This window comes from Apostichopus japonicus, chromosome 10 (genome assembly GCF_037975245.1).
Source record: "Apostichopus japonicus isolate 1M-3 chromosome 10, ASM3797524v1, whole genome shotgun sequence".
Lineage (NCBI taxonomy): Eukaryota > Metazoa > Echinodermata > Holothuroidea > Aspidochirotida > Stichopodidae > Apostichopus > Apostichopus japonicus.
In genome coordinates this window covers 13,231,629-13,519,986 of record NC_092570.1, presented here as the reverse complement: position 1 = coordinate 13,519,986, position 288,358 = coordinate 13,231,629, and the positions used below count along the sequence as shown (strand labels likewise).

Below are 288,358 nucleotides of genomic sequence, written 5' to 3'. Positions count from 1 at the left end.
ATCAGTTCAGTAGGTCTATTTAGGACTATTTTACGAGAACGGTTAACTTTTCAGTAGTTTAACACTAATATTATTGTAGTATATGCTATACCTGTATACATAAGAGTAATAGGTAGTCATCTTCTTTCTTTTCGTTTCTATTTCAGTATATGAGGGCGTTCTATAATGAATCCCACAACGACAGGAGAGGCTCGTACATGAATCCAGACGCCCACACGTGGCTATGGGCATCCACTGTATCTGTGTATTGTATTGGCGCCCTCTTTGGTGCGCTGACTGCAGGGTTCTTCAGCAATAAACTTGGAAGGTGAGTCCTCAAATACTGTCCCTTTCTATACACATGATAACATGAATTTTGAAATAAAAGAGAAAACAGTAGCCAGTTTACACACACACAAACTTTAAAGTGAGGTCTCAATTCAGACGTTTAAAAGCCCAGAGCCTTGGCAATGGGCTCAGTGGTATACCCCCCCCCCCGCCCCATCACATATAACATACTTATTCAATTCAAAGTTCCACGATGACTCTGATATAGAGTGACGCCTGCCAAAAGTCCTCATTCCACCCTCTATTTCGAATATAACCGCCAAACGTGTTACTCCCAAATCCTTTTCCTATATATACATACAATGGGTTGTTTACTTGTTTAAAGAAGAGCTCAACGGACATTATGGTTCCTTGCTCAGTGGGATATTAAACTTCTGTATGTATATATATATATATATATATATATATATACATATATATATATATATATATATATATATATATATATATATATATATATATATATATATATATATATATATATAAGCTCTTGTTTAAACAAGTAAACAACCCATTCGTTCTTACAAAACACTCGAAAGATTCTAGGTAATAATACTTTGTTGAACATTTTATATATACACACATTTTGCTTATAGCTATAGGGATGTTCTCCTTCGGCTTCGGCTTGAGCTTCGGCTTCGATCATTGCATAGCGTTGGACTGTTTTATGACGACACAGTCAAATGCATTTACAACACAGCTTTACAATTTCAATACCAAATGCAAATTAAATGTAGCAAAAATTAACGCTGTTCTATTAATTTATTTACTTCATGCAGAGAATATTTCCTGTCCTTTTGTTGCAAACTTAGTGTACTAACGTGGTAAATATTTGATTTGTGGGATAAAAATAGTTACAACATGTCTTTATTTAACTATACCCCATGCCGGTAGACATGTTTATGAAGCCCGCAAGCTTCGAAAGAGTATCGAAACCTGTACAGAATTTAGCAGAAAATATTGATTGAATAGGCTTTATCCAATACACAGGAGGAATGAAAGACAGAAGGCAAAAGTAGATATAAAATTTGAAAAATAAGTTTATTTTTGATTCCTTGCCGAAGGCTCAAGGAATCTATACGATGGTGATTGCGTGCGCGCGCGTGTGTGTGTGTATGTGACGCCATTAGCTTGTAAACACGACAACTCAACAATGGCATGTTGGATTGAAGTCATATATATATATATAGATGCGCCATACTGAGTAGAAGAACCCTAATGAGGTCACGGGGTCAAACGTAAACATCTTCAAATGCTTATAACTCCGCAACCGTAAGTCAGAATATATTCATACTTCGTATTACTGTGTTGGTAGACAGTGGGTACATGGTAACACATGTTCAAGTTGATATTATGCATATTTATTGGGGGCGGGTTTATAAGTTGGATTGGAGTCATACTTGATACACAATGCGCCATAGTGAGTATATGAACCCTATTGTTTTCGGTGCTCACCTTATGAATAATAACGAGGACACTGGGTCAAAAGTGAACATTTTCAGAATTGAATCATACTTTGTGTAAAGGTGTTGGTAGATAGCCGGTAAATGATAATGTATTTTCAATATGATATTATGCACATTTATTAGAGGGCAGTGCTTGAGTTGATTTTTTTCTAAAAATAGCTTGTAAACATGGTAAGTTAACATATTTAGTAGGTAGGTCCACAGTCAGTGAGAGAACCTTGCTGATCAATTTAATCAACAATGACGAAAGCTTGGGATAATAATCTCAATTGGCAAGGAATCACAACAAGCCCACTGGCTTTCGGGTTTTATTTATTATCTATCGTCGTTTATTCAAATTTGATTGTTTACTTATACTGATAAACTTACAGTTAAGCAGTTTATCTCGCAACGGTATAGGCTCCTTACAGTTGTCCAAGGTTGTCACGTTCGAGTTCCAAGGTTCCAAAGTTCCAAGGTTCGCGTCACTCCAAGATTAATTTATGTCGTTCAGTTACAGAGTTGTTGACAATTGACAATTCATAATCATGACGTTAAATATGAATCTAAGAGACTGACTTTGGTCAGCTTGCGGCTTTGATAAGCCAATGAGGCTTCTTCGCGAGTCCTGCTTGCATGAGGATCTAAAATACATACATACATACGTCTATGGTAGGCCATACCGGAAATAATTGCTGATTTAATGTCCATACGAATTAAAATTATTACATATATATCAATTCTATTTAACACGGCATTAATTCTCAGCCAATCATCATGCAGCTTCATATGCCGGTACTAAATATAATTAATACCGGCATTAAATACAATTAACACCGGTATTATATAGAATTAATACCGGTATTAAATAGAATTAATACCGACATTCGATAGTATTAATACCGGCATTAGATAGAATTAAAACCGGCATTCAATATACTTATTACCAGCATTAACTATCTTTGTTAAGTTGGTACTGCAACTTTAGTTGAGCTATGGTATAATATGCAATGCTATTGAACAAGCTTCTTTACGTATTTCCAGCTCTTGCCGTTAGTTCATCCAACCCTATGGAGGAATCTTCCAAGCTTTGCACAGCGTAATGCTCTTCGAAGATTAACAAAACGGTTCAAAGCATTGCGATATGGTAAAACATCGGATTGGGATTGGGAGTCAACATCTGTCAATAACCTACAAGTATCTTTCGTTTCTCGACGAAAATCATGCAGAAATTGTTCTTTGTCTGTAATGCGTGCCATTGCGCGCGTTGTACTTTGTTTTGTACAGCAGAAATAAGTGCAGCCGAGGGATAAACACTAGCTCAGAGCGTAACAGCTTCAAAATTCGCTAATGTGATTGGTCGGTTCAATGCCGGTATTAATTCTATTTAATACCGGCGTATGAAGCTGCATGGTGATTGGTTGTGAATTAATGACGGTATTAAATAGAATTAATACCGGAAATAGTTTTATTATAAAATAATTATAAAATTATTGTCCGTACAAATAAATTTGTACGGACAATAAATCAGCAATTATTTCCCGTATGGCTTGCCGTATGACCTAACATACACGTCCGCCTTCAGTCATAAGAGATGAATAACGAGCTACTTTTGCTGTTGCTTTTTGTATGGAGAATTTGAGGTGCCGTCGAATGTTATTTGAAAGTTCGCAGTAAAATGATTAATCGATCACTTATAAATCTCATCGATGCAGTATTTTCCAACAAACTCATGAATTAACGTCCAAACCAGATGGTGTTATCACATTGCAGCGAAAATGAAAATATAAACTTGGTGAAATAACAAAATTCACATTTTATGGCCCCTGAACGTCCCCATACTATTGAGACATTGTATTTCTCAACTTACTGACTGCAACGTTGAAGGTTTTTGTATTGCAGACTACAACAGCTTATGTAAATAATTACAACAGATATCTCTGTTCCTTGTGAGTCTGCTAACAGACATCTTGTTACTTAATGACATCAGCAAACGTATACTAGAAGAATATGGCCATGTTGCATTCAGGCCTGGTTGCATTGCAATGTGTCGATGTCAGGTTATGGACCATGTTATACAGGCTACTTTTTAGCATTTAAAAGGGCACCAAGGATCTCCCTAACTTTTCCCCACAATCTCCCAGAATCTTTATTATATTAGTAACCAGTCAGAAAGCGATGATTGACCATTTTCCTCTCTCATTCTGATTTATTTGTGTTTTATTTTGTTTTTAGGAGAGGATCCTTATTATTTAGCAATGTCTTCTCCATCGTGGCGTGTGTATTCATCGGCATCAGTAAGTTTGTCAACATCTATGAGCTGGTTCTTGTGGGAAGAGTTATTTCGGGATATCATAGTGGTAAGTAAAAAATAAGAGCATGTATAAGCTTCAATGTATATTGATTGATCGTTTTCGGTAACAAGACAGAAATATTAAATATTTCACACCATAGGTGGTAGAGGGGTGGCTGTGGCAGAGACGTGGCCCCCCCCCCCAACTCCCACCTACCGTCTCATTCGTCAACTCAAGGTAAACAACATTCAGTCGCGTAATTTTTTACATTTAGTCATAGTAGCACAACGTTGCTTTAAGACCTAATTATAAACCAAATTTAAAGTCTAAATACGCCTCAGATCGCACCAGTTGACGTTGAGATGCAAGGAAGACCCCACCCCTACCCACATGGGCGTCGGCTTGAACGACCCATGGGTCACACACCCCTGATAGATAAAATGTGTCATTCACCTCTGATCATTCCATAAAAGTTCTTACACCTACCTTAATGTTTCGGGCATTTTAAATCACCCCCCCCCCCCCCGCACCCCGAAGCTTTGAAATCCTGTGCACGTCACTCCATAGTGGACAAATACACGCAGCAAATAGTAGAAATGTTATGGTTGCCGAAAATTGGTCAATGTATTTAGATGTTTATGTATATGTATACAACGGATAGAATTGTGAGGGTGTGAGGGTGTGAGGGTGTGAGGGTGTGAGATGAAGATGTGAGGGGAGAGGGGAGGGGGGGGGGCATTTGATACGAGGATAAAGGCACGTCACAAACGAATCAAGTTTTAATTTCTTCATTGCATGCTATAGTAACTATACATGAAATTATCATTGCAGTAGAATTGCGAATTTTCGTCGACCAGTGCATGCGCGTGGAGTATAACGTTTACGTTCAGCTTCACAATATACAAATAATGATTGGCGCAAATGGTGCGTGTTATGGTCGGCGATGATTATGATCGTTGATATATCATGAACAAAAATAATCTCTCTATAGATTATACAAGAAAATAATATACGTCTTGTTATAAATTTTGCGTATGTAGGCTCAATGTATTACTGAACTACATTTTACAAAACTAAGCATTGGATTTTTTTAAGTTGATTTACTATTATAACAAACTTTTAACAATGATTTTAGTAAACGTATTTATCCATCCTATCTTTCTTTGTTGTTCTCTTCAGGGTTAATTAATTCACTGGTTCCTCTTTACATGGCTGAAATAGCTCCAACTGCCCTAAGAGGCTTCATCGGCCTCCTTCACCCCCTTCTGATGTGTTTGGGTATTCTTGGAGCACAGGTCTGTCTGTAATGAAAATTCAAATATTTTGTTTACTTTTCGATTCTGAATTATAGCTAAAATTTAGAAATTTGGAAATCATAGGAGATCAATTGGGAAGTTAGATTTGTCGTGATCCCGCTTCAGTACAGGATGAGACAAAATAATAAAACACATTCAATACGCGTAGGTGAGATTATACTTCTCTTCTATTCGATGGTTCGTGTATAACTGATATGACAAAGGTGACCTCGGGGTAGATATATCTTATGGAGTATATATACAAGTGACCTTTTAGAGTATAGAATATATGCCAGTCGTTTAGTTAATCTATTACACTCCTCCCCTCTTAATTAGAACATTAAGTTTCTCGTTTTGAAATTATCTGTGGCAAGGTTATAGATGAGTATATACATTTCATTTACAATAATTAAGGCCGGTAATAATCAGGCCTTTTGCGATTACGCTTTGGGTATGACTTAGGTGTATTATCTAAATCAGGTACGTCTGAAGCATGTGACTCAACGTCATAGGCTTCGGCAACATCACCAACTGCTTGAGGTGGTTCTGTGTCAGAATCAGAATCATCTGCTACAGGCAAATCATGGGCATCAATCTCTATGATCGAAGGCGGCTGAATGTTGGTGTCCTTAGGTGGTAATGGATTAACTGAGTTACTCAAATGGCATTTCCTAATCTGATCTTGATGTCGTCTTAACACGTTACCATTTTCTAACTTAACCTTAAATGAAATCGGTCCAGTCTTTTCAACGATGTGACCAATAAGCCACTTTTGACCTCTGATCGCAAAGTTCTTAGCAAAAACTTTGTCACCTAACTCAAATGATCGATTGACACTCGACTTGTCATGTTGCCTCTTTTGCTGTTCCTGTTTTGCTTGAACTCTCTGATATAAATTTGGGTGGATCAGGTCCATACGAGAACGTAAGGAGCGACCCATTAACAATTGTGACGGAGAGTCTCCTGTCGTGGTTTGAGGGGTTATTCTGTATTTGAAGAGAAATCGTGAGACTTTGTCCTGTAAGTTTCCATCTCTCATTCTCTTTACCCCTTGTTTGACAGTTTGGACTGCTCGTTCAGCCAGTCCATTTGATGCCGGGTGATATGGGGCAGTAGTTACATGTCGAATGCCATTCATTTCACAAAACGTTTTAAACTCTGAGCTTGTGAAACATGATCCATTATCACTAACTATCATTTCAGGTACTCCCAATTGTGAAAAAGTTTTACGCAAATTTTGTATGGTGGATTTGGTAGTTGAGTTATTCATTACATGAACTTCGATCCATTTTGAGTAAGCATCAACTATAACCAACAACATGTGTCCCATGAACGGTCCAGCAAAATCTATATGAATTCGGGACCATGGTCGATTGGGTTGTGGCCATGAATGTAATGGTGCTTTAGGGGGATTAGGTCTGCTTTCTTGACAGACCGGGCATTCTTTCACTAACTTTTCAATTTCACTATCCAAGTTAGGCCACCAAACAAATCCACGGGCAAAACTTTTCATGCGTGACCCTCCCACATGACAATCATGTAGTTCTTCCAATATTGGTTTACGGAGCAGAGGAGGGATTATCACTCTGTTGCCCCAGAGCAAGCATCCATCCTCTACGGACAATTCATTACGTCTTTGGTAATACGGTTTCAAGGCCTCATTACGTTGCTCTGGCCAAACACATTTTACATAACCCAATATTTTAGATAATGTTGGATCACGTCTAGTACTTTTGCGTACTTGACTTGATGTTACTGGGCATTGATCAAGAATATTCAGTGCAAGTACTATCTCTGGGGGTACTGGATTACTCTTAATCGTTTCTGGCAATGGAAGTCGACTCATTGCGTCGGCATTAGCATGTGCATCTGTTGGTTTGAATTTGAGATTGTATTCATACATAGCAAGAGTGAGAGCCCAACGCTGAATGCGCGCGGATGCCTGCGGCGGTATTGCGCGGCCCTCATTGAACAAACCAAGCAGCGGCTTGTGATCTGTGAACAGCGTAAAATGTCGCCCATAAAGATACGAATGAAATTTCTTTACGCCAAACACACATGCTAAACCCTCTTTTTCAATTTGCGCATAATTCTTTTCTGCGCTTGACAATGTGCGCGAAGCAAACCCAATCGGTTGCTCTGAGCCGTCTTCCATTTTGTGTGCTAACACAGCGCCAATTCCGTAGGGGGATGCATCACATGACAATATTAATTCTTTTGTAGGATCATAATGACACAATACTTGTGAAGACATGAGTAAGTCTTTAGAGTTCTCAAAGGCAGAATTTTCCGTTTGAGTCCATCTCCATTGAGTGTCCTTCCTCAACAAATCGTATAGTGGAGCCAAAGTTGTCGATAGTGCCGGTAGGAACTTCCCGTAGTAAGTAAGAAGACCCAAATACGACTTTAGCTCCGTCACGTTGCGTGGTGCCGGTGCTTCCTTGATTGCTTTTACCTTTTCTGGCATGGGGTGAAGACCTTTCTCGTCAATCACGTGACCTAGGTATTGTACAGATGGCGTCATGAATGAACATTTCTCTTTTCTGAGCCGGAGACCAGCATCTTCTAGCTTACTGAGGACTTCGTCAAGGATCATCAAGTGTTCCTCCTCAGTTGCACCCGTTATGAGGATGTCATCCAGGTATACCACTACATTGGGTATTCCCTGTAAGATACCTTCGATGGCGCGTTGGAATATCCCGGGGGCCGATGATATGCCAAATGGAAGGCGATTATACTGGAAGAGTCCCTTGTGGGTGTTGATGACCACATATTGCTTGGAATCTTCATCCAGTTTCAACTGCTGGTAGGCCTGGCTCATGTCTAGTTTCGAAAAAGTCTTTCCGCCAGCCAATGTCGCGAAGAGATCTTCGATCTTAGGAATTGGATATTGATCCAATTTAGACGCTTTGTTAACAGTAACCTTATAGTCACCACAAATCCGAATAGATGACTTATCCGCTTTAAGGATGGGTACTATTGGCGCGGCCCAATCTGCGAACTGAATTGGCGTTATTATGCCCTCATTTTGCAACCTGTCCAGTTCAGCTTCCACTTTGTTCCTCATTGCGTATGGAACTGATCTCGGTTTGTGAAACTTTGGATTGACCTGTGAGTCAACATAGATTTTGGCTGTGGTTCCCTTTAACAAACCTAGTCCCTCTTTAAATAATTCACTATGGGCGTTCAGCAAATCTGACAGTCGTTCCCTGGTCACGTTATTGACGTAGAAACTATTCCAGTCAAGCCGAATTTTCTGAAGCCAGTCGCGACCAAGAACACTTGCTCCCTCACCACGAATAACGATTAACCGCAACTTGCATTTTTGTCGCTGATATTCGACGGTCACTTCAGTTTCACCTAAAACTTCTACCGTTGCTCCGGTATACGTACGAAGAACAATATCTGTTTTGTGCCACTCTTTGTTTGGCCAATTAGCATTGAAAGTTTCCTCTGAAACGATCGACATAGAAGCTCCTGTATCCACTTCCATCTTTACACTCTGTCCATCAATCTTTATGTCCACCGCTAATGGTGCTCTACCGTCATTTACGTTGAACAGATCAAATAATTTATCGTTAGCTTGTCCAGTGTCTTCATTGACCTGCTTCACCTTAGATATCTTACTCCTACAAACTTTGGCAATATGTCCTCTCTTTCCACAATTATGACAGTCCTTATCTTTGAACCAGCAATCCTTCTGCTCGTGATTATTGTTTCCACAGCGATAACACTTTTGTTTTGACGACCACTCCTTTCGATTGCGATATTTCTCGGACTGAGAGGTAACTTTCTGACCTTTGTGACCTTTAGGGATGTGCATGACCGACTCTTGGGTCAGAGGTGTCGCCAGGGGCTGTTGAAAGGCCTCTTTCAGGTGTTGCGCGTTCCGGGCTGCCGTTTCTTGGCTAGTGGCTATTTCTAGAGCTTTAGCAAATGTGAGTTTAGGTTGAGCCAACAAATTACGTTGGATTCTATCATCGTTAATCCCACAAACTAATCGGTCTCTTAGCATATCATTAAGAGTGTTACCATAATTACAGAATTCTGATAACGACTTCAGTTCAGAAACGAAGGTAGCGATTGACTCACCGGATTTTCGAAATCGGCTGTTGAACTTACAACGTTGAACTGTCTTCGATGGGGCGGGGCTTTGGTGTTTGGTCATAATTTCAACCAACTCTGTGAATGTTTTTTCACCTGGTTTTTCCGGGGAAACTAAATTCCTTAACAATTTATAGGAATCGGGTCCCACAATACTGAGAAAGATGGAACGTTTCTTTGCTTCATCCGCAATACTGTTAGCTGCGAAGAAATGTTCAAGGCGCTCAACATACTGGATCCATTCTTCCCTTCCTTCGCGAAACTCCTCTAGCTTCCCAAATAAAGCCATAAGTAATAATGAAAGATGTAGAAGTTGAAGAAAAATATTTCCTGTAGAAAATTAATCCTCGTCGCCACTTTTTGTCGTGATCCCGCTTCCGTACAGGGTATAGACAAAGTAATAAAACACATTCAATACGCGTGAGTGAGATTATACTTCTCTTCTATTCGATGGTTCGTGTATAACTGATATGACAAAGGTGACCTCGGGGTAGATATATCTTATGGAGTATATATACAAGTGACCTTTTAGAGTATAGAATATATGCCAGTCGTTTAGTTAATCTATTACAAGATTACACTGTATACATTATTTTGCTTAGCCTGTGTCAATACCTACCATGTTTATTGAACGCCACCTAGTCCCAAAGCCTCCTCTCCACCCCCCATCCCCCCAAAAAGAACCCAGACACAAATGTAGAAATGATATTGCAAGTATGTTTTCGAGATTTTAGTCTTCTTCGAAAGTATGTAGCAAGTTTGTGTGTGTAGTCCATTAATGGCTGGCACGAAGATGTGTTAATTTAGTGTTTCAATGAGCCCTCATATATATATATATATATATATATATATATATATATATATATATATATATATATATATATATATATATATATATATATATATATAAATATATATATATATATATATATATATATATATATATATATATATATATATATATATCAATGTACGTGATAATTAAGATGGAAATATTAAGTAAACAACTGTGTCGGAAAAAGCCTCGTATTTTAAATTAAAATAAAGAAGCCTCTTAGTATGCTATTATTTTCCACAAAAGTTGGTTTATATCTCATATGATGTCAATGTTTATACCGGAAAATAAAGCTATCCATCAAATAAAAAAAAACTCAGAAGAAGTAAACGATTGCAATCAAATGTTCCTTTCGACAAACAACATTTTTTTCTTATTCTTTCAGGTGATCGGTTTTTACATGTTTAATGGTGAACATGAGTGGCCTGTACTCCTCTGTTTGCCCCCATTCTTGGCATCTGTCTTCCAGTTGGTGACCCTTCCATTCTGTCCGGAGAGCCCTCGTTGGTTATATATGAATAGAAAAGATTCCGATGGTGCAAAGAGAGGTAAGGGAGAGGTCATTCGCATAAGTTCAATGTAGCGAAGGTACGTATACAATCGGGTAGAAGCGATATATATATATATATATATATATATATATATATATATATATATCTGTATATATATATATATATATATATATATATATATATATATATATCTGTCATACCACTTGCTACACATTTATTCTTATTTACGGCTTGGGTTGCCTATAAAGAGTGGTTATTCTATGTGTACATTGTCAGATTCAAAGCACCAGGGGTGCACTCTGTACATTCATAACACTTGGGTAATACGCCCTCAATAACAGTTATACAAAGTCAATTTATACTCATTCACACACCAGTAGAGATCACTGTGGTCGAGTGGTATAGACTTCGGTCTGTGACACAAAATCCGGGGATTCGATTCCTACCTATATATATGTATATATATATATATATATATAAACACATTTAGATAGATATGTATATATAATTATAATAAATTGTATTATATTTGCGTTTTATTTCTACAGCTCTCGTGAGGTTTAGAAATACCAAAAATGTCGACACAGAGATGAAACAGATGGAAGAGGAATACGAGAAGGAGAGTTGTGAAGAGAAGATGGGAGTCGGGAGGTTGCTTTATATGGTAGTCTTTGAGAAACCTCACTGGAGAAAACCTCTCCTCATCAGCTGTACCCTCTGTCTTGGATTACAAATGTCAGGGATAAATGTGGTGAGTCAAAGCATGCTACGATACTGCCTTTAAAGACCGTACTAGTCTGTTATACGTCCAATAGAACAAACGAAATGATGGTTTAAACATTTATAAATGAATCCTAAGTAACAAACGACCTTTTTCAAACCTTGTTACGTAGTTACTCCATGGAGCCCCCTGCAGGGTTACTCTAACTCAAATTGGGGTCAAATTGTGAAAACCATGTTTGAGACAATATTTCAACAAAGGCCAGATGTCATACTTAGTGTGTTGATGGATCACATTTAGTACAAAAAGCCTTTTGTTGAGGTCAATGGTCAATTCAGGATAGCCTATGTCATTGTGAGTTTAATGTTTGTCACATCAAACTGCTTTTCACTGTATTTCTAAGATCAAGTATGTTGTACACCCTCAATATACAGTACATTACGTCATATTCATGAAGAAAACTACTCATGTTACATCGCATTCTGGTTTTCATAGTATTGTGCTCAATTAAAAGTTTTAAAAGAAAAGACAATTTCACAATTAAATTGTACGTTCATTCAAGAAAGTCTAAAATCCTTAGTTTACTATAAAGAAAATGAATAAGTGATTATAAATCCAGTATCCAACACCCCTCCTCGGCAACACCACAACCCACCCTTCTGGTTAAATTGTTCGGAATTCACCACTTTGACTTCATGACGCAATATGCCCTTTAACATAGAGAAAGAATGCGACTTAATGGCCTGAACTGTTATATTCTCATATCTGAATAAGTAAAAATTTATGCAAGATAAGATGTTTTTATTTTTTTATTTCGAAATTCTAGCCTATCGCATGTGTCCTATTGTTGTTTGAATGTACACTATTTTAACCAGATATAACTTCCCTTTATGACATCAATAACGCTGCTGCTATTGCCAGATGTATTCATAAAATGTCACCAGACTTAAATATTTCCTTCTCCTCAGTGGTGATACATTAGGGATGCACCGGATCCAAATTTTTGGATCCGGCCCGAACCGGATTTTGCCGGATAGTACATGAAATCCGGCCGGAACCGGATTTTTTCATTACACAAAAGAAAATCATTAATAAGAAGTAGAAGTATGAAACAAGGAGCAAATCTTAGGTCAGACCATTGAGAAAATTAAATTAAACATGTTAAACCTAATTTTTCCTTACTTTGAATATTTTTATTAATTTTTGGAAATAGTTTACATTGATTTAAGTTAATACCAACACCTTTTTAAGAAACAATTCAGGCCAGATTTTGAAAAAGATCCGGCCAAGTTTTGAAAAAGATCCGGCCGGGATTTTGAAAAATATCCGGCTGGAACCGGATAATTGCTCACTATCCGGCCGGATAGTCCGGCCGGACCGGATATCCGGTGCATCCCTATCAGATACATGTTATATGAGGTTTTAGGGTTTGTCCGAAAGATGCTGAAAAACAATTCCAGAAATCTCGTAAAACAATGAACTTCCGCCCTCAGAATATAGCATTGATGGTATTAGTGTCAACCCATTAGAACCTCTAAATATTTTCCACTTATTTATCGTTTCTTCTTCAGGTTTGGTTCTACATCACAGATATTTTTAAGCAAGCCAACCTCTCTGATTCCCAGATTGCGGTTGGTACCATTATCCTCGGCTCCCTTAACGTCTTGGGCACGCTCATCTCTGTAAGTCTATATATAGGCTACGGGTTGTATATAGTTGATTTTGTCCACTTGTAATTATACCAATTTATTAATCTCTCTTTAAAACTACGAACATTAAAATATACTGGGCATTATTGAAAGCCCTGATAGATTGCAGTATTACTGTCAATGTTATTGGAGTCATAGCTCCCTCCCTCCCTCGCCCCCCCACTTCTCCTTTGCGTACACCACTGGGTTTCGGTGGATTTGGTCTATATTAAGTAAAGACACAACTCTATCACTAGAAATAATTGATTGAAAAACAACTTCCCCTTCCCCTTCCCCTTCCCCTTCCCCTTCCCCTTCCCCTTCCCCTTCCCCTTCCCCTTCCCCTTCCCCTTCCCCTTCCCCTTCCCTTCCCCTTCCCCTTCCCCTTCCCCTTCCCCTTCCCCTTCCCCTCCCCCGTCCCCTTCCCCTTCCCCTTCCCCTTCCCCTTCCCCTTCCCCTTCCCCTTCCCCTTCCCCTTCCCCTTCCCCTTCCCCTTCCCCTTCCCCTTCCCCTTCCCCTTCAGTTATTTTGTCCTCTGTGTGGTCCCCAAGGTGTTGTAACATGCATTCAGTCCATGTATCTACGTAACGATACGTATTCTCTTCCTCTCTTAACAGTCTGTGCTTATCGACCGGCTTGGAAGACGCCCTCTCACCATAGTTCCATCTTTCATACTAGCGGTGTCATGTGTTGGTATAACTCTTTGCACAAGATATCAGGTACGTAAATGAACATGTTAATGTATTTGATGTATGTAAATGATCATTGACATGTTAATGTATTTCATGTATGTCATATGAATTAAATTATATAAGTTTGGATGTTTCATGTTTTGTATTGACTCACACGGTACAGCTTCTTCTAAGAATTTGAGCTATTCTAATTCTAATTATTTCATTAATAACTAGAGGAACTTCTAGCGTTTTCTCTCCTGCCCTTCCGATAATCTAGACGTGGAGGGGCCGATGGTTTACCAGGTGGATTGCCCCACCCAGTGGCGGAGCGTCCATACATTCGGGGGGGGGGGGCGGATGCCCCCCCGACGGACTCAAATGGACTGCTGGCGCCCTTTTCAGCTCTTTACCACTTTTTACTTATTCGCGATTATTGACTTTTTTATTGCGCTCTCATCTACTATTGACATTTGTCACATTTTGTTGGTGTAATTTGGCGATGACACCTATTTATTCTTCGTTTATCTGCAAATTAGCCAGGCCCGGAAAGGGTCATTTCTGGTGATCTATAGGGAGTATCTTTACTCAAAAAATTTCTGTACGCTACGCGCCAACCAGTGGTGGCGCTCCGCTTAGATAGTGTCGAAAGCGTCCGTACAGACCATTCTCGCCCCTCCTGACCAATACCCCTAGCTCCGCCACTGGCCCCACCCCCCCCCACAGAAGGCTGAATGGGAAAACACAAGAGTATATTAAATCACGCGGACACTGGTAGCAGAGAGTTGTTATACCCTCCTGTTACGATATCGATTCTTTAGCCAATGATTCCTCCGCTCTTTGATAACAAAAAAGCAATCCTTCGGTCTGTTCTGTTTCTCATCCTAGAATTCCATTTCCTTTAATTTCAGAGCCAATCTGAGTGGTTACAATGGATGTGCATTGGATTCATAGCAGTATTAGTCTTGGCATTATCCGGAGGGCCTGGTAAGTTTATTAACTATATAAGTCGCCGATTGTTTTTTTCATCGGATTGAGTATCATGTACTGTATCTATAGAGAGAAACAATTAAGAAGAAAATATGTCTGGAAAAGCAAATCAAACACCACCGTGTCAACCGAACCAGTCCAGCATGAGAACTGATTGTGCTAATGTGATTACATACATACGCAATATGACTTCATAATTCGAAAGAAAAGTTGAATTTGAATGAATATTATTACCGATATAAGAACATTTAAACAACAGTTAAAATCTGTACGTCGAAGGCGGTCAAATAGATGGCGCTCTTCTTATACTGAGGTTAGAGTTCCATCGTCAAATAAAGGTCGTTAAAAACCACGAATGACATTGTAATATGGGTTGACTCGTTTAGTTGTGAATCCTATACGATAGATATATAATATATACATTATTGAACAGATTATATGCAAATGCCATTTATATTATTTATTTTCTTCTTTGTCTTCCTAGGCCCAATGGTCTACGTGATTGTCTCGGAGATTTGGCCCCAAGCACCCCGTCCGGCTGCTATGAGCATCTCCTACATTGTTAATTGGTCTACTAATTTCTCCATAGGGATGTTCTTCCCTTTCCTTTCGGTAAGTTGGAATTGATGGCGCTAAGGGAATGCCAAAAAAAAGTTTAAAAAGAAATATTTATTTGTAAGTCTTGAATCTATATTCCTGTTGTGGTGACCAATGGCGACAATAGCCCTGGTTATCATGCTCAAGAATCCCTGCACCCCCTTCTATACCCCCTACTGCACCCCCTCCCCCCTCACAGTATCCCTTATGTTCACCCCATACAATGTCGTTGCATCTTTCGTATTTTAGTATTGCTTTGCTATTGTAATTCCATCATTGTAGTCGAAGTTTGAAAGCGTGAATTGCCTCCTATCCGTTCAACATGATATTAGATTGTAAATATTGAGTATCTATCCTTCAGCAAATGGGTTACTCCTTTATTTTCGTTCTTTCCACTCGCACCTGCAATTTTAGTAGGTCTATAGTTAACATGTTAGAAACGTTAAATCCTGAGCACATTTAATGAGCACATTTTTATCTCGAGGCCTCGAAACAGTCTTAACTGTATAACCGCAACACTTATTCTCTGGAAAATTTTCTCAAGCAGGTGTTTCTCGGTGAACATAATCCGAAATTATAATGCCATACGCCGGACAACATACTCCCCTCCCTCTCTACCCTACTCAAACCCTCTCACCTCATGTTATCCTTCTGCAACACCAATCCAACTTATCTTGTATCTCTTTATCAACAACTGGTCAAATAAACTATAACAGAAACTCGATGAAGAAAGTACTTTATTCACAATATGTATTATAGGATTTTTTTTTCACCATTACTCTTTCGTCGTATAAACCAAATTAATTTATCCTCGACATTTGTTTTTTTTTCGTTTCAGAATCTCTTCGGCGAGTTTGTCTTTCTTCTATTTGCTGCTACGATGTTTATCCTTGGAATGTTCTACTTCTTTAAATTACCGGAGACGAAAAATAAAACATTCGATGAAATCGCAGACTTTTTCCGAAAAGAGAAACAAACATTCTACGAGCGAGAAGGACAAAATCATATTAATAATCATGGTTTAAAATACTCAAATTGCAATGTGTCGGAAGTATGATTATAAAGCAGAGAAACTGTAAGATATTTTTTTCAATAAAATGTACCATAAAAATTACTCAAATTCCAAAAAAAAAAGAAAAAGGGGGAGGTTTTTAGCGGGATAGCGACATCTGTTCTTCTTATCTTCATTTGACTCTCAAAATATCGTATTTTTGGGACATTTACAATTTAAGTCAATAAATGCAGTCTCCGTGACGTGTTCATGACGTCATGGCGTTGAAAAGAGAGACAATATGACAAAAAAAATGTAAAGAAATGTGGATATCGTGATCGAATATCTTTTCCTTGTCCTCTTTCTGTCTCTGAGTAATGGAAATGGTGTTTTAATCTGGATGTTAGAGATACTGGAGTCTGTACGAGATATTCTGGCATCTGAGTGGTGACCAACGGTAGCCTCAACGAGAGAGATGAGTTACTAGGTGCAGGTCCCTGAATATGATTTCTGAGCTTGAAGGAGGGGGGGGGGGGGTGAGGGTTGTATGGACAATTTAAGGCGGGGAGCAATACTCGTGTCCTGTTACTTGTGAAGTTTTTGTACATACAGTATGGCAAAGATTAGGGGGGGGGAGGAGGGGCAGTAATTTCTGAGGGGGGGGGAGGCAGGGCCTCTGTTCCCTTGCCTGGCTACGGGTCGTAAACGGGAATCATCCCCAACGAGATAACTCTGTAGTGCAGGCCATTTGGGTCTTATTCTGTCCAACGGGGAATACCGTCATGGATTATGAGGCGTTTTAGCGTATTATTATTGCTCATTAAGTTTGCACATGCGCATGCGCTTTCACGGAGGCTTACCCCTTATTACATATAGTGCGCGCAGGAATACATCGTACCAAGAAATACTACCGCTCGATTGATACCGAGAATATTTTCATGATCGTTTAGGGCAGCATAGGTGGGACATCGGATTGACAACCTACGCACATGGTTAAAAAAGTTTAAACATTCTGCGTATTGCGGAATACAGTTACCGTGGTAAAACGGTGAAGTCTAATAAAGAGCACTATTTTGCACTCCTCATTCCACACTGACAGAATGTGGAAAGTCTGAACATAGCATTTGTTTATAATGTTACCGTGAAAAACGTTAGCAATGAACAGCGTGTTACCGTTATACATGTATGTTATTCAAGTCGTCATTTTAAGTACCCTCTGCGCTTCCGTACGTAGTTGTTTGTTGAAACGTCACGAACAGTATTGTTGTAAGGACAAACAAAAAATTGGTAAATCTATAGTGTGCTGGTTTATTCCTTTCGGGTTTTATTTGTATTCTATAAAATAACACCGAAAGTTTCATTTAATACCGTATTTTCAGTAAATATTTCATATTTTAGATATAGTATACGTTTATGTGTACACTACAGACAAAACTGCTAACATTAATAACATTTATGAAGGATGAACAAACGTATTGCAACAAAAATATGTTTTAAGAATTTGCCAAAGCTCTTTGATGCCTCGCCTTCTGTGCAGAATATTCATATGAAAAAACATTCTGACGAGGGCGCTATATCGTTTCTACAGAGCGCGCTGGTGATCGACTCGTTAACAAGGTAACACTTGTGCGGTTTGGTCGAATTAACTAGGTGCCTCAGAAAACACATGTTAATGCGCTGCAAAAGGATACGGTTGATTTGAAACTTAGAAAATATGTTTCAAAATAGCTCTAATAGTTAATAATCAAATGGTATGTACTGCTAATGATGTTCTCACAGTACCGTTATGATCAGCAGTCAGAGACTGCAGCTTGTCATTATTCGCGAACTAGACAAGAGCGATATAATAGAGCTGTCTGTTAACTTAAGGCCATAAAAATGGAGACCAAGAAAGACGAAACTCCAGCTGGACCTATAATTCTGTCGAAATTATATATATGTATATATATATATACATATATATATAAACATATTTAAACATATTAAGATAGATATGTATATATAATGATAATATATTGTATTCTATTTGCGTTATATTTGCGTTTCATGTAGTAAATAAATAAAGAATAACACACCAGAAAAATTCCACTTCACGACCGGTTTCGTCCTTTTGGGACTCATCAGGCGAAGGTAGGAATCGAACCCCGGATCTTCGTGTCACGAACCGAAGTCCGTACCACTCGACCACAGTGATTCTACTGGTGTGTTAAAGCGTATAAATTGGCTTTGAATAACTGTCATTAAGGGCGTATTACCCAAGTGTTATGATTGTACAGAATGCACCCCTGGCGCTTTAAATCTGACAATTTTACACAGAATAACCACTCTTTATGCAAGCCAAGCGAGCGTAAATAAGAATTGAATGTGTAGCAAGTGGTATGACAGATATATAGTAATTCAATAAAGAATAACACACCAGAAAAATTCCACTTCACGACCGGTTTCGTCCTTTTGGGACTCATCAGGCGAAGGTAGGAATCGAACCCCGGATCTTCGTGTCACGAACCGAAGTCCGTACCACTCGACCACAGTGATTCTACTGGTGTGTTAAAGCGTATACATTGGCTTTGTGTAACTGTTTATTGATGGCGTATTCTGTGTGAATTGTCACTCTGTTGCACTCTGTACAATCAATACACTTGGGTATAATACGCCCTCAATAACAGTTATACAAAGCCGTACATAGTCCTAATGTACGTAAAGACCGTCGCGTCACCCCGTAACCTATACTGAGCTCGCAAAACGTAAATTCGTAATTCTCAAATCGAATTTTACAAGCCAACATTTTGGTTTAGCTGCAGTCCAATTTGATTAACTGTGACAGCTAAGCCCTTTGGCTAAAATGGCGACAAGAGCCCCACCTGTCTCTTAAAGAGATACTTGCTTGAGTCTTAGAAGAAAGAGTTTTGTTTGTAGTATTAGTAATGAAAAAGAATAAGAAACTTGTGTGATACATGGCAGGCATTTACTTTTTTTCATTGTTGAATGCCACAGTCTTGTTTCAATTTGGCGAAAGTAAAATGTTCCAGCTAAATTGATATATATAGCTGGTCCTTCGCATGTAGCGAATAGGGAGCACATGCATGTGTACCAATATATTGCTAAATGCATATCTGCACATTGCACAGGCCTGGAAGTTGAATATCGATCCATCACCTAGCTTTTTCGTTCAGAATGTGCAATTTACATACAATCTTCAACCAGCCATTGATTTCATCTGGAACAATCGCTCATTTTGGATTCGTTTAGTCAAACGTGTCGCGGACTTAAACATTTTCCGTTGTGTTGTCTCTTCCCCTCCCCCTTTTTTTTTGGTTATGTAAATTTAAATTTCTGAGAACGCACAGGTTTGTACACATTTGCCTGCATCTGAAGTATATATATGTAACATGAGTATATTACTTTTGTTATTGCGTTAGGCATGTCGATTTTATTTTATAAATGCATGAATTATCTATGTTCTAGCAGGTTTTGCTTATCTTTTTATATATATTATATTGTTCTGTAATATCAACGTGTCTCTTATAATCCGATAATCCCATTGGATATACACACATATACTCATATACGTATATACACATATACGCATTTACTCATATACTCACATATACTCACATATACTCACAAAAGGCCTTGTTTCTCTTAGCATCAGCTGACCGATGGTACAGCCGAAGAATACACTGGACCCCCCCCCCCCATACTTTCCACCACCCATCCACTCCCCTACAAGAGAATTGGTTCAGTCTTCTGACAAATTTTGGAGACATGGTTGTAGTAAAATCCTTCAAACATTTTTTTTTACCATTGTGTCACAGTAGATCATTAAGTTTGTTAATTACAGTACAGTTCTGTAACAAACTATTTTATTTATTTATATTTTCGAAATCAATGGTTTGTTTTTGCTAAAAAGAATTTCGTGTAAACATTGTGGATTATATAACCAATTGCTATCATTTTATGTTTATCGAGGACACCAAATATCAAATTTCGTAATTCGTATAAGTGTAAGGCCTTAATTCTCCGAACAATACTTATTTCGACACGTAACGAAGCATCCACGCGGATAATGGGATATAGAGTGTATCAATTTATTTAGTTTTCTTGCATCGGCTCTTTCTTCGGTTTCTTCTCTCCCTGTGTCTAAAAAAAGTAACAAGTTTTATACGCGAATGATGTACATTAAGAACGCAGCCATGCATGTGCTCATAATAGTGTTGTGTCAGTGAAGTATGTCACAAGTCTCATTGAAATGGAATATAGATACTAAAACATTTAAATATTAAATATAATATAAAAAACTTTCGAATAATGCGATGCGAGGCTTGTCAATAATCCAATTAGGAGTACTCTTCTCCTACACCTGGAGAACCTTTCTCTAAGGCTCGCGAAAAATTAGTTATAGTCGGACAAATTAGTGCAAAAGCCGTGTATTTCAGAAATTCTGATGGGCGAGTAAAAGGTAATGCTACCCTTTGACCTTCTGAAATCAACGCACCTGGATGTATTTGCTACGTTCGTCTAACTCTACTCTTGTCAGGCGACTACCCTTGGACTTCTATATACTTGTATATACATGTTTAATTTATATATATATATATATATATATATATATATATATATATATATATATATATATATATATATATATATATATATATATATATATAAATATAATATAAATTAAACATGTATATAGACAGACAGACAGAAAGATAGATAGACAGATAGATAGATGGATGGATGGATGGATGGATGGATGGATGGATGGATGGATGGATGGATGGATGGATGGATGGATGGATGGATGGATGGATGGATGGATGGATGGATGGATGGATGGATGGATGGATGGATGGATGGATGGATGGATGGATGGATGGATGGATGGATGGATGGATGGATGGATGGATGGATGGATGGATGGATGGATGGATGGATGGATGGATGGATGGATGGATGGATGGATGGATGGATGGATGGATGGATGGATGGATGGATGGATGGATGGATGGATGGATGGATGGATGGATGGATGGATGGATGGATGGATGGATGGATGGATGGATGGATGGATGGATGGATGGATGGATGGATGGATGGATGGATGGATGGATGGATGGATGGATGGATGGATGGATGGATGGATGGATGGATGGATGGATGGATGGATGGATGGATGGATGGATGGATGGATGGATGGATGGATGGATGGATGGATGGATGGATGGATGGATGGATGGATGGATGGATGGATGGATGGATGGATGGATGGATGGATGGATGGATGGATGGATGGATGGATGGATGGATGGATGGATGGATCGATGGATCGATGGATCGATGGATCGATGGATCGATGGATCGATGGATCGATGGATCGATGGATCGATGGATCGATGGATCGATGGATAGATATCTTGAAAACAAGAATAGCAATCTAAAGATTACTATAATCTCAATATATTTCTTTCTTTCCGGTTTTACTTTGACTGTTATAAGACTGGCATACTGTCTAAAGTCATCCTTTAGTTTCAAACACTAGTAGAACACTAACTTGATCTGAACTAAGAAAAAAAATGTTTTCCGTCTGTGTTTCTAATTAAGGAAGATAGAGAGAGGCAGAGAGAGATAGGTGGAGGGAGAGAGATGGATGGAGAGAGAAGTAATGAAACGATTAAACATGAAAAGTATATAAAACATGTGTTAGGAAGCCGTTCTGGTTGACTTGCTCGAAAGTCTCAAAATATTTATCTTTGTCGTGAGTGATAACTGGACTATTTAAATAATACTAAAATAAACGTGTTTGCTTCGATAAGGGCCTTTGAGTAACGAGAAAGCGTAAATAAGTGAATAAACAGTCGCGATATGGTTTGATCGTCTTTCTTGTTTCTAATTGTTTTTATAGAATGTGTACTCGTATAAATGCTTTATTTGTTATGCTTTACTTGTGCAAGTGCCATGGTATCACAAATCTGTTCAAGTAACCAGTGTGTTGTCTTACATTATGTAACGAATTGGCTCAGAGTTACGAAAAGTGGAAGTCAGGTCGTATCTACATCATCACGCCCCCCCCCCCTTAAAAATCGTGCATCCCGCCCAGCACTATTTTCATCTTAAATCCCGACATTCCTAACAATATATTCAACATAAATTGGGCCTAGCCTATGCCAAAATTATACAGACTAATAATGCATCAGTTACGCATGCGAGAAAAATTCCTAACGGCTCTCAATCGGTCCCTTAAAATATCTTGAAACCAACTAATAACTTTTACCAGGTACGTAATATATTTCACTAAAATAAAATGTCAATCGTTAGCAAAACTAGTGTATGTGTATGTGCTTAAAAAGCTACACAAGTGCCAGCATTTGGCATCTGAGCACCTTCAAAAATCGAAAAATTTCTCAAAGGAGGGTGGACACCCCCTCCCCCTTAGACCCCTCCCCCAGGACGGCAATCAGTATACTCGGCACTCAGGAAATCCTGGGCACATCCCTATATATATATATATTAGCTCCGTGAACTAACAGTGTCGAACACAATTACCTTCACTGCAAACACAACAGCTTGCACACTTAATATCCCCTTCAAAATAGAACTCTCTTCCTTACAGGATTTTACTAATGGCTGAACGATATAATTGCTTACAAAAAAAGTACTGGAAATTTATGCACTTTTATAGGTCAAATGGTGCATAATATGATATAGAATGAATGATGTCATCAAGGCAAGTGAGCTGCCAATTATGTTATTATTTATCCAAGTGGGAAAGCAACATTTTCTAATAAAAAATTCTAAATGTTCTAAAGTTCTACATATGCATTGAGTAAAGTGAACACTATCCCCCAAATATTCCAGATGTATCACGTTTTAATGATAAATCAACAAGAAAGTAGTAATACAGGAAATTAAAGCTACCGGAGAACAGCTTCAATATGATGACATCACAGATGCCCTCCCTGGAAAATAAACTCCAGGGTATTACCATGTTAAACTATAGATGGCAACTAGATGACTAGATGGTCAAACTAGATGACAACTAGATGACTAGATGGTCAAACTAGATGACAACCAAAGAACCATCTCTTGAGTTGGAGTGACAAAGATATTGAGATAAAGAGTTCCAACAATATATATGTAACTGAGGAATATCGCTTTAAAGCACATATAGGCGTTCGATTTAACTTTTATGAGATAATTACAAACAAAGTAACGACATCTGTTGAGTCACACTTCTTTAATATGCTTGTCGATTCCACTGTGTCAAATTAGTCACGTATGTCACCTCACAAGTGGATGAAACTTATCTTTCCTCTTATGAAGGTATAATTAACAAGTGTGGGCCCAAAAAGGATATTCAACTTTTAACAGTTTGCTCATCAGACTCATCTACGATCAACAATTGTGAGATGCAACATCAATAAAAAAGTTTTTGATGATATTGTGAAATGTTTCTCCCGTAAATAAAAGGTTCCTTTCAAACCTTTGTATATAGGAAACAAATATTTGTTTGTAAGTACGGTTAGTGTTATCTACTGCAGATATAGCGTTCAACTCAAAATTAAACTAGTTTCTGCTGCTGTCGGCATATAATGTGTGTGAGAAATCGCTCACACGAAAACTGGTGTACGGACCCGTTAATCTATCAAACAGACAGCCAATAGATGCTGGGGTTACGATAATATATATATATATATATATATATATATATATATATATATATATATATATATATATATATATATATATATATATATATATATATATAGGAATAACGGAAAAACTGTTAAACAACTATGCTGCATTTAGAGAAAGGCTGGATCTCGAGTGAGATACAATAATTGAATTAGGTAAGTGATTGGAAGTAAAACAGCCAATGTTTGGTTTTTGCAGAGCTTTCGAGCAAAACTAGCTCTTCTTCAGTGCATGATCACCGAAAGTGACAAGGAGTAGCAGGAATTGAAACTCTTTTATAGAGGAGATGTCGGCATGCTTGTAAGGGCAAAGCGACTTACTGATTTCTGCTGAATTGAGCAGAAGTTTTAGAAATTCGGATTATTTTAATCCGCGTCGGATTATTTTAATCCGATTCCGTCGTAATTGTAAAGGAATTGTTTTGGTTTATCTGGGACGGCAAATCGTTTCTGATGTTTAAACCGAATGGTGCCGTGGTCTTTAGGTTTAGTTCCCAGAAATTTTCTTTCGCTTTCCTAGATTTATCTGTCCAAGAATCGTTCTGGTCAATGGCAATAACACGCAAATTCTCAATTGAATGATTTTGGAGATTGAAGTGATTTGCAACAGGTTGGTAGATCTTTTTTGTTTTGATCGCCGATCTATGTTGTGTCATTCTCATTCTAAGAGTGTTTTTTGACTCTCCAATGTATTGTAAGTTACAAATATTGCAGTAGATGAGGTAAATGACATTTTTGGATAGGCAGTTAATTTTGTGCCGAATTTGGAACCAAACATTGGCTGTTTTACTTCCAATCACTTACCTATATATATATATATATATATATATATATATATATATATATATATATATATATATATATATATATATATATATATATATATATATATATATATATATATATATATATATATATATATATATATATATATATATATATATATATATATATATATATATATATATATATATATATATATATATATATATAATATAACGAAAATCCACGTTTACTCCAAAAGAAAATATTATTAGAGAAAACCAGAGAAATAAGATATGACTCATAATTGACAAATAAGGAGTAAGTTTTAGAAAATATATTGGAATTTTCGGTCCCCCTGGGAACTTCGTCAGCAATACTTGGCAGTCGAATGAGAAGTACAAAATGTGACACAATGAAAGTATGACGCTAGATAAGTGTAAGTTGCAATGATGGAATTAAAACCAAATAAACCATGACTATACAGGAAGCGGATTAAGGAGCAAAGAACGGATTACATATGCTTGTAGAACTGGTATAGTTGTTAAGGGGTCCCAAGTCTTTGTTGAGGCCGGTGATGTGAGACTTAATACGAAAGATCCAATCGATTTCTTTACGTTTACGTTCAGTAGTTGATTTGAAGTTCGAGGCAATTAAAATACATTTTAGGTTTTTTAGAGAATGACCATGAAGATTGAAATGTTCGGACACTGGGAATCCTGCAAAATTATCACGAATAGATTTTTTGTGATTATTAAAACGTAAGCGGAATCGGGAGCCTGTTTCACCTACATAATTGCCCTCTTTGCAAAGTACACAATAGAAAATGTAAATAACATTAATAGAATCACAAGAGAGGGAAGGGGGTCTAAGACTAAAGTCAACATTGGGAATCTTGACCACGGTGCCTGGGGTAATATGGGGGCATATTTGGCCCCCATATTACCCCGATTCCGCTTACGTTTTAATAATCACAAAAAATCTATTCGTGATAATTTTGCAGGATTCCCAGTGTCCGAACATTTCAATCTTCATGGTCATTCTCTAAAAAACCTAAAATGTATTTTAATTGCCTCGAACTTCAAATCAACTACTGAACGTAAACGTAAAGAAATCGATTGGATCTTTCGTATTAAGTCTCACATCACCGGCCTCAACAAAGACTTGGGACCCCTTAACAACTACCAGTTCTACAAGCATATGTAATCCGTTCTTTGCTCCTTAATCCGCTTCCTGTATAGTCATGGTTTATTTGGTTTTAATTCCATCATTGCAACTTACACTTATCTAGCGTCATACTTTCATTGTGTCACATTTTGTACTTCTCATTCGACTGCCAAGTATTGCTGACGAAGTTCCCAGGGGGACCGAAAATTCCAATATATTTTCTAAAACTTACTCCTTATTTGTCAATTATGAGTCATATGTTATTTCTCTGGTTTTCTCTAATTATATATATATATATATATATATATATATATATATATATATATATATATATATATATATATATATATATATATATATATATATATATATATATATATATATATATATATATATATATATATATATATATATATATATATATATATATATATATATATATATATATATATATATATATATATATATATATATATATATATATATATATATATTGGGTCATCCAGCTACTCCAAGTTGGGCACAGGAAGACAACAGTAACATCAGTCCTATAACCAATTTGATCAAAAAAGGCAAACTAATTATTCTTGTTAATGGTCATCAATTATTCTTGTTAATGGTGATCAACTAGCTTTGGTCGTTGAAGCGTATACACGTACTTTTTCGGTGCTCTTGCATTTCGTTCATTTTTGGGATTTTTGGGATCGTTTTTTTTTTATCAAACACCTTGTGATTCGTTTTGTTGTTTATTTGGAGTTATTTTTGTCTGTTCCTGTCATTCTGCATATTTTTTTGTTCAATCTGTGCTGTTTTTTGTCTTGTGTCGGTGCTGTCCGTGGTTTAAGGTCTGTAGCGTCAGTGTACCCTATCGTACAGTGTATAGTCTATGTTGAGCCTAAGCTGCTAATCGTGAGTATCGTTTTTCCGCGTTCGCGGGTTTTTCTGTGCCTTAGTGTATTCGTTATTTATTGTCTGTAACTTTCATTCTGCATGTTTTTGTGTTCAATGTGAGCTGTTTTTGTCTTGTTTCAGTGCTGTCCGTTGTTTTAGGTCTGTAACGTCAGTGTATCCTATCGTTCAGTATATTGTCTCTGTTAAGCCTAAGCTGCTAATCGTGAGTATCGATTTTCTGTGTTCGTGGGTTTTCTGTGCCTTAGTGTATTCGTTATTTATTGTCTGTATCTTTCATTCTGCATGTTATTGTGTTCAATGTGAGCTGTTTTTGTCTTGTTTCAGTTCTGTCCGTGGTTTTAGGTCTGTAGCGTCATTGTATCCTATCGTTCAGTGTACAGTCTCTGTTAGCCTAAGCTGCCCGTCGTGTGTTCGATTTTCTGTGTACGCTGTTTTTTTTTTCTTTGACTTAGTATTTTCGTTATGGCTGTGCCTGATCGTTTAGTCTGCTGTGATGCGTGTAATATGTGGATTGAGTTTGAGATTTCTGGCTTGGAATGTGATTTTAAATCAGCATCTAGTGAAGCTATTGTGTTTGTTTGCGATAAGTGTGTGAAACTTAAGGAATTAGAGGAGCTATTGAAAAGCTGTAGTTGTGTCTGGACGGAAGTCGGGAATAGTAGGGCTGTGAGTAGTGCAGTTGCTGAAAGGGATTGTTGCGAGGTTGTTCCAACTTGTAATGGTTTTGACGTGTTACCTGTGGAGGAGTTGCGTGATGTTGATGATGGGAATGAAGTCTCCCAGGAGGGAAATAGTGAGTGGCTAGTAGTGGACGAAGTGCGTGGTGATTGTGATGTGATAGGAGATGGTAGTGTGGTTGTAAACAGCGGTAAGTGGGGACAGGAGAAGTCGAAAGGAAGAATGGTATTGTGTGGGGATTCATTAGTACGGTATGTAGACCGAGAGTTCTGCAGGGCGGATAAAGCAAAAAGGGTCAGGGTATGTTTGCCAGGTGCTAAAATCCAGGATGTCAGTAACAGGGTAAACAAAATCGTGTCAGATGAGGAGGTGGTTGTAGTCCAGGTAGGCACTAACAATGTGCAGAAGGAGTCGCAAAACATTATTCAGTCTAGGTACCACGAATTGATGTGTCGACTAGCATCAACTCGGGCTAAAGTTGTCATATGCAGTTTGTTGCCAAGATTTGACAGCAAGGTTCTGTCAGAAAAGATTGTAACTTTGAATGGTTTATTGTATAGTTTGTGTGCCGACTTCGGCTTCACATTTGTTGACATGTGGTCATCTTTCCAGGGTAGAAGGGATCTGTTCGCCAGGGATGGTTTGCACTTAGCTAATACTGGGGCCTCGTTGTTTGGTAGGATGGTGAATTACTCTGTTGAACAGCTATGTTTAAACTAAATTGGGGGGCGATGAAGTCAGGAATTAGTTTGGATAAGGATTATGTTCCTAGTGGAGGCGATTATAGGCGTTTTGAGAGCAAAATAAGTGATAGTCATAGTTCTAACTTTAGGAGGCATGCTAATGTACGTAGTTTCAGGGATAGGCTGAAGATTGTCTTTACCAATGCTAGAAGTATTCGTAAAAATTTTGCTGAATTTACTGTGCTTCTCGAGGATCTGAAACCGGATGTGTTTGGTATCACCGAGTCTTGGTTAAGGGAGGACATTGATAGTGCCGAGGTTTCTCACCCGGGGTATGTTGTGTATCGTCAGGACAGAAGGGATACTCATAATGGGGTTGGTGGGGGAGTGTTACTGTATGTTAGGGATGACATTGTAAGTGTTGAGAAATCTCAGTTGCAAGGGTCTTTTGTTAATTCTGTCTGGTGCGAGTTGTCCACAAACAACTCCAAAAGGTCCAGGGACGTTATCACTGTAGGTGTTGTTTACCGCTCTCCTAACAGCAGCGATGATAATGATGTCGTGCTGTTTGATTCAATTAGAAAGGCTGCTAAAGGTGATGTTGTTATAATGGGCGACTTTAATTTTCCTGACATTAATTGGATAGATGGTTCTAGTAGTAGGAAAGGTAGTAATTTTCTAGATGTTGTGCAAGATTGCTTTTTACATCAACATGTTACTTTCCCTACTAGGGGGGATAACATCCTGGATCTTGTTTTGAGTTCTAATCCAAGCAATGTTGTTGATTTGACCGGTCTAGGAAAACTAGGAACTAGTGATCATGATATACTAGCTTTTGATGTTGTTTGTAAGGTCGTAAGTTCTATTAGCAAGGAAAAAGTCCCTGATTTTTCGAGATCAGATACAGAGGCAATTGAAACTTTACTAAAGGGTACAGATTAGATTAATTTGTTTAGTGATATGAGTGCTTCTCAGTCTTGGATTTGTTTTGCTGATAAATTAAAGGTCATTATGGAAAATCATGTTCCGTGGAAGAATCGTCGTCGTAAAAGCAGTATGCCTCACTGGATGAATAAGAAAGTTAGATGTGCAATTAGGCAAAAACGTAGAATGTGGAAGTTGTTTAGGAGGACTAAATCTGAATCTCTTTTGGCCAAGTTTAAAATTCATCAGCTGAAAGTAGAATGCTTAGTCTCTGATGCAAAATTGAATTTCGAAAAAAGCATCGCCCTAAAAATTATGGATAACCCAAAGGCCTTCTTTTCTTATGTCAGGTCTAAGCAGAAAGTTAAAGATGCAATTGTTTCCCTTAGGGCACCACAGGCTGATAAGATAGTTACTGATAGTCAGGATCTTGCAGATCTTTTGAACGACTATTTTGTGTCGGTTTTCACAAGGGAAGATACGAGTAGTATTCCAGATTTTCAGGGGGGCAGTGATAGGCCTAAACTGGATACGGTCTTATTTTCGGATGACGTTGTCTTAAAGGAGCTGCTTCGTCTAAATGTTTCTAAAGCTTCTGGACCGGATGCAATCCATCCGTATTTGTTGAAGACTTTTGCACACTATTTCTGCGTTCCACTCTCGTTGATTTTTAGTAAATTTATGGATGAAGGTTATGTTCCTAGGGACTGGAGATGTGCTAATATTACCCCAATTTTCAAGAAGGGTGATAAGACTAAGCCCTGTAATTATAGGCCCGTTAGTCTCACTAGTGTAGTTTGTAAGGTCATGGAGTCTATTGTTAAAAAGTCTTTGGTCTGTCACTTCAGCAGTCAGTCTTTGATCAGAGAGTCTCAGCATGGCTTTTGTCAAAAAAGGTCTTGTCTCACTAATATCCTTGAGTTTATGGAAGATGTAACAAGCTCACTAAATAGGCAGATGTCTGTAGATGTTGTGTTCCTGGATTTCCAGAAGGCCTTTGATAAAGTTCCCCACCAGCGTCTTTTACTTAGGCTGAAGAGCATGGGTGTCATAGGGAATTTACTGTCTTGGATCGGGAATTGGCTTGGTAATAGGGAACAGAGGGTGGTAATTAATGGCTGTGCTTCTTCTTGGCAGAACGTTACTAGTGGGGTTCCACAAGGGTCTGTATTAGGTCCCCTGTTGTTTGTTGCCTATATAAATGACATCGACGGAGATATTTTGTGTACAGCTAAGAAGTTTGCTGATGACACCAAATTGTATTCTGAGGTCTCTTCCAAAAGCGATTCTGAGAAATTTCAAGCGGATTTAGATAAGATTTTTTCCTGGTCTCAGGGGTGGCAAATGCTTTTTAATATTGATAAATGTAAGGTAATGCACATTGGTAGTAGTAACCAAAAGTTTACATACAATCTAAATGGTGTGGAGTTACAGGAGGTCTCTGTTGAAAGAGACCTAGGTATCTACATTGACTCGTCTCTGCAACCTTCCAAACATTGTCTTGAAGCTGCTAAAAGAGGTAATAGGGTTTTAGGTATGATCAAGAGGAACTTCAGTTTTCTGAAAGAGGACATCGTAGTTAGGCTTTATAAGCAGTTGGTTAGGCCTCATCTGGAGTATGCTGTGCAGGCTTGGAACCCTTATTTTGCTAAGGATAAGGAAGTACTTGAAAAGGTCCAGAGGAGGGCTACTAGGATGATTAGTTCCTTAAAGAGGGTTCCTTATTATAGGCGGTTACAACTGTTGAATCTCACCACACTGGAGCTTAGGAGGTTACGTGGGGACTTGATCCAGGTTTTCAAGATTGTGTATGGTTTCGACAATTTATCCTTTACCGACTTTTTCATGTTTGCAAACAGTAGTTGTACTAGAGGTCATTGTCTTAAACTTCAAAAGTCGCATAGTAGGATTAATATTCGGCATAACTTTTTTTCTAATAGGGTTGTGAATGAGTGGAATAGTTTGCCTGAGAAAGTTGTACTTGCAAGTAGTGTCAATGGGTTTAAGAATGCTTTGGACAAGCACTTTAAGCATTGCAATCGGGTCTGAGTGTTTGTGTCTTCAGTTTTTTTTCCCTCTCTTTATAGGGTCCTTGATGGGGACTTAAGTGTCCCTCCTGATCCTTTTTTCTACTAAACTAAACTAATATAGATAGACCCACACTTTTAGCATAAGCGTACAAAACAGTTAAGAAAACATTCAAAAGTATGTTTTCCTGCTTGTATCTATACCCCTTTAACTCATTATTCCTGTATTAATTAAGATTGTTGAATTAGAAAATAGAGTGTCTCGGTGAAAGTAACTGCATTAAGAATGAAACCCAAAAGCTAGTTGAACTAGTGATCATTATTTAACTCTCCGGCATATATGGATAGAAGGATATTGATAGCCTCAAGACATCTTTCAATTCCACATTATGCTGCTCAACCTCTGCAGATTTACTTTCACAACACAATCATAGATGAACCTCACATTTCCCCAACCCCTTTTCACCAGCCCTAACCATCCCTTTAACCTACCCCTGCAAGGTGAGAACATTTTTTTCGGGCAGTTGGGGGAGTTAATCCTGTCATGTATTCTCTCGGTAATAACGGCGCTTAATTAACTCACTAGTTAATCCTAATTGTAGGCTCTGGCTATCCTTCTTACTGCCGCCGCGCTAGACTTTTCTAACACTGGTCAACCTTCGCAACTCCTATCCACCACATGTAGTTACGCAACAGATAACTCAAGACCAGACCTAGATACGGAGCCTAAAAGATTGTCTCTCTCTTTATTGGTTTCTACCGTGTGTACACAGTCAGCATTCGACACCTTAATAACTGTAATCACGAACGCCATGTAATATATTAACACTGTTATATACATATATACACGTCTCGATATCTATCGTCCACCAAGGATAGCAGTGTATCTTTATGGATCGAATACTGCACACACCTACAGAAGAACTTCAATTGTTCACTGATTTTGCGGTGCGTTTCTTATGTGTATATAAACTTTGAAAAAAAATATGGATCTCGTGTTCTTTTAAAGGATGGTATTAAGGACAACATATCTCATATTTATCACGATTTTTTCGTTTTCAGAGAGAGGGAAAGAGAGGGAGTGAGAGAAAGGTTTAATTTTGGCGTTAGGTAAGTTTCATGGTGTGTGTTAATATCGTTTGATGATGGTATTGTCATTACGTATACGGTTACATAAACACCGACGTAAACTAAAGTAAGAAGGCTTCGTAATGTTACAATGATCTCTTTCTTGATAACGGTGATACCTCCCCGTTATGAACTACACTACGAGGTACATTTATCGTACTTGTATAATAACTTGCATAGTAACTGTTTTGCAGAGCATTCGAGCAAAACTAGCTCTTCTTCAGTGCATGATCACCGAAAGTGACAAGGAGTAGCAGGAAATTGGTTGTGAAGTCTTACTGATTTCTGCTGGATTTAGCAGATGTTTTTGAAAATCAGATTATTTTAATCCGTGTCGGATTATTTTAATCGGATTACGTCGTAATTGCCAAGAAATTGTTTTGGTTTATCTGGGACAGCAAATCGTTTGAATGATTTTGGAGATTGAAGTGATATGCAACAGTATATATACATATATATATATATGTATATATATATATATATATGTATGTATGTATATATATATTTATATATAAATATATATATATATATATATATATATATATATATGTATGTATATATATATATATATATATATATATATATATATATATATATATATATATATATATATATAATAATGATCGGCTTACAAATCTGCCAAAAAAAAAATGCTGGAGTCACTAATATTGGCTAATTACCATATTAAATCAATTCAATTGTCTTTTTTGGCAGCCAAGTTGAACCATCATGATATACGATGCAAATAACGAAACCGATAAACAGCATAGCATATACTATAGGCCTAATGGTAAAATTATGTTTGTTTGAATGCAATTCGCCAGCAGTGCATGTAGGCCTATGTAAATGTATACAACTCTTTTCCATTTTTAAGAGCTTAAGAGACATATATATATTCATGAGGAATTTGGACTTACTCTAACTTGCATGCAAACAGTATGGCCATCAAATTAATCATAGAGAAAAACATAGTACACAATAGAATATATAGTGCACATACAAATATTAATTCCAAGAGAATTTTCCCAGGTGTTTTTACCATTCTTTGGTAGATGGTGCATATAAAAGGAAAGAAAGAACTCAATTTATCGATAAGGATCATAAAATTAGCTACTCTAATTTTTATATCAAGGGTTGAAGAAGTTTATAAAAAATGGAATATTATAAAGACATTAAAACACAGAATCAAAAATAAAATACCCCCAAAATAACAGTACTCTATTCCCGTTCCTTTCCTTCAATTAATTCCCTTCCTCCCCTCCCCCTCCCCTCCCCTCCCTACCCTCCCCTTCCCTCCCCCAACTCACCTCAACCCACACCGTAATTATTTTACCAATCATCTAGAAGAGAATATTTCTATAGTTAAGTACTTACCAAGAAAGTAATAATATCCTCCATGAAAATGACAAACTTTGATATGTCTGAAAACAGATTTCTTGAAGTTGTCTTCTTCCCATATGTGAGTAATACATTTCAAGCATATCAAAATGCAAAAAGGAAAGAGAGTTAGAAAGATTTAACATCTGAGGGAAAAAAAACGCACAAACATTAAACATTCAGAAGAGCAGTTGTAATTTATTCACTTTGACATTATCGACGACAAATTCCCTTAGTTTGTTGTTTTTTTTTAGTTAAGTTTGTTTTGAATTGATCTTTTTCTTTTAATCCTGTCATCAATTATGCATTCGCTGTTAACACTTCAATATGACAGGTTTAATAAGTTATTATTGGAAAGCGTGAGAAAGCAAAAGACTACAAAGACAATAAACTTATACCGTTAATTCAAACCCAAGTGTGTGTGTGTGTGGGAGGAGGGGGGTTGGGGAGGGGTTTTGGGTGGGGGGGGGGGTTCAGGAGCTTATAAAGGTAGGTGTGTGGCTCCGGGGTCATTGCAGTAGAGTACACCTGCACAGTGGTGTGCACTGCATGCACTCTCGTACCCCAACGTAGAAAAGTTTATAGTGCTAGTAACTACTTTGAGATTGAAATGTGCACCTTCCTTCTGGATCCATACATGAAAAACGGACGCTCCTGAATTGCTTAAAGAAAGTCGTAAGAAATAAATAATATTTATCGTAAAGCTCAAACTGTCTTCATATTGAGGTAATTCATAGTTCTTATTTACCTAATAAGTGGCAGAAGAGTTAAGACCCCGTTAATAATCTGTTTCATTATTTTCCACTTCTTTCGCTGAAATATATTTTTTGAACCGCAGAATGTCAGAATATGCTCCTTAAAAAATACTGCCTTGTAATCTCTCCCTCCCCCCCCCCCTCGGCAAAAGAGAAAATAAATAAATAAAAGCATTAATCAAAGCTTAACAGAACACCCACTCACAAAATGTTGAAGGATAACCCGACATGTTTACGACTTCTTGTTTTTAAAATAAGATCGTTCCCGTATTATATCAACGTCAAGACTCAAAGATACAGCAAGCTTCCTTTGGCTTGTATAATTTGTTCACATTGAGTCACATTGCCTGTTGAGAGTTTTTGTCCTATGTGTGATTGGGAAAGTACAAAGTGGGTTGTGGACATAGGCGTAGGAGCCCAATTTGATTTGGGGTGGGGGGGGGGGTCTGTAACGATTTGCCCGAAAAATACAACCAACATTTTTCGCGCGCGTTCAACATCTTAATGTGCATATCATATAGGCATGCATTGGTTGTTACACCACATGCTAATAACATACAATCGTTTGCCGTCTTATTACCCTTCCATATTGGTTAGAATTATTGAGGAAGTTGTTACAATAATAATGATAATAATTTTCAGTTTAATCATTGAAAAACACATTGCAAATTATTTTGCTTTCAGTAGGTGCCCGAAAAATTCTCAGCATATTGCCCGAATTTTCACAAAAATCTTTGCTCGGGGGGGGGGGGGGGTGAGGGGGGGGGGGTGGGGGGGGGCTGCAGCCCCCGCCTCCTACGCCTATGGTTGTGGATGGGGAATAAAGAAGGTGCGGGTTGGACGTAGGTTGTCTGCACCTCATTCCCAAAATAAACAATTACTGCATTTTTATATTTCCCCTGGATTTATTTGGGGATGGGGATGGGGTGGGGTGGGGGTTGGGTGGGTTGGTTGGGTAGAACCTTAACATTTGAAGTAATCAGTTACAGAAGGTCGAATTTCCGTACTTGGGATGGAAGGGTGGGGTGGGGTAGTGGTGGGGGTACAGCATACATTCGTTCGTTATATTCTTGTACACAATCGCATATCTGTTTAACCATGGACAATTCAGTTAAACGATATTGTTTTTTTCTTATAGAATCACACGATAAGTTAAAAAAAAAACACAATAATTTTGAAAAACATTACAAATATGTCTGTATAGCAGCATTTTATGTATAACCCACCTATTAAAAAAAAAGGAGCACAGTGATGTATAGGCCTATACAACCTTGTCATGGTCAGGCGCGTAGCCAGGAATTTGCCAAGGGAGGGGCGAAACTGTAGATTCGGCATTGCAAACTATCTAAGCGTAGCGCCACCATAATTGGCGCGAAGCGTACAAGAACATTTTGACTGAAAATGCCTCCCAGATCGCTGGAAATGGCACTTCCCAGGCCTTTTTTAGTTGCATCTTAGCATTTTTTCTTTTGAAAATACTAGCGATATCATAAAAACATTAATTTTTTAAAACATATGCTCGGGGCGGGGGGGGGGGGGGGCGGCTGCCCCCTTCGCCCCCCCCCCCCCTTGGCTACGCGCCTGGTCATGGTTTTAATGATGAGATAGGAAATTCTGGAAATGTTGAAGCTCGTTCGAGCAAAATTAATGAGTGAGTATTTACCTGCTTCATCGCACACTTTTCCCATTTTAAATGAGCTGTTGCGATTATCATGTAATTCATTGCGAAGTATGGCGCATTGAAAGATATGTAAATTCATTATGTTAACGCTTGAACATAACCTTATAATTGAAAATGTTTGTCTAAGAATAACCTACTACCTTATTAATTTTTGATAATAAAATAACTGTCGATATGATGAAGAAAGGAAACACTGTTGATAGTCCAAGTTGCTTGTCTTTACCACTTTAAATTATTGAGAAAAGATCCTTTCCAACTTATAAGGGTCACTTAAATTGACTGGAGAGCGAAGTCTAACACACACAGACCCATTACGTCATGTTCCTCAGATGAAACACAAAACTCAATGGGGAAGTAGACGATAATAGTGACTTCAAGTGACATGCATTTATATTACAATGGATTTACAACCTATTCATTGACAAATGGTTTCAAATATTTTCTGATGGTGTTCAATTGTTCAAATGAAATTAAGAGTCATAACAATATACCCCCCCCCCCAAAAAAAAAAAAAAAAGGAAAAAGACCTGCACATTCCGTAAATCAGTAATACAAATGTAAGATATGGTATATTATGCCGAATTTGTTGGATGACCAAAATTTCAAACACATTTCTTCCTATTTTCTTTTTGGCCATCTGGAATTTCTGGATATTCAGAAGAGAGAATATTGAGAAGAAAGTTGATCGATCATTCTCAGTGCATAATTAACAGTAAAATGAATAAAAAGCAACGTTTAAAGTGTAATTTATTTTACCAGTGATACCGAGCAACCTCTTCACGGTGAAATGACTCAGTGAAGCTTCTTCAATCTTTTATTTACATTTCAAATTCGATTACCGCTAAATTTGCGGGAAAAGAAAATTGTGGAATATCGAGAAAGATTTACTTGGCCGTTAAAGTGAGTAAATTGATGTCCTTAAGCAAATATCAAAACCTGGTCATTTTTCATATTCACCTTATATAGTTGGTGGACAGTGCTATTGGATAGTGTAATGGTAGTTACAGTATACATATATATACATATTACAGTATATATATATATATATATATATATATATATATATGTATATATATATATATATATATATATATATATATATAAATATTAAATTAAAAAAATATATATAGTCGTATTCAACTTATACTAATGCAATTTAGTCAAATATTAAATTAAAAATTGTCAGGGATACTTCAAAGACCATCTGTTTTTGGTTTCACAACTTTGGTTATTAATCACTTTCTATATTTATCTTTCACTTTCATATAAACAGCTTCATCACGAAATAAATATCATAAAACATGAAAAAGTAATAATAGTTGATGGTAATTGATGGTTCTGGTTGATCAGAAAATCTCCGAAATTGAGACTCTTCATATGACATTTTAAATTAATGAATAATTCTATAATTTCTATTATAAAGTAAAATTTCGTATGTCAAGTCACATGGAAATATCATTACAAGGGACATCATTGTTTCATTATCATGTACGATTGCAGTCTACATATGTGGTTTTAATAGTAAAATGTACGATGTCTGTGATTGTGGGTCTACATATGTGGTTTTAATAGTATAATGTACGATGTCTGTGATTGTGGGTCTACATATGTGTTTTTTATAGTATAGTGTACGATGTCTGTGATTGTGGGTCTACATATGTGGTTTTTATAGTATAATGTAGGAAGTCCATGATTGTGTGTCTACATATGTTGTTTGTATATTGTAATGTAAAATGTCCGTGATTGTGGGTCTACATATGTTGTTTTTATAGTATTATGTACCGCACGATGTCCGTGATTGTGGGTCTACATATGTTGTATATATAGTGTAATGTATAATGTCCCTGTTGTGGGTCTACATGTGTGGTTTATATAGAATAATGTACCTGATTGTAGGTATTCATATTTGGTTTATATAGAATAATGCATGATGCCCGAGGATGGGGCAAATTCAAAATTTCAAACTGAGATAGATCGGGACATGGTCATGGAGGTCCTCACCCAGAAATAATATACCAATTTATACGTCCAAGTGGTACATTGTATGGTGTATTTAGACTATAAATTCGGTCTATAATTATGTATAAAACCTTAGGTAGTGATAAATACATAAGCGTCAATTGTAAACACATACACCCCCCCCCACACAAGGAATATCTCTACTCCGACTGAAGATGCAGTATAGTGGGCCATGCCTCCACCCACCCCCACCACCAGTGGGAACGTCACTGGTCATTCTTACACTACAGCTGATATAATAACGTTTAGTTTCGTCGTTCATTTCATCAATATTTACTCTTGCTTAAGTTACTTCTGAACGTTTGACTAGTTTATTTGCGTCACGGGAATTTAGGAGTCGAACCATAAAGGTGAAGTGATTATTGGGAGATCATTCAACCGGAACGTACACAAAACCATCAATTATATCTAAAACAATAACTACTTATTCTTCCATCATATTGAACTAAACATACAATGGATAATTTCTGCACCGTCGCGGAAAGTATAAAAATAATATCATCGATGCATAACATAATAAACTAAACAGCATGTATACAGCAGATGGCCCTTATCACTTACCGTATGCACAATAACAGAATAGTGTACATACGTTCCCGCGTTTTTTCTTTCTTTTGTTACATTTGTTAATCGTCTGCGGAGTCATGATTCAATCAGACGCGTATAATAATAGTCTCGTATTATATATATATATATATATATATATATATATATATATATATATATATATATATATATATATATATATATATATACTATTTTTGTTATTTATCCAGCCCTTATTTTTCTCTTCTATTGTTTAATAATTTGGCAGTCAGTCTTCTGTTGGTCATTCAATTGTATATATTACAGTTTTAATTTTGTTAAATTCATTTTCTATAGAATTATGACCGAATCACATTTTATTTTCCTTATCTTCCTTACTAAAAATCTGGAAATAATAAATAATTCACTATAGATGAGAAACGTAGATTCTCCACACCCCCCTCTCACCCCCCCCCAAAAAAAACATTCCCAACTTCTACAAATGCATAATGCATCCGTGTGATTTTTGAGATGTTTTCCCTTCATTATATTACATGGTATTCAATATCATCAGGTGTATGTTTATCAGAAATTAGTATGAAATATAAAGTATTTTAAATAACATTAATCTAATCGCTCAAAATGAACTTTAGATTTAATGATGATCTTATAAACGCAGAATTTAGTCTTTGATGCGTCATAGTCCACGAAAAGATTAAAGAAATAAAACAGAAAAATGATTTCTAGTGTAAGCTAATGTTTCTATATAGCTATTCAGGTTTCCAAGATTTTCACCTTTAAAGCATGGTAAATATCTTGGAACGCTCCTTTAAGTATGTATTGATGATGACGTAAGCATCTCAGTGCTGCAGGCTTAAATATTATAATGTCAATCCATAGTTTGATACTGTCTTAACATTTTATGAGTCTCAAATGTTTAAAATGTCATTTCTTGAAAGAAACAATTAATGGAAGTATAGAAGACCAATCCGGGCTGCTTATTGTATTTTCTTAGCCTATATAAATTGGCAATAGCCTATATAAAGCTTGATTAAACCACATTTACTTTCACCAAAAACGATTTCATAGCCCGTTCAACGAAGTAAATTTTTTATCCTATTTTCACAATAGAATGAATATGAAAAGGTAGGTCTTTAATACCAGCTTGACTATATTATACATATTTTGATATTACTGAGCTTGTACAATAACATACATTATAATAATGTGTATACACATGCATATCCTATATCACGGTAAATCCCTCCATCATAATATTTGTCCTGTTTATACGGGTTTATTGACATATAGCAGGTTTTGGATGGAACACTCTGGCAAAATGTAATGTCACTTCTAAAGGCTATCATATTAAATCATAATGACAACATGAACATAGGATATAAATATAAGTTGGAAATTTAACTACCCTATGGCTGAGCATTCCTCCTCTTTTTTTCCCGTTTTTTATAAATTAAGTGACGGCTGTATCATAAATTTGATTATAACCGTTGTGGAAAATGTGAATATAGAAAAAAAAAACTTGATCGTCTAAGGCTATATTTCTGTTGATGATAACTGCAAGTATATGCATGTTCTCCACATCATTGTTCCGTTTATATTATAGTTACTGTGTTAAGAGTTGTTATGGCAGTAATTATCATTTAAGCCTATAACGGCCGTAATGCCACGGCACATTGGGGACCAAAAATTGGGTCGAATTTCGACTAACTTCTTATTTACTTAAACTGCGTGGTTGGATAACTATACATGGTAAAAAGCAGTTGCAAAGCGTACGTGACTTCTCCCTCAACACCAAAAGGCTTCTTTATATATGAATTTCTGTATTGTAAATGCTACTTGCTGTTATAAGCCTATATATCAGCTTCACATCCTACAGTGGAAAAAATGGGTCGAATTTGACCAACTTCTGAATTCTTTATATAGCGTGCTAGTACTTGCATTGTTAAAAACACTTAAAAACGCGTATGTAACATCACTCACATATCAAAAGGTCAGAATGTTATAAATTTGTTCATAAAACAGTTTGAGACAGGTCGGCGGAACCAGGGGTACATGGAAAGCATCCGCCCTCACCCCCTTAAAGCTCAAAGGGGCCCCTTAAAATCAGAAGAATCCCTTGTTCCATTTTTTTTTAAAACTTAAGTACCCTTTCGGTTTTTAAAAAGCGTCCTTTTGTCTCGTGGTTTGTACCCCTAGAACAAATCCCCTCCCCCTTCACCCCTACCCATATGTAGGGAATTTATACGTTTATTTGCTTCACATCACACACAAAACAAGTCTATATATCCGTATATACGCTACTGATATGCAATCACTTCCACCCTCGACTACGTTTATGAAAATAACCTCCCTGAGTTTATGGAATAATCTTATTCACAAAACAACGCGAATAACCGGTAATTGCTTTGAACTTGGCAGCGTACGTCAACATTGAACTAATTCAGAACGCAAATCGATGAACTTATAAGGATGGTAGACCGCCTTTAAAGTAGCTGTTTTTTTAAAGTATGGTAAATGTTTTTTGTTGTTTTGTTTTGCTTTTTTTATACTTTTTGTTATTAGTTATAATATCATGACCTCGTAATGTTCTATTTCATTTAACTGAATAAAGGAAGTAAAAAAAAATTGTTTTTCTTATTAATACTAATCATAACAAAGTGTCAAACCGACAAAGTTGGTAGAATAGTATGGAATTGATAAATTCTTTAAATTAATTAAAATAAATAAAACATATACAAAATAATGAAGTAAAATAGGTCTAGGTGTAGTCTTACTTTGACAAATTGTAATCTTATGTTGAATAATATAAAGCAGGTTTGGTCTATTTTACTTTCTTTTTGATATTGATAACCTAGCTCAAAACAGCTTCTTTTAAACCAGACCTATGCCACATAAGCTTCTAGGCTGTCTGTTTATACAATTACCATCCCCACCCCCCGGCCCCAAAATATCGCAGACAACAATCGTTTTCAATTATTACTATACATGGCTATATGTTCAGGGATCACCTCATATACAAAATGTTAGATTATATAGTCTCTGCGCATGCGTAAAGATGATCCATTTAATCCCCTCTATCCTTTACCTCTATACTCCAAACACGATTTTTTTCTCGAAGCATTATTCTTTTCACATTCCTTGGTCGATTAAGTAATTGTTTGTGCTCAGATCATCATCATCATTTTTTCTTGGATTTAATGTTCCTTTACACACACGCAAGGATGCTGAGACTAGAGACCCTATAGTAGGAGAGTCTCTACCGAAGACTTGATCAAGTCTAAATATGACGTCATCGAGCCACAAGTCCTTCAATTCATTATGTTTTTCTTTACTGATTACAATGTACTAGTATTGTTCTTGTTTTGTTGTTGTTGTTGTTGCGGTAGTGGAGATGGGTTCTGCAAATACTGAATCTAAACTGAAGCTTCTGACATGACCTAAACGATGGCATTGATTTTAGTGGCAACACTGTTAACATTCTGCTATGATAATATGAAAAATATAACAAACAGAAAGGAAAAGGTGTAAGATCCTGTTGGCACTATGACATCACAGATAAACATCACGACAGGCCGCATGCAGACACGAATTTTATACTATAGGTTATTTCTCTAACGGAATAAGATTGTTTCTATATATATATATATTTTTTTTTACAGTTTTCGTCTCAAAGATGTCTGCCATGTAAGCTAAAGATATTGATTGGGTTTATGTGTTCTTTAAGTTTCTGCTCTTTTGGCCATACATAATATTTATATTCAGTACGTTTGTGGTATCTCATATTTTACATTTCACATTCACCAACAACATATCTATTAATAACGATCAGTTACATTGTATTTTTATATCTTTATCAACCAAAAAAAAATTATGATGGAATATCAGATGTCATTATCCAACGGTGCTATATGTCATTGTGTGTAACGTTTTATGATATCAAATGATAAAATATGGACAAGACATAGACGACAAATGATGTTGATGTTGATATAAGCAAAAACATTTTTGAACTCTCGCTGACTATCTACATTCAAAATAATATGATATTATGATACCGTTTCAAGATGCAATTATTTTCAAGCTTGCATACAATATCTTTGTTGTAAACGTATTTGTTAAAATTTCCAGTAGATTCTTTGGGACGTTTTAAATCAGTGGCGACGTATTGCGTTCAAATTTCACAACCGAACAAAGGGCCATTTAAAAAATAACGGAAAATAAAAATATAATATGTTACCATATGTCTACAGACCATAAGGGTTTGGATTTATCTTCGTAAATTCAATAAATTTTGAACTTAACATATTTTGACCTATTACCATGTAGGTTCTTCTATCCTAAATATATACATTACATCCAGAAATACACTTGCAATGTTTTTATTTCAAATCCATGAGTTTTACAAAAATGACAACAAAAGCAAAAATCGACAAATAATGCTATACTTTGCTATTTTGACTGAATTTCGATATAGTTAAACAATGAGACGTGACCTTCTCATTTTAAATGTCTGTGTTTGTGTCATCGGTGTAACCATAGTAACGCTTATGCCGATACCATCCGTTTGACCCATTTATCTCAATCAAGATTGCGTTGCTTGACAGAAGAACAATTTCAAAATAGATCGCTGTGTCGCTTAAACATCAAATTGATGTCAAACTAACTATAAATTGATTGCGGTGATTTTTATACTAAAACAATGTATACATAGCGAGAGTACAACGCACCAATCGATTCATTTCCCCCTCAAAGTAAGTTATTCATTGCGGATGTAACCAAATTAAGCTCTCGGTGTTTTGCTAAGTTATGAATCTAAAATGCTGCTAGATCTAATGCCTAATTTGGAAAATCAGAATAGATTGGAACAACTACAAAAATGGTTTAAAAGATTTTTATTTGAAGTTTTACAGCGTTACTCATTCTCGATTCGAGTTAGCTTGATTGCAATGAAATTCATTTACACTTTAAACCTTTCCGTAACCATGGTACCCACAGGTGTAATATATATACACCCCGCCCCAGAAAATTGGATATATACATTTGCAATATATATATATATATATATATATATATATATATATATATATATATATACATATACATATATATATATATATATATATATATATACATATACATATATATATATATATATATATATATATATATATATATAAATATAAATAAATGTATATATATGTATAAATAACCATGGCGAAATAGAAATTAATCCGCATGTTCCCCATTTCATTTTGTCGATAAACACGACCTTGTAAAATTACGTCCTTCATGTAAAAATTATCCAAAACACTTCAACCTTCAAAGTGCGAACTTTCTATCCTTTTTGTTATGTTACAACAGCAAAAAAAATGCTTGTATAACCGGCTAGCATTAGCAAAATCTTTTCGTACCACGTGATTTACTTGTGAATGTTTACACATGGACGAACGTTTGCAGAAACATGTCAGCTGTTAACGTGATGTATGTGGATAGTGTATACATTTAGTCGAGCTTAATGAAAGGATGTATCCCGGAATTGGATGTTTCTGACTCTGACGTGAAGACAAAATGATAAATAGCAGAACGAGACGAAAGTGTCTCGCCACTGTGTCTCGCAAAATCATTCATGTCAAGGAGTTTGGAACTACTGTGACTTCCGAACTTCACCTACTTCACAGTTTATTTTATGCTATATATGTTGTCTTCTTACCCTGTTTCTGTTTTCGTTGTCTTGGGGGTGGGGAGGGGGGGATGGGGTTGTTTATTTGTGTAATGCTTTTCAAATTTTGGAAATTACTTCTTGCTCATTACAGTATCAACGAATTTGGAACATGCCTTCCTATAAACGCCACAAACATACCTATATAAAAACGCAAATATTTGGTAACCAACCATCCATGGTTTAAAAGAGCTATGATAAAGTATCTATGTATTAACGTCACTTCTCTCCACGCGAGGTAAACATGTAATCTACATTACATTTGTTCCATTAATGCCGTAACAGTTGTTTCAAAGCATTTAAATCATTTTTTTCGTATGTTTAGTCGTTAATTGTTGTTGTTATTGTTGTTGAGAGCATTACTCAATCATTGTTTAGACAGCTTCACGTTGCTTCACAAATCAACTTGTATAACGTGGTATATGATGCATGCATCATAATCATGAGTTTTTCTGTCCCTTTTGAAATAACTATGCGCTATAAGGAAAAGAGTAACTGACAATTTGTTTTCACTTATGTCTTATACACAGCCCACATGTACTTTTCTTAAAACCGAAATAATTTTTTCTTTCTCAGGTTTGAAGTCCAACTGATCATATAATAGCTATGTCGTGCAACCAGGTCACGTGATACCAAAACAAAAATACACGTGACGTATCGTTTCTGTATAAGGCTATTATTTAATACATTGGCTATAGTTTCTCCCTTCTCTTTCAGGTTTGTGCATTACATCCCACTTCATATATTTAACCGACTTGTAGTAAGTCAAGGACCCGTATAGCCGTTTTCTAGCGTATGTGCTTGCTGTACTTGTACACACGCTAATACATTTTAATCCCAAATTGTAATATTTTTTATTTTAAAAGATATACAAAAATAACAAGATCCTTGTAAGTCTCATTTACTCGATGTTATTTTGTGGACTCTGTATTATGAACCATAAAACAGCGTTACTGAGCAACGCATCAGGTATATAAAAACACATAGTTGAATATATTTCACACTTAATCTGCATCAGTGCGTGATTATGTTAAGTGCCAAAAGTGCATACAGCTCTACAGGAGAATTGAACTGCAACGTATAACTGTAAAGATAATTGTATCACGGTAACGCCACATCGGAAAGGAATACGCCTATAGTTACTTAGCATAAGGAACTGTAATGAAAACCAAGCATTTTATTTTATAAAATGATAATGGATACTAAGATGTCGGGTCTTGAAAAGATGAATATATTCTTCTTTAGATAAAATCTATTTGCACACTCTTGTAACTGAATAAAGATAGAAAAAATATGGACTGGAGATAAAGGCTTTTATGAACTGGAACAAAAGACTTTTATGAATTTGAACAAAAGACTTTTATGAACTGGAACAAAAGACTTTCATGAACTGGAACAAAAGAATATTTATGAATTTGAACAAAAGACTTTTATGAAATGGAACCAAAGAAGATTTATGAATTTGAATAAAAGACTTTTATGAACTGGAACAAAAGAAGATTGATGAATCCGAATAAAAGACTTTTATGAACTGGAACAAAAGACTTTTATGAACTGGAACGAAAAATTTTTATGAACGGGAACAAAAGACTTTTATAAATTGAAATAGAAAATTTGTCAAGGACAAACAGTATTGAAGGAGCAGTCCAGAGATTCAGCACATTTTAAAGCTGAATATCTTAAAAACCGGAAGGGCTAAATATCAATGTTAACAATCATGCTTTTCTTGAACATAAAAACAGACGCCAAAATTCTGCCTATAGTCACCCTTTTACGAAAACAGATCCTCTCTGTTTTTCAAGCCAGTAACTAATGCATCGTTCACGAACATTGCAAAGTATTGTACCCCTATACAGTAATGGTAGAAACCATCTGCATTTCTAATGATTTAATGACAATTATAACTGTCGCTCTTAGCGTCTTCTGTGTGTATATAATATATATACACATTTGTTGTTGTGAAGGTATTGTAAGTAGTTCGCTATGTGTTCTTAAATATATATATATATAAATATATATATATATATATACATATATAAACATATATACATACACATATATAAACATATATATATATACCTATGGTATCGGCAAACGCAATTACCAGCTGAAAACCCAGAGATATTTTATCTTTATCGCGATTCAATGCACATCTATATTATTCACTTGTTGGTTGCAAGGAACTTCCTTAGCTTTACGTGCAGATCTCATATGAATGCAAACAAATTATCTTGTCCGCTGATCTAATTTACCGCCAACCGTGATCGGCCTAATAGTTGCTTTGAGCACAAATATATACCGAAACGATAAACAAGGAAAACTCACACACTGGATGTACGTTAACACTCACACACTGGATGTACGTTAAAACTCACACACTGGATGTACGTTAAAACTCACACCCTGGATGTACGTTAAAACTCACACACTGGATGTACGTTAAAACTCACACACTGGATGTACGTTAACACTCACACACTGGATGTACGTTAAAACTCACCCACTGGATGTACGTTAAAACTCACACACTGGATGTACGTTAAAACTCACACACTGGATGTACGTTAAAACTCACACACTGGATGTACGTTAACACTCACACACTGGATGTACGTTAACACTCACACACTGGATGTACGTTAATCGAGAAGAAGCAAGAAAGTAAGAAGTAATTAGACCTCACGTGATCCACTATAAGGTTGTTTTTTTGTTTGCTTGTGTTTTTTGTAGAATGAACGTTTATGTTATCGCATGTAGACGATATATAGGCGTATCCAATGAAGCTTACTGCAACAATCGGTGAAAACAACAAATTGCGACTTCTTTCTTTTCTTACTTTTTTCTTCTTTTCAAGAATCGCTGGGACAAAGATTGTAAATTAGAAATAAGAATGAGATGATGAAGATGAAAGTAAAATAAAACGGAATGAAATATATAACAGAAACGAGATGCAGGAATCTTATGATATAAACAAAGTACCATACTGAAAAATGATCACAACAATTTTGATTTCTATATTGCTGCGCAATTGTATATAGATGTATGTGAGTCGTATTTCACAATTCTAGTCCAATGATAATGACTTAGTCTTGAGTCGCAGTTCTCATCATGTGTTTATATAGCCTATATATATAGCCTATATATATATATAGCCTATATATATAGATTATATATATAGCCTATATATATAGATTATATATATAGCCTATATATATAGCCTATATATATAGCCTATATATATAGCCTATATATATAGCCTATATATATATATATATAAATACCATTCAAGAATGGTAGCTCCAACATGATAACGTACCGATATACTTTGACATCACATTCCAGTACAATTTTTTTTTTTACCAAGCTATTTTAATTGATAGCTCTTTTTTTTTTGTTTAAACCATCTGTCGCAACTTGAGAGATTGTCACGCAAGTATAGAATTTCAAGAAGCTCGTATTGATTAAAAACACGAAATCATTGTAAAGAACTTAGACTAGACAGAAAGTTTCAAACAAAACCATCCATCCTCATATATATCTGGACAGGGTAGGACAATAAAAAAAGAGAAGTGTTTATCACCTCTCAGATTGCTTGGACTTTGTTCTCAAATAAGTATGCAGATTTATTATTAGAAGTGTCGCATTGAGTGTTAATGGTGCTGGCTATACGCAGTCATGCCAATACGCGGTATATTTCCATACGAAGTAATTACATTAGGCCTATACGCCAACGTTTACTTGGACGAATAGATGCATACAAGATTTTTTATTCCCAGCAACAAGTCATAATAATTCACCTTGATTATATTGATTTAATTCAGAGATGTAAATTGTTGCGGCGGGCAAACCAGCTCAAAATTCGACAAAAAGAAAGGCCAAATTTATATCTACAAGGGAGGAAAGATCATAAAGGCTACCGTATATACCTGATAAAACAATACATTCTGAAGATGACCTTTTCTTTTACTTTGTTTTGTTTTGTTATTTTCTGTTCTATTTCGTGTCCTTTATGTTCATGTTTCCGTAAGTAAAAGCATCATATCTCTATTTTTCTGATTTTTTTTTGCCCAGCATGTTCCAATGCAAGGTGAGTCATACCTATACCTGAAATAGTCTGAAAGAATAATGCACAATATGGCAATGTGTATTTGTGGGCGGGAATTTGGAATTTGGGGCGGACGTATTTTTTTAGCAGGAAAAATACTTTTTTTCACATGAGTTTAGACATTGCTATCTTCACTGGCCCACCGCAACAGGTTCTTTTTAACTTGATGACATTTAACACACTCCTGTCCTATGACAAATTTGAAGATGTATTGTAAAACCTGTTATTTGAGAACATAAAAGTATTGTGTTTCCATATTTAGTTTTGTGCTGCATCTGTGCTGAAACAACCTGATGGTATGTGTGCAACTAAGTAGTCCCGAGATTTGATGAGACTCATTTGTTTAAAATGTGATTTCTCACAAAAGAAAAGAGTGGTATAGAATTACGACACGAACTGGGACCAGTGTTCTGTCTACCATCATGCATGTCGAAAATAAATGTGGACCTCGAGTAATCCATTAATATACACGCGTACCGTGCCCATTAAAATAGTTTATATACGTCTTTAACTCAAAGTAACCTAATCTATCAGCATACGAATGAGGAGGTTTACCGTACTGAGTCAATCTGGGGATCACTGGCCCAACTTGGTAGTGACACACAAACTCCTGTTCGGAGAGTACTCAAACTGTTGGTTCCACACATAAAAGAAATGTCTGGTAGGCTTTAGAAGTAACCTTAAAAAACGCTAAATAATTTTCCAAACATGTTTTCAAAATATGAGAACGCTAATGTTGCGTTTGACAGAGAAATGATTTTTTAATTGTTGATGATGAATATTTCAAATATACTTTGAACAGTAACGAACTTGACGTCATCTTCGCAAATGCATACTGCGACATAACCCACGCTCCATACAGTTCCTTAAGTAATCACAACAAAAAACCGCGTTTGAATACAGATTAATTTCTTCCTTAATTTTCGGTTAAATTTCTTATAAATTATATATGTTTTAAAAATATCGTTAAGCCGTCATATATTTAGTGCATCGGTGAATTGGTGAGTTTTGTGTAACAGACGATAACTTGTTGTTTATACATTACGCTGTCCACCTCCAATCTGAAGAATGATCACAACCTATAGGCTACTCTAACGTTTACAATCGGCCAGTTATGCGAAGCCTCAGCTTCTCGGTAACTACATTCTGCTCTGATATCGATCTTTCAATGTTCCAAATACTTTTCAAGCTTCCTTTTACTGTAAAGTTAATATGTGAATTTTATTTCAGCGATTTCGAAGAACGGTTTAAGAATTATGGTTTGAGTGTGAGAGTGTATTATGTGCAACGCTATGTACGTACCACGTGGGCATGGTAGGCTGTATACCTACGTTCGCGATGCGTGCGTAATATATTATAATATACAATCACCGGTGCGTGAACACGCGAAGAGTGTATTTGCTGCGGAAATGGGAATGCTAACTTCAAGTCGCTCGTTTTGTCTATTTGCAGGCACTACGTCATCCACTAAATTGATGCGTTCGAACAAACAGTGTTTTTGGTGAGAAACTGGTGAATTTGAAAACCAAATTTAAACGTCGAATGGGGACTATTTCAATATGGTTAGAAAGAGAAAAATAAGAAATATGAGAACAATGTATCCAAATCTGCCAACAGACAATTCCTTTAAATTTAGTTCATCAACTCAAGAATCGTTCTAACTTCGCAACAAACCCTTTATTTCCACAAATGCACTTCAGAGCAAAACATGGCTCAGCAAAATTTAATGTCAGTGTGATATTAAGGAAATTAACATAGTCTATAGATATAACCTAGAAAATAAGGCTAACACGCATGCTGTACAGAAGTTCGCGCATCAGTTAGCTACAAAACTGAGAACTCGTCGGAATGATTATACGTTATTACTATTATACTATGCCAGCTATATCGGGGCAACACACTTCATATTATAGAACTACTTGAAATGAATTTTTCTTGTATAGGAAAACATACGGGTAGTTAGTCTGAGTATATCAGACAGTTTAAATAATATTAATGCATTTCCCGTATGCATATATATAGGAGCATACTCTTGGGTTCTTGTTCTTGTTTTAGTTCTTGTTTCTTGTTTTTGTTCTTGTCCTTGTCCTTGTGCTTGTTTCTTGTTCTTGTCCTTGTTTCTTGTTCTTGTTCTTTTTTCTTGTTCTTGTCCCTGTTCCTGTTCTTCTTCTTGTCCTTGTTTCTTGTTCTTGTTGTTGTTTTGGTTCTTGTTCTTGTTTCCTGTTGTTGATGTTTTGGTTCTTGTTGTTGTTGTTGTTTCTTGTTCTCGTTCTTGTTCCTTTTCCTGTTCTTGTCCTTGTTTCTTGTTCTTGTTCTTGTTCTCGTTCTTGTTTTTTGTTCTTGTTCTTGTTCCTGTCCCTGTTCTTCTCCTTGTTTCTGTTCTTGTCCTTGTTTCATGTTCTTGTTCCGCTCTCCCTGTTCTTCTCAGGACTTGTTTCTTGTTCTTGTTCCGGTCCCTGTTCTTCTCCTTGTTTCTTGTGCTTGTCCTTGTTTCATGTTCTTGTTCTTGTTCCTGTTCTTCTCCTTATTTCCTGTTCTTGTTCCTGTCCCTGTTCTTCTCCTTGTTTCTTTGTTCCTGTTCTTGTTCCTGTTATCCTCTATGTTTCTTGTTCTTCTCCTTGTTTCTTGTTTCTGTTCCTGTCCCTGTTCTTCTCCTTGTCACCCTGTTCCTGTTTCTGTTCCTGTCCTTGTTTCTTGTTCTTGTTCTTGTCCTTAACCTTATCCTTGTTTCTCGTTCTTGTTAATCTGTTCGTATGATAGGATTGTTTCACTATTAGCCATGATGTGTCATGTTTGACATCATGAAGGCCATTTAAGTGGGTAACAGTGCGCACCCTAATAACAACAAGGAACCGTTTCCTCTCTTATATAGCGCAGAAAGCAGTCTAAATGTGTATATTTTTGTGTGTGCAAAAGTTCGTGCTATTTGATTATTTTCATTATAAGCCATGATGTGTCATTTTACATCAAGGTCAGTTACGTGATTAACTGGCAATATCAATAGTCACGTGACCCTTATCTCGTTGTAGAAGTGCTGTAACATCTCGTGACAGAGGATTTATTAAACCACGATATCAATATAATAGTTGTTTTATACATTAAGTAATTAGTTTCATCCGGGATATATTAAAACATAAATTGGAATAGGTTTTGTCTATTAATGCAGTTGCCATCGTTGCATGGCATCATCACCTATAAATAGTATGTGGTTGAATAACTGTTTGTAATTTAACACAGCATCATTCACTGTTTGGCAAGTACACGCTTGGTTTGCTATAAGTTTGTTGTTTTGTTCTATAATCTATTACTATAATCTATTATTATCTTTTCTCTTGTGATATGGTTGTTTGTTTTTTTCCCTGTTAAATGAATTGGTCTTTCGGAAGACACATATATATGGTATAAACCTTTAACCAGTTCAACACATTTTTCGATCACTGGTTTCAAACCTGGGGTTCAGGCTCTCCATGCTAGTTTCAATTATCAATACCACATTCTCTGTCCGACCCTTAAAGTTACATATATTTAATTTCGTCAACCTATGTAATCCCATTTTGCTGCATGGGAGTATCAATTTTCCGGTTAGGCCCTAGACACAAGTAAGCCTATAAGTCATATAAGGCGGAAACAGCCTGAACGAGGTTGTATTGTATCGTTACACTCGGTTTATTTGACTGTGTTGTCTTGATTAAAGGGTGTGAAGACTCACGTAAAAATAAACGTCTAATGCCGGTAATCTGACCTAGTTTCGAATGAGGTGTAATAGAAGTGTTAGACACCACCATCGATCCCAGGCGAGTCTTCAATGCCTGCCAAAAGTATAGTTTATATACATCATTCGAGTCTGTTTTAAGACTCACCAACAAGCCGGGAAGCTGCTGATGATATTTAGGGTATATATCGCAACAAAATCGACGTTTTTTATCTTATAGTTTCTGAATGTTTATCTACAAAACTATTACATTTGGACCAATAATTGATCAAACCATCATGGATGATAGGATCAGCCAAGAAAAAAAGTACAAAGGTTAACGTTTAAGAAGCTTTTTTAATTATTATTATTATTATTATTTTTTTTTAAATTATTTGTACTTGAATATTTTGTATCTAATACATCTAGTGTTGTAAAGGACGATTCTAATTTCCATTATAAAACTTCCGAAATTTATTCTTATCCAATATTCTCTTTTTGGGGTATGTTTTTGGTGGTCTAAAATAACGAGCATGCGTTCATGGTTTACCATATCTTTTCTATTACTATATTATATGACGAGATTAAAGTCAATCCAACATGTAGTTTTAAAGCAAAATATCATGTTTCAGTCTCGAGTTCCAGAGATATATGTTTAGAGTTATTACTTTACTATTGGGCGAGTTAAATCTTAATCTTGATATGTCATAGTCCAAGAAACAAGAGAGAAGTGAACAATGTTATCTTTTCTATTGTTATTCCCGGTTTTAAAGATACCTCGTGATAATATATCCTTAAATTATTGATGCTTCTTTAATGCTACATTTATTGTGACGTCACTTCCTCAATACAGACATACATGGTTGATGGTAATCCATTGTTTTATCTATTTTAATAAATCAATCGAAACATGTTCGTCTAACTACATATGAACAACAAAACACCACCCTATGATGACATGCAGCACCAATTAGATAAATGTGTAACGCATAATAACACATTTCCTTTCAGCCTGTAAAAGTCAAATGTTTACTTATTGAGAGGGGATTGTAAAGGATCTGAGTTAATTGTCTTTATGGTAGACTAAGTAGTCCAGTCACTTCAATTGAAGAACCGCGGATGCTTAAAGGCCATTTTCTCGCAATTTGCGCCTAAAGTCACTAGTGAAGTAAGTACTTTAATATATTAAATCCTGCCCCCAAATGACAGTTCGTTGATGTACTTTTTTCTTGTCATCCACGGTCATTTTAATGATTGAGAATTAACCTATTTAAACGCTATAAATCCAAGAACATTCACATTTAACATTAACATCTAATACTTATTAGAGAGATCACGCAGTGCAGACGTGCCGCGAAGAAGACGAAGGCTTTTAATGAAAATTAAAGCACTGCGCTTATGTATCGCATCTTATTGCCTTGTAATATTTAAAGCACTACGTTTATGTATAGCATCTAATGGCCTTGTATATTTAAAGCACTGCGTTTATGTATAGCAGCTAATTGCCTTGTAATGTAAGAGTTCTCGAAGTACCTAGTGTAAGCAACCAAAGAATTATGGTGTCCTAAGTAGACTAGGGTTTGTTGCCGCGACAATGTCAATGTTTATTTGGTTGTGTTGTCACTAGTATTGTAGAGCCAATACATAATCTCGGCGAATTTGAAGGAAAGCAACAAATAACGCTCATATTCTTACCCAGTAGCATGCAAACATTGGTTGGAATTTGGGGGAGGGAGGGGGGAGAAGTGTATAGCCTCCCTGAATCGTCAGTCGGGGTTAAAACATTCAGTCGTGGGTTTCTTTACATTCAGTCCCCCATCCTCTACCTTTCTTTGTATTCTCTCCGGCAAAGTAACAACCGTAAAACGATATCTGACCTAGATATATCACACGAGTAGTTTTAAAAACGTCTTATAGGTCTGAAAAGCGTTTGAAGTTATAATGAATTTGCCGTAGGGTTGGATTTTTTCTTATTTTTTTGGTCGGCTTCGTTTGGACTTTTATATCTATGTCAAAGGGTAACAGTTCGGTAAGCACGAACCGGTATATAGATATAGCTTAAAAGATAAAAAACAAAAAACATTTCACCGTCTTTAATTTCCGGTCGATTGTTTCAACCAGTTGGGTGCTACTTTCTAAATGCTTTGGTGGCTACCATCTGGTACCAGACAATGTTAAGGGTTATATTAATTAACTAATATCGATATTTTTGTTTTACTCAGGAGTTTCATAAAACCTAATGTGTGTCGCCGTCAAGACTGTTGCAATTTGATGGATGTTACATCATTATTGTACATATATATATATATATATATATATATATATATATATATATATATATATATATATATATATATGTATATATATATATTAACATATATATATATATATATATATATATATATATATATATATATAGCGGGAGGCCCGTGGTTCGAATCCCGGTGGAGGCTGAAAGTTTTTTCACTGTTCTTGATTTTCCAGCTCATTACGATTTTCATTTATATATATATATATATATATATATATATATATATATATATATATATATATATATATATATATATATATATATATATATATATATATTTATATACAACGAATGCATGTAAAGCACTGGTCACTTTATGCAGATATTTATTGTTGATATAGGAAACATTTGATCTAAATTAACTGTGAGAAAAATGGTCGGAAATAAAGGAGCGAAAGGAATAAGGATTAAAATGAACCTTGTTAATAGACATCTGTCAACCATAATAGCAAGAAAAAAAATCAAATAATGTATACCATATAGTATACATTATAAACTAAATAAGTTACCGGATATCTTTAAGAGTAATAAATGGTCAACTATATTACTGACAAGAGGGGGTGGGTGGGTGGGGTGGGGAATCAGAAGTGCTACAGTTCGGAGCTCTAGGTTAACCAGATAGCCCTCGAAAATATGGGGGGGGGGCCATGCAATCTATGGGATTATGAATTAATAGTGTATTCTTATTTCATAATATAACGGTACTTTAGAGGAAAAATGAGAAGAGTTTAAAGAGGGAACGGGTGATTTGATTGTCCCGGGCCGACCTGACTCTTGAAGATTAAGAAAAGAAAATTATGGTTAGAGAGTTAAATTTCATTGAACGTGTCTGCTTTTGTTAAAGATAAAATAGTTTTTATGTAAGCCTTGTGACTTTGTACAGTATACGTATCAATCTATATACAGCCGAAATAACATCGTTATTCGCTAGCATCTGTCATTCTAGCAATCTACGGTCGGTCCCAGTTTGTATACGTTGGCCATCACAGGCGCAAATAAACTCACGTCTAATTGATCAACCAATATCGATCCCACATCACGCTATATTTCCGTCGTGCCTATAGACACTGGCGTTGATACCTGCCAGAAATCACCGCTGCTCTATAAACCTTTTGTCTTAACAATGTGTTCTAATTGACTCTCGGAGCGTTATCTTTGGTCTCAAATCGATTGAGGTCGAAATAAGTCATCTGGCTAAAAACAGAGTATTGACAGATGTACAAAAACGACGACACAAACAACAAAGGAAGGGATAACAATTTAAAGGGGTAATGTAAATTTCAAAATTCACTTTATAAAAAAAAATCTTTTTGTGGAAATAAAATTTCATTTGTTTCTCTCTTTCTTATCTGGAATAGAAAATTCATCTCTGGAATACATGTGATGTTTAATATTTGAAAGTAATGGCTTATTACTGTATCATCTCTAAATATGGAAATGAGAGAGGCCAATGTCTTGATTCGACCTCTACTTTTACCTCCACCCCATTGTAACCTTTCGTTTTGGGATCCATTTTTTTCATCTTGTCATTTTCTTCCATTTTTTTTCGTTAATTTCGTTGTAAATCAGCTATATGCGCCGGAAGCTGTACTGCAAAAGGGACATGTAATTCGAACACCCTAATGGTCAGTTAAGGTCAAGAGATGACATTGAACAAAGGTTTCATAGATAATCTGACAGCATTTAAATATTCCGCTTCTAACGCATTTAAATATAAAATATTTGGTTGTACATGTTTACGTGTATATATATATATATATATATATATATATAGGCCTATATATATATATATATATATATGTATGTATATATATATATTTATATATATATAGGCCTCTCTCTCTCTCTCTATATATATATATAAATATATATATATATATATATATATATATATATATATATATATATATATATATATATATATATATATATTAATGTTATTGACAAATAAGGAGTAATGATTTAGAAAATATATTGGAATTTTCGGTCCCCTTCGTCAGCAAAACATATATAAACATATGTATATAATCATATATATATATCTATATATATACATATATAAATATATATATGTGTGTGTGTTGTGTGTATATGTGTGTATGAATAAGCTATAGATAATTTCGTCTGAAAGCATGGGAGGACTGTAACGTTACAGTGACTTTCAGTAATTTATGGCGTGCCGTATTACGTAGACGACATGTACCCAATCCATTAGTTTCATTTAGACCGCCATACTGGTCATGTGCAAACCGCGACCCGAGAAATCCTTTTATCAAAATTAAAATCTTCTTCTAAATGTCAAACACATAGTGTAACAAAACTACAATCACAAAGCCATTACCGCATTGTAGATGAGAAATATGGTATTTTTTGCGTTCTGATTCTATGCTTTAATAATAATAATTTTACTCAGTAGCAGTAGAAGTTATATTATTAGGATGGAAAAAGAGCGTAATGAGGGCAATTACATACTTTGGTTACTGGTCCAATATTTGTTATCTATTACAAGTGTTATACCTGCATCAGTTGCATGAAAATTGCACGCTCTACTTGCGTTCATGTCGAATGTTTAACTATAGTCAGATAGTGAAACCCTACTTGCATTATGCTTGAACTAATATTGACGATGATAACGATGACAATGATGATTACAGAAAATGATTACAGACGATGACGACAACAATGGCCGGGAGGGGGAGTGGGTAGGGGGGGGGCTTTGACAAATGATAAAAGGATGACAAAGACACTGACGATGAAGACGAAGATGACGATAACGGTCACGAAAATGATGATATCAGACAATGCTTATAGAGACGTCCGCAATGACGGGAGCTCTGAATAGGACGACGGCGATCACAGCGACGATAAAGAAAAAGATGACGATGACAATGACGGTCACAAAGGCTCTGAAAAAGACGGTGACGGTGACGACGATGACGATGACGATGTCAATGACGATGAAGATGATGAAACGATGACGATGAAGATGAAGCTGACGATGACAATGTCAGTGACGGCCACAGTGGCAAAGGAGATGACGACGAAACCTTGTTTTTAAGTTTTTAAATTTAATTTACTTTAGTACACGTTTTCAGTTGCATGATACTACTTTACCTTTCGCATTGTTTTTGTCAGTCTTTATCCCCTATTTGTTAAGCATTTCGTCGAAAAAAAATCTTTCCATATATCAGCTGTTCACCAATAATGTAATTTTTTTTATCTTCAAACAGAGGTCGTTAACTCACCGTCAAGGAAATTGTTGAACCAATCAAGTTTTTACCTGAAGAAACCAAAATTGGAACGAAAACGCTGGACATAGCGATGGTTTTGCACAGAGAATAGTCGCGACAAGATCGGAACTACATGAACATGCTGACCAGCATGACTCCCCCTGTATGGTAGAGATGTGACAATGCTATGTGCTGTTCGGTTAGTTCTCTGCATGATGACTCTGTGTTATTTGCAAGCACTACATCCTTGGCTGCAGTCGCTGGCATTTGAACTACCGAATCCCAGATTAGACTTTAAATTATGTGGTGGCGACCTAACCGAACCAAAATGGATATGTGATCCTGATCACGTGTTACACGAACCAGAAGGTAAGACGTATGTATTATCATCGAATCATTGTAACCACTCTGACGCATGTATACAGCTGGAACCTTAAAACAGGTTTATTTTTGAGAGAGGTCACGTGATATAAGAGTCTGCAAACCGCGTACATTATTTTGACGTAAATTCCATAATTATCGTACAGGTGTCTGTATTGCATCATATGTAATTTCATATTTTAATGCGACATGTGAAAATATTACTTTTAATTCGGCGAACGAAACAAGAATACAGTGTACAAAAGAATAAAAAGAAAACCGCCACAACTATAATTAGTAGTGGCGTTTTGAGGTCAATATTAGACTTGTTCAAGTCTCCTGCCTCGCAAACGAAACATCATTAATAAGGAGCCACAAACGAAAAATCATTTTCGACATGTGTCATATGTTTGCTTGCTTATTATAGTACTGTTTGATAACTATACTTCCTCTTAACAAGTCATATGAATTATTCGGAAGGTGTGTAGTATGTATACTGAACAAATAGCAAATTTATCAACCACATGATACTTTTCAATATTTTCTTTTTCTTTTTGATTCTAATTTTTGCATTTTGTATAGTCAACAAGATAAACAGAATTTTAGAGAGTATTCGATATAACACCACATGTGCCTGTGATGACCAATCAGAATGTCCGATAGATGGTACGGGATTCACAGTCTCGGTAGCGATAAAATCTTCGTTACCTACAAGGAGGTAAGTTCTAGTTTGTTCTATATAACACCACATGTGCCTGCATGTGATGACCAATCAGAATGTCCGATTGAAGGAACGAAATTATTTAATTATAGTTGTTTTTCGATTGTTTGTTTGTTGGTTCTGTCATCTGTTTACATTTTGCAAGACATTTCTTTGTTGTTTAAGAAGACAAATTTATCAACAAATTTGTGTTTTTTACTTCTATACATTTCCCGCTCTTTCTCTCTCTATTTTCAGTCGATCGATATCGGCGACAAACTATGCAAAATACCTCCGTCAAAATGAATGGAAATTCAGTGCCTGTGATGACGATGTCGTTATTGTGATAGCCAACAAGAAGCGAGAAGTAAGTCATGTCTCGGAAGCACTAGACAAATGGGATGTCATTAATACTGCAAAATATACGTATATGTCAGATCTGTACATGTACAGATACGGGATCAAGCAAAGTCATTTGTTCTTAGCAAACTTTAGGCTGATTAATCATTTAATTGCGGTACATGAGAACACTTAATGAAAACCATCTCTCAAAGTGAAACTAATTATTTTGCGTTTGGGCGTATAAAAACTCCAAAAATAGCACGACTTACTTAATGTATTAATAATACAGGAGTTAAAATAAATGATCGAATCGTTAGTGCAGATAATAAAAGAAGTATGGGCACACAAGATAGCAGATGAGATTCAGTAGAAGTATGGGCACACAAGATATATCGGATTAGATTCAGTAGAAGTATGGGCACACAAGATAGCAGATGAGATTCAGTAGAAGTATGGGCACACAAGATAGCAGATGAGATTCAGTAGAAGTATGGGCACACAAGATAGCAGATGAGATTCAGTAGTAGTATGGGCACACAAGATAGCAGATGAGATTCAATAGAAGTATGGGCACACAAGATAGCAGATGAGATTCAGTAGAAGTATGGGCACACAAGATATATCAGATTAGATTCAGTATAGAAGTATGGGCACACAAGATAGCAGATGAGATTCAGTAGAAGTATGGGCACACAAGATAGCAGATGAGATTCAGTAGAAGTATGGGCACACAAGATATATCAGATTAGATTCAGTATAGAAGTATGGGCACACAAGATAGCAGATGAGATTCAGTAGAAGTATGGGCACACAAGATAGCAGATGAGATTCAGTAGAAGTATGGGCACACAAGATATGCAGATGAGACTCAGTAGACGTGGAAAGAGAAAGTGTAAATTCTTTCTCTCTTTTTTATTAAACCTGAAATGGAGGACTCTAAACAACAAACGATAATTGCAGGTATTGACATTTAGAGACTTTAATAATTAAACCTTAGCGCATCTCGAAGTAAGCTGCAGGTTTGGCAGGCTTCCGCTTTTGGGTCCCTCCTGTCACGACATGGGCTAGGCCATGAAAGGCGATAGGTCGGGCATATGTATACGTGTGTTAGGTTTGTTCCAGGCAAACGATATAGCGTTGTAGGAATCTATTGTTACAGGTTGTATATACAGCCGCCCATGGTATGTAACACTTAAGCATACAACCAATCTGTTTGCTTTTGTATTTTATGCATGCCGTCAATGTCTCTTTTGTATATTAGCTAATTTATCGTTTCAATGGTAATAAAACGAGGCAGAGCCCAGGGAAAGGCCGTTGTTGGAAGTGGACGCACAATACCGAATGTAATATACGCACAGTAAACCTCAGTTTGATTCAACTCTTTGTTCGTCTATATTTCTCGTATACCTCCCTCCCCGCCCCCCACCCTCCTCCCCGTATGCGTGACAGCATGTTCAATGATGAAAAGGTTAAACAAAGAATTCCCCATCTGTAAGTAGATCATAGAGAATGATGCGACCTAAATAATAATATTTCTTTTCCCCTCCATTTATTTATAACTTCAGTCAAAATTAACAAACTTCATATTTTCATACTAGATGCTTCAAATTAAATAAACGTCATAACACAATAACAGTTGTTCTAATAAACAGTACAATTGATCGAACGAGATTAATGGAAAAGAGAATCACATGTCCTAAAGGCTTGTTTAAGCTGCATAAAGTTAACTTTACTTTTACTACGATATCGATGTTGTGTATACTTTTTCACACTTATTGTAAACTTAAATTTATAGAAGAAATCCTCTACAACAGGAATACATTTATTCAATTTACATTGAAATATGAAATGCTTCATATATAAAATAAGAAAATTGTATGGGTGAGCTACATCGACACCGAAACCAAGAAGGATATCCTTCTTGGAGAAGAAGAATTGCTTATTTAATAACATAGTCCCAACCCCTAAAATAAAAGTGGATGTCACACTACACTCCCAGAACAGATGTTCTATACTTTCAATATGCGTATCGCAAAAGGTACAGTTTGGAGAGTCGGATTTCCCGATGATATGAAGAAGTTTATTGGTCCCAATTATTCTATGTCAAACTCTAAACTGAAAATATTGGATTTTTGATTCGGAAACTGTTGCCCACGGTATACTGCAAAATCTATTCCAATCTTCAGTCGTCAAGTTGTTGAACACATTAGCCCATTTACGGCTAGCGGTAGGAATCTGAGCGACTTTATCTAAATATCGGGAATAAACACACTGGGAAGTAGAGTTGGAATGTAAGACCTTTTTCAGCCAAATCTCATTACAATTGGAGAAATTAAAATTCTGAACATAAACTCGACGCCACTTCAAAGTAATCGCATTAATTAAACCGGTATAGATAGTGAAAGGAAACATTGGAAGATTAAAATTAGTACGAAAATTGTGGAAGGTTAAGGTCTCCCGTTTTCGCCCAAAAGATCTCTCACAAACTTGACATTAGCTTTATATAAAAACTTATAGAACACAATTTTGTTATTGATATGAATGTAAGAATTATTCCACAAAAATTGATTACCGTAGTTATCAGTTGGATTATTAAAAGATATTTCACACCAAGCCTTAATAATCTGACTTACGAAATTATTTGGAATGCTTATATCTCTATAATAATAAAAATAATAAAAATAATAAAAATAATAATAATAATAATAATAATAATAATAATAATAATAATAATAATAATAAAAATAATAATAATAATAATAATAATAATAATAATAATAATAATAAAAATAAAAATAATAATAAAAATGATAATAAAAATAATAATAATAAAAATAATAATAATAATAATAATAATAATAATAATAATAATAATAATAATAATAAAAATAATAATAATAATAATAATAATAATCATAATAATAATAATAATAATAATAATAATAATAATAATAATAATAATAATAATAATAATAATAATAATAATAATAATAATAATAATAATAATAATAATAATAATAATAATAATAATAATAATAATAATAATAATAATAGTAGTAGTAATAATAATAATAATAATAATAATAAAAATAATAATAACAATAAGTAATATTTATATAGAGCATAATCAGCAAAGCTGCTCAAAGCGCTTTACAAATGTAAAACCTAAAAACATAGAGTAACCAAAACCAAAATATTAACTTTATAGAAACAATAAGGCATAAAATGAAAAAGCCAAAAGCAACAATATATAAAACACATTCGTACTAAACGATACTAAAATCTAAAACGCATATAGTCCAAACCATCTTCAGAAGTATGTAAATATAGTAATATAGATTAAGTCATAATCAATGTTTAAATAAAAATAAGTATGAGAAACTATAGTACAGTAAGACAATAATTGTAAAAGCCTAAAACAGATAGTAATAAACACCCAATACTAAACGATCAAAAATAGAACCCTAAACGTAGTAAATAAATACAAAATAAATTTTAAAAAATGTTAAGAATTAAGTAAGTAGTTCCAAACGTAGTATCTATGCGTAATAAAAGTTAAAACACTTCCATACCTAAAGGTATGGAAGTGACATCATTTTTGAAGTAAAAATCCAGATTCAGGAGCAGGAGATACAGAGAGAGAGCGACACGGAAGGATAACGAAAAGTCAGACAAACATTAACCAACATAATGCGCATCATATGCAGTATATGTTACCTTTCGATGGGAATTAAGATACCCCGGTTGACGTAACACCATCATGATCACACGCTTATTGTTTCTATGCCAGGAGGCTGGGGGTTGAGAATGGATCAAATTTGTTTGGATAAGTTCGGGTCCATGCTCAATCTTTGGGTGACTTCACTGAAAGATTAAGAAATCATTTTTGGTTTATTATTTAACAATGCTCAGCACGTTGTTGTTTTCCTGTGTTGGTTCATAACAAATCTATCCCTTGTGTCCACAGATCGGTATATCGTACGGTTTTACGACCGAACAGATGTTAGCTGTCATTGTCATCGACGATATATTACGTAACTCCAGAAATATCTTCGAAAGACGAAATATCAGCGAGACAACCATGTACTTAGTATCTAGTCTGAAAGATGCTTTCCTTGGGAATTACAGACGAACGCCCCCATTCCCGGTTTGGACGGTTGTTCATATGATTCTGGGCTCCAGTTTTGTACTGTGTTGTTTCTGTAGTATGTATATATGTCGAGTACTGTATTCGCAATGATCAGCTTATACGTATGGACCAAAAAAGGCTTATAAAAGGTTACTATTCATATTTCTCCTGCTGCACATGTGACGTAACAGTTGTTTTGATTGGTTTTATGCTAAATAGGTGGACAAAGGGGCCATGCCTCCCCCACCCCTACCCTACAGACTTCTATGCTCCCACTATTTCACACACACACCATAAATTGCATACATCTTTGTAAACATTTCTGCAAGTTACAGCACAAGAGTAGAGTATATACTCCTTCTGGAATTGTTGGTGCCACTCCTTAAAGTTTTGGTTTCCTCCAACTCAGAATTCCTTGCTATACGGGTTTGAGCTTAACGACTTTCATGATGCCAGATAGATGGACCCTGGGCTTTCGTAACGCCACATGAGGGGATCCCGGGAATTTCGTTATGCCGAGAAGATGAGCACATAGCATCGTAACGGCGCTGCATGGGTTCTTGTATGCATAATATATAAATAATAAATTCAAAAAAAACAAAACATAAAACGACAATAGAGGCTGTGGTATGTTTTTTCAAATTTCTACTAAACAACTTTCCCACTCCCTCTTTTCCTAGAGGAATCTGATCAAGACGGTAGGTCTGTAGTCAGACTGCATGAGATGGGAAGGTGACGGATGCGGTCTGGTTGATAATAATAATAAATGCAAATTTATATAGCGCCAATATCCAAAGGAAAACCAATGCTCAGTGGCGCTAGTGCTCAGGGAAGGCAGTCAAAAACAGATGTGTTTTGAGTCGTTTTTGAAAATGTTAACGTTGGGTGCCGACTTGATGTGCAGTGGAAGTGAGTTCCAAAGAGTAGGAGCGGCATTAGAGAACGATCTTTGACCAAATGACTTGAGTTTCCACTTAGGTACATGGAGCAGTAGCTGATTTGAGGATCGGAGAGAGCGGGTGGTGGTCTTCCGACTGATCATGCTACTCATGTATTCTGGTGCTAATCCATGCAGGGCTTTATATGTTAGCAGGATGATCTTGAAGTTTATCCTGTAGGAAACAGGTAACCAGTGCAGTTGCCGAAGAATAGGAGTGATGTGGTCGAACTTCTTTGAGCGTGTGATGATTCTGGCTGCTGTATTTTGCGTTCGCTGGAGCAATCGAAGCTGATTATCTGGTAAACCATATAGAAGAGGGTTGGCATAATCCAGTTTGGCAGACATAATAGCATGAATAAAGTGATAGTGTATTAATGGAGTTATAAAAATTCATGCCTATAAGAAACTGACATATAACAAAACAAAATTGAATTAGCATATTTTTGCGTTACAAATGACACATTGGATACCCTTCTACTTCACAAATCAAGTCGCTTTATTGATTTTCAAAGGAAAAAAAGAGAAAACAATGCATATGATTGTAAAAGATGGTTTGAAAAAATGGTCAGACCTTGTAAAACAAAGTGTATCGGTATATACTTACAAATTCATAGTTGCTCTGTTATTGCAATAATTCAATTTCTGTTTTTGTTCATTCTTCACCTATGATATTACTAGAACCACCTCGCCCCCCCCCCCCCACACACACGCGCACAAACATATTGTTTTAGTCCTTTGCTGATATTTTTACCAACGCAACTTAACATCCTTTTACACAGATACTGTGTTTTAACTGAGTTTGTGCATTCACTTTCAAAGGAACTTGACAGAAACATTTCTATGTATATAAAGTCTCCATGTATTGCATTACATTTTTTTCCGTTCAAAAATACATAATATTCAAAATTGAAAATTATTCACAAACGAAACCAGAGGCGGAAGCGAGATATGGACGGCTTCTGTGTTTCTCAATACGTTAAGCACTTAATATGTTGCACGTAACTGTTATAAAGTTTATATACTTGCTACTTATCTTTTTTTTTATACCTATAATATAGTATCATTGAAAACCGTTTTAAATCAGTGCTTACCAGATTTTGTAAGACACCACGACTTCTTGGACAAGTGAACCAATGCCTGACATTACAATATATTCATGAATCGTCAAAAGTTTACGTTTGAGCACGTCTGACGTGAGGGGGGGGGGAGCGTGTCAGGGGGCACGGCACCGGAGCCCGGGATCAATTAGGAGGCCCATGCAGGGATATATGAGACAAGAATAAAGTACTCTCACTTGCAAAATGTACGTACGGCAAAATGAAGAAAAAGATGATATGAAAATGAGGCACACTGACATAATTGGTCCTAGGGTCCCGAATTGAAGATTTTAAGCCCCCCCCCCCCTCCCACCCATCTGGTGATGAGGACTCGCTTTCAAGTACATGACTAAGTATTAAAATACATGCAACTGATGATATTTTGGAATGAATTGAAGATATTAGTCAGAAGACGTCGTCTTTAAGACGTCCTCATACCGTTGTTTGGATTACGGTATCAGAATGCCTCTTAATCGATTGGTAGCTGCTAAAAACATTCCTGCACCAATTCTTTATCATAATCGGGATCACGTGTTGGCGTTACCGGTTTTAGAATCTTTAGAGAACGAATCAGTTATATAAGGTGACAAAACGGTTTTTGATTTAAGAGACTTGGTATCATACATTGGGATCAGTACGACACATTGCCGTGCTGGTCCTTTTGGTATATAAGAGAATTGGAACTGACTATGGCACCAATGTGACAAGGAGATCCTTTGATAAGAGAATTGGAACTGACTGTGGAATCAATGTGACAGGGAGATCCTTTGATAAGAGAATTGGAACTGACTGTGGCACCAATGTGACAAGGAGATCCTTTGATGAGAGAATTGGAACTGACTGTGGCATCAATGTGACAGGGAGATCCTTTGGTAAGAGAATTGGAACTGACTGTGGCATCAATGTGACAAGGAGATCCTTTGATGAGAGAATTGGAACTGACTGTGGCATCAATGTGACAAGGAGATCCTTTGATGAGAGAATTGGAACTGACTGGCATCAATGTGACAGGGAGATCCTTTGATGAGAGAATTGGAACTGACTGTGGCATCAATGTGACAAGGAGATCCTTTGATGAGAGAATTGGAACTGACTGTGGCATCAATGTGACAAGGAGATCCTTTGATGAGAGAATTGGAACTGACTGTGGCATCAATGTGACAAGGAGATCCTTTGATGAGAGAATTGGAACTGACTGTGGCATCAATGTGACAAGGAGATCCTTTGATGAGAGAATTGGAACTGAGTGGCATCAATGTGACAGGGAGATCCTTTGATGAGAGAATTGGAACTGACTGTGGCATCAATGTGACAGGGAGATCCTTTGGTAAGAGAATTGGAACTGACTGTGGCATCAATGGGACAAGGAGATCCTTTGGTAAGAGAATTGGAACCGACTGTGGCATCAATGTGGCACTGGGATCCTTTGATAAGAGAATTGGAACTGACTGTGGCATCAATGTGACAAGGAGATCCTTTGATAAGAGAATTGGAACTGACTGTGGCATCAATGTGACAAGGAGATCCTTTGATGAGAGAATTGGAACTGACTGTGGCATCAATGTGACAAGGAGATCCTTTGACAAGAGAACTGGAACTGACTGTGGCATCAATGTGGCAAGGAGATCTTTTGACAAGAGAATTGGAACTGACTGTGGCATCAATGTGACAAGGAGATCCTTTGATGAGAGAATTGGAACTGACTGTGGCATCAATGGGACAGGGAGATCCTTTGATGAGAGAATTGGAACTGACTGTGGCATCAATGTGGCAAGGAGATCCTTTGATGAGAGAATTGGAACTGACTGTGGCATCAATGTCACAATGAGATCCTTTGACAAGAGAATTGGAACTGACTGTGGCATTAATGTCACAAGGAGATCCTTTGATAAGAGAATTTAGAAAATGGTAAGGACGAAGAATGATCACTCGGATATGGTGCCTTGAATGTCATGTTGTAAAAGAATGTAAACTTACGAAATATGATCAGTTTCACTAGCTAACGTGAAGGCTCTAGCTTACGAGAAGTGGCTGGCCTGACGGACAGCGTGTGTAGAGGGAGGGGGGGGGGCTGGAGCGGAAAGGGGGTCAAGAAAAATGGACTCCCATTTCAATAACTTGGAAGACATTACTCTCCCATAGGATTCGAGCTGGCTCTCGACACCTCTTAGGTCTGGAGCTAAATTACGGTTGTACCAGTTTTGACACGGTGCTGCGATGTATCTGAACATATCAATATTAAAGCTGCGTATATATCAGTTTAGTGTTTTATATATTTTCACAATGAGGGATGTAACTAGTGGTGTCAGCTATCTGTGGTAGAGAATGTTATATATATATATATAAATATATATATATATATATATATATATATATATATACATATATATATATTTATATATATATATATATTTAGGTGGGTGTGTGTATGTATGTTTGCCATACAATGAATTGCCGAGTGACTGCACAATTCCGGCGAACAGATTTTTAACTTCGAGATTTTCTAGTTAAATTTGTACAACTAATCGTCAATTTCCATTTTCATTCAAGATTAATAAATATTTCCTCTTACTGTTATTAACAATTTTTGGGTAATTACTTGTTATTGATATCGGAAATCGGAGATTCTCTGTACATATCTGATAAAACATATATTCGATCGAACTTATAATGAATAAATATATTTCATTTGTCTCTTCTCTTTGTTTCTTGTTACTCATGTCAACAAAAATGGATCAAATCCATAGATCACGTGATGTAGTTGTATATAGTATTTCGATGCCTTTTTTTCATGCTTTCTTACACAAATATACCTGCATTGTGTGACATTTATAAACTGATATGGAAAAATTAAGCAAAGGTAGGGCGTAAGATGTATCCTCTCCCTCCTATACCTTCAAAATGGTAAGTCCATCGCGCTAAGCTAACGCCCAATAATGTACAATAACCCACCAAGTTTCAGTTCTGTGACTCAAGGGGTGTGAGGTGGAACGCAATTTGACAATATCATTTTGCAGAAACGGAAGTATAATATATCGTTATCGATGAATTACGATATCTCATCCCCCACCGAATGCCCCTCCCCCCACCTCCCTCCTCCTCCCTCCCCTCCCAGTACACTAAACGAAGGGATGGGGATTTAAATCATTTGAAAGAAGCAATGTACAAAAACGGTATGCTGAAGCCAAATCAATGGTAAGAATTCTCTTATAATATTGGAATGACTATACTCATATGGAACTAACTGTATCGCGAATGCAACGAACTGTTTAGCAAACATGTGAAGAATTTTACCGTTGTCAAAACAGTAACAAAGGAGAGGATAAGGTGATATTTTGTATTGAATCGAACTGACAATAGTCCACTGGCCCCACCTCCTAGAACAATAAAATTTTCACTGATTACAATCAAATCAGCAATATGAATATTCACGTAAAAGTAGGTACAATTTAGTTTGTGTCATTGTGGTACGTCTTTAGTACCGTTATCGATGAATATGTCTGCGTTTTATAAACCCTCACTATATTATTATTATTACTGTTATTATTATTATTATTGTTGTTGTAATTATTTATTACGTTTGGCACATACATCAAGACCTCTTTGCTATGTGCAGGAGCACAAAACATCTCGTTTGATGTACATCTGACGCCTATCATAGTAAGACAAATGATCATGCGCGTCAAGCGATGGAATATTTTTGCAACCTATTCTATCCTTCGGCTGTCAATGCAACCCTAGTATTGTGATTGTACAGAGTGCACCCCTGGCGCTTTGAATCTGAAAATTTTTAACACAATTTTACACAGAATAACCACTCTTTCACAATACTTGGGTAATACGCCCGTAATGACAGTTAGTCAAAGCCAATTTATACGCTTTAACACATCAGTAGAATCACTGTGGTCGAGTGGTACGGGCTTAGGTTCGTGACACGAAGATCCGGGGTTCGATTCCTACCTTCGCCTGATGAGTCCCAAAAGGACGAAACCGGTCGTGAAGTGGAATTTTTCTGGTGTGTTATTCTTTATTGATTTACTATATATATATATATATATATATATATATATATATATAAATACGCTACCCATCATTATCCTTTTTTAGCATAAAAAGCCTCTTTTTCATCGATAAATTGAAATTCACTAAGTAATGTAATATTGCCTCAATTGAACTTAGTTTCGCACTCGTACTCCGATTCTATAATCTTTAACTTACCAGCTACAAAAAAGGCCAAGTCACGATAACATATCGAGAGAATAAAAAGGTGTTCTTTGGTCCTTGTTGTTCTTTGGCAGATTTACTAAGGCAACCAACAGACGGAGTATTATCGACTATAACAATTGGGGTATATGCATATTGAAAACGCGTATACAAGTATCCATTTTGGTTCCCGAAAGGGAGAACTATGGAGTCACTATTACACACCTTGTAAAATTGTGAGGAGGACCGCTGATTGCAGAGTCGACAATGACTATAACGGGGATCGCAAAGTCGGTAATTACTATTACGGTTAGATTCGTTCAACGCGGCAGCATACAGAAACGTTGTACTCGAAGCCAAAATGAATTAATTAGGTCAAGCATCCGGAGTCTATGCCTGTTAAGTTCTTCAATACCGCCCTCATTCCCTTTCGGAAACTTTTCAGTATGTAGTTTCAAATTTTCTTCTTTGTTGCGAAATAAAACCATTAAATAAAAGAGGACATTGAAAAAAACTGAACTGGTGAGCGACTCAGGAAAGTTTTGTGATTCATAACAAAGACGTTAAGGCTGGAATGATTTGGTTGTCCTTTTCATGTAGGCTAACAATATTGTATACATTTTGTCAACCATTTTCCCTTTAGCGCAAAGGACACGTATCTACCAATATCACGTTAATTGTTAGTAGTAACGTATACGTGTTATATTTATAACGTATTCGTAAAACATATTCGGATTTTTTTCTGGTGTGTTTCTTTGCTTGTTTTTCACGCAATGCAAACATGTTCACGCGCCTTTTACTAGAAATTGGGTTATATACATAAACATATTAAATTAAACTAATTCCAGTGTGAGTGACCTCTGGTGACCAGTGAACAAAATTTATTACTTTCAATAAATATCACACATTTCAATCAGTTCTCTTTCTAAAGCTGATTAATATTTTCTATATATATATAAATATATATATATATATATATATATATATATATATATATACATACATATATATATATATATATATATATATATTTATAATTGAAAACGTAATGAGTTCCAGCCTCCACCGGGATTCGAACCGATTTTGAACCTCTGTACATACAATCAGCGTCCATAGCCTATAGTGGTTAGGGTGTCCGCAAATAAAGCGGGAGGCCCGGATTCGAATCCCGGTGGAGGCTGTAAGTATTTTTTCACTGTTCTGGATTTTCCAACTCACTACAATTTCAATGATATATATTGCATACAATTACATATACTGTGTCTGCTTGCGCTTGTTGTGTCTGGATTGAAGGTGGTTGAAGCATTTTTAGTGTTGTTTAGTTAAATATGGATATGACTCAGAGGAAATAGTCGTATAAGGGTTGCGATTCAGTTTGCTACATCAAAGCTCAAAAGTCTGAACGGGGTCTTAAAGGCATTGAAGACTCCCACCAAACCGCGTGCGGCCGTCTGAAAAAGTTAGCTTTCTGTTGCTTGCAAGTGACGTTTTGTTCGTGTCGCTACAAAATGCAGACAGTAATGAAACGTGATACCTTAATTGTTATCTTAAGCTGGATCAGAGATTTCCATCGCTGTATCGTTTGTATACTGTGCTGTGGGTATTGACCGCAGCTGTATGTACTGACTGTACACTAGTGTCTAATTACCGACGGTAGAAAGCTGTGTGTGTATTTTCTGCGATCGATGGTGGTGTTTAACACTTCTGTTACACCTCATTCGAAACTAGGTCAAAGTACCGGCATTAGACCTTTCTTTTTGCGCGAGTCTTCACACCCTTTAAGATCGAAATTTGCAGGTGAAATTGATAGCACAGGCCATTGGCTATCATGTGGCAGGTAAGACAGTTGAAACCTTCAATTTCTATATGTTCTTTACGGGGCTTGGAAAGTGACGAAATTTATTGTGTTGTAGGCTATGTTGTCTATACATACAAAGAAAGAAATGTACTAGCGCCGCTTTTAAATTTGGAATGTCCAGACGTCGCCATGGAAACGAGGGAATGGATTTTGGAGTAAATGTTGTGGTTGTCACTTGCTTGCAATTACTTTTGGAGGTAATGTGCAAGCGATGCCTTCATCTGTCTTTCATGGACAGGACTTCTAATCGTTCAGGAAAGTTCTTTTTTTTTGGTAGTTTAGTTGCTGTAGGGTGAGGGAAGGATAAATAAAGGGTGATGGGGGTGGGGACTGATGGCGAAAGCTAGAGTAGCAAATTTTAGAAGGATATTTAAACGTACTTTTCCATGGAACTTCATGAAATAAAGGAGAAATATAATGGACGAATCGTTAGTATTAATGTTTATTTGTAATCACCAATTTAGCCGTTATTTACCCATTTACCAATATACCCATTTTTAATTGAATAATTAATTAACAAGAACTTATGTTTAATGTTTATATAAATCCTCCAAATCCCCCCTCTGATACGCACAGGCATTGCAGAAAGAAAATATAGAAAGATAAAGATGAGACAATCTTTTCACAATATATATAGATATATATATATATATATATATATATATATATAAATATATATATATATATAAATATATATATTTATATATATAAATATATATATTTATATATATATATATATATATAAATATATATATTATATATATATATATATATATATATATATATATATATATATATATATATATATATAAAATTGAAATCGTAGTCAGTTGAAAAATATATATATTGAGTGTTGCCGCCCCCATCAATGATGTCATCGTATTATTTGCGTTGTTAATTTGTTTTATCTCAAAATGTGATTCACATAATATTCATTTGGTGGGAATATGGACCAATGGGCACCCGTTTTGGTAATGACGTAATTCATCTACTTGAAATAATTGTTTTCTTTCTTTATTCATTTTGGCATTGAAATCATTTGAAAGGGTTTCAGGCTGTTATATAGTCTATTACGTAAACACCTGCAGACCAAACATAATTAAGTAACTATATAATACAATTCTTCATCCAGCACTATATATGGGCTTCAATTTACCACTATTATATGTTTTCTATGTCGGTGCCCCAACTAAAAACTATTGTCATTGTCGAAGGTTAGTAAATCGTTTAGTTCATTAAATTTTAATTGCCTATTTTCTTGGTTACATTCTTATATCAAAACGTACTAAGGCAGTAGAGCATAGCCGGGCATAATGCCAAAAGTCAATGCTTTAGAAAATGTAGTGAAACAATAAAGTCAGATTCCGATTTATGTTTGTATTCGTCTCATGAAAGGAGAAGTCTGGAAGACTAATTCGGTTCAACACAGTTTTCATCAAGTTTCCAATTGGATCCAAACTTCTTGGTTTTCGAACCCTGAAATAACAAAAGATTCACAATATGTTCTCATGATTTTCTACTTCTTCTTCTTCTCTTTCTTTAATGTTTTTGTTCTCAAACTTACATCAGGGAACGTTTTTCACAATTATACCTTTGTTTAATTACGTTCCTTCATGTTATCATACTAACATTAAAAATCTACATCACAACACGAATAAAAGATCGGATATTACCACTTAATTAATTCATATATATAAACATATATATATATATATATATATATATATATATATATTTGTGTCTGTGTGTATTTAAAAATATATTTATTTTTAATTTTTAGTACGAAAGATATAATACATTCTTGTAACTGATATTTTTCAGTTTAGATCGAGTATGATATCATCACATGGGTAAGTAATTCGTTTAGCCCAAAAAATTATCTTCTTATTGACAAAACAAATTATAGGCAGGATTCAGATTATAAGGGCTTGCATGATGCTGATGAATTTGTGATGTAGTTCAGACAAAAATTACGGTACAATCGAACAAGCTTTAAAGCGGGAAGGGTCTCTTCTTCTTCAGTATGACGACAAGTAAATTATGGGGAGCATGAAATGATAAAATGTTTCTAATAAATTCGTTGGATGAACGGAATAGATCATATTCTGATGGGAAGAGGGAAAGGAGTGTAAACTGGTGCAGTATGCAGGACCGTCGAGTCTGTCGTTGTCTTTGCAACTTAGATTTTCCTTGATCGATACAAGTGGACCGAAACCTTATTTTTGTGTTTTGTGCCAAGGTGAATAAACCCTGCAATGTCATTTAGCTTTAGCACTGATTCGTCTGTTATAAATATACACGGTAAGTCTACGTTTACACGTTAATACTCACCATATTGGCCATCCTTTTGTCTCTCCGACCGGTTTCCCTTTCCTGAGAAGAGAAAATCATTGACTCCGAGTTACTGTTATTTCTACACCATTAGTCACATCACATATGATAGCAAGGTATGTCTCAAAGTAGGGACGTGAAACCATGCTTATTCTATGTCTCAAAGTAGGGGGCGTGGAATTCATGTTAATTCTATGTCTGAAAGTAGGGGGCGTGGAACTCATGTTAATTCCATGTCTGAAAGTAGGGGAGCGTGACACTCATGTTAATTCTATGTCCGAGGGGGCGTGGAACTCATGTTTATTCTATGTCTCAAAGTTGAGGGCATGTTTGTTCTGTTTCTCAAAGCAGGGGCGTGGAATACATGTTTATTCTTTGTCTCAAAGTAGGGGGCTTGCCCTGGGAATTTTAAATCAGTCTACCTTGTAGACTGGGTCGGGGATCATCGTCAAGGTAAAATCAAAGTTAAGCCGTCAAATGGTGCATTTTGAGGAAAAGTTAGACTATCAAGTAGGTCTTAACGCAAGGTTGTGCTTCTAAATACTTGAACTGTAGAAACATCCCGACTGGCCTTAACCCCCCCCCCCCACCCCCACCATTTGGGCACGCTAATGGGGGAGGAGTGGGGGAGGTCAGGGCTGATGCAGGTTTGATCAAGGCTTAAAATAGTCGGCTACCTGACTTATCTTTTCCTTTTTTTGTTTTATTTTGAGGAGAAGAACCCCAGTTCAAATTATTGTTTTGTGAAACGGTATGTTTCCATGGTGATACCTACCGAAACGTGTCTTCTCTTCCTGTTGCTTTTCTTCGAGCTCGAGGATTTAGTTCGCTTATTACTTTGCTGACGAAAGAAAACAAAAACCAAGAAAAAACTATTTCCTTCTTTCAAAACTCATTTACTGACCTCATTATTACAAACTCGTTTAGATCTGTGATGTTTACACATTCATGACGGTTTAAAGTTTTAGATAGCGTATGTGATGAATCTATCTGTTCCAATCTTATACTGGCGTGGTGAACTTTCCATTTACAGACCGAAGACAATCGAGACAATCGCACAGTCGCTTCTTGGCCTTTTGGCTAAGATCATGTGTAGTATCTGTTCCCTATCGAGGGGAATGGTGATGCACACCTGAGGATGATCACACAGTCACAGTCCCGATGCAAGGGGACTGGGGTTAGAAGCGGATCAGTCGTTCAGTAGTTTGGTTTTCGTGCCCAGGTTCTTTCCTGGGCGACTTTTTCTTAAAAAGTATCGAGAGTAACAGAAAACTTTTATTGCAGTCCGTGAGGTGCTCTACTACCCAAATAACAGTATCGTGGTGAGTTCACGATGACGTTCTCGGTACTTTGACTCAGCTTTATCATATAAAAATCATTTTTAGCGTTGTTATTGTTTTTTTTAACATCATTGGTACGGACACCATTAGCCACGATAATGACAAGTACTTCCTTTAGTTGGATTGTAATCAACGTCGGTATTTTTTTATGTGTTGTTTTGTATTACTTTCTTGAGCAAACTACTACGCACGTGGGGAGTGTATATCTAATTTCAGATCATGTCACGTGGTCATGTGGTAAACCCAAGTGTAGTATTACAATTAACCAGGCGATATGTAAGGGACCTGCAGTGGTATAATTCTACAATTAAAAGACAATGTGCAACATTTACCTTTGCTACATTGACGGTAAACAAATGCGACAAACAGTTATAGCTAATTCCCATGGAAACATTTGTTACCAATCATTTCTTCCACGATCCTGTTCTAGTCCCACTTAGTGTAAAAATTGGCGACCCATAGCCTGGGAAGCGTGGCGCTATTGCAAACACTTACAGTGTCATGGTCATTGCTGTCTTAGTTACCACACATGCCACAAATCTTTCCGGAAAAGTGGTCGGCAAAGAAGTAGATTGATAGTCGATGAAATTTGTGGTCATAAGCTACTCTCAGCTGGTCCTCTTCATTTACTTGAACACGAAGTATCTTTTGGGATAAACAAAAAAATGGAATACAATCCTTCCTCAAGAGTTTTTTTTTTCTCAACCCTTTTGCAGAACGAAAAGATTTTTCATTCTGTTTTTTTTTCCAACCTGTTACATTTAATTGACAAACAATGTTTACCTTGTAGTTGGTAGCTTGCTAGCTAGCTAGATACATAGATAGATAAATAGATAAATAGATAGATAGATAGATAGATAGATAGATAGATAGATAAGCGCCTCCACACACAGACACATACACACACACACGCACACACACACACACATATATATATATATATATATATATATATCACTGTTCTGGATTTTCCAACTCACTACAATTTCGATTATATATATATATATATATATATATATATATATATATATATATATAAATATATATATATATATATATACATATATAAACATATATATATATATATATATATATATATATATATGTGTGTGTGTGTGCGTGCGTATGTGTGTGTGTGCGTCTGTGTCTTAGTACCTACTGACTTACGATTTGATGGCCAACCCTGACAATCCAGATTAGTATACCATCCCCTAAATCTTTGGAGCCAGTACTGTTCGTTCCAGGATCGTTGTTCACATAAGCACCAGTCTTGTTTAACACGATGGCGTTTCCATCGAGCGTGACATTGGCCGACGCCACAAGGGTTTGCGATGCGTTTACTGGTCTTGGATTGAAATCAGCCGTGATTCTAAAGTCTCCATCATTTTTCTTACAGTATTGTGCTAAGATATATTCACAGGTTCCTGTAAAGCGATATTTAAGTTGGTCCACGGTGATAAAATGGGGGTCGCCATAAACCGTGCAACATCCCCAGGTAGCTCGATCTGTGTAGTTCAATACAAAATGAATCTTTCAAACTACAAATGCAACAAAATGTAATGAAATTGGATAGGTATTTTACTTTGTCTTTGTTTCTTAAAGGAAAAAAAAAAAGAATTCTACAATGTTAGTTGCCGCAAACCCATATATCCCTCTATCAGGTTCCTAACTCGGGATCATCTCATTGATTGGATGTGATCTATTTAGACCGACTGAGTCTTCCATTACTTGAGGAAAGGGATCACAAAAGTGGGCCTTACTTGTCATCTTCAAAAGCTGTATTTAGTCTATTATGATCTTATTTTTGATCTTTTTTCTCTTTGAAAATTGATACATTTGTATTGTTTTGCTTAGCTGTAAATGTTCTCTATAGTTACAATTTCATGAGAAGGTAACGCGTTTGTATAAGATTTTACTTCCCCCTGTGGATTGGTTCCTGAAATATTCTAAAACAAAAAAGACATTTGCAGCTCGGTGGCTGTCATGATGACATCATTCATTCTGTTGTTATCAGATACACTTACAAAATAATCTCTATATTTTGTAGTTACAATTTCAAGAGAAGGCAACTTTTTTGTATTAGAATTTTTTTTTTTATTGTGGGATAAGTCCTTGAATTATTTAAAAATACATTTATTTAAAAAATAAAAACACATTTGATATGTTCATGTCTATCATTATGACACCATTCACTTTGCTGTTGCCAGATACAAAATATCACCAAATTACAAAGTGTTATGAGGATGTGTTTTTGACCTGATAATGCTTGCAATTTCCAAAACTTTTTTTTTGTAGGTAACCTAAGTTGAGCCAACGAAAGATCTCTTAAACGTTTGATACATCTAAGATATTCCTTAAAGTCGTAACGTTGATCGTGCTCGTTATCGTGGTGTTTATGAATATAAATAACAAAGTGGCTATTCTTACGACTGTTTGTAAGAATAATTTCCGACTACGCATGCGCAGTTGCTATTTTTATGACAGGAGAACTATTTTTTACGACCAGGAGTAACAATAATTTCCGGTTAGGGTTAGTGTTAGGGTTAGGATTGGGGTTTAGGGTTAAAGTTAGGGTAAGGGTTACCCCTACTACATGCGCAGTTGCTTTATTTACTTTACTGCGCTTGAATTCGCCTTTGTCGTAAGAATAGTTTATAAATAATTGATACAACTAGTTGTAAGAATAGCCACGGCCTATAAATAAACACGTTGCCATCAATAGATCGTCGAATAAAGATGAACTTAAAATATCAATAAAATTTGCATTGCATGACCGATGAATATTCAATGAGTCAGTGACGTAACTTCCGGCAGAATATAGAGGAGGGCTGACATCGCATCGGACATTTCTCCCCGCAGTCCAATCACCCCCCCCCCCCCTCCACCAACGAAAACATTGTTAAACAAATCAAAGTGGCCACTTGAAAACGCAATGAGGAAAAGTGAAAAGAATCTAGCAAAGATCTAGGCAGTGAGGGCCTACTATATATTTTCAACGTCCGTCTATTGAGTTTTCGTTATGGCACATAATGAGCATGTTTTATGCCAGTAAAGAACTTTAACCACATGAGATGACCAAAATTTTAAATTAGACGTTTTCTGGATAGGAAATATTTCATTATTGAAATATCACACACACCTCCCCCCCCCCCCCCATTGGCCCGATTTTTGTTAATTCATTGCCTTTGCTATACATAAAATGTAAGTTGATGTCTTTCATGATCTCTGTATTCCTTCTTGTTACAAATCCCTCATCTGTGATTGGGGGCAGAGGATGGGATCCCTCATCTGTGATTGGGGGCAGAGGATGGGATCCCTCATCTGTGATTGGGGGCAGAGGATGGGATCCCTCATCTGTGATTGGGTGCAGAGGATGGGATCCCTCATCTGTGATTGGGGGCAGAGGATGGGATCCCTCATCTGTGATTGGGTGCAGAGGATGGGATCCCTCATCTGTGATTGGGGGCAGAGGATGGGATCCCTCATCTGTGATTGGGGGCAGAGGATGGGATCCCTCATCTGTGATTGAGGGCAGAGGATGGGATCCCTCATCTGTGATTGAGGGCAGAGGATGGGATCCCTCATCTGTGATTGGGTGCAGAGGATGGGGAAGGGTTATTACCGCATAAAGATAGTTGCTGCACTAACAGATCATCTCTTTACAATTTCCTACCTCCTATATCACAGGACAATGCGGGATATGTTTCTGTTTCAGGACATGATGCTGATGATCCTGTCAAAATAATCAATTGAAAAAGAAGAACAAAATTAAAAGATATAACGAATTAAATTATTGCGGATTAAACTTTTGGTCAATCCGAATTTAGCATAATTACATAACTGTTGGAGATTTTAAGCTTCAATTTAGATAAGATATTAAATAATAAGCCTAAACTATTCTTTTTTTTCCTGGAAGACAAAAGTCTACAAACGAAAACCGAAATGGAAGTGTGAAGATATATAATCTGTTCAGTTATTACACTTAATAAATCACACCGACACAGAATTTTAATGTCATTGCCCAACAAAAATAAAATTTGAATTATAATAATAATGTTTTTAATTATCAATATTCTGGTTTTCAAACGATTGACCTTTATAATAATAATAATGATAATAATAATAATAATAATAATAATAATAATAATAATAATAATAATAATAATAATAATAATAATAATAATAATAATAATAATAATAATAATAATAATAATAATAATAATAATAATAATATACTTGAAGAAAAAAGCATCTGTTAAAGATCTACACCATGTGGCGTGTATAGTCTTCTGCAGCTTCTGTTTTCTCAACTAATTTCTAAGATTGCCAGACTCAGAGACACATCGGTTAGGCAATGAGCCAAAGAGGAACTAAAGTGCCACACGATATCTCCATTGAGCAACATACAGGGTATAGGCCGTATAGGGTGATTCAGAGGTCTACGGGTATGGCAAGCCATGTGGGACAAACACTGCATAATATATCCGCGTATTAATTGGAATTTATACGCGTATTAATTGGAATATATACGTGTATATATTATTAGCCAATCATATGGCTTAAATATATCCGCGTATTAATTCGAATATATACACGTATTAATTCGAATATATACACGTATTAAATAAAATACATATGGGGATTAAATCCAATATATGCACGGATTAATTAGAATATACACGAAAAAAACATTTCCGCTCTTGCTGTGTACATATACCAACGATAAATGTTTTGGCGGGCTCGCGAGATCGCTTCAAAAAGCGAAACTTTACACATGTAGGCTACAACACATGTATATTCGAATTAATACGCGTATATATTCGAATTAATACGCGTATATATTCGAATTTATACGCGGATATATTATGCAGTGTTTGTCCCACATGGCTTGCCATATACGGGCCCCCCGCATACACGAATTGTGGAATATTGTTGCGTGTGCCTATGCTTATTTTTGGTCCCAACGTTAGTATTTGGATCGCCGGATTTGGCTCAAGGGTCGCCTATTGAGAGTCCCTGCTACAAACTTCTGTTTAAGCTATATAAAGCATTTGGACCAAAAATATAGTACGTGATATAACAAATCCATATACATTTCCGTCACAAGTTTACCTTTCTATAAAATCAAAATAACCAGCTTTTGTTTGCGTAATACACCCCAGAGAATTTAAAAACAAAATCACCGCGTTATAACTATTGATATTCTGGTTTTCTGAAATATCTTTTTTTCGGCAAGGTGCTAGTATATATATACGCCACAATGATTTGATGTAGTCTATTGTCCAATCAAGTACATGTTTAACCTGAACCAACCGAGCATGCGTTCAATGATTCCAGCCAATTTCATCAATTCACCGATGGTCTGTATTGCTGTGTAAAATATCTTTGCTTGCAATCGTTAATTATGCGCGACATTGTTAAGGGTCTTAACCTATACGCTGTGGTGAAAATATGAGTTTTAGCAACTTTAACTAACATTTTTTGTTGAGAGACCGCAAAAGATATGGAAACGAGATCCTCTGAAAATACACCTTAACTTATGGGCAATCAATGGAAGTAAATCGAAATAGCGCGTGGTAGTACCATAATCCCGCGTCCAAATTATTTCTCCATGAATATATAAAAATTGTCTTATAAAAATTGAAATGTCCATTCAATTTTGCATGTCAAAAATGTCTAAAGAAAATGCCTCAAAAGCATTGGTCGTTTTCAAAACATGATGGTTCATTTTTAGTGTATCTATTTCACTTGGTTTGACTGTATTTATTTCTCTTTAAGAAAGAGAATACACCCCGAAAATGTAGAAGGAAAAGGAACAATAAAGGCGAGATTTTTCTGTCGATTTTAGAAAATATTTGAAAGAACTATAATGAATCTGCGATGACTTTTTGATTGTATGTGTCAATGTGACAAAGACTAAAATAATGCAAAATATATCATGGGCAACGAGTTTAAGAAAATATTGATTTAAATGGGGGAGATTACTCTGAGAGGGCAGTGGTATTGTATTCTATAAACACGTTCCTAGTTCCACGTTTCTGGCTCAATTTACATGATAGTCTAAGCCATGCATCTGCAGGTGGGTATAGGATATGGCAGTTGAATTCTAACTTATTATCTATGCTTAATTATTCTAAAGGCCTTACAAAGCATCAAAGTAAGTGTAACTCAATGGAGCGATTATAATGCATAGGGCGATGAGATATTGTACTTCACCCCACATCAAAAATGTTAGGATTATTGTATTTGTGTGTGTGGATGCGTGCACTGGCGGATCCAAGGGGGGGGGGGGCCAAGGGGGGCCATGGCCCCCCAAAGGTGAGCCAAAAAGTGTTTCCGAACATCCGCTAAATCACATGATTGGAAATTAAAAAAATCGAGAGGAATAGCAGTGGTAGACTAGTCTTAACCTTTTCGTTTTCTGGTTTAAAATTAAATGCAGAGCTCCCAACTGACCCGCAATTCGCGGGAATTAGACCCGCATTCTAACACCCAAACCCGCTGACCCGCACAAGCGTCCGAAAAAACCGCATTGTAATTGTCAAGTATACATAAACAAAATTGGCATCAAATTTTGACTTAGCAACCATCATTTCTTTAGCATTTAGCATAATAGAGTATAAAACCTCCTTTACAGCATCATTTGAACCTCAAATTAGCCTATAATTCTTTTCATTGGGGCGAGCAGCGAACATTTTCATGCCACGAGAAAGAATGAACTATCACCTACTATTCAATTTATTGATGTTACACACAAAAAAATGCATATTTCTCAGAAAATGTTGGGTGACAAAAGCCTTTCTAAGTGCCACCATTTTACATGTAGGCATCACCAGGATTCCAAAAAAGTTCAAAAGGGGAGGGGGACACCCCCTCCCCTTATACCCCTCCCCCAGCAGTGGCGGCGGAACCGGGGGGCTTGGGGGGCTCAGCCCCCAATGAAAAAGTTGAGGGGGAAATGCATGATAAGCCCCCCATATATTTACCAAGGCTCCGAAACGTGCATCTGCCCATTTTTCAATGCATACTTGTCGATCTGTTGTCACCCCAACCGCGTCTTCACGCCCGGTGAAAAGTGGAAGCAGTGAGTGTGAGTACCGGTAAGCGTAACACAACTTCGTCTTAGGCCAATGACTTGCCTCATTTCAGCCAGTTCTCCAACATCCCCTTACTTAGCGGCGGAGCGTATATATACACAGTCAGGGGGCGGATGCCCCCCCCCCCCCCCCCGGACGGACTCAAATGGACTGCTGGCGCCCTTTTCAGCTTTTCACTACTTTTTACTTATTCGCGATTATTGACTATTTTATTGCGCTCTCATATACCTATTGACATTTGTCATATTCTGTTGGTGTAATTTTCCGACAAAATGGCGACGACACCTATTTATTCTCCGTTTATCTGCAAATTAGCAAGGCCCGGAAAGGGTCATTTCCTGCAATCTAGGGAGTATCTTTATCCAAAATTTTTCTGTACGCTCCGCGCCAACCTGTGGTGGCGCTCCGCTTAGATAGTGTTGAAAGCGCCCCTACAGACCATTCTTGCCCCCCCCCCTGACCAATACCCCAAGCTCCGCCACTGCCCTTACTACACTCAAAAACGTCTTTGCGAGTACACTACGAGTAATAGCTACTCTCTTAAAGCACCATCGAATATACAAAATTACAATATTTTTACAGACTTTTACGTGCAATCTGCAGACTTGAGACCCATATTTTAGGGCTAGGTATTCGCAGCATAAAACACTCGGGAAGTGCCGTTTCCGGCCATCTGGGGGTTTGAAAAAACCCAAAATTTTCTTGTACGCTCCATACATTAGCCCCCCCCCCAATAATTTTTCCGTTCCGCCGCGCCTGTCCCCCAGGACGGCGATTCGTGGCATGGACCAGCATTTGCCTTCTCAAGAGTTGGGAGCTATGTAAATGTATGAGCATGAGGATTTACAGTTTAACACAATTTTGCAGTTACAGGCTGGTTGTAAAAAATTTATAACCTATGAGAAATAAAATTTCTTGAGAAAGATGATCCCAACTTTGTTTTATAAATATTTTAGAAAATTACACCTGGGAAAAATTTTTTTAGAAGTAAATTAACATCACCATTGTACACTTTTGTCGCACCAAATTGCATCTGAGGGCATTCAGCAATAGAAAATTTTCCGAAGGCGAGGGGGGCCCCCTCCCCTTACACCCCTCCCCCATATCACTCTAATGCCACTTTGGCCCCTCCCAAACAAAGGCCCTGGATCCGCCAGTGGATGCGTGTGCGCGTGGGTGCATGTGTGTGAGTGAGCGAAAAAAAAAAGTGTGTCGTGAACTTCTCCAAGACAATAAAATCCAATCAAGTTCAAACTTGGTGTGTAGGTGCCTGGCCATGTAAAGTCTAACCTGTGTGATTGATGATGTCATATTTCAAAGGTCAGAGGTGAAAAAGGTAAATTTTAGATTTGCAATTTTTGGGCTCTTTGTCTATTTTCACATGATTAACTCCTGTGTGGGCAATTGGGCCTTTGAGGTTGCTGCAGGGGCTCCGTTACAGTTAAAAAATGAAGTCGTTGGTATTTTTGGATACCGCAATGTCCAATAGGGCCAACACATCTAAAAGAATAATCCTGCTTTTTGTTAACATAATCAAATCATGTGTTGACCATGGGCCCTTTATGGCCGTTGCCTGGGGCCCGGTACAGATAAAAGTCGTAGATAGTAAATCTTAGTTTTTCCAATGTATAAAGGGTCCAATGAAACTACAGGAATTATCCTTTTGTCTTTGCACATGATTAAATCACGGCATCAACGTTATCCCTGTGGCTTGTATATTTTATTTCCTTCTCTCAACATGCTGACACAAGTTTTGAACATTCTCATATAAATCTCGACATATATATATACAGTTTTGGGCATTAACGAAACGATTGCGCGCGCCCATGTGCCAAACTTATAGCATGACGTCAATATTGTATCTAGCAAGCAATGTTGACATTACCAATGTAGTAGTGGCATGCTGTTAAAAGTTTTCGACATGCAGATGTTGAATTTGACATGTTGATAGACGTAATGACATATTGGTATTTTATTTCGACATGTTCATATGGAATTGTAACATGTTGATATCGAATTGGACATATATATATATATTAACTTGGACATTTCACTTTCTTTTTCGACATTTATGGAACGTTTGGCTCTCCGTAAACATGCAGGGGAAAAAAGCATTAAAACTACACGATATGTAGAAATGATGAGGCGAATTTTAAACAGGATAATTCTAGATGTTTAGGGTCGGGACAAAGGTCAATTAAAGTCCACGGTCAAATATGGCCTAAATTGTTCGAAAAAGCGTGTCGCGAACAGAAATCCTGCTACACTGTAAGTTTGATCAAGTTCAAAGTTGGTGGGTAGGTTCCTGACCATGTATAATCGCGTGTGCGTGACTTCATAGATTAAGGACAGAGGTCAAATACCTCCAAAAATCAGTAAGTCATAAACGGTCACTAAAACCACAAGATATGTATAGAATAATGGGGAAAATGTTAAAATAGTACTTTATGTGCTTGGTAAGGGTCACTACCGTCCGTCATGGAGGAGATGAGATCTGCAACTCCATTGATTCTTCTTTTTGGAGATTTTGATCGGCTGTTATCGTTACTTGTAAAGGAAATTGGTAATCCACGTAAAGGGATTTCTTTTTGACCCGCACGGCCAACCATAGGTGTGCGACGCTTCGGCTTGTATACACGGTAACCAAAGAACTCCATGATGGGTTAACTTCATGTTAGTTATGTGGATGCAACTTATTGTACGGAAACGTAGAAGGGACATATATATTGACGTTTTGATGAGGTAGATGCAACAACTCGCCAACATGACAAAACCGGTCAACGTTTTGTCAAGATGCAAATCGCCCAAAACGTCAACATTAAGATATTTGTCATTTGGCAGAGTAATTTCATCTCGCCAAACGTCAATTATCCGATTTTTGTTTGTGGCGCTTGTTGTTTTATAGGTTGTATTTGTTGTTTCTACTGATGTTCCATTTGTTGTTGCTTTTGCTTTTCGATTCTTGTTCTTTTTTTTTTTTTTTTTTTTTTCATTTTGGCTGTAGAACTTTTCAACTGATGCGTCCTACGTAACGTTTGAATCCCTATCCAATTCAAGGTCAAAGGTATAATGTGAAAAGGCAAAACACTCCGCTGCCAGGGTGTTTGGTCCACAATCAGTTAATGAAGTCTAAATTACCGTTGCATTTACGAGAGTAAAATCTTTCTGGTGAAATACCATTCACAGACCCCACCGGTTTTCTGCCCCCCTCACATTTTGATAGCTTCCTGCGACAATGCACTTACAAACACCAATTCACACACATTCCCACTCATCCACCCACCCACATAATAGAAATCTGTTTTAATCACAATATTTCCCAATTAAATATTTACATAAGGTTCACGATGCATGTGAGCAACGACAATGAAACCTTGATCTTAAAGCAGTATTCTAGTCGATTTGGGATAATTTCTCCATGTTGTGCTCGTTACTGCTACCCGTTACAAAAAAAAAAGGTTCAATAGTTTGACCACGGCCTAATTCTATATCGAGGAACGAAGCAATAGAAGGAAAAGAATTAATGTCCAAATTTCTCTACTTTTTTTTCTAGTTTTGATATGTTATATATAGACCTCAATAGGGCAGTTGTACTCTATTATTCGACTTTTAATTCGTGAGAAAGATCCTTTAAAAGTATCTGAGGGGGACATTCATTTAAAGTGACTGGACTACTTAGTCTAACACAGAAAACATCAGGTCACTTCCTCAGATGCTATATACAAAACTCAGTACAAGAAAGATGGGTTCCTCGCCCAGGCACGGTAAGCGATTGACATAGCTATTTTGTGTTTGATATCTTTTCGCAATGGGGATTTCGCAATACCACTGTAAGGTCATATTCTAAAACAAATATTTTCCATTTTGCATGTACGTCTGCTATTAGGAGACTGCGTCATCGGCTATTGAAAATGGTCTTAAAGGAGCATTCCACCATATTTAAAAAGATGAATACCATGAGAACCAGAATAGCTATAAATCACATTACTAGTACTCATTTTTTCTTCTTCATCGACTTTGACACATCAATAGAATTTTCCTCCTGAAATTAAATCCTCCTTTGAAATTAAAAAAAAAATGCTCAAACGCATAGAAATGAGACACGTTGATTAATTTTGTCCCGACCCAATCTATTTTAACTCTTCCAGAATGAAGTATAGCTGCATAACAGGAAACATAACAAAAATAGTGCGTTACATTAAAGAAGCTTGCATAATGCATTAATCTTTTTTTTTTCACTTATCGAAGTAAAGGTCATAATTATTGGCTCCTAATATGCTAGCAATTTCGAAAATGGTCATCAATTTCTTAAATTAACAAACAAATAAGAAACATTTTCCTGCTATTTGGAATGTTATTATATCATACTAAGATGTTTAATTGTCTTTTAACACTCCTGTATGTGATGGACAAGTAGAAGAATCAGAATATCCATCAGGAAAGTACATATGAAAAACTTCTGGCAAAAACTTGCTAAGATTTGGAACTAATTACTGATTACCTTTCACTGTCTTTCTTCAGAATAGTTTGAATCAATATTAATGGAGGAGAACAAACAAACAAACAAACCAATCTACAAGATGCTTTTAAGAATACTGAGGACAAATTGCGATTTTTGTGTGTGTGTGTGTGTTAACTATACGGTAGATCTAAAAACAATTACAATTTCGGAAAGGAAATAAAATAGTCATTAGTTTTCACAAAGCGAGTTGTAAGGATTGCTATGTGCCACATCAACCAAGGGACATTTGATAGTAAAAGAACACTTGTTTGTTCTGCAGGAATAATAAAAGATGAACTCATGAATTCTCCAAATCTGGACGAATCTGGACGAATACATAAAGGTTACTTTCATGTAACGTGTTTGATATAATTTTAACCTATTTTGCATAAACAAAAATTGGGCTGATGGTCTTATTTCCATCTCATGTTTACCCTTTACTAGTAGGCGTATACAATCTAAGGTACCCTTAGACCACAAAGACCTCATTGTTATCGACATGAAAAAAACCAATTATTACTGCTTAGATAATCTATATCAAAATGAACATCGATGTAACTTTAAAAAGAGTTATGTGAAATAAAATTATGAAAGACGAAAATGTTTACTTCAAAATAAAAAGAGAATGTTTATTTTTGACGCGATGCCTTGATATTATTAACATGTTATGAGATGAAAATCCAGAAAATATACGTATAAAGATATGACTCAAAACAGAAACAAGCTTTATCTTGTGTACTTGTGAACCAAAATAAAACGTGGAAACGTTCCAACTCCAATTAAGGATTCTGTGGGATATCTGGTTCCACGCAATCTTCATTAAGTTTCCATGCTATACCAAACTCCTGGTGTGATGTGTTATGCTAAGGAGAGGGAAGAAACGTGGAACTGTTAATATCATATTACGATTTCTCTAAATATACATTTGCTTACGAAAAGATGCTTAGGGATGGTTTTGAAAGTTTCTTTGCAATTTTGTTCGATACTTGCTTTCTACATCCCATAATGTTTTTTTTTTTTACAGTTTACTTGGTTAATTTCCAATAAATAATAGTGAAAAATAAAAAGGCAAAAAAAATCTTGATTTTTTGTCTTCTTGTTTTCTCAATCATGCTTTTAATTGTGTTTTATTCTGTTTAGACTGTTATTAGAAAATGCCGATTTGTTGATTAAATATTTGTGTAATAAAAGAAAGCGCAATAAATTAGGGCATTGCTTATCAATATGATGAATTTCAATCACAGCCAGCGTAATTTAAGGAATAATCCACATAAATTAACAAAAGAAAAACAATAAATTAAACATTATATATTAAACATAAACAAACTGGTTATATTTTTGTCATCAAGTTTCTCTAAGGATTATTATAAGCAACGACGAATCACAGTTTTGTCAGGTAATTACGTAATGTCATAATTAGAATGTAGGACAATTTGAAAGGTAATTTGAAGTATGACAATGTAAAACTTTTTTTTTTGTATTTTAGGATTATTTTGTTTTATGTTATTATTTGTTTGCACTGTATTTATTCCCCTTTTTATCATTTTATTTGTGAAGCGCTTTGATACTTTTGGTGATTTAGCGCTATGTAAATGACGTATTTATTTATTTATTATTTAAATGATGATGTATTAAATAGATAAATATATCGATTAAGAAGATAACAATTACCGGCAATCCCCTCCTCTTTCGGCTTCCAGTAGATTTAGTTTTACTAGAGCGAGGTTTGTTAGATTTCTGTGAGGACAAATCAATAACAAAAATCAATCAATTAATCAAAATGTATGATGAATATTTTACGAAGAATGCCTAATATATCTTACGTTCAATATTTTTCGTGCTATTTCGTTTGTATACCAGTGTCTGATATTGGTGACATATATATATACATATACACACGCGGGTTCGCGTTTACGCGCGCCATAACGGATAAGAGCGCGCATTGCGATTTTTATTGCTTGCTTTTTTAAGCATCAACGAAAACAGAGGAGCCAATTTAGTTTAGTTTAATATATATATATATATATATATATATATATATATATAAATTCGATAAAGAATAACACACCAGAAAAATTCCACTTCACGACCAGTTTCGTCCTTTTGGGACTCATCAGGCGAAGGTAGGATTCGAACCCCGGATCTTCGTGTCACGAACCAAAGTCCGTACCACTCGACCACAGTGATTCTACTGGTGTGTTAAAGTGTGAGTCCTGATGAGTCCCAAAAGGACGAAACCGTTCGTGAAGTGGAATTTGTCTGGTGTGTAATTCTTTATTGAATTACTATATATCTGTCATACCACTTGCTACACATTCAATTCTTATATAAATATATATATATATATATATATATATATATATATATATATATATATATATATATATATATATATATATATATATATATATATATATTGGTTTCGAACCTCTGGACATAAAATCAGCGTCCATAGCCTAGTGGTTAGGGTGTCCGCGTACAGAGCGGAAGGCCCGTGGTTCGAATCCCGGTGGAGGCTTAAAGTTTTTCACTGTTCTTGATTTTCCAACTCATTACGATTTTCATTTATATTTATATATATATATATATATACATATATATATATATATATATATTGGGGGTGGGTGGGGGCAGTCGACAGAAGTCAGTTGTGGGAAACCCAGCATTAGAAAAAATCTTATGTTTTTGAAAATAAAACAATTTGTGTTTTTAACTTAAAATATAAAAATACCTCATAACCTAATTTTGGTCGTAGAAATAAATCGGGCAAGTCGTTACAGCCACCCCCCCCCCTAAATCAAATTGTGCTTCTACGCCTATGATATTTCCACCTTTTCGAAATCTACTGCCTTGGAACTGTATACTGAAATCTCCGAAATTTCCGTGACATGTAGTCATTACAGAACACAGATCAGAAAAAAAAAAAGAGAAAACGGTTGAAATTGACTGAAAAGAAAAACAATCTATAAATTTGCTTATAAAAACAACTAGATTTTGTCTAGATTCTTATTAGTAACTGGAAATTATTCATGCCTGACGACATACATCAATTTTGTCATGTTTTTGCTAAAAAGTGCTTATTTTGTTTACTCTCATTCTCCCATTTCATTGCCCCTGAACCCGGCGCTCTGGCACGTGCCCTCCCTTGACCCCCCTAGCTACGCCACTGTCCGGTACATGAAATGTAACGGCGCTGCAATGCTGGGGTACATCTCGTGAGCAGGGATGTCCCCACGCTGGGCGGCACTGGGCGGCCCCGCCCAGCATTGTCTTAAACATCGTGAATCCCGCCCAGCACTATTCATCTAAAATCCCGACATTCCTAACAATATATTCAACATAAATTGGGCCTAGACTATGCCAAAATCATACGGACTAATAATGCATAAGTTACGCATGCGAGAAACATTACTTACGGCTCTCAATCGGTCCCTTGTAAAATCTCTTTGAGACAAACTAATACATTTTACCAGGTACGTAATATATTTCACTCAAAAAAAAATTACAAAATGTAAATTGTTACACAAAAAAAAGCTACACAAGTGCCAGCATTTGGCATCTGAGCACCTTTATATATCGAACGGCGATCAGTATACCCGGCACTCAGGAATTTATGGGCACATCCTTGCGTAAGTATATGTATGGTGGGGGGGGGGTGGCTTTGGTGAGGTAATGGCTAGGGGTAGGTCGGAATATAATTATCGTTAGCCGGAATAATATAGTTATTATATTGCGATGTAAACAAACATACCGTTTTCAGGTCATTACTCTCTTTGCCATCCCAAACACCGCACAATCCACAAACTTGATCGTAATGAGTGCCATAATCAAAGTGGATCTCGATCAAGTGAAATTTTTCCCGATAGCTTATCCTGACAATGTCCTCGTCATTGAGTGTAACGCGGATATACTAAAGAATAAAAAAGAAAATGCCAATGTAATTCATAGTTTCATTAACTACAAGTATTTAATACATAGATTATTTTCCTTTGTGAATAAATTATTAAAATATTATCAAGAAAAAACCCCAAACCAAAACGTTTACAGTCCAATAGCAATGGTGAGTACCCACGTAAGACAATCTTCTCTATATATACCGTACTGTCAGGTCCCGCTTTCCGGAGCACTCGTAATGTCAGTATGAGCAGTATGAATATCATGTTTCTATCATATAAAGGTTAGGAACTGTTTGTACTGTCAATATAAGTGCTTTGTAGCATGACATGAAGGGACAGTTTAAAAGTATTAGCTTTAGGAAACTGTTCCAACTGACTGGCATTAGTTAAGGCAAGTTCATGGACCCCTACGGGCAAGCGGTTTCAGTACAAAACTACCTACAAGAGGTGAGCATATAAGGTTCAATATGGTACAGACTAAATAGGTTTGGCACCGGTTGCTAGTGTTGGTCACAAATGTAAGCATGCGTAAACATCCAGTTCTCAAAAGTATACTTTTCTGGCGGTTTGGACTCAATTATTCACAGACATTAGGGTCATGTTCAGTTGGAAAATGTTTATTTTTGTTTAATGAGGAAGACTTTTCGAGGATGCTATTATGTCTACTGGTGAAGCTAAATGATGAATGACAATGACCTGATCATCTAATTTACATTTGTGGGCAGTACTGATGTCTTTTAAGGTAAAATGAAAGTAAACAAGTATAGAAGTCTTGTCAAATTGCTGCTATTAAAAGTAAAGTGCTTCTTAAAAGTGACTTAAATTTTCCGCGTAGAGGATATCTGCTTGGAGTCGAATATTGTTTAGATTTAACATATTAGTTTTTTTTCCCGATCTTCAAGTTCTGGCTTCACAAAAAAAAGGATCATGAATATTAACAAAGAATGACAGAAATTATTACTGATATAATTTGTTTTGGTCACCAAATAGTCTGATTGGTATTAATTCTGTAATGGTATCACCATAGCAACAGCTTACACAATAAAATGCATCTCTAATGTAAGCCTGATAAAAAAGTAATAGTGTTTCTAATCCAATTCCGAAACCGACATTCTTCTATTAACGGGATTTATAGAAAAAAATACACCTGTACTAACTTTTAAAATAAACTCACCAGTTTAGTATTTGCAGCGTTAGCAAATACATAAACTATATAGCCATTCTCCACCGTGGTGTAGGTACCTATAGCGGGATTAGCCCCACCCACACCAATGGTAAAGGTATCGCCACCTATTTTTAAAGTAACCGACGCTGCATACGTCTGGCTCGGATTCTTGGCACGTGGGTCAAAATCAGCGGTGATTTGAAAGTCGTTGTCGTTGTCTTCGCAGAATTCAGATAGGATATATTCGCAATGTCCAAAATAACGCCATTCTTTTCCATCGAGGGTGTTGATGTGTGGATCTCCCCGCACAGTACATACACCCCACTCACTGCGGTCTGCCAAACGGAACAAACTATATGCTGTTATTATCATCTTAAAACTAATAGCAACAATATCTTGAGTATGGTGAAAGGAAAAAGAATAGTGAAAAGGTAGAATCTTTCCTCTCCGATAGAAATTCTTGTTTCCCCTCTTAAAATATATTCCATCTCCCATTAACCGCTTCTGCCTCTCCCCTTCCCTCGTGACTCATGGAAACTTGGTAAATTATGTCAAAGAAATGGCAAACCCATTCATGATATCGTCAACCCCCTTCAATTGATCTCTTCAATACCGCCTCCGAATCCCCCATCCTGCCAACCCCCTTCCGCCTCTCTCCTTTCCGCCATCAGATTGTAAGCTTCTAATGTTTGTGATCATTGATCAAGAACCTTGAATAGAATAATAAACTCTTACCGTTTAAATTATCGCACGATAAGCCGACTGTTTCATCAGGACAATTGGACATTCCTATAAAAAAGGGAACAAATATTTTCTTCTTTACCACATAAATGTATTTACCAATTTTTTTTTAACATTGAAAACATCGACGTGGTAATACTGCATTGATGTTCAGACATTAGGAAAGCTTTCGTACGATCATGTAGGCGACAACCACGCAGCTTCTTTTCTGCAAAACTATAGAATATTTAATTGATGACGTAACTTATTATTTTTTATTTTTTATTTCAGTACAGACTCCATCAGGACACGGGAGCACTGAGAGGTGAGACACCGTAAATGTGAGACATGAGGCAGGACACGTGAGAAATAGAATAACACGTTGAGACACCGTAAATACATGAGGCAGGACACGTGAGAAGTAGAATAACACGTTGAAGACACCGTAAATGTGAGACATTAGGCAGGACACGTGAGAAATAGAATAACACGTTGAGACACCGTAAATACATGAGGCAGGACACGTGAGAAATAGAATAACACGTTGAGACACCGTAAATGTGAGACATGAGGCAGGACACGTGAGAAAAAGAATAACACGTTGAAGACACCGTAAATGTGAGACATGAGGCAGGACACGTGAGAATTAGAATAACACGTGAAACAAATATCAGGTAACGTGACGTAATCATACACGAGAAGTCAAAACCTGTCCCAACAACTTCCCATAAGAAAGATTTATCCATTTTACGTAACTAGACCAAGAAAGTCCTATCCTCCCTACTCTTTCCATCCCACCTCCATCTCCATCTCCACCTCCACCTCCACCTCCACATCTTCCGAGGAATCCTGGATCAGCTGTACAGAATGTCACGGATTTCTTCTTGACTCTTATAGCTCTTTCGATATAAAACAATTATGAAAGGATTTCCAATGAATTGTAAACTTTACATATGCTCACCTGATACGATCGTTGTGGCTATTATCAAAGCCAGCCATACTGTTGAAAACTGCTGCCAGGCCGCCATCTTTACACTCTTGGTTTACCAGTGCTGCAAATAAGTCGGGACCGTGGGTACTGTTATATCTTATAGTGCAAACACATATTATAATGTATTTTATAAATTGCAAGTCAGAACTATATCTTGTATCTTGAGTATATCTTGAGTATGGTGTCCTCCCCAAAAAATTATTTAGACGTCGAATGGTGCATTTTGAGAAGACTTAACATAGATCGGCGATCAAAAAAAAAAAAAAAAAAAAAAAAAAATCAACCAACCGGTTGCATATCACTTCAACTCACAAATCTTTCGATTGAGAATTTACGTGTTATTGCTTTTGACCAAAACGATTATTGGACAGACTAATCTAGAAAAGGAAAATAAAATTTCAAGGAACTAAAATCTAAAACCATGCACCATTCGGCTTAAACATCAGAAACGACCAGTCCTCCCAGATAAGTCAATCTGAATCGGATTAAAATAATCCTACACGAATTAAACATAATTCGATTTTCCAAAACTTCTGCTAATCCAGCAAAACTCAGTAAGTCGCTTTGACTTCACTGTCATGCCGTCACTCTTCCCTATATAAAAAGTTTCAATTCCTGCTACTCCTTGTCATGTTTGGTGAACATGCCCTGAAGAAGAGCTAGTGTCACGGAGGAAACGTCTGAAAACACCTGTTTATTCCTTGCAATGGAAGGAAATGTAACAATTTCGCAAGCTACATCGGTAAGACCGAAAAAAAGATATATACTATTTCAAGAGAATGGACCTGACACAGGCTAGCACACAGGCCTAACGGTCGTAAACAAAACAGAGAGATTTGATTGGTGCATGGTCTGTATGGTGGGGTTTCATACTTTGAATGAAGTTTGTAGAATCTACGGACTCGTTAAAAAATCTGGCGAATTTTATTCAGCTCAAAATCGGCGATGAAAACAAAAAACATCAACCAACCGGTTGAAAATCACTTCAACTCACAAATCTTTCGATTGAAAATTTACGTGTTATTGCTTTTGACCAAAACGATTATTGGACAGACTAATCTAGAAAAGGAAAATAAAATTTCAAGGAACTAAAATCTAAAACCACGCACCATTCGGCTTAAACATCAGAAACGACCAGTCCTCCCAGATAAGTCAATCTGAATCGGATTAAAATAATCCTACACGGATTAAACATAATTCGATTTTCCAAAACTTCTGCTAATCCAGCAAAACTCAGTAAGTCGCTTTGACTTCACTGTCATGCCGTCACTCTTCCCTATATTAAAAGTTTCAATTCTTGCTACTCCTTGTCATGTTTGGTGACCATGCCCTGAAGAAGAGCTAGTGTCACGGAGGAAACGTCTGAAAACACCTGTTTATTCCTTGCAATGGAAGGAAATGTAACAATTTCGCAAGCTACATCGGTAAGACCGAAAGAAAGATATACACTATTTCAAGAGAATTGACCTAACACAGGCTAGCACACAGGCCTAACGGTCGTAAACAAAACAGGGAGATTTGATTGGTGCATGGTCTGTATGGTGGGGTTACATACTTTGACTGAAGTTTGAAGAATCTACGGACTCGTTAAAAAAATCTGGCGAATTTTATTCAGCTCAAAATGTTTAACGTCAGATCACTCAATAAAAGTAATGATTATTAATATGAAAATTGCATATAGAACGGTGTTATTTTCACTGAGCTTTTAGGGGCAGAAAGCTGGAAAAGTCGAAATAAAAATTTGGCAAACACACATTGAGAATTAAAGAATTTAAGAAGAACATATTATATACTTACAATACAAGTCTGCGATTTGGTAATTTGGGTTCAAGTTCCTTGCGTGATTATTTTGGTGTAGAGACTAACGGTGCTGCACGGTTCTTTAGTCTTCAGTTGGCTGAACGAATGCAGACCCAGTAAACAGAGACATTGGTTTATATACAATTTCTGAAGCAAATAACATGTAACAAATACATGTAAGAACCAGTCAAGCATTGATTAACGCGTGGGTGCGTTGGTTTGTATGGTTTGCCGTTCGGGTCATAAGGTCGAAACTAAAACACGGGAAAACATCTGTTTATCTATGTGTAGACTATATTTATTCATTTTTCTATTTATCTTGTTGTAATAGCACTGCTAAAACTTAAAGCATACGACGAATTGAACGCGTAAAGAAAAAAAAACCTTACGCGTAACAAAATATTCATATACGTGTAAGGAAAGGTTGTTTTTATCTCATCTCCCTATACCTGTAATGTATAGGGAGATGAGATATTGTACTTCACCCCACATCAAAAATGTTAGGATTATTGTATTTGTGTGTGTGGATGTGTGTGCGTGTGCGTGTGTGTGTGTGAGTGAGCGAAAAAAAGTTTGTCGTGAACTTTTCCAAGACCATAAAATCCAATCAAGTTCAAACTTGGTTGGTAGGTGCCTGGCCATGTAAAGTCTTGCCTGTGTGATTGATGATGTCATATTTCAAAGGTCAGAGGTCAAAAACCTAAATCTTAGATTTTAGCCATTTCCTGCTTGTCAACATGTACGGAGAGCCAAACGTTCCATAAATGTCGAAAAAGAAAGTGAAGTGTCCAAGTTAATATATATATGTCCAATTCGATATCAACAAGTTACAATTCCATATGAACATTCGAAACAAAATACCAATATGTCATTACGTCTATCAACATGTCAAATTCAACATCAGCATGTCGAAAACTTGTAACAGCATGCCACTACTACATTGGTCATGTCAACATTGCGTGCTAGATACATTATTGACGTCATGCTATAATTTTGGCACATGGGCGCGCGCCATCGTTTCGTTAATGCCCAAAACTGTATATAGATGTATGTCGAGATTTATATCAGAATGTCCAAAACTTGTGTCAGCATGTTGAGAGAAGGAAATAAAATATTCAAGCCACAGGGATCACGTTGATGCCTTAGTGCAAGTTTTGGGCCCTTTGTCTATTTTCACAGGATTAATTCCTGTGTGGGCAATTGGGCCTTTGAGGTTGCTGCATGGGCCCCGTTCCAGTTAAAAAAGAAGTCGTTGGTATTTTTGGATACCGCAATGTCCAATAGGGCCAACACCTCTAAAAGAATAATCCTGGTTTTTGTTAACATAATCAAATCATGTGTTGGCCATGGGCCCTTTATGGCTGTTGCCTGGAGCCCGGTACAGATAAAAGTCGTAGATGGTATTTTTTGGTTTCTCCAATGTATAAAGGGTCCAATGCAACTACAGGAATTATCCTTGTGTCTTTGCACATGATTAAATCACGGGTGGGCCATGGGCCCTTGAAGTTTTCTGGGCCATGGTAGAGGTCAAATACCTCCAAAACTCATTAAGTCATAAACGGTCACTAAAACCACAAGATATGTATAGAATAATGGGGAAAATGTTAAAATAGTACTTTATGTGCTTGGTAAGGGTCACTACCGTCCGTCATGGAGGAGATGAGATCTACAACTCCATTGATTCTTCTTTTTGGAGATTTTGATTGGCTGTTATCGTTACTTGTAAAGGAAATTGGTAATACACGTAAAGGGATTTCTTTTTGACCCGCACGGCCAACCATAGGTGTGCGACGCTTCGGCTTGTATACACGGTAACCAAAGAACTCCATGATGGGTTAACTTCATGTTAGGTATGTGGATGCAACTTATTGTACGGAAACGTAGAAGGGACATATATATTGACGTTTTGATGAGGTAGATGCAACAACTCGCCAACATGACAAAACCGGTCAACGTTTTGTCAAGATGCAAATCGCCCAAAACGTCAACATTAAGATATTTGTCATTTGGCAGAGTAATTTCATCTCGCCAAACGTCAAATATCCGATTTTTGTTTGTGGCGCTTGTTGTTTTATAGGTTGTATTTGTTGTTTCTACTGATGTTCCATTTGTTGTTGCTTTAGCTTTTCGATTCTTGTTCTTTTTTTGTTTTGTTTTTTCTTTTTGGCTGTAGAAGTTTTAAACTGATGCGTCCTACGTAACGTTTGAAACCCTATCCAATCCAAGGTCAAAAGTATAATGTGAAAAGGCAAAACACTCCGCTGCCAGGGTGTTTGGTCCACAATCAGTTAATGAAGTCTAAATTACCGTTGCATTTACGAGAGTAAAATCTTTCTGGTGAAATACCATGCACAGACCTCACTGATTTTCTGCCCCCCCATCACCTTTTGATAGCTTCCTGCGACACTGCACTTACAAACACCAATTCACACACATTCCCACTCATCCACCCACCCACATAATTGAAATCTGTTTTAATCACAATATTTCCCAATTAAATATTTACATAAGATTCACGATGCATGTGAGCAACGACAATGAAACCTTGATCTTAAAGCAGTATTCTAGTCGATTTGGGATAATTTCTCCATGTTGTGCTCGTTACTGCTACCCGTTACAAAAAAAAAGGGTTCAATAGTTTGACCACGGCCTAATTCTATATCGAGGAACGAAGCAATAGAAGGAAAAGAATTAATGTCCAAATTTCTCTACCTTTTTTCTAGTTTTGATATGTTATATATAGACCTCAATAGGGCAGTTGTACTCTATTATTCGACTTTTAATTCGTGAGAAAGATCCTTTAAAAGTATCTGAGGGGGACATTCATTTAAAGTGACTGGACTACTTAGTCTAACACAGAAAACATCAGGTCACTTCCTCAGATGCTATATACAAAACTCGGTACAAGAAAGATGGGTTCCTCGCCCAGGCACGGTAAGCGATTGACATAGCTATTTTGTGTTTGATATCTTTTCGCAATGGGGATTTCGCAATACCACTGTAAGGTCATATTCTAAAACAAATATTTTCCATTTTGCATGTACGTCTGCTATTAGGAGACTGCGTCATCGGCTATTGAAAATGGTCTTAAAGGAGCATTCCACCATATTTAAAAAGATGAATACCATGAGAACCAGAATAGCTATAAATCACATTACTAGTACTCATTTTTTCTTCTTCATCGACTTTGACACATCAATAGAATTTTCCTCCTGAAATTAAATCCTCCCTTGAAATTAAAAAAAAAATGCTCAAACGCATAGAAATGAGACACGTTGATTAATTTTGTCCCGACCCAATCTATTTTAACTCTTCCAGAATGAAGTATAGCTGCATAACAGGAAACATAACAAAAATAGTGCGTTACATTAAAGAAGCTTGCATAATGCATTAATCTTTTTTTTTCACTTATCGAAGTAAAGGTCATAAGTATTGGCTCCTAATATGCTAGCAATTTCAAAAATGGTCATCAATTTCTTAAATTAACAAACAAATAAGAAACATTTTCCTGCTATTTGGAATGTTATTTTATCATACTAAGATGTTTAATTGTCTTTTAACACTCCTGTATGTGGTGGACAAGTAGAAGAATCAGAATGTCCATCAGGAAAGTACATATGAAAAACTTCTGGCAAAAACTTGCTAAAATTTGGAACTAATTACTGATTACCTTTCATTGTCTTTCTTCAGAATAGTTTGAATCAATATTAATGGAGGAGAACAAACAAACAAACAAATCTACAAGATGCTTTTAAGAATACTGAGGACAAATTGCGATTTTTGTGTGTGTGTTAACTATACGGTAGATCTAAAAACAATTACAATTTCGGAAAGGAAATAAAATAGTCATTAGTTTTCACAAAGCGGGTTGTAAGGATTGTTATGTGCCACATCAACCAAGGGACATTTGATAGTAAATAACACTTGTTTGTTCTGCAGGAATAATAAAAGATGAACTTATGAATTCTCCAAATCTGGACGAATCTGGACGAATACATAAAGGTTACTTTCATGTAACGTGTTTGATATAATTTTAACCTATTTTACATAAACAAAAATTGGGCTGATGGTCTTATTTCCATCTCATGTTTACCCTTTACTAGTAGGCGTATACAATCTAAGGTACCCTTAGACCACAAAGACCTCATTGTTATCGAAAAGAAAAAAAAAATATTACTGCTTAGATAATCTATATCAAAATGAAGATCGATGTAACTTTAAAAAAGAGTTATGTGAAATAAAATTATGAAAGACGAAAATTTTCACTTCAAAATGAAAAAAGAATGTTTGTTTTTGACACGATGCGTTGATATTATTAACATGTTATGAGATGAAAATCCAGAAAATATACGTAGAAAGATATGATCCAAAGCAGAAATAAGGTTTATCTTGTGTACTTGTAAACCAAAATAAAACGTGGAAACGTTCCAACTCCAATTAAGGATTCTGTGGGATATCTGGTTCCACGCAATCTTCATTAAGTTTCCATGCTATACCAAACTTCTGTTGTGTTTTGTCATGCTAAGGAGAGGGAAGAAAACGTGGAACTGTTAATATCATATTACGATTTCTCTACATATACATTTGCTTACGAAAAGATGCTTAGGGATGGTTTTGAAAGTTTCTTTGCAATGTTGTTCGATATTTGCTTTCTACATCCCATAATGTGTTTTTTTTACAGTTTACTTGGTTAATTTCCAATAAATAATAGTGAAAAATACAAAGGTAAAAAAAATCTTGATTTTTTTGTCTTCTTGTTTTCTCAATCATGCGTTCAATTGTGTTTTATTCTGTTTAGACTGTTATTAGAAAAGGCCGATTTGCTGATTAAATATTTGTGTAGTTAAAGAAAGCGCAGTAAATTAGGGCATTGTTTAACAATATGATGAATTTCAATCACAGCCAGCGTAATTTATCAATAATCCACATAAATTTACAAAAGAAAAACAATAAATTAAACATTATATATTAAACATAAACAAACTGGTTATATTTTTGTCATCAAGTTTCTCTAAGGATTATTGTAAGCAACGACGAATCACAGTTTTGTCAGGTAATTACGTAATGTCATAATTAGAAAGTAGGACAATTTGAAAGGTGATTTGAAGTATGACAATGTAAAACTTTTTTTTTTTGTATTTTAGGATTATTTTGTTTTATGTTATTATTTGTTTGCACTGTATTTATTCCCTTTTTATCATTTTATTTGTGAAGCGCTTTGATACTTTTGGTGATTTAGCGCTATGTAAATGACATATTTATTTATTATTTAAATGATGATGTATTAAATAGATAAATATATCGATTAAGAAGATAACAATTACCGGCAATCCCCTCCTCTTTCGTCTTCCATCGGCGTTACCGTTTTTAGTGCGTGGTTTGTTAGATTTCTGTGAGGACAAATCAATAACAAAAATCAATCAATTAATCAAAATGTATGATGAATATTTTACGAAGAATGCCTAATATATCTTACGTTCAATATTTTTCGTGCTATTTCGTTTGTATACCAGTGTCTGATATCAGTGAAGAGGGGAGGGGTGAGGCCATGGCATAACACATATACACACGCGGGTTCGCGTTTACGCGCGCCATACCGGATAAGAGGGCGCATTGCGATTTTTGCCCTTGCTTTTTTTATGCATCAACGAAAACAGAGGAGCCAATTTAGTTTAGTTTAATATATATATATATATATATATATATATATATATATATATATATATATATATATATATATATATATATATATATATATATATATATATATATATATATATATATATTTGGGGGGGGGGCAGTCGACAGAAGTCAGTTGTGGGAAACCCAGCATTAGAAAAAAATCTTATGTTTTTGAAAATAAAACAATTTGTGTTTTTTAACTTAAAATACAAAAATACCTCATAACCTAATTTTGTTCGTAAAAATAAATCAGGCAAGTCGTTACAGCCAACCCATCCCCCTAAATCAAATTGTGCTTCTACGCCTATGATATTTCCACCTTTCGAAATCTACTGCCTTGAAACTGTATACTGAAATCTCCGAAATTTCCGTGACATGTAGTCATTACAGAACACAGAACAGAATAAAAAAAAAAGAGAAAACGGTTGAAATGGACTGAAAAGAAATCACAATCTATAAATTTGCTTATAAAAACAACTACATTTTGTTTAGATTCTTATTAGTAACTGGAAATTATTCATGCCTGACGACATACATCAATTTCGTCATGTTTTTCTAAAAAGTGCTTATTTTTTTTACTCTCATTGCACGTGCCCTCCCTTGAGCCCCCTAGCTACGCCACTGACCGGTACATGAAATGTAACGGCGGTGCAATGCTGGGGTACATCTCGTGAGCAGGGATGTGCCCACGCTGGGCGGCACTGGGCGGCCCCGCCCAGCTTTTAAAACTACGCCCAGCACTGTCTTAAACATCGTGAATCCCGCCCAGCACTATTCATCTAAAATCCCGACATTCCTAACAATATATTCAACATAAATTGGGCCTAGACTATGCCAAAATCATACAGACTAATAATGCATAAGTTACGCATGCGAGAAACATTACTTACTGCCCTCAATGGGTCCCTTGTAAAATCTCTTTGAAACAAACTAATACATTTTACCAGGTACGTAATATATTTCACTAAAAAAAAAAAAAAAAAATGTAAATTGTTAGCAAAACTAGTACTTGTGTATTTGCTTAAAAAGCTACACAAGTGCCAGCATTTGGCATCTGAGCACCTTCATAAATCGAACGGCGATCAGTATACCCGGCACTCAGGAATTTATGGGCACATCCCTGCGTAAGTATGTATGGTGGGGGAGGGGGGTGGCTTTGGTGAGGTAATGGCTAGGGGTAGGTCGGAATATAATTATCGTTAATATAGTTATTATATTGCGATGTAATCAAACATACCGTTTTCAGGTCATTACTCTCTTTGCCATCCCAAAAACCGCACAATCCGCAAACTTGATCGTAATGAGTGCCATAATCAAAGTGGATCTCGATTAAGTGAAATTTTGCCCGATAGCATATCCTGACAATGTCCTCGCCATTGAGTGTAACGCGGATATACTAAAGAACAAAAAGAAAATGCCAATGTAATTCATAGTTTCATTAACTACAAGTATTTAATACATAGATTATTTTCCTTTGTGAATAAATTATTAAAATATTATCAAGAAAAAACTAAAACCAAAACGCTTACAGTTCAAAAACAATGGTGAAGGAGCACCCACGTAAGACAATCTTCTCTATACATACCGTACTGTCATGTCCCGCTTTCCGGAGCACTCGTAATGTCAGTATGAGCAGTATGAATATCATGTTTCTATCATATAAAGGTTAGGAACTGTTTGTACTGTCAATATAAGTGCTTTGTAGCATGACATGAGAGGACAGTTTAGAGGTATTAGCATTAGGAAACTGTTCCAATTGACTGGCAGTAGCTAAGGCAAGTGCATGGGCCCTACGGGCAAGGGGTTTCAGTAAAAAACTAACTACAAGAGGTGAGCATATAAGGTTCAATATGGTACAGACTAAATAGGTTTGGCACCGGTTGCTAGTGTTGGCCACAAATGTAAGCATGCGTAAACATCCAGTTCTCAAAAGTATACTTTTCTTGCGGTTTGGACTCAATTATTCACAGACATTAGGGTCATGTTCAGTTGGAAAATGTTTATTTTTGTTTAATGAGGAAGACTTTTCGAGGATGCTATTATGTCTACTGGTGAAGCTAAATGATGAATGACAATGATCTGATCATCTAATTTACATTTGTGGGCAATACTGATGTCTTTTAAGTTAAAATAAAAGTAAACATATATATAGAAGTCTTGTCAAATTGCTGCTATTAAAAGTAAAGTGGTTCTTAAAAGTGACTTAAATTTTCCGCGTAGAGGATATCTGCTTGGAGTCGAATATTGTTTAGATTTAACATATTAGTTTTTTTTCCCGATCTTCAAGTTAATGTTAACAAAAAATGACAGAAATTATTACTGATATAATTTGTTTTGGTCACGAAATAGTCTGATTGGTATTAATTATGTAATGGTATCACCATAGCAACAGCTTACACAATAAAATGCATCTCTAATGTAAGCCTGATAAGAAAAAAAAGTAATAGTGTTTCTAATCCAATTCCGAAACCGACATTCTTCTATTAACGGGATTTTTAGAAAAAATACACCTGTACTAACTTTTAAAATAAACTCACCAATTTAGTATTTGCAGCGTTAGCAAATACATAAACTGTATAGCCATTCTCCGCCGTGGTGTAGGTACCTGTAGCGGGACTAGCCCCACTCACACCAATGGTAAAGGACTCGCCATCTATTTTTAAAGTAACCGACGCTGCATACGTCTGGCTCGGATCCTTGACACGTGGGTCAAAATCAGCGGTGATTTGAAAGTCGTTGCCGTTGTCTTCGCAAAATTCAGATAGGATATATTCGCACTGTCCAAAATAACGCCATTCTTTTCCATCGAGGGTGTGGATGTGTGGATCTCCCCGCACAGTACATACACCCCACTCACTGCGGTCTGCCAAACGGAACAAACTATTTGCTGTTATTATCATCTTAAAACTAATAGCAACAATATCTTGAGTGTGGTGAAAGATAAAAAGAATAGTGAAAAGGTAGAATCTTTCCTCTCCGATAGAAATTCTTGTTTCCCCTCTTAAAATGAATTCCATCTCCCATTCACCGCTTCCGCCTCTCCCCTTCCCTCGTGACTCATGGAAACTTGGTAAATTATGTCAAAGAAATGGCAAACCCATTCATGATATCGTCAAACCCCCTTCAATTTATCTCTTCAATCCCGCCTCCGAATCCCCCATCCTGCCAACCCCCTTCCGCCTCTCTCCTTTCCGCCATCAGATTGTAAGCTTCTAATGTTTGTGATCATTGATCAAGAACCTTGAATAGAATAATAAACTCTTACCGTTTAAATTTGTGCACGATAAGCCGACTGTTTCATCAGGACAATTGGACATTCCTATAAAAAAGGGAACAAATATTTTCTTCTTTACCACATAAATGTATTTACCATTTTTTTTTAACATTGAAAACATTAACGTGGTAATACTGCATTGATGTTCAGACATTAGGAAAGCTTTCGTACGATCATGTAGGCGACAACCACGCAGCTTCTTTTCTGCAAAACTATAGAACATTTAATTGATGACGAAACTTATTATTTGTTTTTTTAAATTTATTTCAGTACAGACGGCATCAGGACACGGGAGCACTGAGATGTGAGACACCGCAAATGTGAGATATGAGGCAGGACACGTGAGAAATAGAATAACACGTTGAGACACTGTAAACGTGAGACATGAGGCAGGACACGTGAGAAATAGAATAACACGTTGAGACACCGTAAATACATGAGGCAGGGCACGTGAGAAATAGAATAACACGTTGAGACACTGTAAACGTGAGACATGATGCAGGACACGTGAGAAATAGAATAACACGTTGAGACACCGTAAATGTGAGACATGATGCAGGAAACGTGAGAAATAGAATAACACGTTGAGACACCGTAAATGTGAGACATGATGCAGGACACGTGAGAAATAGAATAACACGTTGAGACACCGTAAATGTGAGACATGAGGCAGGACACGTGAGAAATAGAATAACATGTGAAACAAATATGAGGTAACGTGACGTAATCATACACGAGAAGTCAAAACCTGTCGCAACAACTTCCCATAAGAAAGATTTATCCATTTTACGTAACTAGACCAAGAAAGTCCTATCCTCCCTACTCCTTCCATCCCACCTCCATCTCCACCTCCACCTCCACCTCCACCTCCACCTTCATCTCCACCTCCACATCTTCCGAGGAATCCTGGATCAGCTGTACAGAATGTCACGGATTTCTTCTTGACTCTTATAGCTCTTTCGATATGAAACAATTATGAAAGGATTTCCAATGAATTGTAAACTTTACATATGCTCACCTGATACGATCGTTGTGGCTACTATCAAAGCCAGCCATACTGTTGAAAACTGCTGCCAGGCCGCCATCTTTACACTCTTGGTTTACCAGTGCTGCAAATAAGTCGGGACCGTGGGTACTGTTATTTCTAATAGTGCAAAGACATATTATAATGCATTTTATAAATTGCAAGTCAGAACTATATCTTATTTACAAGTAACCATAGCGTTGGTAAGCTATTGTTAATTCAGTGATGTATAAAGTTGGTATGTGTGTATTGAGGGGGAGGGGGGGGGGTACTAACTAGCCAACCAATAAAATTATTGATCAAAGTTATAAGTACAACTAGCAAATGCAAAATTTACATGAACACACTCATGGGAGCTTAACTTTCAAACTTTCAGAAAACAAAGAGCCGAGCTTTTTAGTAATTAGAGACTAGTCACATAGTGCAACCTTGCAATGGGATACATTTCATACGATCATAAAGTTTAATAAACAAATATATACAATTTACGTAAAGATCAGTGGGATAAACTATTGACTTATAAACATAAATAAAACATAGATTAAACTAGCAGACCTTTCTCCTTCTTTGTTAAGAAAACACAGAGGATAAAAAAAACTTATATCTTGCAATCTCATAAATAAGGACTTTCACAAGCCGTATTATTTATCATTCACATTTGAAATTCATATCACTCTAATCCCGAAAAAACTCAACTATATATGATATAAATATGAGGTAGTATAGTAACTTTCTTCGACTCTTGCCATACTTTAACGTATTGTGGTATTTTTCTCTTAAGTTAAGCAACATATAATGCTAGGAGTTTGACGACGAGAAGGGTAAAGTAAACATGGCAAATGGCTAAGAAAAATCAAACATGCATATGCATTTATATTTCATGATAAGTCATAAACACAAAAATCAGAAAGGTAAATCGATGAACAACGAAATGAAATATATATATATATATATATATATATATAAATCGACTTACTTTGGTTTCTCGATTGAATTTCTTGGGTAGAGTGGTCAGTAACGTCGCGTCGATATGCCTTTATATGAGGTTGAATCACTGTGTGAATTTCGATTGTTAGTTAAGCAACCTGAACGTGTGGGTTATAGCTTTCATCTCATTGGATATTATCAACAATGAAACAACGTGAAGGTCATATTGAAATCATATTTTAGAGGTTGTAAAGAATCAGTCGTTTTTTCTATTTTTACCACTCACACTTATCTAGCGCCATAAATTCATTGTGTTGTATTTTGTACTTGTGCCAAAGTATTGCCAATATATTTTCTAGAACAATACTCCCTTTTTATTTTGAGTCATACCTTATTTCTCTGCATATATAACCATGACCATACACTGTAAGTTAGCATCAAAGGAAATGTAAATGTAACCATAGAATGGTCGAAATCGTAACACTGTGTTGGCTCATTATAAGTGCAGACCAGGGGCGTCAATCCGAATTGAAAATTGGGATGGGGAGGGGGGGGGGGCGTACCTGACTAAACATGGATTAAACTGTAGGAGTCCGTGAGCGCGTATAGGCGTCAAGGTTTTATCAGGTTGGTCCATGGGCCCGCCTTAGGACCCCTGATTGGGTCCAGGGCAAAGCCCCGGTGGGGCCCGAGGGGGGGGGGAGACTCATATCTAGAAAGTTCTGCTTCTGTTTGGTCCCTGTATTGATATGTAAGCCATAAATATATTTTAACAAAAGTCACATCTGACAAGTGATTAGACTTGAATTAAGAAAGACCTATTTAATATCTTAGTGTAACTTAGGGCATTTATCATGATTAATACTTAAACCACATTTGCTTTAATAAGAACATATAAAAACATTATTGGGTATCTGGGCACATTCACTTTATCGGAAACATAAAATCCTATAAAATAAAGATACTTCTGTGCCGTAGCCTTGGTGGATTCCCTAAATGGGGGAGGGGGCAGTTGAGGAACATCGAGAAGTATTACATATCGTCCAAATATTGCATAGTGGGGCTTTGATGTGCGTATATACCAAGGCCTTATTTAAGAAATTTTTCGTGGTGTGCCATCTCCGAAAAGGGACCATCATGACAATAGCTAAGCGGTGCACCACTATCAGTGGGCGCGTAGTGTATCATGAAAACGTTTGCCCAAAATGCCTCCCAGATTACCAGAAATGGCATTTCCCATGCCTTGTAAGTTGCATCTAAACATTCTTAATTTTGAGATCTCTTGTTTTAGAAATTTTACACTTAGACATTAGAAAAAGGTATTCGGTAAAATTATTTTGTAGGGGAAACTAGGACTTTACGTTACTTTATAAGTTCTGCTTTTCTCATTGTTTAACAAAGGTAATTGCAGATATAAAAGCACGGGTAGGGCATTCTGATGTTGGCCGTAGCCTAAACACGCTGAGGGGAATCCATATTGAGAATTTAAGTGTAAATTAACTTGCTAGCTTTGGGTTTATCATTATTCGTTTTACATGCATGTCAAAAGGGACTAACTGGGGAGGGGGAAGGGGGTGGGCAAATGAGCTGAGTGGGTAGGCCGTGTAGGGGTCTGTGCCTCATAATTCTTAGTTCACATATTGGGGCACTGCTAACAATGAAACTGATACGCCTATAAAATCATATAGCCGTAATAAATATATTTATGAACCGTAGTTTCACATTAGAGTGCTATACACTGTTCACGCAGGTTACATCTTAGGAGCTCCCTCTACATTGATTGTTATTCTAACAAAACTCGTGAAAACAAACGCACTGTCATCGCATCTGCGATCGTGAATGTACGCGATGAGCGGTTACGATAAGCCTGTTCTTTCTGAACGCCATTCCTACAATACTTGCCTAGAATCTTGAGGTTGCACACTACTGACTAATGAAATCAGAAGAAATGATATGATCATTTTCCTAAAACTAACTGAAACAACGCATACTGTCCAGGCGTTCACATAATCGTAGGCCTAGATTTCATTTAGAAAGTACAAATCTCACGGGGACACTGTGACAGTTGCCCCCCCCCCCCGCATGCTATGGTCCTGTACTTGGCATCAGTTAACTTAATCATATTGTGTTATTTCGCTTGTACGTGATAATACAACATACTATAAAATATGAAAACTAATATATACTGAAAAGGAGAATTGCTGCGGGCTTTAATTATCTGCTGGCTTAGCGTATAGCCTCAGTGGTGTATGGGCGCGGTTCCTCGTTTAATTTACGCTATTAATGAAATCAGTAATTCTTATTTCAAACCAATTGAAAAGTTCTACTTTAATCTGGGACGGGGATGGTGGAGTTGAGCAGATGAGATACACTAGTCATTGAGTCTGAGAGGCCTAGCGCTTACAGCAGTCAATCACTAAACCTGGGGGAGGGGGTGGGTGGTGGACATTTGATATGTGTTCCTCGCCCTCCAGAAAGTGCAACTGTTGATGTTAATATATTATTAACATCAACATTACGTAAAACGTAAAGCCGTTCAGCCGTTCAGTCGTTCAGCCGATCATCCGATCAGCCGTTCAGCCGATCATCCGATCATCCGTTCATCCATTCATCTATTCATTCATTTTGGTTAGTTTTAGTGAGAGTATATTGTGGCCAAAGAACGGGCGTTTGATGTCTGCAATGTTTCAACGACGTTTAGAATTGACGAATCATTGACGTATCCTTCATGAAGCTGAATATTAAGTGCTTTTCATGCTCAATAGCTTGACTGTTCAATTTTCATTTCAAATGATTATGGAAGGTGGTGTGACATACGAGTTTTCCTTTTTAGATCACCATTTCGATATTAACGTCGGATTGATCACAATCGCTTACATATAATTATTCCACATTTGATCTTGAAATTAGAACAGTTTCAAATGGGGTGGGGGAGGGGGGCTGGTTTACTCACTTACAATCTTAAATTCAAAGTTGCAAATTGGACAGTTGTGCCCATGTTTGGACTTTTTGGGCCCAGGTTATGAATTTGTTGACTTACCAGAGGATGCTGTGTATGATGTTGGACCATATACTCGGTATTGGTCTTGCTAGTCTTACATCACCATCGTTTGTTTTACTATCCATTGAACCTCCCATTGACTTCATGCATACGACTGTTTAATACAACTCCTGGTTGTTTACGGTTTTTGTGAGGTGCTAATAAGACTATATACAACTTTGGAACGAAGATGCAACACAGTGTTACACTAGCAATGACAGAGAGACATAATAGGCACTGCTGGATCTGGCGAAGAAAAACAAAATAGAAATTTGAAATAGAATAAAGAAAGGTATCCACTATATGGCTGGATTGTTGTAATCAAAAGACAACAAGAAATAATGACATAAACTATATGTCCCAACCATATATAGATATATCATGTTAATTACTATATGAACCCAAGTCATCATCATCAAACCTTATTAAATGTGAATAACAGTATATGATTGCAATCCAGCAATAAACTATTATATGACAAACTATGCATGTGAGCAACCTACCATCACCGCTCATCATCATCTTGTTTGCAATTCACGTTTGCACAAATACGTATTGCCAATTAATTGGTCACTTCTGTCGATAATTTGCCTAAGACTAGAATAAATAGATTCCATGAATAATTTAAACGGAGATTTCTTTGCCATACGTCACGAGTTAATGGTACAGTAATGAGAACGACGCTACAGGGCAAGTGTATTGTCACAGACCTCACGGTGACCCTAACAACTTAATAGGACGAAAAATAAACACTTAATTAATTTAAAATTTACAGGTTACTGCTTCAGAACAAAATTAAAATACATCTTATTTGATTTAGCCTGCATACGGAGAGCCAAACGTTCCATAAATGTCGAAAAAGAAAGTGAAGTGTCCAAGTTAATATATATATATATATGTCCAATTCGATATCAATATGTGACAATTCCATATGAACATGTCGAAACAAAATTCCAATATGTCATTACGTCTATCAACATGTCAAATTCAACATCAGCATGTCGAAAACTTGTAACAGCATGCCACTACTACATTGGTCATGTCAACATTGCTTGCTAGATACAATATCGTGTTTCTTTTATTGTCTTCTTTCATATAAGATTGAAATGTATGACACCTGAACTATTCCTTTAAGTAGCGATTTTTTTCGACCTTGTCTATGGAAAGGAATCGAAGAATTGAAATTACATTGACAACACATTGCAACACTTAGCACATAACAACCGTGAAAATATATCGTTTTGACGAAATACACTATCCCAGGGCAAAACGTCAGAAATATGAAGATAAACGATTTCCACCCTTCGTAATATGTTGGCAAAACGTAACAAAATGTTAAAAGCAACATTATGTTCTAATAGTGCAAAACATCAAACTAATAACATTTTATCAGCGATTTAGTGACTCGACAAAACGTTATAGTATTAAGGTTTGGATATATTTCAAGCAAGCGCACAAAACGGACATTTTCAGATACTACTCGCAATGCCTGGCGTCAAAATAACAAGCAAGAAATTCTGAACAAAACGTCGAAATTTCAGGAAAAGTTAATATTAGATGTAAAATAGTTGCACTTTGGGGATCAGGTGTAAAGGCTGTTTAAGAAAAAAGTCGAAATGGGCTTAAACATTCGCAGCATCAAGAATTTCCGGATGGAATATGCCATTTTGGGACACACTATAGTCGAATTTCAGACAAACCAGTAGCTATAAAAAGAAACCTGCGAGAAGGCAAACCATCATAGTTGCAACTTAAAGGCGAAATATTCCAAATTTGGAGCCAAAATTTAAAATATTTGTGTTCAACTTTAAAGAAAATAGTTGAAATTTGGATTTATAGAAACATGATATAGAGTCGAAAATTCGCGGAACAAGTAGAATTTAACAAGTTAAAACACATTTGGTATTAAATGTCAAATATTAGAGATGTTCTTAGGAAATTGTCGAAATTTTGAGAATAAATATTCTAATTGTCCCAATGTCTCATCTTGGCCACCGTAGCATCTACAATAATAAGTTACCCCGGGCAGATCCGGATCCCTCCCCCCCCCTCCATCCCCACCTCGCTCAAGCGGTTTACTGTCTACTCACTTTTTAATAGATTCCAGCGTCACTGTCGTTTGCTGTCGTTGAGTAGCTTTGATAATATCGTGGTCAGCCCTCAATGTGTCTTATATGAATCTACACGTCACTATACTTACATCTTGACATGTTTATAATTGACTATACAAAGCAGTTTATCACTTCAACAAAGAAAGTTTCTTACCAAATCAAGATCGTTATTAATAGTTTAAATTTTGGATTTTTTTTCATAGCAAACGACATTACATACTGTCTGTAGAATGTGTTCACTGCAAAATACCCGGATTTATCTGGATATTGAATATAGAATCGACTCGATCGGAAATAGTCTCAGAAAGAACATGCCATCATGGTTACTTTAAATATAAGAACAAGTCTGTACCTACTTACCTTATTATATGTTGAATTATTATTGCACATAACGATGCGCACTGTGAATTCAGTGGCGGAGCTAGGGGTATTGGTCGGGGGGGGGCGAGAATGGTCTGTAGGGGCGCTTTCGACAATATCTAAGCGGAGCGCCACCACAGGTTGGCGCGGAGCGTACATAAATGTTTTGAGTAAAGATACTCCCTAGATCGCAGGAAATGACCCTTTACGGGCCTTGCTAATTTGCAGATAAACGAAGAATAAATAGGTGTCATCGCCATTTTGTCAGGAAATTACACCAACAAAATGTGACAAATGTCAATAGGTATTTGAGAGCGCAATAAAAAAGTCAATAATCGCGAATAAGTAAAAAGTGGTAAAAAGCTGAAAAGGGCGCCAGAAGTCCATTTGAGTCCGACTGTATGGACGCTCCGCCACTGTGTGAATTACTTTGTAATCTGTGGATGATGTTCCCACTACGATGGGAATGAAGGCAGTCCACACAATACAGGTTGTGTACATTGTGAAAGCTATAAATTTAGCCTCATTGAGGTTCTCGGGCATTTTACGAGTTTTGAATGCGTACACTGTGCATAGAAAAACCAAAAACATTGCATATACTAGGGAAGTAACTTCAGCCAGATCAGAGGCGGAACAGTCAATAATAACCCTGTTCCATTCAGCTTTCTCTCTGGTTACTGGAGGTGGATGTATCAACAGCCATGCAACTGTTACAAATAATTGTACGGATACTAATAATAAGCATATGACGATCTGAGATCTTGGGCTGGTGTACTGGGGTCGCTTCATTGACCTTTTACCACCTGTTAAATATTCTATAAACACGGTTAGTTTTTGTAAAAAGAGCAGAATAGGAAATTACTAACGGTATTCCAAGCAAAATTCTCCTCAAACCACAAATAATGTCACTCGGCGGCGTAGTAAAATCACTACGGGTGATACGAAAGTTAATAAAATTCCCGACAGAAGTACGTAGCACAACTCTCAGCCAGAGGCCCGTATTACTGGTGTGTTCTGGTACTTGATGAAACCAATGATGGTAAACATGGTAAAGAAAATTCCGACGACTGGTAAAGCTGCAGGAATGATGGAGAATGCCTCCTCATTCCATCGCAGGTATTCGTCATCGATATCAACGCAAGTGCTCTTGTCCTTGGACAGCATTTTATACTTAAACCAATTCGCACACGTAAACTCATCTTGAAGAATCTGGTAGGGCTGACAGCGATTACATATCCAACAGCATCTGTCTGTATGTAGCATTTGTGTAATCAAACCGGCTTCGCATGGTGCCACACAAATGGATCCTGGTAATTTGTCATTAAACTGTCCCCAGTGAAGTAAACTTTTGTTTATCACTAATTGATCATCCCAAGTACCAACCGGTACGTAAACACGCATATACTAACAATTCAGATTCTTGACCTCTCACAATGTAATACACACACATACTAACAATTCAGATTCTTGCCATCTCACAGTGCAATACACACATATACTAACAATTCAGATTCTTGACCTCTCACAATGTAATACACACATATACTAACTTCAGATTCTTGACCTCTCACAATGTAATACACACATATACTAACTTCAGATTCTTGACCTCTCACAATGTAATACACACATATACTAACTTCAGATTCTTGACCTCTTACAATGTAATACACACATATACTAACAATTCAGATTCTTGACCTCTCACAATGTAATACACACATATACTAACAATTCAGATTCTTGACCTCTCACAATGTAATACACACATATACTAACTTCAGATTCTTGACCTCTCACAATGTAATACACACATATACTAACTTCAGATTCTTGACCTCTTACAATGTAATACACACATATACTAACAATTCAGATTCTTGACCTCTCACAATGTAATACACACATATACTAACTTCAGATTCTTGACCTCTCACAATGCAATACACACATATACTAACAATTCAGATTCTTGACCTCTCACAATGTAATACACACATATACTAACTTCAGATTCTTGACCTCTCACAATGTAATACACACATATACTAACTTCAGATTCTTGACATCTCACAATGTAATACACACACATACTAACAATTCAGATTCTTGACCTCTCACAATGTAATACACGCATATACTAACTTCAGATTCTTGACATCTTACAATGTAATACACACATATACTAACAATTCAGATTCTTGACCTCTCACAATGTAATACACACATATACTAACTTCAGATTCTTGACATCTCACAATGTAATACACACATATACTAACTTCAGATTCTTGACCTCTTACAATGTAATACACACATATACTAACAATTCAGATTCTTGACCTCTCACAATGTAATACACACATATACTAACAATTCAGATTCTTGACCTCTCACAATGTAATACACACATATACTAACTTCAGATTCTTGACCTCTCACAATGTAATACACACATATACTAACTTCAGATTCTTGACCTCTTACAATGTAATACACACATATACTAACAATTCAGATTCTTGACCTCTCACAATGTAATACACACATATACTAACTTCAGATTCTTGACCTCTCACAATGCAATACACACATATACTAACAATTCAGATTCTTGACCTCTCACAATGTAATACACACATATACTAACTTCAGATTCTTGACCTCTCACAATGTAATACACACATATACTAACTTCAGATTCTTGACATCTCACAATGTAATACACGCATATACTAACAATTCAGATTCTTGACCTCTCACAATGTAATACACACATATACTAACTTCAGATTCTTGACATCTCACAATGTAATACACGCATATACTTACAATTCAGATTCTTGACATCTCACAATGTAATACACGCACATACTAACAATTCAGATTCTTGACCTCTCACAATGTAATACACACATATACTATCAATTCAGATTCTTGACCTCTCACAATGTAATACACACATATACTAACAATTCAGATTCTTGACATCTCACAATGTAATACACGCACATACTAACAATTCAGATTCTTGACCTCTCACAATGTAATACACACATATACTAACAATTCAGATTCTTGAACTCTCACAATGTAATACACGCATATACTAACAATTCAGATTCTTGACCCCTCACAATGTAATACACGCATATACTAACAATTCAGATTCTTGACCCCTCACAATGAAATACACACAAATACTAACTTCAGATTCTTGACATCTTACAATGCAATACACGTGTATACTAACAATTCAGATTCTTGACCTCTCACAATGTAATACTCGCATATACTAACTTCAGATTCTTGACCCCTCACAATGTAATACACACATAAACTAACAAATCAGATTCTTGACCCCTCACAATGTAATACACACATAAACTAACAATTCAGATTCTTGACCCCTCACAATGTAATACACGCATATACTTACAATTCAGATTCTTGACATCTCACAATGTAATACACACATATACTATCAATTCAGATTCTTGACCCCTCACAATGTAATACACGCATATACTAACAATTCAGATTCTTGACATCTCACAATGTAATACACGCATATACTAACTTCAGATTCTTGACCTCTCACAATGTAATACACACATATACTAACAATTCATATTCTTGACCCCTCACAATGTAATACACACATATACTAACTTCAGATTCTTGACCTCTCACAATGTAATACACACATATACTAACAATTCATATTCTTGACCTCTCACAATGTAATACACGCATATACTTACAATTCAGATTCTTGACATCTCACAATGTAATACACGCATATACTAACAATTCAGATTATTGACCCCTCCCAATGTACGACACACATATACTAACAATTCAGAATTCAGATATACACTCAACTCATCACTGATACCATTATTTCTACTGCTATAATATGCCAGTCTCAGAATTTCTCGGCCACGTGGGAGTTTGTGAAATATAAAATTCGTAATGTTTCTCTAAGGTATGGAAAAGTAAATGCAAGAGAGCCCGGAAAGAAAGAAGTAGAAATAATTAAACAAATTTCAGAGTTATAGAGAAAGAATATCATTATACGCTCTCCTTAGATACACCGAACAAGCTAACTGTCGAAAGAATTAAACCTCGAGAAATGCTCTGATTATAAATTACAGGGTATTATTGTCCGTTCTAGAGCTAGATGGGTGGACAAGGTGGAAAAAATACAAGCTACTTTTTAAGTCTTAAAAGACGTAACAAATCCTCTAATGTTATTCGTAAGTTAAAAGATCGGTGCGGTACCGATATTACTGATACCACCTTAATTCTTCGAGAACTCTTTCTATTTTATAGGGATTTGTATACGAGCCAGGGTAACGACAGTTTTCTCTTTTTTTTCTTCAAAATTGTTAATTGTTTAACTGTTGGAAAGGCCCATGAAGTGGTGGCCTTTCAGTTGAGTTTTATCAACATTTTTGGCCACATATTAGTAACATGTTCACTGATTCCCTCAATTTTGCTTTTCAGCAATCTGCTCTCTCCATGGAGCAATCGCGTAGTTTGATAACACTTATTCCGAAACCAGATGAAGATCATACTTTGGTCAAAAATGTTAGTCCAATCTCATTGCTAAATATAGATAACAAAATTTGTTCCAAGGTATTAGCATGCAACGAGAATAAAAAGGTATTTAACTTGATCATCGGCTCCAGTCAAACAGGCTATATATATTAAAGGTCGTTTTATTGGAGAAATTATTCGCTGTATTTTGGACACTATGGACTATTGTAGGAATAATTCGATCCCTGGATTTTTTTTAAAATTGATTTTGAAAAGGCTTTTGATAGGTTGAATTGGGACTTTATTTTTCACTGCTTACATTTATTCAAGTTTAATGATAACTTTTGTCAGTAGGTTCGTACCCTCTACGCATGTTCTTCTGCTACGGTTTGCAATAATGGTTTTGCATCTCATTATTTTGACATTACAAGAGGTGTTAGACAAGTCCTTATATTTTTATTATTTGTGTAGAACTGCTGGCTATGAAAATTTATGCTAATGAGACTATTAAAGAAATTTCTGTTCTTAATGAGGAGCTTAAATTCTTCAGTTCACAGACGACACAGTTTTTTGTTTTTAGATGGTTCTTATAACTCATTAAAGGAGACTGTTTTAGTTTTGAAGCATTTTGAAATGGCCTCAGGACTTAAAATAACTTTGGCAAGTCCAATATTTCCCCTCTTGGTCCTTTCATTGGTCGTAAACCAAATTTTATTGATTTGTATTCGTTCAAGTGGACTGAAAGCCAAGTTATTTAAAACCCAATTGGTAAAATTATTCTGGTTAAAAGCTTTGGTATTTCACAGTTTGTGTACTTATTTCAATGCTTGCCAAATCCTCCGGATTGCTTTATCAAGCAATTGGATACTATTTTATTCAAATTTATCTGGCAGGGGAAACTAGACAAGATTAAACGTAATACGTTGATTAGCTCTATCCCCAAAGGTGGGCCGAATACAACTCATATTAAAAGTTTCAAACACGGTTTGAAATGTTCCTGGGTTAAGCGTTACACTGGTAATAACACTGCTTTTTGGAAGTTGTATTCTTTAATTATTACCTTAAGGATTATGGGGCCCATTTGGTTTCTGATCGTAATTATAAGGCAGTTGATATGCACACAAATAATGTATTTATCAACGATATTTTACACGGTTGGACTCTCTTCGCTTCTAAAGATATCATTGAAAATTTTGAAAGTCAAGTGATATGGAATAATCACTACATAAAGGTGAATAATCGTATTATGTTTTATAAAGCATGGTATAACAGTTGGATCAAATTTGTAAGCGATCTTATTAATGAGGGAGGTCACTTTTTTATCTTTTTTTTTCTGACTTAAGAGAAATGTATCACATTAATTGTCCTTTCACTATTTATTATGGTGTAATTAGTGCTATCCCAGGTCATTGGAGAAGGTCATTGAATCACAGTAATACTAATACTGAAACGTTGAACACTCAGGCTATTCATCAAACTCAATATAAGTCACGGTTCATTTATTTTTTCTTAAAATACATAAACGCAAAATTCTGCACCTTTACATTCAGAGGGTAATCACTCGTTCATTCATACTTAGTAAAGATTCCTAAATCCTATTGGTCCATTCATGTCAGCTGACCGTGGTTAATCGTGTGAGTAACGCACGGTAAAATTACGGGGCATCACTTTAATAAATCTTTGGTTATATGTAACCAAAAATGTTTTGTTTTATGATTTTTCCCCCACACAAATGGTAGTGTATGAATGAACGGGGTTAATCAACGGTCTAGCGTGCGTTACTCACATGATTAATGCACTCCGGGTGTTAATGCTATCGCTGGATGCACTCGGGCTCCGCCCTCGTGCATCGCTTGCATTATCCCCCGATCGTGCATTAATCCTGTGAGTAACGCACGCTAGACCGTTGATTAACCCCTTATTCTAAGTCTATTATTAAATGGAATGATAAGTTTGATTTAAATGAGAGTCAATGGATGTAATCTTTCAAATTCCGTTTAAGTCTTTAAGGGAAACAAAGATAATGTATTTCCAGTATCGCTTTCTTCACCGTATTTTGGGAACAAATTATTGATTATTTCAAATGAAAATGACAGATAACCCTCGTTGTAATTTCTGCGGAGTTAATTATGAAACAATAGAACATCTTTTTTGGGGAATGTAATATTAGTGCTAGCTTTATTTTAGACGTTGAGCAAAAACATTTACATAGGCAGTTTGTTTTTTCCAAGAAAGATGATTTCTTTGGATATCAACTGTTATCAAACATCCATTAAACTTTCTATTTTTTTTATATCAAATATTACATATTTAAGAAGAAAGTTAACAATGGTTCGTTCATTGTAAACGAATGTTTGTATAAGTTTAAATTTCAACTACAAGTGTAACATTAATTACATTAGAACAAATTACGTGGTCCTTTTCCGTTTCAGACCTTATAGGCCACTTTTAGTACGTACCCATTTTTATTTGAAGAATAGTGGTTGCTGTTATGCCATTACTGTTATGTTTATATGTTTAAAGGTTTTAAAGCAGAATTTAGCGTTTATGTATTTTAAGAAAAAAATATGTAATAAATGTTGTTGTTGCAAAAGATGAACAATAAATGATGGCCAAAAAAAAATGTTAATATATTATGTTATGAAATTCTAATAACTCAACCACCAAAATAATTGCTCTTTAAACTTCATATGAACAACAGAGCACCTGGATTATTTCCACACTATTTGTAATTGACAGATTTATTAATGCACTGTAGCTAGCCCTGTTAGTATTAAGGCTCCCCCCACCCCACCCCTACCCAAGTTACCTGTTCTAGTCAGTTTATGGTATCGGGTGCTCGTAACCTGTATTGGGTAAAACTTTACTATATACCATAGACACCACTGGGGCTCGTAACCTGTATTGGGTAAACCTTATTATATAACATAGACACCACTGGGGCTCGTAACGTGTATTGGGTAAACCTTATTATATAACATAGACACCGCTGGGGCTCAGAACCTGTATTGGGGAAACCTTATTATATAACATAGACACCACTGGGGCTTGTAACATGTATTGGGTAAACCTTATTATATAACATAGACACCACTGGGGCTCAGAACCTGTTTTGGGTAAACCTTATTACATAGAGACCACTGGGGCTCGTAACCTGTATTGGGTAAACCTTCTTATATAACATATACACCACTGCAGCCGTAGTACAACGGAGCTTCTGTCCTTCGTGTTACAAGGATGGTCAGATGTTTCGTATAATATTTGATAATACTTTATTTTTCAGTAACAAACAAGTATCTATGATAGTTACGAAGATTTTGCTTTGAAATATTTTGTCACAAATACTGATTAATTTTGGGCCTATTGTTAAGTCTGGAATGTGTATGGGGTGCAGCTAAAGTAGAAAAAAAAAACGTTTTTGTCTTTTTTATAACCCCTTTTTTTCGTTTCTTTCGACACTTTGTAAGGACCTTTCCACGGTAAGCAATTCTTTTGAAATATAATTTTCCATATTACAATGTGTTACTAGGCAGTGTCGTTCGTTGCTAAGCATATATCTCCAAGGCCGTATATAATTCCTTTTCTTTTAAATAATATAATATTTACAAAGAATATTATATTTTCTGTTTATTCAATTTTCTACAGTCATACAGACTTGTGGTTTTCTTATTTCATACGTTGAATACAAGTCGAGAGAGATATTACACAAACAGTATGCATGGTAGCCTTCTTTATGTGGGTCATAATAGATGATATTACCGACAGTGCATTGTAATTAAACAATACGCTAGACTATTGCGTGCCATCACGAGACAGCGAGACCAACAAAAATTTTCCCCTAAAAATGGATAGGCCAAGAAAATCTAGACAAAAACCGCCTGTAAAATCTGTTATACTATATTAAGTAGAAATTTGTAATGGGTTTATATGACTGTGAAGTATTGCCTCTTTCTGAGGCCATATTGTTTGTATTACACATAAATTGGTGCTACTTTTTAACTTAGCATTGCATACAAAGTCTTAAGCAGTCGAATTCGAACGATTTTACGTGGAACGAAAATCCAAACAGTATTTTTGCCTCAAAGTTCTTATGGGTATTAACCGATATATTCGAAAAGCAATGGGGGGGGGGGGGGGGTTATAAACCACAAGGGAAAGCAATGAATTAATATTAATCATAACATATCGTATGAAATTTGACCAAAAATGACACTTTATCTATCAGTGTATGTATTAATGATACAAACTCCATTACATCCTATAGCCTGTCTATATTATGCACTTTGCGCGCCTATATGTGTATACTCTTATATACCAAAGAGTTCAATCTTTTAAGGGTGTCCGAAATGATCACTCCATTGAGAATTGGTTCTTCTCCTCGGAGAGAAATCGTTCAAATTTAACCTCTGCTTATAGATAGATATATGAAACACCCACCACATGTGGGTTTCTGTTTGTTTTAGAGCTGATTAATTATTATGGAGACAAGAGTGAATTTCAAGTCACATATAAGAGTTACCATACTTGACACTCTCCAAAAGTGAATTCCGGTTCCTTGAAATTTAAAGTGTATGAAGAATGTCGTATATATTGAGTCTTTCATTCAAACAAGCAGATACTTTTTTTAACATTTACTTTTACCATAAACTGAAGTTACACTCTCTTACGTCATCAAATTTAAATTCGTAGGATATAGGTTCTTTAAAATAATAAGGTGCATGGGTGGGTCTGGAAATAACGCATAGAACTTACAACGGTACATATATCGAAAACCATAAATATCATTGATTTCGCTTTATTGAATAGTTTATTTACCTCAATATGCCTTGCCACTTCTCGATAACGAAATATTGTGACGTTATCTTTGGTGACTGAATTATTGAATTTCGGATGCCAGTATTCTAGTCAGTGCTCTAGCCATTGTTGTAGCCAGTATTCTAGCCAGTATTCTAGTCATTATTCTAGCCAGTATTCTAGCCAGTACTCTAGCCAGTATTCTAGCCAGTATTCTAGCGTAAAAAGAAATAGTATATAAGAGCTGAAATCTCGGTTAATTTTAGTCCAGCGAAATCGCAGCAGAAAGGACGAGGGAGTATGACACGCCCTTTGTAGACTAGGAAGTTCTTTTACATATAACTTTGTTGGATACTGAAGTCTTCTGTCATTAATAGATTTCGCTCAATTGGGGGTTATAGTAATTTCCCCATGGTCAATACGATGCAAAGTTTCTATACATGTTCATAAGATACAACTTTAAGATTTAAACTGAACTGCTCAAAGTATATAAGTAAAATTATATAGCTGGTTAAAAAACGTCTTTGATCGTTTGAAAGGGAAAATAAAGCTCTCTATAGCTATATGGACATGTCCCTCAACACAAAGATCGAAAATTGAAATTTTTATATTTAGGCAATAAATTAATTTTGATATTTCAGAGAACATAAAACATTTTCTTCCGTTAGTGAAGGTTAAACTTCAAAAAACAGTCCTATGTCTTTTGAAAAAAATTAAATACGGTATCAGATGCTCATCAAATGGCCGCACTCAGTGGCGGTGCTAGGGGTATTGGTCAGGGAGTGGGGGGGGGGGGGGCGAGAATGGTCTGTAGGGGCGCTTTCGACACTATCTAAGCGGAGCGCCACCACAAGTTGGCGCGGAGCGTACAGACATGTTTTGAGTAAAGATACTCCCTAGATCGCCGGAAATGGCCCTTTCCGGGCCTGGCTAATTTGCAGATAAACGAAGAATAAATAGGTCATGTCATCGCAATTTTGTCAGAAAATTACACCAACAAAATGTGACAAATGTCAATAGGTGTTTGAGAGCCGCAATAAAAACGTCAATAATCGCGAATAAGTAAAAAGTGGTAAAAAGCTGAAAAGGGCGCCAGCAGTCCATTTGAGTCCGTCAGTGGGGGGGGGGGGCATCCGCCCCCTCTGACTGTATGGACGCTCCGCCACTGGCCGCACTACTGATTTTTTCATACAGAAATTGGGTAATATACTTAGAAACGAGAGATTGATATTGATATAGCATGCCTGTACTGACACTAAACAGATAATTACCCTCTTTACTTTCGTTTTCAATTTAGTTGAAATGTGACACCTTTTATTTATTTATTCATCCGTTCATCCGTTCGTTCGTACGTTCGTTCGTTCGTTGACTGTGTATATACAATATATTTTTATATTTCAATTTGGATTTAGACAATGTGGGGTGGGTGGTTTACGTAAAACAAATTTTTAAGGAAGCTATAGTTGAATGTTTTTCATCAATGTCCGTATATATAATCTACTACGATATCTGGAGGGAGAAAAACCCCGTTCTCAAAATACTACACAAGGAATATTATTCCTGGAATTCACTGCGGCAGACTTGATTTCTTCCTTGTCTGATATATTGAGCACTATATTAGTGACGTGTCTTTCAATCCTGCTGGTATCCAGTCTGATCACCATTTCTTTATCTGTTGTTATGAGTTATTGGAAATTCAGCAACGATGATTCTTTTATTAACATTACTAGCAATGACATTATTCGAGTCGGTGCTGAAAACCCTATTTTAGCAAACCCCTGAACTCGTTATAGGAGACCATTAAAGTTTAAATATCGGTATGCGTCTATACAGTTCTCTAATCAGAAGGCCTTTGAGAGACGATTTATAATGAAGAAACACTATTATGTAATAGTTCAAGTTTAGAGCAACAGTTGCTTATGGTACAAGGTTCGATCTCAGTTAAAGCTGCCCAAAATGATTTATTGTCTTATTACGATTATTGTCTTATTACGATTATAAGCTCAAGGGTACTCTTATTAGGTCTATAGTAAGATCGGTTGAGGAGGGAGAAAAGACCACTAAGTATTTTTTTTGAATTTAGAAAAGCGAGATAAAGAAAATAATCATATTCGTCAACTCTTAAGCTTGAATGGCCGTCTTTTAGATGACGGAAACGATATTTTGCATGAGATTCGTCGCTTCTATAGTTCTTTTTTTTTAAGGAAAAGTCGCACAGGAAAGAACCTGGGCACGAAAACCAAACTACCAAACGACTGATCCGCTCTCACCCCCAGTCCCCTTGCATCGGGACTGTGACTGTGTGATCATCGTCTTTGTATAGCTCCGACAACAATTCTGCGGGTTTTGTCAGGGTGAATTAGATCACCCTGAATTATGCAATGATTTCTACAAGCTTTGTTAAGGTGAACTCACTTTGGTAGAATGTTCTACCAGGGAGTTTCTATGGAACAACTTCCTGGGGTTACTGCACTTCTATTACATCTGTTACATTATATGATAAAGCTCATGCAGGGAAGTGATGGCTTTTCTGCTCATTTTTACAGATACTTTTTGCACTAGGTTGGTCATCTCGTGGTCGATTCCATTAATAAGGGTTCCCTCCAAAAAGGGTTCCCTCTCTCCAGAGTAGACCCGCGGGTTGATTACGCTCATCCCAAAGTCTGGGAGGGCTTCCTCTTTGCTTCACAATTACCGTCCTATTTCTCTTTTATATACAGACTATAAAATTGGTGCTAAAGCTATTGCAGCCAGGTTGAATTAAGTTATCCAGAAACTGATTGGTCCAAATCAGACTGGTTGTTATGGTCTTGTAACTGGATACAACGGGGGGGGGGGGGGGGGCGAGGAGGGTAGTTATTGTACTTACATTGTAATACGTCAGCGTATTATGAAATATGATAATGAAAGAGACGATTAAGCCATTTAACCTGCAGGGGAAAATGTCGGGTCTAATGCTTTTTGCAAAGTGGTAGTTTGTGCATAGTCATTGGCGGATCCAAGTGTATAATAAGTAAATGTACCTATAATTAATGGTATAGTCCGAATTGTGTGGATAGATCTGATTGATATTGCTCGGCATATGTATACCCATGGAGCTATTAACGAAAAGCTCCATGGTATACACAATACAATTAAAAGAAAATAATTGTGTATACCTCTGGCTCCCGTCCAAGCCACCATATGTAAACTATTCAACTTCATTTGAAAATTGTTATTGATTTCTTTAATAATTGCCCCCAAACTATGATACAGAGGGCAAAAACGGTCAGAGTGGTCAAAATAATATCTAAACTTCAGAGCAGCTCATCTCATACAGTCAGATACACTTACTAAGTTGATTGTCAAATTGAACGCTTCCCAACGTCGTCACAGCAATATGCATGGTGGTGGTGGGGTTAAACTTTATGAATATGAGTGGAACCTTCTGGCAATGTTAGAAAAGTTAAGTGGGGGGGGGGGGGGTGATAAAGATCATCTTTATCATATAGTCATACGGATCAAATATTGATGTACTGTATGCACCGGTAAATGTTTAATATTCGATATTCTTACAGCTCCTTACCCTCCCTACCCCTTGTTCATCTTTCATCAAACTTTTATTTGATTTACAACGGTGACAGTTAGCTTCACATCACTGTCTGCCCGTCTAAAAGCCATTGGAATGACAGACAAAGTTCTCCCGATATCCATGCTTTTCCTTATAGCGAATCAAATGCACATTAGCCAATTCCATCAAAGTCCATCTATGGTGCGAGAAAGCGGAATATGTTACGTACAAATATATATATATATATATATATATATATATATATATATATATATATATATATATATATATATATATACTGTACTTGCGAAATACATACATGGTTAACTTCAAAAATACATGTTAGACATATTTATATATATGTTTACACACATATATTCTCTGAAAATTATATTTTTTACCTAAAAGTATATATTTATATATTTTCCAGGCGTACAGAAAATATTTTCTTAATAAACAAATGTATGTTTATTTTTGCACAGACTACATATTTGTTATTAAGAAAATATATACTTTAAGGGAATAAATATAATATTCAGTGGATATATATGTGTATACATATATATAAATATGTCTAAATGTATTTTTGAAGTTAACCATGTATGTATTTCGCAAGTACAGCAGTTATATATTTGTTCGTAATATATTCCGCTTTCTCACGCCATATAGCCATCACGTGTGCTATTACTGTCATATACTGCAGTGTAGGATGATTGTACGGCATAGAAGCATTAACGGTGACAATCATGTTATATTAATTTCCTGTGAATTTGACTTCTCGAGTACCCCAGCCTTAATTGGCGCGGGAATGGCCTACCCGGTTTTCTAGCTAGGAACCGGTTCGGCAAAATGCGCTGACTTTTAATTTTGGTCGCCAAAGCCTGCTAGAGTCATCCGCGACTACAAGTGCGCCTTTTGTTTCAAGGCTCCCGCACTACTGGGTCTGCGAAGGTTGGATCACTGTGCCAATAGCAACTTATGCCTCAGTCCACTCCTGAGCCTAAGGTAACATTTCTATCGGAGTTGTTACAGAGTTCCAAATTCGCCAATGATTGATCATGGTCATAAACTGGAGAAGCATTTCTTATAAATGGGTTTGCATTTTTTTCTTCTTTTTAAACTATCGAAGTTCCAAAATTGTATCAAAAGCGTCGTCAAAGATAAATTTCTTTCCCTTTGGACTTTTTAAATGTTATCTCGATCATTTTAATTTTCTTACAAGTATTATGTACATGTGATGATACCGGTCGCGCAATTACGTATTCCTCTGAAGGCCCACCACCCCACCCCACCCAACCCAACCCAACCCCTCCAAGAATAACATTAACGGGGTTCCGCCCATCCCACTGACAGACGGAATACTTTAAAAATATGTGTATTGCACTTAAATATATAACATATATGTACAGCAAAACCTACGCAGTTAAAAATTAAACAAATTTGTTAAAAAGTGGCAAAATATATAACGCCATTTTGCATCTAACCACCCCACTTTATAATAATTTCTCAAAGGGGGAGAATGGGAATCCCCTCCCGTTATACTTCTCCCCTAAGAAGGCATGGACTAATATCTTAGCCTTGCCCCTCCCACTTACACCCCCTCATAACTAAACTTGTGGTTGCACTTGTGGCTGATACTGAACACGTTATATACATGTAACGAGGAATTGTCGATTAATATTCCCAGACGTTTTGTCTCCCACGCACTTTTGCGTCTATAGAATATGAAAAAAACCTGCAAAGAGCAATAGAAAATGTTAAAGAGAAGGTTAAAAAAAATTTCAAAAGTCAATCCAAACCACAATTTTTTGAGATTAATTGTATTCATTATCGCAGTTGTGATATACAACGATCATTGTGGTGTACATTTATTTTTCGTTTATGTATTTAATAACTGAAATGGAAAAGAGAACCCTTAGGTTCCGTTTAATTATTTTCCAGCAAATTGGAACGATTGTAAGACGTTACAGCTATAAAGCAATATAAACTTAAGCGTCTTCAGAGGGCATCCAAAGGAGGGATGCAAAGTCGTAAACAAAGGGCGTACAAAGGTTAACACTGGTATATACAAAGGCAGCTAATGAGTATACGACGTGATACTGTGCTTTGCAATTAGACAAACGTGACAAGAAAGGTCGAAAGAAGTACGCGCTATATTAAGTTACTTTCTTCATTTCTTTCCAGGTAGCATACGCTTATTTCAAGCCCCACTGACTTACACACTAAATCACAAATGTAATGTGGCCTCTAAGTCTAGATCATAGAAGTTCTCACTAGCTAATTGCTACCTATCAACGGATAGCTGACAAGTTGTCCTTTCATGGCATCTTCAATTTTCCGTACCATGACAGTGAAGTTGTTTTTGCTATGAGAGCCTGAACTTTTCGTCACTTGTTTAACAAACCTCTTCACTCAGTGAGTAAACAATATTCGTACGCTGCTCATTGGAGGCCTAAATGGGTCTAAAATTGCCTTAATTGACCCACATGTACTTCCATTCGTGCTCTTTAACATGCAAGCCAAATCAAAAGCAGATCCTGATTGATAAACATATAAAAAAAAGACGTTCTCCTACTGCATATTGGCACTTTTCTTGAGCTAGGAAAACATTCGGGCGGATTGATATAGACTCTCGTAGGAGTATGGCCCCTTCAGTGGACACTACTGCAAATCCCACAAAGAGTTGATCTAACACACCAACAACAATTAACAGTCAGAAATGACCATAAAATCTATACCTTAGACGTTATAAGCTTACAAAACTAAAGTCTCCCGCTTTGATCGAAATAAAATACACACAGCGCGCATTGTTAGATTCCATGGAACTTGCATTATAACCGTGCGATAGACTGACGAGTTAGTTTTGTCCCGTAAGCATATAGTTGGTGGGTATAGCCAATACTTCTGTTAATATTTCCGTTTGGGGCGGAAATAAACTTAATAACACACTGTTATCGAAAATACCAAGTGTACAGTAGTGATGTATGGTGTCCCCCTGTATAGGCCTATATCTATCACTTCTGCACAGCATTCTTATGTTTGTGCATGATAGTCTTATATTATGACGGGTATCACAATATATGGATTGTTTAAAATGACGTTGGGTAATCTCCTTGCTAGTACATAGGAATATGTTGGCAATTAATCTACAAAGTATGGCGGATCGTTGGAGGCTAACATGTATATGAACGGCTGCTTATAGTGAGTACTCTGTATCATAGATTCACTCTCTGCAGAATAGACCTACCTTTAGCCTATAACCCTATAGAATTCTATATAACAGCATTTACTCTGCAGAACTGCAATGGAGGACTTCAATTGCCAATGTTAACTTGATTAAAAAACACATGGCTATACGGTATACGTGTAAGCTCTGGAACGCATGGTGCCGGCCTTTTCTAGAACTTCCATGGGATCGCCGAGCGTCTCTTTAACGCGTGAGGAGTCGTTTTAAATGAGCGCGTGTTACAAAGTGCGCAAAATGTCATTCATATTTATGTGCCTTCAAATGTACACAAGTAGTACACATCTTTACCGCTTAAAAGATGTTTGTCTGTGGGAGTGCTGAAATCAATTGTTGTTTTTTCTCACCTCAGGGGTGATAACGAGTAAAAAGATTTTCCAGTTATTAGGCTGGTAAAGGAAGATATAAACTTTGAAAGAAGACTGTGCATGGTACACCTCAAAAACAAGATGGCGGAGATTTCAGGAAACTTTTACAAATTAGTAGAAAAGAGACTTGAAAATATCGAAAAAGAGGTGAAATCAACTCAGGATACAGTACGAGTAATAACTGACCGAGCTGAAGAATATGGACGACGGTGTGAACTAGTTTCGAACAGGTTGGAAGATCTAAGCGAAGGTATGCACACCTTGAATGACACCGTTGATTGCCTATCCGAGGGACTAATAGCGTTGCCTAGTATGATCGAACCAGCTAATGCATTTAGTGGATGCAAAAGTGTTTCGTCTAGTCTCATTAATACTTATGTGACAGAATTCCAGTCAATTTATAACGAACATGTAAAGCGAGCGATGCGAAAACGTCTGGACCATTCTTTTTCTTCACAGAGTGGAGTTAACAGTCATGGGCAACGTAGTATATCTGATATTGAAGGACACGCAAGAGACTCCGTAAGGAGAAGGTTAGGCTTAAACGAAGAAGAGTTACGTAGATTGGAAAGCTTTAAATTACTGTCAACAGACGGAGAAGATGCTTTTGCGGGAAAACTAGATCCAAATAATAATTCGTTAATACTAGATAAAGCAAGTACGAATTTGGATTGCAAAAATGTGATGGGTTTGTTAAGCGATTTATCAATGGAAGATCACGAATCAAGCCATTCCCTTAGCGTTGCCATAGCAACTGTTCATGCAGCAAATGCAACAGATGATCCATTTGAACTTGGCTACACAACTGCAGACGCTGGTCTTGAATTGCATAAAGACGATACCTAGATTCAGGAAGCCAATCAACTAGGGCGATGGAAAAGGGTTCAATCTGGCTCTGGGTGGGGGGGGGGAGGTGGTTATGGATATGGGGAAGACTTCGAGAGCATTGTGACATGTGACTTTGATTAAAGTGATTTTTAAAGCAATGTCTTAATTTACTTGCCGACAAAATGGATCAAATAAAATAAGTGAAATTTTCGAAAGACAAAATTTGGTTAAAACTAGATCTCATAAATAACCTTTTACGCCAATGCTGCGTTTTGTGCCTTCGTTTATTCATTTTTTGTGTTTATTCAAATATAAGGAAACTGACCTAAAGCAATTTTCTCTGTTTCTCTAGTTCGTTAATCACAAACAGGACGCTTCTTTGTGTTTCATTGTTTATTCAAGTACTTAGGCATTGTGTCATTCTTTTCATCTTTTTATTTCTAGAGAAAAATCACGTCAGATATCATATAACAATAGTTAATCGTTCTGTGGTCACTTATAATCCGGTGTCTTATCTACAAATATTGGTGCAATACGTGCAATGCAAATACGACTAATTTAAATCTCTGAAAAGGTGAACGTGATGACCTTGTTAAAGGTACATTCCGGTGAGTGGGTTTCCCTTTTTTATGTGTGAAAGTTGTTGGGAATTTCTGCATCTTTTGTACATGGTTAAGACCATATCTTACCAGCAATTGATATCGTGATCTTTAACAGATTATTAAATATGTGTATCTAGGCTATATAGTTGTCGGGCAGAATTTATAACCGGAGCGTTCATTTATCAGAGTGACTGGAAAGCAAGTCTAGTTCAAATACCTTTGACAATCAGTTCAACTAAGTAAAGGTCATCTAGCGGTTAAACAAATTTCAGACATTCTTGTGTACAGGTATACTATCTAGCTGAATCGTTACAAATTGATTTTAGAGAAATAATATTTCGACATACTTAGTTTCCTGAACAGTGTTGATTTCAACCCCCTCACCCAGGCTCACCAATTCTACCCCTCCCCCACCCCCTCCCCCAAAGAAAGCTACCTCACCACCCCTTCCCTAGATTGACTCATTTGACTGACTTTCGTATTGCAGTTCCATTCATACACATTTCTGAGTCGGGGAACTGTACGTTCAAAATCTCAGTAAAAATCATCAGGTCGCACCCATCAAAGTAAGATTGGGGAGGAAGGGGAGTCGTGCATTCCGTAAGTCCATATAAGACTAATAAAGTACAGAGGTTATGAATAATTCTTCCTTTACTTAGGGGTAGGGGTTCTACATGCTTTCTTCAACTCCATGCACTATAGGTAAATACAAACAAATTGACCATGAAAGGAAATGAAAAGAAAAATTAAATTGCCTGACAGAAGCTGAATTACGTTCCGAGAGGCAAGCGACCAAATCCTCAGTGGGCTTTGCAAAGTCAGTCTTGTCGCCTTTTCTTCTTTGCGTTGTTGACAACAGTCATATAATATACCGTATATATTTGGTGATTTATCTTACGTTTCTGCTTCCAATATGCGTCCCCCCTTTTTTTCTTCTCGGTCGTGAAGAAGTGGGGGGGGGGGCGAACAACATGCAGAAAAATACGCATTTGCCGAAGTAACCAATAGACAAGCCTTTGATACTGTTTTGGTAACTAGCCAAAGGTGGCTTATAGATCAGTGTCACGATCCAATAGCCACATTACATTGAGGCTTAATCTACATCCCCCTAAGTTAGCGAGGGTCGATTTCAGGGTAGACAATCTGAATAGTAACGTAGATGTTTTTAATAATTTCTTAAAAACTCTTAAGATCTCACAATTTAATGATGGGAAATATCTACAAAAAATTGCAGAGAAACCAACTACGACCCAGAAATAGGCCGCCAGGTTTAATCATAACCGAACAGGACTGGTCCCGTATTTTTTAGTTTTGTTTTATTTCTTGACGATTATGAAGGTTAATAAATTATGATGGTGACGTCATTAGAAATTCCCGTACTAACTCACATACTGAGATAAAATAAAAAGGCTCGCATTTGCCGAAGTAAACCAATAGACAAGCTCTCTGATTCTGCTTTGATAAAAAGCCAAAGGTGGCTTTAGTCAGTGTCACGACCCAATGGCTACGTGCAGACAAAAATATTAAAACGATTTGAACCCTTATTGTTATCCATATTGTAAAGAACTCCACCTCAAAAATTCTTTAGAAATCTCTTAAAATATTTCTAAAGAAAATATCGTATTTATTATAATTTTCAACGCTTCAATGAACATAATTATATCTGGCCTCCCCCTCATATTTCATCATATATATCGTGATTGTTGTACCACAGACTATTCAAGTGGTGTAATTTAGTGTACGTACGCTAACAATAGAATCGTATATGAAGAGATATGAGATTATATATTACAAGCTTTGTAAAGTTAATTAACTTTTTGTTCGACTACAAAGAACTGGCTTTCGTGATAGTATTAATTATGTATGCAGTATAGATTATACCTACTTTGGCTTAGAATAAATAGAGTCTGACTTATCTCATTGAAAAGAAGCATAATAAGGAAAACGGTGGACTCGATTTAAATATAGAAAACTATTTTAATTAACTTGTGGTTAACATCATGAGGTCCAATTCAGGGTACATGCACCTATATACTTATTGGAATTTATAGAGGGTTGCTAAAACCTGTCTCAAATTACGGTACCATAATTTTGATTGTGGTGCATGGACCTTATATCAACTTTCACACACTGAAATGGATGTGTACAAGCTTAATGAGCCTTTTCCATATATGTTGTAACATGCCCACTTCGTGGTCCATCTTGGTACCTTGTGCTATGTTGTAACATGCACGGGGCCCACTTCGTGGTCCACCTTGATAACTTGGGCTATGTTGTAACAAGCATTTGGCCCAAGTCTGGGTCCACCTTGATACATTGAGCTAATATGTAACATACATGGGGCCCTCTTCGGGATCCACCTTGGTACCTTTGACTATGTTGAAACATGCATGGCCCACTTCGGGTCCACCTTGGCACCTTTGACTATGTTGTAACATGCATGGGGCCCTCTTCTTGGTCCACCTTGATACCAGTTGGGTTTTACAGAGGGTTAGGAAATTAAGTATAACAAATTAGTCCAGCATGTATTAAATAATAAGGACGCACATCGGTGAGTCCAACTTGAGCTGACCCCACTTGTGCAGAGTCAAACCATCATGGAGCTTATTTCGGGAGTCCAGTTTGGTTGCCAGTTTGGGAGAAACAGAGGACTACCGAAGCTTGTGCACACCGACATTCGGGAAGAAATCCACAAAATGAGTAGAAATGAGTTAAACACTTAGATTACTTGACAACAGTGATGACGTTCACGTGTATATTGTTAAGATTTAGTTTTCAGTTCTTTGTTTAGAGTTTGTTTTTAGTTGTTTGTTAAGATTTAGTTTTCAGTTGTTTCTTTATATTTAGTTTTCAGTTGTGTGTTTAGATTCAGTTTTCAGTTGTTTGTTTACACTATTATTGTAGTACCATATACATACGCTTCTTTAATCGAGGCGATTTGGAATACAAAATTAATCTTAAAATGTTGTAGACCATAATAATAATAATAATTCAAAACAATATTATTATAGTCTAGATGATACTTTATACAACTTTGCTTTTTGAGAAATTACCCTATTTGGCTCATAGATTACATCGGCTGGACTACGTAGTCTAGCACACAGACAGGTCAGCTTTTCAGATGTCAGACAAAAGTCAATAGAAAAAAACATAACACCCCTATCTTATCTCTGTTAGACCAAGGAGTTATTCCATAAAAACTCCCTGGTTAGACTGAAAGGTTTTCAGCTATGTGCACATTACAAAGGGTAAGTATGGTTGTGGGGATAAAAAGTGAATTTGGGCTTCCTGATTAAAATGTAGGACCGAAGAGACCTATTTCCCAGACCGTTCGACATCTGTAGTTATTGTAGTTGGAATTGATGAATCGAAACCCGCAATTGTGACTTTTTTGTTGTTGTTAAATAAGGTGTTTGATAAATAGTGTTATAGGCTGGACCTTTGAAGGTGATTTTTGTGTATGAGAAATATAACTTGTTGAGTGTTTGACAAACACCATGAAATATTCACATTCACACAATTGAATAAAGCTCAACTTTTTACTAAGGAATTGATAATGTAGACATTGAAACCATTTGGCTGATCCTAATTAAATAATGATAAAAATGGTTTTGATCAATACATAATATTTTGTGTCCCACGGATTTAATAAAACTGTTTGGTTGTTGTTTTTGTTTCTTTCTCTTTTTGTCATTCGCAAACTTTTCCATTAAAAGTGCTAATTAATAGTTCTTGCTGAATTGCAATGTTTTGTGAATTAAAGTAGCCGATTTGTTTATGTTTTCGATGCATCTTCTATGCAATTTCCCCATCACGGAATAGAGTATATGGTCCAAAAGTTTGCGACAAATCCAACAGGATTTGCTGAGGCTGCTCTAAGATATGTAAACCATGAGAGGAAAGGATTTGACCAGACATGGAGTGATAATCTATTAATGGACCTCTTTATTGACCGTCCATTTCTGTTGTCATTAACACTGGAGGTGAGAAAATAATAATAGTGGAAAATAGTCGATAAAGCCACCTTCTTTAGTTACGTAAATATTTACTCTTTCTTGAGGAATTGAATGCTACTTAGATTTGATTTTGTTCTTTAAATAGGTGACAAAGATGAGGTCTATACACGGACCCAAAATGGACAAAGTAAGCTAGTATATAAAAGAAGGGGGTCTGCAATAATCTTCAATGGGGGTCACTGTCATAGAAAGGGATCATGACAAGGGAACATGTTGGATCAAGCAGTTAACAAAGGATCGCAGTAAACCTCTGCCGACATTCACTGCTTCAGTTCAACACAGACAGTGGCGGCAGAACCGGGCCAACGGGGTCCGTCACGTGCTCCCTACCCAGCATTGTGAAAAGCTCAATAGTGTCCATTACAGTGGCGTAGGAAGGTACTTTTGAGTGGGGGGGGGGCTGAAGACTGATGGCCGGCCTGGGGGAGGGGTCTAAGGGGAGGGGGTGTCCCCCTCCCCTTTGGAATTTTTTTGCATTTCCAGGTGGCCTCAGATGCAATTTGGTGCAATATAGCACACTTCAACTCCCACTCCATTTTGTAAAGAATTTTGCATTTTCACATGGCCTTATATGCAATTTGGTGCTCCAAATGAGATTTTTTTCTCATTTGGAAATGAAAAAGGGGTTTTCTGACTTGCCGAGCGGGGGGGGGGCGGAATGATACTTCCGCCCCCCATATTTTTCACTGGGGGGCTGGCGCCCCCCAGCCCCCCGGTTCCTACGCCCTTGGTCCATTACAATCCATTAGAAATCTGCTTTTTTTTTAATAAGCTCCCCTCTCCAATTTTTGTATTAATTAGAAATTGGTACTTTATTATTTTAATAGAAGTGCTCTTTTGGTGAGAAATTTTGAAATACTGGAAGGTTTTAGAACGGAATGCGTATAGATAAATTTATTTTGTCTGAAATATGTGTAGTAACTTCTGTTCTGGGCTTTTTACCTCTAATAAAATCTTTCTTTCTTTCTTTTTCTTGTCCCAGCCATGAACCCCTTATTCCGCCACTCCGCCGGTAATAACATGCAGTAAAGTCACTGTAGCGGAACAGTATATAGACACCGTTCTGGTGTTCGTTACGTCCTTCCTGCCTGTTGATATGGCTGGCTATCAAAACAACTTACTTAATAATAGGCCCAACAAAATACAAAGTTGCAACGAATTCTGAAATTGTTATCAAACGAATCAGGTTAAACACGTTATCTATTGAAAATCTGTTCATTTCACACTTCGCCAAGTTCCAAAAGATTATGAAAATAATAAAAGAATTATGCCTAAGAATAGATATAAAGATGCAACGAAGCCTGAAATTTTTTATCAAACAAATATGGTTAAAGCATATCTTGAACAAAAATTGTTAATTTCACACTTGGTTAAGTTGTAAAAGATTATGAATTATGAAATATCACAATAAATCTTATTAAATCAACAAAAGAACTGAAATCTATAGTGCTTTATGTTAAGAGCGGTAAAGATTCTTTGAATACCGCAATTTTTGGGATTTAATTATCTAATTTTGGTTGCCTTTCTTTCTTTATTTCTTTGTTCAGTTTATTTTTCAGCTTGTCTGCAAAGATCACACAATATTCGACTAATATCAATAATTGCGTTATTGTTATTACTGAAGCAACCACAAAGTCAACTGTTCGAGTAGGTAAATATTATGAGAATGGTGTAACCTAATGAAAATTTGTACAATCATGGTTTTTTTAACAGTAATGAAAATTGGAAAGACCGTGACAACGCTGTTTCGCGAACGTTAGTCGTTCCGCAGTCGTTTGTTCCGTGGAGCGGAAGAAGAATTTACACCTTAGTAAATTATAAAAAAAGACCCTTGCAGGCTTCAGTGATGAGAAACAGTACCGTTTGATAGAAGAGTTTGGAACTCCAACGGGATAATCGGTCTCCCTCGCTTTCTAGTCACTTCGCCCAACAACCATTTCGCCCAACTGCCATTTCGCCCGACCAGCCTGATCATTTCGCCCAACCAGACTGGTCATTTCGCCCAACCGGCCTGGTCATTTCGCCCAACCAGCATGGTCATTTCGCCCAACCGTGTTGGTCATTTCGCCCAACCTTATTTTTACTAAGGAGGACCAGCCCAGGTGTATTTCAACCTTGCTGGTCCCATTCCGGCACCTCCCCACCCCCACGGGGGTAATCCGCCCACGCACCCATGGTAAACCTGATATGAAAAAACAAAAAACATCCCTCAGATTCTGAATAAGGGCCTCAAGGAGTACCAGAATAGGTGTAGTTCTGGCTTTTTGGTACCAGCCCCGTCCCCTCCCCCACACTCACAAAGATAATCGTTCTCCCTCACCCAGGTGAAACCCGATAAACAAAACTATACCTCATATTCCGAATCAGCGCTCTAAGGAGGACCAGCCCAGGTGTATTTCAACCTTGCTGGTCCCATTCCTGCCCCTCCCTACCCCACGGTGGTATTCCGCCGCACGCACCCATGGTAAACCTGATATGAAAAAAACATCCCTCAGATTCTAAATAAGAGCCTCAAGGAGTACCAGAATAGGTGTAGTTCTGGCTTTTTGGTACCAGCCCCGTCTCCTCCCCCACACTCACAAAGATAATCGTTCTCCCTCGCCCAGGTGAAACCCGATAAACAAAACTAGACCTCATATTCCGAATCAGCGCTCTAAGGAGGACCAGCCCAGGTGTATTTCAACCTTGCTGGTCCCATTCCGGCCCCTCCCTCACCCCCACGGGGGTAATCCGCCCCACGCACCCATGGTAAACCTGATATGGAAAAACATCCCTCAGATTCTGAATCAGAGCCTCAAGGAGTACCAGAATAGGTGTAGATCTGGCTTTTTGGTACCAGCCCCGTCCCCTTCCCCACACTCACGAGGATAATCGTTCTCCCTCACCCAGGTGAAATCTGATAAAAAAAACCCTCATATTCCGAATCAGCGCTCTAAGGAGGACCAGCCCAGGTGTATTTCAACCTTGCTGGTCCCATTCCGGCCCCTCCCACCCCACGGGGTAATCCGCCCCACCCCACGGGGGTAATCCGCCCCACGCACCCATGGTAAACCTGATATGGAAAACAGCCCTTAGATTCTGAGTCAGAGCTTCAAGGAGTACCAAAATAGGTGTAGTTCTGGCTTTTTGGTACCAGCCCCGTCCCTCCTCTACCCACGCAGATAATCGTTCCCCTTCACCCAGGTGAAACCTGATAAGCAAAAATAGACCTCATATTCCGAATCAGCGCCCCAAGGAGTACCAGATGAGGTGTAGCTTGTTTGTTTTTAGAGACACACCCCTTGTGTCCCTGCCCTCTCTCTAGTTTTTTTGCCGGCCCTCACGCCCACACACAACACGTAATTAAAAATAAATTTCAGATCCGTAATCAGCGTGTCGAGAACTACCATGAGAGATACACATTTCCCGTCTTTGCGAAAAAAAATATTTTCTCCTAAAAAACCCTAAAAAAGACCATACCATCTTAATTTCTCCTATTGAGTTTAGTATTGCAACCGGGGAACTAGTCTGATGAGCTGTGTACTAAACTAAAAGGTCGAATCACTTTAACTAGTGAACCTCAACTGTTTAAAGGGTCATTCCCCCCCCCCCCCCCAAAACAAAAAAACAAAAACGTAATGTGCTATACAACCCTAGCTAGATCGAGAGCAGTGGTTTTTAACGGTCCACTGCATATCAAAGCAGTGGCGGAGAAACAGGGTGGGGGTTGGGGGGGTTTTAACCCCCCACTTTTTGAAGAGGGGGGTTGGCCCACACAATCAACCCCCCCCCCCCCTAGTTTTTGCCAGTAATGTTCTGTTATAGCCTATGTTGTGTGCTCCAAATGGCATAATAAATCAAATTATTAAATTTGTTAAAGTAATATTGTTAAAGTCATTTCAACCTTTTACCTGGTAGGCTACATCAACAATTAACGACCGAAAACCGAGTTAGAATTGACCCACACATTATTTCTAGCCCTTTCCCCCCCTTGCGCATTGGAACTTGTAGCTCATAGCGCTAACTTCACCCCACAACAGACGTACACAAAATAACGTTTTGTTGCTGTTGAATAGCTTTGGAATTGTATACACTTGCCAACTTCAACGAGGTGAAGGAAGGAAAAAAAAAAGAAGAAAGAGAGAAAAGGAGAAAAGGATGGAGTAGAAAATACGGCAAGAAAACGGGAAGAGAAAGAGGAACAGTGACAACATTATTCGAATTTGTAAAGCAAACAGCAGATATCACATCATATCAGTGAGCATGAAAATGGCGTTCCACGCGTGATAAACAGCCTCCAAACCATGGGCGCAGATCCTGGTGAGGACAGCGGGACGCGTCCCCACCAACTTTTTCAGTAGTGGGGACATGATATACCGTGGCCCCACCAATTTGTCTTGACCAATAGCTGCATTTCAAGTTGCCCTGTATTGAACTTTGGCGCAGTTTGATCCAGCATTGTGCAAATGACATGCAGCAGTTCTCATTTTATTGTATTTAATCCACAGTTGTTAAATATAGGACGGAAATCGCATTTGCGGAAGTCTATATTTGTTTTCTGGGAGAAGACCCCAGACCCATCGTATATACAAAAGTCTACTTGGATTATTTGTCCCTGATTTTGTTTCTGCAGACGCCCATGTATTTCTCCAAACTAAATTTCTAAGCCATCAGATCTAAAACTTAAGGAGGTTTAGGAGCATCATTAGGTCTGGGAAGTGTTATTTCCGGCGATCTGGGAGGTATATTTGCCCAATAAAATCGTACGCTACGCGCGAACTCATGGTTGCGCTCCGCTTAGATGGCATAGAACAGACACGCGTCCCCACCATTATCCAAGACTGATCTGCGCCCATGCTCAAAACTGTCGATGTGTGTAGTGTTCGGTTTCGGAAATACCTGGTATATTTTTATTTCCTTCAACGAAATTTTTTAGTAGCCGTCTGAATTTTCGAAAATTCCCTAACCAACATTCTTCATCATACTTCATCATACTCGTGCAATTTTGACCCGTCTGTTAGGGTTTGAAGGAGGTTTTTCTATATCAGTTGTCCATAGATGATATTTTGTGCAACATTATGGGTATGTTTTGAAGTGAATTTATTCACGAGAATTGTGAATTTTCAAATTCTGAACAGTGGGGCTGACGGATATTGTGGGCAGCGACGTAGAATCACCTACAAAAGCAATGATCCACAGGCAATGCGATGAGGTTGAACATGATGTGTGACTGGTGACAAACTTCAAAAAGGTTATAGATGAGAAAAAAAACTATTGGGAAATACTTGGTTCTCAGGCAAAAGTGTACATATGGTTGGTCAGTTTCAAGCCCGAGAAGTGCCATTTCCGGTGATCTGGGGGTACCAAAACCAGAAATTTGCTTGTACGCTGCGCGCCAACCAATGGTGGCGCTCCGCTTAGATAGTAATACGCGCCCCCCGGGTTAGAAAATCCTGCATACGCCCCTGGTTAAATGCAGCTTTTCAAGGCCTGGGCAGTGCCATTTACTGCAATCTGGGAGGCAATATTTGCCAAACATTTCTTGTGCACTTCGCGCCAACTTATGGTGGCGCTCCACTTAGATAGTGAGCCAGCAGTTATGACTTTTTATTTCATCAATGGCCTGCAACCCCCCCCCCCCCCCCACTTCTGACAAGAAATCTCCGCCACTGTATCAAAGTTCATTTTGTTCCTGAAGTTATCAAAACAGAATAGAGGGTATATTTTTGGGGAATCTCAAACAAAGTTCTTAACAATCACTCAGTTTCTGAAACTACTTATAATGGGACCATATTGACACTGGTCTACTTTGGTTTTCTTGCAAAAGTGATACAGATTGAATTTTATGTATATTAAAATGTTATTTTATTGTCTTACCGGCTTGTATGTCTCTGGCATTGCAACGAATATAATGCTTGTTTTGGTGTAGGTAGTGTAAATCGTTGCCAACACAATTATGTGAAACAATGAGATAATTAAGTTCCTGCAAACCCTTGTGAACCGCATGACTGTTTGAATGGTTTGCTTGGCTTACCACAAATAGCCCATTACAATAAAATTCATTCCACCTTCAGTGTGATAAGAAAAAAAAAACGGCTTTTAAAGGAATTCGATGGCGCTAGTTTGAAACAGGGTGCTTTTTAAATATAAAATAATTATATGGCTTTTAAAGGCATCCGTAGATTAACTTTTAGGAGAATAGCGCCTCATCAGGCCACGTATTCAGTGGACGGTGGCTGCAAGCATGCCGGTCGCAGAGAGTGTAACCCCTCTGGCCAAAGGCAAGGATTCACGCACGCCACCTAGTACGCTTCTGGTCGATTTGACCGACCCTCTGCGCATCCTCCCGAGTTCTTTTGCGACAACAAGGGAGACATGGTACGGGATCCTAGGCCACAAAAAGTACCAAACCTACAGCCAGAGGTATTATCGCCAGAGGCCTGTCTTGAACCCTAGCCACGATTTACACGACCGACGAGGAATGAGTCTTTCGTCACCCTCTTAACAGCATCGGCCATCACATCAGCTAGTAAATTGTATGGTTGAATTAATATATCAAGACTTCAGCGGCGACTACTGAAAGAGAAAAAGAAATTTTAAACGTGTATAACCATTGATGGAGACGAACTCAGTTCATCAGGTCACCAGTCCACTGCTCTACCCACTGAACCATTTGACGAGTGAACTTTCTACGAACTTAAATTGGTCTTGTTGGTTGGATACAATCTATTGGTAACAGTGAATGACACTGCCTTCAACGAAATCTCTATTCATCCTCATTAGAACAACGGATCTGAATATCTTTATTAACAAAAAGCTCACGCTTGTCTTTGTTTACATTGCAGCAAGCAGTAAGAATGTCGTTGCCTTTCAAGACGTAAATGTACAATAGGCTTATGCCCCGATACTATCGATGACTGCGAAGCAAGCAGTAAAAGAAAAACGGATTCCGTGAAATCTTCTTATTCACAAACTGAGGTTGCTTAAGATTATGCTCGCAAGAGAGTTCTTGCTGTAAGTTGTCTCTCTTTACAACTATATTCTATGCCGACGATAATGAACTGGGATTAAGCTTGAAATTTCAACAAACAAAACCTATTCACATTTCAAGACCTTTCTGAATGAGGAAGGGACAATACTTATTAAGTCAAACACGTTAACTACATGTGACTAATCTTATTTAGAGATCTGAATGGCTGGAAATAGCACAGTAATTTGAAACTAGTAATTCATAGGGTTTTGAGTTTATGCAAATAGTTTTGGGAAACACAGGGATCGGGAATTCGTCAACTTCAAGACTTTGTTTAGTCCGCAAAGGACTAGATGTGTTTATTGAACCTCTGAAACTGCGGTATTTGCGTGTATACCCCCCCCCCCCCCGCACTACTCGTCAACGATACGGTCAGTGTTAGTCAGACACCCCATCTTTCGCCCCAAATCCCCCCCCCCCCAAAAAAAAATTTTGTTGTGAAAATTCGGGCAATATGATGAGAATTTTTCGGGCACCTACTGAAAGAAAAATTATTTGCAATGTGTTTTTCAATGGGTAAACTGATTTTATTGTTACCATTATTATTTTAACGACTTCCCCAATAATTCTAACCAATATGGAAGGGTAATAACACGGCAAAGGATTGTATGTTATTGGCATGCGATGTAATAACCGATGCATGCCCATAATGGTATGCACATTAACATGTTCGCGCGCGAAAAATTTTGGTAATATTTTTCGGACAACTCGTTACAGCCCTCCCAAATCAATTGGGCTCCTACGCCTTTGAGTATAGTTATCTGCTTGAAGGCTTCATAGACTACTGACTACAATAGCTTTATTAATGTAACAAAGGGAAAACTTTTTTTATTCAACAAATTATATTCAGCGACATAGTGAATTACCAAAAAATACAGTGTTTTTTCCAAGCGCGCTGAGCATTTGGAATGAAATGAATAATTAAACATTTTACAGAAAAATGTCGAGTTGACGAGATACGATAAGTTGTCAATTAAACATTTTTCAGAACATTGTTCAATTGCTCAGATATAATGAAGTGAACAATTGAACATTTTGCAGCAAAATGTCCAATTGACGAAATATGGTCAGTTGTCAATTAAACATTTTTCCGAAAATTGTTCAATTGCTCAGTTATAGCAACTGAGCAATCCAACATTTTTCTGATTTTTGATAAGATTTCATCCTGTTATCTAAACAACTTACTGAAAGATGTCACCTTAATGGGACAAAGTTGTTGATGGCACTTTTAAGCTTCCGTAGATTAGCATTGAGTGTTTTAATTGTATGCCATAGAGGCAATGTATATCCTGAACTTACTTGAAACTAGCGAACAGGGTCAACCCACCCAATAGCAAAATTAATAAATTATCCGAATTGAAGCTGGCAAACGTTGTACAGTAGTTCTATTAGGCATTTTAGAGTATTCAAAAAAATAGACGAGTGCCAAGCTTTTAATCCACCCACCGCCACCCCACCCCCGTCCTCACACACTCCTTCTGTTTACGTAAAGTTCATTTCTTTTGTCAAAACATGATTTCAGTTCAGTTAATAAAGTATAGTTACTAGTTTCTCTATCGTAATTTACTTTTAATGTTCTATTTTCGAGTATTTTTAATTTTTAATTTCAAATTATTTATTTAATTCATTTATTTACTTACTTATATTCTCTATCTCAAATTAAAACCTCTGTAGACGCATCTTAACAACACATTATTTGTATTGGCCGTCAAAGAATACGGAAGCTGCTAGGTGACTTTCAGAGCAGCTCAGTAATTCAGGGCAGTGTTTTATTCTCCCTTTTAATTCAAGAGCTATAGACTATTCCGAAAAGGAATGGGACTTTCTCTTTTTTAACAGACCATCTAAGTACGATGTTGTAGATTTTGAGTTGCTGTATATCCGAAAGTGTTCTGATCCACAATTAGAACAATTTTGAAACTGATCTCTTATTATAGATATTGGGTGTAGACAAAAAAAAAAAGCGATAAATATATCGTGGTTATCAGTTTATTGAAATCGTAATTGAAAACTAATAGTAGAATTATCTGTGTAATGTTTCAGTTCTTTCCTTATCATGCGTTGTTTCAAATTTATTTAGAGAAATGATTTTTTTCTTTTAATGTAAATTATGATTGCAGTTAATAAATACTTGCTCTATTTACTTCATGATTGTCAACTATTTTCTTGACCACATTGGGAATTATACATGGATAATAAATACACACCTACGTTGAGCAGTGTGGGGCGCAAAGAAGGGGCGGGGCATGATGGTACGGCTCCCATCTTCCATCGTCAGTCGGGGGAAACCGGTTCAGTCGGGGTGGGGGGGGGGGTATTTCACAGTCAGACGGGTACGAATTAGACCACCGGTACGGTGTATGCAAACCCCTTTTCAATGATACCTTGCGCTTAGACCTAATTATAAAACTAATTTATAGCCTAAATTTGCCTCGGAGCGCACCATCGACGCCTAAATTGTCCTTTGGTTTTCCGGAGGAGGACCATCAGGACAACTACCTAAGGGGTTCATACTCCATTCTTTATATAATCCTTCATTTACCTCTGGCCCTGTAATCAAATCAATCCTTTAAGCCAGGGGTTCCCTACCTGGAGTGCATGAACTCCCAGGGGGTGCGTGAGTATATCCCTGGGCTTCGTGAGACGTTTCTGAAAGTCAAAACTAGATTACTTTTTGTTGAGCTAACATCTGATATGTCATATAATTTAGTAATGTACAAAAGTCGTACCTAGCGACAAACTCTTTTCGCGTTCCATACGCATATATTGCCATGGTAGTACCGTACCATCCATATGATACTTGATCTTTTACGAAACACTGCTATGTGTTATAGTATAATAATGACTCAGATCGTGTCTCCAAAAGTTGGGGGTTCGTGGACAACTCTGACATCCACAAGGGGTTCGTGGGGGGGGGGGGTACAGTTAGGGAAACCCTGCTTTAAGCAATCTGGAGGAGTTCGAGATAGCCTCCTCCCCCACCTTTTGAATCTACACTGTAAAAAATGTCTGTGATATAACAGCTTTACACCGTTCATCTACTAAAATTAATCATGTTGTTAAAAAAAATTGTTGTCCATTTACAAAATGTATTGTAACAACATTTTCTGTAAATGGGAACAAAATCTTCATAACAATACATCAACTGCTGTGTCGGAACAAAAGCATCAGGCTCGATCCAAGTTTTCATTATGCGGTCGAAGTGATCGCGAATACGTTACACCAAATCTTGCATCATAAAACGAGAATCGTATTTTACATGCTGTTGGAATGATAGAAAGTAGCATATACGTTTAGTCTTACGCAATCAACGAGTTTTTCCGAAGTAGTAAAGTTAACAACTGTGTCGCAAAGTTGTAGATGACCTTTGTACACTACTTACAGTTGAATGACGATGTGCGCGCGCACCGAAGGTCCGAAACCGCTGTAATTACGGTAAGTTGTGATTTCAAAGCTTTCAGTCCTTTTTTAATCTAACATGAGTGCAACTATAGTGAACTGAGTCATATGAAACTGTTACTTTTTACGTAAGCATTTATTAAACGTTCGTTTGTTGGTTTGTTTGTTTTGAAATAAGCGGCAAAGCAAGTAGGCTAGGCCGACAGCACAGCTCTCTGTCGGTCCATTGTGTTCATACTAGCACAAGATGCTATGGCAGTTCTTTGTTAGGCGAGCATATACGATCGCTTACTTCTAGCATATCGTCGTAGCTGTTTTGACAGTCATACCAAACCTAAGCTTACATTAATTCTTTCGCGGTATCGTTTCTATTGGCTATGATATAACGCAGCCTAGACACAGGTCTCCAATCAGTGTCTATGCTTTACTCTATAACATAGATTCTCTTAGGAAACTTCTTGATATCACTTTTACTGTTTAGTTTGAAGCCCGATCGGCTTACACTAAATCTTGGGGGAGTCGTGCAGTCCCCTGTCCTGAATCTTGGGGGAGTCGTGCAGTCCCCTATGGCACGCCAAATGGTAAAATTCAGAAATGAACAATCTAGGCTAGGTTTATGGTTAACAAACTCTGGTCTATCACTAAAATAGATCATCGATCAATAAAATAGGTTTTTTTCTCTGATAAATCACGTTTTTCCAGTGATAAATCAGAATTTTACTAATACAACTTGTTTTGTTTTTCTCGCTGAATTTTGAAAACTAATTATTGGTCGGTAAAACCACTTGTTATTCCTTGTTCAATTCTGAAGGATGCTACTGCATGCAATGGGGAAACCCTGTATGTACTATGTGCCTGTCATTTGATGCCTTGGCGTATAAACACGATATCACAAGAACCAAAGATGTTTGAACTCGAAATTTAGTATTTATAGGTATGTTTGAGTGGGAGAGGGCTTATGTGGAAGTTAACTATACAAACAATTCCTGAAGGAAATTTCTTTGGGAAAATGTGAGTATTGCGAGCTAGAAAAAAATTACAGGAAAAGTCTACCTCCTAGCCCTCCTCCCCCCCCCCCCACCCATCCAGAACTGTGCCTGAGCTGCTAATTGCCCCTAGCCTACTTTAAATATCATGAACAGTTGATGTATGCACTGTTGTATGCTATACTAACCTGATCTTAGCATGAATGTGTTGATTGTGGGTGTTATGAATTATGCTAAACTGTAACCTTACAGTTTTAACTGATAAGATTTGTCATCTGTCAATATATACGTAACCAAAAGTGTTTGTTTGTTTTCCTTTCATAGGATAGGCTTCGGCTAAACCTGAGATGGAATAGTCAGGGGCACCGGATTTGTAATGTATTGTTGGAGAGCCTGACCCATTTCCGAAAGGTTTCCATATGTTTTACTTTCTTGCAGATGGTTACTTGTTCATGTGGTGTTCACTCTGATACTGCAGCTAGAAAGATGTGTCACTACCCGCTTCATCAAAATCAACCAAAATTTCAATTTACGTGTCATGAAGAAAGTGCAACAGAATTTTTGTAAGTTATTCAGACTATAATAAGACTATAATTGGTCTCACATATCTATGCACTAGATCATCGGGTTTCACTTTTTTCGTGGTAAAGTGTGTCACGGTGACCACTGGATTCATCCAGAGTGCAAGAGTTTCACTTGCAGGCTACTCTTGCATAATTTCTGAAAGAAATTGCTTTTAAAATTATAATCCATGGATCTTTATACTTTAAGATATTCAAGGGCATAGGAGCTGGGGGGCACCAGCCCCCCCACCCAGTGAAAAATATGGAGGGGCGGAAGTATCATTCCGCCCCCCGCTTCGCAAGTCAGAAAACCCCTTTTCTTTTCCAAATGAGAAAAAAATCTCATTTGGAGCACCAAATTGCACCTAAGGTCAGGTGAAAATGCAAAATTATATACAAAATCGAGTGGGTGGGTTGAAGTGTGCTATATTGCACCAAATTGCATCTGAGGCCACCTTGAAATGCAAAAAAATTCCAAAGAGGAAGGGGGACACCCGTTCCCCTTAGACCACACCCCCATGCCGGCCATCAGCCTTCAGCCCCCCCCCCCACTCAAAAGTACCTTCCTACGCCACTGAAGATATTAATAAAAAATGCTTTTGTTTTTATGTAACAGGTTGCAAACCATTTCTTTGAAACAGAATGGCAGTAACAGTTGATCGGGAACCTCTGCTGTATCCTACATCCATTATTGCTGCGTTGAAGATGTTGTTCATGAGCTATTATGTGTTCAACATATGCTATCCCACAGAGGTTCAAGCAACCATGGAATACATACAGAGGTACAGTTTAAACCTAGTTTCTTAACAGATTAACAAAGGAGGTGCATTCAAACTACAGTTCCTCCATCTTGTTGAGATCCTGCAAGAAGAACTGCAAAGTCATGTTCAGTTTGTTCAGTAATAGCTTTATGTCAGTGTCAATGCCAACAAATGTTGTGCAACATTAAATGTTTTCATTAAACTACTAGTGCACCTGTCACGGCATGCAAATTACAACAGTTTATACATAATAAAACGGATAAAAACTTTTACTTATATACATATATATATATATATATATATATATATATAAATATATATATAAATATATATATATATATATATATATATGTTGATACTAGATGAGACTAGTGGAACACTAGTAGTTGTAACTCGGAGTTTCACGCTTTGTAGCGATCTTCAGACAACTGGTAGCTTCAAGTTATGCTCCATGAATATATAGGATCCTCGTCGGGATTACCGGGGATTATGCGGTTGTTGGTGTATTGTTCTGCCTGAGTATTCTCTTTCGCGTCCGTTCTGTTTGTGGGTTTGTAAGACTTTCTTCGGTGTTCGGCTGTTGGTGTATTCTCTTTTGCGTCCGATCTGTTGTTGGGGTTTTTTGCCTTCCTTCGGTGCTCGCTCCTTAGTTGTGTGTGGTTCTCTTCACGGTGTTTGGTGGTTGGACTGGAGTTGTTTATGTAGAACTTGTTTTCGTGGCGACACTTCGATATGAGCTCTGGGCGTTTGTTCAGGAGGGTCCGTTTGTCTGTGTTGATGATGATGAGTTTTTCAGTGAGACAGAGGTTGCACCGCTTCGACTCGTTGCTGTAGGCTTTGGCTCTGCTGGCGATCGACCAATTGATAGTGAATGGCTGGTTCTTCTGTTTCAGCTGCCAGATGTGCTTCGAGAGTTCCGTTGCGTTTTGGTGTTTTTCGTGGTTGAGCGACATCTTGTGGTTACCGTATCTGAGCTTGAAGGGGGGTTCTGTTAGGCCGATGTATGTCTTGCAGTTGTCGATGGTTTTCACTTCGGCCTTGTATATGATGTTAGATGCCTGACAGTTTCCATTCAGTGGGCATGTGTCCTTTTTTCGGCAGTTGCAGGCTTCCTTTTCTTTCGATGTGTGGGTGGCTGCTATACGTTTGTTGTGTCCTTTGATGATGCTGGCGATGTTGGGCATGCAACTGTAACTGACTTTCACGGTGTTTCTGTTGAAAATCTTGTGTAGTTTCGATGTCTTCGGGAAGTGTTTGTTGATAAGTTTCAGGAATGTGCCTCCTATGTTCGTGGCTACGTTGCTGCTAAAAGGTGGGTTGAACCAGATGATGTTGCGCTTTCTGTTTCGGTTGTTCTTGGTAGGTTGGTGGGCGATGTATGAGAGACCCTCGGTGTAATTACTTGATTTGAGTGCTTCCTCGTAGGCTGGTGCGGCTTTCTTAAAGATCACCTCGTCGTGGGAGATGGCGGAGATACGTCTGCTGATTGAGGCTGGCAGGGACCTGATGATGTTTGGTGGGTGGTTGGAATTCCTGTGGATGTACACTGGGTGGTCGTTGGGCTTCCTGTAAGGGTAGTGTTTTCCGGTGTTGAGGTTGAATGTTACGTCGAGGAAGTTGGTGATCTTCAGGTTGCAATCGATGGTGATGTTGAGCCCCAGTTCTTTGAATAAGCTGATCATGTGTTTTCTTATCCGGTCTGCTTTACTTCCGTTGGTGTTTTTGAAGGCTGCTAGGCCGTCGTCCCTGTATAGCCCGATGTATTCCTTCCCATATTCTCTTGCTAGTGTGTTTAGGATGTAGAGTCCTACAAGCTCGCATACCTCGGCCCCATCGTAGCTGCCCATTGTGACATCAAAGAGGTCGTTGTGTCCTTTCTTCATCCAGGGTGTGCCGTTGTCGAAAAGGAGTGACTTCCTGGAGTGCATTATGATTTGTACGTCTTGGTTGGAGATGTGGGTGTGATCCTTAGCCATGGTTAAGGCCTTTTCCAGTAGGCTTCTAGCACTCAAATCAAGTAATTACACCGAGGGTCTCTCATACATCGCCCACCAACCTACCAAGAACAACCGAAACAGAAAGCGCAACATCATCTGGTTCAACCCACCTTTTAGCAGCAACGTAGCCACGAACATAGGAGGCACATTCCTGAAACTTATCAACAAACACTTCCCGAAGACATCGAAACTACACAAGATTTTCAACAGAAACACCGTGAAAGTCAGTTACAGTTGCATGCCCAACATCGCCAGCATCATCAAAGGACACAACAAACGTATAGCAGCCACCCACACATCGAAAGAAAAGGAAGCCTGCAACTGCCGAAAAAAGGACACATGCCCACTGAATGGAAACTGTCAGGCATCTAACATCATATACAAGGCCGAAGTGAAAACCATCGACAACTGCAAGACATACATCGGCCTAACAGAACCCCCCTTCAAGCTCAGATACGGTAACCACAAGATGTCGCTCAACCACGAAAAACACCAAAACGCAACGGAACTCTCGAAGCACATCTGGCAGCTGAAACAGAAGAACCAGCCATTCACTATCAATTGGTCGATCGCCAGCAGAGCCAAAGCCTACAGCAACGAGTCGAAGCGGTGCAACCTCTGTCTCACTGAAAAACTCATCATCATCAACACAGACAAACGGACCCTCCTGAACAAACGCCCAGAGCTCATATCGAAGTGTCGCCACGAAAACAAGTTCTACATAAACAACTCCAGTCCAACCACCAAACACCGTGAAGAGAACCACACACAACTAAGGAGCGAGCACCGAAGGAAGGCAAAAAACCCCAACAACAGATCGGACGCAAAAGAGAATACACCAACAGCCGAACACCGAAGAAAGTCTTACAAACCCACAAACAGAACGGACGCGAAAGAGAATACTCAGGCAGAACAATACACCAACAACCGCATAATCCCCGGTAATCCCGACGAGGATCCTATATATTCATGGAGCATAACTTGAAGCTACCAGTTGTCTGAAGATCGCTACAAAGCGTGAAACTCCGAGTTACAACTACTAGTGTTCCACTAGTCTCATCTAGTATCAACATATATTCCGCTCTGTCCAATGGACATAGAGCACTCTGCGCCAAGATAGACGCCAACCTACTCTATATATATATATATATATATTAATATATAAATTTTATGTGAAGTTTTACTAATTTTGGGGATACTTTTACCAAAATTAAATAAATTTAGTTTTTAAGCACTAGAATGTTTTTGGTAAACAAGGATAGATTGGACTCATGAAACTTTTTTTCAAATTATTCCCTACAGAATACTGTTCGAGATTGATCCAGGGAGAGGGTCTAGGGCAAAGAAATCTTACAGATGGTGTATAAATCCGAAAGTAACTTCTCTTTATGAGCGGATGAAGGAAAGTAGAGAGTGAGATATGCAGTGAATGTGGCCAAAAGTATTAAGCTACTTGGTTTAACTGCATTTAATTTTGTTTTGTTTAATGCCGTATACTTTTTGTTTAATGATACCTCCATTTCAAAAGCACTGACTCTGTGAACTATTCTGCTATAAATCACTAAATTTTACAGATTCATGTTACAATGTAACTTAAAGTTGATTTTTAAAATACTTAATAAACAGTAAGGTAATCTGCTTGCTTCAGAAGTATTTTAACCAAACATTGTATTTTCTTAAATACAAAATATGATTCTGTACAGAACAACCTCATAGCTATTTCAGTACAAGTTGGATGTAACTATATAAAAATATCCAAATTTGAGCACTGTCAAGTAGATTTTCTGATTGTTCTATATATTGGAAAGGGTTCATTTTACCAAAAAAATATCCCAGTGTGCCTGAGCATTTCAATGGAAGTTTCATCACTTTGACATTGACCAACAATCTAACCGTTTTCTTTTTTTCTTTCTATTGATTTGGGAGTTGTTCTGATAGCAGTAAAGCTTATATTATTTCCAAGAGTAGCAACAGTTGTCCTCATTCGAAACAAAGTATTTTTACTAGAAGAAATCCTTTTAAGTACTCTAAGCATATAAATAGTATTTGAGTTTCACACTGTTAATAGCTTTTTGTTTCAGTTTCAATGCAACTTAAGTGGTTTCCAGGTTCATGTTATTGTTTTGTTTCTTATTTCTTTAGTATGTCATAGAGTAGTATTTTTTAGTCGTTGCTCTTTCATTCTAGACACTACCTCTTTGTAAGAGTGCTAATTACAATGGACAGCAGTATCCTTGGTAGGTTTTTAAGGTAAATTGACCCCCTGCTATTCAGCATTTATCAATCTTGCTTAAATAGTATTTTACCTTTGGAAGTCTAATATCATCAGGAAAGTCCAGATTAATATGTTGAGATAGTTTAGTAGTAGTATGATAATATCACTGTTTTTCAACGCACTGGTAGACAATTTCACACTTTATCCCTGTTTTGGAATGATATCTAAACTGTCCATGTTAGTGTAATATATTGTTACATTGTTGTTTGCAGTGCTAATTCCACATTTGCTGTATATGATGTTATCCTAAAAGTCTAAAACACCTGTCAAGATTGCATGTTGGTAAATAAAGATATGTGTGTTTGGTAAATTTGACTCTCTGAATGTGTTCCTCTTGGTATAACGTTTATTTTTTCATCTAAATCTCTTTCATGTACAACAAATTCCTCTCCACATAGGATTCGCCCAGGATCACAAATTACTTTACCCATATATAGCAGCTTCATTTGAATACATAATTTTTACTTTCAACCACAACTTTTTACCGTGTATACAAACTGTTATTTGGTAAATTAACGGAAACATTCTGTCTAGAAACGAAAAAAGTTGGACCAATATACAAAAAGTATTTTGAATGTTACATCACTTTTTCCATGTTGCCACATGAAATTCTACCTGAATAAATAGAAATGAATCTGTTCCTACACAAACCGTAGTTGTGCTTTTACAGTTGCTGTTGTACACTGATGAAAAAACAGATGGAAACTAATTGACAGCTTTTCTTTTGTAAATATACAGAGAAATTTTTTACAGTGTACGTACACATCACTGAGACAGATTGATATATGCTTTCACAGTTTAAATGTAGGATTCATTATGTATTTAGTTTTATGCATATACTAAATCATGATTCTAGAAACTTAATGTGTATTAATACATTTAAAAAGTATCCTCTCAAAATGTACTAAAAGAGTTGATCAAATATTGCAACCGTCATTTCGTACATTTGCATACAACCCGAAAAAAAAAACGATCTGCGTTTGCATATTTTGACTGTCATCCATTGACTGCTATTATCTTTATTCAAGATAATCGTAATTTCGCTTTCGACTTAGCAAGAATGTACGCACAAATTATAGGTTGGGAGCATTATGTTTAGCTTGTATTTGTTATTTTTGTCCAAGTTCTTTAAGAGTACACCGAAACCCCTCACATCGATAACACACAATTGACTGATTGAATAATAATTTACTAACCATCACCTTTAACAGAAATACTAATGCAATGTTTATAAATCTTGCAAAATAAGACGAATTTCATGAAAAAAAAAGAAGAAGAAGACAAAACTAACAAAAAATTCCAAGCAAGATCCCATTCTGTAGGCAGGCATACAGGCTTCACGGATTTATGGGGTGTTTCGAAAACTTAGGAGAAGAAGTTGGAGATGTTCTGACAGCACCAGTCAAACCAATCCTGAAGAGTTTGAAAATTACGTTCTTCGTGGTCATTGGTGACCTCCTCAGTGTTTCTTTTCTGGATATGTCCATTTATAGGCTACAGGAAATGAGAGAGATAGGGAGATGAGGCGAGAGAATTAGAGATAAAGGAATAAATAAATAAGTTTTAACCTATAAGGAAACTGATTCACACAGAGATTATATATAGCAACTAACTGTGAATCTTAAAGTTTTGTACCACAGTAAAACACTGGATCATGCAGATGAATCGGTCTAGCATGTGCTACAAAAATTACAGAAAGAACCGAGCATACGTGTAATCCCAACGAATGCATCAAACTGGATTTGTTGGGATTACACATATCCTCGGTTCTTACTGTCATCCTCATAGCAGATGCTATCGATGATTTGATGCTAGCTGAAAAAAAAATCCTCTTTGAAAATTCAGAGATGAAAGTTGATGGAATCAATCAATACTCAATACATCATCTTTTGATATTTTCAAGTATAATGGAAAGGTAAGTTAAAAAGCGTACCGTAATAATTTTAAATATTTCGAACCAATTGACAAATGTATAAGTAATACATCGCTTTATATAATTTATAAAATGCCATACGTTTTATATACAGTTTACGGCGATTATTTAAATGCAGTGGAAACGCATTGCACAAGTAGCTTGATCTAATCTAATTAATATATATAATTCTCTAATTCTTGAGGGAAGTAAAGAAACCATAAACAGAGAAACAAACAGAGCAAAGGGAAGGAAGAAAATATTAAAAAAGTCAAAATGGACATAAAATAATCATATTATACTCATAAAGTCTTAATTAAGTTTTTTGTTTGATTTCCGGTTCAAACTTTGAAGTAGAATTCAACCAATTTTAATGACAAAAAAAGTAGTTTCTTTTTCTCCCGTAATGTTCGTAAGTCTATAACAAATGTCATGTCTTTCCATTTTAACAAAATTATGCAAAAACAAAATGGGTTAATTTTCTTAGAAATTCAAAACCAAAACACATACCGGTATCATGCAACTATAACGGTGGCTCGCGTAATTTATACTTCGCACTGATTTATATTTAAATTTAAACATATTTTCATGTTTTGTCAGAATTAACCAAATGTAACCATTTGAAGACAATAATTGTACTACTAGTGCATTTCATATATTGTGCTTATTTCCAATGCGACTGCTACTACTCTATGAATGATGATGAGTTTAAGAGGTGATTTACTGACCGATCTCCCGATTTCGCAGAGAGGTGAATGAGGAAGAAGGCGTAACAGAGGATGATATGTTGATGCTTTTGAAGAGAGAACTTACTATTGTAGTGCTTCGAAACTTTGAAGCAAGATAGACGCTAACTACGTGAACGTCGGAAAAAAAGTTCACTTCATCATATTGTCAAAGTTGACTTCCCATCCCCTCTACCACCCCTCCTCCTCCCCCCAAATCTAAATAAATGTGCATCTTTTTGTACATTATAACAACAATTTGATATGTAAATCTATAAGTACATTATACCTACCATAACTCTTTCAGCTCCGTCAACGTCCCCGGTAATCTCCGCACAAATAAATTCCCCATTCTCGTCCAGACATGGTAGGCTCATTCCCAACGCAAGGTTTACCAGAGACAAAAGGACAAGCACAGTAGTGATCTTCATTGTGATTGATGTCAGGGCCGTTTATCGCGTGTTATCAGATGATGATCAAAGCGAGTAATGAGTCTTGTGAGGTTACAAGTTTTTAATTCTGTCTGTGTCAACTTCTTTTTAATACTTCAGATAACTTTGCGGGTATAGTTTTGTGAATTTTTCTTGGAGTTCTTATGTTTTTTGTTAATTCAAAGATATATTACTGAAATTTAACTGCCTGGGTGTATCGAATTTTTCTGCGACTTCGGTCTACAAAACAAATGCAGATAATGATGGACTGATGAGAGACGTGTGAAAATAAATTAAAGCGCGACGCAGGCGCGTAGCCAAGGGGGGAGGGGCGAAGGGGGCAGCCGCCCCCCCTTGAGCATAATCTTTTTTTTTTTAATGTTTTTATGATATCGCTAGTATTTTCAAAAGATATAATGCTAATTTGCAACTTACAAGGCCTGGGAAGTGCCATTTCCAGCGATCTGGGAGGGGTTCTAAGCCAAAATTTTCTTGTACGCTTCGCGCCAACTCATGGTGGCGCTACGCTTTGATAGTTTGCAATGCCGAATCTACAGTTTCGCCCCTCCCTTGGCGAATTCCTGGCTACGCGCCTAGCGCGACTAACGTCAGTTCTCAACATAACAATATAGTTTCAGGAGAATTTCATCATGGTGATGATATCTCCATTTTATATAGCAATCTAGCTTTCATCATGGAACCATGGAGCGGCAACGACGGTACCAGGCATGGTACGTGTACACGACCTCATTCAACGTGAAGATGTGCCACCTTCAATATTGAAGACACTTTAACGTGATGATTGAACGTAATGTGAGAACAGAAATAGCCTTGTTCAAGAGTGATTTTAAGCAGAATTTTTAGTCTTGATTTTTTATGGTCCAAAAGCTAATAAATTTTTCTACAGCTAGTCTGTTTTTCAAGATATACTTTTTGAAAAAAATCTCCTTAATTTTCGGAATGCTCTTTCAAGGCTATAAATCGATAGTAACTTCCTTCCTTACAGTACAGGTCTAAGTGTAAATGTTAATCCATTGTTTTATAAATTCCAGTAACTTAATTAACTAAAAGATGCTCGTCTTCATACGAACAACAGTGCATTGTTATAGAAGACATTGAACACTCTTTACACGTTGTAACACATTTGTAAACATGTTATAGAAGTCCATATAACACTTTTGATGTTTTCCTATTGAGTTTGGATGTTGCATTTGAGAAACTGACCTATATGACATGATTGTCTGTGTGTTAGACTAGTTAATTCAGCCACTTCAATTGATGAACCCTCTGATGTTTAACGGGTCATTTCTCAAAGATGAAGAGTGGGGTATATAGAAATACAAGATAGGCTGACAGCATAGTGTTGTTTAGCTGCCTACAACACATCAGAGTTATTATGTGCCTGAAGTCATCTTTTAACACAAAACGTCAGTGACATCTCAGATTGCTAGGATCTTCCGAGTGACTTGTTTTCTTGGTTTTTTATGTTATTGCCCTATTGTGCGCTTGTGGACGACTATATAAATATATAAGTATGTATGTATGTATATTAGATCCTCCTGCAAGCAGGAACTCGCGAAGAAGCCTCATTGGCTTATCAAAGCCGCTAGCTGACCAAAGTCAGTCTCTTACATTCATATTTAACGTCCATGATTATGAATTGTTAATTGTCAACAACTCTGTAACTGGACGACATAGTAACTGGACGACTGTAACTGGACGACAAGTAGACAATTGAGTACACTAATGAAAACACTTTGAATGTAGTGTCGGTCTGTTTGCGTGTGTGTATGAAGCAGTTGTACAAACTTGTTAATTAATAACATTATTGTTTTATCGGTAACCCTTCAAGTCTTGGTTTTACATAAACCTTTCACAGCATATCAATTAAGAGATTTCTTACCATCTTATAAAGATGGATGGAGTACTCGATATATCCGAAATATGGCATTAACGTTTTGTCGGTCATTTCAGTTATTTCATATTCAAATTAATTTTTCTGTCAAATATTTGTTGGTACAATCATAAAACAACTCACACGCAAGCAAACTGAAATCTAACTTTTTTGGACGCTCGAGAAATAGACGTCTCCTTTAACGGATTAAAATCTTGATAAACAGTCAAAGGTAACCTATAATGGAACAAATAGCAACAACATTATTAGCAAGGCAATTAGTTTTCATCATATCGTCAGCCCTCATTTTAAAATGAGCGGGTAGGTCTCAATTACCACTTTATACTTACAAATTAAAGACTGTTGTCACAACAAGTTGAACACGCGATCGAGATTCGCTTCTAAGTGTCGTCCAAAATTTTGTTGAAAAAAACACCCTAAACATGAAATTCTAAATTATCGATATATTTCTTAAGTTTTGATCTTAGGTGATGTGTGGTCAGGGCGTAGCGAGCGGGGGGGGGGGGGGGGGGGTGTGGGGGGTGTCACACCCCACAATAATTTGGTCGCTGTCGGCAAATTTTGGGTCTGTCGGCAAAAAGAGAAAAGGTGAAGAGAGCGGAAGGGGAAGAAAGAAGGAAAGCTGAATAGAGAAAAGGAGAACGGGAGCTTCTTCCGTGCCAAATTTGACTTAAAATATGCACCAGATTGCATCTAAGGACGTTTCAAAACTAAAAAATTTCCAAAGGGGAGGGGTAGACCCCCTACCCTTAGACCCCTCCCCCATTTCAGTCACCACTTCCAGATCCGTCGGCAAATCAAATTCTCCACACCCCCCAACAAAAAAACCTTCGCTACGCCCCTGTGTGTGGTTTGATGTCATTTCCCTGTACAACAATGATAAATCCTATTCTTACCGTTGAAGATCATGCATTTGTCCTACAGTGATAAAAGTCTTACCCTCCCCTATAACGCTAGTGACAAATGGTAGTAAATTATTGATATTAGATGAAAAATATGTTCACGATATATTTTTTCATTTCGTTTTTTTTTTATTGTTAGCGGCCTTTTGTATTTATCAGTAAACACAAAGCAAAACAGACAATTTAGAGAATCACCGGAAATGTTACAAAAATTAAGAACGAATATTAAACAATTAAAAACAGAAGATGTAAATATTTCTACATTTTGTTTAAAGTATGTACGTGTCCAAAATGCCACGGGTATATTGTCACTACTACATCGTGTATAAAAGATATATTCATTCTTTAAATTATTACATAATATAGCGTTAATCCCCTTGATGAAGAATCATCAATGCAAAGAAAATATGTCTGAGGGGTGGGGTGGTGAGGGGTGACAGATGGGGCCCAAACCGGTGCCCCAAGGAATGTAAATCAAGTCCCCCTACCATGTGAACTATAACCAGCCCGGTTGGTATTGATCCCAATTCAATCAGATTTGCTGGGAGACGTGGTAAAGGGTATAGGAGTGAACCGAGTAGAAGCCCTCGTGTTAGCCTTCCAAGTAATTATAGGGAGTCACCAGGGAGATATAAAGGGTGGTTGAGGTGTGGTCAATGCTAACGATATAGATATAGACCTGAAAAGGGATCTGTTTATGACGATATTATTAATGTATGATTTTCTGTTCCTCTGTGATAAGTATGTTGCTATATATAAACTCCAATATGAAAATAATTGGTTTGGCTTTTCGCACTGATTGTTTGATTTATTTTCATAAAAGCAAAATTGAGTTTCAATCATTTTACTACAGGTCTTTGAAGGAGAAATTTGTTGAAGTTTTGAAAGTATACTTTTAAGGATTCCAAGTGGTATTTTGGACGGGTTTGTTCTTTTTCTCTTGCATGTCGGCAAAATCTTTTCTGTATGTCACGCATACTACTGGGAAGTTGACGATACATACAGACACACACACGCTTTCCGCACACACACACACACATGTTGGTTTTACATTCCAACCGAGGACCCCATTGTATTTTCCATTGTTCAAATCCAGGTACCCTAACCTTAACAACACCCCATACAATAGAAATTTTTCCGAGGACGTGGTGATTCTTTAGAAATCACAACCGAGGACCTGGAATTCTTTTGTTCAAGTACTCGGTCAGATAGAAAAACAAACGCGTACTTACACACACGCACACCCACGCAGACACACGATGAAAATCCCATATACGATGGATGTATGGTTTACAGAGGTATACTTATGTTTTTTTTTTCATAGAGAAAACTAACACTTTGAAATTCTTCGGCCGGATACACAAGTTTCTTTTTAGGAACATAGCAATATGTAAAAGAATATTAAAAAGGCGAAAACAAGAGAAAGGCATAGACCAATATCACTAAAAACAGCCAGCAAGTTTGGTTCAGTTTCCTTTTTGTTCAATATCATAACTTGAGTATGGTGTGATAATTCATACCATTTAACATGTAAGAAAGCTAACCTCATTTCATATAGTTATGAATCATACAGGATTTAGTTTCCTCCTATACAATCTAACAATTATATCTGCCAGCAACAAATTGAAAGTAACCAAGACGATATTTGAAAACAAATATATCAAATATTTTATCCTAGTCATATTCCCCCCCCCCCCCTTCAAAACTTTGTCAGGTAAACCCAAGTGCTCTCTGACGTATAACCATTAAACTAAATATCAGTGTTTCTCCGTATGGGTTTAATATTAGACCTTTCAGATTTGACTCTAATATGCATGTTTGGTCAAGCACTTCGAAAGTTGTCTTTGAAGAGAAAACGTTCACTTTGCGTCGATTCCTCCAGCATGAATTTCCACATATGTTTTGTATTTCTGGCCTGTGCAGTGTCCGTTGGTGCATCCAAAAAATTGGAACTTGAAGAGCAAGAATTCGACGAAGTAAGTGATTAGTTTCTAGACAATTAGAGAAAAGGAGGTAGTGTGGGAGTGGGGTGGTGGTGGGGGGGGGGGGGGGGTTGGTGAAAGGATACAAGCTTGTCCGTGCATGGTAACTATATAAAGCATTATAGAGGAAAACGTATATCAGTTAGTCGAGTTTTTAATTGTGACGTGTTTCATTTTACGTTTCGGTTGTGGTTGGGATTATCAAAATAAAATTAAACCCATGAAAACACTGTTGTTTTTCTTCAATTATGTAGTTTTTTTTTTAAATGTTGTATCTCATGATCAAGTAAATCAGAAAGAATAGAAATATGGAAATTGCTTGAATCCACGCTCAAGTTTCGAACCTTACATACTTTACAGGGAAGCCTTATATATTGCCTTTGATTTTCTATATATTGCCTTTGATTTGTCTTGTAAAAATCATAAAATTTGCCAATAACCGTTAACTTTAATTGACTAGATTGGTATTATAATTGCATTTTTCTCCGTTAAAATGAAATGTTAACATAAATGATAAGCTGTTGAAAAATTACGACGAATAAAATAACTTCGGATCTCACCGTCGTTGAAATTATTGTTATTCCTAGTTTACACCTGTTAGTACAAAACGTGTCCACGCCCTCTATTGTGCGACATGTTATCCTGCGTTAACATGTAAATTGAATTATATTATAAATTGTTATTCTTAACACTAACATATTGCTAATCCAAATCCCAATAAAAACCTATGCTCTTTACACACGCACACTATAATACACTAATGTCATCCGTCATTGTATGAAACACTCGAAATGTGGTCAGAGTTGCCTAAAAGTGATGAACATTTTCAGTGGGTTATTTGATGTACGACAGAAAACACGAGGTATGTGATACAAACCGTGTGAATATCATTCGAACTGTCTGCTAGGGATCATGGTAGGGAATAAAGGCATCCAGTTTACAGAGGCCTTGTTGTGGATATTACAAAGAGATAAATGCAATGACGGCGAACATGAAAATAAACATTCCATATGAACCAACATTGGGTTTCACTTAACTAAATTATTATTTCTTCCTCAGCGTCAATATGACTACGCAGATTACAACTTTTGGAGGCAATATCTGCGATTATATGGCGGTGGCGGAGGAAGAGGGGGAGGAGGAGGTAGAGGTGGAGGCGGCGGCGGCGGTGGCGGTGGAGGTGGCGGTGGAGGAGGAGGAGGAGGAGGCGGAGGCGGCGGCGGAGGTGGCGAAGGCGGAGGGTTTAATGGAGAAGGCGGTAATAACGGACGCAATGGAGGTTCTGGAAGAGGTGGATGTGGTGAAGGAGGCAGACCAGGCACTGATGTAGGACGGAAAGGCGGACGAGGTACGAACGGTGAGAGTGAAAGGAACCGAGATGAGACAAGAAAGAGCGGAAGGAGGAAAGGAGATAGGCAGAATGAAGGCAGACTAGCCGGTAATGAGGGCCGTACCAGAGGCAATGGAAGAAATGACAATGGTAGAGAAAGGGAAAACAAAGGCGGTGCCAGGAACAGGAATGGTGGAAACGGTGCTGATGGACAATCAGGGAATCCAGATGGGAACGGGGCGAATGGAAATACAGGAGAAGCTGGGCGTAGTGGAAGTGATGGCAATGTTGGCTCATCTGGAAGGGGAGGTGGTGCTGGTGCTGGTAAAGGAGGTAACAATGGAAAGTCCGGTGTTAATGGAAACAACGGTCGAAACGGCAACGATGCTGAGCAGCTGGTACCAACTGAAGGCACAGGTTCTGGTGTGAGAGTTACCGGTGACGAGGGCATAATAACCACTACGACTGCAGCAGCATTCACGTTACATGCCGAACAGGTTTGATATAAAAGTTGACATAGACTACTATGTAGACAATACACAAATAAGAGTTTTCAAGTTTGCATCGGTACTTCAAACTTGAACTGATTTATGTGTTACAAACATTTATATAATAAAATGGTCCCTGAAATAAGGTGAAATAGTATATTTAATCATTCTGACGATTAGCAACAATTTATGTAATACAAGATTAGATGTTATGACGCGTATTACGCATGCGATTTATGGAGAAATAAAGAATCCAAAAAACTTACAAGAAAGCCTTGCTTTTTCGTTTTAAGTATTTACCTTTTTAAATGGTACTAATTTTAGGTTGTTGGTCTTATTCAATCCTTCATTTTATTTTTTATTTTAATGTTATTTAATTGAATTTAAAGTACATGATCAATGTGATGGTTGAATTAAACTTCATAAAGAGGTTTATTTTCAGGCACTGTACAGTTCCTCGTCCCCTACCAAAATTAAATTTTGATACGTTTCTGAGGCATATTAAGAAAAAAATTGAAGTCCATTTAAGTTTCCCAAATCACATTTTCCTATATGAATACGTTATGTGAGGTTGAAAAGGTAGAGGGTGATAAAGAGAAACTGCGGTGATATTCAACTGAACTGTCGACGACTCAGCTGCGTGCGCTGATACCAAAGTGTACATGTCGTGTAACAGATTAAACTGGTTCAGTCGTATTATGCAATAACAAAAGGCTGTATAAGGTGCTTAAATTGCTACACAAACGAAGAAATGCATAAAACAGCAAAGTTTGTGTGAACATCAGCTCTGTAATGTAACAATCTTATGATTTCAATCTCGCAGTCGAGTTCCTATGCGAACAGATTGATTTTTATAATCCATGTAAAGTCAGAACGAGATGGCTGTGTATTTTAGTCACAAGTTACATGCAGTGAAACCATCTTGAACTTGGAAGTATTACTTCGACCAAAGTTCACACAGACAGGCGCAATGGCCTGAACGATTGACAGGCAAGCACAGTGCATCGGTGTTTGTTGTAGGGTTGTGTGAACCGCGACGGTCGGATGCAGTGCATTGCATTGTCGTAATGGCATTACCAAGGTGGGTTTCGTTGATACGGGACTGGAATCCCAATTCCATACCTTGCTTTAGTCCGCAGAAACATCCTATGGAGTAGGTTGAAAGTCCCACCTTTCGGTTGTAAGTGGGCTTTCTGTCTTGTATTTGAGAGCTCATGTCGATTCGATTGGGTTGATGTTCAACAAATTAACCCAGTCGAATCTACCTTAGCTAAAGCAAGATGTAGTTTAGTAAGACCATGGCCTGGCCTAAGTGAGGCGTATTCTCTTGTTAAACATTATAATTGGTCAGTTTTCAACTTCTTATTTAGTGTTATTCTACATTCATCTGGGTTTTGTCACGCTAAGTAATCATATTTAAATCGATTTAAGTTCGAATCCACTACGAGAATGATTTTGTTTTGCTGTTGGTTTATTTTCTTCTTTTCGTGTTATATCGTGTAAACTTTCTGAGTTGCTATGCATGTTGGTTCAATTTTTGAATTTATTTCGATTTTTTGTTTTTGGGCACACAAACACAATAGGTCATTTTAATAGTTTGGTTAAATTTTTCCAAACTCGAAGTATATGGCCCAAGTGGCTTAACTGATTTCTGTCTTACTCGTCGAAATATCAACGGGAAATTTCGGAACAGTACAACCACGAAACCTTTTGCAGGAAAGATGATTTTCTTTTTACAATGTAAAGTCACCGTAGCTTTTCCCTGCCACTGTTATTAATGTCTGTTCTTCGAGAATATTTTGTCATTACTCAATTGGGAATAGCTTCGATCCTGTTGAACCAGTGAATTTTTATGAACTCCCAGGCTGGTTGAACTACTTCACAGAGTTGTATACGTGCTGCTCTGCTGAAGCAGACATCGGTCAAGCAGACAACTAAACGGTAGAACGAGCTTACTCGGGAATCTGGTTGAAATAGCTTTGCGGTTCAGGTGTAATTTTCCTATAATTGGTCAGACATGAATTTGAAACTGTTTCATTATGTCGCCCCTCTTTCCTTACTTGTCACTTATATGATTCCTTAAATGCATACATCTCACTGTGATACACTGAAAACTTAAATTGGTTCACCGACTAACATAACGTTAGTCCATCTGGTGCCTCTCCCGACTAACAAAGCCTTAGTCAGTTGCTATACCGACTAATTTATTCCTTAGTCAGTTGGATTTCTCAGTCGGTCATCTTAGTCCGTCAGCTTAGTCGATCAACAATTTCTTAGTCGGTAAATGTATGTTAGTCAGTTACATTAGTTCGTGACATTAGTCGGTCTTTACCGACTAATTTATATGAGCCACCGACTAGTTTATAGCAGGTTTTACATTAGTCAGGATGATGCCTCTCCCGACTAACCTTTCTTAGTCGGTATCGACTGACTAGTTGCACTGACTAGAATCACTGAAAGAATTAAACCCGACTAGTTTCACTGACTAGCATCACTGAAAGAAAAGAGAGCAGAAGAAACACAAATAATGTGTACGTTGGCAGTATTTATTTCTGATAAACTTCTGATGTCTACAAAGGCTGACTTTCGACAGATAGAGAAGAAATCACTGTAAACAAAATCTGAAAATATGATTTTATTCCAACAAAGTTAAGACAAGTTAATGGATCAAACATGAATCGCAAAAGTATAGCACTGCACAATAATGCAAAGTTGAATCTTGGGCAAGGGTTCCTCATGACTTTCGTTTTAAAGTGGTACCCCAAATCGACACCAGTTAAGTCTTCACGAACAAAGAGTGTTTCTCTTAACTACAAATGGCCTCCCACTTGTCTTCAGGAAGCCAAAATCTGCACCATTATTGACCTGTGAACAGAAAATATGATATACGTGTAAGCACAGATACAGATATAGCACATGATAACTCACATTATCATAAACATACATTTACATTAAAATTTTATAACATATTGGGAGGTATACATTTAAATCTAGGTCCCTCAAATTATAAGCCAGGAATAGCAGCTTTACCAAATAATTATTAGCTTTGCACTGCATAACACCAAGTTATTTTTCAAAGCTTAATAATTATGTTTATCATGTTAACAATGATCCCAATAGACCGGGAGCCCAGAGGGTTTGGTTAGCTGGGAAGGTAACCAATTGCCTGGTACATCACAATGTTCACAGTGCATTCCTGTATATGAAACCAGACGACTGGCAAACCGACTGTGGTGGGTGTGGCTGGGAGAGCAATTTTAAAGTCACCTAATAGCTAACCTAGATCAGCTTTCATGGTAACCACATCAAAGTAAGGTATGTCAGGTATGGCCCCAAGAGCAACAAATGGCCATCGCCAGTAGTTATTGGTGGTGGGGTACCCCTGCCAGTGATCAACAATTGACCCCTCACGGCTGACCTAGGTCAGCTCATGAGGTAACCACTTGAAACCTACTGGAAACTGTTGGTTAGGACTTCAGATACAACTGATGGGCATTGCCAGTAATTTTTATTGGTGGGGTACCCCTGCCAGTAGACCCCCAAAATGCCCATCCCCCATTGACCTAGATGAGCTCATGATGTAACCAGTTGAAAACTACTGGAAAATGGTATCACTTCATATGTAAGGGATGGGCATTTCCAGTAATTTATATTGGGGGGGGGGTGTACCCCTGCCAGTAGACCCCCAAAATGCCCATTCCCTCATTGACCTAGGTCAGCTCATGAGATAACCAGTTGAAAAATTACTGGAAAATGATAGGTATCACTTCATATGTAAGGGATGGGCATTTCCAGTCATTTACATTGGTGGGGTAACCCTGCCAGTAGACCCCCAAAATGCCCATCCCCCATTGACCTAGATTAGCTCATGAGGTAACCAGTTGAAAACTGCTGTAAAATGATTGGCAGGACTCTATATGTAAAGGATGGGCATTTCCAGTAATTTATATTACTGGGGTACCCCTGCCAGTAGACCCCCAAAATGCCCCCCCCCCCTCATTGATCTAGGTCAGCTCATGATTTAACCAGTTGAAAACTACTGGAAAATGATTGACAGGATTCTATATGTAAGGGATGGGCGGACTCTGAGAGTGGAGGCCCACCAATATAAAATACTGGAAATGCCCATCCTTACATATGAAGTGATACCTATCATTTTCCTGTACGTTTCAACTGGTCAAATCATGAGCTCACCTAGGTCAATGAGGGGATGGGCATATTGGGGGTCTACTGGCAGGGGTACCCCACCAATAAAAATTACTGGCAATGCCCATCCCTTGTATCTGAAGTCCTAACCAACATTTTCCAGTAGGTTTCAAGTGGTTACCTCATGAGCTGACCTAGGTCAGCCGTGAGGGGTCAATTGTTGATCACTGGCAGGGGTACCCCACCACCAATAACTACTGGCGATGGCCATTTGTTGCTCTTGGGGCCATACCTGACATACCTTACTTTGATGTGGTTACCATGAAAGCTGATCTAGGTTAGCTATTAGGTGACTTTAAAATTGCTCTCCCAGCCACATCCACCACAGTCGGTTTGCCAGTCGTCAGGTTTAATATACAAGAATGCATTGTGAACATTGTGATGTACCAGGCAATTGGTTACCTTCCCAGCTAACCAAACCCTCTGGACTCCCGCTCTACAGATCATTGAAAATTTGACCAAACTTATGAAGCTTGCACGTAAATGATATACTAGACTGTTTTTTTAAAACAGGTTATGAAAAGTATCTTTAATATCATTAAACAGTTGGGTACAATAGTTAAACTCACTCTTCCATCTTTTTTCTCTATGGTACTTGTTCCTTTGCTTTTTGGACTCTTGGATAAACTCTTTTGTTCTGCGAAGGGTACCAATATATCATCTTAAAACATGTCTTTAAGCCATATATAACACAGTTCTCCTCTTCTGTTGTTGCCTCCACACTGGTGTCGTACATCACAGGAAACCTCACCCTTGACTTAGATATTTGGCTTTTCAATTCCTGCTGGAAAAAAGAAACAGCAAAGTATTCACCATTTGAAAAAAAAAAAAATAAAGTTGTCACCACAAAGTTATGTGAGATTTGCTTCCACTATAGTCTCAAAAAACAATCCCAAAGTTTGAAGCAGACTGTATAAAGCTGAAAATTTGAACGAGAGTGTCATCACCATTGCAACCAGAATCAAATGCCCAGAATACAGAGATAATAAAACATGGGCTAAATCTTTGTTTGTTTTTATGATCTTTAAAAATATTTTAGAAACAGAAATGCACTGAGCCAACTTATTTATAGGCCTAATCGTTTTTAGTTGTTATTTTGCTTGCTCACATAACAAGCCTGTTTAGACCTAGGCTAGAGGAGAATCAGTACTTTGTTACACTAAGTTTGTCTTTCGGTCATTTTGATTTAGTCTTACTAGTAGTACTAAAGTACATAATGGACCGGCCGAAGACTAGAGAATACCCAGAGTTTTAGCAACTGCGTTAAACTGTATCATCTGATCTATTATTTACGTCAATGAGTTTCATTCAATCTAGAATCAAAAAGAGAAAACTAATTAATCTTAACCTTTAAACTTTGCTACTAAACAGATATGCTTGAATTACAAATAAATGTCAAAAAACATCATAAGCTACGAATCGTTGCATATACATATACATAAACAGAATAATTTGAATTCGCGCAAGTGAACCCTGCACTACATTGGACAGAAAAAAACGTGCAATTAGACCAAACTAAACATACTAAATTTTCCGTTACTTCTACATAAAATATCAATACAAATAAAACAACTTACTCTTTTGGCAGTATACTAAAAGCACATGTTATAATAACTTCAGACTATCAAGCTTTCCTGAGAAAAAACGGTTAATACTTCTAACAGTAAACAAGTCGACCGTGAATGAATGTCGCAATTGTTTCCTAGCGTGACCGGAAATTAAATACTAAAAAATGATAAATGAAAAGGTTAAATAGAACTGAAGCGTGCATCCTGACTGCTCGCAACATATAATACCGTTGACTAGCCAACATAATTTGTTCAGCCTACTGTGACTGTACGTTTGAAGGTCTAGCCTTGCTTATTCAATACCACAAAGCCTACCCATTTAGATTCACATGGGAAATTACAGGAAATCTTTACCAAATGAGTGTAGACTTCAAATAAACTATTGAGACTTATAGTTCCAGCATTTGTTTGGGAATAAATTAGAAGATTATGTGCCACTGTTCAATCTAGCCCAATACACACATAACACATTGTTAATTGGTGTTTAGAATGCACACTTTAGTGTTGAGAATGCACTGCAGTACCCAGTAGAAGCCTATAGGCTACTCACTGTCATTGCACTTGTGTATTGCGAAACGCCGGCGTGACAACGGTAGCGTTACACTACAGTACTAGTGCCAGTGGCCTAACAATTTACTTTAATTTTACCTTCAAGTTAAAGGAATAACAGGTAGGCCGATGATGGCAGTTAATACCTCCATTCTTCTAAAGACCTTCTTGGGTGATTTACGATTGAAAGTTGCTTAGAGTGATCGTATGAAACTATGCCAAGTCCAGCAAGCTGCCGTTGCCTCTCGGTTTCCAAATTGAAGTGAGTCGAAGTGGGTTAAAATACATTAGTCCGTCGACACCGACTAAGCTACGATTATGGCGTAAATCGGGTGTCCGTATCGTTCTTAGTCCATGGGTTAAAATACCTTAGTCCGTCGCCACCGACTAAGCTGCGATTTTATTTTCCTTAGTCAGTGTAAACTGACTAAGAAGCAGCGATGAAACGAAGATTTTTGCTAGTACGTGTGCATTGACTAACGTTACAGACTAATTTAACGTTAGTCCGTGGCAATATTGACTAGCTTATTTTTTCAGTGTACGGAGTGCATTATCTTCTCCATAAAACGCGAAATATGCGACAATAACGACAACAGACCGAGGCACAGAAATGCAGATCCAGCAGGTAGCACAAACTCAAGAATAAAACTAGTAGCGTAGACTCTCAGGATTTTTCAACAATAAGATGACATTCAGGACAATGAGTGTAGAAGTATCTTCGTATACGGAGAGACACATTCTGATACCTCACATGGCGCAGTGTACTTAAAATGAGTGCAACTCACAAATGGGATGATCTTACACGAGATACCTCCTTCGTTTTAATACAAATATAATTAGACAGGACTGTTGCGTATAGAAAGAATAATTCAATCCTTGCTGGTCCTTCCATAAAGGTTCACACCCCTATACCTTAATCAGTCAGGTGGAATTTTGAATTTGCCCCCCCCCACCCCCACCTTCGAAAAGCCCTCAGTTGATGTTTATTCCTAGACTTTCTCTTTCCCCTTTTTGCATTCTTATAATACAATTCTTCCTCTTTTATTTCCCCGAATAAACTGAAACAATACGGTAGAACAGAGAAACGGAATCGCACAATACATTGCTCATTAGTGGAATCAGTCACCAATTTAACGCATTTTCCCCTTGTTTGCACTACAATGCACCCTCGCTTTGGTGTGTTGTACCATGGTTCGAGTTATTTTATCTGGTATGGTAGTTTATACTAAACTACTATAGTTAAAACTACCCAAGGGAATTTACACTGTCACGACCGCTACACGAAATAAAGGATAGCGCTATTTCGTAATAGCTCCATGGATATACTGACTTCCTTTTTCTGATTATCACTGGGAATGAGGACAGTAGTCTAGAATTATCGCTCTGAGATTGAAGGTAACGTCGTTTGTGAAAGCAAATTATGCTCATTTAAGTTAGCTAATATTACGACTCGGATGATCCGGCTGATCCATTCCCCCGACTGACGATTGGACTTGGGGAATACCCCACCCCACCCGACCAACACACCATCCCACCCCGCAAAATCTTTGTATGCACGCCAACGTTATACAAGTGTTGGCAGAAATACAGATATCTGATTACTGAAGTATACTCATGTCAAGTGAAAGCTTAACTGTCATATAAATTAGTATAAATTTCCACTCCCCAGAGCACAGCTTAGCTGGAATTTATCTCATAAAAACCTATATCATAAGAAAAGTTTCTCTTAAGTTTCATAAAACTTGGAACGATCTATGGTAATATACGACATTAAAATCCATACGCTTTCTTTTCATCAAATATCGACAGGATTTTTTTCTGAACTATATGACCTGATGGTCTGTGTGTTAGACTAGGTAATCCAGCCACTTCAATTGATGAACAAGTAAATCTACAGTATTTTCTTTTGAAATATAGACACCGGCACTCTACTTTATAAATATTACTTGTTTAAACAGGATAGCAACATCACCCAACCCCATTCCCCACTCCCCGCTCATTGTTCTGGATTTTCCCACTCACTTAGATTTCAATTATATGTATATATTCATTTGCCTTTGTCGTTTACCTCCATTTCATTTAACAAAGTCTGTTGAAAGTATCCTTTTCTAGATCCGGCTTTATGAATCATAAATGATTTCGAGTTGGTTAGCATCATGTTTGATCTTTAGAGTAAGGCAAATATGTCTCCAAAACAAAACTAGTATTGTTCGATACATGTGACAAACGCCTACAGTGGAATTACGACCTTCCTTACCGGTTTCGAACCTCTGGACATACAATCAGCGTCCATAACCTAGTGTTTAGGGTGTCCGCATAAAAATGAGAGGCCGGTGTTCGAATCCCGGTTATTTACCACATCTCGAAAGATGAGTGGTCAGCCAAACAATGTTCGAGTGCCAGAAGTATGTCCCAGCATTTAGTTAGAAAATGTAAACTTTAAATCTAGTATTTTCTTTTGAAACATAGACACCGACAATCTACTTTACCTATATGACTCGTATAATAGGGATAGCAACATCACCCAACCCCATCCCCCTGTTTAAAAACTGTGTCAACAAATATTTCTACAGGTGTATCCCGAGCTCATCATTATCAAGTATTTTGGTTGGATGTTTATTTTGTCGTTAGTGTTAACTAGATCTGACCAACACAGGAACACAATATCTTGCTTGAACTGTAGTAGTAGCTTAGAACTGTTTCAATTTGTTAAAATTAACACTGCATACAGTTAATGATTTACTGTATGGTCATTTTGTTTTCACTTGGCATTACTGAAGACCACCAGAAACTCTGACAGATTGCTGACGTCCAATCTCACCGAAGAAAGAAGGTGACAAATCGAAGTCTTCATGTCATCAACGTAAAGTAGAGATACTGCATAATTCACACAAAGGGGTTCCTTCTCCTTATTGCTGTGAAGATGAGCATTTCCCTCCTGAATCAAAGCCAGTTATTCAATATTTTTTATGACACAATGGAGGTTTGATGTTTGCAATATTCCTTGATAATCACTGTAGTATCTTTAAATCTTTTATTTAAAATTATATTAGATGGACCTGGCTAAAGCGTAAGAGAGGAGATTTGTAAGTTAAATTATTAACCATGTATCCTTTACAACTGAGCTAAAAATGTAAAGTTAAATTCAAAGAAGGCAAATATTATGAATATTACGATAACATAGTTTATCCATGAAGTATGGTATTCGTTTGCTTTCATTGACCAACAGAAGGAGCTGAAAAGCGAAGATTACGATGTAGATGACTCATCGATGTAGATGACTCATCAGACTGGCCAGTTAGAAGATGACACTGAGACTGCACTTATATTAGTTATCTCTACGGTGGGGAAATAACAATGCACGTTTCTTTCTGATCAATGGCATAGGTAGAAATGACACGAATGGTGCAACAACTTCCTCGATGCCACGAAAAGTGATTAATATACAGAGAGGGATGAAATACAGAATTCGTGTCATTAATAACATATCTGCTTGATGTCACACCACACTTTCCGTTGATAATCACATTTTGAATGTTATTATAATGGCTAGCTATCCTATAGAAAACACAGAGGTCACTGCCGTGATTGTTCACCCAGGAGAAAGATTTGACTTTGTTCTTAATGCATGTCAACCCGGTAACAGTACTTATTGGCTTCGGATCGAGGGGTAAGTTGTTTTCATATGTTATTTAATTGTATTTACTGTTTCCTGAAAACAGTGAAAATTATTCAGACGCCTCTAACTTTCTAAGCAGATCTCAAGTTAGTTATAATATTGAGATTAAAGAAAAGAAAGGCTCTCATCATAATATCTTTCTGATATCTGTGGCGTTTTCAGTGCAGTTCCAGGCAAGAAATTTAAAGTTTAATTTATGACTTGTCATTGATGCTTTGCAATCATTTTAAGAATGTACAACTTAGAGAAATTGCAAAGTTGGTATTCTTCAGTCTTTCTGGTCTCGTTTCTTATACTTTCGTTGTGTAGTCTTACATGTTTGATGCGTAAACTTTCATTTGCCATTTAGATGCTTACAGTTTTATCATATACGTTCGTTGTATAATTTCGATACTTATAATTCCATAGATAAATATCAGGGTGCGTTGTCACATTCACAACATGGTAACACTACGACCACGGACCTACCCTATCATTAATTACATAGCGTCACTACACCGAAGCCTGGTTGCTTCTGCCCTCTAGTGTTAATAGAAACTACCTAGGTCTATTCCTTATTCATAAATATAATTTTAACGGCTAGTTGAACATGCTGATTGAAGTTCGCCAGCATCGGTTTGAACAGAATTTAGGATGCATCGAAACCCCCCATGCAAGACACTTTTTCGCAAGGCGCTACGAGAATATCTACAGGGAAATCCCTACCCCGTTACTTAGTAAAGTAATTTTACTTATGACGTAACCTGTATCTAAACTTAAGTTAGGTGTCATTACACTAATTGACTTTACCCGAAAAATTATAACTGTACAGAGTGGTTTGCAAGAAACTTAGGTGATTGAACGAGAGATAAATGTGATTGAAACATAAAACGACAATATCTTTCCATTATTGTCTATCTAAATTATTTGCATGCATTTTCTGTTGCCATTCCGTAACAATGGAAGGACATGAGGGCAATGAGTGGTCTTATGAACTGTCGGAGGCCCTGGTGTCGTTGAAACTGGCCTGAGTGTCCTCCTCCGAGGAAAATAAGATGTTAAGACAATAGGTGCGTTCTGCCGCACATACCACGTGATTTGTTAAACCAACATATAAATTCCAGTCTTGAGGGTGTGAAGATCAAATACACCAAATAGGCTCTAAGATGTGATATGGATGTGGGTATTAAGATAATTTACCAACTTAGGTTACGTCCGTTTTAAGAAGCAATGGGAAGGAAGGGGTGCCACTCCACTTTTGTATTTTTTTGTTGGTAATAGGGCTTTGATAGGGCTATAACTGCACATGTTTATGTAATCTTGCGTCCGCGTGTTTTAAAACTAAGCCTTTCGGATTTGTTATTGGGTGAGTGGGGGGGGGGGGGGGACAGTTTCTTGATGCTTCCAGTGGCCCTGGATATGTACATATTAACAAAATCACATATTTTCAAATACACATTAGCAGTAGCGCACAGCGGTGCAACCACCATTTTGATATTTATGGGTATAAAAGATAATATTTTACTTGGGAGGATTTTAAGGGGAAGAAACTTTTGACAAAATGCTTCTCAAGATTATTCAAGTGAAGCAGTAGTTTGTAACTTTTGATACAATGTTGGAGAGTTTAAGCTGTCACGTAAAATAGGTCTAGACGTAAGGTTAAGCTAATAAATACTTTTATGTCAGTTTGAAGAGGGGTGTTTATCTACAAAAGTGGTCTAATTCTATTTCCCAACTGAACAATGGAGTTCGGAAAGGTTCAAGCCACTAGTCTTTATACTTCTTCTTTTGTTCAGAAAAACTATAAAGTTGAGAGTTATAAATCGTTCGATGAGTATTTATCTGAGGGTCGGGCGGAGGAGTTTCCTAATCTATCATGATTTTTTTTCCAAAAATCTCTAGGCTTCATGAAAATGCACCATGAACAGAAAAGGTTCTTCACTATTGTACAATATTTTCCTTTTCGAGGGGTGCAAACTATTCTGCAACTTAATTCAGCTAACCGATAATCATCTTAAAAATGGATCTGAATATCAACTAAGGTTTAAACCTATCTAATCGCAAGTCAACCCAGGCAAAAACACAAAAAAACAAAAAAACAAAACAAAGAGGAACAATTATGCTCGCTTTCAGTGTGCAGCTTTATGAAGAAATCATTTTTGGAAATTTTACAAAAAATACTTAAAATATATTCTTTTTACTTTTGTTAAAACTAGATTTTCCGATTGGACTCTCCGTTTAATATCAAATTTCACAACCCATTAGACAGAAAATGGGCTATTGAGTAAACACTAAAGGCACTAAAAGTAATTAGCATAAACGACAGAAAATACTAAAAGCAAACATCATAATGACAGGTTTGATTAAATACAAATTCACCAAAGCTAAAATTTCGTGGTAAAAAATCTCTTTGTATCTCAAAGGAGAAACATCGGAGTCTTTTATGAACCTATGAGATAAAATATCATTATCATTTCCGAAAATCATATAAAATGGTAGGTATAAATTTCAAGTTTATTAGCAAAAAGTTTGTCCTGCAGAAAATGTTTTTGCTAATGCACGTCAAAGATCAACAGGTTGATTCGGTCGCTAGTTACCTTTATTTAAATATGAAGTTTATAATTAACGTTAACTTTGAGTTATTGCAAGACGCACGATTTTAAAGTATAGTTGATGAAAGAAACAACGTCTCGAGTTAAATAATTGATATGGATTATATTTGGCAACAGTTAGTCTGTCTTCTATGTGCAATGTTTGATTTCCGCGTATTACCTTGTAAGGTTTTTGTTTATGTTTAAAACAAATGTTTGTAACAAATGGCTTGTCAGATATAGCCCAGACAACACAAATTGGCCAATGATTACAAAAGTATCAAACTATTATATAATCATAATGATCACTTAAGGAAAAAAATGTTATAACATACGCTTTTGCTAAAATCCAGCTACATCAAGCTGTAATGAATAATGACATGTTACAAATCCATCGTCTTTACACATTTTGAATGATGTACTGTATATATATATACTTGTCTAGAAAAGACTGTTACAATTAAAACTAACGTAACTATACTCGGACTATGATACAAATATTAGCTTCACATAACGGTAGTGTTTTGTGTTATCGATTCTTCATTTCGTTCATGTGCTATCTCATAGTATTGCCCTGATTGATTTGTATCGTATAGCCTTTTATTGTATTGAGTTGAGTCTGGAACAGATCTTTCATCACTCTTCCTTGATGCAGTACTATAATATCCAGTGTAGTTCTCGTCGGTTGGCTGACTTGCCGCACTGCTTGATGTGGCTGGTAGCTCATTGGTGTTTCTTTTACACTTCCAACATACAACCACTATGAGTAACAATAACATAGCTAATAAAGAGGATAGCAGGACTACAATGATTGTTGTCGTCATACCATTCTCGGTCGTCGAACAACTCCTATCGTTTCTTTCAACGGTCACTAAGAAGCTGCAGCTTCCAAGAAAGCGTGTATTGTTTACAAAAATATAAGTCACTTCAGTTACACCAGCTTTAAATTCACTGCCCGGACTTGAAGTAGAAGAAATCTTTATTCCCGTATCTTCAAGATCAGAAAAATCCATAGGAATCCCCCAGTTAACAACTTCTTCATCGTTACACGAAATGGTTGTTACTGGGCCAGGGCAGCTAACAACAAACTCAACAGAAGCTTCGAGAATAAAAACAAAACAAAGCAAAACAATTGGGACAAATTTGTTAATGACAGTTGAAAGTTTTCATGTAAATTCTATAAAATACCATGATCAACTGTAGCAAGTGCTTTCTTAAGTAGGGCCAAATTTACTAAGTGATGACATAGACTTCAGAGTCAACACTCCTCATCTTCTAAATTGATCAAATGAAAATGAAAGATAAATTAAAAGGATTCAGTCCCTAGTGGCACCATGACATCGGCCAGGTAGATAACGCGGAAATCGATAAACCGAGTTCGATACTCGAGATACTGGGTTCGATATCAAAATGGTTTCCGCGTTATCGACAAATTGCTAGATAGCACAGTCAAAAACGCGGAAAACGAGAGGAATTTGTCGAGGGAGGGTGACGAAGTCTTTTGGGCGGATTTCAGCCTATATACGAGAGGAAGGGGTGCGTGCGGGTTTAAAGCTATTTCACCGTAAATGTAGGTCGAAAACGCGGAAATCTTAAAGTTTACAATGGATGAGGGATGGGGAAGGGCTTAGGTTTTTTTACTTAATGCAGGTCGAAAATGCAAAAATGTGTTTTTACACAATGAATGGCGAAACTAGAGGATTTTGTAAAGTTTGACTTGAAGAGTCTTGAAGAGTTTTCGGGGCAATTTCAGGCAATATGCGACAAGAAGGTGATGGGGTTGTAGGCCTTTTCCCGAAATGCTTGTCGAAAACACGGAAATGTATTTCTTACAATGGCGAAACTAGATGATTTTGTCAAGGGATGGTGAGAAAGCGTGTTTCAAGCGCATTTCAGCTGTAATGCGCCTAAAAGGGGTACGGGTATAAGATTTTTTTCACTAGATGCCGGAAATAGCTCTACAATGGCGAAACTAGAGGACTTTGTCCATAGAGGGTTAAGCGTTTTCGGCGCATTTCAGTCAAAATTCGCCATGAAGGTGAGGGGTTTTAGGGATTATTTTTTTAAATTAAATGCAGGTCGAAAACGCGGATTTTTTTAAAACATATGCGGAACTAGAAGTTTTTGCTAAAAAAGGGAGAAGTGTTTTTGGCAGGCGAATTTCAGCCACTATGCGCCAGCAAAGGTGTGGGGCAGTGGGCGAAACTAGAGGATTTTGTGGTGGTTGTTCCAGTTCCAAATGTTACGTAGGTTACTTATATCAGAGCTTAAGTATTTCGACGTGGAATAAGTCTCAGCATACCGGTTCTTAAGCTGATATTGAGTAGAGCTTGAGAAGTACTGGATACCCGACGACTCTAAGTGTTTTCTGCATAACGATATCTCAAATAACAAACTCAAAAGAAAGAGTACACAGTAGATATACACATTATATGAACACGTTAAGCGGGCGAAAAAGCTTGATGGCAAAAGTTTCATTTTGCGTTTTGTTGCATTTTGCCCACTCACACTGAGGGTTTGTATATATAAATATAAATATAAATATATATATATACATATATATATATATATATATATATATATATATATATATATATATATAAATATATATATATATATATAAATATATATATATTTATATATATATATATATATATCTATATATATATATATATATATATATTACAGAAGCTTTGGAAAAACACCTTACTGCCAGGGGCCATAGTGCCAGAAGGGTGCGTGAAGCCATTCAGAGAGTCCGCTCCCTTTCCAGATCATGTAATTTGGCAGAGAAGAAGAGAAAGGGTCGAGATTGCGACAACAAGCTCACCCTGGTTGTTACTTTCCACCCAAATTTCCCTCCTCTTCAGCAAAGCACCTCTTACAACCACAACATATTCCTCACTTAAGATAGACTCAAACGAGCCGTCCCTGAGAACCCCATCATCGCCTACAGACGACCCCGCAACCTAGGAGACCTTCTTGTGCGTGCTGTTGGACCACCTCCTAATCTAACCCTACACCCATTCATCATGGTACTTTCAAATGTCATCGTACTTCGAGAGGCACCATCTGCAGCCACCAGATTGTTGAATCTAATTTCATCACCAGCCACAGCATGCAACTTCACACACAAGACTAAGGGTCACATCACTTGCACAACCCACTAATGTCATATATCTGATCTCTTGTAGCGTTTGTGGCATCCAGTATGTTGCCGAAACCAACACCACCCTCAGGAAGCGATTCTATGGTCACAGATCCACAGTCAACACCATGAAGACTGAGACCCCAGTTGCAGAACACTTTAACCTTCCCAACCCTACCATTAACGACATATCCCTACAAGGGATTAAATCCTTAGGTAGCCCTCCTGACCTAGTAAGAATCAGCAGAGAGGTTGTGGATGCAACGCCTTCGCACCATTCAACCTCATTGGCTCAACATTCAGGAAGGACATGACTAACTTTTCTTCTGTCTCCCTCCTTCTCCCCTTGTTCCCCCTATCTCTCCTCTCCTCATAGCTCTCTTCCACCTCTTGTTTTCTCCACACCTTTCTGCCTTTGTCCTTCTACAGTTTATTCCCTACCCCTTCCCTTAATCTTCTCTTTGTCCCTCCGCTGTTTATCTCATACCTCTCCTCTTCCCCTGTTGGTTTTATTCTTTCTTCTCTCCTTCCCTTGTCTACTAATCCCCTTGCATCTATCTTTTTGTGTTCACCATGGTCATCTACCTGTCAATATTCTGTGCGTGTTTTTGTACCTTCTGTTACTGTTACTTGTCATTTAGCCTTTGAAGAAGATCCTGCTAGGATCGAAATGTCAGGCCAACTTACTTTTTACAGAAAAAGTCAGTAAATGTTACCAAACCCTTTTGGTTTTATAGCCATTTTTCTCTTTACAAGCAGAGTCCTTACAGGCCCCTTTGTCCTCCTGAACCACTCTTCGCCACCCATCCATTCCAAAGAAAAAGGTTAAAGGGGCTTGATCAGGTCAGGTAATAAATCAAATGAATGTACTTCTACTGAGGATTATTAATCAATGATCTTCTGGTGAGGATCGGATCAGAGTCAAATATGGTTCTTTCACATCAGGATGGGAATAATATTTCATCCAGATTAGTGTCACATTTGTGATGACCTGTTAATTCCTGTAAAGAATGTTGATAACGATAGGATATACGTCATTTCATAACAAGACAAACTTGAAAAATCTATTCCAATTTCCAAATTGATCATGATAACAGAATCATTTTTCTTTTTCGGGTGGGGGGGGGGGGGGAGTTAACAGATGAAATTAGTAGAATTTAAAGCCAAAAAGATAATAACCAGATGTCGGGGACTGTGTTACTTCCTCCGCTGTACATGAGGGTAAAACCTCCTGAGCCCCAGATGCCCCTGGAGGGGCATTCTGACGAGCTGTTCCTCCACTGCAACTCCACAACAGCAAGTTCATTACTAGCTGAATGTGCTGAAATTTGTTGAAGATTATTTCCGTTAGAACATAATCAACCGAGCTAACTCAATATTACAAGTCCAAGCATAACAAAAGTTCTGACAGGCTGCTTCTATATTCAAAGATTAAAATGAAAAGGTCTCTTTGAATGATTGCTGCCTTTCCAAGATGAGGCCGCAAATGTCTACAAACACTATCAAGTGGAGACGACAAAGGTAAAGGAAAATAAAGAGAGTGAGCAATGTAACCAAATTAATTCATTTCTCCAAAGGTATCAATCAACTGTTGTTGTTAATCTAGGCTTCTCTTAAACTAATAATTATCTACACAACCAACTACAGCATTCCCGAGGTGAGTTTTAAGTTTATCAAAATGTCATCGTCAAACCTCTTATTTACAAAGCAGGTAGTGAGTAATTGTCAATCCTCTGAACAACTTCAAAGTCGACTCAAACCAAAAGGATCTGCCGACATTGACGTGATCATGAGCAGTGCGATTCACCTTGTATAAAGAATCCAATAAACCGTACAGATTACCATCATGATTGAGTGAAGCGATTCTCTTACTGTCTGAACGTGATGGGTAACGTCCACACATCCACGAACAAAAATGTTTATGCTATTGTTGAAGGTTACGGCCTTCTCACCCCTAGACTTTACAGTAGTTAACCCGTGGTACTTATTAATTTGTCACACCCACACACTCAATTGTGCACAATTCATACAGTCGCTCCCAGGGTTGTACAACGTACCACATATACTTGTCCCCCCTTTTTTTGGGGGGGGGGGGGGGTTGGGGTCCTCCCGTAGTGTACAGCCACAGTCCCATTCCTGCAACTATATTTACAAGTTACCTTGCATTTCCTCATGTATACATCAGCTGGGTGAATAGTAAAAAAAACTGTAAGGATCTGGCTAGGGATGAAACCTGTAATCATTCAACAGGCTGAACGTTCTTTAGCAATTTGACCTCATTTGAACTCATTTGCTGGCCACCATTAAGATGAGACAAGAGTGACATGATACTGTACCTTCTGGAATCACAGTCACAGTGAAAGTACCAAAGCCTTGGTTGCCATCAGCGTCTGCAAATATATTGATTACAGTCGTTGTTCCAAGTCCGAAGAAACCTGATGGAGGAGTTTGGCTCACAAAGATGGCTTGCCCAGAATCATCAGTTACCGAGCAAGTAGGTAATGTCACAAACACACTGGAGTCGCCAACCATTGCAGTTTCTACTATATCTCGTCCCCTGCATTCCACAACAGGAGGCAGATTTTGCAGATTTACTACAATGACATGGATCAAAAAGAAGGATAGGAATAATGAAAATATGTTCTAAATGCATTGTTAACAATGCATACTATGAGTAGAATTACCACTGAATATGTTATCTTCACTCGCCACCCAATTTGTTCATTGGCAGAAATATCATCAGTTACATAAAGCAGATAAATTTTTCATCAAGAATTTTTCAAAATGTCTGAACCTGTACTTGAATAATGAATTATAATAGCTGAGTTCTCTCCGAGAACTCAGACTTGTAGTTTAGATTTAGGTGAAGGTCACCAGTGCTGCGCAAGCAGAGTGGATCAAGGCGTTGGCATTTAAAGCAGTGAGGCTCGGCACTCGGGAGGTTCAAGGTACAATACCCATAGTTAGGTGGCTTTTTCAACCAAGCGCAATCTACGGTTTTCCCATCTGAAATGGCTTTCTAAAATGAAAAGATTCCACATTTAAGTAAAATGTTGAATTGGAAGCCACCTGACGTGAAAGTTGTAATCCACAAGTCCTTGTGGGCTGCTTGATTATTAAGATTATTAAGGACAACCACACATTGCTAAAAACTAAGTTGAGTATATTCAAGCTACTCACAGCATTAAATGATGGATTAAGCCTGGCGTCTCAATAAGAGCCATTAACATTCAGTCTATGAACGAAATTAAAGGTGGGCCAGCATTTTCTCCAAATTATTATAAATCCCTCTCCATCAGAAATAGTGCAAAAGATATAAACGATACAATAAAACCAACAGGATACGTGGTGATGTATGTAAATACAAAACTACGATTTGAGGGTTTCGATGTTCAAGTTGAAGGGGCGTTTTTAGACAACTTAATGATTTTGAAGACCAGAATAAGAGACCATAACATGTGATAAGCAAAGAACGTTGGCTTTATAAGTGACCAAATGTCGTACTACCCAACTCTAACCTTTATGTAGGTCATGATACAGGCAAATTAAGGTTCGAGAAATGGGCATAAGAGAGGGGTACAACATTTAGTGAAAAATTTGACCAGGCCGTGGATACCACAGTAGTGGTATGATTTAGTTTATGAATAATGATAAAATATGGTAATTTAGTGTGCTCACCGAGTACCAAAGCAATGTCATGACCACAGTTGAAAAAAAAATGCAGACCCAACTGAGGGTTTCACAAATTAGAAGTGTATAGTATATTGATACAGTTGGTGTATTCTGATGCAGTCTTCCCAGGGTTCTTCGAAAACACTCGTTGGTCCGTCCGCTGACCTTATGACTTACATATAATTATATCAGATTGTATATACACCAATATGTATCAACTTAGATAAGTTCGGCGTTTACTCGTTAAGAATAAAGACGCCAACATATAAGTCCACTCTCGTGTGTCTTTTGGTTAATTAAGTGAGTCAAACCAGCGAATACGTCAAGAAAGTCAAGAAGTTCACTTGATGTAGTAGCACCTACACTTGTTACAACTCTTTAACACTTTGGAATAAAATATTTTATATCAAAGCATCTTGCTTTTTTTATTTTATTTTGATGCACGTATGGTGAGGACATTTTTAGAATGGAAAATCATGTCAAGTAGGGTTCCATGTGTTCTCAAACCTTTTTAGTGTGTGGGTTTGTAACTATGTCATACCAAGCACATGGCTCCAGGCTTACACTGATATAAATGGAATATTAGATGGCTTATAAGTAAGTTTAGTTCCCGTGTAGACAATTAATGTGAATCACATTGCGATCGACAGGACAATTCAAAGTAATGTATCAACCAAACATTTCTTTTTTTAATGTAGCGGGTAATTATTTAGTAACTTAATTCACAGCTGATAGGTCAATAGACCCCAGATACCAGAGATCGAAGAGCAAGCTGGTCTAGAGCCTACCCGGAAGTAACCCAAGGAAGCAATTATATTTCGCGACTTTGTATTTGGTTAACAAGCGCAACGGTCGTGTTCTTTTTTCGTTAGGACTTCTAAACATTTTATTTTCCAATAAGTTCAGTGTATTTCTTGTTAGACGTAGCTCTGATAAGATCTGTTTGTTACCATTCATATCATTTACATTTTTCTTTGGTTTCAGTGACCCCATTGTTTCTAATACAAGACTCATGTGCCTAGTAAACCTACTATTTTTTTTCAATATTTTAAATTTTGTGTGAGCGTTCCGCCTTTTCAAGTTGTCCCCACGATCTCAGAGTTAACCGGCCCTACCCTCATGGGAAGGTGCTCCTTGTAATTTTCCCAAACCTAAAAATATATATTTTTGCCTGTTCACTGCGTTTTTACCAGCTACATTTGCGTTAAAGGTGAGTCTCTAGGCAGACTTCAGGAGCCGAACAGTGTTTAAAAAATGCATTTATTCAAATGATGTTGATCACAACATAAATTTGTTGTTCGTTTCTACAAATAGCACTGCTCTCAGAATCCAACAATTCTTAAAATATTCTTCGGATATTCTATTATTTTAGCCTAACACATCCTGGTTCTTAATACTGTGTTTAGTTATGTTATCATCTTGCTGTGACAAGGAACTGCTCTGTTTTATTTGTCGTACAGTACAACGTATAAGAGTGACGTTATTTGCTTATTGTTTACTATTACCATAACACCTCTCTTAGCACCCAACAACTGTTAAAATATTCTTCAGCCATTCCTATATAGCTTTCAATCAACATTACCTGGTGCTATTTACTGTTAGTGCAAGAACATTACAGTTATGTTTTCATCTTGCTGTGACAAGAAACTGCTCTATTTTCATTATCGTACAACGTATAAGACATACGTCATATGTATATTGCTTACTCATAAAATACCCTCTCCTAGCACCCAATTACTCTTTGTATATTATTTTGATTTCCCTCTATTACTTTCAACCAACACATCCTGTTTCTCAATAAGTGCAAGAACATTTCATTTATGTCGTTCCATGTTGCTGTTACAAGGAACTCCTAATTTTTGTTGTCGTCCAACCTATAACAGTGACGTCATATGATTATTGTTTACTTGTAAAGTGTTACCTCTTTTAGCATTCAACAACTCTTCAAGTATTCTTAAGACATTTCTTTACCACATCCAACCAACAACCTTGGTTTTAAATAGGTTGAGTAACATTTAGAAACTATTATCATGTTGCTGTGAATAGTCGTTGCTGATTTTCTTTTAAGCCCACACTTCGTAGTGTTTGTTGTTTACACGTAATATAACATCTCTACAAGCATCCAACAACTCCTCAGATAATCTCAGGGCATCCCTCTAACTGTCAATAAAAACTTCTAGGTTCTAAAAAGTGCAAGAGCATTTAAACGCCTTTTTTATGTTGCTGTGACGAGGAACTGCCTTGTTGTAATTGTCGTACACCATATAAGAGTGACGTCATTTGTTTGTTGCTTACTCGAAAGATAACATCTCTCCAATCATCCAACATCACGAAAAATATTCCCAGGACATCTCTCTACAACTTCCAACCAGCAAACCTTGGTACTAAATATGTGCAACGAAACTCGTTTTTAAGCACTTTTTGAAGCCTGCCCCAATGGACTAGTTGGCTTCATTGCAGAGTGCTTAAATACTAGTATGTTACTGTTCAAAAGAAAGATAATCTTCATAGCCAGATAAGGCTCATGGGAAGGAAATCATGCAGTTACAGTGGTTTGTTAAATCAAATGATTATCATTAGATGCACGGCAGCACAATTTCGGTCAGTTTCTGTAAGGGGTATTTCATGTCATGTTTTGTCCCTTGTATTTCTGTTACTTGTCAGTCAGCCTCTTAAAAAGTTCCTACTTGGATCAAACGTCACTTCTACTTTATTTTACACATAGATTTAATTAGAACTAGTGGTTGTTTCCAAACACAGATATCTGGATAAAACTATAAGAAGAATGGAATTTATCATTAGGTTATATAGGGAGTCAATGTGACCAATGTTGCCGAATGGCCCCAACTAACTCCCTCGAATCTATAGGGAAAAAAAAGGATACGAAATTAAATTCGATGAGATTATATGTCACACAAGTCTTGTTTATTCTAACCTTCAAACACACTGAAGGAACACACATCTGATAAGCCAAGATTATCTGAGCAAACGCATGAAACAGCAGTAATAGTTCCTTCTTGGAAAGTGCTTCCAGCTGGAGGGTTGCAATTGACTGCGAGAAGACCTTCTTCAGCATCATTACAAGTAGGGGATGTTGTAAAACTGTTGACAGTGTCAACGGGACAACCAGACAGCACAGGTTCAGTGTTTGCAGCTGTTGAATGAACCAAAGAATACCACAACTTAACCAAATATCAAATAAATGAGAATATATGATGTTAAAAGTGGAAAGCAGTCCTATTTTCGAAATTTCACTGTTATATTTTCCGATTTAATAATTTGAAATGTATGCAAAAAGGCCTTATCTATTTTTCCAGATTTAATTAGAACTAGTCTTTCTCTTTGCACACAGAGATCTGGATAAAGGTATAAGAAGAATGAATTCATAATTGGATATAACTATATAAGTTATATAGGGCGTCAATGTGACCAATGTTGCCTAATGGCCTCAACTAACTCCCTCGAATCTATAGAAAACAAAAGAAAACGAAATTAAATTCAGTGAGATTATATGTCACACAAGTCGTGTATATTCTCACCTTCAAACACACTAAAGGAACAAACATCTGATAAGCCAAGATTATCTGAGCAAACGCATGAAACAGCAGTAATAGTTCCTTCTTGGAAAGTGCTTCCAGCTGGAGGGTTGCAATTGACTGCGAGAACACCTTCTTCAGCATCATTACAAGTAGGAGATGTTGTAAAACTGTTGACAGTGTCAACTGGACAACCAGACAGCACAGGTTCAGTGTTTGCAGCTGTTGAATGAACCAAAGAATACCACAACTTAACCAAATGTCAAATAAATGAGAATATATGATGTTAAAAGTGGAAAGCAGTCCTATTGTCGATATTTCACTGTTATATTTTCCGATTTAATAATTTGAAATGTATGCAAAAAGGCCTTATCTATTTTTCCAGATTTAATTAGAACTAGTGTTTTTGTTTGTACTCAGAGATCTGGGTAAAACTATAAGAAGAATGGAATTTATCATTGGATATAACTCCATAAGTTATATAGGGCGTCAATGTGACCAATGTTGCCTAATGGCCTCAACTAGCTCCCTCGAATCTATAGAATACAAAAGTGACGAGATGAAATGCAATGAGATTATATATCACACAAGTCGTGTATATTCTTACCTCCAAACACACTGAAGGTACAGACATCTGATAAGCCAAGATTATCTGAGCAAACGCATGAAACAGCAGTAATAGTTCCTTCTTGGAAAGTGCTTCCAGCTGGAGGGTTGCAATTGACTGCGAGAACACCTTCTTCAGCATCATTACAAGTAGGGGATGTTGCAAAACTGTTGACAGTGTCAACGGGACAACCAGACAGCACAGGTTCAGTGTTTGCAGCTGTTGAATGAACCAAAGAATACCACAACTTAACCAAATATCAAATAAATGAGAATATATGATGTTAAAAGTGGAAAGCAATCCTATTTTCGAAATTTCACTGTTATATTTTCCGATTTAATAATTTGAAATGTATGCAAAAAGGCCTTATCTATTTTTCCAGATTTAATTAGAACTAGTGTGTTTGTTTGCACTCAGAGATCTGGGTAAAACTATAAGAAGAATGGAATTTATCATTGGATATAATTCCATAAGTTATATAGGGCGTCAATGTGACCAATGTTGCCTAATGGCCTCAACTAACTCCCTCGAATCGATAGAATACAAAAGAAGACGAGATGAAATTCAATGAGATTATATGTCACACAAGTCGTGTATATTCTTACCTCCAAACACACTGAAGGTACAGACATCTGATAAGCCAAGATTATCTGAGCAAAAGCATACAACAATGATTGTTTCTTCTTGGAAAGTGCTTCCAGCTGGAGGGTTGCAATTGACTGCGAGAACACCTTCTTCAGCATCATAACAAGTAGGGGATGTTGCAAAACTGTTGACAGTGTCAACTGGACAACCAGACAGCACAGGTTCAGTGTTTGCAGCTGTTGAATGAACCAAAGAATTCCACAACTTAACTAAATGTCAAATAAATGAGAATATATGATGTTAAATGTGGAAAGCAGTCCTATTTTCGAAATTTCACTGTTATATTTTCCGATTTAATAATTTGAAATGTATGCAAAAAGGCCTTATCCTTTTTTCCAGATTTAATTAGAACTAGTGTTTCTGTTTGAACTCAGAGATCTGGATAAAGGTATAAAAAGAAATGAATTCATAATTGGATATAACTATATAAGTTACATAGGGCTTCACAAATGACCAATGTTGCCTAATGTCCTCAACTAACTCTCTCGAATCTATTGAAAACAAAAGAAGACGAAATTAAATTCAGTGAGATTATATGTCACACAAGTCTTGTTTATTCTCACCTTCAAACACACTGAAGGTACAAACATCTGATAAGCCAAGATTATCTGAGCAAACGCATGAAACAGCAGTAATAGTTCCTTCTTGGAAAGTGCTTCCAGCTGGAGGGTTGCAATTGACTGCGAGAAGACCTTCTTCAGCATCATTACAAGTAGGGGGTGTTGCAAAACTGTTGACAGTGTCAACGGGACAACCAGACAGCACAGGTTCAGTGTTTGCAGCTGTTGAATGAATTAAAGAATACCACAACTTCACCAAATGTCAAATAAATGAAAATATATGATGTTAAAAGAAGAAAGCAGTCATATTTTCGAAATTTCACTGTTTATATTTTCCGATTAATAATTTGTAATGTATGCATTAAGGACTTATTTAGTATTCCAGATTTAATTAGAACTAGTGTTTCTCTTTCCACACAGGGATCTGGGTAAAACTATAAGAAGAATGGAATTTATCATTTGATATAACTCCATAAATTATATAGGGCGTTAATGTGACAAATGTTGCCTAATGGCCTCATCTAGCTCCCTCGAATCTATTGAATACAAAAGAAGACAAAATTAAATTCAGTGAGATTATATGTCACACAAGTCTTGTTTATTCTTACCTTCAAACACACTGAAGGTACAAACATCTGATAAGCCAAGATTATCTGAGCAAACGCATGAAACAGCAGTAATAGTTCCTTCTTGGAAAGTGCTTCCAGCTGGAGGGTTGCAATTGACTGCGAGAATTCCTTCTTCAGCATCATTACAAGTAGGGGGTGTTGCAAAACTGTTGACGGTGTCAACTGGACAACCAGACAGCACAGGTTCAGTGTTTGCAGCTGTTGAATGAATTAAAGAATACCACAACTTCACCAAATGTCAAATAAATGAAAATATATGATGTTAAAAGAAGAAAGCAGTCATATTTTCGAAATTTCACTGTTATATTTTCCGATCAATAATTTGTAATGTATGCATTAAGGACTTATTTAGTATTCCAGATTTAATTAGAAATAGTGTTTCTCTTTCCACACAGGGATCTGGGTAAAACTATAAGAAGAATGGAATTTATCATTTGATATAACTCCATAAATTATATAGGGCGTTAATGTGACAAATGTTGCCTAATGGCCTCATCTAGCTCCCTCGAATCTATTGAATACAAAAGAAGACAAAATTAAATTCAGTGAGATTATATGTTACACAAGTCTTGTTTATTCTTACCTACAAACACATTGAAGGTACAAACATCTGATAAGCCAAGATTATCTGAGCAAACGCATAAAACAGCAGTAATAGTTCCTTCTTGGAAAGTGCTTCCAGCTGGAGGGTTGCAATTGACTGCGAGAAGACCTTCTTCAGCATCATTACAAGTAGGGGATGTTGTAAAACTGTTGACGGTGTCAACTGGACAACCAGACAGCACAGGTTTAGTGTTTGCAGCTGTTGAATGAACCAAAGAATACCACAACTTCACCAAATGTCAAATGAATGAGAATATATGATGTTAAAAGTAGAAGGCAGTCCTATTTTCGATATTTCGCTGTTATATTTTCCGATTAATTATTTGTAATGTATGCATAAAGGACTTATTTAGTATTCCAGATTTAATTAGAACTAGTGTTTCTGTTTGCACACAGAGATCTGGATAAACCTATAAGAAGAATGGAATTTATCATTGGATATAACTCCATAAGTTAATTAGGCGTCAATGTGACCAATGTTGCCTAATGGCCTCAACTAACTCCCTCGAATCTATACAATACACGAGATGAAATTCAGTGAGATTATATGTCACACAAGTCGTGTATATTCTTACCTCCAAACACACTGAAGGTACAGACATCTGATAAGCCAAGATTATCTGAGCAAAAGCATACAACAATGATTGTTTCTTCTTGGAAAGTGCTTCCAGCTGGAGGGTTGCAATTGACTGTGAGAACACCTTCTTCAGCATCATTACAAGTAGGGGATGTTGTAAAACTGTTGACAGTGTCAACTGGACAACCAGACAGGACCGGTTCAGTGTTTGCAGCTGTTGAATGAACCAAAGAATACCACAACATGACGATATGTCAAATAATGAGAATATTTGATGGTTAAAGTAAAAAGCAATCCTATTTTCGAAATTTCACTGTTATATTTTTCGATTTAATAATTTGAAATGTATGCAAAAAGGCCTTATCTATTTTTCCAGATTTAATTAGAACTAGTGTTTTTGTTTGCACTCAGAGATCTGGGTAAAACTATAAGAAGAATGGAATTTATCATTGGATATTACTTCATAAGTTATATAGGGCGTCACAAATGACCAATGTTGCCTAATGGCCTCAACTAGCTCCCTCGAATCTACAGAATACAAAAGAAAACGAAATTAAATTCAGTGAGATTATATGTCACACAAGTCTTGTTTATTCTTACCTACAAACACTTTGAAGGTACAAAAATCTGATAAGCCAAGATTATCTGAGCAAACGCATGAAACATCAGTAATAGTTCCTGGTTGGAAAGTGCTTCCAGCTGGAGGGTTGCAATTGACTGCGAGAATTCCTTCTTCAGCATCATAACAAGTAGGGGATGTTGTAAAACTGTTGGCAGTGTTAACTAGACAATTAGACAGCACAGGTTTAGTGTTTGCAGCTGTTGAATGAACCAAAGAATACCATAACTTCACCAAATGTCAAATAAATGAGAATATATGATGTTAAAAGTAGAAAGCAGTCCTATCTTCGAAATTTCACAGTTGTATTTTCCGATTAATAATTGAAATGTATGCAAAAAGGACTTTTGTAGTATTCCAGATTTAATTAGAACTAGTGTTTCTGTTTGCAGTCAGAGATCTGGACAAAGGTATAAAAAGAAATGAATTCATAATTGGATATAACTACATAAGTTATATTGGGCGTCAATGTGACCAATGTTGCCTAATGGCCTCAACTAGCTCCCTGGAATCTATAGAATACAAAAGAAGACAAAATTAAATTCTGTGAGATTATATGTCACACAAGTCGTGCTTATTCTTACCTACAAATACACTGATGGTACAAACATCTGATAAGCCAAGATTATCTGAGCAAACGCATGAAACAGCAGTAATAGTTCCTTCTTGGAAAGTGCTTCCAGCTGGAGGGTTGCAATTGACTGCGAGAACACCTTCTTCAGCATCATTACAAGTAGGGGATGTTGTAAAACTGTTGACAGTGTCAACTGGACATCCAGATATTACAGGTACAGTGTTTGCATCTGGTGAGAAAAGATTAAAATACAGTTATAATTATATGAAAAGTTTTGTAGAAAAGGATCAGTTTCTCAAGAGTGACTCTGCTGATTGCATGATGATAAGCAAGATCAGAAAGTATTTTAACAGCAGATTTTATTTTCACATATCATGAAACTATAAGTCAGTTACTGACAGGATAGAGATTATCCAATTTAAGAATATATATACTTGTTAACTTATCAATGCAAACATACTTACAGTCAATAACTAACAGAATAATGGATACCCCATTTAAAGATTAATGTTTTCTAACTCAGCAATGCAAGCATACATTAGTAACTGACTTCACGCTGAATATATAGTAACGTTATCACATCGATGCAAGCATATGTCATTAACTGAGAGACCAGTAGAAAGTAAGCAATTAAATTACATGATATATGATCTTTACACCCCTCAATGGAGAAAAAAGACTGCACTTATCATTTACTGTCATGCTGATGATGAGTACCCAAGTAAAATATGGATATGTTGCTTTAACTCATCTAAAGTACCCTACCTAATTAATGATGGATTTGGTTTAGCACATCAATACAAGCAGGTATCATTAAATGACACGATCATGAACACTTATTTAAATTAGATACAGCATGGATTTTAACTCATGAAAAGTACCCAACTAAATGATGGACATATACATGTGGGTTAGGCTCATCAATCCAAGGATTTCGAATGATGAGTACCCAATTAAATTGTATATATGTTGTTTTAACTCATCAAAAGCACCCACTTAAATGATTTTTATGTGATTTTAGCTCAACAATTGTAGCAGATACATATTAACTGACTGGATGATGAGTACCTAATTAAATGATGGATTCGTAGTTTTAAGCGCATGAATGCAAGCATAGGGTTCTCAAGCCTTGCTGAATTTCTTGCTGACACTTTGCTAGTACTGGCAACTTTACACCGTATTAGTAAAGCAATCAAGGGAGGCTGCATGCCCTTGCAAGCTACAAGGCATGCATAAGGGCTGCCTTAATGTCCTGTGATTGCAAGGGGTGGCCCAGGTGCAAGATGTGTGGAAACATTGAACATGTTTACGTTCAAAATATAATTGTAGCTAATGTTCAACAAATTTTGCACAAGTTGGGTTGCTGTAAAACTGAAAGACCACCTTGAAAAAGCAGTCTAAAGCATATATTAGGTCTGCTGTCTATGATGGAGTTGTGACAAAATGTCCTAATGTTATAATACTTTATTCATTGTTTTAAATAGCTCCAAGCTTCTTGTTATTAATTATGACTCCTTTTCTGGTAAACAGGTGCGGAAATTTTGCCTGCTAGGACCACACATTAACTGCGAATCTGATTTGGATGGATTGCAAAGTTTTCCAGCCCCGTGAAAGCATAGATCATTAATTGACAAGATGATAAAATAACATCACAGAAAAATAAAATAAAATTAGCAGTATGTTATGTGGATGGAAACTGTAATCATCTGATAAAAGGCCTAAAAGTAGCATTAGGTGATACGTGTAAAATCAGACAGCACATCAGCATACTTTGTGTTTTACTACTATCACCAACTCATAGGTACTTAAATTACCAGTCATCACCTAACTATGCAAGTATTTACCACAATAAAAACAGTTGCTGTTGGTTGAACATTGTGTCAAATTGTTTTGAACCTATGGCACAAAACCCTTATCAAACTGTTCAGAAGCTACATTCATGCATTACTGGTGATTAACCACTGGCAGCTAATTGAATTGTGTGAAACTGTCCCAAAGACTTCTATCCTAGATTGCAGTGTTGCCCTTATATCTCCCCAATGGATCTCTATTCCCCTTGTACAGTTAAGTGACTTTCGTTCCATTCATGCCTACCACCCATTTCCCAAAATGACTTCACCATTGCAGTTCAAGTCCTTCCCACACATGTTATCACCCTCAATAAGCAGTGTAACTTCACAACTAGAGAACATTGTTAGAAGAAGTGCTAACTGTTAGTGATTATCCATTGATAGTGAACATATCTATAAATAAAAATACAGAACATATTTCACACAAATGGTTTCCAAATAATCACTAAAAGCATGTCATACACAAACCGAGAGCAAAAACTGCGGAAAGAGGATCACTCAGTTTTCTGCAACTAAATTCCTAAAAATATCATTATGTACAGCTGTAGACAATATCATTACACAATTTGTGATAAATTATCCTATTAATAAGTAATGTGTTTTAACTATATGACATATTGATCGATTGTTTACACAGAACATGTGACGATAAAAGTGATCGGAAGGTTCAATAATGAGTTTTTGTACAATGCGTGTCATACAGTTTGTTGTGAACCAGAAGCCAATTCGAATCATAGGTAAGTATTTTAACCACAACACCTTTTCCATGATTCCAAACAAACAACAATGTTGAATGTTTTCCTTATCAATTTTTTAATATTTCTCAAAATTCAAGTACAATGACCGTAGTAAGCCTACACTATTTCATCTGTGCAAATGACTGACATCTACATTATACAGTTAAATGTCATAAACTGTGCTGCCAAATTCCTTAAAATTGTTGTACACAAGTTTCTACAACTATTTGATTGTGTCAATTACTTATAAATAATTCGGCATAAACTTACATAATTGTAGAATATTGTCTACAGGAGTTCAACGATGACAATACTGTGTTTGACTTTGAGTATCTCTATCAGTGCTGTTCAATCTCCAAACCTAATATCACCTACACCTCAAACCATCAGCCTTGTTTTTTAAGGACTTTGGGGGATTCACTAGCAGCCACCTAAACTTCAGCTATTTTAAACTTGCAATTTGGCCTTCCCAAAAAGAAAGAGCTAGTGTGTGTGAAGCATAAATAAAGGCATGAACACATATAAGCCAATAGTTAGTTATAATACACTTGACTATACAATGTGAATTACTTTCAGAACGTTATGGTAGCTTAAGGCAATAATACTGCCCTTACTGTGAAATAAAAAATCAAAACAAAACAACAAGACTGAAAGAGAATGTGTATAAACATAGGGGAATGGTGACAACAATGTTGAACAAATCACTTTGAGGGCCATATTGGTGGCAAAGATCTGAGATTAGAGTGACTCCACAATTGCCAATGTACAAGTATGATAGTTAGTCTTTGACAGTTGATAGTTGTTTCTAACACAGTTGCTTCAAATCAAAGTAGATATTATAAGTGCCCCCTCTACTTTTAGCAACTTCTAACAATCTTCACAACAAAAGACAGCTAGCTCAACTTAAGAGATTACAAACTGGCATTTCCTACCAAGCTGTTCTAATATTCCACTTACCATCGTTCACTACTACATTAAAGCTACACGTCGAGTTAATGCCTCCAGAGGTGAATGTGTATGTCATAACCTTTGTAGCACTGCCAAGTTTAGTGAATGTATTATGATTTACAGGATTGTTAACACCAACACCGTTGCTGGTAGGTTCCGTCCATTCAACAAATACAAAAGGAAGAGCTACCATGGAAGCTTGACTTAAAGGAAGAAATATATCTCCAGGACAATTGTTTATCACAGGACCAGCCACTGAAATGAAATTGAGTATGCTCTGTTACTGAAATTGAGTGAAGAAAATAATAATGCAGCTAATTACATAGTACATCATAATGCTCAGTTGGAGCAATGACTGTCACATCAGTCATCAGTCAGGAAACTACATTCATGAGAATCACAAAATATGGAGGTGAATCCGAAATCCAAAGATTCCTTCCCATCAAAACTTGTAACAATAAACAGACTATAAAGTGAACAAACAGGCATCCTATCTTTAGTGGTGCTGGCATTTCTTATTTATGTCAAATGAAAGAATGTGAGCACACGCATTGTCACAATATCACAATAGATATATTTAAGGATTATACTTTTTTTCAACATATCTAGTGTGTGTCCCTATACAGTCCACTTAACACAACTTTGCACACAAATATTTTTGTCAATTCTCAAGCATTGGTTACTTCATTGATAAGCACAGTTCTAAGGTTTGCTGACCTATGAACCAAAGGAACCATGCAAAATGAAAGATCTGTTTACAACAAGCGACCAATGCCAATACTTGATATTGTAATCTAACTCCAATGATGAAATGTAAAAATAACTACATCACTTACATCAGAACTGTTACAGGACTATTAGGTTTACTCAAATTTATTATAATAGTGAAAGCACTTTGCTAATCTCTATATGAGTTATATTTTAATCTTCAATACATTAATCATTGAATTGATAGTCCATAAAAATAATTGAATACAGTCTAAATGTACTATATACATATTAGCATCTATTTATATTAACACTTTAATTGCAGAAGCAAAAACTTAATTCATAACCTACCAGTGGACTGATCTACAACCTGCTGTGATGCTAGGCTTTGATATAAGATGCCTGTGTCTTGAAGAAAGGAGCATCTGAAAAAATAATTTACCATTTCTAGGTATTGTCAACTCGGGTCAATGAAGAATAATAGCATAGTAACATGACTAAGCAAATATGGGCCTCTGTAGAATCAAGAATATTATTTCTTGATACTATAACCTCAACAAGCAATACAGTAACATGCAAGTGCAAAAGAAAGAAAGGCCCATCTGAAAGGCAAGTTGACTATTTATAATCGTAGTTTTATACTGTGGCCAATATGGACTAGAATAGTAACATGCAGATGCAAGATAAAGAAAGGGGCATCTGCAATATCAAGAAAACCTTCATATTTGTAGTTGTATACTGTAAGGCCAATAAGGAATAAGCACAATAACATGCATATGCAAAATAAAATAAAGGGGCATCTGCAAACATCATATCTATTTGTAGTTTTATATGAAAGACCAATAAGGAATAACCAGTATGCAAAAATACATTGTGCTTTCGATGATATAACATGAGCAGTTTTCTTCATGAATCTGACGAAATGTAAAGTGACGGTGTACATGTTTACAAGGGTATCAAAATTTGACCTCTGATGACCCATAATGACTTTTGCCCTCCACAAAAAACAGTGGGCCTCTGTTACACAATGTGGTTCTCCTACACACCAAGTATGAGGTCTGCCCATGATTCCTTTCTTGAGAGTTAGTGTTTACAAGGTTTTCACAATTGCATCCCTCGTGACCCCAAATGACCTTTGAACTCCACCAAAAACAATAGGCTTCGTGATAAATTTGGTTTCTTCTTCACATTAAATATGAAATTGGTCTAACGTTCCCTTCTTGAGATATCGTGTTTACAAGCTTGGCGTAACAAACGCACACACGCACACATACCCCGTCATAAAAGAAAAGCTTACTATTATCATCGAAACCAAAAAGGGGTGTCTTGATTTTGCAGATGCAGTAAAATACATGTTAAGTAGAATTTGAAGAAGGCAGCAATGCCGCAGAACCTCAATACTTTGCACACTGTAAGGGGTAGCTGAAATATTGGTAACCCTAAATAAACTTTGACCACAAAAAAAGGTATTGTTGAATTCAATAGAATTAAAGTTATAGGATTCCTTAAAAAAGCAAATGCAGATACATTATGTCTTGAGCCTGGTCGTTAAAAACACTTGTGTGTCAGACTGATCTTTATTGATGTAACATATTAATTAGTACATATATAGCACATACAATACATGAAGGTGCCGAGAAAACGTGGCTGTGCGTTGTTATTGCCTTAGCTCCACAAGTTACATTATCCTAATACACTACACAATATTAGGTTTTATGATTTGAAGTCGGAGGACAGTGTACCCAATTTCTGGGCTTTCCGGCAGTTATCCTTGACATATGGCAACCTATGTCATCCCCTTAAGCCCTTTATGTGTCCACGGCTGAGGGATGCGGCCCTAAGTTCAATTACAGTGCCTACGTAATTATGCCAGGCTATCAAGGGGGCTCATGAGAGTAAGTCATAAAACGGTGTGTTCTAATGTTCACATTCTAGATAGGCCTAGTCTCCACTTCAACATGTTAATATCCTTATCAAGGCAACAGGGCTTGCTTAACCCTGGTTTGTAAATATTGATAATAAACCGTTAGATTAGAAAGACATTTCATTATTATTTCATCACAAAATGCAAAAATATGTTAAATTTCTAACCAACCGATGCATAAACTCCAATTTGCATTGATTCACGGCAAAATGTATGTAATTCTAATTTTTGGTTTGCTAGCAAAATAACTATCCAGGTACAATGCCGTATTATGAGTATACAGCCTAACTAGTACTTAGTACTAGTAGGATAGTGAAGGCTTCATAATTGACGCACCTTCGTAATTGACGCACCTTCAAAAATATTACTAGCAACGATACAGCAGTCAACCTAATCTTACTCCCCAAAATAACCAAACTTACCTCAATATAATGCCACTACTCTCTGGGACCTGACCTTTTCGAGCTAAGGCTCAGAGCATAGCAAACAGCATCGAACGGCAATGGATGTATACTTAGGCCTACATGGGTATTTCTAAGTTGGATAATTTAGCAAATTGTAACTCCTTTAAAGCATCCAAATCAAAAATCTCTTTAAACTATAGTGTGAAATAAACTTTCGCCAACAAGTTGGCGTTTTTTTCTCTCTATACATAAGTGTGAAATAAAATAACGCCAACCAGTTGTCGTTTTTTCTCTCTCTATACTTAAGTGTTTAAGAAATGTTCGCCAAATAGTTGGTGAATTTTGAGTTCAACAATATATTAACCTAATATCAAATACTACGCCAACTATTTCGCGAATTTTTCATTCAACAATTCAAGATATTGCCAACTAGTTGGCGAATTTTAAATTTAACAACATAACAACCTAATATCACAAACTACACCAACTAGTTGGTGAATTTTCCATTCAACAAATATAAATTTCGCCAACTAGTTGGCGAATTTAAAATTAAATAAACGATATAAAATTTAATATCGCAAACTAGTTGGCGAATTTTCCATTCAACAATTGATAATTTCGCCAACTAGTTGGCGAATTTCTTATTCAACAATATCATAACCTAGTATCACAAACTGCGCCAACCAGTTGGCTAATTTCTTATTCAACAATTTAAAATATTGCCAACTAGTTAGCGAATTTAAATTTAACAATTTATTAACCTAATATCACATACTACGCCAATTTGCTGGCGAATTTTATATTCAACAATTTAAAATATCGCCAACAAGTTGGCGAATTTTAAATTTGAACAATATTATAACCTTATATTACAAACTACGCCAACTAGTTCGCGAATTTTCCATTCATCAATTGGAAATTTCGCAAACTAGTTTGCGAACAAGTTAACAATATCATAACCTAAAATCACAAACTACGCCAACTAGTTAAGAAATTGACTGTATTGTCTTTTGATTGGAGAATATAGTTAACTCTTTGAGTCATGACTTGTTGGAATTTATTTAAAACTAAACGCATGTAGAATTATTTTTGTCTTGTTAGGCTACTTTTGATACGACAAAGTCTTTCCAGACGTGTTATACCAAGTGAAAAGGCCCCTGTCTCAGTACTATCAAGGCTCCATGGGCTAATTACTAGCAACCCCATGTACAATTTCAGGAGGGTGAATTGGAAGCGGCACTGGCAGGGCTTGTAGTATTTGCAGTGGCAGGGCATGTACTTGGAGGAGCACTAACATGGGTCCATCTTCATGAGAGTCTCTACATAAAATTATTGCTGTTAATAAATTCAAACCAGTGTTGAGTGCCTGATTTCAGCAAGTAGTGCTAAATGTCGCGGTTAACTCATTGAGTCATGACTTGTTGGAATTTATTTAACACTAAACGCATGTAAAATTACTTTGTCTTGTTAGGCTACTTTTGATACGACAAAGTCTTTCCAGACGTGTTATACCAAGTGAAAAAGCCCCTGTCTCGGTACCATCAAGGCTCCATGGGCTGATTACTAGCAACCCATGTACAATTTCAAGAGGGTGAATTGGAAGCGGCACTGGCAGGGCTGGTAGTATTTGCAGTGGCAGGGCATGTACTTGGAGGAGCACTAACATGGGTACATCTTCATTAGAGTCTATACATAACATTATTGCTGTTGATATATTGAAACCAGTGTTGAGTGCCTGATTTCAGCGAGTAGTGCTAAAAGTCGCGATTGTTACGATATGGCATTGCTTGCATGTATTGTTATGTGTTGATGTACCAAATCAATTGGCAGTGAGTATTTCATGACCTTCAGGCGACCTTATGCCCCTATCATCAGAGAAAAGTAATTTCACGGCCAAGAATAGTTCCTCTTATCATACGCTATAAGCATGGAGTTCCGTGATATAGGCAATCCAATTCCATTAGTTTTATTCGCTTAGTTATAGCATTTCGCGCAATACCTACCAACGTGGAACGGGTTGGTCACCACTTTACTTGTAACCTGTGTTCATGTGCGTATTTATTTGCCGTGCACTTGACTTCGTTACCAGATGATTTGAAAAGACATGGATACTTATTCGTGTTTAAGGAGTTTTCAGCGAATACACTAGTTTTCAAAATCGGAAAATGATATTCATACCCACAAAACAAATTTCCTAAAAAGTTCGAAAGTGGTTAATTTACGTACGGAAATTACGGCCAAAATTCCCTTTCCACTCTTTTCTGTGTCTTTTGTCAATCACGAATGGATTTATCACCTTTCCTCCATCAAATTTACAGACACATACATATAAATTGGTTAATGACCGATAACTTGACCTTCGAATATGATAAGTTTTATCTAATTAAATATTAAAGAGGAGTGACGTCAAGAAACCCCGTGCATATTCTACAAGAAAAGAAAGCACTTTTCGCACCGCTGGGGACTGACTGATATAGTACTCCGCATCGTGTCAGGCTGTCATGATTTCTGACATATAGCCTAAGCTACTGTCGTCTGCATCAGTATAACCTATTCAATATCAAGTAACGCTGGATCGAATCGTTATTTTGTTTTTGAGAATAATACTCTAATTTATTCTTTATATTCTCCTTTAAACTTAGTAGTATCTAATATGATATATACATTCGCAATAATGTGCTTAATTATATGCAATGAATTGTTTCCGAGTATTTGCGAAAAAGCGATATTGTTAAAACTTCCTAACCCCATCTTCAGTCACAGCAACCTTCATGAGAGCCTTGCAAACTTCGTCTACGTCATGCTTCCTGACAACTGTTTAGGCTACTGTCGTCTGCCATTGGCTTATTCCATTTTAAGTTAGGCTGAAAAGACTTGTTTTACATCTTTCTGCAACATATATGCATATATATTTCCGAGATACACTACAAAGATTTTAAAACAACTTATGTGAGACTTAATTGGACTCTACCACACAACAGCGATTCTTGGTGATTGCTACCGAATGTGTGAATAAGCGTCATCATAACTACCTTTTACCCTAAATTATTATAGTATTCTCCATTAGTTTTAGTTGTGTATTTATGACAATAATATTAATCAAAGCATATATACAGTAGCGTTTAAGAAACATAGGTAAATTTACGCATGCGCTCATATATGAAAACTTACGTTTCGATGATATATAGCATACCCTCCAGTAAAATGCAAAAATCACAGGAAAATATCTTTTTCGATATGTTATCAAACGTAATCTGTCTTCTTGTTATTGAGGCTTGGCCGACGCCAGAGTACAGAATGAGTGGAAATATAAGTGGTTTGAAAATTGGTTCAATAGAGACAACTTCAATTAAACCACACTGTAAAAACACCTGGGTCATTTTGTGTGACCCATCTGCTGAGTCAGCCATACTGTACCCAGAAATGGGTCGTATTGGTTGAGTTATTACGCAATATTGTTTGGAATTGTGAAATAGCTCGATGAAAGTTTGACTTTTTGTACTGGGTCACTCTCAAAGACTTTTCTCATTGGATAAGTTATGTCATGTAACCACTATCAGCGTTTTTGCATGACGCCTTTCGCAGACTACAGCTAAACACCGTCACACAAATCTACAAATCATACGTAAATTCAGGACCAAGAAGGCTGTCTTAGTTGAATCAAAAACTTTGATGGGCTCTGAAAATGGACACGTTTGTTAGTCCCACCCTTGATGACTGGGGTTTGCCAATGTTAATACCAATATTCAAAGGTATATATACGCCAAAATATGCTGACTAGTTCAGGCCACAGGCGCTCGAAACGTAAATAAGTTAAATACTATATTATAGTATGCCATTGTAGATATGATGATAGGCTAGGCCTAGGTAACATGTTATTTGTGCTGCGTGCGCCGTGGTTCAGACAAGCCCATAATTACCCTGATACAGTGATAGTGATACTGATAGTGATACAAAGATAGCTGTAATGTTAGACCTAACGTTTGGTCTTTGATGAAGCATAGGCCTAACCTCACTACGTAAGTTTAACTAAATATAACTTTAGAGGCTAAGACTAGTATATTAATGTTACTTGTTAATAGCTATATAGCTTGCTGTATTGCTATTAAAACAGTAGCATAATCAGACTTTTTGGTGGGGGTGGGGGAGGGCTGAAGGGTAGCAAGGAGTCAGGGCAAGGGGCGGGGGACAAGATATGGGGAAGGGGTGTAGGGGAGGGGATCAAATTATTTTATTTAAGGGGTGGACAAGATGCAAAATGGTGCATCATTTCTATCTTACTAAGTTACTATGTCAATTTGGGGGGGGGGGGCAGCCCAATCGGGGGCTCTTGCCCCACTGGTTATGCCACTGCAGTAAAATATGATATACTCCAACAAACAGTCTTTGCTAAGACTATATTCTGTGTAGTTGAACAATTGAAGTTAACAAAATATGTCCTATTTTTATCTTTGGACTATAGGAAGCATATGGTACACAAATGCCCATGGGAAACATCCTGCTACAGGCTATCTTGAGGAAAGATTGCACAATGTCCGAAAACGATCCCGTGCCTTTGAGAAACAAGAAGCAACACCGAAAGAAGTAAAGAAGCCTACACCTGTAAAGTTCAACTTAAAAACAGATCCAAAAGGTACTAATACCATTATCTTGAACAGTCTACATACAATATACTCAGTAAGGGATATGGGTCAATTTCCTTTAACTGTGTAGGCTAAGTATCTGATACTCCTACAGCCCCAGTCATTCCTACTGGTATGTAATTAAATCGCATAAAATGTCATAATGATTTTCCCTTATAACAGTCAGGTGCCATGTTAAGTTGCTTGAACCTTAACCTTAGTGTGTAGGTTGCCCTTTGTGAGTAGATGATGCCTCTATTTTTTCGTGGAGGTCCAAGGTCATTTGAAGTCAACAGAGGTAATAGTCTGAAAACCTTGTAACTGAACACAATATTTAAAGGAGTTTAAGTCATTTGGAACTTCAAACTCAGTATGTAGGTAGCCCTTGGTAAGTAGATGATCCCTATTGAAATTCATGGAGGTCAATGGTCATTTGAAGTCACGAGAGGTTAATCTATGAAAAGCTTCTAAACATGACCTCAAGATGTTATAGTTATTTGACACTCAAACTTAGTACATTGGTACCCCTCGGTGAATAGAGCAGACCTGTCAACTCTCCCGGTTTTACTGGGAGGCTCCAGTTTTTCCAGCCTATCTCACAGGATGAATTAGGAATCTCCCGGTGTTTAATCCAATCTCAATTCAGCTTTTGTATGCACGATAAGACAGGTAGTTCTAAATCGCCTTGTTCTTAGCAAGGTAAGTTGACAGGTCTGGTTGAGGATCCCTATTATTTTTCATAGAATTCAAAGGTCAGCAATTTAAACCTGAACAATGTAGGCATCCATCAATCAATGCAAACCCATTGCGCCACTGGCTACTTCTGGTCAGCTAAAGGATAAGTTGGAAAATCTTTTTTTCAATGTTGCTTCTGATTCCTGAAAAGTCATGGGATATGACTATTTTACTTTTCAGTTGCGGAAATATGGACATGGTCCTGAAAAAGTTTAAGAATTTAAAGATGAGGGTTATAATACTGTTTAACACAGTGCGTGTTATTTCATTAGTTATATTGTTTAAGTTTAAAGTTAATGCATAAAAAATGATAAATATATTTTCACTAACATAAAGAGTAATGAAAATGAAACATAGGAATCATGAAAAGTCATGGAAGTCGGTATGTTTGTAAGTGTGTTGGTGTGAAGTTGGTTCCATAAGCGAGGGGCAGAAACCATAAATGACCTATCCCCCCAAGAATGTTTGGATTTAATTTCAGATAATAAAAATTGAGAGCTGGATCTTAGATTACGAGAGGGGACATAAATATGTAATCAGTCAAAAATATACATTGGACAATGTCCTTTAAGTGATTTATAATCAATAAGGAGAAATTTATACATAATACGATATTTTACAGGTAGCCAGTGCAGGTTTTTTAAGACAGGGTGGATATGACTATGCTTATGAGAATGAGTTACAATGCGTGCAGCTGAGTTTTGGATTAATAGGAGTCTATGAATCTGTTTTTGTGGAAGACCGAGGAGTAAGGAATTGCCCATATCCAACCTTGAAGTGATAAAAGAATGTACAATTTGTTCAGTTGCCTTATCATTTAAATATTTTCGTTATTTGTAGATGCCTCTGAGATAAAATGCAGCAGAACTTGTTATTTTAGAAATGTGGCGTTTCATAGACATATTGGAATCGAAAATTACACCAAGATTACGCGCATGAATGGAAGGGTGAACCTGAACATTACCAATTGATATGCTTGGAATATTAATTTTAGCAAGCTGATGACAAGAACCAAAAAGCAAAAACTCGGGTTTTTCTTCATTAAGCTTCAAAAAATTACGTCTCATCCACAAACGGATATTATTGATGCAACTCTCAAGGCATATGATGGCTTTAACACTCTCATCTTGAGAAGGACTGAAATCAATGTATATCTGGGTATCGTCTGCATAAACGTGATATGAATTATTGTGCTTCACCAAAATCCTACGAATTGGAAGTGTATAAATAGGGAACCGCTGGGGTCCAAATACTGAACCCCGTGGAACTGAATATTCCATGTATACAGGATTGGATAATTCATCCCAAATACAAACATATTGAGGTCGCCTGCTTTAGTAAGAGTTGCACCACTCCAGAGCAACAGCATCAATACCATCGAAACTATTCAAACGCGAAAGCAGAATATCATGGTCCACAGTGTCGAATGCGGCACTCAAATCTAAAAGGACCATGGCCACTATTCTACCATTATCCATTTCAGAAAGTATATCACTGCTTACTCGAAGTAGAGCAGTCTCAATACCATGGTTAGCCCTATAAGCAGATTGAAATGGATCATAGACATCATTGGTATTCATATGATCAGTAATGCGACTAGAAATAATGCGTTCAATAGTTTTCCCCAAGAATTTTAGGTTTGCCACTGGTCTGTAATTCTTAAAACTTTATTTATCTAAGCCATCTTTCTTAAGAAGTGGCCGAATATGTGCAACCTTAAGGCTATCAGGGAAAACACCTTGTTGAATGGATTTGTTAATGATAATAGATGTATATGGCACAATCACAGTAATACATTTCTTAAGCAAGTATGTAGGTAATGGGTCAAGTTCACATGACTTTGGAGGTAAATTCATAATAACATTATTAACTTCTTGAGTATCTGTAAGACAAAATAAAGATAATTTTGAAATGAGTTTTTCTTCCTTCTGAAATTAGAAGAATCTTCCAGAGAGTCAGTAATAAATGATTTACGTGTAGTTTCAATTTTCGGAAGAAAAAAAGTCTGGAAAGTTTCTTTTGATCACATGTGCACAAATCTACTTGAGCAGAAAAATATATTCTATTTTGGCATGTCGGATCAAGTTGTTGACAATATTCCGTTGCTTGCAATACTCTTGGTGGTCAACCTCGAGCCGTGAATTCATCCATTTCATTTCATGCTGGCGACGAATTTTTCGTGCTGAGCGGATTTCATCAGGGAACCAAGGACTGGATGGTCTTACTCGAAGAGTTTTTATCTTTACAGGTGCATGTCGATCCAAGGTGTCTCGTAAAATTGATTCATAAAGATTTACACAGGTATCCAAATCTTGATATTCAAAGTGAGAATCAGCGAAAGCGGAGCAAATATCAGCAGAATAATTGACAAGATCTAAAGCCTTCAAATTACGAGTTTTAATCGTAACTGAGGGTAAAGGAGGCTTTTGAAGATTCAGGTTGCATGAAAGAGCATAATGATCTGATAAGCCTGGTAAAACACAAATATCAGAAAGCAAGGATGTACTATGCTCACGGGTTATAATCAAATCCAATGTATGCCCAAACTTGTGGGTGGGATAAGTAATATGCTGAGTTAATCCAAAGGATAACAGCAGATTCTGAAAGCGATGAGCTTTGGAATCAGAAGTGTCATCCACATGAATATTGAAATCCCCGCAAAACATGACATCTGATTGACTAGGAAGATAATCAACAATCAGTTCTCCAAAGTCAGATAAAAAAGATCCAAAAGAAGAATCTACAGGACGGTAAAGGGCAACTAAATTCACAGTCCGAGAATTCACTGTTAATTCAGCATGTATAGCTTTAAATGAATTGTACACCTTTTCATGTGATTTAATTTTCAGTGAAAGACTGGATCGAAATAAAATTCCAACCCCTCCTCCCGTTTTTTCCTTTCTGGGAACAAGTTGAAATGAATATCCAACTGGGGTGATATCACCACATAGTATGATGTCATCCTCTCTCAACCAGGTCTCAGAAATGGCAACAACATCCAAACTCTTGTCCTGAACAAAATCAACAAATTCATCAGCTTTGTTCCTAACTGATTGCATGTTCATACAACAGAAATTTCCAACAATATGGAATGGCAGAGATCTTAAGTTATCAGAAGTCCTTATAGTAGAAAGTGAGTCCAATGATGAACTAGTTATAGTCAGTACTGATGAACGGTCGGAAATGAGAGTTGATATTTTTCTTTGTCTGCGCCTGCCACCCTTTGTTCCTCTATATGTTTTACGATTGCGACAACATACCGGTGAACTGATGGAATGAAAGCTTACCCTATCGCTACTATATAGCTATGCAGCTATATATAGCTGTGAATATGCAATTGTGTATACTGGGCCAAGGTTGTAGCAATATCTGCATTACGTTATGGTGGTCATCAATCATGTCTTTGATATCATCATTTCATTTGCTGCTATCAACAGTCCGTCGAATTGTTGGTACCAGCAATTCCGAGCATTCTCGTGTGCGTGAACATTCTCGTGCAAAATGTTGGAAATTGGAAGAGTAAAAAGTAAAGCAAGTGCCCATGTTTTCAAACAGAATATGTAACACACCATCAGCTCTGGTAAAACCACGTTATCGGTCTTTTAGAGCCTAACGAATTTCTCTTACACCAAGTGTGTGTGTAAAATTTCAGTGGGACTACATTGTGCATATCATATTTGCCTGTGAAATAAATCCTGTTGTAAGAAAATACTGCATGACACTATCTTCCACGTCTGAACATGATATTTGAGAGATATATCTCCAAATTATATATACATATATATATATATATATATATATATATATATACATATATACATATATACATATATATAATTGAAATCGTAATGAGTTGAAAATCAAAACAGTGAAAAAACTTCCAGCCTCCACCGGGATTCGAACCCAGGCGTCCCGCTCTGTACGCGGACACCCTAACCAACTAGGCCATGGACGCTGATTGTATGTCCAGAGGTTCGAAACCGGTAATGAAGGTCGTAATTCGACTGTAAGTTTGTCACCTGTATCGAACAACAGGTTCTGTGTTGGTGACAAATTTGGCATTTCTCTAGAGATCAAACATGATGCTAACCAACTCAAAATCATTTGTGATTCCTAAAGCCGGATCTCGAAAGAGATACTTTGAACAGACTTTATGTTAATGGGTGCATGAATATGCATGAGGTGGTGTTCACTATCAGGTAATTGTGCAGTGTGGAAGTGTAGGAAAGATACATGTTATTGCTTACCTGAATCCTATATTACCAGGTGCAGGTGCAGCAGCCTGGTAAGTGAGTACTACTGGTGTGGACTTGATGTTATTGTTTGTCGTTCCAACGGTGCTAGCAGTAGCACCGCAATTGTAAACGTTATAATCGTTAGTAGGCAGCAGGGACTTTCCGTTGACAAGAGTAAATGTTCCAACAGCTGAATTGGTAAACGTATCTCGAGCTTGACATATTAACTCTCGTAACATCCGACCAGCAGGCTGGTTTGCATAAACGGTGACTGGAATCAGGGGAAAAGTCAAGCAAACATGTAGTAACAGTTATACTTGTTTTTGATAGCAAATGTTTCACAATTTGTAACAGAGTAACAGGATGTAGCATTTTGAAACACCATTGAGTGCTTTCGTTTGAAAAACATTACAAGCACATATTACAAACAAATAAAAAACATTTATCTGTGCTCATTGAGATCGTTCTTTATATTTTCTATATTTTCTACATATGATACAGGCACAAGAATCAATTTTTGTAGCCTATAGCTATAATAATGCCCAAATCAATATGGGCAACATAAACAATGAAGATATGAATTTGAGATTCTAAAAAAAAAAAATTAAACGTAAATTAACCATGTGCTTTTTATACTAGTAATGGATTACTGTATCAGGTAAATTTTACCGATGTAATGAAAACATTTCTAATTCAGTACAATTAGAAGGGAACTGTGATTTGATGATTGTATTTTTAAGTGAAGTCAAATATTTCTTGGTTATGCAATTATTAATTAAATGAGAATAAAGTTTAAACAGTAATTTTCGAAGTATCATGACAAACTGTATGGAATTAACTGTAGAACTTATCAAATTTGTCTCCTTTAATTTCTTTACAATTGTTATTTTGGGCGATTTTTGGTCTCTCCTTTCAACACCTGCTCCGCGCAAGCTGCTTTTGCATTTATTATTGATACTATATTTCAGTGATTACATGAAAAGACTATGTACCTATGTATGTAAACTGATACTATAATCCAGAGGTAGGCACGAAATGGATCTTGTGGGCCAATGTGAAGTTTGTAGCCTATCCGCACAGTTGGGCCTATGCTCCTTTGCAAAAGGATTATTACATTACATCAGACGGTATTAGCCTTATCAGATCAGAAAGCGCAACAGACGGATTGTGCAACTGCTATGTCGACTTATATACTATCACAAGTGAGTATATAGGCATTTACACACAAACAAACAAGATACAAACTCAAAAGTATACGAGTTATGTTTTCCTTGCTATACGGGTATGCAGGGCGAATTAACTTATGATTTGAAAAACAACAGAAAACGTGCCCAGTACAATAAATGCGTCCCTCGGGCCTTTATAGAATTACAGTTGAGGAAAAATGTAAGCGATGGAATTAGGTGCGTAACTAGGAATAATTTGAAATGAACCGAAGCAATCGGAGCATACATGTATATATATATTGTGAAGAAAATATTCTCTACCAAAGCATACCACAGTTACTAACTTGATACGTACGGGACACCAAGTGCTCAAGGTAACTAAGATGCCACGAGGGGCATCCATTTGTGCGACTATATACGTGATATTGTAGTTAACGCAGATTAAAGTAGAACATATGTAACTAATGTAAATTTCTTTAATTCGGGGAAAATTTTTGACCTTGTTTTGAGATCGCATGACGTCATAATTAGATAGGGTCACAATGTGGCCGTGTTCGTTTCCGGGACCAGTTAAGTAACGTGGTTGAGCCATGCTAAGTTATGTTATATACGGCACTTTACAAGATATTTTGGATGGGCGTAACGTTCGTATATATGGGTTTCTTTACAACCTTAATGCGACTGAACGTCCACAATGTAACGTTGTGACAGAATCCAAATAAATCTGTCAGAAATGAAACTTGTTTGGGGTTTGATAATACAGACGACACAATTATCTCTAACAGTAGGACTTTGGCTGCCACTTTTATTATCACTATTGCGAAAAAGCTCCAGCTATGTATCTTCTCGAGAAAAGATTTTTTGGTTTCTTTCAATTTTACACGAAGTCAACGTATGGAACAATGGAAAAAACCTGAGAGCCTACATTTCTTAATTTTCTATAACTATTAACATATAAACAGAACTACAAAAGTTACCTGTAATAATGGTTCCGGTAGTGTAATATTGCGGGGCAATTTGTATCACGTAAGGGCTATTAGTATTAGGTTGGGAGGTAAAGCCGTTGACAGCCCCCAGTGAACTGCATGAAGCGGTTGTAAAAACCTGTTGTGCATACGTCGATGAGATTTCCAATAGAACTATCACGGTAAGGAATACCGCCATTGCAGAAACCCTTGAAGCTGGTGTAGCCATTGTGTGTCCTGTCTGCGAAATCACTCCACAGGGTAACACTAAAACACACCCTATCCTTGATCACCTTTGGTGCCAAATGTGGCGTGTACTGACACATACAGGCAATTTTTAAGTTTCAATGTTGGTTCCATAGTTGACCTTACACCTTACACATGAGTGATTAAGACACCTTTGTGATTACTTAGCTGTAGAAGGAAGTAAGTTTGGTTTTATTTCAGTTAGCGGAATTCGTCGTCGGTCTCTGTTAAAAAGTAAATCAATATTTGAAGATTTATTTCTTATATGAGCTGTGACATGTGTTTACCTGAGCTAATAGTTTATCTTAATTAGACTTCATCTTAATAATACTACTACTACTACTACTACTACTACTACTACTACTCCTACTACTACTCCTACTACTACTACTACTATTACTACTACTACTACTACTACTACTACTACTACTACTACTACTACTACGTACTACTACTACTACTACTACTACAACTACTACTACTACTACGACTACTATTACTACTTCTACTACTACTACTACTTCTAATAATAATAATAATAATAATACAACCAATTAAAAATAATAATAATAATAATAATAAAAATAATAATAATAATAATAATAATAATAATAATAATAATAATAATAATAATAATAATAATAATAATAATAATAATAATAATAATAATAATAATAATAATAATAATAATAATAATATTTATTTTTTTTTTGAAATTTTTATTTGCATTCATCTCTTCTGCACAACATATTAAGTTGAAAAGAAAGAAAAAGTTCGCTTCATGACACCAAAAGGACATTTCCTTTGTCAATAATGCAAAGAATCTCTTAGCAGTTTAATTTCTTTGTGCTTTTTGTTATTGATAAGTATATACATTTCAACACTCAAGAAAAATGAAAGCTTATGCTTGAAAATATCATAACTTGGAACGCTTTTGTTAATTCTGCAAAGGTAAATATAATATTTGGCATAAAACATTGTCAGGCTATACCATTTCATTTTGTTCTCGTAATCATAACCAAAACACACGTGTTCGTACTCAATTACAACTTTTGAATTAAAGATTTCAAGATATATTTTGTTCCAAATATCTCCAACTGCGCTACAGCGCCAGTAAAGGTGGTCTAAAGTTTCAGTAGACTCGCCACAAAAACTGCAACTTGGGTCGTCAATAATGTTAATTTTACTAAGAAAACTATTTGTACTAATGATACGATGGATAAACTTGTACTGAAAGCTTCTTAATTTAGTATCTCTAATCTTGCTACAAGAACCAAAAATTTCACTCCAGTTTAAAGTGGTGCCTTTAAAATCATTGTCCCATTTTAAACAACCACGTGGTTGCTTAATACAACGGCTGTTAAATTTATTATAAGCATATCGACAAATCTTAGTAGTACCATATAATTGCGCTAACATAACCTGCTGCCTACATGGTTGCTTCGGCAGCTGTAATGAATATCTGGATGGTACCCACGTACGTGGGATAGAATGTATAATCCCATTCAGCTTAGTAAAGGGGAAGCTTGGACAATTAAATTTAGCAATTAAAGCAGTATACGATAGAGGCCTGCCAGACATGTCATAAAAACCCCGGACAAAAAGCACATTTGAATTAAAACACTTCCTGTACCAAACTACTTCATTATTAATCTTGATAAAACTGTTGTTCCAGATAATCTGATCACCGTAATTCGCCACCGGGGTTTCAAAGGTGAGATCGCTCCAAGCACAACAGCAGTTGCGAAGAAACTCGTGTTTAACCTTCTTAAAAATATCATTTCCCTTGAAATTACAGCTAAAAAGAAAACCCTTACCAACGTTTTTCAAAAAATAGTCGAAAAGGACTTTCCAATGGCCAAAATTATGATCTGTATATCTTTTAATCCAAGTGATTTCCATACTTTTCATGAAATCATGCACGTTAATCATATTCAAGCCGCCTTCTTCCTGTGGCTGCATTAAAATTTTCCTCTTTATTTTGTCGCCCTTTCCTCTCCAAATAAAGTTAAACAGTAAACTATTTAGTTCCTTTAAAAATGATTCTGGAGGGTTAGGCAGAACAGAGAAGAGGAAAACAAGTTGTGACAGAGCAAAACTCTTTATGATTACAATTTTACCATAGGGAGTCAGATCACGAGGAGACCACATATTTAGGACACTTTTCAAACGTGAAAGTTTTGGCAAATAGTTTAAGGGAAAGAGGTCACTTTTATTATTCGTAAGTGTAATACCAAGAACCTTAATAGAACCATCTGTAAAGGGAATATTATAAGCACTCTGACCATTACCATTCTCATTATTATCGCCGATAGGAAGAATGTTTGACTTTTCGAAGTTGATCTTCAGACCAGAAGCTTGTTTAAACTCTGTTAGTATCTCAACAACTCTCTGTAAAGAACGATCGTTATTGTCCAGAAAAATAGTTGTGTCATCAGCATACATAGACACTTTAATGTTAACATTGTCTACTGGAAAACCGACATACATACGGTCAGCTCGTAATTTCAAAGCCAAAATTTCTGCACAAAACACAAAAAGGTATGGGCTTAAGAGGCAACCTTGGCGCATCCCCCTTTTAACAGGAAAAAAGCCAGAGGAAACCCCGTTATTCAAAACGCAAGCCGTACAATTTGCATAAAAGGTCTTAACCCAACGAATAATGCTATCCCCAAAATTGAAAAGTTGAAGTGTATGGTACAAAAAATTCCAATTAACACTGTCGAAGGCTTTTTCAAAGTCAATGAAGAGAATGTAACCTGGCACATTTTTATCCTGTGCATACTGTATAACATCTAGGATCAGTCGAATATTTTCTCCTATATATCGGTTTTTAAGGAAACCGGTTTGATCATGATGGATAACATGCGGCAAGACCTCCTTGAGTCTTGCAGAAATACAAGAAGCAGCAATTTTGTAGTCTACATTTAAAAGTGAGATTGGCCTCCAATTACTAATTTTCTTAATATCTTTACCATCTTTAGGAAGTAAAGTAATAACAGCTCTGCCTTGCTCCGAAGAAAGTTTTCTTATCAAATATCCCGAGTTCAGCGACATTACAACGAAATCTGGGGGGGGGGGGGGGCACCGACATCAAAGCCACTTTGCAGAAATTCGATTAGACTGATGCAGCCTTATATTTAGTACCCTTTTTAACTCTTATTATATTATCTTATTTGCGTAATTATTTGCGTAAACACATCACTCCATCAACACCCCCCCTTCATGAAAAATATGCATACTAGCACAGCAATATTCAATGTGCAAATTGGGAAACAAGGAACAAGTTTTCGTTTGAGACAAAATGAGGTGAGATTATGGTAGTTGCTAATGTATGAATCTTCCGAATTAGAGTTTATTTCTTGTTAGTATCTTAACAATTTGTTCCATTCGAAATAGCTTTGATTTTGACCCACAGAGATTCATTAAAAGTCAGGGGCGTAGCCAGGATTGGCAAAGTTGTATGCACGACTGTCTGAGCGGAGGGCCACCATCGGTTTGCGCGGAGCGTTCAAGAAAATTGTTAGTTTTACAAACCCCTCAGATGGCCGGAAACGACCCTTCCCGAGTGTTCATTCTGGTTCCCTGGCCTCTTGCTAACTTGAGACACCTCAATTTTTATGTAGAAAAAGGGCACATTTTTAACCAGAGGAAAAAGTGTGGGGGGCACGTGCCCCCTGTGCCCTCCCGGTTCCGCCGCCCTATATATATATATATATATTAATGAAAATCGTAATGTATATATATATATATATATATATAAATGAAAATCGTAATGAGTTGGAAAATCAAGAACAGTGAAAAAACTTTCAGCCTCCACCGGGATTCGAACCACGGGCCTTCCGCTCTTTACTGCGGACACTCTAACCACTAGGCTATGGACGCTAATTGTATGTCCAGAGGTTCGAAACCGGTAAGGAAGGTCGTAATTCCACTGTAGGCGTTTGTCACCTTTATCGAACAATACTAGTTCTGTTTTTGGTGACACATTTTGCCTTACTCTAGAGATCAAACATGATGCTAACCAACTCGAAATCATTTGTGATTCCTAAAGCCGGATCTCGAAAGAGATACTTTGAACAGACTTTATGTTAATGCAATGGAGGTAAACGACAAAGGCAAATGAATACATATAAATGAAAATCGTAATGAGTTGGAAAATCAAGAAAAGTGAAAAAACTTTCAGCCTCCACCGGGATTCGAACCACGGGCCTTCCGCTCTGTACGCGGACACCCTAACCACTAGGCTATGGACGCTGATTGTATGTCCAGAGGTTCGAAACCGGTAAGGAAGGTCGTAATTCCACTGTAATCTGCGTGGTCATATTGACGCTATGAGGAAGAAATGATAATTAAGTTGAGTGTTATATATATATATATATATATATATATATATATATATATATATATATATAACACTTAACTTAATTATCATTTCTTCCTCATAGCGTCAATATGACCACGCAGATTACAACTTTTGGAGGCAATACCTGCGATTATATGGCGTTGGTGGAGGAAGAGGGGGAGGAGGGGGTGGAGGAGCCGGCGGCGGCGGTGGTGGAGGAGGTGGCGGAGGAGGTGGAGGCGGAGGCGGCGGAGGTGGCAGAGGCGGCGGAGGGGTTAATGGAGAGGGCGGTAATAACGGACGCAATGGAGGTTCTGGAAGAGGTAGAAGTTGTGAAGGAGGCAGACCAGGCACTGACGTAGGAACGGAAGGAGGACGAGGTACGAACGGTGAGAGTGAAAGGAACCGAGATGAGACAAGAAAGAGTGGAAGGAGGAAAGGAGATAGGCAGACTGAAGGCAGACTAGACGGTAATGAGGGCCGTACCAGAGGCAATGGAAGAAATGACAATGGTAGAGAAAGGAAAAACAAAGGCGGTGTCAGGAACAGGAATGGTGGAAACGGTGCTGATGGACAATCAGGGAATCCAGGTGGGAACGGGGCGAAGGAAATACAGGAGAAGCTGGGAGTAGTGGAAGTGATGGCAATGTTGGCTCATCTAGAAGGGGAGGTGATGCTGGTAAAGGAGGTAACAATGGAAAGCCCGGTGTTAATGGAAACAACGGTCGAAACGGCAACGATGCTGAGCAGCTGGTGCCAACTGAAGGCACAGGTTCTGGTGTGAGAGTTACCGGTGACGAGGGCATAATAACCATTACGACTGCAGCAGCATTCACGTTACATGCCGAATAATTTTAATATAAAAGTTGACATAGACTTCTATATAGACAATACAAAAAAAAAAATCAAGTTTGCATCGGTACTTCAAACTTGAACTGATTTATGTGTTACAAACATTGATATCATAAAATGGCCCCTGAAAAAAGGTCAAGTAGAAAACTTAATCAATCTGACGATTAGCAACAATTTTGGTAATACAAGATTAGATATTATCACGCGTAGTATGCATGGCTGCATTTTTGGAGAAATAAAGAATCTCAAAAATAACAAGAAAACCTTGGTTTTTTCGTTGTTGTAAGTATTTACATTTTTAAATGGTACCAATTTTAGGTGGTTAGTCTTATTCAATCCTTCATTTTATTTTAAAGTTATTTAAATGGATTTGAAGTACATGATCAATGCGATGGTTGAATTAAACTTCATAAAGAGGTTTATTTTCAGGTACTGTACAGTTCCTATTTACCTTTGTGGTCGTCCCCTACCGAAATTAAAATTTGATACGTCGAATGGTACGTTTCTGAGGCATATTAAGAAAAGGAACGAAGTCCATATAAGTTTACCAAATCACATTTTGCTTATGAATACTTTATGTGAGGTTGATAAACAAGAGGGTGGTAAAAGAGAAACTGCGGTGATATTCAACTGAAGTGTCGACGACTCAGCTGTTCAGTCGTATCATGCAATATAAAAAAGCTGTACAAGGTACTTAAATTTCTACACAAACGAAGAAATGCATAAAACAGCAAAGTTTGTGTGAACATCAGCTCTGTAATGTAACTATATTATGATTCCAATCTCGCAGTCGAGTTCCTATGCGAACAGATTGATTTTCATAATCCATGTAAAGTCAGAACGAGATGGCTGTGTATTTAAGTCACAAGTTATATGCAGTGAAACCACCTTGAACTTGGAAGTATTACTTCGACCAAAGTTCACACAGGCAGGCGCAATGGCCTGAACGATTGGCATGCAAGCACCGTGCATCGGTGTTTGTTGTCAGGTTGTGTGAACCGCGACGGTCGGATTCAATGCACTACATTAATATTGTCGTAATGGAATTACCAAGGTGGGTTTCGTTGATACGGGACTGGAATCCCAATTCCATACCTTGCTTTAGTCCGCAGAAGCATCCTATGGAGTAGGTTGAAAGTCCCACCTTTCGGCCGTAAGTGGGCTTTCTGTCTTGTATTTGAGAGCTCATGTCGATTGGGTTGATGTTCAACAAATTAACCCAGTCGAATCTACCTTAGCTAAAGCAAGATGTAGTTTAGTAAGACCATGGCCTGGCCTAAGAGAGGCGTATTCTCTTGTTAAACATTATAATTGGTCAGTTTTCAACTTCTTATTTAGTGTTATTCTACATTCATCTGGGTTTTTTTCACGCTAAGTAATCAAATTTAAATCACATTGAATTAATCTTCGAATCCACTACGAGACTGATTTTGTTTTGCTGTTGGTTTATTTTCTTCTTTTCGTGTTATATCGTGTAAACTTTCTGAGTTGCTATGTATGTTGGTTCAATTTTTGAATTTATTTCGATTTTTTGTTTTTGGGCACACAAACACAATAGGTCATTTTAATAGTTTGGTTAAATTTTTCCAAACTCGAACTATATGGCCCAAGTGGCTTAACTGATTTCTGTCTTACTCGTCGAAATATCAACTGGAAATTTCGGAACAGTACAACCACGAAACCTTTTGCAGGAAAGAGGATTTTCTTTTTACAATGTAAAGTCACCGTAGCTTTTCCCTGCCACTGTTATTAATGTTTGTTCTTCGAGAATATTTTGTCATTACTCAATTGGGAATAGCTTCGATCCTGTTGAACCAGTGAGTTTTTATGAACTCCCAGGCTGGTTGAACTACTTCACAGAGTTGTATACGTGCTGCTCTGCTGAAGCAGACATCGGACAAGCAGACAACTAAACGGTAGAACGAGCTTACTCGGGAATCTGGTTGAAATAGCTATGCGGTTCAGGTGTAATTTTCCTATAATTGGTCAGACATGAATTTGAAACTGTTTCATTATCTCGCCCCTCTTTCCTTACTGGTAAATTATATGATTCCTTAAATGAATTCATCTCACTGTGATATGGAGTGCAATATCTTCTCCATAAAACGCGAAATATGCGACAATAACGACAACAGAATAAAAACTCAAGAATAAAACTAGTAGCGTGGACTCTGATTCAGGATTTTTCAACAATAAGATGACATTCAGGACAATGAGTGTAGAAATATCTTCGTATATGGAGAGACACATTCTGATACCTCACATGGCGCAGTCTACTTAAAATGAGTGCAACTCACAAATGGGATGATCTTACACGAGATACCTCCTTCGTTTTAAATCAAATATAATTAGACAGGACTGTTGCGTGCAGAAAGAATAATTCATTCCTTGCTGGTCCTTCCATAAAGGTTTACACCCCTATACCTTAATCAGTCAGGTGGAATTTTGAATTTGCCCCCCCACCTTCGAAAAGCCCTCAGTTGATGTTTATTCCTAGACTTTCTCTTTCCCCTTTTTGCATTCTTATAATACAATTCTTCCTCTTTTATTTCCCCGAATAAACTGAAACAATACGGTAGAACAGAGAAACGGAATCGCACAATACATTGCTCATTAGTGGAATCAGTCACCAGTTTAACGCATTTTCCCCTTGTTTGCACTACAATGCACCCTCGCTTTGGTGTGTTGTACCGTGGTTCGAGTTATTTTATCTGGTATGGTATTTTAAACTAAACTATTATAGTTAAAACTACCCAAGGGAATTTACACTGTCACGACGGCTACACGAAATAAAGGATAGCGCTATTTCTTAATAGCTCCATGATATACTGACTTCCTTTTTCTGATTATCACTGAGAATGAGGACAGCAGTCTAGAATTATCGCTCTGAGATTGAAGGTCACGTCGTTTGTGAAAGCAAATTATGCTCATTTAAGTTAGCTAATATTACGACTCGGATGATCCGGCTGATCCATTCCCCCGACTGACGATTGGACTTGGGGAATACCCCACCTCACCCGACCAACACACCATCCCACACCGCACACTCTTTGTATGCACGCCACCGTTATACAAGTGTTGGCAGAAATACAGATATCTGATTACTGAAGTATACTCATGTCAAGTGCAAGCTTAACTGTCATATAAATTAGTATAAATTTCCACTCCCCAGAGCACAGCTTAGCTGGAATTTATCTCATAAAAACCTATATCATAAGAAAAGTTTCTCTTAAGTTTCATAAAACTTGGAACAATCTATGGTAATATACGACATTAAAATCCATACGCTTTCTTTTCATCAAATATCGACAGGATTTTTTCTGAACTATATGACCTGATGGTCTGTGTGTTAGAATAGGTAATCCAGCCACTTCAATTGATGAACAAGTAAATCTACAGTATTTTCTTTTGAAATATAGACACCGGCACTCTACTTTATAAATATTACTTGTTTAAACAGGATAGCAACATCACCCAACCCCATTCCCCACTCCCCGCTCATTGTTCTGGACTTTCCCACTCACTTAGATTTCAATTATATGTATATATTCATTTGCCTTTGTCGTTTACCTCCATTTCATTTAACAAAGTCTGTTGAAAGTATCCTTTTCTAGATCCGGCTTTATGAATCATAAATGATTTCGAGTTGGTTAGCATCATGTTTGATCTTTAGAGTAAGGCAAATATGTCTCCAAAACAAAACTAGTATTGTTCGATACATGTGACAAACGCCTACAGTGGAATTACGACCTTCCTTACCGGTTTCGAACCTCTGGACATACAATCAGCGTCCATAACCTATAGTGTTTAGGGTGTCCGCATACAAATGAGAGGCCGGTGTTCGAATCCCGGTTATTTACCACATCTCGAATGATGAGTGGACAGCCAAACAATGTTCGAGTGCCAGAAGTATGTCCCAGCATTTAGTTATAAAATGTAAACTTTAAATCTAGTATTTTCTTCTGAAACATAGACACCGACACTCTACTTTACCTATATGACTCGTATAATAGGGATAGCAACATCACCCAACCCCAATCCCCTGTTTAAAAACTGTGCCAACAAATATTTCTACAGGTGTATCCCGAGCTCATCATTATCAAGTATTTTGGTTGGATGTTTATTTTGTCGTTAGAGTAACTAGATCTGACCAACACAGAAACACAATATCTTGCTTGAACTGTAGTAGTAGCTTAGAACTGTTTCAATTTGTTAAAATTAACACTGCATACAGTTAATAATTTACTGTATGGTCATTTTGTTTTCACTTGGCATTACTGAAGACCACCAGAAACTCTGACAGATTGCTCACGTCCAATCTCACCGAAGAAAGAAGGTGACAAATCGAAGTCTTCATGTCATCAACGTAAAGTAGAGATACTGCATAATTCAGACTAAGGGGTTCCTCCTCCTTATTGCTGTGAAGATGAGCATTTTCAGCCTGAAAAAGAGCCAGTTATTCAATATTTTTTTTTTATGACACAATGGAGGTTTGATGTTTGCAATATGCCTTGATAATCACTGTTAGTATCTTTAAATCTTTTATTTAAAATGATATTAGATGGACCTGACTAAAGCGTAAGAGAGGAGATTTGTAAGTTAAATTATTAACTATGTATCATTTACAACTGAGCTGCAAATGTAAAGTTAAATTCAGAGAAGGCAAATATTATGAATATTACGATAACATAGTTTATCCATAAAGTATGGTATTCGTTTGCTTTCATTGACCAACAGAAGGAGCTGAAAAGCGAAGATTACGATGTAGATGACTCAACTCATGTTATGTTCTACAAGACTGGTTAGAAGATTACACTGAGACTGCACTTATATCAGTTATCTCTACGGTGGGGGAAATAACAATGCACGTTTCTTTCTGATCAATGGCATAGGTAGAAATGACACGAATGGTGCAACAACTTCCTCGATGCCACGAGAAGTGATTAATATACAGAGAGGGATGAGATACAGAATTCGTGTCATTAATAACATATCTGCTTGATGTCACACCACACTTTCCGTTGATAATCACATTTTGAATGTTATTATAATGGCTAGCTATCCTATAGAAAACACAGAGGTCACTGCCGTGATTGTTCACCCAGGAGAAAGATTTGACTTTGTTCTTAATGCATGACAACCCGGTAACAGTACTCATTGGCTTCGGATCGAGGGGTATGTTGTTTTCATAAGTTATTTAATTTTATACAACACCTAATTACATTCCGGCCATTTGATTGGCCAATTGCTCGTCGATTGCATGCAAAATCCGCTCTATTGCACGCTATGATGATAGAACCATGCGTTATACTTTTTTGATAGCACTTTTTTCAATGGTAAGAGAGCAGAGAAACCTGTCTGTTCAAAACAATCAACAAATCAACAATCAACAAATTTGAAGGTGTTTTACAAAACAAATAATGTATGGTTTCCATTCGTGCAATAGTGCAAATATTTCATTCGTTGAAAGATGTAATTTGTTCCATTCAACTCGGCTGCGCCTCGTTGAATGGAACATTCCATCTTTCAGCTCATGAAATATTTGCACTATTGCACTCATAACCATTCATTATTTGTATAGTATTTACTGCTTTGTGAAAACAGAGAAAACTATTCAGACGCATCCAACTTTCTAAGCAGATCTCAAGTTAGTTATAATATTGAGATTAAAGAAAAGAAAGGCTCTCACCATAATATCTTTCTGATTCTTTGGCGTTTTCAGGGCAGTTCCAGGCAAGAAATTTAAAGTTTAATTTATGACTTGACATTTATGCTTTGCAATCATTTTAAGAATTTACAACTTAGAGAGATTGCAAAGTTGGTACTCTTCAGTCTTGCTGGTTTCGTTTCTTGTACTTTCGTTGTGTAGTCAGGGACGTCGCTAGAGGGGGGGGGGGGGGGTGTGGGGGTGTCTCACCCCCCCAATCTTGGTAAAAATGACGATAGTTGGAAAATTTGAGTGCGACAGTCGGAATTTCCGACTGTCGGAATTTCCGACTGTCGCCAGCTTCAATTCGGAATTTCCGACTGTCGCGCTCTAATTTTTCTGACTGTCGCACTCTTATTTTCATATGTTCTTGTAATTTGTGAGTGACATAAAATTTTCGATCAAAATTGACCTTTAATCAGTCATATTTACCACGGTTTCCTCGTCACATTGAGAAATTGTATCTCGCGATCCTTATACTCCACCATACAAAACTTCGTATGATTTTGAATAATCTAAAAAAAATACAACGTTCGCCAGCTTCAATTCGGAAAATTTCTGTATTAATTTTGCTATTGGGTGGGTCGACCCTGTTCACTAGCTTAAAGTAAGTTCAGGATATACCAGGGACGTAGCCAGGGGAGCAGGGGAGCGACTGCTCCCCCCTTTGAGTGTCGAAAAAAATGTTTAAAAACTGTTGTTCTTTTTAGCATAGTACTTTGTCAGTGCTCTTTTGATCTTGAATACTCGTCAGCTCCGTTAACTCGGTTATAATCGTTATAACATGCAGGCCTACTGATTCAACTACTTACTTAGTTTGGCAGATGAAATTAGATAAATTTAGCCTATAGCCTATTTCAAACCTACAGTTGGCCACTGCGTAATAAAATACATATTGCCTACCTAACCTCATTAGATGGAATGTCACGAACCGTATGCACAACGACGACGACAAGTTCGTTCTCATCCGTTCTATGATTCGTCCTAAGTTGTTGCACGAACAGCATGTTATGAAGCTAAGCTAGCAATCGTACGTGATACGCACTTCCTATAAATAATTATTACACTGTTACTACACGGAGATAACGATATTTTTTTAGGCCACTGCAAATCTGGCTGTCTTACAAAATATGAAAGTTTATATTGTCCATCAATTAAGTTCGTCAAATGTATTTAAGTCCAGACATTGGACAGTAAACAAGAATCATCCTTCTGGAAAAATTGTAAAAGAGCACTATGTTTGTCTTTCTGATATATTATGTAAAAGAACATGTAAAAGAATTCAAACAGGAAACAAAATCTGCTGATAGTATGATATCATATGATAATGATGAAACTGGCAACAAATTGCACCAGATCGCATCTAAGGACCTTCAATTGTTCAAAAAATCTCAAAGGGGAGGGGGACACCCCTCCCCTTAGGCCCCTCCCCCATATCAATCGCAAAAAGTGCTTCCCCTTTCAAATTCCTGGCTACGTCGTTGGGATACATACATTGTCTCTATGGTATACAACTAAAACACTCAATGATAATCTACGGAAGTTTAAAAGTGCCATCAACATAAGCAAAAACTTTGCCCCATAAGGTACAAATGTATTGCAAAAAGTTCGGAACAAAAGTGCAGTCGCGAAAGATGGGGTGTCTAACTGACACTGGCCGTATCGTTGACGATGAGTGCGGGGTGGGGGGTACAAGGCAGCAGTCGGAATTTTTTGACTCCAAAACCCATCCAGTTGGAATTTCAGCCACTACACCCCCCCCCCCCCCCCCAATCATCAGGCCTTAGCTACGTCCCTGTGTGTAGTCTTACATGTTTGATGCGTAAAATTGTATTTGCCATTTAGATGCTTACAGTTTTATCATATACGTTCGTTGTATAATTTCGATACTGATAATTCCATAGATAAATATTAGGTTGGGTTGTCACACTCACAACATGGTAACACTACGACCACGGACCTACCCTATCATTAATTACATAGCGTCACTACACCGAAGCCTGATTGCTTCTGCCTCAAGTGTTAATAGACACTACCTAGGTGTATTCCTTATTCATATATATAATGTTAACGACTAGTTGAACATGCTGATTGAAGTTCGCCAGCATCGGTTTGAACAGAATTTAGGATGCATCGAAACTCCCCTTGCAAGAATCTTTTTCGCAAGGCGCTTCAAGAATATATACACGGAAATCCCTACCCCGTTACTAAGTAAAGTACGTTTACTTATGACATAACCTGTATCTAAACTTAAGTTAGGTGTCATTACACTAAATGACTTTAACCGAACAATTGGAAGTGTACAGAGTGGTTTGAAAGAAGGTGATTTAACGAGAGATAAATGTGATTGAAACATAAAACGACAAAATAATTCCATATATTGTCTCTCTGTGTTTCTAAATTATTTGCATGCTTTCTCTGTTGCAATTCCGTAACAAAAAAAAAAAACATGAGGTCTCGTGAACTGTCGGTAAAAGGCCCTGGTGTCGTTGAAACTGGCCTGAGATTTCTCCTCCAGAGAAAATTAGATGTTGAGACAATAGGTGCGTTCTGCCGCACATACCACGTGATTTGTTAAACCAACATATAAATTCCAGTCTTGAGGGTGTGAAAAGCAAACACACCAAATAGACTCTAACATGTGATATCGATGTGGGTGTTAAGATAATTTACCAACTTTGGTTACGTCCGTTTTAAGGAGCGATGAGAAGAAAGGGGTGCCCCTTCACTCTTTTATTTTTGGTAATATTGCTTAGATAGGGCTAACTGCATTTGTGCATGTAATCTTGCGTCCGCGTGTTTTAAATCTAAGCCTTTCGCATTTCACGGGAAAAAAACACGCGTTTAAATCGCCGTTTTCGGTCTGTAATTGCGACGTAAATTCCGAGTTCCAGCCTGTTTCCGTTACGTTTCCACTCCTGAAACTAGTGATTAAGGTAAGCTTACGACCCAACTTAAACGCGTGAGTTTTCCGCGTTCGCGATGACTTATTTACCGAGTACGCGGTGACCGTAAACGCCAAGTGTCATCCAAATACGGTGAAGCTCACTTAATCGTGCGGTTTCAGGGAAGGGTAATCTTTACGTTTCCGGTCACAATTACAGCAGATTCGCTACCTTAAACATGACCGTTAATCTGGAGTTTACGTTTGAATCCAGCAGTAAACTTCTCGCATTGATCATCGTAAACGCCATGATTACACCAATATATACGGAGAAACGTGGTCATCGTAAACACATTACTTACGACCAATACAGGGGCTGGGCTTATTCGCCACGTTTAGGGAGTCTTAATCGGGTTGATTAGGCTGAGAAATACACGGACCACCTCTATCAAATATTACATTTGATTTAAAGAAAATTAAAAATAATAAACATAAAATCACACTCGTTTGATTTTCCACTTTTTTATTTATATATTTGCACCTCATATCGCATCGTAAACGTTTATTTGTTATTTTTACACTTATACAAAAATTATGTAAATGAACGAAATACCACTTCTAATGTGTAAATACATCTAAATGCAACTCAATATTGCTTTACATCATAGTGTTGAATATTCAGCTTTTTGAATACAATGTTTAAACCTCGAGAAGCCATTTTCCTTTTCAAATTTCAAAACATGCATTATTGTCCGGAGAATGTTTTTTGATGCCCAAATATTACTCTACTTACATTGTGGCAATTATATACACATGCAACGATTTTAATGCCAGGTGAAAGAAGGAAAGAAACAAGTAAATATGGAATGTTTCTATTTTTAGTTACTAGTTTGCAAATCAAAACCTCTGAAAACCAGCTACCCACTTGAAGTAACTTAACATATATCAGCAGTTAAATTGAACCAAACAAATTTATGTTTAAAATTCGGTGTGTTTATCCTCAGATGATATAAACGCCTAGGCACTTCTTCCATGATGGTTATCGGCCCCTCGACCCCCCCCCCCACCCAGGCCCGGAAACGGTACCAGCCTCTTTTATGTGGAACGAACTTGACACAGAACACCACTTCCTGCCTCATTTCGTAGCACGCTTAATATTTTGTTGCTGCTTTAAATTTTATTTTAATTAACATATATTTTGATATAAAATGCAATGATAGCCCAAACAAGATCTCTAAATTTGTTACCCTGAAACTCTGGAATTAACCATGCATGAATAATGAAAGACAAACGTACAAGTACAACAACATTTCGACGACAAGTTATTAGACCTATGCTCTATAGCTATGTCTTATTTTAAAATATGATTTACTAAATGATTCATTAAAAATTAATAGAATCATGCTTTTTTCTTGGCTTTTGTTTCCTGAAAACATTTTAAGGATAACTTAATCCTTAACATTTAATCCCTTGATGGAATATATTAGCTGTGAAGGGAAATTAAAAAAAAGGCTTCCATTAAAGCAAAAGACTAACAAGGAAATAATAATTAATCTGACATCTATTATTATGGGCATATTCTTTCTTCCTTGATGCATTGAGCTCAGGCAGGATTTCGTTTTAAAAGTATCATATAATTACACCAAATGTTAAATTAGAGAAAACTCTTCTTTATTATACAAAATCGTCCACTGCAACTTGTTTGTATCCGAAACAACGGCGTTTGCTGTTTGTTCCTGGTGCCTCATTAATCAACAAATGCTCAGGACAGGATTATCCACGTGCAACAGGGGCACGAGTTTAAACGTTGGGTAAAAAATTCAAAGAAATATTGTTATAACGTTACATTATTCTACGTTGTATATGGTACAAAAAGTTCAAAGAAGTCAAACGAAATGGACTTCGATATGCAGTCTTTACGCTGTTGATCAATGACTGTTTTTATGTGATGTTTTAATGTACGTATCATAACCACCGTGGGCAAATAGATGTCTTTTGTGAGCTATACATCCGGCGTTATCCGGTACCAATGTATCTCTATGGGAGCTCCAATAAACTGTTTGCCACGGGCCTCCCACAAGCTTAATCCGGCACATCAACAATGACCATTTTCACCATTTGGAGGGGGGTCATACCTTCATTGTTATTGTTCAGCCTAATTAACAGCCCAAGTTGGGGCGTCAGTCGGTACGCATTTTAAAGATACGTCTCCTTTCCTAACGATGGGTATCCTTTTTTCTGGACTTTTCGCTAAGGAGAACGTCCTTATAAGAATGAGTCCAGCCTCATTTTGTTCAGTCTTTCCGACTCCCAAGTGAACTCCTGCACTACGGTACCGTAGCTCGTTCGCTCTCCATGTCAGATTCCTCGGATGACATATACTCAGTTGACATCACTGTACAGTCTGTCTTTTCTCTCCTCTGACCAGTCTATGTATGTTCTTCATTGCGCTCAATCTACACTGAAGTTTCTGTAAACAAAGACACAAGAATAGGTATGAATTAGACATATATAAAGATCAGTTGGCATATAGTTTACTTTGTCGAAAAATATACTAGCTCCAACTGTCAATATCTCCAGCCCCCCCCCCCCAGTGAAAAATGTGGAGGCGCGGAAGTATCATTCCGCCCACCCCCCCCCCCCCCCCCTCGCTTCGCAAGTCAGAAAAAAACCCGTTTTCATTTCCAAATGAGAAAAAAAAATCTCATTTGAAGCACCAAATTGCATCTAAGGCCAGGTGAAAATACAAAATTAAGTTTACAAAATGGGGTGGGTGTTGAAGTGTGCTTTGTTGCACCAAATTGCATCTGAGGCCACCTGGAAATGCAAAAACTCCCCTTAGACCCCTCCCCCGGGCCGGCCATCAGTCTTCAACCCCCTACTCAAATGTACCTTCCTACGCCACTGTATGTTTCAACGGTTTACAAAGCAGATTTGTTTATGGGTTGGGGGAGGTAGGGGGTACGTGGTCGGGTGACGTTCACCATCACAAGGTTAGAAAGTGAATGTATCAATAACAGTATACCCTGGCAAATTGTGCATGAAACATTTTACAGATATCTAAAAGGAGATTATTATATTATTTCTCTCACTGTCATATTTTAACTCTTTTAATTTATCGTTTTTAAAGGAGCGAATGCCTGTACAGGTCTAGGGTTTATATAACGGTGACTTTTAGTGATTGAAAAATTACATTAATAAGTCTTGGCCTAGTGTTACGTACCGAACAATCCAGTAGCACAGAGAACTTCGTTTTCGTTTTTTTTTCGAAAGAAGTTGTTCCTTCTCAGCCAGTAGTGCTCGGAGTGCCTTTAATTCTTCCTTCAAATGTTTGCATCGAGCTTTCTGTCACAACATGTGCATACTGCCGCGGTAGTTCCAACTGTCGCTGCTTCTGAATGTTGTTTCTTTTTCCAATACACGTATGACATTTTCCTGCGGAACATCATTAAAAACCAGCGACGGATCGAATTGAAAGTGTACTTTTATAAACTGGCAACCTTGCTTCCACGGAGCTTTCTGTTACTTCTGCAATAAACCACGAAAGCCGGAATCGTCCATTTTGAATGCTCTTTGCAATGTAGAACTCGATTGAGGATCAAGTGCGGTGTGAATCAAACCAACGTGTTGCTACTTGTGATACCGCCTTTTACTGATTTCAAATTGCCCGCTTTCTAGTAAGCCCAGGCTGTGACGTAATTAACTATACTGACTACGTTATTGTTACTAACCAACTGGAGTAGCCAACCAGTGACCTGCAAAGTGACAGACAGTAAAATGTATCATTGTGATGTGACCGGAAATTTCATTTGCTTATCTGGAAATGGTATTTATAGTAAGTGAGCAGTATACTTTTCTGTTTCGTACATATATTGCGGTGGGTATTTGTGCGTTTCATCGCTTTACGTGCATGATATAGGCCTTGAATATACTTCTTCGAATATCACTTGACGGCATATTGAGAGAAATCGGCAGAGCAAAAAACGGACTGTTTAAATCTATCTCGACTAATCTATGAAAAAGGATATGGACAATGGGAATCGTAAGAGGAGCATTTAAAACGGGGGGAGGGGAGGGGGAGGGGCAGGGGCAGGGGGCATGTGGTAGGAGGTTGGTGGTAGGAGGTTGGAGGTTGGAAAAAGTTTCGCACAAAATTTAAGCAAAAATTACCTAAATCTCAAATATGGATTTGCGCCGCTATGACCGACAAAGTTTAGCCGAGGTTTTTGAAGCCTGACACTGAGTACCGATTGTTCGATATCCCAGTTCCGAGGCTTGTGCCCCCCCCCCCCCACCCACCCACCCTGTCCCCGTTTTTAAATAAATGCCCTAAATAGCTATTCTGGACCCGACCATTTCTAAAGCCGCAAAAACGGCATCACCAAAGAACCGGCTAATTATATTTTAATTTCTATTTCAGGACTAAACTCGGATGGGCTACATATAGTTGGATAGAAGGAGACATCCACAAATATCACAAATATGACTCATTTGTAATATTAGATGAATTCTACGACCATTCTGGACCAGTTTAGGGGAAAATGTTGTATCCATGAGATGTCAATGTGTTCCTCGATCACCTAACTTTCCAATTAAAATTAACGGATTACATTCTATAACAAAGGCATATGCAATTACACAGGTTCATAATAAAATTAAGAACGATTCTTTGCATTAACAGTTAAGTTTACCACACATTGGGGAACCTGACGAGGGGGGGGGGGCGAGTGGGTGGGGTGCACCACATGGTTGCATTGGGTCCCCAATATAGCGTTAAAGGAGGTCTAATTAAAGTACCCTAATTATTGTAAATGCTCATTTCAACGTCGCGGGTTCTCAGAAGCTAACTTGGCGAAAACAGCAAAGGGAAAACTCGATTGGATTTCAAGTGATAAAAATTGTGCGATGCTATGTACTCAGTGTGAAACCGCCAAGCCATAGTTTTTTTTTTTGTCTTGTCTTGTCTTGTCTTCGAAAAGTCTTCAACGCAAAGCGATTCTTTTCACATATCAGTTCATGGAAACTGCAATTATTATATTATCATTATGTTCTACTAGTCCATAAATTTGTTAGTACAATCATGGAGGTAAAAACCTCCATCATACAATGGTACAATGTCCTTTCTACGCTTCTTTAGCTCCGTAGTTAGCATCCAACATTGATATTTCCGAATTCTACGGTCCAGCAACAATAGGCAGCTAAATTAAAATCTGTATGGAAGCCGTGAACTGCCGCTTCTAAAACTTGTTGACGATCTCGTGAACTTATGTTAAAGTCGGAGGAAACTGAATATAGCAGTTTGTCGATCATTTAACATGCTTTGACTCAGTGATCATATAGAAGCTGGAATCTTACAATAAACAATTAAACAATGTGAAGCGTGTCACAGTGACAATAGCATTTGATATTTACATGTTATTCAGTATATCACGCCTTTTTGACAGTAATCACAAACACATTCTTGCTATATTTTTCAGAGACCCACGAGTTATCATTTTAAAAGGTTTGAAATTCTGACACTCTTCAAAATGCGGCAGTACTTAATTTTTAATTTTATTCAGTTCCATATCAACAGCGTAATGATATAGCTACATTCCATTTTTGACATTCAACATATTAAACATCACTTGTGTAATTAACGTTACTTGATCGAGACGTAGTTTGCAAAAAATTTCAGGAAAATTCGTTTCATATATATAAATATTGGAGAATAAAACCATTACCTTGATCCGGCACATGCATATGGATTTCGCTGTGTGTACTACGTATTGTAATGTAGGCGCTCTATTTTTGCCTTTATACGGCACTTATGTATGTTTATTTACTATTTATATATATATATATATATACATATATATATATATATATATAGCCTATATATATAGCCTATATATATAGCCTATATATATAGCCTATATATATATATATATATATATATATATATATATATATATATGAAAATCGTAATGAGTTTGTAAATCAAGAACAGTGAAACAAACTTCCAGCCTCCACCGGGATTCGAACCACGGGCCTCCCGCTCTGTACGCGGACACCCTAACCACTAGGCTATATGGACGCTGATTGTATGTCCAGAGGTTCGAAACCGGTAAGGAAGGTCTATATGTTTGGGACTTGCTATTCTGTTTATTTAAGACTTGCATGTGTCTCAAGCATGAATGTATTACGGTACCCTCACAGGATAATACTTCCGTGTCTCAGGTATGCATTTCTTTAATGGAATTATATAACGGACACAGGACAATCTTAGCTATTATATATTTGCATATAGGTGCGTGATTTTTACAAACACCACACGTGAATATGCCAATTTTTTGGCATAATGCTTATTTTCTCAAGCGATATAAATTATTTTCGACATTTCCGTAAAAACTAAACAGTAATGAACGTCGTTTACGTATTATATACAGGGACGTAGCTAAGGCCTGATGATTGAGAGTGGGTATGGGGGGGGGGGGAGATGTAGTGGCTGAAATTCCAACTGGATGGGATTTGGAGCCAGAAAATTCCGACTGCTGCCTTGTAACCCGCAGCCCCCCCCCCCCACACCCTACTCGTCAACGATACAGTCAGTGTCAGTGAGTCAGTCAGACACTCCATCTTTCGCGACTGCACTTTTGTTTTTTCGGTACATTTGTACCACTGGCCCTCACTTCACAAATTTATTAATCACTCTGGTTAGCGAGTAAGCAATGAGTATAAGTTATCTGCTTGATAGGCTACATAGACTACCAACTAAAAAAGCTATGTTAATGTAACAAAGGGGAAAACTTCTCTTTTTCAACAAATTATATTCGACGACATAGTGAACTACCCCAAAATACAGTGCTTTTTCCTAGCGCGCTTAATATTATTTTCTTGGGAGGGGGGGGGGGCTATGTATCACTCACATGAAAAAAATTAAATTGTTCACTTCATTCCAACTGAGCATTGGGAATGAAGTGAACAGTTAAACATTTTGCAGAAAAATGTTGAGTTGACGAGATACGATAAGTTGCCAATTAAACATTTTGCAGAAAATTTTACAATTGCTCAATTGGGATGAAGTGAACAATTGAACATTTTGCCAAAAACATGTCCAATGAACGAGATAAGATAAGTTGTCAATTGAACATTTTGCAGAAAATTTTTCAATTGCTCAGATGGAATGAAGTCAACAAGTGAACAATTTGCAGCAAAATGTCCAATACACGAGATATGATAAGTTGTCAATTAAACATTTTTCAAAAATTGTTCAATTGCTCAGTTTAAGCAACTAAGCAATCCAACATTTTTCTGTTTTTTTTTTTTTTTGGATAAGATTTTATCTTGTTATTTTAACAATTTACTGAAAAATTTCACTTTATGGGCAAAGTTTTTCTTATGTTGATGGCCATTTTAAGCTTCCGTAGAATAGCTTTGAGCGTTTTAATAGTATACGTTGTACAGTAGTTTATTAGGCATTTTTTTTTAGAGTATTCAAAATCACACGAAGTTTTGTATGGTGGAGTATAAGAACCGCGAGATACAATTTCTTAATATGACAAGGAAAACGTGGTAAATATGACTGATTAAAGGTCAAGTTTGACCGAAAATTGTAGGTCACTCACAAATAGCAAGAATTTATGAAAAATAGAGTTCGACAGTCAGAAAAATTAGAGTGCCACAGTCGGAAATTCCGTACTCATAAGCGTACGTACACAATTTTAATCTAAGGCTGATGGGTACAGTTTCTTCCTCGTTATTATCCCCCACTATAATTTTCAGTTGATATATGTAATCAACATATTATGTTAAATTAAAAGTAAGTATAGGTATCATCAACCTATATATGAAATTGATCGCAGACTCAATCAGGCGTAATACATTTAGGGAGGGGAAATTGATTGTGGGGTGAGGGGCTTCGAGTTCAAATACGTATACTCATCAAAAGTAGTCTGTAATGGCCCCAAATTACGGCATGCTGTAATTGCTGGAAGTTTTCAAAAAAGTCCTTTCCTGAAGGTGTTCACTCTCCATATTGTTCGCTGACATTATAAACACACACAACAAGATGATTTCCCAGTTAGGTAAATTTCCTCCAAGGTGGTTAATAAAACAGTTTAAGAATTTTAACATAAGGTGACCATATTTTAATATGTAGCATATATGGGACCAATAAATCATACTTAGTATGATAGTAATATTTAGTAGTGTAGGGTCTACTCGTTTGTATTGGGCTAGTGAAGTTGCATATAACAAGGTTTGAACCTATCTGGAGACCAAAACTTCCCGGTATGTAACACTTTCGAAAAATAAATGAAGAGGCGCGGGAGGGGGGGGGGGGTCGGTGGTCGGACAGAGGATTCAAGAAATTATGTAATATATTGGCTTCTTAAATAGTGCAGTTCCTAAAGGGTCTACTCGTTTGTATTGGGTTTTAATGCCTTCTAAATCGCTTAATTTTCGAACATTTTCTGTGAAGACTACTATATTTCAGTCATACTTTCCCAAGCGTGGGCACAATTCCCCTAAGCGTGGGCACAATAAAGTTACTGTCACACATGCATGTTAACCAATATGTATATGTATATATATGTATATGTGTCGGGGGGGGGGGGGGTCGGGTGTCGGAAAGAGGATTCAAGAAAGTATGTAATATTAAGGCTTCTTTAATAGTGCAGTTCCTAAAGGGTCTACTCGTTTGTATTGGGTTTTAATTCCTTCTTGCTTAATTTTCAAACGGTTTCTGTGAAGACTACTATATTTCAGTGATACTTTCCCAAGCGTGGGCACAATTCTCCTAAGCGTGGGCACAATAAAGTTACTGTCACACATCCATGTTAACCACTGGCGGATCCAGGGCCTTTGTTTGGGAGGGGCCAAAGTGGCATTAGAATGATATTGGGGAGGGGTTTAAGGGGAGGGGGTGCCCCCTCCCCTTTGGAAAATTGTCTATTGCTGAATGCCCTCAGATGCAATTTGGTGCGACAAAAGTGTACAATGGTGATGTTAATTTACTTCTAAAAAAAATGTTTCCCAGGTGTAATTTTCTAAAATATTTATAAAACAAAGTTGGGATCATCTTTCTCAAGAAATTTTATTTCTCATAGGTTATAAATTTCTTACAACCAGCCTGTAACTGCCAAATGGTGTTAAACTGTAAATCCTCATGCTCATACATTTACATAGCTCCCAACTCTTGAGAAGGCAAATGCTGGTCCATGCCACGAATCGCCGTCCTGGGGGAGGGGTATAAGGGGAGGGGGTGTCCCCCTCCATTTTTTTTTTTGAATCCTGGTGATGCCTACATGTAAAATGGTGGCACTTAGAAAGGCTTTTGTCACCCAAAATTTTCTGAGAAATATGCATTTTTTTGTGTGTAACATCAATAAATTGAATAGTAGGTGATAATTCATTCTTTCCCGTGGCATGAAAATGTTCGCTGCTCGCCCCAATGAAAACAAATATAGGCTAATTTGAGGTTCAAATGATGCTGTAAAGGAGGTTTTATACTCTATTATGCTAAATGCTAAAGAAATGATGGTTGCTAAGTCAAAATTTGATGCAAATTTTTTTATGTATACTTGACAATTACAATGCGGTTTTTTCGGACGCTTGAGGGGGGGGGGGGGGCAGCGGGTTTAGGTGTTAGAATGCGGGTCTAATTCCCGCGAATTGCGGGTCAGTTGGGAGCTCTGCATTTAATTTTAAACCAGAAAACGAGAAGGTTTAGACTAGTCTACCACTGCTAATCCTCTCGATTTTTTTAATTTCCAATCATATGATTTAGCGGATGTTCGGAAACACTTTTTGGCTCACCTTTGGGGGGGGGGGCATGTCCCCCCTTGGCCCCCCCCTTGGATCCGCCAGTGATGTTAACCAATATGTATATGGGTATATATGTATATGTGTCGGGGGGGGGGGGTCGGGTGTCGGAAAGAGGATTCAAGAAAGTATGTAATATATAGGCTTCTTTAATAGTGCAGTTCCTAAAGGGTCTACTCGTTTGTATTGGGTTTTAATGCTTTCTAAATCGCTTAATTTTCGAACAGTTTCTGTGACGACTACTATATTTCAGTCATACTTTCCCAAGCGTGGGCACAATTCTCCTAAGCGTGGGCACAATAAAGTTACTGTCACACATGCATGTTAACCAATATGTATATGTATATATATGTATATGTGTGTGGGGGGGGGGGGTCGGGTGTCGGAAAGAGGACTCAAGAAAGTATGTAATATATAGGCTTCTTTAATAGTGCAGTTCCTAAAGGGTCTACTCGTTTGTATTGGGTTTTAATTCCTTCTAAATTGCTTAATTTTCAAACGGTTTCTGTGAAGACTACTATATTTCAGTGATACTTTCCCAAGCGTGGGCACAATTCCCCTAAGGGTGGGCACAATAAAGTTACTGTCACAAATGCATGTTAACCAAAATGTGTATATATGTATATGTGTCGGGGGGGGGGGTGGGTCGGGGGTCGGACAGAGGATTCAAGAAAGTATGTAATATATAGGCTTCTTAAATAGTGCAGTTCCTAAAGGGTCTACTCGTTTGTATTGGGTTTTAATGCCATCTAAATCGCTTAATTTTCGAACAGTTTCTGTGAAGACTACTATATTTCAGTCATACTTTCCCAAGCGTGGGCACAATTTTCCTAAGCGTGGGCACAATAAAGTTACTGTCACACATGCATGTTAACCAATATGTATATGGGTATATATGTATATGTGTCAGGAGGGGGGGGGGGGAGTGGGTCGGATGTCGGAAAGAGGATTCTAATATAAAGGCTTCTTTAATAGTGCAAAGCGTGGGCACAATAAAGTTACTGTCACACATGCATATTAACCAATATGTATATGTGTAGTGTATGCGGCTGCGTACATTATACATATGTTGTCTATGTATATATGTTAATCGTACATATGTCTGTATCTGAGACTGTATCTGTGGACTGTAATGGCCGCAAATTAAGCAACTTGCAATAATTGCTAGGAATGTTCAAAAAAATACTTTCCTTTGAGGTCTTCGCTCTCCAAATTGTTCTCAGACATTCTTAATGAACACAAAGGATGACTGAATGTCTAGTGAGGTAAGTTTTCTTCCAACGAGGTAATATAACCATTTAAGAATATTGACCAGGGGTGAGGTGACCATTTTTGAATATATGGCATATATGGGCCAATACAGCATACTTTAATCCTTCTACATAACCTATATTAGTTGCATATAACAAGTTTGAACCTAACTGGACACCCAAACTTCTCCCGTAGCAACGTAAACACCTTCGAAAATTAAACGGGTGAGAGGGGGGGGGGGGGGTCGGAGTGTTTGAAAGAGAATATAAGAAAGTATATGATGTATAGGCTTTTGTCTCACTTGCATTTTTTTCATGGGACCTTCTCGTTTGTACATGATGTAATGCCTTCCAAATTGTTAAATTTATGAACAGGTTTTATGACAACTAGCCTAATATATTTCAATTATACTTTACCAAGCGTGGGCACAATTCCCTAAGCGTGGCACAATACGGATCATATGTATATATGTGTGTGTATAGTGTACGCGGCTGCGTGCAGTACACGTTGTATATGTTCATTTTAATCGTTACGTCTGTATCTAGCCGGTAAGCAATAGGCCCTACGTACAAGTTGTTTTTCATTCTATATATTAATCTTCGTGGCATTGTTCCACTAATTTTGAGGTGAATGTTTGTAAAACGTTTCCATGTTTGAATTCAGAGTTCAATAACATTATCTACAATAGAAAATTTTCAATAGAAATGAACGTGGAACACATTTCTGGCGTCAACATGTGTCATTTATTTTACACTTGCATTCTATCGCTGCAACAGAAACATTTGCAGCAATGAATGAGAGAGGAAAGGGAGAGCAAAATCGTTATTAAGTTGTCGCATTCCTGCAGTAAAGAGTGCACCGTCTTAACTACAAATTTATAAATATATACTTTGTACCTCGTAAAACGTGTTTGGTAAAGTATGTTCTTTACTTTGAATCTTTTACTTGCAATTTTACACCCCAATACAAAACCAGTATATCCCGCTCCAAAGGTTTGCTGTTTTGGCCCCTAATATGCCAGGTATTCAAATATGGTCACCTTTGATACAAAAAAAAATATTGTATTTGTATTACCACCCTTGAGGAAATTAACATTCAGTCATTTTATGTCTTTAATTTAGAAAGTATGAGAACAATTTGGAAAGTAAAGACCTCCTGGAAGGTAATTTTTGTAAACTTCTGGCAGTTATATATAGCGTGCTATAATTTGTGGCATATGCAGACTACCTTTCATCCATTTAGCCACCGACAAATTGCTCAACGGGCAAGTATTAGCTTTGAAGTTATGTTTTCAGGATCACCGCCCTATAAGTGTGTTATACATGTGCACATAATGGTAGCAGTGTTATACATATGAGCTGATAATGTTACCCTAAAACTGTGGCTTTCTAGGCATTAACCCATCATTTCATGCTCGCGACCCGACCTATAGCCAGATTGTTTAACAGGTGAGTTACAACTCCCTGATTTAACTAGTAATTAGCTAGGAAGCACATTAACGCAGGAGGATCGCCATCCTTTTGGAAATTTTCCAGTTCATATACTCCCTTAATGGGGTATAAGAGAATGTATAGCAAACGCTGATACGTGTGCGAAAATTATCAAAGGAGAAAACAACCTCCCCGTGTGAAAAGAAAACGAAGAACAATAAGAAAGCAGACGTTAATTCAGTAAGAGTATACCATTACTTTCAAACGTAAATAGTATCAGCAGGGAGTTGTTATGCAACTCCCTGGTATTAGTCAGCCATACATTTCGTACGCTATTCGCGGTCACATTATTAACCCTCCTGTTGTCATGTTAGCAGCTTTGACCGCGTTTGAAAACAAGCGCGTTTTTTCATGCTGGTTTTGCTGTCGTTTGATTGGAGGATGAACAGCGACTGATCAGGGAGGTCTAAAATATCACCTCCCTGATCAACAGATGAGGGTTGTTCATTGCGGTTTCACAAATTCTCTACAATAAACCAATTGGATGCACTGTTCTGTTTGATACAGTATAAGGCAGGCCGTATCGTGTATTTTCATTGTTGTATCTGCATATGCATCAAGAAGCAGATAAACCAAACACGTACCATACTAATCGGACATAAATAATAATAATAAATAATAAAAAACGTCAGGCCAACTTACTTTAACACATAAATAATTATACATAAAAAAGTTAGACAGACAGATGAGGAGACCCGTGTATGTGTCTTCTCATCTGTTTTCTCATGATTCCAGCGGTAGTGATAAGAATATCGATCAGCCATGCCATAGCGCCAAACTTAATTCTTTGTGAGGGCGAGCTGTTTGTTGAGGTATTATGATCGAGGGCCCGCAACGTGAATTACGTAACTTACCAAAATGAGCAACCACGAGGAAATTTGCTGATACTCTCATAGAATTAGCTTGAGGAGTTTCGTTGGTTTGACGGCTGCATATATATATATATATATATATATATATATATATATATATATATGAATGAATTGAATTGAATTGAATTGATATATATATATATATATATTATAACTGAACAAAGTATGAGAAATACATTGTGAGGTACATATGGTTGTATGTATGTGCAAGCCATGCACATTCACGTTGAAAGATATATGCTGTATTAGAACAATGTCAGATATTCAAATATGGTCATCTTTGGTCAAATCCTTTAACTTTTTCATATTACCACGTGCACCCTGAAGGAAATTTACCTCACTGGACATTCAGTCATCTTGTATGTCCATTTACTAGAATTTCAAGAGAACACTTTGGAAGAGTTAAAACCTCTCTTTTTGAAAACTTCTAGCAAGTACTTTAGCATGCTATAATTACAGACGAACATATAATGAACCGAATAGGCAGATGATTGTCTCGGTAAAAATTACCCGTGGGTATAAATTAAATGTGACGTATATGGGCGTTGTAATCATACCGTAATCACGTTCTGTGTATTTTTTGAAATTTCCGACGCTTAAGTTAATATTAATCATCTCTTAAATTCCGAATCTTTATTGAGTCAACGTAAGCGAAGTTGATGTAATCATGCTGTACTGACACTCGTGGTATGTGTATATGCTCTGCGCTCGACGCGTAAGTGAATCGTAATCTTCCCGTAAATTCCGAATTCAGTGGAGAATACATTCAACGTAAACGCAATGCGTAAGTTGGTGTAATCATGCTGTAATCCTGTGGTGTGCATGCTTCGGAATTTCCGACGTGTATATCCTAAACATGCCGTACTGTGCCTGTTTCAGGTGAACGAAAATAACTTAAACTTGACGTTTAAGGATTTCGTAATCAATACGTAAACGCTGAAATGAACGTATTTGGGTATTTGTAAGTTAATTGTAAATATACAGTAAATTTTTAACTGCACTCGTTTCAGCCAACGTAAATGTTGAAATTTTGTTCATGAGATGCAGTCACAGGGTAATATCATTATCGGAAAGATTGACATGAGAATTGTGTCCAGTGTTTTATTTCATGGAACAATCAACGTTAACGCCATGCTTAAGTTTGGCGTAAGTTTGTTTTAAACGCGTTTATATATGCTACGAGTTTCCGATGTGTAAGATAATCGTAATCCTGTCGTAAATTTCTTCGTGGCGAGATTAAGGTCAACGTAAACGTGGAGAAGAAATAAGTTTTAATAAATACGAAAGTAATTATTAACTTCCGATATGTAAGTTGTCATAAACGTAACGGAAATCTGTTGTTCCGTGTTTACAATGTTTACGGATGCGTAATCACATCGTAAACGCGTTGTTCCAAAATGTACGGGTTTCCGATGTTTAAGGTGACCGTAAGCAAGACGTAAACATCCAAGGACTGTGCTTACGATAACTTAAATGCGTGTCTTTTTCCCGTGTTTGTTTTTGGGTGAGTGGGGGGAGGGGGGGGGGTAGTTTCTCCATGCTTACAGTGGCCCTGGACATGTACATATTAATAAAATCACACATTTGAAAAAACATATTACTACTTGAGCACAGCTGTGCAACCACCATTTTGGTATTGATGGGTAAAAAGTATAATATTGTACTTTAAGGGGAAGAAAATTTAAATAAATTGCTTCTTAAGTTTATTCTAAAGGTGCAATAGGTTGTAACTTTTGATACAATGTTGGAGAGTTTAGGCTGTTACGTAAAATAGGTCCTCCCAGATTGTTCAAGCCACTATTCTTTATATTTCTTCTTTTGTTCAAACAAGCTAAAGTTGAAGGTTATAAATCGTTCGATGAGGGTCGGGCGGAGGAGTGTACTAATCTATCATGAAATCTTTTAAAAAAACTCTAGACTTCTATAAAATGCACCATGAATAGAAAAGGTCCTACACTCTTGTAGAGTATCGTCATGTTCAAGGGGTGCAACCTATTCTGCAACTTAATTCAGCCAACCGATAATCTGCATAAAAATGGGATTGAATATCAGCTCAAGGTTGAAACCAGCTAATCGCAAGTCAACACAGGCAAAAACAAAACAAAAAAACAACAAACAAAAACAAAGAGGAACAATTATGTTCACTTTCAGTGTGCAACTTTATGAAGAAATCATTTTTGGAAATTTTACAAGAATACTTAAAATATATTCTTTTTACTTTTGTTAAAACTAGATTTTCCGATTGGACTCTCCGTTTAATATGAAATTTCACAACCCATTAGACAGAAATTGTGCAATTGAGTAAACACTCAAGGCACATAAAGGCACTATAAAGGCATATAAACTAATTAAAGCATAAACGACAGAAATTACTAAAAGAAAACATCATAATGACAGGTTTGATTAAATACAACTTCACCAAGCTAAAAATTACGTGGTGAGAAGTCTCTTTTTATCTCAAAGGAGAATTACTGGACTCTTTCATGAATCCATGCGATAAATATCATTATAATTTCCGAAAATCATATAAAATGGTAGGTATAATTTCAAGTGTATTAGCAAAAAAATTTTCCTGCAGAAAAAAAAATGTGCTAATGCATGTCAAAGATCAACGTAAATAATTGATATGGATCATTTGGCAACAGCTAGTCTGTCTTCTATGTGCAATGTTTGATTTCCTCGTATTACCTCGTAAGGTTTATGTTTATGTTTGTAACAAATGACTGGTCGTATATAGCCCAGACAACACAAATTGGTCAATGATTACAAAATTATAGAACTATAAATAATCATAATGATCACTTAAGGGAAAAGAATGTTATACGGAATATACGCATCAAACTGGAATGAAATAATAACATGTTACAAGAACAAAATCTATCGTCTTTACAAATTTTGAATTATGTACTGTATACACTTTTCTAGAAAATACTGTTACAATAAAAATAACGTAACAGTACTCGGACTATGGTACAAATCTTTGCTTCACATAACGGTAGTGCTTTGTGTTATCGATTCTTCATTTCGTTCATGTGCTATCTCATAGTATTGCCCTGGATGATTTGTATCGTATAGCCTCTTACTGTACTGAGTTGAGTCTAGCACAGATCTTTCATCACTCTTCCCTGATGCAGTAGTAGTATAACCAGTGCAGTTTTCGTCGGGTGGCTGACTTGCCGCACTGCTTGATGTGGCTGGTTGATCATTGGTCTTTCTATTACACTTCCAACACACAACCACAATGACTAACAGTGACAGAGCTAATAAAAAGGATAGCAGAACTACAATGATTGTTGTCGTCATAACATTCTCGGTCGTCGTACAACTCCTATCGTTTCTTTCAACGGTCACAAAGAAGCTGCAGCTTCCAAGAAAGCGTGTATTGTTGACAAAAATATACGTCACTTCAGTTATACCAGCTTTAAATTCACTGCCCGGACTTAAAGTAGAAGAAATCTTTATTCCCGTATCTTCAAGATCAGAAAAATCCATAGGAATCCCCCAGTTAACAAATTCTTCATCGTTACACGAAATGATTGTTACTGGGCCAGGGCAGCTAACAACAAACTCAACAGAAGCCTCGAGAATAAAAACAAAACAATTGAGACAAATTTGTTAATGACAGTTGCAAGTATTAATGTAAATTCTAACAAATACCATGGTCAACTGTAGCAAGTGCTTTCTTCAGATATAAGTACAAGCCTAATACAATGTTTCAAAATTGTCTTAGTGATGGCATAGACTTTACAGTCCACTTTCCTCACATTCTACATTGATCATATGAAAATAAAAGAAAGATAAATTAAAAGGTTTCAGTCCCGAGTGGCACCATGACATCATACATTCAAACAATAGTAGGAACCATACACGACTTCAAACGAATAAGTCTCCCAAACGAAACAAGATATTGCGTAGCTGTTTTAGGAGAGTTCTTCTCCACAAAGATCTATGTCACATAAACATGAGATGATTTTGTTTCCCCTTTAAAAGCTAAAATAACATACCCCGTTTTGCCCATACCGAAATAACCCAGGTACAAATCACAATCCCAGTGCCTATATACGGAAGTATAGAGAGAAAATGAATAGTTGACTTGGAATGCCCAGCATTGCAATATCTATCGTTTGGTAACTAATAGGTTGCCGATAAAAGTATTTAGAACCAGTGTGAAGCTCTTGGCAACCACATTATGTAACAAAACAGTATTTGTGTTTCTATGACCTGCTGATTTGATCAAATTTCTAATTATTCAAGCGTTGTAAGCTGAGGAACTGCTGCATGCACTTGGAAGTAGCATACAGAGTGATAATTATGTATGTTAATGAAGTCTTTTCGGCATTATGAATTTGCATTAAAGTTTAAAACAAAGGATTACAATGTAATATATGTTAAAGCTTCATCAGTGGCGTAGACAGAGGGGAGGGTGGGGGCGGTGACACCCCGACATTATTGTTTGGCGACAAAACAGGGATTGTAAAAAAATGGCATAAGAAATGTTTATAGCGTAGTGTGATCAGCTTTGTAGGGTTAATTTCATCATTATAGCCATCCCAAACATAGAACGAGATTTCTCTCAAATATGTGAACTTTGATTCAGAGATTAACACTTACAGCCAAATTTCTCTCCACCATATAGTAGATAATTTCATCTTCATTAAAACCATATCTCCATTTATGTCACTATGATATAGAGGTATATGAGATGCCTGCGTGTACCTCCTGAAACGCGTTCTTATGTATTTGTAAATGTTTGATATCGTCAATAATAACAGGGCCGCAGTCACTTGGGGTAGGCTTGTGCCTCTCCCCTCCCTTCCCCCAAACGGCTTACACTTTATCATACACGTACATAAAGTCATATACCATGGACACATTTAAATTTGAAGTACAAAATTTTGCATCTAAGCCCCATTACGGCCCCATTACATCTAAGCCGGAGGAGTGTTAGCTCAGTGGTTAACGCCGGTGCCTTTCAATCATAAGGTCCCGGGTTCGACTCACTCCAAGATTAATTTATGTCGTCCAGTTATATAGTTGTTGACAATTCATAATCATGGACGTTAAATATGAATCTAAGAGACTGACTTCGGTCAGCTTGCGGCTTTAAAAATCCAAAGATGGCTTCTTCGCGAGTTCCTGCTTGTATTATCTGTTTAAACACAGAATTTTGAACTCGACATAACCATTTCTTACTCATGAATTAAAGGATAATAACACATACTTAATGTTGATGTTGTAGACTGTATAGAAATATTGCTTTTCCTTTAACACTTTAATTTTTAGAAATGACCCTTCAAAGATCTGAGGCCCTTCAATTCAAGTAGCTTGACTGCTCAGTCTAGCATCAAGACCAATTGATGTCACTCAGATGCGCCACAAAATTCAGTACTAAAAAACATGTGACCTTTATGGCCTCAAATAATGTTTATTAAAATGCATTCATAGTTTTACAAGGACATATGGTACCGAATGTAACCCAGTGGTGCTCTGCTGTTCATATGAAGATAACATAACACATGATGGTTAGGTTCTTATAACTTATGAAACAATGAAATAACATATAAGCCTTCGCTAAAACCGGGACGATTTCATCGTCAATTTAGCCTTTCAGAGAGGAGGCATATAATAAACGTGAATGTCTAGAAAACTGAATTAGTTTAGAAACATTACTAGCACTAAAATTGTTCTCTTTTCTTTGAACTATGATGATATCAAGACTAAACTTCTACCTAATATCATCCACCAGGAGGTACCATTTGCTTACCCATATCGATTTCAATTGATTATCCCATGAATTATCATGTTGTAACACCCATCTTAGCCACCCAATATTGTGATGTCAATATGATGCCAACCTAATTTGCAAAGAGCAATCCTTCCAGAGTAAAAGCTTAAGGACATATCCTCACGTGTGTATTGCCACATAGTGGTATAGGATACTGAGTTGCTTTGTTTTTTAACGGTTAAATGACTCTCATGCACTTTAATTGCCCTGCGGGACAAATGTTGTACAATGGGGCACTCCTTGCAGCTTGTACACGGTTAATTCTGTGGCTCAATTAGCATTTAAATTTATGCAACTTTAGCTTCACATACAAACAGAAGTTCATGATCTTTAAATCGTATCCTCTCTCAAATAGTCAGTAAGAGGAAATGGGACATTATTAGCGTGACTCCAGCTAAAACAGATTACATGCTTCTACGCACATTACACCATAAGATAACACACAAAGTGTTCGTATGAAGGAGTCATCCATCTTGCCTTTTTTCCATTTTACAATGAATATTGCTTGACGTAGTTACTGCTATATTCCCAATCAAAAAAGAATCAGAAACCAAAATATCAACAGATTTAGTGATTCTTTGTCAAATTTATAATGAGAACATTTAATGTAACCTGCATGCTAGGTTCTTGTATGTCATATTGGTGGATCTGCATACCAAGCATGAAATGTTAGAGTGAATCCTTAGGTTTTCATACCTTGACCTCTGTTGACTTTAAATTACTTTGATCATAAAACTATATAGTTGTGTACCCAATACTATAGTGAATACCCATCAGAGTTAATTGCTTTTAAACCAACCAAATATTATTGAAATTAAGATAAGTGCAACTGATTAAACAATACACCTTTTTTTAATAACTTTTTTAATCATGTTTAAGAAAAGAATGCATAACTTTTCTCTTAAAACTGCCCGTCTGAGAGACTTTCCATCTTACATAAATTTTTTCTTCTGTTTTTATCAGTCTTTTTTTTCTGAGGTGGGGGAGGGGATGGGGGAGTTTCTTAATTTTCTTATTTTGAATGAAACTGAAGTCAATTTGATTACATCGTTAATATATTTCAGTATCAATTCTTCATGATACATCAGTTAATAATAGCTTTTATAATTCCATGTGTTCAAGTGATCCCTCCCAAGCTGAATGTCTAATACAAAACAGTCAAAAATATCAAACAATTAGTGGAAAAGTCTAAATATTGTTTTGCTTATGCAAACCATTAGATAAGGTTATTAATTTAATCTTTGATGATTGTGGTACTAAATGATCAAGACATCTTAACTTAAGACCATCACGCACTGCCCGACTGATCACTACCCAACTCAACCAGACTGTCGTCATGTAGGAAATCGTAAATATTCTGGCAGTGTGGTCAAGGCTACAACGAAGCAAGAGTAGTGGGGAAAATGTATGCATACAGCCTAAATTAGTACTCTAGTATTAATTAAAAGATTTTGCTTCCGTAGAGTTCTGTATAAACAATATATAAGAACAAATGAAATTTATAATAGATATAACCCCAAAGTTTCATAGTGTTTAATCATGTGACCAATGATCCTTATGTATAATTCCTTTGACTAAATGGTATTAATTTGAAATGCATGGTCGTGTTTTCAGCAAAAGTTCATACTGCTGAACGATTATCACTCTTGTGTACACATCCTGCTAGGATCGAAACGTCAGTCCCACTTACTTTTACACAAAGAGTGCTTGTTTCCACACAGAGATCTGGATAAAACTATAAGAAGAATGGAATGTATCGATATAACTCCATAAGTTACACCGTGCGCAACTACTTCATTAGACTCTCCAGGACACAAAAGAAGACAAAATGAATTTCAATTATATCAGATGTCATGCATGTCTTGTTTACATTCTTACCTGCAAACACACTGAATGTACAGACATCTGATGAGCCAAGATTATCTGAGCATGAGCATGTTACAGCAGTAGTAGTTCCTGCTTGGAAAATGCTTCCAGCTGGAGGGTTGCAATTGACTGCGAGAACACCTTCTTCAGCATCATTACAAGTAGGGGGTGTTGCAAAACTGTTGACAGTGCCATCTGGACAACCAGACAACACAGGTGCAGTGTTTGCAGTTGCTGAATGAACCAAAGAAAACCACAACTTGAAGAATGTCAAATAAATCAGATTATTTGATGTTAAAAGTAGAAAGCTGTCTTATTTTTGGAATTCCATTGTTGTAGTTTCAGAGTATTAAATTGATATATGTGCATAAAGACCTAAATAAGTTTTCTTGATTTAGTTAGAACCAGTGCTTGTTTCCACACAGAGATCTGGATAATACTATAAGAAGACTGAAATTTTTAATTAGATGTAATTCCAAAAGTTACAAAGTGCGTCATCAGTGTTCAATACTGCCTAATGTCCTCAACTAACTCACTCGAATCTATAGAAAACAAAAGAAGACGAAATGAAATTCAATTAGTTTACATGTTACACAAGTCTTATATATTCTTACCTACAAGCACACTGAAGGTACAGAAATCTGATGAGCCAAGATTATCTGCGCAAAAGCATGTAACAGCAGTAGTAGTTCCTGCTTGGAAAGTGCTTCCAGCTGGAGGGTTGCAATTGACTGCTAGAGCACCTTCTTCAGCATCATTACAAGTAGGGGATGCTGTGAAACTGTTGACAGTGCCAACAGGACAACCAGCTATTACAGGTGCAGTGTTTGCAGTTGCTAAATGAACCAAAGAAAACCACAACTTGAAGAAATGTCAAATAAATCAGATTATTTGATGTTAAAAGTAGAAAGCAGTCTTATTTTCGAATTTTCACTGTAATATTTTCAGATTATTAATTTGAAATGCATGCATAAAGGCCTAAATTCAGTATTGCAGATATAAGTAGAACTTGGGTTTTTCTGTTTCCAATCAGAGATCTCGATAAAGTTATTAGAAGAATGAATTTATAATTGGATGTAACTCCAAAAGTTACATAATAATGTGTCACCAGCGTTCAATACTGCCTGTCCTTAACTAAATCCCTCGAATCTATAGAAATCAAATGAAGACGAAATGAAATTCAATGAGAATATATGTTACACAAGTCTTATATATTCTTACCTACAAACACATTGAAGGTACAGACATCTGATGAGCCAAGATTATCTGTGCAAACGCATTCAACAGGAGTAGTAGTTCCTGCTTGGAAAGTGCCTCCAGCTGGAGGGTTGCAATTGACTGCTAGAGTACCTTGGTCTGCATCATTACAAGTGGGGGATGTTGTGAATCTGTTGACAGTGCCAACTGGACAACCAGAAAGCACAGGTGCAGTGTTTTCAGTTGTTTCATCTGTTGCCAAGAGATTAAAATATAGTGTCAAGTATGTGAAAAGTCCTGAAGAAAGGGATCGGTTTCTCAAGAGTAACTCTGGTGATTGCATGATGATAAGCAAGATGAGAAGGAATTTTTACAGCAGATTTTATTTTCACATTATCATGAAACCATAAATCAGCTACTGACAGGATAGAGATTATCCAATTTAATAATAGATACAATTTTTAACTTATCAATGCATGCATACTGTACAGTCAATAACTGACAGAATGATGAATGTTTTCTAACTCATCAATGTAAGCGTACATTAGTAATTGACATCACGCTGAGTATACATGTAGTAAATTAATCACATCAATGCAAGCATATGTCATTAACTGACAGACCAGTCGAAAAGTAAGCAATTAAATGACAGATATATGATCTTTTAACCCCACATGAAAAAAAGTGATGGATTTGGTTTTAGCACATCAATACAAGCAGGTATCATTAAATGACACGATCGTGAACACTCATTTAAATGAGATACAGCATAGATTTTAAGTCATGAAAAGTATCCAAATAAATGATGGACATATATATGTGGGTTTAGCTCATCAATCCAAGGATTTCGGATGATGAGTACCAAATTAAATTGTATATATGTTGTTTTAACTCATCAAAAGCACCCAAAAGATTGATATATGGTTTTAGCTCAACAATGCAAGCAGAGATATTTAACTGACTGGATGAGTACCTAATTGAATGATGGATATTCGTAGTTTTGAGCTCATGAATGCAAGCATAGTGTTGTAAAACCTTGCTGAATTTCTTGATGACACTTTGCTACTACTGGCAATTTCCCACCATATTCATTAAACAGTCAAGGGAGGCTGCATGCTCATGAAAGCTACAGGCATAAATAAGTGCTGCTTTAATGTCCTGTGATAGCAAGGGGTGGCCCAGGTGCAAGATGTCTGGAAAATTGAACATTTTCACGTTCAAAATATAAGTGTAACTAATGTTCAACAAATTTTGCAAGTTGGGTTGCTGTAAAACTGAAAGGCCACCTTGAAAAAGCAGTCTAAAGCATATTATAATGTCTGCTGTCTATGATGGAGTTGTGAAAAATGTCCTAATGTTATAACACTTTATTCATTGTTTAACATATGTTTAAGCTTCTTGTTTTTAATTATAATTCCACTTCTTGTATACAGGTGCAGGAATTTTTCCTGTTAGGACCGCACATTTACTGCGAACCTGATTTGGATGGTTTATCAATGTTTTTCAGCCCCATACAAGCATAGATCATTAATTGACAAGATGATGATATGACATCTCAGAAAAGGAAAAGATTATGTTATGAGGATGGAAACTGTGATCATCTGATAAAAGGCCTAAAAGCATCATTACGTGACCCGTGTATCATCAGACAGCACATCAGCATAATTTGTGTTTTACTAATATCACTAAGTCATATGTACTTAACGTACCAGTCATCACCTAACTGTGCAAGTATTTACCACAAAAAAAAACTTACTGTTGGTGAAACATTGTGTCAATTTTTTTTTTAAACCTATGGCACAAATCCTTATCAAACTGTTCAGAAATGACATTCATGCTATGCTGGTGATAGACCACTGGCAGCCAACTGTCCAAAAGACTTCTATCCTAGATTTGCAGTGTTGCTCATATTTCTCCCCCCATGGATCTCTTTCCCCTTGTGCAGTTATGTGACTTTCGTTCAATTCATGACTACCACCCATTTCCCAAAATGAATTCACCATTGCAGTTAAAGTCCTTCCCACACATGTTATCACCCTCAATAAGCAGTGCAACTTCACAACTAGAGTACATGGTTAAAGGAAGTGCTAACTGTTAGTGATTTTCTATTGATAGTGAACATATCTACAAAATAAAATTACAGAACATATTTTACACAAATTGTTTCCAAATAATCACTAAAAGCATTTTTTTACACAAACCGAGTGCAAAAACTGCGGAAAGAGGATCACTCAGTTTTCTGCAACTAAATTCCTAAAGATATCATTATGTACAGCTGCAGACAGTATCATTACACAATTTGTGATAAATTATCCTATTACATAGTTATGTGCTTTAACTATATGACATATTGATCGATTGTTTACACAGAACATGTGACAATATAAGTGATCGGAGGGTTGAAAAATGAGTTTCTGTACAATACGTGTCATACAGTTTGCTGTGAACTATAAGCCAATTCAAATCATAGGTTAGTATTTTAATCACAACACCAATTCCATGATTCCAAAGAAACAACAATGTTGAATGTTTTCCTTATAACTTTTCAACATTGCTCAACATTCAAGTGCAATAACCGTAGGAAGCCTACACATTTTCATATGTGCAAATGACTGACATCTACATTACAGTTACATGTCATAAACTGTGCTGCCAATTTCATAGAAAATGTTGTACACAATTGTCTACAACGAGTTGATTGTGTTAATTACTTATAACTAATTCGGCATAAATTTTACACAATTGTAGAATATTGTCTACAGGAATTCAACGATGACAATACTGTGTTTGACTTTGAGTATCTCTATCAGTGCTGTTCCACCTCCAAAACTAATCTCACCTACACCTCAAACCATCAGCCTTGTTTTTTTTTAAGGACTTTGGGGGTTCACCAGCAACCACCTAAACTTCAGCTATTTTGAACTTATTTAATTTATATAATTTGGCCTTCCCAGAAAGAAAGAGCTAATGTGTGTGAAGCATAAATAAAGGCCTGAACACATATAAGCAAACAGTTAGTTATAATGCACTTGACTAAACAATGTGAAATACTTTCAGAGCATAATGGTAGCTCAAGGCAATGATACTGCCCTTACTGTTTAATAAAAAAAATCAGAACAAAACAAAAGGACAGAAAGAGAATGTTTGTAAACAGAAGGGAATGGTGTCAACAATGTTGAACAAATCACTTTAAGGGCCACATTGGTGGCAAAGATCTGAGATTTGAGTGACTCCACAATTGCCAATGTACACTTATGATAGTTAGTTTTTGACAGTTGGTAGTTGTTTCTAGCACAGTTTCTTCAAATCAAAGTAGATATATAAGTGCCCCTCTACTTTTAGCAACTTCGAACAATCTTGACAACAGAGGGCAGCTAGCTCAACTTAAGAGATTACGAACTGTTTCCCATCAAGCTGTTCTAATATTCCGCTTACCATCGTTCACTACCACATTAAAGCTGCACGTCGCAGTAATGCCTCCAGAGGTGAATGTGTACGTCATTTCCCTTGCAGCACTGCCAAGTGTAGTGAATGTATAAGGATTTACAGGATTGTTAGCACCCCCAACACCGATGCTAGTAGGTGCCATCCATTCAACAAATACAAAAGGAAGAGCTGTCATGGAAGCTTGACTCAAAGGAAGAAATATATCTCCAGGACAATTGTTGATCACAGGACCAGCCACTGAAATGAAAAGTGAGTATGCTCTGTTACTGAAATTAAGTGAAGAATATAATAATGCAGCTAATTACCTCGAACATCATAATGCTCAGTTGGAGCAATGGCTGTCACATCAGTCCTTGCTAAGGAAACTACATTCATGAGAATTACAAAATATGGGGGTGAATCAGAAATCTAATGATTCCTTCCCATCAAAATAACTTTAATATTAAAGAGAATATAAAGTGAACAAACAGCAATCTTTGTTTAGTGGTGCTGGCATTACTTATTTATGTCAAATGAAAGGTTGTGAGCACACCCATTGTCACAATATCACATAAAGATCTATTTAAAGGTTAGACATTTTTTCAACATATCTAGAATTTGTGTGTCCCTATACAGTCCACTTACTACAACTTTGCAGACAAATATTTTTTTCTTCAATTTTCAAGCATTGGTTACTTCAGTGACAAGCACAGTTCTAAAGTTTGCTGACCTATGAACCAAAGGAACCATGCAAGATGAAGATCTGTTTACAACAAGCGACCACTGCTTCACATGCAAATACTGATACCAAACCTACAGAAGACATGTGTATAGAGTAATTTATTAAAGCAATATGAGTTTCAACAAACTCCTCCAACAATGATGGCATTAACTGTTGGTTCACAAAATTGCAAAGTTTTTATTTCTGTTTCATTACCGGTTAAGTTGACCAAATATGTTTACAAACTGCAAAAGGACTCTTTTTAGCATGTCTAAAAAACACAGTAGTTTCATGAATTTAAAGGGATATTGTTTTTCTAATTCCAATGATGAAATGTAAACAACTACATCACTTACATCTGAACTGTTAAAGGACTATTAGGGTTACTCAAATTTGTTATAATGTTGAAAGCACATTGATATTCTCTCTATGAGTTAATCTTTCAATCTTCTATAAATTAATCATTGAATTGATAGTCCATCAATATCATTGAATACAGTCTAAATTAACTAAATACATATAAGCATCTATTTAGATGAACACTTTAATTTCAAATGCAAGTACTTAGGTCATAACCTACCAGTGGACTGATCTACAACCTGCTGTGATGCGAGGCCTTGATATAAGATGCCTGTGTCTTGAAGAAAGGAGCATCTGAAAAAATAATTTACCATTTCTAAATATTGTCAATGAAGAATATAAGCATAGTAACATGACAAAGCAAATAGGGGCCTCTGTAGAATCAAGAATATTATTTCAAGATACTATAACTCCAACAATACAGTAACATGCAAGTGCAAAAGAAAGAAAGGGCCATCTGAAAGGCAAGATGAATATTTATAATCGTAGTTTTATACTGTGGCCAATATGGAAAAGAATAGTAACATGCATATGCAAGATAAAGAAAGGGGCATCTGCAAAATCAAGAAAACCTTCATATTTGTAGCTGTATACTCTAAGACCAATAAGGAATAAGCACAATAACATGCATATGCAAAATAAAATAAAAGGGCATCTGCAAACACCATATCTATTTGTAGTTTTATATGAAAGACCAATAAGGAATAACCAGTATGCAAAAATACATTGTGCTTTCGATGATATAACATGAGCAGTTTTATTCATGAATCTGACGAAATGTATAGTGAGGGTGTACATGTTTACAAGGGTATCAAGATTTGACCGCTGATGACCCCTAATGACCTTTGCCCTCCACCAAAAACAGTAGGCTTCTGTTACACAATGTGGTTCTCCTACACACCAAGTATGAGGTCTGCCCATGATTCCTTTCTTGAGAGTTAGTGTTTACAAGGTTTTCACAATTGCATCCCTAGTGACCCCAAATGACCTTCGAACTCCACCAAAAACAATAGGCTTCGTGTACTTAATTGGGTTTCTTCTACACATTAAATATGAAATTGGTTAACGTTCCTTTCTTGAGATATCGTGTTTACAATGTTTTCCCAATTTGACCCGTGTACTTAATTGGGTTTCTTCTACACATTAAATATGAAATTGGTCTAACGTTCCCTTCTTGAGATATCTGGTTTACAAGGTTTTCCCAATTTGACCCCTGGTGACCCCAAATGATCTTTGACCTCCACCAAAAACAACAGGCTTCTTGTATTAAATGTGGTACTTATTCACACTGAAAAAAAATTGTTTTGACCTTCCCTTCTTGAGATATCGTGTTTACAAGCTGGGCGTCACAAACGCACACACGCACACATACGCCATCATAAATGCAAAGCTGACGATTATCATCGAAACCAAAAAGGGGTGTATTGATTTTGCAGATGAAGTAAAATACATGTTAAGTAGAGTTTGAAGAGAGCAGCAATGCCGCAGAACCTCAATACTTTGCACACTGAAAGTGGTATTCCAGTAGCTGAAATATTGGTAACCCTAAATAAACTTTGACCACAAAAAAGGTATTGCTGTATTCAATAGAATTAAAGTTATAGGATTCCTTATAAAACAAATGCAGATACATTATGTCGTATCTTGAGCCTGGTCGTTAAAAATACTTGTGTGTCAGACTGATCTTTATTGATGTAACTTATTAATTAGTACATATATAGCACATACAATACATGAAGGTGCCGAGACAACGTGGCTGTGCGTTGTTATTGCCTTAGCTCCACAAGTTACAGTATCCTAATACACTACACAATATTAGGTTTTAGGTTTTGAAGTCGGAGGACAGTGTACCCAATTTCTGGGCTTTCCGGCAGTTATCCTTGACATATGGCCACCCTATGTCATCCCCTTGAGCCCTTTATGTGTCCAGGGCTGATCGATGCAGCCCTAAGTTCAATTACAGTGCCCACTTAAATATGCCAGGCTATCAAGGGGGCTCATGAGAGTAAGTCATAAAACGGTGTGTTCTAATGTTCACATTCTAGATAGGCATAGTCTCCACTTCAACATGTTAATATCCTTATCAAGGCAACAGGGCTTGCTTAACCCTGGTTTGTAAATATTGATAATAAACCGTTAGATTAGAAAGGCATTTCATTATTCTTTCATCACAAAATGCAAAAATATGTTAAATTTCTAACCAACCAATGCATAAACTCCAATTTGCATTGACTCACGGCAAAATGTATGTAATTTTAATTTTTGGTTTGCTAGCAAAATAACTATCCAGGTACAATGCCGTATTATGTGTATACAGACTTACTAATTCTTAGTACCAGTAGTATAGTAGCATTAATCTTATTCACATTTCTTTGTTTTATTCACTTTACTGTGCCCATATTTATGTATATTTATATATATAATTTATATCAGGTTTTACTTTTACTGCTGTTGTTATTACTTTTAGGTTTTCTAAAGTTTGGTATTTTTATATTCCAGGTTTAGGTTCTATTGTCCAGTGCTCTTGAGCATGTTTTACTTTTACTGCTGTTGTTATTACTTTTAGGTTTTCTTATGTTTGGTAATTTTTTATTCCAGGTTTTGGTTTTTTTGTACAGTGCTCTTGAGCATGTTTTTCTTTCATGATAACAGCACTTTAATATATGGTATTTTATTATTATTTATTATTATTTATTTATCATCATCATCATCATCATCATCATCATCATCATCATCATCATCATCATCATCATCATCATCATCATCATCATCATCATCATCATCATCATCATCATCATCATCATCATCATCATCATCATCATCATCATCATCATCATCATCATCATCATCATCATCATCATCATCATCATCATCATCATCATCATCATCATCATCATCATCATCATCATCATCATCATCATCATCATCATCATCATCATCATCATCATCATCATCATCATCATCATCATCATCATCATCATCATCATCATGATCATCATGATCATCATCATCATCATCATCATCATCATCATCATCATCATCATCATCATCATCATCATCATCATCATCATGATCATCATGATCATCATGATCATCATGATCATCATGATCATCATGATCATCATCATCATCATCATCATCATCATCATCATCATCATCATCATCATCATCATCATCATGATCATCATCATCATGATCATCATCATCATCATCATCATCATCATCATCATCATCATCATCATCATCATCATCATCATCATCATCATCATCATCATCATCATCATCATCATCATCATCATCATCATCATCATCATTATTATTATTTTTCTTTTCCTCCTGTTTATTTCTTCGACAATATATATACAGAAACATACAATGTCAAATGTTATTTTGTTGTTACACAATAATTAATCTAGAATGAAGCTGTTTTTTAAGTCATCATATAAATAGCGTTTCTTACAGTACTGTTGAACTTTTACAGCAAACTTAAACTTATAAAAGAATGTTTCCGTGTCTAGTTGTACATTTCTTCTTGAGCAATCAGAAATATAAATCTTCATATGTAGTGTCAGAAAATTATATGGACTATATTCCTGACATAGAAAACCAAAGAAAATATCTTCTTTCGAAAAGAAAAACTGCTTGTTCAATAGTCGTCTCTCAATATCTAAAATAAAATAGGAGACCTTGCTACATTTCCAAAAGAGGTGTTCAATAGTCTCCTCATGTAACTTACGAAAAGAACAATTTGGCGAGTCAACAATATTCATTTTAAAAAGCAATTTCTTAGTAGGGATAATTCTATGCAAAAATTTGAACTGAAAATATTGCAAACGTGCTTCAGTGATACTCTTGTATGGCATCCTAAACAACATCGCCCACTGCTCAGATTCAAAAGAATAAACATTGTTCCACTTATTAAGTGAGGTGGGCAAAGAGGTTACCCCTTTTAGAAAAACCGGATAAAGGATGTGGGAAACGGAATAATTACCCATAATTTTCTCAAGTAAGAGTTCACTGACAGTAGGGTTATTATCGGTATCATGTAAGCCGATTTTCCAATGACGAGGAATCGCTGTAATTAAACCCCAGCAGTGAATAAACGCAAAATTACCAATATTGTAGGTCCTAACAAAAGTAAGGAAATCAAGAGGTCTATTATTAACATAAAAAAAGTCGGCAATTTTCATAATCCCCTTTTTGAACAGAATATCATAAAAAATGGTCTTACTGTTAATTTTGACACTGGAATTATTCCAGATATACTCATTTCCAAAATTATTATTAGGTGGGGCATAAGATACTTCACACAAAGCATCCAAAACTTGGCGGAGAAAAATATTCTTGATAAAACTAATATCCGTTTTTGAACAATTACACTGAGAGAAGAATTTATTTCCATATGGCTTCAAAACGGTAGTGAAAAATATTTTCCAAGGGCTCATATTAACAGAAAAATAACGGCGCACCCAAGTACATTTTAAGGATTTCATAAAACTATCAATGTGTGTAACCCTTAGTCCTCCTTCATCAATATTATTAATCATAGTACTCCTCTTAACCTTGTCAGGGCGCCCACACCAAATAAAATCGAAGATTGTTCTTTCCACATCCTTAACAAAACTAGAGGGAGGGTTAGGTTAGGTAAGACAAGGAATAGAAACACAAGTTTCGAAAGGGCAAGAGACTTAACTATGGTATTCCGACCAATTGGGGTCATATCCCTGACAGACCACGAACGTAGGCATGATTTTAGTCGGGATAACTTTGGAGTATAGTTAAGCTCAAACAAATCATTTATATTGTTCGTAAAGAAATGCCCAAATAGCTAACTGGTCCACTGCTAACAGCAATACCACTGAATGAAGTAAAAGGCCAATCACGAGCAAAAGAGCCAAGAGGAAAAAGAACAGACTTATTATAATTGATAACCAACCCAGAGGCTTCCTTCAAGTCACATAAAATTTGCAAAGGTTTCTGTAATGAACCTCTAGAGCTATCTAAAACGAAAACAGTATCATCAGCATATTGTAAAAGTTTGTAATTATAGTTTCCTACACAAAGGCCCCTTATTTCCTTATTATGCAAAACACTAAGTGATAAGAGTTCTGCACATAAAATAAACAAATAAGGACTCAAGGGGCAACCCTGCCTAACTCCTCTACCAATACGGAAGTAACCTGTTGAGTAGCCGTTATTGATTACGCAAGCCATACTATTATTGTAAAGTACAGAAACCCATTTCCTAAAATCTTCACCAAAATTAAAGTAAGCAAGGGTTTCTGAATAAAACTCCATGCAATCTTGTCGAATGCCTTCTCAAAAACAACAAAAACCAAAACCCTGAAATTTTACTGTCAGTTGTATACTCAATTAAATCCAAAATACATCTTATATTCTCGCCAATGAAACGACCCTTAATGAAACCAGTTTGTGTAGACCCTACAAGAGAAGAAATACAAGATTTAAGTCGAGTTGCCAAAACTTTTAGCACCGATCTTCTAGTCAGTATTGAGTAAAGTAATTGGACGGTAGTTTTGAAGTTTGTTGGAGTCTTTACCCGTCTTGAGAATTAAAGAAATAACCCCACGGGATTGTTCAGACGAAAGTAAGCCTGTACGAAAAGCATAATTCAAAATTGAAACCACTTGAGGGCCTATTAAGTGCCAGAACGTTTTATAAAAATTAGTGGATAATCCATCAGAGCCAGGACTTTTATCATTTGGCATAGAACTTAATGCCATCGAACATTCTTCTAATGTAAGCTCCCCTTCACATACGCTGAGATCAAAATCAAATACACTAGAGTCAGGAAGGTTACTAAGAAAGGCATCAGCCGATCGTGATTGTTAGCTATATAAGTTTGAATAAAAATCCAAAATTTCATCCGAAATACCCTTTTGGTCACCAATTTCTCTGCCTATATCATCCTTCAGAGTGGTAATCGTATTACGTATCTTATTTCTCTTTTCAAGGCTTAAGAAAACTTAATATTATTATTATTATTACTACTATTATTATTATTATAACTACTACTATTATTATTATTATTATTATTATAGTGAAGGCTTCATAATTGCCACACCTTCGTAATTGACGCACCATCAAATATTATTAGCAACGATACAGCAGTCAACCTAATCTTACTCCCCAAAATACCAAACGTACCTCAATATAATGCCAATACTCTCTGGGACCTGACCTGTTCGAGCTAAGAGGCTCAGAGCATAGCAACAGCATCGGACGTCAATGGATGTAAACTTAGGCCTATACGGGTATTTCTAAGTTGGATAATTAAGCAAATTGTTACTCCTATAAAACATCCAAATCAAAAATTTGAATCTCTTCATACTATACTTTAAAATAAAATAACGCCAACTAGTGAGCGTTTTTTCTCTCTTTACATACGTGTGAAATAAAATAACGCCAACTAGTTGGCGTTTTCTCTCTCTATACTTAAGTGTTTAAGAAAATTTCGCCAACTAGTTGGCGAATTTTGAATCTAACAATAAATTAACCTAATATCAAAATCTACGCCAACTAGTTCGCGAGTTTTCCATTCAACAATTTAAAATATAGCCAAGTAACTGGCGAATTTTAAATTTTACAACATAACAACCTAATATCACAAACTACGCCAACAAGTTGGCGAAATCTTTATTCAACAAATACAATTTTCGCCAACTAGTTGGCGAATTTTAAATTTAACGATATAATTATTAATATCACAAACTAGTTGACGTATTTCCCTTTCAACAATTGAAAATTTGTCCAACTGGTTGGCGAATTTTGAATGTAATAATATAATAACCTAGTATCACAAACTGCGCCAAGTAGTTCGCGAATTTTGCATACAACAATTTAAAATTTCGCCAACCAGTTGGCAAATTTTAAATTTAACAATATAATTATAAAATAATGTAACAAACTAAGCCAACTAGTTGGCGAATTTTTCATTCAACAATTTAAAATTTCGCCAACTAGTTTGCGAATATTTCAATCAACAATTCAAAATATCGCAGCAAGTAGTGCTAAAAGTAGCGTTTGTTACGATATTGCATTGCTTGCATGTATTGGTATGTGTTGATGTACCAAATCGATGTATTGGCAGTAGGTATTTCATGACCTCCAGGCGACCTTATCAACACAGAAAAGTGATTTCACGACGTCACCATGGATAGTTCCTCTTATCGTACGATATAAGCATGGAGTTCCATCATATAAGCAATTCAATTCCATTAGTTTTATTCGCTTAGTTTTAGCATTTCGCACAAAACGTACCAAAGTGGAACGGGACAGTCACCAATACTCGTAACCTGTATTCGTGTGCGTATTTATTTGCCGTGAACTTGAGTTCGTTACAGGAGGATTTCAAGAGGAATGGATACTTATTTGTGGTAAAGTAGTTTTTTCAGCGAATATACTAGTTTTCAAAATCGAAAATGATGATATTCATACCCAAAAAACAATTTTTCTAAAAAGTTCGAAAGTGGTTAATTTACGTTCGGAAAATACGGCCGAAATTCCCTTTCCAATCTTGTTTTTGTGTCTTTTGTCAATAAAGATTGGATTAAACACCTTTCCTCGACCAAATTCAGATATTATCAGACATATAAATTGGTTAATGACTGAGAAATTGACCTTCGAATATGAGAAGTTTTACCTAATTAAATATTAATGAGGAGTAACTTCAAGAAACCCCGTACATATTCTACAAGAAAGAAATCGCTTTTCGCTCCGCTGGGGACTGACTGGAATAGTACTCCGCGTCGCGTCAGGCTGTCATGATTACTGACATATAGCCTATAAGCCACTGTCGTCTGCATCAATTTACCCTATTCCATTCAAGTAAGGCTGGATCGAATCGTTATTTTTTTTTTTGAGAATAATACTCTAATTTGTTCTTTATATTCTCCTTTATACTAAGTAGTATCCAATATGATATACATTCTCAATAATTTGCTTAATTATGTGCAATGAACTGTTTCCGAGTATTTGCGAAAAAGCGACATTGTTAAAACTTCCTAACCCCATCTTCAGTCACAGCAACCTTTATGAGAGCCTTGCAAACTTCGTCTACGTCATGCTTCCTGAAAACTGTTTAGGCTACTGTCGTCTACCATTGGCTTATTCCATTTTAAGTTAGGCTGAAAAATGTACGCATGCGCACATATATGAAAACTTACGTTTCGATGATATATATAGCATACCCTCCTCAGCGAAAATGCCAAAAACACAGGAAAATATCTTTTTCGATATGTTATCTAACGGAATCTGTTTCTTTTTATTGAGGCATGAACGCCAGAGTACACAATGAGTGGAAGTGGTCTGAAAATTGGGTCAATAGAGACAACTTTAATTAAACCACGTTACGCCTCCCAAGAGAAGCCTACGAAAATCGTTCACTCAAGCTTGCATATGAAAAAAAGTGCAGTCCCGTTGTAAAAGCTCAGCTAAGGTTCCATTTGAGAAATTTATTTTGATGGGCAATATATCTGAGCAGTTTATCCATTTTTTGTTGTCATTTCGTTTGCTCCCATCTCCATTTTGTTTTCGAGCCTTATGCTTAGCAGACGCAGTTTATACTACAATGTTAGAAAGTGGTATTCCTTCAAAATGGAAACACTGTCACGAACTTATTTTGTGCAACAGGTCAAAATACTTATTTCTAGGGATAATCTATGCCCCATTACAAAAACAAAGACCCAATAGTTTATGCTCTTCGTAATTTTCATTCATACAGTGATAGACCGAACACATTAAAAATATCCATCTGCTAACATAACTGTGGGATATCACTTTTGAATTGTCCTGACTCAAGATTACTTTCGAAAATTGCACGCATTCTTAAATAGAACGACATGCAACTTGTTTACAATCGACGTATCACGGAGAAACGTTACATATCTGAAATCGGCATCGCCTCCAACAATATGGAACATTCTCACACATCGTTTTACACCCACACACCGTGGAAAAGTTCACAGTTCTGCGAAGTAGTCCTTTTACCGAAAAAGACATCTAACAAGATAAGAAACCTGACAAAGAAGTAAATATTTGACTTTATCAGGTCTCTCACGGGTGGAACTATTTCCCCAAATGTCGGGAAAATTAAGAGAGAAGATTTTGCTACTCACAACAAAACGTATCCTGTTCATGAAAACTAAGAAAAAATCGTGATCATTGCATATGATCTGTGGCCTATACGTTTCATCATAACTGAAAAATGTACAGAAGGCCATGTTTTGGACCCTAGCATGTATGACGACCAAAGTATGTTTCCTTAATAACTTGGCTCACCACCGTTTTACGTAATATCCACAACATTTCCGCAGATTTGGACAAACGCTCTAGCAGGAGTAGCATTTTTTACGTTATCAGAAAACGACCTCTCGTGACCTTAAATGACCTTCAAATTTATAAAATATTATCGCATGTATTAAACATTAACTTAAACAAACCACTGACGAAATTTCAGGCAAATCGAATAAAAAAAAGACGAAGTTGCAGTCATTCAAACACGATGGCAAAAGGGGTCAGTTGAAAGCTTTTAGCTGAGCTAAAACTTGAGTTGGAAAATTGAAGGCTCCATGAATCGGCGAATTGTCAACTATCCAATCGTAGGTAGGTCATTACTAGCGAGAACTCTTACAACGATTTAGGAACATATTGATTTGACAATTTAATGTGTACGTCAATGTGAAATTATATGGAATAAACTACCTTACGCCAGCAACATGAAATATCCTCAAGTTAGGGTTGCGTTGCGAAATCATTTGGAGGATTTAACGTTTGTTCGCAATAACAGGTCCTATTTTCGTTCACTTAAGGTTGTCCATATTGCCAGAAAGTATTTGCTAGACATTCATATGGTGGTTGACCCGTGATCACATTCCAACACTGTTTAATATTTACTGCCACTCCAAAAATACTTATATCCGGCTCACCGATGTATTTTACTGTGTATTTTAACACTACTGAATGTCACTGTGTAAAAACAGCCAAATCAGAAAGCTCTAAGAATCATTCAAGCAATTCTAAGGGTGCTGGAACTGGGACCCTGCTTTAAGCTATTCGTAACATTTCCCACACGGCCAAACGCAGTTGAGGATTTTGTACAAGTACAATGACTAAAGGTTATCTAATAAGTAGTTCTAATGAGCGTACATTAGATCAACATATTAGAAAAAGTAAACTATATATATGTATATATATATACACGCAAAAAAATGGGGTGTTGAATTTGAACACTTTCCAGGTGTAACCGTTCACCCTACAACTGAAGGGTTACTCTGACCCTGAGTAGGGTTACATAATTTATGTAGCGTGGATTTGTTAACACCTGCAGAAGTGTACTTTCAGTTCGAGCATTCCGATTGGTCAAACCTCCCGTCAGCTGGATTCTTAGTGCAAGTTAAGTGTTTAAACGGTACCCCCGTACCGTGAACACCCATATACCGTACCTAGCAATACTTGTACCAATTTGTCGACATTTATCGTTACTAAATGTACTATAGTAACCACGGCCATATATACGTGCAAGCCACATAACGCTACGTACTCAGTGTGCGACAACGAGCCACAATGGCATGAAAAATTACGTTATAGGAGACTGGGGCCTGGAAAAAATTGATTGAAAAATTCGAAGGTATGTTTTGATATTATGTAAGTGAACGTGACAAGAACGAGAAATGCTTAGAGACCCACGACTAAGTTGGGTAGACGAATGCATTTGAATCGCTTGCGTTACGTAGACCTTACGTTAAAGTCATACAATAAGTTAATATAATAGGCTAGCTGCTGTTTGTCATAGTCAACTCATAATTGTCAACGAATCCGTGTAGCCTACGTACAAGTAAACATTAAACGGAATTGCCTACGGACGAACGGAGGACTTGATTGGCCTTTTTTTGTAACCTAGTGCATTCTATTCCTTTTGTGCGTTCACCGTAACTTCGTATTCCCTGCGAGTCACTTTTTTTATGTAGTACTAGGCCTAGGACTAGTAGGATATACTTAGGCTATTTCAAGGCAATGCATTTTAAATAGCATCGGGCATGGGCCTATAGTTACGCTGGTACTATGTTTAATAAGGGATAAACATATATATGTAATGCAATATATGATTACCACTAATTGCCATTTTAGCTTGGAAGTTGTAGCAAGTAGGCTGAAGCTGATGTGGATTGGTGATACTTTTAGACCTAGGCCCAACTATAATTTAGCCATATTATGGAAGTGATCTAGCTGTTATAATTCATAGCCATCTACACAATTGCATACAATGGGAGTGAGCATTGTTTTAAGCATTGTTAAAATGATGCATTGGTTGTAAAAGTTGCCTACATTGTCTGATGAAAGTTTAATGCAAGTTCCTGTTTTGACAAGGAATCACTACAGGCCATCTGGCTTTCTAGTTTCAAACATGCTTGAAGAAGTTAGAATCACAACTGATTAAATTGTGGGCATTTTCTTTAGGAATGTCAATGTTTTGTGAGGGGTACATGTAAACAACTGCTTATGCTCCAAGAGGGTTTTAACACAACTTCATTATGATGGGAATTTTCTTTTCTTTTCTTTGTTGTTAATTAGGTAGCGTCAACTTGGAATTCTATTTGCAAAAGATTTCAGAAGGACCTCAGCCATATTTGTTACTTCTTGGAGGAAGCAAAATACACCCCAAGCAGTCGTTTGTGATCGTCGAGAGACATGCCCTACCCCAGAGGACATTTATGAAGCCATTGATGTTGCTTCAAATCATTCTACGTGTTAAATCTGAATTACACCAAATTGCAAGTCTCGGTGCTTAGGAATTTTTCCAAAAAGTTGTCTACCAGTTGCCTGGTGGTGTGAAGTGCAACCAGATTCGAGATTTTTATGCGTACCGTGCCAACAAAAAAGACAATGTAACTACAGTTTAGCAGTTGTCATAGACAGCACTCCGCGTTTCCTCATCTCACGGATCAGAATGTATGTAAAGTTGTTGCTTATTTGGAATTGTCTTTGGGAAGAGTTGTTTTTTGTGTTTAATTTGGAATACCAAAGGCACGAGCCAACAACAAAGATAAAGTAACTGCAGTGTAGCAGTCATCATAGACAGCACTCCACGTTTTCTCTTCCCACGGATCAGCATATATCTAAAGTTGTTGCTTATTTGAAATTGACTTTGGGAAGAGTTGTTTCTTGTGTTTAATCTGGAATACCAAAAGGCATTTGCCAACAACAAATACATAGTCACTCGTGTAGTGTAGCAGTCATCATACACAGCACTCCATGTTTTCTCATCCCATGGATCAGAATTTTTCTAAAGTTGTTGCTTATTTGAAATTGACTTTGGGAAGAGTTGTTTCTTTGTGTTTAATCTGGAATACCAAAAGGCATGTGCAAACAATAAAGACCAAGTAACAGCACTGTAGCAATTGAAAATGTTGGCTTAATTCCACAAGACAGTAATTTTATAGCCTAAATTGTTCATTTTACATTTAAAGGGATATAATATATGGACCTCTGGAATAGGAAGGTAGTAGGGTGTTTAATTGCTGAAAATCGGACATTCTGAATTGTTTGTGTTGTCACTGCTTTTTGCTCTCTCTTAAATGTATACCTTTCTGCTGTGAGCGATTCAAACATGCAGCCACATATTGTTTACCTAATTACTAGGTAATAATTAACCTAAAACCGGTATAAAATATTTACTAAACGGGTGCTATCGTAAACTTCTCTGGCAAAATTTTACATAACAGTATTGTATTTGCGTTACATAATAAACATGTAAAACTTTACAAGCCAGCAGTTAAGTCATTTTTACTTAAATGTTTTAGTGTTCTTATTTGACATGAAAATTAAGTAAAATTTTACTTAACCTGTGTAAAACGTTTTTTGAGTGTAAGTGTTATATTTATGGCACAGGGGTTTGCAATTTCACTTGCAAGTGTCAATTGAACATCAGTAAGGTGTTGGCTATATTCAACACGCAAAAAGTGTAAGAATAGCCAGACATGTGGTGTTACTTCAACGCTCCCATCAACTGAGTAATAAACACATTTGAAGAGCTAAATTTAGGGGACTGGGTGTGGCAATGACACCTGCAAGTGTTGATAAATTCAACACCAGCGAGGTGCTAGATTTCCAACACTCGAAAAGTGTAAAATTAGCAGGGAGGGTGTTGTCCCTGTACGAGATAGGCTGAAGTGTTTTGATATGACACTTATCGATTACTTTTCAACACTTCATTTTTTTTTGAGTGTATATATATATATATATATATATATATATATATATATATATATATATAGGAAAGATAAGGACAACATGTAATGCCTTTAAATCCAACATTATATTTAGAATAGAATAGATATAACTACACGCTACACAAATTTTCGGACACCCTGGTCCTTCGTCAGGTGTAAAAAGAGTGATTATTGAAATCACGTAGCGTGTAGTTATATCTATTCTATTCTAAATATAATGTTGGATTTAAAGGCATTACATGTTGTCCTTATCTTTTCTACTATTATTTCTATCCGACACGCGGAAGATATCATCGTGTATATATATATATATATATATATATATATATATATATATATATATATATATATATATATTCTATATATATATATATAAAGTAAACTGTAAATCATGTTTGTAACGTCAAGCACCGTTTAACACACTTATTATATTATTATACACACTTCCGTTATCCGATATGTGATATCAACGTGCATCCAATACCCACCCCGTCCCTACGCTCTCGAGGGAATTACAAAAATGCGTAAGGACGGATCGAAGCATGCATGCATGAGGTGGTGTTCACTCTCAGGTAATTGTGCAGTGTTGAAGTGTAGGAAAGATACATGTTATTGCTTACCTGAATCCTATATTACCAGGTGCAGGTGCAGCAGCCTGGTAAGTGAGTACTACTGGTGTGGACTTGATGTTATTGTTTGTCGTTCTAACGGTGGTAGCAGTCTGAGAACCGCAATTGTAGACGTTATAATCGTTAGTAGGCAGCAAGGGATTTCCGTTGACACTAGTAAATGTTCCAACAGGTGAATTGGTGGCAGTATCTCGAGCTTGACATATTAACTCTCGTAACATCCGACCAGCAGGCTGGTTGGCATAAACGGTGACTGGAATCAGGGGAAAAGTCAAGCAAACATGTAGTAACAGTTAAACTTGTTTTTGATAGCAAATGTTTCACAATTTGTAACAGAGTAACAGGATGTAGCATTTTGGAACACCATTGAGTGCTTCGTTTGAAAAACATTACAAGCACATATTAATTACAAACAAATAAAAAACATTTATCTGTGCTCATTGAGATCGTTCTTTATATTTTCTATATATTCTACATATGATACAGGCACAAGAATCAATTTTTGTAGCCTATAGCTATAATAATGCCCAAATCAATATGGGCAACATAAACAATGAAGATATGAATGTGAAATTCTAAAAAAATAATATAAACGTAAATCAACCATGTGCTTTTTATACTAGTAATGGATTACTGTATCAGGTAAATTTTACCGATGTAATGAAATCATTTCTAATTCAGTACGATTAGAAGAAAACTGTGATTTGATGATTGTATTTTTAAGTGAAGTCAAATATTTCTTGGTTATACAATTATTAATTAAATGAGAATAAAGTTTAAGCAGTAAATTTCGAAGTATCATGACAAACTGTATGGAATTAACTGCAGAACTTATCAAATTTGTCTCCTTTAATTTCTTTACAATTGTTATTTTGGGCGATGTTTGGTCTCTCCTTTCAACACCTGCTCCGCGCAAGCTGCTTTTGCATTTATTATTGATACTATATTTCAGTGATTACATGAAAAGACTATGTACCTATGTATGTAAACTGATACTATAATCCAGAGGTAGGCACGAAATGGATCTTGTGGGCCAATGTGAAGTTTGTAGCCTATCCGCACAGTTGGGCCTATGCTCCTTTGCAAAAGGATTATTACATTACATCAGACGGTATTAGCCTTATCAGATCAGAAAGCGCAACAGACGGATTGTGCAACTGCTATGTCGACTTATATACTATCACAAGTGAGTATATAGGCATTTACACACAAACAAACAAGATACAAACTCAAAAGTATACGAGTTATGTTTTCCTTGCTATACGGGTATGCAGGGCGAATTAACTTATGATTTGAAAAACAACAGAAAACGTGCCCAGTACAATAAATGCGTCCCTCGGGCCTTTATAGAATTACAGTTGAGGAAAAATGTAAGCGATGGAATTAGGTGCGTAACTAGGAATAATTTGAAAGGAACCGAAGCAATCGGAGCATACATGTATATATATATTGTGAAGAAAATATTCTCTACCAAAGCATACCACAGTTACTAACTTGATACGTACGGGACACCAAGTGCTCAAGGTAACTAAGATGCCACGAGGGGCATCCATTTGTGCGACTATATACGTGATATTGTAGTTAACGCAGATTAAAGTAGAACATATGTAACTAATGTAAATTTCTTTAATTCGGGGAAAATTTTTGACCTTGTTTTGAGATCGCATGACGTCATAATTAGATAGGGTCACAATGTGGCCGTGTTCGTTTCCGGGACCAGTTAAGTAACGTGGTTGAGCCATGCTAAGTTATGTTATATACGGCACTTTACAAGATATTTTGGATGGGCGTAACGTTCGTATATATGGGTTTCTTTACAACCTTAATGCGACTGAACGTCCACAATGTAACGTTGTGACAGAATCCAAATAAATCTGTCAGAAATGAAACTTGTTTGGGGTTTGATAATACAGACGACACAATTATCTCTAACAGTAGGAATTTGGTTGCCACTTATATTATCACTATTGCGAAAAAGCTCCAGCTATGTATCTTCTCGTGAAACGATTTTTTGGTTTCTTTCAATTTTACACGAAGTCAACGTATGGAACAATGGAAAAAACCTGAGAGCCTACATTTCTTAATTTTCTATAACTATTAACATATAAACAAAAGTACAAAAGTTACCTGTAATAATGGTTCCGGTAGTGTAATATTGAGGGGCAATTTGTATCACGTAAGGGCTATTAGTATTAGGTTGGGAGGTAAAGCCGTTGACAGCCCCCAGTGAACTGCATGAAGCGGTTGTAAAAACCTGTTGTGCATACGTCGATGAGATTTCCAATAGAACTATCACGGTAAGGAATACCGCCATTACAGAAACCCTTGAAGCTGGTGTAGCCATTGTGTGTCCTGTCTGCGAAATCACTCCACAGGGTAACCCTAAAACACACCCTATCCTTGATCACCTTTGGTGCCAAATGTGGCGTGTACTGACACATACAGGCAATTTTTAAGTTTCAATGTTGGTTCCATAGTTGACCTTACACCTTACACATGAGTGATTAAGACACCTTTGTGATTACTTAGCTGTAGAAGGAAGTAAGTTTGGTTTTATTTCAGTTAGCGGAATTCGTCGTCGGTCTCTGTTAAAAAGTAAATCAATATTTGAAGATTGATTTCTTATATGAGCTGTGAAATGTGTTTACCTGACCTAATAGTTTATCTTAATTAGACTTCATCTTAATAATTATAAAGATACTACTACTACTACTTGTAATAATAATAATAATAATAATAATAATAATAATAATAATAATAATAATAATACAACCAATTAAAAAAAAAAAAATAATAATAATAATACAACCAATTAAAAATAATAATAATAATAATAATAATAATAATAATAATAATAATAATAATAATAATAATACAACCAATTAAAAATAACAATAACAACAATAACAATAACAATAACAATAATAATAATAATAATAATAATAATTTTTCCCATTTTTATTTGCATTATCTCTTCTACACAACACATTAAATTAACAAGAAAGAAAAGTTCGTTTCATGACACCAGAAAGGACATTTCCTTTATCAATAATGCAAAGAATCTCTTATCAGTTTAATTTCTTTGCGCTTTTTGTTATTGATAAGTAAATACATTTCAACACTCAAGAAAAATGAAAGCTTATGCTTGAAAATATCATAACTTGGAACGCTTTTGTTAATTCTGCAAAGGTAAATATAATATTTGGCATAAAAAATTGTCATGCTATACCATTTCATTTTGTTTTCATAATCATAACCAAAACACACGTGTTCGTACTCAACTACAACTTTTGAATTAAAGATTTCAAGATATATTTTGTTCCAAATATCTCCAACTGCGCTACAGCGCTAAGCTGGTCTAATGTTTCAGTAGACTCGCCACAAAAAGTGCAACTTGGGTCGTCAATAATGTTAAGTTTACTAAGAAAACTATTTGTAGCAATGATGGGATGGATAAACTTGTACTGAAAGCTTCTTAATTTAGTATCTCTAATCTTGCTACAAGAAACAAAATCTCACCCCAGTTTAAAGTGGTGCCTTTAAAATCATTGCCCCATTTTAAACAACCACGTGGTTTGCTCAATACAACGGCTGTTAAATTTATTATAAGCATATCGACAAATCTTAGTAGTACCATATAATTGCGCTAACATAACCTGCTGCCTACATGGTTGCTTCGGCAGCTGTAATGAATATATGGATGGTATCCACGTACGTGGGATAGAATGTATAATCCCATTCAGCTTTGTGAAGGGGAAGCTTGAACAATTAAATTTAGCAATAAAAACAGTATACGACAGAGGCCTGCCAGACATGTCATACAAATCCCGGACATAAAGCACATTTGAATTAAAACACTTCCTGTACCAAACTACTTCATTATTAATCTTGATAAAACTGTTGTTCCAGATAATCTGATCACCGTAATTCGCCACCGGGGTTTCAAAGGTGAGATCGCTCCAAGCACAACAGGAGTTGCGAATAAACTTGTGTTTAACCTTCTTGAAAATAACATTTCCTTTGAAATTACAGCTAAAAAGAAAATCCTTACCAACGTATTTCAAAAAATAGTCGAAAAGGACTTTCCAATGGCCAAAGGTATGATCTGTATATCTTTTAATCCAAGCGATTTTCATACTTTTCATAAAATCATGCACGTTAATCATATTTAAGCCGCCTTCTTCCTGTGGCTGCATTAAAATTTTCCTCTTTATATTGTCGCCGTTTCCTCTCCAAATAAAGTTTAACAGTAAACTATTTAGTTCCTTTAAAAATGGAGGGTTAGGCAGAACAGAGAAGGGGTAAACAAGTTGTGACAAAACAAAACTCTTTATGATAACAATTTTACCTAGGGAGTCGATCACGAGGAGACCACATATTTAGGACACTTTTCAAACGTGAAAGTTTTGGCCAATAATTTAAGGGAAAAGGGTCACTTCTATTATTCATAAGTGATTTACCAAAAACCTTAATAGGACCATCTGTAAAGGGAATATTATAAGCACTCTGACCGTGAACATTTTCATTATTATCGCCGATAGGAAGAATGTTAGACTTTTCGAAGTTGATCTTCAGACCAGAAGCTTGTTTTAACTCTGTTAGTATTTCAACAACTTTCTGTAAAGAACGATCGTTATTGTGCAGAAAAAAATGTGTCATCAGCATACATAGACACTTTAATGTTAACATTACCTACTGGAAAACCGACATAAATACGGTCAGCTCGTAATTTCAAAGCCAAAATTTCTGCACACAACACAAAAAGGTATGGGCTTAAGGGGCACCCTCGGCGCATCCCCCTTTTAACAGGGAAAAAAGCCAGAGGAAACCCCGTAAATCAAAACGCAAGCCGTACAATTTGCATAAAAGGTCTTAACCCAACGAATAATGCTATCCCAAAAATTGAAAAGTTGAAGTGTAAGGTACAAAAAATTCCAATTAACACTGTCGAAGGCTTTTTCAAAGTCAACGAAGAGAATGTTACCTGGCACATTTTTATCCTGTGCATACTGTATAACATCTAGGATCAGTCGAATATATTCTCCTATATATCGGTTTTTAAGAAAACCGGTTTGATCATGATGGATAACATGCGGCAAGACCTCTTGGAGTCTTGCAGAAATACAAGAAGAAGCAATTTTGTAGTCTACATTTAAAAGTGAGATTGGCCTCCAATTACTAATTTTCTTAATGTCTTTACCATCTTTAGGAAGTAAAGTAATAACAGCTCTGCCTTGCTCCGAAGAAAGTTTACTTATCAAATATCCCGAGTTTAGCGACATAACAACGAAAGACTTAATTTCTGGCCAAAAAAATCTGTAAAATTCAGCTGGCAGACCATCGCTGCCAGGTACCTTACAAGAAGCCATACTCTTAAGTGCATTCCAACATTCCCCTTCAGTTAAGGCACCTTCATAATTATTTCTTGAATCGTCGTTCAAACCCGGAATATAAAGTGACTCAGTAAAAGTATTATCCAAGCAAGCATCAATACAAGTAGCGTATAAATTTTCGTAAAAAATTCGCTCAACGTTTAGAATTGCGTGGAGATCGGTAAACTCAGTCCCATTGTCATCAACTAGAATTTTAATTGACTTGCGCTCACTGTTTCGCTCTCTAGATTTAGGAAGTATTGTGTATTCCGTTCAACTTGTTCAACCCATCTTGCTCTAAAGCGAATAATAATACCATCAATTTTGCTCTCGTAAATGTCGTCAAGGCTGCGCTTAGCGTTTGAAATTCGTAGTTTAAGGGACGGAGTGGAGTAAAAATTGTTGTCAGTTTCTAATGAAACAATAACTTTTTGCAGCGTTTTGTCCTTCTCCCTCACAAGACGAGACTTTTTTTTAGAATATTTCATGGACCAGGAACGAATGAGGAATTTTAAATATTCCCCAAAATTTTGTGGATTAGTTGCATCTAAATCCCATTCTGCCAAGGCACTAGCAACTAACTTACGAATTCCTTCTACGAAATCTGCTTCTTTCAATAGGGAAGTGTTTAATTCCCAAAAACCTCCGCCTCTCTTAAAAGTTGAAGCACGCATCTTAAAAATTACCGCATTATGATCAGACTGAATGGTCGATAAAGTATAACAGTCGTTACAAAAAGCTAGCAAGTTGGCCGACACCAGAAAAAATCAAACCTACAACTAAGGCCATCAATAATATTTGAAAACCATGTGAAAAGATACTTCTTTGGACTCCTCTCCCTAAATGTTGTAGTTACCTTGGCTTATTTTTGCTTTCTTTGGGCCTACCTCTCACCATAACGGCACAACATCACGAAGTAAAAGTTAGAGTATTGATATTCCGGGTTGGTGGTAATAAAACACTTGCCCAATGCGGAAGAAGTGGAGAATAAGCGTTGAAAATGATACCCAATTTGTGTCAAACGAAGCTTGCATCCTCGAGGAATAAACGATCAAAAATTCGATGGTAATAAAAACTTTCTTAAATTGTTGTATTTACGGTAATGCGGCGTGACGTCAGTCGCGGAACTCAGCTCACTTCCGGGACGATATGTTTACATTCTTAAACGTCTGAGAACACACAACATTAAACTGTTGCAGTGCTCCGTAGTAATTGAGATTTGGTGTTTGGAGTTTGCCAATAACTGTTAATTTTATTTGACTAGACTGTTATTATAGTTGCATTTTGTTTCGCTAAAATTAGATGTTAACATAAATGACAGTTGAAAATATTACGACGAATAAAATAACTTCGGATCTCACCGTGGTTGAAATTATTGGTATCCCGAATTTATTCCTGTTAGTAAAAAACGTGTCCACGCCCTCTATTGTGCGACATGTTATCCTACGTTAAAATGTAAATTGAGTTATAATATACATTGTTATTCTTAACACTAACATATTGCTAATCCAGATCCGAATAAAGACCTATGCTATTTAAACACGCACATCCTAATAAACTAATGTCATCCCTCGTTGTACAAAACACTCGAAATGTGGTCAGAGTTGCCTCAAAGTGATGAACTTTTTCATTAAATTCAATCAGCATCCACCATACTTTTTCAGTGGGTTATTTGATTTAATACAAAAAACAAGAGGCATGTGATACAAACCGTGTGAATATCATTCACACTGTCGGCTAGGGATCATGGTAGGGAAGAAACGCATCCAGCGAATAGGGGTCTTGTTGTGGATATTACAAAGAGATAATGCAATGACGGCGAAAGTGAACATAAACAATCCACATGAACTAACATCGGGTTATTTATATATATATATATCTAAATATATATATATATAAATGAAGAAAAAAAATATAAGGCTGCATCAGTCTAATCCAGGGTTGTCCAACCTTTTGCAGAGGAGGGCCACATGGAATGATTATGATGAGGAAGGGGCCGCATGAACCCTACACTCGATTTTTTGGCCCGGAGCCCAAGGCAACAAAATGTGAGAGCGGAGCGCACTGATTTATTTTTCTTCCTGATAAAACAGATGAATAAAGGCGCCCCCCCCCTTCCGCTGAGAGAGTGTCACACCAACTGACCTGTATGCAGTTTTTTGGACCCAGAAGGTTCGATTGATTGATTACATAGCTTCAAATTGTTATCAATAAATCTGCTCACTAAAATTTCGCACCGTAGAGCATCTCTGGCGGGCCGGACGCAACCCTGCGGCGGGCCGAACTGTGGCCCGCGGGCCGTAGGTTGGACAACCCTGGTCTATATATATATATATATATATATATATATATATATATATATATATATATATCATCAAAGCCACTTTGCAGAAATTCGATTAGACTGATGCAGCCTTTTATTTAGTACGGTACCATTTTTAACTCTTATTATATTATCTTATTTGCGTAATTATTTGCGTAAACACATCACTCCATCAACACCCCCCACCCCCTTCATGAAAAATATGCATACTAGCACTGCAATATTCAATGTGCAAATTGGGAAACAAGGAACAAGTTTTCTTTTGAGACAAAATGAGGTGAGATTATGGTAGTTGCTAATGTATGAATCTTCCGAATTAGAGTTTATTTCTTGTTAGTATCTTAACAATTTGTTCCATTCGAAATAGCTTTGATTTTGACCCACAGAGATTCATTAACAGTCATGGGCGTAGCCAGGATTGGCAAAGTTGTATGCACGACTGTCTGAGCGGAGGGCCACTATCGGTTTGCGCGGAGCGTACAAGAAAATTTCTGGTTTTACAAACCCCTCAGATGGCCGGAAACGACCCTTCCCGAGTGTTCATTCTGGTTCCCTGGTCTCTTGCCAATTTGAGGCACCTCAATTTTTATGTAGAAAAAAGGCACATTTTTAACCTGAGGCAAAGTTGGGGCCATGTGCCCCCTGTGCCCCCAGGTTCCGCCACCCTTGGTCCAGGTAAACAATTGACTAGTTAGAAAAAAATTGATCGTGCAAAAAGCGTGGTAGCCCAGATGAACTGCGCTTACGGTGGTGTTACACGGAAATATTCGAGCATCATGATGCTAAATAAAGAAAATCATAAAATTGTCCGGCAAAAATTTGAAAAAGATTCGGGCAAGCTACTGCATATATATATATATATATATATATATATATATATATATATATAAATATATAATATATAATATATATATATATAAAAAAAAATTCTCCTCTTAGGCTGCCCGAATTTTTCAGGACTTTTGCCCGAATTTCTTGTCCTCTGGAAATTTGGGGGGGGGGGCAGTCTGCCCCCCTGCCCCCCGCCTCGTACGCCTATGAATGCGACAAAAAACACTAAACCGAAATAAACGGTAGAACGAGCTTACTCGGGAATCTGGTTGTAATAGCTATGCGGTTCAGGTGTAATTTTCCTATTATTGGTCAGACATGAATTTGAAACTGTTTAATTATCTCGCCCCTCTTTCCTTACAGAAAAGGTGTCACAGATCTAGTTCCTTAAACTCATACATCTCACTGTGATATGGAGTGCATTATCTTCTCCATAAAACTCGAAAGATGCAACAATAACGATAACAGACCGAGGCAAAGAAATGCAGATCCAGCAGGTAGCACAAACACAAGGATAAAACTATATAGTAGCGTGGACTCTGATTCAGGATTTTCAATAGGAAAATTTTCCTTGTTATTGCTATCGTCTTAATCACTCTAAGTTCTAAACCATATAGTTTACGCAACTGTTAATTCTCATAAACATGCACATCTGTATTTTACGTGTATATTTACATGTATATTTACAACAATGAGATGACATCCAGGACAATGAGTGTTGAAGTATCTTCGAATACGAAGAGTCACATTCCGATACCTAATATTGCGCAGTCTACCTAAAATGAGTGCAACGAGATACCAAATAATATCCTTCGTTTTAATACAAATATAATATGACAGGACTGGTGCATAATTCATTCCTCGCTGGTCCCTCCATAACGGTTCACGTCCCTATACCTAAATCAGTCAGGTGGAATTTTGAATTTGCCCCCCCCCCCTTCGAAAAGCACGCAGTTAATGTTTATTCCTAGACGGTCTCTTTCCCCCTCTAAATTTGCATCCTTATAATACAATTCTTATTCTTTATTTCCCCGAATAAACTGAGACAATACAGTAGAATAGAGAAACGTAATCGCACAATGTATTGCTCATTGGTGGAACCAGTCACCAATTTAACTCATTGTTCCCTAGTATGCTCTACAATGCACCCTTGCTTTGGTGTGTTATACCGTGGTTCGAGTTATTTTATCCTGTAGGGCGTTTTATATTAAACTATTATAGTTAAAACTACCCAGGGGAATTTACACTGTCACGCCGGCTACACGAAAAATAGATGGCGCTATTTCGTAATAGCTTCAAGGATATACTTACTTCCTTTTTCTTATTATCACTGAGAATGAGGACGACAGTCTACAATTATCGCTCTGAGATCGAAGGTCACGACACGTCGTTTGTGAAAGCAAATTATGTTTATTTAAGTTAGCTAATATTACGACTCGGATGAATGCACAATACTCCCGGCTGATCCATTCCCCGACTGACTATTGGACTTGGGGAACACCACCCCACCCCCACCAACACACCACCCCACCCCGCACCCTCTTTGTATGCACGCCACCGTTATAAAAGTGTTCGCAGATACACAGATATCTGAATACTGAAGTATCCTCATGTCAAGTGAAAGCTTTACTGTCATATAAATTAGTATAAATTCCCACTCCTCAGAGCATAGCTTTGCTGGAATTTATCTAATGAAGACCTATAACATTACAAGAATTTCGTCTACGTGTTATCAAACTTGGAACAATATACGGTAATATACGACATTAAAATCCATACGCTTTCTTTTCATCAATATCGACAGGTTCTTTTTGTGTCTGATCTTGAAAAATGCGGGAAGCCGTCAGATACTATTTAATGTGAGGAAATATGAGGAAATGAAAAAACGCCTTTTTTGTTTAATTCACAACCCTGGAAGAAAGGTTATCGAAAGACGGTAAGGGTGGAGGGCGCATTATAGATGATATTTCCGCCATAACCACTACAATTTTCGTATGTAAAGTTATCAATATTCATGGTTCTATTAGTTTTGTGCAAGATTCCTATCGCGGTTTTTTCGAGAATAAAAAAAAAGAATAAAAAAGAAAGAACGACGAAGAAACAAAAAACCCCGAAAGAACAAATCTTTTCTCAAACTTGAGATTCGTCAAACTATTTTTGTGTACTATCCACCTTATCGATCCCGATTTGACTTTCCTTGACATGAGTGGTGAGTTTGCAGGGGCGTGGAGGGTGGAGGGATATGGCGATGAGTGGGGTGGGGCGACGGGTGTAGGTGTGAGGTAGAGATGGGGAAGGAGTTGTGTATGAAATTTGATTTTCCTAGAGTTTGGGCCAATGAAGTTCACAATGAATGATTTCAGTCACTGCATTTATGATTAGTGTTTTACTTTAATAAGCATTGCTATCATTTGGAAAGTTAATGATAACAAGTTAACAAAACAGATTCTCCCATCACCAGTTTACAGCTGTAGGCTTAACGACTAATCCATTCAACAGTCTCTCAGATAAGGTCTACAGCGTTATGTTTCTGTTCAGTCCACCAAAAGTTAGTCCTGCAATTAAAAAAATATATATATTCCTTAGTTATGATTAATGCAAACTTATCGAAAAATAAAATGCGACGAATAAAGAGAAATTAAAGTTCATGCACTGCATTTATTTTATGGCACGCTTTTATTGTTCATACGTTAATTAGCCATGCGTAGTCCCGGTAACCAGCTAAACCGGGAATCTGTAATCCAAAATTCCCTGTACCGCTGTTAATCAATTGCAAACATCACGATTCATTTGGTTAAATATCAAGAAATATTAACTGAGCTGAAATCTCAGCTACACTCTGGATTAAAGGCAGACAATAGAATATATAAATAGATGGCGTTTGCTCTTAATCTAAGATATAACCTTGTAAATATTTCCTGCAATTATTACGACACAAAAACATTGGAATATAAGACAAGTGAATAACAATCGAAACATTTGCTTGATTTAAAGTTAAATGTAAACGTACATTGTTTTAATTAATATCTTTAATAAAATGTTTGTACATTTCTCACAATATACAGGCGGAGAGCACTATACATATTTCATTATTTATTATTTCCCTCACTAAGTATACCCGTCTTCAACTTTCATAACTATTTTACTTGTAAATATTCTGTCTTTTAGGATAACATTTATATTGAGAATAGTAAATATATAAACTCTTTCCCTTATGTCACTTATAGTGAAAATGTTGGATTCATTATGTAGTTTCTAACTTCGCGTATTCCATAACTTTGCATACCGGCCCTAATGTTTCGTATGTGTATACATATATAGTTGTACTGCCGCTGCCGTCGATGCACACTGTAGTTGTTAGTTCAAAATATCGATTTGTAACCACGACTCCGCCATTTTGTTAACCCCATAACTTTAGCTAAAACGGGCAACACCGCTTGAGGCTAAACGAGGACAAATTATTTCGTTTTCTTGCACATAGACCTAGGCACTTATAGCACCTGGCACTTATAGGTCCCTGCAGTTAACGATGCCGTCAAACCGCGCCAAGTGTTTAAACTGTTACCGAACCTAATGATAATTCCAGTAACCTATGTATGGTATGGCAATTACTTTAACGCGCATTCGCCCTATTAGGGAACATCACTCCTGCATGAATTTTACCGCTGTTGGCTACTGCATTATATTTAAATCGGAATTTTAAGCAAACATCCGAAAAAGTTCCAGTTACTCTAAGGAATATAAATGATGACACATGTGACCAAAAACCAGCAATACTGTTAGTTGCGTTACCTATTACAACATCATTGTTGTCTTATAACGTCTCAAACATCGCCTAGACCATCTTATATAACATTTTTCATTCAATATTACAGATACATATTATTAACACTTACTGCTTCAGCATTCTCTTCACGTCGTTGGAACGCTCCATGATCATCCGCCTCCGCCTCCCTAGGCTTAGGGCAGGGATGCCGGGCAAATCTTAACCCTCTCTTGCACGGATGTCTTCTTGCGTCTGTGGTCAAAACCAGGGACATCAACAGACAGCTCAACAACAACACGGTCAGCAACTTCATTTTACTAGTGTTCGCAGAATGTCTCAGCATATGCAGAAGATTATGCAATGTTGCCTTTGTCAAACTGTTCAGTAAGTCAAAATCTATCGACCTCGTTAGCAAAACTCTCAAGGATAAGTGGTACACGTAGCACATCCCACAACCTTTTATCAGATAACGACATTGATACGAGTTCTTCTGTTTTTATTATATAAAGGTGCAGGTGGTGGAAAATGCATTCTTCTTCATCTTATGTTTCTCGATTTTGTTGGACGAGACACCCTAGAAAACTAGATACCCATTTCACTTAGGTCATAAGATGTAATTCGACAACTGACCGGAACTGGCTTTAATACGGGTCGCATTTGTTCTTGCTGTGGAGGACATTAACCTGTTTATAATGGTGTGGAGCAATAAGTATTAGATAAGTAATAGTATTATCATAATCCACGAGTGCTCGACCCTCTTGGGGGAACTATTGTATGACGTGAGCAATGAGTCTTAATATAGAGATCAATTAAAATGCTATCCAACCCGAACTTTATTTGTGAAGTCGGAACTCGGACGAGATATTATGAACTCAGCGAAATGAATATATAATACATTTATGTTTATATATATATACATTATGTAACAATGTTCCGCGAAAGCTCGATGAATTATAACCAGAATGCAAAATGCATTGAGGTTTCGATGACTTCATTGCACTAGACTTCTGCTTGTTAGTATAACCAGAACTAGCTGTTACAATAACACTATGGCATGCTAACACAGGTCAGTCTACTGTACGTGGTTATACAGACCTCCATCAAAAGCAATAGGGTTCTTGTACTCAATGTTATGAATCCACACACCAAGTATTACAAAACAAAACCAAATCTCTAATAACTTCGCACATTAGGGTTGCAGAGGAGTCCACTTATGGACAAGTTAGATTGGAATATGCCCACGAAACTTCAAAGAATCGACTTGAAAGAAGCTAATACAGGTCACTGGTGGTCAACCTGAGGTCAAAGGTCACCCAAATGCAGTTCGACTATTGTATTACAATAGCGTAACTCTCAACCCTGTCAGCGGGTAGTTTCACAAGTTTTCGGAAAAAACACATTTTGACCCATTAATGACCTTTGGTGACCTTGGAGCACATCACGGTTGTTTTGGAAAATGTGTCCCTACTTCATTCACAACTTGTCCTAATAGACCAGCCATGTCAGACTTCGTGACTAGAAGTTGTTGCAAAAATTAGCATAAGTTGGGAGTTTTTGGCACATAATCAACCTTGAATGACCTTGAATGACCTAATGGTTTTAATCGAAAAATTTCCCCTTGATGATGTGCACTCTGTCCTAAAATCCCAACCTTGATGGACATTTGGTTCTCACATTATTGCAAAAAATACTAGTTTTTGACCCCTAATTGACCTTTGTTGACCTTGAATCATATTACCGTTATGTTTTGAAACGATCCTTTACCCCATTCACAACTAGTCTCAAAATATCAACCATGTCGGACCCTGTCAGTGGTAGTTTCACAAGTTATTGATGAAAAAACACATTTTGCCCCATAAATGACCTTTGGTGACCTTGGATCACATTACGGTTACTTTTGAAAATGTGTCCCTACTCCATTCACAACTTGTCCTAACATACCAGCCATGTCAGACTTCGTGACTAGAAGTTTTTGCAAAAAATAGCATAAGCTGGCAGTTTTTTGCACATAATCAACCTTGAATGACCTTGAATGACCTGATGGTTGTTATCAAAAATGTTCCTCTTGATGAGGTGCACTCTGTCCTAAAAATAATTTGGCCTACTGCCCTGGAAAGAGTAGAGTTGTGTGGTTGTAGTTTCAGAAGGCGAAGTCGATGGCTATTTCGGCCATAAAAAATACAAATTAAATATGTAAAGTTCAGAATAGTAAAACAGAAAAGAAAGAAAAAGATGAAAAAAGAAAGACAAAGAAATAATGCAAACGAGAGAACAAACATTCCATCAAATTTGAGATTCGTCAAACTCTTTTGGTGTAAAATCCATCTTTTTGATCCCGATTTGACTTTCCTGAGAGTGCAGGTGCTCTTTGACAAATAAACAATCTAAATAGAAGGATTTCTCCATATGGACTTAACATTAGACCTTTCACATTTGACACTAATATGCATGTTTGGTCAAGCACTTCGAAAGTTGTCTTTGAAGAGAAAACGTTCACTTTGCGTCGATACCTCCAACATGAATTTTTACATATGGTTTGTATTTCTTGCCTGTTCAGTGTCTGTTGTTGCATCAAAAAAAATGGAACTTGAAGAGCAAGAATTCCACGAAGTAAGTGATTAGTGTCTAGACAATTACAGTAGAGGAGTCAGTGTGGGAGTGAGAGGGTGGGCGTCGGGGGGTTGGGGTGGTGGTGAAAGGATACCAGCTTGTCCGTGCATGGTAACTTGAAAGCATTATAGAGGAAACCTTATTATCAGATAGTCGAGTTTTCAATTATGACGTGTTTCATTTTACGTTTTGGTCGTGGTTGCGATGATCAAACTAAGATCATAATCTATCAAATAATTACAAAAACACTGTTTTATCTTCAATTATGTAGTTGTTTTCAAAATGTTATATCTCATGATCAAGTAAATCAGAAAGAATAAAATATGTAAATTACTTGAATCCACGCTCAAGTTTCGAACCTTACATACTTCACAGGGAAGCTATGTATTGCCTTTGATTTGTTTTGTAAAAATCATGAACTTTGTCAATAACCGTTAATTTTCTTTCACTAGACTGTTATTATAGTTGCATTTTTTTCCCGTTAAAATGAAATGTTAACATAAATGATAAGCAGCTGAAAAATTACGACGAATAAAATAATTTCGGATCTCACCGTCGTTGAAATTATTGGTATTCCGAGTTTATACATGTTAGTACAAAACGTGTCCACGCCCTCTATTGTGCGACATGGTATCCTACGTTAACATGTAAATTGAATTATATTATAATTGTATAATTGTACAATGTCGTTTACCTCCATTGCATTAACATAAAGTGTGTTCAAAGTATCTCATTCGAGATCCGGCTTTAGGAATCACAAATGATTTCGAGTTGGTTAGCATCATGTTTGATCTCTAAAGTAAGGCAAAATATGTCACCAAAAACAGAACTAGTATTGTTCGATACAGGTGACAAACGCCTACAGTGGAATTACGACCTTCCTTACCGGTTTCGAACCTCTGGACATACAATCAGAGTCCATAGCCTAGTGGTTAGGGTGTCCGCGTACAGAAGGCCCGTGGTTCGAATCCCGGTGGAGGCTGAGAGTTTTTTCACTGTTCTTGATTTTCCAAATCATTACGATTTTTCATTTATATATATTCATTTGCCTTTGTCGTTTACCACCATTGCATAAACATAAAGTCTGTTCAAAGTTTCTCTTTCGAGATCCGGCTTTAGGAATCACAGAAGATTTCGAGTTGGTTAGCATCATGTTTGATCTCTAGAGTAAGGCAAAATATGTCACCAAAAACAGAACTAGTATTGTTCGATACAGGTGACAAACGCCTACAGTGGAATGACGACCTTCCTTACCGGTTTCGAACCTCTGAACATACAATCAGCGTCCATAGCCTAGTGGTTAGGGTGTCCTCGTACAGAGCGGAAGGCCCCGGTTCGAATCCCGGTGGGGGCTGGAAGTTTTTTTCACTGTTCTGGATTCAACTCATTGCGATCTCAATTATATATATATATAAAACAAAATATATATAACTAGATTATTATTTCTTTCTCATAGCGTCAATATGACTACGCAGATTACAACTTTTGGAGACAATATCTGAGATTATATGGCGGTGGCGGAGGAAGAGGGGGAGAAGGAGGTGGAGGCGGCGGCGGTGGTGGTGGTGGGCGGATGTGGCAGAGGCGACGGAGGGGGAGGAGGTAACGGAGAGGGCGGTAATAACGGACGCGATGCAGGTCGTTCTGGAAGAGGTGGACGTGGTGAAGGAGGCAGACCAGGCACAGATGTAGGACGTAGGACGATGTATGAACACCCTGGATGAACTACTTCACAGAGTAATATACGTTCTGCCTTACTGAAGCAGACATATGAAAGGCACGCAATGCTATAAAAACACTGTACCGAAATAAACGGTAGAACGAGCTTACCCGGAAATTTGGTTATAATAGCTATGCGGTTCAGATGAAATTTTCCTGTAATTGGTCACACGTGAATTTGAAATTGTTTAATTACCTTGGCTGCCCTCTTTCCTTACGTGTCACTTATATGATTCCTTAAATTCATACATCTCACTGTGATATGGAGTGCATTATCTTCTTCATAAAACTCGAAAGATGCGACAATAACGACAACAGACCGAGGCAAAGAAATGCAGATCCAGCAGGTAGCACAAATTCACGGATAAAACTATATAGTAGCGTGGACTCTGATTCAGGATTTTCAATTGGAAAATTTTCATTGATATCGTTTTAATCACTCTAAGTTATAAACCATCTAGTTATCAAAACTGTTATTTCTCATAAACATGCACATATAAATCGTACGTATATATATATAATATATATATATATATATATATATATATATATATATATATATATATATATATATATATATATATATATATATTACAATAACATGACATTCAGGACAATTAATGTAGCAGTATCTTCGTATACGAAAAGTCGCGTTCATATAATATGGCGCAGTCTACTTCAAATGAGTGCAACTCACTATAGGATGATCATACACGAGAAACCAGTACTATACCCCCCCCCCCCACATTCGAAAAGCAAGCAGTTGATGTTTATTCCTAGACAGTTTCTTTCCCCCTCTTTGCATTCTTATCATAAAATTCTTCTTCTTTCTCACCCCCCCCCCTCCCCCCAAATAAACTGAAACAATACTGTAGAACAGAGAAACGGAATCGCGCAATACATTGCTCACTACTGGAATCACTCACTAATTTAACTCATTGTTCCCTAGTATGCACTACAATGCACCCTTGCTTGGTGTACTATACCGTGGTTCGATTTATTTTATCTGGTAGGGTGTTTTATACTAAACTATTATAGTTAAAACTACCCAAGGGAAATTTACACTGTCACGCCGGCTACACGAAATAAAGGATGGCGCTATTTCGTAATAGCTTTATGGATATACTGACTTTCCTTTTCTGATTATCACAGCAGTCTAGAATTTTCGCTCTGAGATTGAAGGTCACGTCGTTTGTGAAAGCAAATTATGCTTATTTAAGTTAGCTAATATTACGACTCGGATGATCTGGCTGATCCATTCCCCCGACTGACGATTGGACTTGGGGAACACCACCCCACCCCCACCAACACACCACCCCACCCCGCACCCTCTTTGTATGCACGCCACCGTTATAAAAGTGTTCGCAGATACACAGATATCTGAATACTGAAGTATTGTCATGTCAAGTGAAAGCTTAACTGTCATATAAATTAGTATAAATTTCCACTCCTCAGAGCATAGCTTTGCTGGATTAATCTAATATAATCTATATCATAAGAAAAATTTCGTCTAAGTTTCATCAAACTTGGAACGATAAACAGTTACATACGACATTAAAATCCATACGCTTTCTTTTCATCAATATCAACAGGTTCTTTTTTTCTGATCTCGAAAATGCGGGTAGCCGTCAGATACTATTTTAATGCTCGTATGAAATGAAAACCTGAAAGAAATATGAGGAAATGAAAGAACGGCTTTTTTTTTTCATTCACAACCCTGGAAGAAAGGATATCGAAAGACGGTAAGGGTAGAGGGCGCATTATAGATGATATTTCCGCCATAACCACTACAATTTTCGTATGTAAAGTTAACTGTTTTCATTGTTCTATTAGTTTTGTGCAAGAGTCTTATCGCGGTTTTTCGAGAATAAAAAAAAAACAGAATTAAAAAAAAGAAAGAACGACGAAGAAACAAAAAACCTTAAAGAACGAACCTTTCCCCAAACTTGAGATTCGTCAAATTATTTTGGTGTAAAGTTCACCTCTTCGATCCCGATATGACTTTCTTTGACATAAGTGTTGAGTTTGCAGCGGATGGGGGGGGGGTTGGGTGGGCTGGAAGGGTGACAGGTGGGGCGGGGTGAAGGGTGTAGGTGTGAGGTAGGAATAGGGAAGGGGTTGTGTATAAAATTTGATTTTCCCAGAGTTTGAGCCAATGAAGTTACAATGAATGATTTCAGTCACTGCATTTATGGTTATTGTTTTACTTTAATAAGCATTGCTATCATTTGGAAAGTAAATGATAACAAGTTAACAAAACAGATTATCCCATCACCAGTTTACAGCTGTATGCTAAACGACTAATCCATTCAACAGTCTCTCAGATAAGGTCTACAGCGTTATGTTTCTGTTCAGTCCACCAAAAGTTAGTCCTGCAATTAAAAAAAATTATATATATATTCATAAGTTATGATTAATGCAAACTTATCGAGAAAAAAATGCGACGAATTAAGAGAAATTACAGTTCATGCACTGCATTTATATTATGGCACGCTTTTATTGTTCATACGTTAATTAGCCATGCGTAGTCCCGGGTACTTGCCAGCTAAACCGGGAATATGTAATCCAAAATTCCCTGTACCGCGGTAAATATGTTACAAACATCACGATTTATTTGGTTAAATATAAAGAAAAATTAACTGAGCTGAAATCTCAGCTACACTATGAATTAAAGGCAGACAATGAAATATAAATAGATGGCGCTTGCTCTTAATCTAAGAAATGACCTTTTAAATATTTCCTCTAATTATTACGTCACAGACACATTGGAATATAACACAAGTGAATAACAATCGAAACATTTTCTTTATTTAAAGTTGACTGTAAACGTACATGCAGAACTATTGCTTTAAATAATCTCTCTATTAATTTTTTTGTTTATTTCTCACAATATACAGACGGAGAGCTCTATACATATTTCATTCCCGTCTTCAACTTTCATAACTATTTTGCTTGTAAATATTCCGTCTTTTGAGATAACATTTATATTGAGCGTAATAATATATAAACTCTTCCCTTCACTTATATAGTTTAAAATGCTGGATGCATAATGTAGTTTCTAACTACGCGTATTCCATAACTTTGCATACCGGCCCTAATTGTTCGCATGTGTATACATGTATAGTTGTACTGCCGCTGCCGCCGATACACAATGTAGTTGTTAGTTCAAAATGTCGATTTGTAACCACGACTCCACCCTTTTTTAACCCCATAAGTTTTGCTAAAACGGGCAACACCGCTTGAGGCCAAACAAGGACAACTTATTTCGTTTTCTTGCATATAGACCTAGGCACTTTAGGTCCATGCAGTAAACGTTGCCGTCACACCGCGCCAAGTGATTAAACTGTTACCGAACCTAATGATAATTCCAGTAACCTATGTATGGTATGGCCATTACTTTAACGCGCATTCGCCCTATTAGGGAACATCACTCCTACATGAATTTTACCGCTGTTGGCTACTGCACTATATTTAAATCGGAATTTTAAGCAAACATCCGAAAAAGTTCCAGTTACTCTAAAGAATATAAATGATGACACATGTGACCAAAAACCAGCAATACTGTTAGTTGCGTTACCTATTACAACATCATTGTTGTCTTATAACGTCTCAAACATCGCCTAGACCATCTTATATAACATTTTCCATTCAATATTACAGATACATATTATTAACACTTACTGCTTCAGCATTCTCTTCACGTCGTTGGAACGCCCCATGATCATTCGCCTCCCTAGACTTAGGGCAGAGATGCCGAGCAAATCTTAACCCTGACTTGCACGCATGTCTTACGTCTGTGGTCAAAACCAGGGACATCAACAGACAGCTCAACAACAACACGGTCAGCAACTTCATTTTACAAGTGTTAGCAGAATGTCCAGCATATGCAGAAGATTACGCAATGTTGCCTTTGTCAAACTGGTCAGCAAGTCAAAATCTATCGACCTCGTTAGCAAAACTCTCAGGGATAAGTGGTACACGCAGCGCATCCCACAACCTTTTATCAGATAGCTACATTGATACGAGTTCTTTTGTTTTTATTATATAAAGGTGCAGGTGGAGGAAAATGCATTCTTCTTCATCTTATGTTTCTTGATTTTGTTGGACGAGACACCCTAGGAAACCAAATATCCATTTCACTTAGATCATAATATGTTGCAATATGTAATTCGACAACTGCCCAGAACTGGCTAGGGGTCGCATTTTTTACTTGCGGTGGAGGACATTAACCTGAATATAATGGTGAAGAGCAATAAGTATTAGATAAGTAATAGTATTATCATAATCTACGAGTGCTCGACCCTCTTGGGGGAACTTATGAATGACGTAAGCAATGAGCCTTAATATAGAGATCAATTATAATGCTATCCAACCCGAACTTTATTTGTGAAGTCGGAACTCGGAAGAGATACTATGAACTCCGTGAAATGAATATATAATACATTTATGTTTTTATATATACATTATGTAACAATGTTCCGCGAAAGATCGATGAATTATAACCAGAATGCAAAATGCATTGAGGTTTCGATGACTTCAATGCACTAGACTTCTGCTTGTTAGTATAACCAGAACTTGCTGTTACAATAACACTATGGCATGCTAACACAGGTCAGTCTACTGTACGTGGTTATACAGACCTCCATCAAAAGCAATAGGGTTCTTGTACTCAATGTTATGAATCCACACACCAAGTATTACAAAACCAAACCAAATCTCTAATAACTTCGCAAATTAGGGTTGCAGAGGAGTCCACTTATGGACAAGTTAGATTGGAATATGCCCACGAAACTTCAAAGAATCAACTTGAAAGAAGCTAATACAGGTCACTGGTGGTCAACCTGAGGTCAAAGGTCACCCAAATGCAGTTCGACTATTGTATTACAATAGCGTAACTCTCAACCTTGTCAGCGGGTAGTTTCACAAGTTATCGGAAAAAACACATTTTGACCCATTAATTGACCTTTGTTGACCTTGGATCATATTACCGTTATGTTTTGAAACGATTCTTTACCCCATTCACAACTAGTCCCAAAATATCAACCATGTCGGACCCTGTCAGTGGTAGTTTCACAAGTTATTGAGAAAAAAAAACACATTTTGACCCATAAATGACCTTTGGTGACCTTGGATCACATCACGGTTATTTTTGAAAATGTGTCCCTACTCCATTCACAACTTGTCCTAATATACCAGCCATGTCAGATTTCGTGACTAGAAGTTGTTGCAAAAATAAGCATAAGCTGGCAGTTTTTTGCACATAATCAACCTTGAATGACCTGATGGTTTTTATCAAAAATGTTTCTCTTAATGAGGTGCACTCTGTCCTAAAAAATTGTTGGACTACAATGTACACACATAATGTTATTGCTAGAAATGTATCAAAACCAACCTTTGGCACCTCATAACTTGAGAACTGGGTGTCCGATTGAAGCGGAAGTTGGTTTCCTATATTCAGCACAAAAAGCTCTATCATATGTCAACAAACTTTTAAACTTATCTTTGTTCTGTTTTGTTTCGCCCCGTATCTCCTAAAATGAGCATATTTTTTAAGATTTGACCTTTGACCTGTTGACCTCGCGGTCAGATGTAGTTTGACACGCTGATTTCAAAAAGCAACATGACTAGTCTGTACGACCATCCTAACTGTACTTATTAAAAACAAAAACATTGACCTCTGATAACTTCGCACACGAAGGTCGCACAGGGGTCAACTATGGACCATTTTGATCGGAAGGTACCTTTGAGATCCGATTATGGCCACGAAAATTAAAATAACCCAAAAAACTGATAAAGGTCACCGGAGGTTAACCTGAGGTCAAAGGTCGCCTAGATGCGGGTCGACTCCCTGATTACAATAGCGTAACTCCCAACCTTCACGGACATTTGGTTCTCAAGTTATTGCAAAAATACTAGTTTTTGACCCCTAATTGACCTTTGTTGACCTTGGATCACATGACCGTTATGTTTTTAAATGATCCCTTACCCCATTCACAACTGGTCCCAAAATATCAACCATGTCGGATCCTGTCAATGGGAGTTATTGCTTGTTATAATATTTGGTTTTTGGCCTCTAACTGACCTTTGGTGACCTTCACAGGCACCACAAAAAATAGGGCACATCTACTCAATGTGGTACTCATATACACCAAATATTAGATTGGTCCAAGCTTCCCTACTTGAGTTACCGTGTTTACAAGCCAGGCGTCACACACACAAACACACACACACACTCTCCGCCTGCATGAATGCATAGGTTACGATTTCATCGAAACCAAAAATTGATACCGTATATACAACACATGATATAATATGAGCACACATGTTTTTTTTTTAACGAACAGCGGTTACTTCTGACACGCGTGCGAAGTGAACTGAAAAGTAGCAAACGAACATCGTACATAGAACTAGAAAGTACAACAACATTGTCAACAGAACAAGAGAAGTCAATATCCCAGAGATCCGTTCTCCCTTATGCAGCCGTCACACTGTCGCGAAGTTGACACCAGATGGCCATACGAATATGGAATTTTGAATTTCGCACGAAGATGGCCCCGAACTTGGTCAACAGCCAATCAACAGCCGAAGCAAGTACGATGCCTACAGAAGGTCACACGATGGCACCCGAACCACACACGAAGGCAACACGAAGATGTGCATTTCTATTTAAGTAGTTTACCCGCAGGACACACGAATGCCACACGAAGGCCACACGATGGCTACACGACGACGTATTGATAAGTACATTGTCGAATGCTAGAAAGGCAAATAGCAAGAAATGACAAAGTGAAATCAAAGAATGGTTTGTTATTGTAAGAGGAGGTGCTGGGCCTGTAAGAAGTGCTCATCATGTTCTCTGAGGTACATCAAAAGAAGCAATGCTGCTGCTTTCTTTTTCCTGGTTGTCTCATCACCAAAGTATGCCATTCTGCAGGAACTGAAATTACACACGCCTCTACTCTGTAGAGTTGCTTAGGAATGTCTGTGGAAGATTCTTTGAGGCTGGCCTTTATATGTCCACGTTACCATGACACCTGGGAAACGCTTGAGGTTCACAAATTCGGCTGTCTTCGCCGACACCGTGGTCCCATCTCGATGTCATCGTATTATAATACGATGGTTACTCGACGGCATTGCGAGGGCTTCACGTATTCGTGTTACCTTCATAAGACAATCGGGTAGGTTCTTGTTTCCTTCGTATTGTCTTCGTGAGGCGAAAATGCCCGATGGCACCGATGATCACACGAAGTAAAAAAGAAGATGACACGATTTGATAAGATGCCCTCACGATGGCCTTACGAAAGGCAAAATGGACACACGAATTCAACACGAAAATGAACCTTCGCAAGGTCTTCGGGCAATTTTTTGGCATGCCAAAGATTTTACCACCACTCACGAAGTTGCTGCCGGAGCCTGAAAAACTCCACCGGCGGTCATACGATGGTTTAAGATGCCCTCACGAATGGCCCGATGTTTTTACGATCAGAGCCGAATTTGAACATTTTCTTTATCGTGTGTCCATCTGATGTCAACTTCGGGACAGTGTGACGCCAGCATAACAAATGGATAAATCGCTTAAAATCCTTAGGCCCTATTCAGTGTGAGGGGTATTTTCTTGTAGTGCGCACTACAAGATTGGCATTGCTTGCCAAGTGAACGATACCTACATGACTAAAGTTTAATATAGTCTCTATTTTTCTAAATTTGGAACCCGTGTGGCCGACATAGTTACCCTTGTCACATATTTTACAGCATAACAATTACACAACATTAGAGTTGTCACAATAACCCCATGAATGGACTGGATACGTACCCAGAGGCGTGCACAGGTGTTTGAGGTGTTGGGCGTTGGGGGAGGGGGTGGAATTCAGAATTCCGCCGTCTGATTAAGGTAGAGGGGCTGAATTTTTGTCGAAGGGCAAGAGGCAAATGACAGATTTTACAAAGGAGGTGCTGCCATGGGGTTATAGAAGCCGACCCCTCTGTAGGGGTCTTGCTCCAGCAAAAAATAAAAAGGGAACGTCAGATGGTGCATCCTGAGGAACTAGGTTACATCCGTAGTAGAGTTCAATTTAGAGACATTTCCATAATGACGTTTTGTTGAAATCACTCTTTCAAAGACCTATATCCTGTACAATACTGGTTATGGTACATATTTTTCTAGCCTGCGAGCGAAATGAAATGGAAGCTTGAAATAGTTAAATATATATACAAAAAACAGATAAAAATATGAGAACGCTACGATTTGTAAAAACAAAAACAATCCCGGTCTTGGTACGCTTAAGGAGTTTTGCATACAACAATTTATGAAATACTAGGCTATCGGAAGACGGAAAGAGTAGAGTTGTGTGGTTGTAGTTTCAGAAGGCGAAGTCCATGGATATTTCCGCCATAAAAACTACAAATTTAATATGTAAAGTTCAGAATACTAAAACAGAAAAGAAGGAAAAAAGATGAAAAAAGAAAGACAAAGAAATAATGCAAACGAGAGAACAAACATTCCATCAAACTTGAGATTCGTCAAACTCTTTTGGTGTAAAATCCATCTTTTTGATCCCGATTTGACTTTCCTGAGAGTGCAGGTGCTCTCTGACAAATAAACAATCTAAATAGAAGGATTTCTCCATATGGGTTTAATACTAGACCTTTCAGATTTGACACTAATATGCATGTTTGGTCAAATAACCACTAATCTTAATAGAATGGTTTCTCCATATGGACTTAATATTAGACCTTTGAGATTTGACACTAATATGCATGTTTGGTCAAGCACTTCGAAAGTTGTCTTTGAAGAGAAAACGTTCATTTTGCGTCGATACCTCCAACATGAATATTTACATATGCTTTGTATTTCTTGTCTGTGCATTGTCTGTTGTTGCATCCAAAAAATGGAACTTGAAAAGCAAGAATTCGACGAAGTAAGTGATTAGTGTCTAGACAATAACAGTAGAGGAGTAAGTGTGGGAGTGAGAGGGGGACGTCGGGGGGGGGGGTGGTGGTGAAAGGATAACAGCTTGTCCGTGCATGGTAACTTAAAAGCATTATAGAGGAAAACGTATCATCAGTTAGTCGAGTTTCCAATTATGACGTGTCTCATTTTACGTTTTGGTCGTGGTTGCGATTATCAAACTAAGATCAAAATCTATCAAATAATTACAAAAACACTGTTTTTTCTTCAATTATGTAGTTGTTTTTAAATGTTACATCTCATAATCAAGTAAATCAGAAAGAATAAAATATGGAAATTGCTTGAATCCACGCTCAAATTTCGAACCTTACATACTTTACAGGGAAGCTATGTATTGCCTTTGATTTGTTTTGTAAAAATCATGAACTCTGCCAATAACCGTTAATTTTCTTTGACTAGACTGTTCTTATAGTTGCATTTTTTTCGTTAAAATTAAATGTTAGCATGAATGATAAGCAGTTGAAAAATTACCACGAGTAAAATAATTTCGGATCTCACCGTCGTTGAAATTATTGGTTTATACATGTTAGTACAAAACGTGTCCACGCCCTCTATTGTGCGACATGGTATCCTGCGTTAACATGTAAATTGAATTATATTAAAATTGTACAATTGTACAATGTCGTTTGCCTCCATTGCATTAACATAAAGTGTGTTCAAAGTATCTCATTCGAGATCCGGCTTTAGGAATCACAAAGGATTTCGAGTTGGTTAGCATCATGTTTGATCTCTAAAGTAAGGCAAAATATGTCACCAAAAACAGAACTAGTATTGTTCGATACAGGTGACAAACGCTTACAGTGGAATCACGACCTTCCTAACCGGCTTCGAACCTCTGGACATACAATCAGCGTTCATAGCCTAGTGGTTAGGGTGTCCGCGTACAGAAGGCCGGTGGTTCGAATCCCGGTGGAGGCTGAAAGTTTTTTCACTGTTCTTGATTTTCCAACTCATTACGATTTTTCATTTATCTATATTCATTTGCCTTTGTCGTTTACCTCCATTGCATTAACATAAAGTCTGTTAAAAGTATCTCTTTCGAGATCCGGCTTTAGGAATCACAAATGATTTCGAGTTGGTTAGCATCATGTTTGATCTTTAGAGTAAGGCAAAATATGTCACCAAAAACAGAACTGGTATTGTTCGATACAGGTGACAAACGCCTACAGTGGAATTACGACCTTCCTTACCGGTTTCGAACCTCTGGACATACAATCAGCGTCCATAGCCTAGTGGTTAGGGTGTCCGCGTACAGAGCGGAAGGCCCCGGTTCGAATCCCGGTGGGGGCTGGAAGTTTTTTTCACTGTTCTTGATTCAACTCAATTATTTATATATATATATATATATATATATATATATATATATATATATATATATATATATATATATATATATATATATATATATATATTATATATATATATATATATATATATATATATATATATATATATATATATATATATATAACAAAATATAAATAACTAGATTATTATTTCTTCCTCATAGCGTCAATATGACTACGCAGATTACAACTTTTGGAGACAATATCTGCGATTATATGGCGGTGGCGCAGGAAGAGGGGGAGGAGGAGGTGGAGGCGGCGGCGGTGATGGTGGTGGAGGAGGTGGCGGTGGAGGAGAAGGCGGAGGCGGCGGAGG

At 36.9% G+C, this 288,358-nt stretch overlaps 7 protein-coding genes, 5 long non-coding RNA genes and 1 pseudogene across 20 annotated transcripts in view; 5 read left to right on the top strand and 8 right to left on the bottom strand.

Moving 5' to 3' along the window:
- The window catches only part of LOC139975140 (solute carrier family 2, facilitated glucose transporter member 1-like), a 21,537-nt gene extending 4,918 nt beyond the window's left edge, over positions 1-16,619 (top strand). Inside the window, exons 3-12 of the mRNA XM_071982780.1 lie at positions 147-307; positions 4,008-4,132; positions 5,246-5,361; positions 10,686-10,848; positions 11,361-11,563; positions 13,105-13,215; positions 13,839-13,940; positions 14,804-14,879; positions 15,367-15,494; positions 16,318-16,619. Coding sequence (XP_071838881.1) covers positions 147-307; positions 4,008-4,132; positions 5,246-5,361; positions 10,686-10,848; positions 11,361-11,563; positions 13,105-13,215; positions 13,839-13,940; positions 14,804-14,879; positions 15,367-15,494; positions 16,318-16,536 — 1,404 coding nt within the window. The 3' untranslated portion in view covers positions 16,537-16,619. The remainder of the gene's footprint in view (positions 1-146; positions 308-4,007; positions 4,133-5,245; positions 5,362-10,685; positions 10,849-11,360; positions 11,564-13,104; positions 13,216-13,838; positions 13,941-14,803; positions 14,880-15,366; positions 15,495-16,317) is intronic.
- A 15,398-nt stretch (positions 16,620-32,017) lies between these two features.
- LOC139975188 (uncharacterized) lies at positions 32,018-63,994 on the top strand. Of its 3 annotated transcripts, XM_071982875.1 has the most exons (7): positions 32,018-32,265; positions 32,380-32,427; positions 45,119-45,191; positions 57,880-58,248; positions 58,822-58,957; positions 59,198-59,306; positions 63,249-63,994. In XM_071982875.1, the coding sequence occupies exons 4-7, from the start codon at positions 58,062-58,064 to the stop codon at positions 63,519-63,521; spliced, it is 705 nt and encodes a 234-aa protein (XP_071838976.1). In that variant the 5' UTR covers positions 32,018-32,265; positions 32,380-32,427; positions 45,119-45,191; positions 57,880-58,061; the 3' UTR covers positions 63,522-63,994. The 3 variants fall into 3 exon arrangements, with proteins under 3 accessions (XP_071838976.1, XP_071838975.1, XP_071838977.1); XM_071982874.1 differs by lacking the exon at positions 45,119-45,191; XM_071982876.1 differs by lacking the exons at positions 32,380-32,427; positions 45,119-45,191.
- A 10,905-nt stretch (positions 63,995-74,899) lies between these two features.
- Positions 74,900-75,117, top strand: LOC139975480 (U2 spliceosomal RNA; annotated as a pseudogene).
- Positions 75,118-75,685: 568 nt separating this feature from the next.
- On the bottom strand, positions 75,686-78,997 carry LOC139975087 (uncharacterized). Its single transcript, XR_011795650.1, has 3 exons — positions 78,853-78,997; positions 76,347-76,684; positions 75,686-75,824 (listed from the first exon to the last, which is right to left on the bottom strand). It is a non-coding gene; the product is annotated as an uncharacterized lncRNA (long non-coding RNA).
- A 7,388-nt stretch (positions 78,998-86,385) lies between these two features.
- Positions 86,386-178,373, bottom strand: LOC139975085 (BMP-binding endothelial regulator protein-like). Of its 2 annotated transcripts, XM_071982710.1 has the most exons (8): positions 178,364-178,373; positions 95,347-95,422; positions 93,520-93,610; positions 92,574-92,627; positions 91,848-92,173; positions 90,529-90,687; positions 88,449-88,514; positions 86,386-87,640 (listed from the first exon to the last, which is right to left on the bottom strand). In XM_071982710.1, the coding sequence occupies exons 3-8, from the start codon at positions 93,584-93,586 to the stop codon at positions 87,557-87,559; spliced, it is 756 nt and encodes a 251-aa protein (XP_071838811.1). In that variant the 5' UTR covers positions 93,587-93,610; positions 95,347-95,422; positions 178,364-178,373; the 3' UTR covers positions 86,386-87,556. The 2 variants fall into 2 exon arrangements, with proteins under 2 accessions (XP_071838811.1, XP_071838810.1); XM_071982709.1 differs by lacking the exon at positions 178,364-178,373 and having other exon boundaries at positions 95,347-95,507.
- On the bottom strand, positions 98,629-106,383 carry LOC139975086 (BMP-binding endothelial regulator protein-like). Its single transcript, XM_071982711.1, has 7 exons — positions 106,306-106,383; positions 105,324-105,449; positions 104,297-104,350; positions 103,569-103,894; positions 102,269-102,427; positions 100,674-100,739; positions 98,629-99,870 (listed from the first exon to the last, which is right to left on the bottom strand). The coding sequence occupies exons 2-7, from the start codon at positions 105,388-105,390 to the stop codon at positions 99,787-99,789; spliced, it is 756 nt and encodes a 251-aa protein (XP_071838812.1). The 5' UTR covers positions 105,391-105,449; positions 106,306-106,383; the 3' UTR covers positions 98,629-99,786.
- Positions 127,041-133,337, top strand: LOC139975090 (uncharacterized). Its single transcript, XR_011795656.1, has 2 exons — positions 127,041-128,515; positions 128,725-133,337. It is a non-coding gene; the product is annotated as an uncharacterized lncRNA (long non-coding RNA).
- LOC139975107 (uncharacterized) lies at positions 143,717-151,011 on the top strand. Of its 4 annotated transcripts, none has more exons than XR_011795666.1 (4): positions 143,717-144,155; positions 145,544-145,668; positions 146,310-146,450; positions 149,729-151,011. XR_011795666.1 is itself a non-coding variant. In XM_071982735.1 (4 exons), the coding sequence occupies exons 1-4, from the start codon at positions 144,686-144,688 to the stop codon at positions 149,841-149,843; spliced, it is 396 nt and encodes a 131-aa protein (XP_071838836.1). In that variant the 5' UTR covers positions 143,717-144,685; the 3' UTR covers positions 149,844-151,011. The 4 variants fall into 4 exon arrangements, 1 of the variants encoding a protein (XP_071838836.1); XR_011795664.1 differs by having other exon boundaries at positions 146,285-146,450; XR_011795665.1 differs by having other exon boundaries at positions 143,717-145,053; positions 146,285-146,450.
- Positions 162,498-166,754, bottom strand: LOC139975051 (uncharacterized). Its single transcript, XR_011795637.1, has 3 exons — positions 166,170-166,754; positions 165,162-165,376; positions 162,498-163,251 (listed from the first exon to the last, which is right to left on the bottom strand). It is a non-coding gene; the product is annotated as an uncharacterized lncRNA (long non-coding RNA).
- Positions 172,496-206,958, bottom strand: LOC139975081 (hyalin-like). 2 transcript variants are annotated; one of them, XM_071982700.1, is made up of 16 exons: positions 206,435-206,958; positions 204,304-204,562; positions 192,723-192,796; positions 191,673-191,918; positions 188,139-188,357; positions 187,536-187,754; positions 186,934-187,149; positions 186,339-186,557; positions 185,735-185,953; positions 185,130-185,348; positions 184,527-184,742; positions 183,922-184,140; positions 183,318-183,536; positions 182,714-182,932; positions 178,443-178,700; positions 172,496-174,057 (listed from the first exon to the last, which is right to left on the bottom strand). In XM_071982700.1, exons 1-16 carry the CDS (start codon positions 206,649-206,651, stop codon positions 173,465-173,467), a joined length of 3,831 nt encoding a protein of 1,276 aa, XP_071838801.1. In that variant the 5' UTR covers positions 206,652-206,958; the 3' UTR covers positions 172,496-173,464. The 2 variants fall into 2 exon arrangements, with proteins under 2 accessions (XP_071838801.1, XP_071838802.1); XM_071982701.1 differs by lacking the exons at positions 192,723-192,796; positions 206,435-206,958 and having other exon boundaries at positions 204,304-204,439.
- A 29,060-nt stretch (positions 206,959-236,018) lies between these two features.
- On the bottom strand, positions 236,019-263,554 carry LOC139975084 (hyalin-like). Of its 2 annotated transcripts, none has more exons than XM_071982707.1 (8): positions 263,235-263,553; positions 261,099-261,360; positions 247,449-247,522; positions 246,157-246,405; positions 242,746-242,973; positions 242,139-242,360; positions 241,537-241,758; positions 236,019-237,452 (listed from the first exon to the last, which is right to left on the bottom strand). In XM_071982707.1, exons 1-8 carry the CDS (start codon positions 263,449-263,451, stop codon positions 237,442-237,444), a joined length of 1,485 nt encoding a protein of 494 aa, XP_071838808.1. In that variant the 5' UTR covers positions 263,452-263,553; the 3' UTR covers positions 236,019-237,441. The 2 variants fall into 2 exon arrangements, with proteins under 2 accessions (XP_071838808.1, XP_071838809.1); XM_071982708.1 differs by lacking the exon at positions 236,019-237,452 and adding an exon at positions 239,872-241,212 and having other exon boundaries at positions 241,549-241,758; positions 263,235-263,554.
- An 8,450-nt stretch (positions 263,555-272,004) lies between these two features.
- On the bottom strand, positions 272,005-275,279 carry LOC139974932 (uncharacterized). Its single transcript, XR_011795598.1, has 2 exons — positions 273,530-275,279; positions 272,005-272,188 (listed from the first exon to the last, which is right to left on the bottom strand). It is a non-coding gene; the product is annotated as an uncharacterized lncRNA (long non-coding RNA).
- A 4,637-nt stretch (positions 275,280-279,916) lies between these two features.
- On the bottom strand, positions 279,917-281,743 carry LOC139975037 (uncharacterized). The gene is made up of 2 exons (XR_011795636.1): positions 281,410-281,743; positions 279,917-280,100 (listed from the first exon to the last, which is right to left on the bottom strand). It is a non-coding gene; the product is annotated as an uncharacterized lncRNA (long non-coding RNA).
- Between the last annotated feature and the right edge of the window lie 6,615 nt (positions 281,744-288,358).

What these genes read in the sequence shown, in the direction of transcription:
- LOC139975084 (XM_071982707.1), bottom strand. Translation starts at nt 263,451, where the DNA reads ATGGCTACACCAGCTTCAAGGGTTTCTGTAATGGCGGTATTCCTTACC. An exon ending in TAATGTGGTAGTGAACGATG is followed by an intron (nt 242,974 to 246,156) that starts GTAAGCGGAATA and finishes TCTTGGCAACAG; the next exon opens with ATGAAACAACTGAAAACACT. An exon ending in TACCTTCAGTGTGCTTGTAG is followed by an intron (nt 241,759 to 242,138) that starts GTAAGAATATAT and finishes TGGTTCATTCAG; the next exon opens with CAACTGCAAACACTGCACCT.
- LOC139975188 (XM_071982876.1), top strand. Translation starts at nt 58,062, where the DNA reads ATGCTATGTGCTGTTCGGTTAGTTCTCTGCATGATGACTCTGTGTTAT. An exon ending in CGTGTTACACGAACCAGAAG is followed by an intron (nt 58,249 to 58,821) that starts GTAAGACGTATG and finishes CATTTTGTATAG; the next exon opens with TCAACAAGATAAACAGAATT. An exon ending in TAGCCAACAAGAAGCGAGAA is followed by an intron (nt 59,307 to 63,248) that starts GTAAGTCATGTC and finishes TTGTGTCCACAG; the next exon opens with ATCGGTATATCGTACGGTTT.
- LOC139975081 (XM_071982700.1), bottom strand. Translation starts at nt 206,651, where the DNA reads ATGGCTACACCAGCTTCAAGGGTTTCTGCAATGGCGGTATTCCTTACC. An exon ending in CCTGGTAATATAGGATTCAG is followed by an intron (nt 192,797 to 204,303) that starts GTAAGCAATAAC and finishes TTATTTTTTCAG; the next exon opens with ATGCTCCTTTCTTCAAGACA. An exon ending in GGTTGTAGATCAGTCCACTG is followed by an intron (nt 191,919 to 192,722) that starts GTAGGTTATGAA and finishes ATTTCATTTCAG; the next exon opens with TGGCTGGTCCTGTGATAAAC.
- LOC139975107 (XM_071982735.1), top strand. An exon ending in GAAAGTGCAACAGAATTTTT is followed by an intron (nt 145,669 to 146,309) that starts GTAAGTTATTCA and finishes TCTTTGAAACAG; the next exon opens with AATGGCAGTAACAGTTGATC. An exon ending in ACCATGGAATACATACAGAG is followed by an intron (nt 146,451 to 149,728) that starts GTACAGTTTAAA and finishes TATTCCCTACAG; the next exon opens with AATACTGTTCGAGATTGATC.
- LOC139975086 (XM_071982711.1), bottom strand. Translation starts at nt 105,390, where the DNA reads ATGGCGGCCTGGCAGCAGTTTTCAACAGTATGGCTGGCTTTGATAGTA. An exon ending in AGCCACAACGATCGTATCAG is followed by an intron (nt 104,351 to 105,323) that starts GTGAGCATATGT and finishes CCTTTTTTATAG; the next exon opens with GAATGTCCAATTGTCCTGAT. An exon ending in ATCGTGCACAAATTTAAACG is followed by an intron (nt 103,895 to 104,296) that starts GTAAGAGTTTAT and finishes TCCGTTTGGCAG; the next exon opens with ACCGCAGTGAGTGGGGTGTA.
- LOC139975085 (XM_071982710.1), bottom strand. Translation starts at nt 93,586, where the DNA reads ATGGCGGCCTGGCAGCAGTTTTCAACAGTATGGCTGGCTTTGATAATA. An exon ending in AGCCACAACGATCGTATCAG is followed by an intron (nt 92,628 to 93,519) that starts GTGAGCATATGT and finishes CCTTTTTTATAG; the next exon opens with GAATGTCCAATTGTCCTGAT. An exon ending in ATCGTGCGATAATTTAAACG is followed by an intron (nt 92,174 to 92,573) that starts GTAAGAGTTTAT and finishes TCCGTTTGGCAG; the next exon opens with ACCGCAGTGAGTGGGGTGTA.